At 44.7% G+C, this 288,358-nt stretch overlaps 2 protein-coding genes across 10 annotated transcripts; one reads left to right on the top strand and one right to left on the bottom strand.

Moving 5' to 3' along the window:
- Positions 1-95,866: 95,866 nt before the first annotated feature.
- On the top strand, positions 95,867-182,231 carry RAB3A (RAB3A, member RAS oncogene family). Its single transcript, XM_088450866.1, has 5 exons — positions 95,867-95,947; positions 125,275-125,502; positions 173,724-173,842; positions 179,362-179,486; positions 180,448-182,231. The coding sequence occupies exons 2-5, from the start codon at positions 125,275-125,277 to the stop codon at positions 180,636-180,638; spliced, it is 663 nt and encodes a 220-aa protein (XP_088306992.1). The 5' UTR covers positions 95,867-95,947; the 3' UTR covers positions 180,639-182,231.
- Positions 175,960-239,077, bottom strand: LOC148501156 (mpv17-like protein 2). 9 transcript variants are annotated; one of them, XM_088450868.1, is made up of 9 exons: positions 238,812-239,073; positions 232,191-232,224; positions 227,164-227,319; positions 223,767-224,020; positions 217,519-217,680; positions 195,902-195,978; positions 195,692-195,820; positions 184,071-184,100; positions 180,448-180,795 (listed from the first exon to the last, which is right to left on the bottom strand). In XM_088450868.1, the coding sequence occupies exons 4-9, from the start codon at positions 223,960-223,962 to the stop codon at positions 180,751-180,753; spliced, it is 639 nt and encodes a 212-aa protein (XP_088306994.1). In that variant the 5' UTR covers positions 223,963-224,020; positions 227,164-227,319; positions 232,191-232,224; positions 238,812-239,073; the 3' UTR covers positions 180,448-180,750. The 9 variants fall into 9 exon arrangements, with proteins under 9 accessions (XP_088306999.1, XP_088306994.1, XP_088306996.1 ...); XM_088450870.1 differs by lacking the exon at positions 238,812-239,073 and adding an exon at positions 237,656-238,104; XM_088450867.1 differs by lacking the exon at positions 227,164-227,319 and having other exon boundaries at positions 238,812-239,074.
- Between the last annotated feature and the right edge of the window lie 49,281 nt (positions 239,078-288,358).

Below are 288,358 nucleotides of genomic sequence, written 5' to 3'. Positions count from 1 at the left end.
CTATTCATAGGACCCTTTTGATAGATGACATAGAGGTAACTTTGGCCCTCATTCAGAGCCGTACGCTCTGAGCAGAGTGCACGCTCTGAATGAGGGCCGTCCTCCATAACTATGGAGCGTCCCCCTGGACGCTCGTATAGCTGTGGGTCACCACCCACAGCCTATACGAGCGTGCAGTTTGATGGCCGCGATGGTCTTGACCATCGCGACCATCAAAACTGCGAGCCGGAGCCTGCGGTTGAGGTTTTCAACCGCAAGGCCCGGAGTGATTTTGGCTCTATCAGAGCCAAAATCACTCCCACTGACATCACTAGTGATGTCAGTGGGCTGGCTTCTGACGGTAGGCGTTCCCTTGGGAACTCCCCCGTCAGGGAGGCACGCCCACCAAAGGGGCCTGCTGTCAATCAACATCGACAGCATGCCCCCTTTGATCAGACACAACGAGCGAAGGACTTTCCTTAGCTCGTCACGTCTGGCGCATGCGCACGACGGAGCTCCCGCCGTCGTGCGCATGCACAGTGCACAACATCGACCCACTTGCGAGCGGACAGCCAAAATCACTCCCACTGACATCACTAGTGATGTCAGTGGGCTGGCTTCTGACGGTAGGCGTTCCCTTGGGAACGCCCCCATCAGGGAGGCACGCCCCTGGCACGCCCACCAAAGGGGCCTGCTGTCAATCAACATCGACAGCATGCCCCCTTTGATCAGACACAACGAGCGAAGGACTTTCCTTAGCTCGTCACGTCTGGCGCATGCGCACGACGGAGCTCCCGCCGTCGTGCGCATGCACAGTGCACAACATCGACCCACTTGCGAGCGGACAGCCACTTGCGAGTGGGTCTGAATCAGGGCCTTTGTCTCTTAAGTTTGGTCTGTAATTAAGTGATCTAAATGATTTTGTGGCCCGTTTGTTTTACCATGTATTACAGGTATGATTATGACATCACTTCTGGTAAGGAAGTATAAATAGAAGCATCAGCCCACTCTTCCATTACACCATGATAAAGATAAAGATCCAAGGAGGATCGTAACGGCATTGGTAGAGAGAATTGTGGGCAATTTATGAAGTATCAGAGAGACCTGGATATGTATTTTTGAGGTACACAGTAGATCCAATACGGGTTTTAGTCCAGACCTTTTACCAGTAAGAGGAGACACTGTGATATTACTCCTAATTTCCATCAATAATTTGTCCATGGATTCTTATGTCAATATTTTTTAATTTTGTTATTACTTGTTTTTATTTATATTATCCCCATTTGTTAATAAACCATTTTTTGAAGTCCTACCTCATCCATTGTGTGATAGCTCACCAAAAGTTTTTTCTACATATGGATTTTTCATCCATTCAATTCCCTATTGGATTTGACATTTTCCTGAGAAATAATCACTAAAAAGTGGAAAAGATACCTTTATATGTTGATCCCAACCTTTTATTATGTGAGTTGGGGTACACCCATTTATTAGCCCTTCGTGTGATACACAGTGAAGTATACTGAAAAATACCTTTATATGTATTTCCCATGCACGTACTAAGTGAGTTTATGGTACGCCCATCTTTATGACTTATGGTGGTGAGGATCTATCCCAACTTGATTGATTGATATCTATTTTGGATTAAAAATGGCACAACCTTCTTCTCCAGAACACAAAGGAAGAAATCTGTTACTGTATTTTGATGTGTATTTATTTTGACATTACTTCACATATGTTCTTTTATGTTTTTGTTTAAATGTCATATCCCATTCCACGGAGTGGAACATTTTTAGAAAAGGAGAAATCTCAATTTTGACGACTGCTTTGGTTTAAGTATATATTTTATTTATCTATATCTGTATCGCCTTAGATCTTTTTCCCATCTTTTTTCAATTAAACAATTTTCTACTTGTCTGCGCAGGTATAGGGATTGAGATTGGGCTGACACAGTACAGTGCGCCAGAGTTCCACCTATTTTCCATTTTGAGAATAAAAAATTGCATTATTTGCAGATGATTTGATTCTATTTATAAGTAACCAAAAGAAAACTATTCAAGTAATATTACAAGAAATTGTTAAATTTGGATGTTTTGCAGGATTTAAAATTAACACAACTAAATCTGAGCTGTTACCGTTGAATCAGATCCCACTGGGTGTAGAGACTGTTGAAGCAATAGCACTGTTCCAAACTATTTCACATAAAATAAAATATTTAGGAATATACATTACATATACATTAAAATATATATATAAACTTATATACATATACTGTATGTATGTATATATATATATTAGGGGTGAGCGGGTTCGGATTTCTGAAATCCGAACCCCCCCGAGCCCCCCCGATCCGAGTCAGATCCGAGTCAGGCTCGACTTTTCCCGCCTGACTCGGATCTGAAATCGAGGCAAAACGTCATCATCCCGCCTTCCGGGTCTCGCGGGTTTTGGATCCTATATAAGGTACCCGCGTCGGCGCCATTTTCTCACTCGGCTGTGGACAGTGAAGAGGGAGGGTGGGAGTTAGGGCTGGCTGGGCTGTGTAGTGTAGTGTAGTGTAGTGCAGAGTAGTGTTGGGCTGTGCTGTGCTGCGCTGTGCTGCTGTTGTCCACTACTTCAAAGTCCATAGGGGCTGGCTGTGTTGTGCTGTGCTGCTGTTGTTAATAGGGGCTGTGTCCACTACGTCAAAGTCCATAGGGGCTGGCTGGACTGTGTTGTGCAGTCAGTTCTCCATAGGGGCTGTGTCCACTCCAAAGTCCTGTGCAGTGTCCCAGTCCTAAAGGGGTGCTGTAGTGTTGTCCAGGGGGTGCTCTGTCCATCAGGGGTGCTCCCCCCAAGAGCTAAAAAAATAATATTTTTTCTGTGTTTGTGGATTGTGTGCGCAGTAGCCGCACGTGCATCAACAAAGTAGTGCCAAGCGTGCGCCTGTGTCATAAGTAAAGGGCCGGCTGGCTTGACCGTTAAAGGGTGCTGTAACCCCCAAAGTACACTCCAAACCAAAAAAATATATATTTTCTGTGTTTGTGAATTGTGTGCGCAGTAGCCGCACGTGCATCAACAAATTAGTGCCAAGCGTGCACCTGTGTCATAAGTAAAGGGCCAGCTGGCTTGACCGTTAAAGGGTGCTGTAACCCCCAAAGTACACTCCAAACCAAAAAAATATATATTTTCTGTGTTTGTGAATTGTGTACGCAGTAGCCGCACGTGCATCAACAAAGTAGTGCCAAGCGTGCGCCTGTGTCATAAGTAAAGGGCTGTTAAAGGGTGCTGTAACCCCCAAAGTACACTCCAGTCCAAACCAAAAAAAAAAATATTTTCTGTGTTTGTGAATTGTGTGTGCAGTAGCCGCACGTGCATCAATAAAGTAGTGCCAAGCGTGCGCCTGTGTCATAAGTAAAGGGCCGGCTGGCTTGACCGTTAAAGGGTGCTGTAACCCCCAAAGTACACTCCAAACCAAATAACAAAATATTTTTTCTGTGTTTGTGAATTGTGTGCGCAGTAGCCGCACGTGTATCAACAAAGTAGTGCCAAGCGTGCGCCTGTGTCATAAGTAAAGGGCCGGCTGGCTTGACCGTTAAAGGGTGCTGTAACCCCCAAAGTACACTCCAGTCCAAACCAAAAAATTTTTTTTCTGTGTTTGTGAATTGTGTGCGCAGTAGCCGCAAGTGCATCAACAAAGTAGTGCCAAGCGTGCGCCTGTGTCATAAGTAAAGGACCAGCTGGCTTGACCGTTAAAGGGTGCTGTAACCCCCAAAGAACACTCCAAACCAAATAACAAAATATTTTTTCTGTGTTTGTGAATTGTGTGCGCAGTAGCCGCAAGTGCATCAACAAAGTAGTGCCAAGCGTGCGCCTGTGTCATAAGTAAAGGGCCGGCTGGCTTGACCGTTAAAGGGTGCTGTAACCCCCAAAGTACACTCCAGTCCAAGTTTGTGACTTGTGTGCACTGTGGCTGCACGTGCATCAACAAAGGAGCAGCGCCAAGCGTGCGCCTGTGTCCCATAAGTAAAGAGCCGGCTGGCTCATTTCTTAAAGGGTGGTGTAACCCACAAAGTGCACTACTCTCCAGCAAAAATAAAAAAATATTTGTGTTTGTGTGCGCTTTAGCCGCACGTATATATCAATATAACATAAATGGAGGACCAAACTTTCTCCGATAAAAATAAAATAGGGAAAGATCAAGAACCACTTCCTCCTAGTGCTGTTGCTGCTGCTGGGAGTTGTTCATCATCCCAGAGAGGAAGTAGGAACATCACTACTTTTACTAAACAATTGACCCTCCAACAGTCCCTAGCGATGAGGATGAAGTACGACAGCAGTCATCCTGAAGCAAAACGTATAACTGAGGCCTTGACTGCTATGTTGGTGTTAGATGTGCGTCCGGTATCCGCCATTAGTGCAGTGGGATTTAGACAATTGATGGAGGTAGTGTGTCCCCGGTTCCAAATCCCGTCTAGATTCCACCTGCATCCTCAAAGCAGCAGCGACAAGCGTGCGTCTGTCTGTTAAAGGGTGGTGACACCCTCAAAGTGTGCTACACAAACAATAAAATATTCTTCTTCTTTTTTCTGTCTTTGTGAATTGTGTGGGCTGTAGCCGCACTTGCATCCTCAAAGCAGCAGCGACAAGCATGCGTCTGTCTGTTAAAGGGTGGTGTAACCCTCAAAGTGCGCTCCACAAACAATAAAAATATTCTTCTTTTTTTTTCTGTCTTTGTGAAATGTGTGGGCTATAGCCGCACTTGCATCCTCAAAGCAGCAGCGACAAGCGTGCGTCTGTCTGTTAAAGGATTACATCGGTGACAGCATCCAAGTAGGCATGTCAGACAATCCGTACCTGTACTGGCAGGAAAAAGAAGCAATTTGGAGGTCCCTGTACAAACTGGCTCTATTTTACCTGAGTTGCCCCCCCTCCAGTGTGTACTCCGAAAGAGTGTCTAGTGCAGCCGGGAACCTTGTCAGCGAAAGGCGTAGGAGGTTGCTTCCACAAAATGTGGAGAAGATGATGTTCATAAAATGAATTATCAACTCTTCCAGGGAGACCAGCCTCCAGAACGTACAGAGGGACCTGTGGTTGTGGATTCCAGCGGGGACGAATTAATACTCTGTGAGGATGAGGATGTACACAACACTGAAGAGGGTGAGGAATCGGTGGATGAGGAGGATGAGGACGACATCTTGCCTCCGTAGAGCCAGTTTGTGCAGGGACAGATTAATTGCCAGCTTGTTTTGTGGGGGCCTAAACGAACCAATCATTTCAGCCACAGTCGTGTGGCAGACCCTGGCGCTGAAATGTTTGGTTTGTTAAAGTGTGCATGTCCTGTTTATACAACATAAGGGTGGGTGGGCCCAAGGACAATTCCATCTTGCACCTCTTTTTTTTCTTTGCATTATGTATAGTTTGAGGCCTAGTTTTTCAAACTGCCATCCTGTCTGCCACTGCGGTGCCACTCCTAGATGGACCACGTGTTTGTGCCGCCCACTCGTATCTCTTAGCATAGTCATCCAGCTACCTCGGTGCAACCTTTTGGACATAAAAACACTATTGTGAGGTGTGAGGTGTTCAGAATAGACTGGAAATGAGTGGAAATTAAGGTTATTGAGGTTAATAATAGCATAGGAGCAGAAAAACCCACAAATTCTGTGATTTTAGCTGTTTTTATGCTTTTTTTCAAAAAAATACAGATCCAAAACACAAAACCCAGAACCCAAAACACGGAAGGGTGGTTTTGGCAAAACCAATCCAGATCCAAAACACGAAGAAAGATCCAGATCCAAAACCATAACACAAAACACGAAAGTGGCCGGTGCACACCCCTAATATATATATATATATATATATATATATATATAGCTATCTATGCGGACCGGCACTCACCAGAAACAGTCAATGGCTCCGGTGCCCTCCGGATATAAATGATGTAGATAACCGTTGAGAAGAAGCGGCAGCACTCAGAGACTTGTGAAGTAAATAATACGCTTATATAAACTTCTTACATGACACCACACCAACGTTTCGGGACACACCCGTCCCTTTGTCAAGGTATAATGCTGCTAACGGGTGTGTCCCGAAACGTTGGTGTGGTGTCATGTAAGAAGTTTACATAAACATATTATTTACTTTATAAGTCTCTGAGTGCTGCCGCTTCTTCTCAATGGTTATCTACATCATTTGTATCCGGAGGGCGCCGGTGCCATTGACTGTTTGTGGTGAGTGTTCTCAACGGTTATATATATATATATATATATATATATATATGGTATATTTTTGCACAGCACTTTTTTGCACATATAATCCTAATTTATCATAATTCTACAGCACGGTACGTATACCGTATATATATATATATATATATATATAATATACATATAATGTGTCTGTACTGCCCGATCTCTGTGGCAAGCAGTGATAGGGCACAAGGGAGGCAGAAGAGGCGGAGCTACTGGCCAGACGGAATGAGAAGGAGGTGGGGTTGCCCCCAGCCAGGAGGAGTCGGAGATAGCTACCTGCGAGACAGCAGCTGAACAGGGGATGTGGGGGTGCTGGCAGCTGGACACTGCAGCAGCCACAGCCGGCTTCCAAGAGCTGTGGCTGCTGCTTTACATGGAGTTAACGGCCACCCTGTAGCCGCGCTGGGCAGGAGGATGCCCAATCATTGCTGGCCACAGTGATCGAATTGCTGCTTCTATGGAGATCACGGCTGCCATTGCAGCCATGTTGCGAGAGGGGTGCTGCTGGGTCCCGATCACTGTGGCCAGCAGTGATTGGGACACAAAGGTGGGGGAGTCGCAGGTGCAGAGGTCCCGGGAGGTCCCTCTGATATAGGCGGCTGTGGGAAGATTAGCTTCCCACAGCCGCCTAGTGGGCGTTACTGACTGGTCGCATCAGATGTGTCCATGTCAGGGAAAGCCCAGCCTGGTTTGGTCGCATCTGATGTGACCGTGCAGCTGTGAGCCGACAGCAGAGACAGCCTGCTTCTATGCTCCCTATATATGCTCCCTATAACCACAAATAATTACAGCAAGGGACGTGGTGTTCTTCTAATTATATGTATATTTTCGCATTTAATAACTAATGTATGTCTCCATTTAATTTCACATGCCCGAAGGGTCATCTTATGGTTCACAATTTGGGTTAAAAACCCCATTGCTATTCACACCACTGGTATATATTCATACCGAGGTGTTTTTTGTTTTATTTAGGGTTGCCGTGACCAGTCACATGTTACATTGAATCACAAAAATATATATGTTTTTGATCATTATCTCTATCTGCCTGACTGGATAAAAATTGTATATGATATACATAAGTGGATTGTATTAAGCTTGCTGTTTCTTATACCACTGATTTTTTTTTTTATGTTTATTTGGGGAATATATACCCAGATTAGTTTTTGGTCAGCCTTGATCAGCCATATGATGTATTGAACGTTTTAATTTCTGATTAAATATATTTATTCCCCCTGCCAAGCATTTACATACCAGCTCATTTTTATGTATAAATACTAAAATTTATTTTTAATCAATTATTGAGGAAGGGTGTGCCCCAATAAAGGAGTCTTTCTGTCTTACTTATGTGTTGAGACTCGCTAGGACAGCTATTCCCCATGACCTGCCGAAGGTTAGTGTAGTGTGGACTGCAGTGAAGGCCTGATTCAAACACAGCGCTCACAAGCGGGTCGATGGTCCTCGACTGCGCATGCGCCGCCTCCGTCGTGCGCATGCGCGAGACCCGTACTGCGACGGCAGCTCCATTGCAATGGGTCTCGCTACAAGACGGGGCGACTGTCGATGTTGATTGACAGCTCACCCCATTTTGTAGGCGGGGAGGGGCGGTGGCTTCACAACGCATTCGTTCCCTTAGGAATGCCTGGCGTTTGTGGGCGGTTCTACTGACATCACTCGTGATGTCAGTAGTGGACTTCCTGCTCTATTAAAGAAGGAAATCCACTCGGGCTTGCCAGAGCTGAGACCCTACCACAGGGTCTCCTCGCAAGCCCGATGGTCGCGATAATCTCGACCATCGCCAGGCTGCTCGCAAAAGCTGTGGGTGGTCACCCACAGCTTAGCGAGCGGCCTGGAGGCCGAAAAAAAATAAAAATCCCCGCTCTGATTCAGAGCGAGCGATCGCAAACAGCGAGCAACTCTGAATCAGGCCCTGAGTGCGGTCCGCACTACACAGAAACAAACAACGCTGCTGACGCCGGGTAGTACACTCGTAGGGCACTGCATAGGGGGGACTAATACTGGGGGCATTATATAAGAGGCACTACTTGGGGCACTGCATAGGGGGGACTACTATTGGGGGCACTATATAAGGGGCACTGCATAGGGTGGACTACTACTGGGGGCACTGCATAATGGGGACCACTATTGGGGTCACTGCATAGGGGGGACCACTACTGGGGGCACTGTATAGGGGGCACTACTGGGGGCATTGCAGAGGGGGGCAGTTATGGGACATAATTGTTAGAGGTTGGGGGCAACTATCTAACATAAATAATGGAGGAGAAGGGACAGTTATGGGGTATAATTATAGTTGTGGGAGGAGGGGGCCGTTCTGGGACCTAATTAAAATTGTAGGAGGGGTTAGAGGTTGGGGGCAACTATCTAACATAAATAATGGAGGAGAAGGGACAGTTATGGGGTATAATTATAGTTGTGGGAGGAGGGGGCCGTTCTGGGACCTAATTAAAATTGTAGGAGGGGGCAGTTATGGGACATAATTGTGTGAGGAGGGGGCAGAGTCTAAATACCACAGTATAGCTTAGTGGCCTTAGGGCTTCGTTTAATTTTTTTATGTGGTCTACACTGTCTTAAAGGTTGAAGACCTCTGCCCTAGGACATTGGGAGCTCCGGTCCGACACACATTATCAATCTGGCAATCGTCACCCCCCCATGGGGTAGAGACGGTTGTCTCACCTAGGTGAGTGAGCGGGGACGCTGGTAACACCCACGGACATTGGGGACAGCCGCAATAAAGAACGGACGGTTCAGAGATTCCGTCACACATGCTGCATGGGTAAGCAGCTTTGAACTACTCAGCTAGAAGTATCACTTATAATTACAGTGGTGCAAGTGTGTTCTCTTTGTTACAATATATTAGAGACAATATTACCATCTGACCGGGAGATTATTCAGTCCCTTCTCTACGAAGTGGATTTTCACTAATACCTACTAATACAATACCCTCAATATTGTGACACTATTAATACCTTTATAGAGGACTATTACTTTTTAATCCAACATTTGCAGGACACTGGGACTTTTTTTTCCATATTGGATACAAGAGTGAGTTGTTCCTATCATTTAATATTGTATTATGATCAGTATAGCGCAGTTCACATGAGAGTTACATATTGTTTGTGGGCAGCCACTCCACTTTTCTCATCTTCTTTCTACTTTCTACATGTTTATGCTTGTCTTTTCTGTATTTCTATACTCTTTTTTCCAGCATGATGTAAAATTTGGATGAATCTTCCTTAATGGCATAATAGCGCCGTTGAATCAGTATTTAGTTGTTCTAATGTTATGGTTCATACACACGGTCAGATCTGTCAGATGAACGATTGAACGATTTGAACAACTGAGTGATTTCAGACAGCATTAAAATGAATGGAATCATCCAAATCTGACTGCAAACACATCAGATGACAGATATCGTTATGTGACAAGCGGGAACGCGCAACGTTCATCGTTGTAGGGACACATGTCAGATTTTCTTTCAGATATGAACGATTGAACGATTTTTTAAATCGTTATCGTTCAGATCTGACACAAAATCTAACCGTGTGTATGCACCATTAGTCTACATGTCGACTGTTTATTTTTGTTATATTATCTCTTAGGTCTATTGTCTCTCATCCAACCAATATAATTTTATTTTAAATAAAAAAAGAAATTATAATTACCAGGTCTAAAACCACATATCAGGTTTAACACTGTATACTGTGTAGGTTCCCCAGTGAAGATGGTTCCCATTTTAATTATCCCTAAATATACTGTATGTATAACCTGGACTAGGCAAACACAACACATACGTCACAGGCACGTCACCTGGGTACTTGCCGCACTGAGCAGTCACTACACTACACTCAGGCTGACAGTGCTGTTGGGAACACCCCCCTCCTGGTCATGCAACCTGGCACAGCCAATCACATCACACTACTCAATGCCACTGTACAATGCTGGCAATAGCACAGCCCTGAGTCTTCTACTGACTGTGATTGTCATGTTCTAACACTGTGGTAGAACATGCTGGGCAGCACCTCCTAGCACCTCCTACTCCCTAACCCCTGATCGTGGCCTATTAAGCCCCTTCCCTCACAGTGGGGACATGCCTGCTGGGGACACATCTCTGATCGTGGCTAGGATGGAGCATCAGGTTCTGGTGCCACGGCAGATGCAGTAGAAGTTTAAACTTGCCACCGGCCATGAGCCAATCCTCGCTCATGGACCAGTGCCCGATTGAAAAGTAGTGTCGGTCTTCTAAATTTGGGTCGGGCACAAGCCAGTTGAGGCTCGTGGACCAGCAGATAAGCAGAAGCAGCAGTGGCATTTGATTCAAATTTCCATACCCCTACTTCTAAATTCCCATTTCGAGTACTGCATATATAGCATAACAAACCACCATCTGTGCAACAGCTGAAATTATAGGGATACTAGTATACATGGCAAAACGGAGCATGTTTCTGTTCTGTAGGTTTTTTTACACTTAAGTCCAGTGAACTGTTGGAACTTATTGTGAGAGATTTCACTGAGTTATTTGTCACAATAACTGTAGGATCTGTGCGCAACAGAACATTCAGCCTTTATTGGCTTGGCTGGAATACAGACATTCTAAAGAAATGTGGTGATTACTGATAGCAGGTAGGCTCCACGGTCACACAGCTTCAGACCACAAAGGATATAATTTGTAGAATTTCTACCAAAAACATTTAATTATGGAACATAATAGCAAATTGGTGCCTTCAAGAATAACATTGATGTTACTGATATTTGTATGTAATGTTTGATACAGGCTGAGTGCACTAACTATTGCAGCCCGAGAAGTAACACCATTGTGTCAGTCAGCTCTCATCTGCAAAAATCTGCCCTTGGTGCAACTATCACCCTGTCCCACAGTCCCACCTACTGCTTGTCTGCCCTCTCCTGTGTGTGAAGCCGTCTCTGTTGATTACAAAAAAAAAATCTTCCTTTTTAGCCTGTAATATTGAATTCATTTATGTCAGAGATAAACAACAGATGTGCTATAAGAAGTATGTTGCACTGTGAAATAAAGCAGATGGCAATTCTGATTCAAAACAGCAATCATCATATATGTTGTAAATTAATCTAATCTAGATCCTGTTTTATTGCCCTTTTTCGGCAGAACCTTTACACATCTAGTGCTCAGTCATACCCTGTGCACATATTTATGTGGATGACAGCAGGGTACATACATTTGTTTATGTGCTCTGGATGCACAAAATCTAATTGTAAACCCCTATGCCAGCTCTGACAGTGTGATGTGAGTTGTGAGGCCTAAATTGTATCCATTAATCCTTTGACCTTCAATGTGTTATCATATAAGATAAAAAGTGTTAGAGTGTAGTGGTTTTTGTTTCAGGAATGTTATAATATTGTTTCAATTGAAACTTTATCTTATTAAATTGTTATACACTTTTACTCATATGTGCACACAAGACTTCCCATTGAAAATACATTTTAGGGATAGGGGTAAAAATTGTAAACTCATTATGCTATCAATATTATTGCAAATAAGTGGCACACCATAAAATCTCTCTATTTTATTCACATATTGTTTACTTAAATGTGAAATACCTAGCAGTTTAGATTTTGGTTGTGCCGATTGAGGAGTGCAGGACAATTGTGCTTGACCATTGTGTTCAGCCCCTAACTAAGCTGCTGTAAAAACAGAATACTCTGTACAGCTCATATAGAAGCCGTAGGCATCTACCATTATCGTGTGATGGTAAGGTTATTTCCTATTTTAGCATAAATGAGAAATGATATGTGGAGTGGCCTTCTATCCATGTAAATTAATTGTATTAATAACTGTACTGTAACACATTTTACTCCTACATGCACCTAACCACTGTGCCATGCAACATTTTAGGGTGTTTTAAATGTAAATATAGACTTCTTAATAAAGATTGCATTGTGTTCTGTGATGAGCAGGCTTCACATGGAAAAAAAACTCTGAACAATTATCAAATAATATCAAATCTATTTTTTTTTCTAAATAGCACTAATTCACGGCGCTCACCATTCCTAGATTTGGGGTGCTACATTGTTCAGATATAAATCACAGGGGCTCTGCACTCACCATAATAACTAACAATAATAATAATAAACATAATAAACAGTGGGGTTTTGGTTCATGAATTGATCAATGCATTTAAGCTTGCAGCCCCTGTCAAGGGACCCCACTTTACTGCAAGTCCCTACTTTATTGCTCAGAATTATAACCTGGAAATAGCTATCACATTAGTGTTAAACTCAAGATATGCTATCTGGTTTATAGCTCACAGCAACTTTGCTTTTAAAGGTGAGACAGTAACCTAGCACACCTATTGCAAAGCCCCTAGGAAAACAGCTGAAACAAACTAGATTAAACAGGTTAAAAGGGGCGCATGAGAAAATGTGACAACACACATGGCACATGGTGAGTGCCATGGATTAGTGCAATTTGTTTATTTGTAGAGATGTGCCCTGACTCCTGTTTTGGTTTTGGATCTGTATCTCCTTCGAGGTTTTGGATTTGGGTTTGGTTTTGCAAAACCGCCCTTTCGTGTTTTGGTTTTGGATCTGTATTTTCATTAAAAAAATTATAAAAATAGCTAAAATCACATAATTTGGGCCTGTTTTTGTTCCTACAGTATTATTAACCTTAATAATCATTTTCAGGCATTTCCAGTCATTAATAACCACCTCACAGCTCACAATATTGTTTTCACTACTGACTGGCTAAAGTAAGCGACAGAGCAGCAGCACAAACACACAGCAGTTTAAAAAAATATAGGTCATCTATGAAACATTACCACACAGCAGGTGCATATACAGTAGGATGGGAGTTTAATAAACTATAAAAATGTCAGTCGGCAATGCCTATATTGTGCAAAATGTAAAGAAAAGAGTTGCAAGATGGAATTGTCCTTGGGCCCTCCAACACACTCTTATGTGGGATATTAAAAAGGACATGCACAGTTTAACAAACCAAGCACTTCAGCAACAAGGACTGACACTTTTGTGGCTGGAGTCCTTGGTTTGTTTGGGCCCCCACAAAACAATTTTTGGAAGGACTACCTCCAATCAGAGCCGTAACTATACTTTTTGGTGCCCTGTGCCAGAAAGAGCATTGGCGCCCCCTCATTTTTCAAAGGGACATAATGCACCCAAAAAAGGGCCATGGCTTCATGGGGAAGGGCCAGGAAAGAGACAGGAAAGGCCAGGAGATGCTGGGGATGAAATAAAAGGAAGCTACAAGCAAGAATGATAATAAACAGAAATTTGACAGACCCAGACAGCGCACCCTGACCTGTGATGCCCTGTCCGATGGCACCGGCCACACTACCCTAGCTATGGCCCTGCCTCCAATCATTATAGAGGAAGTTGATGATGAGGGTATTGGTGGTGGAGATTGCATGTGCTGGACCAAACTGTTGGTAGCTGATACTGGACTGCTTGATATTCATTTAAAAATTATTATAATTTTGTTAAATAAATTGCATGAACTCGCTGCAAATGACGTAACAGGGAAGAGGTGCCTAGATGGTTAACGTCCCTGCATCTACTAACTTTGGCTTCACAAATGGTACAGATGCTTTTACAACTGTTGTCAGGATTTGGGTTAAAATAATTCCACACCCAAGGCGTTACTTTTCTGGTCTTATGCCCAGGCATGACAATATCTTTCTTTTTATCATGAGCAAGAACTGCTGCCACTGGTGGCTGATTTACATAAACAACATCCTCATAATCAACATCCTCATTAGCATCAGATATGACACAAATATCCCCCTCACCCTCCTTTTGCACTTTATCCACACTATCATCCTCAATTTATATTATTTAACCATGTAATACTATCACAGCCGCCATGGCATCAGTGATCCGCTGTGCAACTGGGTGACAGCTGTTATACTTGCTTCCTCTATCAAAGGATTGTTTAACAGTCAATTGTTTTTTTAAACAACTACTACTAGTAGTCTTCTTGGTCCATTTCTGGGATCAAGATCCACACCAGCAGCAGCAGCAGGCCTAGTGCTCAAGGATTCTTCTGAGGAATGCTAGTTAAGGGAGGAGTCACCTAGCCTTATCCTGGATGCAGAACTACCTCCAATCATTAGTGAGAAAATTGATGACAAAGGTGTTGGTGGGGGAGACTGCAGGTGCTGGGATCTAGCTAAGGGAAGGGAGCTAACTGATGCTGGACTGTCTGTTGTTATTTTGTTAGCACCAGTTTCTGATTTTCCCAAAAATGTTTCATTAACCCGCAGCAAATGACTTAAAAGGGAGGAGGTTCCCAGATGGTTAAGGTCCCTACCTCTACTTATTCTGGTTTTACAATGGGTACAGATGGCTTGACAATTGTCCGGATTTGGGTAGAATTAATTCCACACCTAAGAAGTGGACTTTTTTGTCTTATGCCCATGATAATGGGCTTTTTTTATCAAGGGCAACAACTGTTTCCACTGATGCCTGACTGACACAAACAACATTCTCATCAACAACATCCACATCATCAATATCCTCATCATCAATATCCTTATTAGCATCAGCTACAAAAATATCCTCCTCATCCCGCTGCACTTCCACAGCAGCATCCTCAATTTATATGTCAGAATGTTGACTTGTGCTGCTCATTCCCAAATTTGAAGAGGGCGCACAAATGGTGGAAGGAGCCTCCTCTTCGAGTTCAGTATTGGAAAGGTCAGGTTCACACATACACCCACTGACAGACTTAAACCCTCCTCTATCTGTCAGCAATGCAGCCATAATTGCATGCGCAAAAGCGGAAGCTGCAAAAGTGCGGGCCACCTTTGCTGAACAAGAGATGCAATTGAAAATAGAAAAATCACGTTTAGAAGCTGAGAAAGGAATAGAGAGATCACGTCTGGAATAAGAGAGATCACGTCTGGATGCAGAAAGGGATATTGAGAAAAACCACCTAGAAGCAATTAGTGAGAAGCTCACTGGAGAGAAGGAAGCAGCAGCTGCCACAGCTGAAGCAGAGTTCTTAGAGTCTGTAGAACTCCCTGATATAAGGAGGATCAATGTGCTTGATGCAGAGCTTGGATCACAGAATTCATTGCAACGCCCATCAGAATATGTCAATCAAGCATCCAAAATGGGTAGCAAACCTCAATCAGTACAAAGCATACATTCGGATTCGTCAGTGAAACAAGCCAAACACACTATGCAGCGCACCCACTAGTCAACAGTGAACTGCAAACTTGCAAACAAGAGAATTCTAGACACAGGGAACCCATGAGGGACAACTCTCCCCCACACCAGGTGTCTGAATCTGCAAACTACAACAAAGGCACAACTACCTGTACACAAAAGTGGTATGATACAAGCCAACAGGAACTATACAATTCTAACAGGTATGACCACGCACCATTTACCCACCATGTTAATGCACAAACAGCATCTCCTAGAGCCAATCAATACACATTAGACTTTGCCAAGTTTCTTTCTCGCCGTGAGCTGGTCACAAAAGGACTCTCAAAGTTCAGTGATCGCCCTGAGAGCTTCAGAGCCTGGCAATCCTCTTTCCAAAATGTAATCAGAGGGTTAGGCCTTTCACATAGCGAAGAGATAGACCTTTTAATTAAATGGCTAGGGCATGTATCTGCTGAACATGCTAGAAGAATAAGAGTAATCAATATTAACCACCCTGAGAATTGCCTTAAAATGATCTGGGATAGATTAAATGAATGCTATGGCTCACCAGAGATAATAGAAAGTGCACTATTCAAAATAATTGATGATTTCTCTAGGTTACCTAACAAAAGCTATCAGAGACTGAGAGAATTAAGTGACCTATAACGATACTGAAATTAACCTCTATATACCCCTGCCTGTACCTTCTAAAATCCTACCTATAAACCTCTAAGGATGACGCCAATTTGCGTACGCAGTCATACAGTAATTAAAAGACTCCAGACTTGGAACGTGTGGTTCCGAAGCACAAAGTATTATTCAAGTAAAAGTACAGTCAGTTACATGCTATTGATCCATACACAATTAGACGCAAAGGAATTATACAGACCCCAAGTACAGTATACATACGCAGCGCATTCTGGTCCAGATGTTAGGTATCAGCAAGAAACCCCTCATCCCTCAGCGTTCAGCAAGAAGACTAAGATCCAGTGTTTGAGCACACATATTTATACCCCCCAGAATAGACAGGACAATAGAGAAGTTTGTTGCTGATATCATTGGTTCCCAGGGGAGAAGCATCTGTTACAGAGCATTTAACAGGCTGGTTCAAATAGACTCACCCAGACTCTAACAGCTGGGGGTCTTTACCCACCCGCCCCCATGCTGCATCCTAACAGTTGTTCATAAAATATACATTTTGTAGCTTGTAGTCTCTGCGGTCCATAAGTTGAGAATGCATGATGCGATCTCCACACGGATAGTATCGGAATTCTGTTGAAAGAGTACGCATCAGTACGAAACCAAACACGAAATTCCTAGCATATATAAAACCTTAGTAATCAAATTTCTTTATTTCACAGCATTTATACTGACTGAACCAACTTAAATCTTATACTTTAAAGCTTATTAAATCTTAAGTGTGAATATGTAATGTGTGAGTATGCGGGGTTTGATATAAGGACGCTAGTTAACTTGGGGCAGATGCGTGCGCATAAAGCTAATAAAACAGCGGTTTCATACAAAGTCCTATGCATTCGCTAATATGCGACTAGTTAACAGCGCAATTGTGCATATTACTGTGTGTATGAGAAATGGTGACAGATGCAATCGCATGTTGCTAATGGTAATATCACCGCATGTACTAAGGTGTAAGTTTATCTAAAATGGCGCTTAGGCGCCCATTCGCAAAATGGCGTCTTGCGATCTCATTTCCAAAATGGCGTCTTGCGGCCAGTCGCAAGATGGCGTCGCTGCAATTTAATTTTAAACTGATCTTGTCTCAGCCAATTATCCAGCTTCGACACCTACTAATGGAGCTTCAAGTAGCCAAGTGTGAGGGAGACTTACCAGGGCTTGCCTTCCTCGACACAGCCAGAGGCATTAACCCTATAGTGCAAAAGCTACCTTACAATCTGCAGGTGCAATGGGTCATCCATGGTTCCAAATATAAACAGCAGCACAACGTGCCATTTCCACCATTCTCTGTTTTTGTGGACTTCGTGCACCAACAAGCTAAGACCAGGAATGATCCTGTTTTTGCCTTACCCTGACGAACTCAACCCCTATTCTACCTAACCCTCGCAAAATGTCAGTCGTAGTTCACAAGACTACTGTGCAGTATACAGACTCTTCCCACAGGTCTACACATTCTACTCACCAAGAGAACAGAGATAAAGATCCTGCCAAGCAATGTCCTATGCATAACAAACCGCATCCTCTCCTGAAATGCAGAGCCTTCAGAGAAAGGTCCCTGGAGAACTGCAAAGCATTCCTAAGAGAAAATGGCATCTGCTACAAGTGCTGCTCTTCTACAACCCACCTTGCCAAGGACTATTAGGTTAGTGCTAACTGCATAGAATGTCACAGCACAGAACACAAGACAGCTCTACAACCTGGACCTTCCCCATTGACTTTACAACACAATTAAGGTGACACAGAGCATGGTGGGGAGCTCAGTGTGGAGCAAAGAGACACTACTGCAGTCATACCAGAGATAACTTCACAATGTACTGAAATCTGAAAAAACACTATTAGTGGCAGATCTTGCTACAAAATCTGTTTAGTCAGAGTCTACCCCAATGACCAACCAGAGAAAGCTGTCAAACTTTATGCAATCCTAGATAACCAAAGTAACAAGTCTCTAGCCAGATCAACCTTCTTTGAGACCTTTAATATCAAAGCACTCCATACTCCTTAAGGACTTGTGCAGGGAGTTTTGAGACAATGGGGAGGAGAGCAATCGGCTATCAAGTCGAGTCCATAGACGGAAAGACATGCCTTCCCTTACCCACTATCACTGAATGCAATGAGATCCCTGATAATAGGTCTGAAATCCCTACACCAGACGCAGCTATCCATCATGCACATTTGAAACGTATAGCACATCTGATACCAGAACTGGACCCACTAGCCCAGATAATTCTACTCATTTGGAGTGATATTTTATGAGTCCACAAAGCCAGAAGTCAGATTAACGGTCCACACAATGCTCCTTATGCTCAAAGATTCGACCTAGGATGGGTCATAATAGGAGAAGTATGTCTTGGAAATGTTCATAAACCAGCTACTGTCAACAGCATGCTTACCTGTACTTTAGAAAATGAGCGCCCTTCTCTATTTCAACCATGTCACAATCATATCCTCATAAAAGAACTACCACACTGCACTCTCATAGACTCTCCTAGTGACAACCACATCTGTGACAGCTACCAAGAACATTTGGAGTGCACAGTCTTCCAAAGAACAAAAAGGGATGACCAAGTGGCAATGTCCATAGAGGATAATCTATTCCTGGAAATAATGAAAAAGGGACTAGTTAAAGATGATGCCAACAGCTGAGTTGCACCTCTACCCTTTAAAACACACAGACGGCACCTACCTAAGAACAGAGAACAAGTACTTAAATGCTTCTATTCACGCAACTTCCACAGGAAACCAGAAATGAAAGATCACTTTCATGGACAAAATATTTGAGAATGGTCATGCTGAGATAGCTCCCATTCTTAAAGACACAGATGAATGCTGGTACTTACCAATGTTTGGAGTATACCACCCAAAGAAACCAGGTCAGATCAGAGTAATGTTTGATTCCAGTGCCAAGTTTGAAGGCATCTCCTTAAATGATGTTCTCCTGACAGGACCAGACCTTAACAATAAACTCCTTGGAGTACTCATATGTTTCCGCAAGGACTCTATTGCCTGCACAGCTCACATTCAACAAATATTTAATTGTTTCCTCGTGAGGGAAAGTGACAGGAATTTCCTAAGATTCCTTTGGTTCAGAGACAATGACCCCTCTAAAGATATTGCAGAGTACCGCATGAGGGTACACATCTTTGGTAACAGCCCTTCCCCTGCAGTTGCCATCTACAGACTCAGACGTTCAGCTCAAGAGGGTGAGCTAGAGTATGGTTCTGATGTTAGACAACTTTTGGAAAAAGATTTCTATATAGATGACTGTTTAAAATCTATGCCAACAGATGAGACAGCAATCAGCCTCCTCAAGAGAGCTCAGGAAATGCCCGCCTGCTCTAATCTCAGGCTTCATAAAATAGCTTCCGACAGCAAAATAGTGATGGAAGCCTTCCCTTCTCAAGATCATACCAGTAACTTGAGGGATTTAGATTTATGAACCGATTCTCCACCAGCTCAACATAGTCTCAGACTCTTATGGGACTTAAAATCTGACTCCTTTACCTTCCAAGTGAACAGTGAGGAAAGACCCTACACCCACAGAGGTGTCTTGTCTGTTATAAACAGCTTGTATGACTCCTTAGGATTTGCTGCTCCTGTCACTATCCAAGGTAAAGCCTTGCTCAGAGACCTAACCTGCGAGTCATCCGACTGGGACATGCCACTGTCTCCTCAGAAAAGGGATTTGTGGGAGGAGTAGAAAGTTCTCTGTCCACCTTACCCAACCTTTATATTACACGTTCATATGCTCCTGTGCCTTCTACAGAAGTACAAAACCAGAGACTGTGTGTATTTTCTGATGCTTCAATCAAAACAATTGCTGCTATTGCATATCTTAAAACTGTGGATATTAGAGGTCAGTGTCACATTTTGTTTGTCATGGGCAAAGCGAAGTTAACACCACTTCCAGAGTGTACCATACCCAGGCTTGAACTTTTTGCTGCAGTGCTAGCTATAGAATTAGCTGAGCTCATTTCATCTGAGTTGCCAATTGAACTCTCAGGAGCAGAATTCTACACAGACAGTAAAGTAGTTTTAGGATACATCTGCAATGAGACCAGACGATTCCATGCTTACGTTAGAAACTGTGTGCTATGGATCAGGAGATCCACCAATCCAAAACAGTGGTTCACAATCCTGCAGATCATGCTACAAGAGCCATCTCAGCCAGTCTCCTTAAAGACACTTCATGGCTCAGAGGACCAGAGTTCTTGTACGAAAGATGGGAACAATCCTGTAGGTGACACATTTGAGCTAGTAGATGCAGATACAGATGTGGAAATCCACCCACAAGTGACTACAATCCATTCCAAGATCCCACATTGTCAACTTGAGCCACACAGATTCCAAAGATTCTCTACTTGGAAATCACTTCTTAGAGCAATTACCTGCCTAACTCACATAGCCCGTTCATTTAAATGTGCCACATTTCTAAGGGTGAATGAATGTAAAGGTTGGCATCACTGTCAAAATATTTACACAACCAAAGAGCTACAAATTTGCTCAAACATCGACACTAAAGGTGTGGAGAGATACCTCAGTGAGCAAAGTTGTACATGGACTTTCAACCCGCCTCATTCTTCTCATATGGGAGGTACATGGGAAAGGATGATTGGCATAATATACAGAATCCTTGATTCCATATTCCTACAAGTAGGTACTGCAAGACTTACTCACGAGAGTTTAACAACTTTCATGGCTGAAGTCTCAGCTATAGTTAATGCCAGACCTCTGACTTCAGTTTCTAATGACCCAGAAGATCCACTTCTGCTTACTCGTGCTACTCTTCTTACTTAGAAGACCAGGACTATCTATGCTCCTTCCTGGAGAGTTCACCAACAAAGACTTGGAGTGATTTTGGCTCTATCAGAGCCAAAATCACTCCCACTGACATCACTAGTGATGTCAGTGGGGCCGGCTTCAGACAGTAGGCATTCCCATGGGAACGCCTCCCTGTGGCAGCCTCGCCCCCGGCATGCCCACCAAAGGGGCCCCCTTTGGTGTGAGACCCGGAGCGACGGAGAGCCCGTCGCTATCCGGGTCTCGCGCATGCGCACGACGGAGCTTCCTCTGTCATGCACATGCGCAGTGGGGCAACATCGACCCACTTGCAAGCATCCTGCACTCGCGAGCGGGTCTGAATGACCCCCTGATTCCGCAGTTCTCGCGGAATCAGTGTGTTCTCGCGTGGAAGTCCTGTTTTTTGGACGCGGGGAAAAAGCTATTTTATTGAATAGCTAATCCCTGCGTCTCTGGACTTTAGCCCCAAAATTAGCCGCGGGTGAAACCACGCGGCTATTTGGATATGCCCCTTAGAGTTTGAAATTGTGGTATCAATTATATCAGATGGGGAGTGTCATGCCTTCAGCATACGGTTTGTTAATCCATCTCATTTCTGTTACACTAATTCATATTAGCAGCCCCACCCAGTGGTCAGGACAGTAGCAGCTTAAATTGGATCTATTTTGTCCTTCCTAAGATGCCTTAGCAGTCTAGCAATGCATTATGGGCTAAAGGAGCTGTAAGCAGCCATTTCCTATTCTCAAATGGTCCCAGGCAGACATCACCTCATGTGCTCAACCTGGTATAGCATCCAATGGTGAGTTTCTAAGCTTTAACTGTGCCATCATAGATCTGCTTAGCCAGTTAAATATATGTTAGCTGTATTATGTCACACTGCAGCCTATACTTTGCATACTGTATAACTTCATGCTGTTTGCATATTCCATGTTATGTATATGTTTGCATACTGTAATTTCCTTTTATTGTTTACATTTACAGTTTTACCACACTCGCTCATAAGCACGTATCTGTGTACATTCATACAAGTTCCTCTATTGAATAATAAACTCCGTTCTTCATATCACATCTGACTGGATTATTGGAAGATAGAGTATTGGTTATGCTGTCTGCTCCAAATTAGTCAGACACTTAGTGAGGGGCAGAACAGTTGTCGTCATCGTCATCCTCATCAGTGTGTGCATCCTCCTCTTCTTCACACAATATTAATTCGTCCCGCTGGAATCCACCATTACAGAAGCTTCTGTATTTTTTGAACGTAAGTGCTGGTAAAGGTCTTCCTCGTGGAATTTGTAATTCTTTTTGAGGAACATCATCTTTTCCACATTTTGGGGAAGTAACCTCCTACGACGATCACTGACAAGGTTCCCGGCTGCGCTGAAAACTCTTTCAGAGTACACACTGGAGGGTAGGCAACGTAAGTAAAGCAAAGCCAGTTTCTGTAAGGGACTCCAAATTGCCTTTTTTTCCTGCCAGTAGTGAAACAGACTGTCTACCATGCCTATTTGGATGCTATCCCTAAAATAGTCATCCACCAATCTCTGAATGGTGACCGTATCAGACAAAGTTACGGTAGACATGTCACTCATTGTAGCCAGTTCTTTCAGACCCAACCAGATATCATGAGGTTTTGCTTACTGATCTGCATCACCACCAGCAGTGGGTCTCTTAGGAAAATGTAGTTTTTTACTGGCAGCTGTAGAAAATGAAGGAGGAGTTGCTGCCGTGTCACGTTCCGCATGAGCTGACAATTTTTCCACCACCAGCTCTTTGCATCTTTTCAGATTTATGTCCATCGGAAAGAAAGACACAAGGTATGACTTAAACCTAGGATCAAGTATGGTCGCCAAATATAGTGATCTGATTTCAAGAGATTGACGACTCTTGAATCCTGTCAAATCGAATGAAGGGCTTGATCTATAAGTCCAACATACTTAGGGGAATCACTCTGTTTCAGCTCCTCCTTCACTTTCTCCAGCTGTTTTTGCAAAAGTCTGATTAGGGGAATGACCTGACTGAAGCTGGCAGTGTCTGAACTAACTTCACATGTGGCAAGTTCAAAGGGTTTGAGAACCTTGCACAACATGGAAATTATTCTCCACTGCACTTGACTAAGGTGCATTCCTGCTCCTCTCCCTATGTCATAGGCCGCAGTGTAGCCTTGGATGGCCTTTTTCTGCTTGTCCATCCGCTGAAGCATATATAGGGTAGAATTCTACCTAGTTACTACCTCTTGCTTCAGCTGATGGTAGGGCAAATTCAGCAGTTCTTGCTGGTGCTGCAATCTTCTACACGTAGTTGCTGAATGTCGAAAATGTCCAGAAATCTTTCAGGCCACCGAGAGCATCTCCTGCACACTCCTGTCATTTTTTTCAAAATGTTGTACTGCCAAATTAATTGTGTGAGCAAAACATGGGATGTGTTCAAATTCGCCCACATGTAATGCTCGCACAATATTACTGGCATTCTCAGAAATCACAAATCCCAAGCAGAGTCCAAGTGGGATAAGCCATTTTGCAATGATTTCCCTGAGTTTTTCTAAGAGGTTCTCAGCAGTATGACTCTTAGTGAAATCGGTGATACACAGAGTAGCCTGTCTCTGAATGAGCTGGCATTTGTTAGATGCTGCTGCTGCTGTTTGCACTGTTGGAGACAATACACCTACCCAGTGGGCTGTCACAGTCATGTAATCTTTAGTTTGCCCTGTCCCACTTGTCCACATATCTTGGTTAAGTGGACAGTGGGCACAACGGCATTTCGGAGGACATTAATAAGGTTTTTTTAATGTCCTTGTACAGATTGAGAATTGCTATTCTAGAGAAGTGGAATCTAGAAGGGACATGGTAGCAGGGACACAGGACCTCCATTAACTGTCTAAACGCCACTGCATTAATGGTGGATACTGGACGCACATCTAACACCAGCCTAGCTGTTATGGCGTCAGTAATCCGCTGTGCAACTGGGTGTTTGCTGTCAAACTTGTTCGCCATGGCAAAGGATTGTGTGACAGTCAATTGTTTGGTTGAACTTGAACTTCTAAATGTAGTCTTATTCCTGGTCCCCTTCTGAGATGAAGATCCACTCATAGCAACAGCAGCAGGCGTAATACTCAAGGATCCTTCTGAGGAACAACGGATAAGAGAGGAGTCAGTCCTTATGATATTGGATGTGTGATTACTTCCGATCACAAGTGAGGATGTTGATGATGATGCAGGTGTTGGTGGTGTAGATTGCAGGCGCTTGGATCCAGGTAGAAGGGAGCAGCTGGACTGATTGTTGTTCGGTTTTTTGTCCACAAAGTTTTCATCCCTTTCCAATTTGATGAATGCGCTGTAAGTAACAGGGAGGAGGTTCCAAGATGGTTAAGGTCCTTACTTCTACTCACTGTTACATTGCAATGGTTACAAATGGCTTGGCAAAGGTTGTCCGGATTTGGGTGGAAATGATTCCACACATGAGATGTTGATTTTTTGGTCCTTTGCCCAGGCATTCCAATGGGATTTTTCCCACCATGGGCAACAACTGTTGCCTGATTTACAGTTTTTACACAAACATCCTCACCATTAACATCTTCATCATCATCAACATCCTCATTATCCTTTTTGCTATTGCCAACTACATAAATATCCTCCTCATTCTCCTCGTGCAATTCCACAGAAGCATCCTCGATTTCTACGTCACCATGTTGACTTGAAATGCTCATCCCCACATTTGCAGAGGGCACGCAAATAGTGGAAGGAGGATCCTCTTCAAGTACAGTATTAGAAAGGTCAGGCTCACACATTGCAACCACGGACACACTTGGACTTACCTCGAGGATTTGTGATTTTACTGAGCACACAGTTGGTTCCGGTGTCTTACTCGTCTTAACAATATACATTTTTTTTGTATCTCTCCTACAAGCAGAGGGTCTTAAATTATCACTAAAACCACCAGTCATAAATAATAAAGGCCAAGGCCTTATCTTTTCCTTGCCACTTCATGTAGTGAAAGGCATATTGCCAATTTTTTGTTTCTCTAAAGCTGACTTAGCTTTAGATTTTTTTTTCTTTAACAGGGTAAAAGTTGATATTTTTCAGCCTGACTTTTTGGCATGACTTAAACCCTGGTACATCGGCCTTCATAGATGACATTGACGGCCTTGCATCATCATCATGACTGCTGCCGGCAGCTACAAGACTGGTACTGTATGTGGATCCTGCTCTCCTGTCATGTGACTGTCCTCCATACTCACTGCGGTCTTACGGCAGTGTCACCAAGCAATTATAGCATGGCTAACACACACAACCAACCACACACACAAAAAATAGTTTTTATTTTTTTACTGGTGGTGTGGCCAACACGCACACACAAAAAACTGTTTTTATTTTCACACTGGTGGTGTGGCTAATACGCAATTATGCACACACAAAAAATTGATTTTATTTTCTCACTGGTGGTGTGGCTAATGTACACACAAAAAATTGTTTTTATTTTTTCACTGGTGGTGTGGCTAACACGCACACACAAAAAATTGTTTTTATTTTCTCACTCGTGGTGTGGCTAATATGCACACACAAAAAATTTTTTTTATTTTTTCACTGGTGATGTGGCTAACACGAACAGACAAAAAATAGTTTTTATTTTCTCATTGGTGGTGTGGCTAACTTGCACACACAAAAATTGTTTTTATTTCCTCACTGTTGGTATGGCTAACATGCACACACAAAATTTTTTTTTATTTTCTCACTGGTGGTGTGGCTAACACGAACACAGAAAAAATTGTTTTTATTTTCTCACTGGTGGTGTGGATAACACGCACACACAAAAAATTGTTTTCATTTTCACACTGGTGGTGTGGCTAAGATGCAATGATGCACACACAAAAAAATTGTTTTTATTTTCTCACTGGTGGTGTGGCTAACACACACACACAAAAATTATTTTTATTTTTTCACTGGTGGTGTGGCTAACATGCACACACAAAAAATAGTTTTTATTTTCACACAGGTGGTGTGGCTAATACGCAATTATGCACACACAAAAAATTGTTTTTATTTTCTCACTGGTGGTGTGGCTAACATGCACAGACAAAAAACTGTTTTTATTTTCTCACTGGTGGTGTGGCTAACATGCACACACAAAAAATTGTTTTTATTTTCTCACTGGTTGTGTGGCTAACACGAACACAGAAAAAATTGTTTTTATTTTCTCACTGGTGGTGTGGATAACACGCACACACAAAAAAATTGTTTTTATATTCTCACTGGTGGTGGGGCTAACACGCACACACAATTTTTTTTCACTGGTGGTGTGGCTAACATGCAGACACAAAAAATTGTTTTTATTTTTTCACTGGTGCTGTGGCTAACATGCACACACAAAAAATTGCTTTTATTTTCACACTGGTGGAGTGGCTAATATGCAATTACGCACACACAATTTTTTTTTTATTTTCTCACTGGTAGTGTGGCTAACACGCATACACAAAAAATTATTTTAATTTTTTCACTGGTGCTGTGGCTAACATGCACACACAAAAAATTGTTTTTATTTTCACACTGGTGGAGTGGCTAATATGCAATTATGCAGACACAAAAAATAGTTTTCATTTTCTCACTGGTGGTGTGGCTAACACAAACACACAAAAAATTGTTTTATTTTCACACTGATGGTGTGGCAGGCTAACATGCACACGCCAAAAAAAAAATAATAATTTTCACACTGGTGGTGTACACCCAAAAAATTGTTTTTAATTTCACACTGGTGGTGCGGCTAATACACAATTACGCACACACAAAAAATTGTTTTTATTTTTTCACTGGTGGTGTGGCAAAAACGCACACACAAAAATTTTTTTTCTTTTTTTTTACACTGGGGGTGAAGAAGAGCACCCCAGATGGACAGATCACGTCCTGGATAACACAGCAGAACAGCCAGCCAGCCCCTATGGACAGGACAACAGCCAGCCAGCCAAACCCTATGGAAAACAGCCAGCCAGCCCATATGGACTACAGCCAGCCAGCCCCTATGGACTGGACAACATCCAGCAACTGTCAGCCCCTATGGATTACAGCCAGCCAGCCCCTATGGACAGGACAACCTCAAAACAGTCAGCCCCTATGGACAACAGCCAGCCAGCCCCTATGGACTACAGCCAGCCAGCCAGGCCCTATGGACAAGACAGCAGCCAGCAATAGCCAGCCAGCCCCTATGGATAAGAGCCAGCCAGACCCTATGGACAGGACAACCTCAATTATGCAGCACAGCTCCCAACACAATCTAGTAGTAGTCACAAGTCACAATGCACAACAGCAGCCAAACAGCAGAGCAGCAATGCTCCCAGATCCCTCCTTCTTCACTCTCCACAGCCGAAAGGAAAAATGGCAGCGATCGCGGGACCTTCATGGAGTCCAAAACCTGTGGGAAATCGATAGCGGGATAATGACGTTTTGCCTCATTTTCAGATCCGAGTCAGGCGGGAAAACCCGAGCCGACACGGATCTGACTCGGATCCCCTAAGTTCGGGTGGGTTCGGATCTCTGAGATCCGAACACGCTCATCTCTAATTACAATGCGGTATTACTGACCGACAGCATCACAATACTTTTATGAATATTACACTGCGGTATTACTGACCAACATCGCCACAATACTTTAATGAATATTACACAGCGGTATTACTGACCAACAGTGTCACAATACTTGTATGAAAATTACAATGTGGTATTACTGGCCGACAGCGTCACATTACTTTTATAATATTACACTGCAGTATTACTGACCGACTTCGCCACAATACTTTTATGAATATTACAATGCGGTATTACTGACCGACAGCATCACAATACTTTTATGAATATTAAACTGCGGTATTACTGACCAACAACGCCACAATACTTATATGAAAATTACAATGTGGTATTACTGGCCGACAGCGTCACATTACTTTTATAATATTACAATTAGGGGTGTGCAGCGGCCACTTTTTGTGTTTTGGTTTTGGATCTGGATCTTTCTTCGTGTTTTGGATTTGGATTGGTTTTGCCAAAACCACCCTTCCGTGTTTTGGGTTCTGGGTTTTGTGTTTTGGATCTGTATTTTTTTTAAAAAAACCATAAAACCAGCTAAAATCACAGAATTTGTGGGTTTTTCTGCTCCTATGCTATTATTAACCTCAATAACCTTAATTTCCACTCATTTACAGTCTATTCTGAACACCTCACACCTCACAATAGTGTTTTTATATCCAAAAAGTTGCACCGAGGTAGCTGGATGACTATGCTAAGAGATACGAGTGGGCGGCACAAACACGTGGTCCATCTAGGAGTGACACCGCAGTGGCAGACAGGATGGCAGTTTGAAAAACTAGGCCCCAAACAGTACATAATTCAAAGAAAAAAAAGAGGTGCAAGATGGAATTGTCCTTGGGCCCTCCCACCCACCCTTATGTTGTATAAACAGGACATGCACACTTTAACAAACCAAACATTTCAGCGCCAGGGTCTGCCACACGACTGTGGCTGAAATGATTGGTTCGTTTGGGCCCCCACAAAACAAGCTGACAATTAATCTGTCCCTGCACAAACTGGCTCTACGGAGGCAAGATGTCGTCCTCATCCTCCTCATCCACCGATTCCTCACCCTCTTCAGTGTTGTGTACATCCTCATCCTCACAGAGTATTAATTCGTCCCCGCTGGAATCCACAACCACAGGTCCCTCTGTACGTTCTGGAGGCTGGTCTCCCTGGAAGAGTTGTTAATTCATTTTATGAACATCATCTTCTCCACATTTTGTGGAAGCAACCTCCTACGCCTTTCGCTGACAAGGTTCCCGGCTGCACTAAACACTCTTTCGGAGTACACACTGGAGGGGAGGCAACTCAGGTAAAATAGAGCCAGTTTGTACAGGGACCTCCAAATTGCTTCTTTTTCCTGCCAGTACAGGTATGGACTGTCTGACATGCCTACTTGGATGCTGTCACCGATGTAATCCTTTAACAGACAGACAAACGCTTGTCGCTGCTGCTTTAAGGATGCAGGTGTGGCTACAGCCCACACATTTCACAAAGACAGAAAAAAAAGAAGAATATTTTTATTGTTTGTGGAGCACACTTTGAGGGTGTCACCACCCTTTAACAGACAGACGCACGCTTGTCGCTGCTGCTTTAAGGATGCAGGTGCGGCTACAGCCCACACATTTCACAAAGACAGAAAAAAATAATATTTTTATTGTTTGTGGAGCACACTTTGAGGGTGTCACCACCCTTTAACAGACAGATGCACGCTTGTCGCTGCTGCTTTAAGGATGCAGGTGCAGCTACATCCCACACATTTCACAAAGACAGAAAAAAAAGAAGAATATTTTTATTGTTTGTGGGGCGCACTTTGAGGGTTACACCACCCTTTAACAGACAGACGCACGCTTGTGGCTGCTGCTTTGAGGACAGTATCATATGCAGTGACAGTAGACTTGTCAGAAATTGTTGGCACGTCCTTCAGTCCGGACCAGATGTCCAAACTGGCCCTTGACTTATGACACAGGCGCACGCTTGGCGCTGCTACTGTGTTGATGCAAGTGCGGCTACATCGCACACAAGTCACAAACACATAAAAAAAATAGTTTTTTATTTTTTGGAGCACTTTGAGGGTTACACCACCCTTTAACAGACAGACGCACGCTTGTCGCTGCTGCTTTGAGGATGCAAGTGCGGCTACAGCCCACACAATTCACAAAGACAGAAAAAAATAGAAGAATATTTTTATTGTTTGTGGAGCAAACTTTGAGGGTGTCACTACCCTTTAACAGACAGATGCACGCTTGTCGCTGCTGCTTTAAGTATGCAGGTGCGGCTACAGCCCACACATTTCACAAAGACAGAAAAAAAAGAAGAATATTTTTATTGTTTGTGGAGCGCACTTTGAGGGTTACACCACCCTTTAACAGACAGACGCATGCTTGTTGCTACTGCTTTGAGGATGCAAGTGCGGCTACAGCCCACACAATTCACAAAGACAGAAAAAAAAAGAAGAATATTTTTATTGTTTGTGGAGTACACTTTGAGGGTGTCACTACCCTTTAACAGACAGATGCACGCTTGTCGCTGCTGCTTTAAGGATGCAGGTGTGGCTACAGCCCACACAATTCACAAAGACAGGAAAAAATAGAAGAATATTTTTATTGTTTGTGGAGCACACTTTGAGGGTGTCACCACCCTTTAACAGACAGACGCACGCTTGTCGCTGCTGCTTTAAGGATGCAGGTGCGGCTACAGCCCACACATTTCACAAAGACAGAAAAAAATAATATTTTTATTGTTTGTGGAGCACACTTTGAGGGTGTCACCACCCTTTAACAGACAGATGCACGCTTGTCGCTGCTGCTTTAAGGATGCAGGTGCAGCTACATCCCACACATTTCACAAAGACAGAAAAAAAAGAAGAATATTTTTATTGTTTGTGGGGCGCACTTTGAGGGTTACACCACCCTTTAACAGACAGACGCACGCTTGTGGCTGCTGCTTTGAGGACAGTATCATATGCAGTGACAGTAGACTTGTCAGAAATTGTTGGCACGTCCTTCAGTCCGGACCAGATGTCCAAACTGGCCCTTGACTTATGACACAGGCGCACGCTTGGCGCTGCTACTGTGTTGATGCAAGTGCGGCTACATCGCACACAAGTCACAAACACATAAAAAAAATAGTTTTTTATTTTTTGGAGCACTTTGAGGGTTACACCACCCTTTAACAGACAGACGCACGCTTGTCGCTGCTGCTTTGAGGATGCAAGTGCGGCTACAGCCCACACAATTCACAAAGACAGAAAAAAATAGAAGAATATTTTTATTGTTTGTGGAGCAAACTTTGAGGGTGTCACCACCCTTTAACAGACAGATGCACGCTTGTCGCTGCTGCTTTAAGTATGCAGGTGCGGCTACAGCCCACACATTTCACAAAGACAGAAAAAAAAGAAGAATATTTTTATTGTTTGTGGAGCGCACTTTGAGGGTTACACCACCCTTTAACAGACAGACGCATGCTTGTTGCTACTGCTTTGAGGATGCAAGTGCGGCTACAGCCCACACAATTCACAAAGACAGAAAAAAAAAGAAGAATATTTTTATTGTTTGTGGAGTACACTTTGAGGGTGTCACTACCCTTTAACAGACAGACGCACGCTTGTCGCTGCTGCTTTAAGGATGCAGGTGTGGCTACAGCCCACACAATTCACAAAGACAGGAAAAAATAGAAGAATATTTTTATTGTTTGTGGAGCGCACTTTGAGGGTTACACCACCCTTTAACAGACAGACGCACGCTTGTCGCTGCTGCTTTGAGGATGCAAGTGCGGCTACAGCCCACACAATTCACAAAGACAGAAAATAAAGAAGAATTTTTTCATTGTTTGTGGAGCGCACTTTGAGGGTTACATCACCCTTTAACAGACAGATGCACGCTTGTCGCTGCTGTTTTGAGGATGCAGGTGGAATCTAGACGGGATTTGGAACCGGGGATACACTACCTCCATCAATTGTCTAAATCCCACTGCACTAAGGCCTCAGTTATACGTTTTGCTTCAGGATGTCTGCTGTCGTACTTCATCCTCATCGCTAGGGACTGTTGGAGGGTCAATTTTTTAGTAAAAGTAGTGGTGTTCCTACTACCTCTCTGGGATGATGAACAACTCCCAGCAGCAGCAACAGCACTAGGAGGAAGTGGTTCTTGATCTTTCCCTATTTTATTTTTATCGGAGAAAGTTTGGTCCTCCATTTATGTTATATTGATATATACGTGCGGCTAAGGCGCACACAAACACAGAAAATATTTTTTTATTTTTGCTGGAGAGTAGTGCACTTTGTGGGTTACACAACCCTTTAAGAAATGAGCCAGTCGGCTCTTTACTTATGGGACACAGGCGCACGCTTGGCGCTGCTCCTTTGTTGATTCACGTGCAGCCACAGTGCACACAATTCACAAACACAGAAAATATTTTTTTATTTGGTTTGGACTGTACTTTGGGGGTTACAGCACCCTTTAATGGTCAAGCCAGCCGGCCCTTTACTTATGACACAGGCGCACGCTTGGCACTACTTTCTTGATGCACGTGCGGCTACTGCGCACACAATTCACAAACACAGAAAATATTTTTTTATTTGGTTTGGAGTGTACTTTGGGGGTTACAGCACCCTTTAACGGTCAAGCCAGCCGGCCCTTTACTTATGACACAGGCGCACGCTTGGCACTACTTTGTTGATGTACGTGCAGCTACTGCGCACACAATTCACAAAAACAGAAAATATTTTTTTATTTGGTTTGGAGTGTACTTTGGGGGTTACAGCACCCTTTAACGGTCAAGCCAGCCGGCCCTTTATTTATGACACAGGCGCACGCTTGGCACTACTTTGTTGATGCACGTGCGGCTACTGCGCACACAATTCACAAACACAGAAAATATTTTTTTATTTGGTTTGGAGTGTACTTTGGGGGTTACAGCACCCTTTAACGTTCAAGCCAGCCGGCCCTTTACTTATGACACAGGCGCACGCTTGACACTACTTTGTTGATGCACGTGCGGCTACTGCGCACACAATTCACAAACACAAAAAATATTTTTTTATTTGGTTTGGAGTGTACTTTGGGGGTTACAGCACCCTTTAATGGTCAAGCCAGCCGGCCCTTTATTTATGACACAGGCGCACGCTTCGCACTACTTTGTTGATGCACGTGCGGCTACTGCGCACACAATTCACAAACACAGAAAAAATATTTTTTTTTTTAGCACTTGGGGGGAGCACCCCTGATGGACAGAGCACCCCCTGGACAACACTACAGCACCCCTTTAGGACTGGGACACTGCACAGGACTTTGGAGTGGACACAGCCCCTATGGACAACTGACTGCACAACACAGTCCAGCCAGCCCCTATGGACTTTGAAGTAGTGGACACAGCCCCTATTAACAACAGCAGCACAGCACAACACAGCCAGCCCCTATGGACTTTGAAGTAGTGGACAACAGCAGCACTACACTACACTACACTACACAGCCCTAAATCCCACCCTCCCTCTTCACTGTCCACAGCCGAGTGAGAAAATGGCGCCGACGCGGGTACCTTACATAGGATCCAAAACCCGCAAGACCCGGAAGGCGGGATGATGACGTTTTGCCTCGATTTCAGATCCGAGTCAGGCGGGAAAAGTCGAGCCTGACTCGGATTGGACTCGGATCGGGGGGGCTCGGGGGGGTTCGGATTTCAGAAATCCGAACCCGCTCACCCCTAATATTCATACAAGTATTCTGATGCTGTCCGTCAGTAATACCGCATTGTAATATTCATACAAGTATTGTTATACTGTCGGTCAGTAATACCACATTGTAATATTCATACAAGTGTTGTTACGCTGTTGGTCAGTAATACCACATTGTAATATTCATACAAGTATTGTGACGCTGTCGGTCAGTAATACCGCATTGTAATATACATAAAGTATTATGATGCTGTCGGTCAGTAATACCGCATTGTAATATTCATACAAGTATTGTGACCTTGAAAAAGACATTTAAATCAGCTGAAGAGAAACGTAAACTTGCCAATATGCCATTTACGACACGGAGTGGCAAGGAACGGCTAAGGTCGATCCCTAGTATGTTCATGACTAGTGGTTCAGCTTCACATGATGATGGAAGCCCTCCTCCCACTAAAAAAATCAAAAGAGTTAAGCTGGCAAAAGCACAGTGAAGAACTGTGCATTCTAAGAAGATATCACAAATCCCCAAGGAGAGTCCAAGAGTGGTGGTGGCTCTTTCCACCATTTGCACGCCCCCTGCAAGTGCTGAAAGGAGCACCCACAGTCCACTTGCTGATATGCAAATTGAAGATGTCACTGTTGAAGTACAACAGGATGAGGATACTGGTGTAGCTGGCGCTGAGGAGGAAGTTGGCGAGGAGGATTCTGATGGTGATGTGGTTTGTTTAAATCAGGCTCCGGGGGAGACAGTTGTTGTCCGTGGGATGAAAAAGCCCATCACGGTCATGCCTGGGCAGAAGACCAAACATTCCACCTCTTTGGTCTGGCAATATTTCTATCCAAATCCGGACAACAACTGTCTTGCCATATGTACCATATGTAAAGGTGAAATAAGTAGGGGTAGGGACGTCAACCACCTAGGAACATCCTCCCTTATACGACACCTGCAGCGCGTTCATAAAAAGTTACTGTCAAGTTCAGAAACTTTGGCTAAGACCGTAAGCAGTCCAGGGACACCTAAATCCCGTTGTCATGTTGTATCCAAGCGCCTGCAAACCACACCGTCAACTCCCTCCTCGTCAATTTCCTCCTTAGTCAGGATCGGAAGTAGTCCTGCAGGCCATGTCACTGGCATGACTGACTCTCTTATCCGGGATTCCTCCGGAGGATCTTGCATTGCTACGCCTACTGCTGCCGCTGCTGCTGTTGCTGCTGCTGGGAGTCGTTAATCATCCCAGAGAGGAAGTAGGAACACCACTACTTTTACTGAACAATTGACCCTCCAACAGTCCTTAGCGAGGAGGTTGAAGTACGACAGCAGTCATCCTGATGCAAAACGTATAACTGAGGCCTTGACTGCTATGTTGGTGTTAGACGTGCGTCCGGTATCCGCCATTAGTGCAGTGGGATTTAGACAATTGATGGAGGTAGTGTGTCCCCGGTTCCAAATCCCGTCTAGATTCCACTTCACTAGGCAGGCGATACGGAGACTGTACTGAAACGTCAGAAAAAGTGTCCTCAGTGTCCTGAAAAATGCGGTTGTACACAATGTCCACTTAACCACGGACATGTGGACAAGTGGAACAGGGCAGACTAAGGACTATATGACTGTGACAGCCCACTGGGTAGATATATCACCTTACGCAGCAACAGCAGCAGCGTCACCAGTAGCAGCATCTCAGAAACGCCAGCTCGTTACAAGGCAGGCTATGCTGTGTATCACCGGTTTCAGTAAGAGGCACACCGCCGACAACCTCTTAGAGAAACTGAGGGAAATCATCGCCCAGTGGCTTACCCCACTTAGACTCTCCTGGGGATTTGTGATATCTGACAACGCCACCAATATTGTGCGGGCATTACATCTGGGCAAATTCCAGCACGTCCCATGTTTTGCTCACACAATAAACTTGGTGGTGCAGAATTTTCTGAAAAGCGACAGGGGCGTGCAGGAGACGCTTTGGGTGGCCCGAAAAATTTCTGGCCACTTTTGCCATTCAGCGACTGCGTGCCGAAGACTGGAGCGCCAGCAAACACTCTTGAACCTGCCCCGCCATCACCTGAAGCAAGAGGTTGTGACGCGGTGGAACTCAACCCTCTATATGCTTCAGAGGATGGAGGAGCAGCAAAAGGCCATACAAGCCAATACATCCACCTATGACATAGGCAAAGGAGGGGGTATGCACCTGACTCAAGCGCAGTGGAGAATGATTTCCGTGTTGTGCAAGGTTCTCCAGCCCTTCGAACTTGCCACACGTGAAGTCAGTTCAGACACTGCCAGCTTGAGTCAGGTCATTCCCCTCATCAGGCTTTTGCAGAAGCAGCTGGAGAAAGTGAAGGAGGAGCTAAGACGGAGCGATTCCGCTCGGCATGTGGGACTTGTGGATGAAGCCCTTCATTCGCTTTGCCAGGATTCCAGGGTGGTCAATCTGTTGAAATCAGACCACTACATTTTGGCCACCATGCTCGATCCTAGGTTTAAAGCCTATGTGGTGTCTCTCTTTCCGGCCGACACAAGCCTGCAGAGGTGCAAAGACCTGCTGGTGAACACACTGTCAGCTGAAGCGGAACGTGACACGTCAACGGCTCCTTCTTCATTTTCTCCAGCAACTGGGGCTGCCAGGAAAAAACTTAGGTATCCTAAGCAACCCGCTGGCGGTGATGCAGGGCAGGCAGGACCAAGTTTGGACATCTGGTCCGGACTGAAGGACCTGGCAACAATTTCTGACATGTCTACTGTCACTGCATATGATACTGTCACCATTGACAGAATGGTGGAGGATTACATCGGTGACAGCATCCAAGTAGGCATGTCAGACAGTCCATACCTGTACTGGCAGGAAAAAGAGGCAATTTGGAGGCCCCTGTACAAACTGGCTCTATTTTACCTGAGTTGCCCCCCCTCCAGTGTGTACTCCGAAAGAGTGTTTAGTGCAGCCGGGAACCTTGTCAGCGAAAGGCGTAGGAGGTTGCTTCCACAGAATGTGGAGAAGATGATGTTCATCAAAATGAATTATCAGCTCTTCCAGGGAGACCAGCCTCCAGAAGGTACAGAGGGACCTGTGGTGGTGGATTCAAGTGGGGACGAGTTAATACTTTGTGAGGATGAGGATGTACACACTGAAGAGGGTGAGGAATCGGTGGATGAGGAGGATGAGGATGACATCTTGCCTCTGTAGAGCCAGTTTGTGCAGGGACACATTAATTGCCAGCTTGTTTTGTGGGGGCCCAAACGAACCAATCATTTCAGCCACAGTTGTGTGGCAGACCCTGGCGCTGAAATGATTGATTTGTTAAAGTGTGCATGTCCTGTTTATACAACATAAGGGTGGGTGGGAGGGCCCAAGGACAATTCCATCTTGCACCTCTTTTTTTTCTTTGCATTATGTACAGTTTGGGGCCTAGTTTTTCAAACTGCCATCCTGTCTGCCACTGCAGTGTCACTCCAAGATGGGTCACGTGTTTGTGCCGCCCACTCGTGTCGCTTAGCATAGTCATCCAGCTACCTCGGTGCAACCTTTTGGACATAAAAACACTATTGTGAGGTGTGAGGTGTTCAGAATAGACTGGAAATGAGTGGAAATTAAGGTTATTGAGGTTAATAATAGCATAGGAGCAGAAAAACCTACAAATTCTGTGATTTTAGCTGTTTTTATGCTTTTATTTAAAAAAATACAGATCCAAAACACAAAACCCAGAACCCAAAACACGGAAGGGTGGTTTTGGCAAAACCAATCCAGATCCAAAACACGAAGAAAGATCCAGATCCAAAACCAAAACACAAAACACGAAAAGTGGCCGGTGCACACCCCTAATGAATATTACAATGCGGTATTACTGACCGACAGCGTCACAATACTTGTATGAATATTACAATGCGGTATTACTGACCGACAGCATCACAATACTTGTATGAAAATTACAATGTAGTATTACTGACCAACAGCGTCACAATACTTGTATGAATATTACAATGCGATATTACTGACCGACAGCATCACAATACTTTTATGAATATTACACTGCGGTATCACTGACCGACAGCATCACAATACTTTTATGAATATTACACTGCAGTTTTACTGACCGACAGCATCACAATACGTGTATGAATATTACACTGCGGTATTACTGACAGCATTATAATACTTTATGTATATTACAATGCTGTATTACTGACTGACAGTGTCACAATACTTGTATGAATATTACAATGCGGTATTACTGACCGACAGCATCACAATACTTTTATGAATATTACACTGCGGTATCACTGACCGACAGCATCACAATACTTTTATGAATATTACACTGCAGTTTTACTGACCGACAGCATCACAATACGTGTATGAATATTACACTGCGGTATTACTGACAGCGTCATAATACTTCTATGTATATTACACTGCGGTATTACTGACCGACAGCATCACAATACTAGTATGAATATTACAATGCGGTATTACTGACTGACAGTGTCACAATACTTGTATGAAAACTACACCGCAGTATTACTAACCGACAGCGTCACAATACTTGTATGAATATTGCAATGCGGTATTACTGACCGACAGTGTCACAATACTTGTATGAATACTACACTGCGGTATCACTGACCGACAGCATCACAATACTTTTATGAATATAACACTGCGGTATCACTGACCACCAGCATCACAATACTTGTATGAATATTACACTGCGGTATTACTGACCGACAGCACCATAATACTTTATGTATATTACACTGCAGTTTTACTGACCGACAGCATCACAATACGTGTATGAATATTACACTGCGGTATTACTGACAGCATTATAATACTTTATGTATATTACAATGCTGTATTACTGACTGACAGTGTCACAATACTTGTATGAAAAGTACACCGCAGTATTACTAACCGACAGCGTCACAATACTCGTATGAATATTGCAATGCGGTATTACTGACCGACAGTGTCACAATACTTGTATGAATACTACACTGCGGTATCACTGACCGACAGCATCACAATACTTTTATGAATATAACACTGCGGTATCACTGACCACCAGCATCACAATACTTGTATGAATATTACACTGCGGTATTACTGACCGACAGCACCATAATACTTTATGTATATTACACTGTGGTATTACTGACCGACAGCATCACAATACTTGCATGAATATTACATTGCGGTATTACTGACAGCATCATAATACTTTATGTATATTACAATGCTGTATTACTACACTGCAGTATTACTAACCGACAGCGTCACAATACTTTTATCAATATTACAATGCGGTATCACTGACTGACAGCAACGCAATACTTGTATGTATATTACACTGCAGTATTACTAACCGACAGCGTCACAATACTTGTAAGAATATTACAATGCGGTATTACTGACCGACAGCATCACAATACTTTTCTGAATATTACAATGCGGTATTACTGACCGACAGTGTCACAATACTTGAATGAATACTACACTGCAGTATTACTAATCGAGAGCATCACAATACTTTTATCAATATTACAATGCGGTATCACTGACTGACAGCAACGCAATACTTGTATGAATATAACACTGCAGTATTACTGACCAACAGCGTCACAATACTTTTATGAATATTACACTGCGGTATTACTGACCAACAGCGTCACAATAATTGTATGAATACTACACTGCAGTATTACTAATCGACAGCATCACAATACTTTTATCAATATTACAATGCGGTATCACTGACTGACAGCAACGCAATACTTGTATGAATATAACACTGCAGTATTACTGACCAACAGCGTCACAATACTTGTAAGAATATTACAATGCGGTATTACTGACCGACAGCATCACAATACTTTTCAGAATATTACAATGCGGTATTACTGACAGACAGTGTCACAATACTTGTATGAATACTACACCGCAGTATTACTAACCGACAGCGTCACAATACTTTTATGAATATTACAATGCGGTATTACTGACCGACAGTGTCACAATACTTGTATGAATACTACACTGCAGTATCACTGACCAACATTATCACAATACTTTTATGAATATAACACTGCGGTATCACTGACCACCAGCATCACAATACTTACATGAATATTAGACTGCGGTATAACTGACCAACAGCATCATAATACTTTATGTATATTACACTGCAGTATTACTGACCGAAAGCATCACAATACTTGTATGAATTAGGGGTGAGCGGGTTCAGATTTCTGAAATCCGAACCCCCCCGAGCCCCCCTGATCCGAGGCTGATCCGAGTCGGGCTCGACTTTTCCCGCCCGACTCAGATCTGAAATCGAGGCAAAACGTCATCATCCCGCCTTCCGGGTCTCGTGGGTTTTGGATCCTATATAAGGTACCCGCGTCGGTGCCATTTTCTCACTCGGCTGTGGACAGTGAAGAGGGAGGGTGGGAGTTAGGGCTGGCTGGGCTGTGTAGTGTAGTGTAGTGCAGTGTAGTGTTGTGGTGTGCTGTGCTGCTGTTGTCCATAGGGGATGTGTCCACTCATTCAAAGTCCATAGGGGCTGGCGGGACTGTGTTGTGCAGTCAGTTGTCCATAGGGGCTGTGTCCACTCCAAAGTCCTGTGCAGTATCCCAGTCCTATAGGGGTGCTGTAGTGTTGTCCAGGGGGTGCTCTGTCCATCAGGGGTGCTCCCCCCAAGTGCAAAAAAAATTAATATTTTTTCTGTGTTTGTGAATTGTGTGCGCACTGTGGCTGCACGTGCATCAACAAAGGAGCAGCGCCAAGCGTGCACCTGTGTCCCATAAGGAAAGGGCCGGCTGGCTTGTCCGTTAAAGGGTGCTGTAACCCCCAAAGTACACTCCAAACAAAATAAAAAAATATTTTCTGTGTTTGTGAATTGTGTGCACTCTGGCTGCACGTGCATCAACAAAGGAGCAGTGCCAAGCATGCACCTGTGTCTCATAAGTAAAGGGCCGGCTGGTTTGTCCGTTAAAGGGTGCTGAAACCCCCAAAGTACACTCCAAACAAAATAAAAAAATATTTTCTGTGTTTGTGAATTGTGTGCACTGTGGCTGCACGTGCATCAACAAAGGAGCAGCGCCAAGCGTGCGCCTGTGTCCCATAAGTAAAGGGCCGGCTGGCTTGTCCGTTAAAGGGTGCTGTAACCCCTAAAGTACACTCCAAACAAAATAAAACATTTTTTCTGTGTTTGTGAATTGTGTGCGCAGTAGCCGCACGTGCACCAACAAAGTAGTGCCAAGCGTGCGCCTGTGTCATAAGTAAAGGGCCAGCTGGCTTGACCGTTAAAGGGTGCTGTAACCCCCAAAGTACACTCCAAACAAAATAAAAAAATATTTTCTGTGTTTGTGAATTGTGTGCGCAGTAGCCGCACATGCATCAACAAAGTAGTGCCAAGTGTGCGCCTGTGTCCCATAAGTAAAGGGCCGGCTGGCTTGACCGTTAAAGGGTGCTGTAGCCCCCAAAGTACACTCCAAACAAAATAAAAAAAATATTTTCTGTGTTTGTGAATTGTGTGCACTGTGGCTGCACGTGCATCAACAAAGGAGCAGCGCCAAGCGTGAGGCTGTGTCCCATAAGTAAAGGGCCGGCTGGCTTGTCCGTTATAGGGTGCTGTAACCCCCAAAGTACACTCCAAACAAAATAAAAAAATATTTTCTGTGTTTGTGAATTGTGTGCGCATTAGACGCACGTGCATCAACAAAGTAGTGGCAAGCGTGCGCCTGTGTCATAAGTAAAGGGCCGGCTGGCTTGACCGTTAAAGGGTGCTGTAACCCCCAAAGTACACTCCAAACAAAATAAAAAAATATTTTCAGTGTTTGTGAATTGTGTGCACTGTGGCTGCACGTGCATCAACAAAGGAGCAGCGCCAAGCATGCGCCTGTGTCCCATAAGTAAAGAGCCAGCTGGCTTGACCGTTAAAGGGTGCTGTAACCCCCAAAGGGCACTCCAAACAAAATAAAAAAATATTTTCTGTGTTTGTGAATTGTGTGCACTGTGGCTGCACGTGCATCAACAAAGGAGCAGCGCCAAGCGTGCGCCTGTGTCCCATAAGTAAAGGGCCAGCTGGCTCATTTCCTAAAGCGTGGTGTAACCCACAAAGTGCACTAGTCTCCAACAAAAATAAAAATAAAAATTCTGTGTTTGTGTGCGCCTTAGCCGCACGTATATCTCAAATCAATATAACATAAATGGAGGACCAAACTTTCTCCGATAAGAATAAAATAGGGAAAGATCAAGAACCACTTCCTCCTAGTGCTGAAGCTGCTGCCACTAGTCATGACATAGACGATAACATGCCATCAACGTCGTCTGCCAAGGCCGATGCCCAATGTCATAGTAGAGGGCACATACAATCCCAAATGACAAAGTTCAGGAAAATTACCTTAAAAAAACATTTAAATCATCTGAAGAGAAACGTAAACTTGCCAATATGCCATTTGTGACACGGAGTGGCAAGGAACGGCTAAGGTCTTTCCCTATGTTCATGACTAGTGGTTCAGCTTCACATGACTATGGAAGCCCTCCTCCCGCTAAAAAAATCAAACAAATTAAGCTGGCAAAAGCACAGCGAAGAACTGTGCTTTCTAAGAAGATATCACAAATCCCCAAGGAGAGTCCAAGTGTGGTGGCCGTTGCGATGCCTGACCTTCCCAGCACTGGACGGGAAGAGGTGGCTCTTTCCACCATTTGCACGCCCCCTGCAAGTGCTGAAAGGAGCACCCACAGTCCACTTGTTGATATGCAAATTGAAGTTGTCACTGTTGAAGTACAACAGGATGAGAATACTGGTGTAGCTGGCGTTGAGGAGGAAGTTGGCGAGGAGGATTCTTATGGTGATGTGGTTTGTTTAAATCAGGCTCCGGGGGAGACAGTTGTTGTCCGTGGGATGAAAAAGCCCATCACGGTCATGCCTGGGCAGAAGACCAAACATTCCACCTCTTTGGTCTGGCAATATTTCTATCCAAATCCGGACAACAACTGTCTTGCCATATGTACCATATGTAAAGGTGAAATAAGTAGGGGTAGGGACGTTAACCACCTAGGAACATCCTCCCTTATACGGCACCTGCAGCGCGTTCATAAAAAGTTACTGTCAAGTTCAGAAACTTTGGCTAAGACCGTAAGCAGTCCAGGGACACCTAAATCCCGTTGTCCTGTTGTATCCAAGCGCCTGCAAACCACACCGTCAACTCCCTCCTCGTCAATTTCCTCCTTAGTCAGGATCGGAAGTAGTCCTGCAGGCCATGTCTCTGGCATGACTGACTCTCCTATCCGGGATTCCTCCGGAGGATCCTGCATTGCTACGCCTACTGTTGCCGCTGCTGCTGTTGCTGCTGCTGGGAGTCGTTCATCATCCCAGAGAGGAAGTAGGAACACCACTACTTTTACTAAACAATTGACCCTCCAACAGTCCTTAGCGAGGAGGATGAAGTACGACAGCTGTCATCCTGACGCAAAACGTATAACTGAGGCCTTGACTGCTATGTTGGTGTTAGATGTGCTTCCGGTATCCGCCATTAGTGCAGTGGGATTTAGACAATTGATGGAGGTAGTGTGTCCCCGGTTCCAAATCCCATCTAGATTCCACTTCACTAGGCAGGCGATACCGAGACTGTACAAAAACGTCAGAAAAAGTGTCCTCAGTGTCCTGAAAAATGCGGTTGTACCCAATGTCCACTTAACCACGGACATGTGGACAAGTGGAACAGGGCAGACTAAGGACTATATGACTGTGACAGGCCACTGGGTAGATGTGTCACCTTACGCAGCAACAACAGCAGCGTCACCAGTAGCAGCATCTCAGAAACGCCAGCTCGTTCCAAGGCAGGCTACGCTGTGTATCACCGGTTTCAGTAAGAGGCACACCGCAAACAACCTCTTAGAGAAACTGAGGGAAATCATCGCCCAGTGGCTTACCCCACTTAGACTCTCCTGGGGATTTGTGATATCTGACAATGCCACCAATATTGTGCGGGCATTACATCTGGGCAAATTCCAGCACGTCCCATGTTTTGCTCACACAATAAACTTGGTGGTGCAGAATTTTCTGAAAAGTGACAGGGGCGTGCAGGAGATGCTTTGGGTGGCCCGAAAAATTTCTGGCCACTTTTGCCATTCAGCAACTGCGTGCCGAAGACTGGAGCACCAGCAAACACTCTTGAACCTGCCCCACCATCACCTGAAGCAAGAGGTTGTGACGCGGTGGAACTCAACCCTCTATATGCTTCAGAGGATGGAGGAGCAGCAAAAGGCCATTCAAGCCTATACATCCACCTATGACTTAGGCAAACGAGGGGGTATGCACCTGACTCAAGCACACTGGAGAATGATTTCCGTGTTGTGCAAGGTTCTCCAACCCTTCGAACTTGCCACACGTGAAGTCAGTTCAGACACTGCCAGCTTGAGTCAGGTCATTCCCCTCATCAGGCTTTTGCAGAAGCAGCTGGAGAAAGTGAAGGAGGAGCTAAGACGGAGCGATTCCGCTCGGCATGTGGGATTTGTGGATGAAGCCCTTCATTTGCTTTGCCAGGATTCCAGGGTGGTCAATCTGTTGAAATCAGACCACTACATTTTGGCCACCATGCTCGATCCTAGGTTTAAAGCCTATGTGGTGTCTCTCTTTCCGGCTGACACAAGTCTGCAGAGGTGCAAAGACCTGCTGGTGAAAACACTGTCAGCTGAAGCGGAATGTGACACGTCAACAGCTCCTTCTTCATTTTCTCCCGCAACTGGGGCTGCCAGGAAAAAACTTAGGTATCCTAAGCAACCCGCTGGCGGTGATGCAGGGCAGGCAGGACCATGTTTGGACATCTGGTCCGGACTGAAGGACCTGGCAACAATTTCTGACATGTCTATTGTCACTGCATATGATACTGTCACCATTGACAGAATGGTGGAGGATTACATCGGTGACAGCATCCAAGTAGGCATGTCAGACAGTCCGTACCTGTACTGGCAGGAAAAAGAGGCAATTTGGAGGCCCCTGTACAAACTGGCTCTATTTTACCTGAGTTGCCTCCCCTCCAGTGTGTACTCCGAAAGAGTGTTTAGTGCAGCCGGGAACCTTGTCAGCGAAAGGCGTAGGAGGCTGCTTCCACAAAATGTGGAGAAGATGATGTTCATAAAAATGAATTACCAACTCTTTCAGGGAGACCAGCCTCCAGAATGTACAGAGGGACCTGTGGTGGTGGAATCCAGCGGGGACGAGTTAATAGTCTGTGAGGATGAGGATGTACACAACACTGAAGAGGGTGAGGAATCGGTGGATGAGGAGGATGAGGACGACATCTTGCCTCCGTAGAGCCAGTTTGTGCAGGGACAGATTAATTGCCAGCTTGTTTTGTGGGGGCCCAAACGAACCAATCATTTCAGCCACAGTCGTGTGGCAGACCCTGGCGCTGAAATGATTGGTTTGTTAAAGTGTGCATGTCCTGTTTATACAACATAAGGGTGGGTGGGAGGGCCCAAGGACAATTCCATCTTGCACCTCTTTTTTTTCTTTGCATTATGTACTGTTTGGGGTCTAGTTTTTCAAACTGCCATCCTGCAGTGCCACTCCTAGATCGGCCACGTGTTTGTGCCGCCCACCCGTGTCGCTTAGCATAGCGTTTTGGACATAAAAATACTATTGTGAGATGTGAGGTGTTCAGAATAGACTGGAAATGAGTGGACATTAAGGTTATTGAGGTTAATAATACCATAGGAGCAGAAAAACCAATACATTCTGTGATTTTAGCTGTTTTTATTCTTTTTTTAAAAAAAATACAGATCCAAAACACAAAACCCAGAACCCAAAACACGGAAGAGTGGTTTTGGCAAAACCAATCCAGATCCAAAACACGAAGAAAGACCCAGATCCAAAACCAAAACACCAAACACGAAAAGTGGCCGGTGCACACCCCTAGTATGTATATTACACTGTGGTATTACTGACAGCATCATAATACTTTATGTATATTATAATGCTGTATTACTGACCGACAATGTCACAATACTTGTATGAATACTACACTGCAGTATTACTAACCGACAGCGTCACAATACTTTTATGAATATTACACTGCGGTATCACTGACCGACAGCATCACAATACTTGTATGAATACTACACTGCAGTATTACTAACCGACAGCGTCACAATACTTTTATGAAAATAATACACTTCGGTATCACTGACCAACAGCATCACAATACTTGTATGGATATTACACTGCGGTATTACTGACCAACAGCGTCACAATACTTGCATGTATACTACACTTCAGTATTACTAACCGACAGCGTCACAATACTTGTAAGAATATTACAATGCGGTATTACTGACAGACAGCATCACAATACTTTTATGAATATTACAATGCAATATTACTGACTGACAGCATCACAATACTTGTATGAATACAACACTGCAGTGTTACTGACCAACAGCGTCACAATACTTGTATGAATATTACAATGCGGTATTACTAACCGTCAGCATCACAATACTTGTATGAATACTACACTCCAGTATTACTGACCAACAGCGTCACAATACTTGTATGAATACTACACTGCGGTATTACTGCCCAACAGCGTCACAATACTTGTAAGAATATTACAATGCGGTATTACTGACCGACAGCGTCACAATACTTGTATGAATACTACACTGCAGTATTACTGACCGACAGTGTCACAATACTTGTCTGAATACTACACTGCAGTATTACTAACCGTCAGCATCACAATACTTGTATGAATACAACACTGCAGTATTACTGACCAACAGCGTCACAACACTTGTATGAATACTACACTGCGGTATTACTGCCCAACAGCGTCACAATACTTGTATGAATATTACAATGCGGTATTACTGATAGACAGCATCACAATACTTTTATGAATATTACAATGCGGTATTACTGACTGACAGCATCACAATACTTGTATGAATATTACAATGCAGTATTACTGACCGACAGCGTCACAATACTTGTATGAATACTACACTGCAGTATTATTAACCGTCAGCATCACAATACTTTTAGAATATTACACTGCGGTATTACTGACCAATAGCAACACAATACTTGTAAGAATATTACAATGCAGTATTACTGACCGACAGCATCACAATATCTGTATGAATATTACACTTCAGTATTACCGACCAACAGCGTCACAATACTTGTATGAATACTACACTGCGGTATTACTGACCGACAGCGTCACAATACTTGTATGAATACTACACTGCAGTATTACTAACCGTCAGCATCACAATACTTGTATGAATATAACACTGCAGTATTACTGACCAACAGCGTCACAATACTTGTATGAATATTACAATGCGGTATTACTGACCGACAGCGTCACAATACTTGTATGAATACTACACTGCAGTATTACTGACCAACAGCGTCACAATACTTGTATGAATATTACAATGCGGTATTACTAACCGTCAGCATCACAATACTTGTATGAATACTACACTGCAGTATTACTGCCCAACAGCGTCACAATACTTGTAAGAATATTACAATGCGGTATTACTGACTGACAGCATCACAATACTTGTATGAATATAACACTGCAGTATTACTGACCAACAGCGTCACAATACTTGTATGAATATTACAATGCGGTATTACTGACCGACAGCGTCACAATACTTGTATGAATACTACACTGCAGTATTACTGACCAACAGCGTCACAATACTTGTATGAATATTACAATGCGGTATTACTAACCATCAGCATCACAATACTTGTATGAATATAACACTGCAGTATTACTGACCAACAGCGTCACAATACTTGTATGAATACTACACTGCAGTATTACTGACCAACAGCGTCACAATACTTGTATGAATATTAGACTGCGGCATTACTGCCCAACAGCGTCACAATACTTGTAAGAATATTACAATGAGGTATTACTGACTGACAGCATCACAATACTTGTATGAATATTACAATGCAGTATTACTGACCGACAGCGTCACAATACTTGTATGAATATTAGACTGCGGTATTACTGCCCAACAGCGTCACAATACTTGTATGAATATTACAATGCGGTATTACTGACTGACAGCATCATAATACTTGTATGAATATTACAATGCGGTATTACTGACCGACAGCGTCACAATACTTGTATGAATACTACACTGCAGTATTACTGACCGACAGCGTCACAATACTTGTATGAATACTACACTGCAGTATTACTAACCGTCAGCATCACAATACTTGTATGAATATTACACTGCAGTATTACTAACCGTCAGCATCACAATACTTGTATGAATATTACAATGCGGTATTACTGACCGACAGCGTCACAATACTTGTATGAATACTACACTGCGGTATTACTGACCAACAGCGTCACAATACTTTATTGAATATTACAATGCGGTATTACTGACTGACAGCATCACAATACTTGTATGAATATTACAATGCAGTATTACTGACCGACAGCTTCACAATACTTGTATGAATACTACACTGCAGTATTACTAACCGTCAGCATCACAATACTTTTAGAATATTACACTGCGGTATTAGTGACCAATAGCATCACAATACTTGTAAGAATATTACAATGCGGTATTACTGACCGACAGCATCATAATACTTGTATGTATACTACACTGCAGTATTACTGACCGACAGCATCACAATACCTGTATGAATATTACACTGCAGTATTACTGACCGAAAGCATCTCAATTCTTGTATGAATATTACAATGCGGTATCACTGACCGACAGCATCACAATACTTTTATGAATATTTATTTTATTTATTTATTAACAGTTTCTTATATAGCGCATCATGTTCCGTTGCGCTTTACAATTGTTAGCATTGATAGAACAAAACTGGGTAATAACAGACAGATACAGTCAGGTGCATAAATATTGGGACATTGTCAGAATTTTCATATTTTGGCCTCTATTCACCACCACAATGGCTTTGAAATGAAACAAACAAGATGTGCTTTAACTGCAGACTTTCAGATTTAATTTGCGGGTAATTACATCCAAATCAGGTGAACGGTGTAGAAATTACAACGGTTTCTATATGTGCCTCCCACTTTTTAAGGGGCCAAAAGTAATGGGACAAACTAAACAATCCTAAATCTAACTTTCACTTTTTAATACTTTGTTGCAAATCCTTTGCAGGCAATTACAGCCTGAAGTCTGGAATGCTCACCAGACGCTGGGTTTCATCCCTGGTGATGCTCTGCCAGGCCTCTACTGCAAATGTCTTCAGTTCCTGCTTGTTCTTGGGGCATTTTCCCTTCAGTTTTGTCTTCATCAAGTGAAATGCATGCTCAATCAGATTCAGGTCAGGGGATTGACTTGGCCTTTGCATGACATTCCAGTTTTTAGCCTTAAAAAACTCTTTGGTTGCTTTTGCAGTATGCTTCGGGTCATTGTCCATCTGCATTGTGAAGCGCCGTCCATTAAGTTCTGAAGCATTTGACTGAATATAAGCATATAATATTGCCCGAAACACTTCAGAATTCATTCTCCTGCTTTTGTCAGCAGTCACATCATCAATAAATACAAGGGAACCAGTTCCATTGACAGCCATACATGCCCACGCCATGACACTGTCACCACCATGCTTCACTGATGAGGTGGTATGTGTTGGATCATGAGCAGTTCCTTTCCTTCTCCATACTCTTCTCTTCCCATCCCTCTGGTACAAGTTGATCTTTGTCTCATCTGTCCATAGAATGTTGTTCCAGAATTGTAATGGCTTTTTTAGATGTTGTTTGGCAAACTCTAATCTGGTTTTCCTGTTTTTGAGGCTCACCAATGGTTTACATCTTGTGGTGAATCCTCTATGAAGTATACTCTTGTGAAGTCTTCTCTTGATTGTTGACTTTGACACATATACACCTACCTCCTGGAGAGTGTTCTTGATTTGGCCAACTGTTGTGAAGGGGTTTTTCTTCACCAGGGAAATAATTCTTCTGTCATCCACCACAGTTGTTTTCCGTGGTCTTCCGGGTCTTTTGGTGTTGCTGAGCTCTCCGGTGCATTCTTTCTTTTTAAGAATGTTCCAAACAGTTGATTTGGTCACACCTAATGTTTTTGATATCTCTCTGATGGGTTTGTTTTGATTTCTCAGCCTAATGATGGCTTGCTTCACTGATAGTGACAGCTCTTTGGATCTCATATTGAGAGTTGACAGCAACTGATTCCAAATGCAAATGTCACACCTAGAATCAACTACAGACCTTTTACCTGCTTAATTGATAATGAAATAACGAGGGAACAGCCCACACCTGTCCATGAAATAGTTTTTTGAGTTGATAGTCCCATTACTTTTGGCCCCTTAAAAAGTGGGAGGCACATATAGAAACCGTTGTAATTCCTACACCGTTCACCTGATTTGGATGTAATTACCCTCAAATTAAATGTGAAAGTCTGCAGTTAAAGCACATCTTGTTTGTTTCATTTAAAAGCCATTGTGGTGGTGAATAGAGGCCAAAATATGAAAATTCTGACAATGGGCCTGATTCAGAGCCGCTCGCTATTTGTGGTCGTTCGTTCCAAAACAAGGGGTGGCTATTCAAATGAACCGTTCGCTCATTGCGGTCTGTTCACGCCTCTAAGTCTGAACGAGCGAGCAAAACTTGCAGTTGTAATTTTGAAAAATACGCCCCCTGGCCGCTCGCACCATACGTCATGTCCGCTATTTATTAGATTAATCGAGTACATCGACCAGCGTATGAACTGCTCGCTATTCTTGTGGTTGGTTTTTCCTACCACTATATTGTGAGCAGTTCTGACTATAAAACAAACAGGTGACGTTGTCAATGACGCTGCTGTTTTAATTATGCACACCCTTAAAACGCCCGTTTTGACCTTTAAGCACGCCTGCGTTCTGATCTCCACTCCCCGTTTTCAAGCCCCTTCTCCTGTTACCACCCATATACGCCTCATCCTGTCACTCAAAGTAGCAGGCATTCGCTATATAGCGAACAAACGATATTCGGCCGCACTGACTGGTTTGCGCATGCGTATTACAATCCGTACGCATGCGCAGATGAGCGAACAACGGTCAGAACGAACGAGCGGCCGCTTACGAGCGGCTCTGAATCAGTCCCCATGTCCCAATATTTATGCACCTGGCTGTATATAGGTAGGAAGGCCCTGCTCGCAAGCTTACAATCTATAGAATATAACACTGAGGTACTACTGACCAACAGCACCATAATACTTTATGTATATTACACTGCGGTATTACTAACTGACAACGTCACAATACTTTTATGTAAATTACACTGCGGTATTACTGACCGACAGCGTCACAATACCTGTATGATTATTACAATGCGGTATTACTGACCGACAGCGTCACAGTACTTGTATTTTACACTGCAGTATTACTTACCGACAGCGTCACAATACTTGTATGAATATTATACTGCCGTATTACTGATCGAAAGCGTCACAATACTTTTATGAATTTTACTATTTGCAATGAGGTACAGATGGCACCGTCACAGTGCTTTTATGGATACACTGGGGTATAGCACCAAAAAAATCTTTTTAACTTTTTTTAACTTATTATATTTTTTTAACTTACTTTTTTTTTTTCTTAGCCGTGGACAGACAGCCAGTGGCGTAACTAGGGTCTGCGGAGCCCAGGGCAAGTTTCAGATTGGCGCCCCCCCACACACATGGCAGAAATATATCTTGCGCGCCAAAGGCGCGTGCCAACAATATGGCTGTGGTCACCTACCAGAAGGGGCATGGCTACTGAATATGGGGTGTGCCAACATGACACGACACCCATATTTTGGCATATTCCTTTACATTCCATATGCACTTTACCTCTGCGGTGGTTTCTCACATCGTGGAACCTCTGAAGAAATGTATCCTCCCTGGGATGATGGCGTCTTCAGTCGGTATTCACTATTCATGTAGGACACATCGTCCGGAAGATGCCTGTTCGTGTGGGAATAATAACAGTGTCATCATCATACAACAGCGGTTCAACCAGCCTCATGCCTACTGTGTAACTTCCTTTCCCCTGCGTCTCTCAGCCACACCATCATCCCACTGCATCATCCGTCAGCCACACCATAGCCTCCCCCCTGTGTCGTCTCACAGCACACCATCACCGCCACCCTGTGTCAACTCTCAGCACACTATCATCTCCCCCCTGCCTCATCTCTCAACATACCGTCACCTCCCCCTCCTGCATCATCTCTCAGTCAGGCGATCAGCTCCCCCCTGCGTCGTCTCTCAGTCAGGCGATCAGCTCCCTCCCTGCGTCATCTCTCAGTCAGGCGATCAGCTCCCTCCCTGCGTCATCTCTCAGTCAGGTGATCAGCTCCCTCCCTGCGTCGTCTCTCAGTCAGGCGATCATCTTCCCCCACGTTGTCTCTCAGCACAGACACACTGACACAGATACACACACACTGACACATATATATATATATACACACACACACACTAACACATGTATACACACACTTATATATATATATATATACACACACACACACTGACATATACACACTGACACATATACACATACACACACACACTGACATACACACACTGACATACACACTGACATATACACATACAGTACATACTACATACTGACACATAAACACACACTCAGGGCCGTAGGGAGGGTGGTGCGGCCGGTGCCTCCGCACAGGTCGGAATCCTCTAGAGGCACCGGCCACGAACTGCCCGACTCCGGAGAGGTCTGCAGAAAGTGACCTGCAGTGCTGCGCTGCGCACACCAGCGATGCCAGCGAAGATCCCTGCCCTCCACCCACCTCCGAGAGGAAAAGGTAAGCGCTCAGGGGGAGGAGGGGGGCGGGGGTGAGCGAGAGGGGCAGAAGTGCAGCACAGGGCGCACTGCCGTCCTGCTACGGCGCTGCACACACTGACATATACACATACACACACTGACATATATTCACACTGACACATATACACACACACTGATATATACACACTGACATATACACATACAGTACATACTGACACATATACACACACACTGACATATACACAAACATACACACTGACATATACACATACAGTACACACTGACACATACAGTACATACTGACACATATACATACACTGACATATACACATACACACACTGACACAGACACACACAGACACAGACACACACAGACACACACAGACACACACTAACACAGATACGCACACACACACGCTGACACAGACGCATACAGACACACACAGACACATACACAGATACACACTAACACAGATACACACACCCTGACACAGATACACACACACTGACACAGATACACACACACGGTGACACAATTACACCCACGCTGACACAGATACATACATGCTGACACAGATACACACATACATGCTGACACATATACATGCATACATGCTGACACATATACACACATATACATGCTGACACAGATACACACACACGGTGACACAATTACACCCACGCTGACACAGATACATACATGCTGACACAGATACACACATACATGCGGACACATATACATGCATGCATGCTGACACATATACATACTAGGGGTGAGCGGGTTCGGATTTCTGAAATCCGAACCCCCCCGAGCCCCCCCGATCCGAGTCCGATCCGAGTCAGGCTCGACTTTTCCCGCCTGACTCGGATCTGAAATCGAGGCAAAACGTCATCATCCCGCCTTCCGAGTCTCGCGGGTTTTGGATCCTATATAAGGTACCCGCGTCGGCGCCATTTTCTCACTCGGCTGTGGACAGTGAAGAGGGAGGGTGGGAGTTAGGGCTGTGTAGTGTAGTGTAGTGTAGTGCTGCTGTTGTCCACTACTTCAAAGTCCATAGGGGCTGGCTGTGTTGTGCTGTGCTGCTGTTGTTAATAGGGGCTGTGTCCACTACTTCAAAGTCCATAGGGGCTGGCTGGACTGTGTTGTGCAGTCAGTTCTCCATAGGGGCTGTGTCCACTCCAAAGTCCTGTGCAGTGTCCCAGTCCTAAAGGAGTGCTGTAGTGTTGTCCAGGGGGTGCTCTGTCCATCAGGGGTGCTCCCCCCAAGTGCTAAAAAAATAATATATTTTCTGTGTTTGTGTGCGCAGTAGCCGCACGTGCATCAACAAAGTAGTGCCAAGCGTGCGCCTGTGTCATAAGTAAAGGGCCGGCTGGCTTGACCGTTAAAGGGTGCTGTAACCCCCGAAAGTACACTCCAGTCCAAACCAAAAAAAAATTATTTTCTGTGTTTGTGAATTGTGTGCGCAGTAGCCGCACGTGCATCAACAAAGTAGTGCCAAGCGTGCGCCTGTGTCATAAGTAAAGGGCCGGCTGGCTTGACCGTTAAGGGTGCTGTAACCCCCGAAAGTACACTCCAGTCCAAACCAAAAAAAAAATAATTTTCTTTGTTTGTGAATTGTGTGCGCAGTAGCCGCACGTGCATCAACAAAGTAGTGCCAAGCGTGCACCTGTGTCATAAGTAAAGGGCCGGCTGGCTTGACCGTTAAGGGTGCTGTAACCCCCGAAAGTACACTCCAGTCCAAACCAAAAAAAAAATTATTTTCTGTGTTTGTGAATTGTGTGCGCAGTAGCCGCACGTGCATCAACAAAGTAGTGCCAAGCGTGCGCCTGTGTCATAAGTAAAGGGCCGGCTGGCTTGACCGTTAAGGGTGCTGTAACCCCCGAAAGTACACTCCAGTCCAAACCAAAAAAAAAATTATTTTCTGTGTTTGTGAATTGTGTGCGCAGTAGCCGCACGTGCATCAACAAAGTAGTGCCAAGCGTGCGCCTGTGTCATAAGTAAAGGGCCGAATGGCTTGACCGTTAAAGGGTGCTGTAACCCCCAAAGTACACTCCAGTCCAAACCAAAAAAAAAATTATTTTCTGTGTTTGTGAATTGTGTGCGCAGTAGCCGCACGTGCATCAACAAAGTAGTGCCAAGCGTGCGCCTGTGTCATAAGTAAAGGGCCGGCTGGCTTGACCGTTAAAGGGTGCTGTAACCCCCGAAAGTACACTCCAGTCCAAACCAAAAAAAAATTATTTTCTGTGTTTGTGAATTGTGTGCGCAGTAGCCGCACGTGCATCAACAAAGTAGTGCCAAGCGTGCGCCTGTGTCATAAGTAAAGGGCCGGCTGGCTTGACCGTTAAGGGTGCTGTAACCCCCGAAAGTACACTCCAGTCCAAACCTAAAAAAAAATTATTTTCTGTGTTTGTGAATTGTGTGCGCAGTAGCCGCACGTGCATCAACAAAGTAGTGCCAAGCGTGCGCCTGTGTCATAAGTAAAGGGCCGGCTGGCTTGACCGTTAATGGTGCTGTAACCCCCGAAAGTACACTCCAGTCCAAACCAAAAAAAAAATTATTTTCTGTGTTTGTGAATTGTGTGCACTGTGGCTGCACGTGCATCAACAAAGGAGCAGCGCCAAGCGTGAGCCTGTGTCCCATAAGTAAAGAGCCGGCTGGCTCATTTCTTAAAGGGTGGTGTAACCCACAAAGTGCACTACTCTCCAGCAAAAATAAAATAATATTTTCTGTGTTTGTGTGCGCTTTAGCCGCACGTATATATATCAATATAACATAAATGGAGGACCAAACTTTCTCCGATAAAAATAAAATAGGGAAAGATCAAGAACCTCTTCCTCCTAGTGCTGTTGCTGCTGCTGGGAGTTGTTCATCATCCCAGAGAGGAAGTAGGAACATCACTACTTTTACTAAACAATTGACCCTCCAACAGTCCCTAGCGATGAGGATGAAGTACGACAGCAGTCATCCTGAAGCAAAACGTATAACTGAGGCCTTGACTGCTATGTTGGTGTTAGACGTGCGTCCGGTATCCGACATTAGTGCAGTGGGATTTAGACAATTGATGGAGGTAGTGTGTCCTCGGTTCCAAATCCCGTCTAGATTCCACCTGCATCCTCAAAGCAGCAGCGACAAGCGTGCGTCTGTCTGTTAAAGGGTGGTGACACCCTCAAAGTGTGCTACACAAACAATTAAAATATTGTTCTTTTTTTTTCTGTCTTTGTGAATTGTGTGGGCTGTAGCCGCACCTGCATCCTTAAAGCAGCAGCGACAAGCGTGCGTCTGTCTGTTAAAGGGTGGTGACACCCTCAAAGTGTGCTACACAAACAATTAAAATATTGTTCTTTTTTCTGTCTTTGTGAATTGTGTGGGCTGTAGCCGCACCTGCATCCTTAAAGCAGCAGCGACAAGCGTGCGTCTGTCTGTTAAAGGGTGGTGACACCCTCAAAGTGTTCTACACAAACAATTAAAATATTGTTCTTTTTTTTTCGGTCTTTGTGAAATGTGTGGGCTGTAGCCGCACCTGCATCCTTAAAGCAGCAGCGACAAGCGTGCGTCTGTCTGTTAAAGGGTGGTGTAACTCTCAAAGTGTTCCAAAAAATAAAAAACTATTTTTTTAATGTGTTTGTGACTTGTGTGCGATGTAGCCACACTTGCATCCTCAAAGCAGCAGCGACAAGCGTGCGTCTGTCTGTTAAAGGGTGGTGACACCCTCAAAGTGTGCTACAGAAACAATTAAAATATTGTTCTTTTTTTTTCTGTCTATGTGAATTGTGTGGGCTGTAGCCGCACCTGCATCCTTAAAGCAGCAGCGACAAGCGTGCGTCTGTCTGTTAAAGGGTGGTGACACCTCAAAGTTTCTACACAAACAATTAAAATATTGTTCTTTTTTTTTCGGTCTTTGTGAAATGTGTGGGCTGTAGCCGCACCTGCATCCTTAAAGCAGCAGCGACAAGCGTGCGTCTGTCTGTTAAAGGGTGGTGACACCTCAAAGTGTTCTACACAAACAATTAAAATATTCTTCTTCTTTTTTCTGTCTTTGTGAATTGTGTGGGCTGTAGCCGCACTTGCATCCTCAAAGCAGCAGCGACAAGCGTGCGTCTGTCTGTTAAAGGGTGGTGTAACCCTCAAAGTGTGCTCCACAAACAATAAAAATATTCTTTTTTTTTTTCTGTCTTTGTGAATTGTGTGGGCTGTAGCCGCACATGAATCCTCAAAGCAGCAGCGACAAGCGTGCGTCTGTCTGTTAAAGGATTACATCGGTGACAGCATCCAAGTAGGCATGTCAGACAGTCTGTACCTGTACTGGCAGGAAAAAGAAGCAATTTGGAGGTCCCTGTACAAACTGGCTCTATTTTACCTGAGTTGCCCCCCCTCCAGTGTGTACTCCGAAAGAGTGTTTAGTGCAGCCGGGAACCTTGTCAGCGAAAGGTGTAGGAGGTTGCTTCCACAAAATGTGGAGAAGATGATGTTCATAAAATGAATTATCAACTCTTCCAGGGAGACCTGCCTCCAGAACGTACAGAGGGACCTGTGGTTCCAGCAGGGACGAATTAATACTCTGTGAGGATGAGGATGTACACACTGAAGAGGGTGAGGAATCGGTGGATGAGGAGGATGAGGATGACATCTTGCCTCCGTAGAGCCAGTTTGTGCAGGGACACATTAATTGCCAGCTTGTTTGTGGGGGCCCTAACGAACCAATCATTTCAGCCACAGTTGTGTGGCAGACCCTGGCGCTGAAATGATTGATTTGTTAAAGTGTGCATGTCCTGTTTATACAACATAAGGGTGGGTGGGAGGGCCCAAGGACAATTCCATCTTGCACTTCTTTTTTTTCTTTGCATTATGTACAGTTTGGGGCCTAGTTTTTCTAACTGCCATCCTGTCTGCCACTGCAGTGTCACTCCTAGATGGGTCACGTGTTTGTGCCGCCCACTCGTGTCGCTTAGCATAGTCATCCAGCTACCTCGGTGCAACCTTTTGGACATGAAAACACTATTGTGAGGTGTGAGGTGTTCAGAATAGACTGGAAATGAGTGGAAATTAAGGTTATTGAGGTTAATAATAGCATAGGAGCAGAGAAACCAACAAATTCTGTGATTTTAGCTGTTTTTATGCTTTTTTAAAAAAAAATACAGATCCAAAACACAAAACCCAGAACCCAAAACACGGAAGGGTGGTTTTGGCAAAACCAATCCAGATCCAAAACACGAAGAAAGATCCAGATCCAAAACCAAAACACAAAACACGAAAAGTGGCCGGTGCACACCCCTAATACATACATATACATGCTGACACAGACACACACATGCTGCTCCCTCCCCCCCAATACTTACCAGTGGTGAAGCTGCAGAGCGCTGGGGAAGGAGAACTTTCACTATCCGTGTCACCCAGCGCCGGCAGCAGCTCTCAGCCTCTCAGGGTCAGCATGCTGCAGAATACCAGGAGGACTGCCTTGGAGGGGCTGCGTGTCTCTTCTGCAGCTCCCCCTACAGTCAGCACCAGCAGCTTGCTGCTGCTAGTCACTCACTACACTGTACTGTGTACAGTAGTAGATTTCGTCAGGGGAAGCGCGGGGGGGGAGCGGAGAGCGGGCGGTGCGGGTAACAATGCCCTGGCTGGCGCCCCCTCTGCTGGGCCTGCCACGTCGCCCAGGGCTCAAGCCCTGCACGACCCCCCCTAGTTACGCCACTGCAGACAGCACACCCCTGGATTGAACACACAGCCCCTGATTGGATAACTTCCCCTGGGCAGAGCACAGTACACCCCTGTTTACGCGTAGGGGGTGTGACTGCACAAACGCAGGCGTTCCCTTAGGAACACCTGGCGTTTGTTGGGCGGTCCAACTGACATCACTATTGATGTCAGTAGTGGACTTCCTGCTCTATTAGAGCAGGAAGTCCACTCGGCCTTGCGGCAGCTAGACCCTACCCCAGGGTCTCGTCACAAGGCCGATGGTCGCGATTATCGTGATGGTCTCCAGCACGCTCGCAGAAGCTCTGGGTGGTCACTCACAGCTTTGCGAGTGGCCGGAGACCCCCGCAAAAAAATACGCCCACAAGCCCTGCGAGCGGCCGCCAGCAGCGGGTGGCTCTGAATCAGGGCCTAGGTGTGCTAGGTGACTGTCTCACCTTTAAAAGCAAAGTTGCTGTGAGCTTCAAACCAGATAGCATAACTTGAGTTTAACACTAATGTGATAGCTATTTCCAGGTTATAATTCTGAGCAATAGAGTAGGGACTTGCAGTAAAGGGTGGTCCTGTGACGTGGGCTGCAAGCTTAAATGCATTTATCAATTCATGAACCAAAACCCCACTGTTTATTATTATTGTTAGTTATTATAGTGAGTGCAGAGCCCCTGCGATTTCTATTTTTTTTCTACACATACACACTGCTACCGTACTAACACTCTAACATTTGAAGCCAGTGCTGCATTCACCATGGTATGCATGGTTTAGATTATCAGGGTGCTCAAGATCTGAACCATTTTTTTTGTTCATCTTCACCTGTTACATAGTTGTCAACATTTATAAAAGTTTCTGCAGTCAGTCCAGTGCCTAAGGGGCAAATTTATCACAAGTGTCAGAATACCATTAGCTGCTAGAGCATATTGATGCTTATTCCAGCCAGGGCTTGTTGGTACTGTAGTTCCATTTAGTCATGTCGTGAGTAAATAAACACACACAGGGGCTGATTCTGAGTCAGACGCAAAAGCAGAAGCAGTGGTGTCTATTGGCTGCTGCCAGTTTGTGTGTTTATGCAAATGCCGCTAGATTGCAATAACATTGTTCCAGAAGGGTTTAATGAGAGGACAGGACCACCAGATATGTAATAAAGATCCTACTGATTCAAGGCATCTCCAACATTTAGCTGAGATCGAGGGATACATCGTGTGAAGTAGAGAAGGATGTCTAGACCAATGCATTAAAATTTTATATTGGGTCTCTCTAGTTTGAATACAGACTGAGCTACTATGGGCTTTAAGGAATATATTTTCCCATTCCTTTTCTGTGAGAGATAAGTTTAGGTCTCTTTCCCAGTCTGAGGTGAAATGAAGAGAAGTCTGGAAGCCCTGATGCTATAATAATTTGTATATGGTGGAAATCATATGTGTAGGATTTAAGGGGGCTGTACAGATCCTCTCAAATTGTGTCAACTCCCGAGATGCCTGTGGGAGTCTGGAGCCAGAGTGAAGAAAATGTCTGACCTGCAGAAATTTCCAGAAGTCTCTTTGTGGGATATCCCATTTAGTCTTAATATCAGAGAACTGCTTTACCCCCCTAGAGGTCACCAGCTGACCGACCCTAAAGAGCCAAGTGGGCATGAGGAAGCTTCGGCAGGGTAGAAAGCCAGGGTAAAATCTCAGGATATTGATGGACACAGATACCCTCCAATTCCACCCTTTGCTTAACCTCTTGACTCCTGGTCCAATCCAGCACCCTGTTTAGATGGGTCGCATAATAGTAATTTTTAATATATCAGGAAGTTGGAATCCACCTCTGCGAGTGGAGCACGTCAAAGTAGAGCGTTTAAGCCTGGGTCTCTTACGGGACCAAATAAATTGTTGAATCAAGAGCTGTATGGAGCTGAACCAGGAGTCATGGGTGTGGATCGGCAATGTTTGGAGGACATAAAGTAATTTGGGGAGAGTGTTCATCTTGACAACATTAATCCTACCTAACCACGAGAGCTGTTAAGTGCCATCTGCTATAGTCTGCTCGTAATACCTTAACCACTTGCCTGGCATGGACGTAATTTTCTGTCCACACCAGGCAGTTCTTTATCTGTACTGGATGTAAAATTTCGTCCAGACAGATAAACATGAGGGTGGCTGCAGGAAGAGAATCTTCCCACAGCTGCTGCTCTCAGAGGGACATTCCGGTCCCTCTGCTTGCCAGCACCCTCTCCCCCTCTATCTGCTGTGCTGCCGATCACTGCTGATCGGTCAGCAAAGCAGGACCCCCTACCCAGCGCCTACAGAACTGAGCAGCCGCTGGGGAAAGGCAAGTTTAACCTCCCCCTAACACCCCTGACATACCTGGTTCCTGTATCCGGTCTATAATTGAATGTCGCAAAGTTTCCGATGTTCAGTTATTTTAAAAAACGATTATTTTTACAAAAAAACTTTTTTTTTTATGAAGTCATTTTAGATAAGTTTAAATGGATGTTCCTCACCTAATTCACTCATAAAAAAAACAACAATTTTGGAGCGGTTTTTGGAAAAAAAATCATCAGTTAAGTGGTTAAGGAGGTAGTTTAAAGAAACTAATAGGGACAGGTCATGAGGCAATTAGACCTCTAAATATGTAATGAATTCTGCCACTGAAAGGGGAAAGATTGTTTCAACCCAGCCATGTGCAAAGATATTAAAGCGCATGATTTGGACATATTAATTTTAAAATTGAAAAGTTTGCTATATGAGTCTCAGTTCATGCATCAAATGAGGGAGGGAAGCATCAGAATATGAGATCAATGCCAAAATATCATCAGCAAACATGGCTAGTTTGTATTCCACATCCCTTAACCAGAGGCCGGATATATGTTTATTAGCCCTAATTGATCTAGCGAGTGCTTCTATTACAGGACAAAAATCAATGGGGATAGAGGACATCCCTGTCTCATCCCATTGCCTATCGAAAAGGGATCAGAAAGAGATCCATTAATCCGCACCCTGGCAGTGGGCATACTGTAAAGGGCTAAAATCTTATGCAATGCCTGGGGACCCAACCCGATGTGCTCCAACACTAACCTCATGAAATGCCAATTAACCCTATCAAATGCCTTCTCGGCATCGGTGGAAAGCACAATAGTGGGAACCTGACCTCTAGAGACTAAGTGGAACAGGTTCAAGACTTTAGTCTTGTTATCCTTCGCCTCTCGGCCAAGGACAAACCCCACGTGGTCACTGTGTATTAGAGAAGGGAGTAGACCATTCATCCTATTTGCCATTCATTTTGCAAACAATTTTAGATCCACGTTTAAGAGGGAAATAGGTCTGTAATTAGAGCACATCGAGAGGTCTTTACCCGATTTAGGGATTACTGTTATGTGAGCTTCTAAAGATTGAGGGGAGAAATGGGTATCTGCCGATATACAATTAAGGCCTGCAGAAGTCTGGGGGCCAGGATGTCCTTAAACGTTTTATAATAAACTATGGTGTAACCATCTGGACCTGGGCTCTTGCCCGATGGCATAGTTGAGATGGCTCTAGTGCTTTGCGATCAGAGAGTGGAAGCATGGAGTAAGTTACAGCCATCAAATATCCTTTAGCTTGTAATAAACAAGATACAGGGTTAGCTGCTTTAGGGGCTTTATTCAAATGATATAAAGTTGTATAATAATTTTTAAAACAGGAGACAATTTCCGGGGCTTTTGAAAAGGAGAGAGACAATTTCATCTTTAATAGAGCTAACAAATGAATTCGCCCTCTGAGACCTGAGTGCCTGTGCAAGCAAACGTCCCGGCTTGTTTCCCCATTGGTAATATTTGCTAATATAGCTATGAAGAGAAAGCTGGACATTGTCAGAAAGCAGTTTTTTCAACTGCGCTTTGGCTTCCGTCAGCTCCGCATACTCCGACCCAGACAGTGTGGTTTTATGCGAGGACTCCAAGGAATGAAATAACTGCAACAAAATCATTATGTGCTGCATTCTTTGTTTTTTCATATGGGAGCCTAATTGGATAATCTTGCCTCGCAAGACGAACTTGTGTGCTTCCCAAATAGTAATTTTAGAGACCTCATCGGTATCATTTATGGAGAACCAGTCAATCAGGGTTTTGTTAATGTTATCTCTATAAGTGGTGTCCTGCAGTAAAGATTCATTCAGGCACCATCTCCACTGACTAGGAGACTGATGCAGAACGACATTGAGTTATTGATACAGGGGCATGATCTGACCAAGTGATTGAGCCAATCGAGGCGTCTAGAAGAAGTTGGGGGTGTCTATGACTTAAAAACAAATAATCCAGTCATGTATATATTTGATGAGGGTGAGAATAGAATGAATAATCACGACCTATTGGGTGAGAGACCCTCCAGGAGTTGGCCAGCTGGAGCTCATGGAACATCTTCCTGACCCTACAATATTTCTATTTAGAATATCTGGGGGAATTAGTCGAGATATCAAGGGCTGGACCAAGTGTCCAAATAAGGTCTCCCCTCAGCACTATAATCCCAGAACAAAGAGATTCTGGCCCTCATTCAGAGGCAGTCGGAGGATGCAAGCGGTCGCTCAGAAACTGGGCTGCCGCTTGCATCCTGACCGGCCGCCTCTGTTTCGGTCGTTAGGCTGTGGGTTAACACCCACAGCTCTAACGACCACTAGGGTGATGGTCGCGATGGTCATTGACCATCGCAACCATCGGGACTTATGACGAGACCCTAGGGTAGGGTCTCACTTGTCGTAAGCCCTGGAGAGCTTCTGGCTCTGTCAGAGCCGGAAGCTCTCCACTGACATCACAAGTGATGTCAGTGGGACCTCCCCCAAATGGCAGGCGTTCCCATGGAAACGCCTCCGTTTGGGCTGCCACCCCCCCTGGCCCGCCTTCCAAATGGGGCAAGCTGTCAATCAACATCGACAGCTCGCCCCCTTTGGAAAGAGACCCGCTACGACCGGAGCTGTTGGTCGTAGCGGGTCTCGCGCATGCGCACGAAGGAGCCGGCTCCCTCGTGCGCATGCGCACTAGACAAACATCGAGGCGGCCGTGTGGTCGTAGACTGCGTGGCTGCCCAGATGGGGCATTCCCATGGGAACGCCTACCGTCTGGAGCCGGCCCCACTGACATCACTAGTGATGTCAGTGGGAGTGCTTTTGGCTCTGATAGAGCCAAAAGCACTCCTGGGCTTGCGGCAGCGAGACCCTACCGCAGGGTCTCATCGCAAGCCTGATGGTCGCGATGGTTTTGACCATCGCGACCATCTTTTTGGCCGCTCGCATAAGCTGCGGGTGGTCACCCACAGCTATGCGAGCGGCCAAGAGGCCGCTCCAATATTAGGTAGGACGGCCCTGATTCAGAGCGAGCGCTCTTGTCAGAGCGTCCGGCTCTGAATCAGGCCCATAGACTCTGATAAAGGTATAAGATTGGTTATGTATCTTACAATTTAATGAGAATATCCTGCCTGGGACAGGTTTGTGAACAGAAATTACAGAGATTTTGTGGTGTGTTGGTGAAACCGGACGCTCCTGTTGAGGGTAAGCGGGCCGTGAATGGTAATGGGTTTTCCCTAGTGAAAACCAAAGTCTGAATTGTGTGTCTAAAGGTAGGTATTACCATGTGCTTAGGCGCTCCTCAACATAAATGCTGTGACGGAGTCGACCGTATAGATGACATAGGTCAGTGTAGACACAAAATTAAATGTAATTATGAATATAGGGTGATGCATGAAATATAAATGCATACAGTAAAAACGTGCTGTAGATTAAAAAAGGATGAGAATTCACAGGATCGGTTGTCAAATACTGGATGATGCAGAAAAACTGTATCTGCCGTGGAGATTAGACATATGCAATAGGTGAATGATATATATTTATGTAAGTATACTCAATAAAAAAAAAGTTGTCGATGAATAAAGATATTAAACATAAATCAAGTCAGGTCTGGTGGGTTCTGATTACAGCAGGAAATGTGACTCCTGTGGTTAAAATAAGCACTATCGTGCAATGTACAAATAAATAATTATAATTGTACACTTGGTAAGCAAAAAAGTACAGGATATCATACCCGGTGGGTGATGAGGAGCCAGCGGGTGTTGAATTGCAGGGTACCCGGGTTGTCGTTTACCCAAATGGAAGTGAGCTCCTGTACAAAAAGTCCAGAGTCCTTGGAAGTGATTACAGGTATAGCTACCAATGATTTTCGAGACACTGGGTCTCTTCTTCAAGGCTGTAGCTTACCTGTATTGCTGGGGGTCTTTTATAGCAGTCTCTGGCTATGAGGTGCACTTGTTAAAGCTTCCTCCTTGACCCACTTTTAGTTTTGGGTGGAAGTGATGTCATCAGTACTTTGGATCTTCTTTTTAAGGGATCATGGCATCTTTCTGTGTAGCCCAGGATAGCGATGTGTTGATTCCCAGTGTAGGTATCTTCATTGAAGGCTGTGGATGGTGGTTACCATATCAATGTGAGGTTATGTTCACTGTACCGAAAGTGCTCCAGCGGCCATCTTGGTAGGGGGAAAAAAAAAATTTTTTTCTTCAGTTGTTGATGGCAGGAAGTGCTCAAGTCGCAATTTTGGGAGAGATTTTTTTGTTGTTTAAAACTTTTAGTGGATTCTCCAAATGGTTTTGAGGCAGCCATATTGTTGTGGTATAATGTCTCATTTTTGAAAACTGCCATTTTGTATGAATAGAAGAATGTATCCATATACATTGTTGTTAGCTTGATTGGTGTTCTGTTTTCCACTTGTAGATGACTTTTCTTGGTATGTGATGCCTCGTGAAAGGAAGAAAGATGTGTTTTAGGTGACATGAAATGGGGATGGGATATAGGGGTATACAGGATGCTCATAGAAACCATTTAATTTCGAAATCTGCATTTAAGCCTTTTGGTACAAGGGTTTGTATATTGAATATACTTTTCATCTCTGTACGTGCCAGGTTTCTCTCAACATTTCTATATCACCAAGTGGGTTTTATCTGTTTGAGACCTGTGAAATATCTTATGTGATTGGCTGAACATTGATGGTGTGTACAAAGTGATCACACAGATTATGAATCATTTTTGCTTTTATTGAATGTCAATATTATATTCTTGCTATTGTTGTTAATCTGTTTGCAGAAATAATTAAGAGTTTCTTCCGTTCCTCTCCAAATGAAGAGGATATTGACTATATAACGATTCCAAGTTATCACATTGTTGCTAAAACATTCTTTTGTGTAGATCTCATTCCGCTCCCAGCATGCAATGAACAAATTTGCGTAACTGGGAGCAAAATGGGTTCCCATGGCTGTACCCCGTTTCTGTAGATAATATTCACCATCAAAGAAGAAGTTGCTTTCTAAAATGAATTGGATTGACTCTTTTATGAAAGATTTCTTGTTTGTGTTATATTCTGTTTCGTTTAGAAACTCAGAGATGGCTTCTTCTCCTTGGGCATGTTCACTGATGGTGTACAGAGATGTTACATCTGCAGTGACCAGGATAATTTCTTCTTCCCAGGATACCCCTTGTAGTTTCCTAATTGTGTCTGAGGTGTGTTTGAGGTAAGATGGATTCCTGATGACGAGAGGTTATAGCAGAGAGTCTATGAAGGCAGAGAGGTTAAAGGTTAGGCTCCCAGTCCCTGCGATGATAGGCCTTCCAGGTGGTGACATAATGCTGTTGTGAATTTAGGGCAGTACGTAGATGGTTGGAGTGACTGGTTATACAATGTTGATGAAACCATATTCTTCTATGGTTATTGCACTTTTGTCCAAATGTCTTGTGATGAGTTTTTGGAAGTTGTTCTTAATACGCAGTGAAGGATCAGTTTTTAGTTTTTGATAGGTAGTGTTGTGCGATAGTTGTCTCAGGACTTCTTTTTATAGTCCTCTTTATTGAGGAAAGCGATTCCTCCTCCTTTGTCGCATGGTTTAATGACTATATTTGTGTCTTCTTGTAGGGATTTCATCGCTTCTCTTTCTTTTCTTTTCTATTCAGGTTCTGGTTGTGTTGTTTATGCTTTTTAATTGTTTTGAGGTCTTCAATAATCAATTTTTGGAAGGTTTCTATAAAGTTTCCTTTGATGTGAGCTGGATAAAAAGTCGATGTTTTTCTAAATGTAATGGGTCTTTCTTTTACTCCATCAATATTCGATGGGTTTTCATTTGGAGTGTTTAATTTTTTTAGTTCGAAGAATTTTCTCAAAGAAATTTTCCTGATGTACTTTTGTACATCAATGAATTTATCGAATTCGTCGTGTGATGTAGTAGGTGCAAATGTAAGTCCCTTTTTTAGCATCTTCTCTTCGGTTGTTGTGAGAACTCTAGAGCTTAGATTGTAGATGATTTTTTCTTCTGTTTTCTTCTCCTTTTTCTTTTTATTTCTTTTTGGTTTCCCAGCTCTTGTGCCTCTTGTTTTTTTACTTTTCCTGATCCTGTGAATTTTCATCCTTTTTTAATCTACAGCACATTTTTACTGTATGCATTTATATTTCATGCATTACCCTTTATTCATGATTAAATTTCATTTTATGTCTACACTGACCTATGTCATCTATACGGTCAACTCCGTCACAGCATTTATGTTGAGGAGCGCCTAGCGCCTAAGCACATGGTAATACCTACCTTTAGATATACAATTCAGAAATTACAGAGATTTGTACATTTTTTGTGTATAGAATCACCACCCCCTTAGATTTACTGTCCGGGGTGTTGCAGTAGTAGGCAAGTGGGAAATGATGGTTGGAAAGGGATGGGCTGCGGGCAGATATTTTAATGTGTGTCTCCTGTATTAGTGCAACATCTACTCTTTCAGCCCATAGGGATCTTAATAAGGTGGATCTTTTCTTAGGTACATTGAGGCCATGAGCACTAATCGAAGATATTTTAATTTTACATGGAGAAGTCATGGAGGTCGTAATGAGACAAAATATACATTAGTCCAAAAGCAGACAAGTCCATTCATGTGGCATCTCCAGTCAAAGAAGGTGGTGAAGTGTGAAGTCTTCTTTTGGAGCTACGAACTTCTTGCCAGGGAGGGTTATTCTCGGGTCTTTGAGGCACTTGCAATTCGGGTAGATCAAATTCCCAATTAGGGACATCAAGCCTTGGAAGACCAAGTCCAGAGCAAAATGAAGGCAGATCAAAAAATGAAGTTAGGGAGTGTATTTTCCAAGCCAAAGACACCTGGAGGTTGAAGGGGAAGCCTCATCTATATTTCAGTTGGCCCTTGCATAGCTCATCTGTAACATGTTTAAGGGATTTATGCTGTTGAAGGGTGTGCCAGGACAAATCTTGGAATATTTGGATCATTGCATCATTGAAATCAACTCCGTCCAACTGTCTCGCCTGGTGTGCTCGATTGAAGGTGATAAGCTCATTTGGATTGTTTCCCAGGATCTTGTTAAATATCTTTGTAAGTGCATCTATCAAGCCGGTTTGGGGGACATCGTTACTCCCCCGTCCCCTGTTATCGAGATCTGTCATCCTCTGGTTTATAGAGTAAATTTCTTTGTTTGGGCTGAGATTATGTCTTTCAAGGTTGCCATGTAAGCATCTGTTGAGTCTTGATGGTCTTCTAGAGAAGTAAAGCGATCTTAAATCTGCGATATATCTCGCCGGACTACAGCGAGTTCCTGTTGGATGGTGTCTTGTAGATCCTGTTTTGTGGGTAAAGTCTTCATGAAAGACAGAATGTCCTGGAGATCCCTATCATTCTCAGAGGACAAGTGAGGTTGGTCTTCTTGGGGTAGGGACATCGTTGGGATTGGTGAGGAGGAAAGGGGGCTGGAAGTTGTAGGATCTGCCATGATTTTGGCTGGCGTGGTATGTAGAAAAGGTCTTAAATCTGCCTAAGAGTAAGGCCCCTTCAGTAGAGGTGTGTTACCTTTTTGAGGTGGTCTTTTATTTTTGACCATAATGTAGCATAAGAAAAAAATTCAACAGATAGTGGCATAGGTCTCAGTTAGCGACATCAGGTTGTAGACATGTTACAGAAGTAAGGACCCCGTAGATGGTGACTCCCTGTGGCCTGGCTTCATACAGACATTAAGACACATCGAGTAGCAAATCAGAGAACAGCCATGTAGTCTCCCATTTAACCTACATATGAGTTGGATTAACGTAAGAATTTATATAGGTGAATATTTCCTCCTTGACAGAGTTATGATGTGAGAGATTAAATGCATTCAGTAGAAAGGAGTTTAGTTTTGTTGTTGAAACAGAGGGTGCAGGGTTGACAGATGATTTGCAGACTGCTATACAGCACAGAGAAGGGTTGACAGGGTGTCAGACAGACTGTGTCTGTCGTGCATGGGTGGAGAGAAGAGTAATCAGGGCAATCAGTGTGGGACTCACCAAGGCAGAGCACCTAAGTAGGGATCCAGATAGCTATCCACCAGGAGCTGGTAATAATCAGGGGGCTTCAGGAGATCAGTAAGCCCACTTGCTGCTGGAGAGTGTGCTGAGGAAACTGGCCACCTGTGGAGTCTCTAGGGTCAGGCCATCTGCAGTCCACAGCAGTGTCCGCTGCAAGGTGAGGGGAATCTACCTCAGCACGTCCTGATGGTGGAAGGCTCCGGACCCCTGAGGAAAGCTGCAGTGTCGCACGCGGCGTATCACGTGGGTCTAGTGGTGCCGCCGGGCCAAGTACAAATCGAAGCCTAAGATGCAGGGGGAGATTAGGCTGCAACCCGTGGGAGTGATTAAAATCACTCCCTGGCTCTGCTGCTTGAATCTCCCAGTGCCCGATGAAGTGAACAAGATAAGGGCCGGAGCTGGAGGCAAGTAGCGCTCGAGAAGGTGCCTGGTGAGAGCACTAAACGGCGCTGGGTCAGGAGCTCCAATATGGTGCGTCTTGTCATCTCTGTTGCCAGGCCAGGCCACGCCACGAATGTTTATATACCTATTGGTGCGTCCTTATATGCCACCATCGGTCGTACCATCAAAAATTTTTACCAGGTCTATGGCAGGTGCAGTTTCAATATCTGACCACAGTCTTCTATGCTTGTGGCTAAGTGTCTGTGTACGCAGCCACTTCCATTGACACATCTGTGACACTCCCTACTGCTTTAGCAGCCACGAGCAGTCTCCCAGTGCAGCCCAGCACACAGCAGCGTGTGATAGGCTGCTGTGACTTAAGAGGGAGGGGGAGCGGTGCCGAACCCAGGCCCCCACCGGGACCCTGCAGCAAGCCCAGGCCTGGGTAATTTGTACCCGCTCCCCCCCTCTCGGCGCCCATGATAATGCATGCATTATATGGATTATTAGCAGGGGCGTATTTATAATGGGTGCAGGATGTGCAGTGCACACGGGCCCCTGGGCCAAGGTGGGCCCACACAGCACACCCTGCACCCATAAAAATTACCTCTCCGGAGTCCCAGGTCGGCTCCTGTGTCTGCGCCTGTAAAAATGGCTGGAAAATGGCTGCCACGGCCATTTTCTCATTGTTTGCGCAAGCGCAGTACAGGGAAGATGGCCGCTGTGGCCATTTTCCAGCTGACCTGTGCATGCGCTATAGACTCTGGGCACACTCTAGGGGCCAGAGTATAAGTGCAGTGCTGGCCGCGCACCGCTCAGTGCGCTGCCGGTCACCAGATGGAGAGGAGGGGGCCCGTGTCGGAGACTGCATATGGGTCCCCTCCCAGGGCCGCAACTAGGGGGGGGGCTGGAGGTGCACGTGCACCGGGTGAGCCGCTGTACCTGGTGCCAATGACCTCCAGCCCGGCGCTGCAGAGAGGCTCCAAGCCGGACGTCCGCTGGTAATATTTATTACCAGCGGGCGCCCGGCTCCTTCTCTGCAGCGACGCGGTGTAGCCGGAGCTGGAGGCTGGAGTTCTCTCCCGAACTCCAGCTTCCGGCTCTCCCCACGGGCACTATGGGGGAGACGTCATGACATCTCCCCCATAGTTCCAAGGACCAGCCGGCGGACCGGACGCGACGCTGGATGCAGGAGCGGGGTTCAAGGTAAGTATATTTTTTTTTAATAAGCTGCACTACAGGGGCATTATTATGGGGGCAGGGGCATTACCACAGGGGCATTACTATGGGGGCATAGGCAATAAGGGGCATTACTAATGGGGCATGAGCACTACAGGGGCATTACTATTGGGGCATGGGCACTACAGGGGCATTACCACAGGGGCATTACTGTGGGGGCATGAGCACTACAGGGGCATTACTGTAAGGGCACTACAGGGATATTACTATGGGGGCATGGGCAATACAGGGGCATTACTATGAGAGCATGGGCACTACAGGGGCATTACTATGAAAGCATGGGCACTACAGGGGCATTAATATGGGAGCATGGGCACTACAGGGGCATTACTGTATAGTGGGCACTTAAGGGGCATTACTATGGGGGTATTAACATATGGGCATTACTATGGGGGCATTACAATATGGGCACTACTGCAGGGGGAATTACATGGGGGGCGCCAAATTACTGTCTTGCCCCTGGTGACAAAAATCCTAGTTTCGGCCCTGCCCCTCCTCTCTAGAAATGCCCATGGTTATTAGAACTCTTTTTGCGCATGCGCAGTTGCAAATCATCATTCAACTACGTGAACAAGGGCATTGTGTGTGGATTGCGTGCGACTCAGAATCAGGCCTATGTTGTGGTCAACCACAGCTTTCTCAGTGGTGTGCATAAGATACAGCTCTGAGGAAATTGTGAATGCTCACAATATGCATCAATATGTTTTAATTAACCCAGCTATATTGCAAAATTTAATAACCTTTAATAAAATCCAATAATAAGGACTGGACCATTGTGATCTTATTTTGTGAACAAACCATATTGAGAACTATTCCTAAACCAATACCAAGATGACCTGATCTGCTGCAAAGATCTTTGCTACTTGATTCAAGTCTTTCAATCAGGACTAGTAATACATTTATGGCGAGATGTATTAGCATTGGCGTAACTATAGAGGGTGCAGGGGTGCGCTTGCTATGGGGCCTGGTGGCTTAGGGGGCCGCCAGCCCAGCAAGTGTCCCCCTGCATCCTCTGCTTCAACACCGGTGAAGTTGCTGGTGCAACTGGGAAGGCTGGTGTCTGAAGTGATCAGAGACTAAAGACACCTCTGATCGCTTCAGAGGCCAGCGTTCCCAGTGATGCAGTGCGCGGGTGTGCGGGTGGCGCCTTGACGTCACCCTCGTCACCCACAATGAGAGGAACCTGCGCCTGCAGCTGGATCTAATCAGATCCAGTCAGCAGCAGCGTCTAACCTCCCCCCCAAGTGCCTAAAGGTGCCCATACATCTGCGATGGATTGCCGCGATGCAGGGCTGCGATCGAAACTTTCCAATCGCCATCGGAAATTTTTCATCGCCCACCATCGATGTTCTGTCATCTGTCGCCAGATCACAGACATTTAACCTGTTGAATGTCCGCGATTTGACAATTGCGATCATTATTTGATTGTGATCGTCAAATCGCCGAAATCCGACATGTTGGATTTCTGCGATCCTGCGATGACAGGTTGCAGCATTGCAGGATTGCGGCAATCCATCTCTGATGTATGGGGCCCATAACCCTAACTCCCCCCTGTAAGTGCCTAAACCTAACCCTACGCCCCCCCTTGGGAGCCCTAACCTAACCCTCCACCCCTGCAGCTGTCCGCGCCCGGTGCCCAGCTTACCTTCGATCGGTATGCCGAGCATTGGGTTCCCGGCGTAGGTAAAATGACAAGCGTCAGGATTTCGATGCCTATAATTAGACCCCTGCCGGGATTAGACAGTCGGGAAGCCGACGGTCGGCATATTGACCGTCGGCTTCCTGACTGCATCCCCTGCATAATGGGCACAACTAAAGGGGGTATTTTATAATGGGCACTGCATAAGGGGTACAACTACAGGGGATATTGCATAATGAGCACAACTACAGGGGCACTGTATAGGTAGTAGGGATGAGCGGGTTCGGATTTCTGAAATCCGACCCCCCCCGATCCAAGCCGGGAACCAAGTCCAGCTCGGGGTTTCCCACCTGGCTCGGATCTGAAATCGAGGCAAAACGTCATCATCCCGCTGTCGGATTTGCGCGGGTTTTGGATCACATAAAAGGTCCACACGTCTGCACCATATTTCACTTCGGCTGTGGACAGAGAAGAGGGTGGGTGGGGTTTGCTGTGCTGGTGCTGATGTTATCCATAAGGGCTGTGGGCCTGATTCAGAGCTATAGAGAGCAGCCATGATGATGGTCGCGATGGTCAAGACCATCGCGACCATCGGGCTTGCGATGAGACCCTTGTGGTAGGGTTTCGTTGCCACAAGCCCCCGAGAGATTTCGGCTCTAACACTTGTGATGTCAGTGGGGCCGGTCCCAAATGGTAGGTGTTCTCATGGGAACGCCTCTGTCTGGGCAGCCACCCCCCCCCCGGCCTGCCCTCACTCAACATCGACAGCACGCCCCCTTTGGTGCGAGACCTGAAGCGACGGATTGCCCGTCGCTATCCGGGTCTCGCGCATGCGCATGACGGAGCCGGCTCCGTCGTGCTCATAAGCTCTGGGCCAGCATCTCACCGGTTGCGAGTGCTCAGCGCTTGCGACCGGGTCTGAATCAGGCCCAGTGTCCAAAGTCCATAGGGGCTGTCTGGGCTGTCTTTTGCAGTGCTGTTGTCCCATAAAGGCTGTGTTGTCCATAAAGGGAGAGTGGGGGTTGCTATGCTGGTGCTGCTGTTGTCCATAGGGGCTCTGTCCATAGTCCATAGGGGCTGGCTGGGCTGTGTTGTGCAGTGCTGTTGTCCCATAAAGGCTGTAATCCTAAAGGCGTGCTGTAGTGTTGTTCAGGGGTTGCTCTGTCCATCAGGGGTGCTCCCCCCAAGTGCAAAACAAAAATTCTTTTTTTTTCTGTTTGTGTGCGCATTAGCTGCACGTGCATCAACAAAGTAGCAGCGCCAAGCATGCGTCTGTGTCATAAGTCAAGGGCCGGCTGGCTCATCTGTTGAAGGGTTGTGTAACCCCCAAAGTGCTGGAAAAAAATTTAAATAAATATTTTTTCTGTGTTTGTGACTTGTGTGCACCTTAGCCGCACGTGCATCAACAAAGTAGCAGCACCAAGCTTGCGCCTGTGTCATAAGTCAAGGGCCGGCTGGCTCGTTTGTGAAAGTTGGTGTAAACCCCAAAGTGGCGGAAAAAATAAAAAAATATATATATTTTTCTGTGTTTGTGACTTGTGTGCGCCTTAGCCGCACATGCACCAACAAAGTAGCAGCGCCAAGCGTACACCTGTATCATAAGTCAAGGGCTGGCTGGCTCGTCTGTTGAAGGGTGGTGTGATCCCCAAAGTGCTGGAAAAAATAATCTTTTTGAGTGTTTGTGTGCGCCTCAGCCGCAAGTATGAATATCACATAAATGTAGGACAAAAATTTGTCCGATAAAAATAAAATAGGGAAAGATCAAGAACCACTTCCTTCAAGTGCTGAAGCTACTGCCAGTAGTCATGACATAGACGATGAAATGCCATCAACGTTGTCTGCCAAGGCTAATGCCCAGTGTCATAGTAGAGGGCATATAAAATCCCATATGCCAAAGTTCAGGAAAATGACCTGAAAAAATAAATTTTAATTGTCTGAGGAGAAACGTAAACTTGCCAATATGCCATTTACGACACAGAGTGGCAAGGAACGGCTAAGGTCTTTCCCTATGTTCATGACTAGTGGTTCAGCTTCACATGACGATGGAAGCCCTCCTCCCACTAGAGAAATTAAACAAGTTAAGCTGGCAAAAGCACAGCAAAGAACTGTGCGTTCTAAGAAGATATCACAAATCCCCAAGGAGAGTCCAAGTGTGGCGGCGGTTGTGATGCCTGACCTTCCCAACACTGGATGGGAAGAGGTGGCTCCTTCCACCATTTGCACGCCCTCTGCAAGTGCTGGAAGGAGCACCCACAGTCCAGCCTGGAAGGGTGGTTTTGGAAAAACCAATCCAGATCCAAAACACGACGAAAGATCCAGATCCAAAACCAAAACACAAACCATGAAAAGTGGCCGATGCACACCCCTAATAGGTAGACCTATGGGGGCCCTGAGGAAATTTTGCTATGGGGCCTCCATACCTCTGGTTAAGCCCGTTTAATAGGTTCTGAATTTTCAAAATGTGCGAGTATAGTGCTATGCTTGCACATTTATAGATCTCACCCTAAGTAATAGGGTTTGAGAACATGCAAACTTGCATGTTTCTTACACCCTCTGCAACTCAAAATGGCAAAACACGCATCCAGATGTTTTGCCATTGTGAGGATACAACTCTGGCAATGTAATAGAGTACGGGTGTTTAACTCGCACACTATTAATGACTGAAAACTCGAGATAAAACAGACCTGCTTCAGGCTAGTGAGTCTAGCCTGAGCAGGTCAGGGTTACACAGAACATGCACAGATCCGTGAGATCCGTGCATGCTTCCATTTGAAAAAATAGTCAAAACTAAAAGTAAAAAAAGACGGCCCCCGGGCTCTGTTGAGCCTTTCTTGGTTCTTAAAATACAATGGAAAAAAATTAGTAGGGTTGTCCTTTATTTTAAGAACCAGCACCAGGCTCAGTGAGCCGGTCCTGGTTGTGGAAATATGGGGGACAAAATGAGCAAGAGTACCCCGTATTCTCAGCAACTAGCACAGGACTCTTTCTAGTGGGGGTGTAATGCCATAGCCGGGCAACCCTTTCACTGGGTCCCCCGGCTAAAGCATTCACACCTGACCACTAGTCAGCCCAGGCCGGGGATACCTGGGGAGGTGGGAACCCCCTAACAATAAAGGAGTTCCCCCGCTACAGGGCAACCCAGGCCTGGGCTGATAGGCAGGGGCTATCCCTGGCACCCCTGGGCAGTGGGTGCCGGGTTGTTTGTGAAAAATAAAAATAGAATGATTAATATTGTCTTTTACTGAAAAACTAGGGGTCCCAGCAAACCTCCCCCAGATGCTACTACTTAGAGATCCACAAGTACCAGCATGCGGAGCATTAAGGGCCTCTAGTTCATCTGCAAAACAAATATTAAAATAACCACAAGACACATACACAGTAAAAGTATCATTTTATTAAAAACAGGCATGCACATTCACACTCAGGCATACTCACCTATAATCCCTGTAGCCATTCACGTCCACTTGCCCTGTAGCATCCACGACACCTGTAAAAAAATATATATATACTCACTTACCCATTTGTTCCAATCCTCTTCTGTCTCTGTAGGAATCCACGTCTTCATGTAAAGAATGACATAAGTCCACAGACAGGTACTTCCTCTAAGGACGGTACTTCCTGAATGACGGCTCAGCCATTGCATTTCCCATATAAATGCTTTGGTTGAGCATTCATTGGCTGAGAGATGGAGCCTCCACCTCTCTCAGCCAATGAATGGTTCCCACCATTGACTTTAATAATGGAAACAGCTAGGTAACCTTTAGTAATCTAACGGTTCCCACCACCTCTCAGCTAAGGTGGCTCACCTCTCTCAGCTAACGAACACTCAGCCAAAGCATTTATATGGGAAATGCAAAGGCTGAGCCGTCATTTGTGAGGTGCCATCCTTAGAGACGTGGATGCCCACAGGGACAGAAGAGGACTGCTACCAGGGGGTAGGTATTTTTTTTTTTTTTTTCAGGTGTCATGGATGCTACTGGACAAGTGTACATAAATGGCTAAAGGGATTATAGGTCAGTATGCGTGAGTGTGAATGTGATTATGCATGTATGTTTTAATAAAATTATACTTTCACGATGTGTATGTCTTGTGGTTGTTTAAATATTTATTTTGCAGGTGAACTAGAGGTACCAGTGGGCCCTTAATGGTGCTCCAAGTACCAGCATGCGGGGGAGGCTTGCTAGGACCTTTAGTTCTCCAGGAAAAGACAATATTAATCAGGGGTGCCGGGGATAGCCCTGGGCTATCAGCCCAGGCCTGGGGTGCCATGGAGAGGGGGAACCCCTTTATTGTGGGAATCCCAACCTCACCAGGCCTGGGTTGACTAGCGGTCAGGTGTTAATGCTTTGGCCGGGGGACCCGGTGGAGGGTTCCCCAGCTGAGGCATACACTCCTACTAGAAAGAGTCTGGTGCTGGTTATTCAAAATACAGGGGGACCCTACACATTTTTCCCCCTGTATATTAAGAACCAGGACTGGCTCACCAGAGCTTAGGGTTGGTTATGCTTGTGGGAGGGACCGCACATAATTTTTTTTAATAACAGTTTACTGTTTTTTTAAACACAGAAGCCTTCACGGATCTCACTGATCTGTGAAGGCTTCTGTATAACTTGGACCTTGCAATACAAGTCGCATTACAAGGTTAGAGTTTTTATAGGAGAAAACTCACACAGGCTCGCATAATGTAATAGCCGAGTTGTGGAACAAACTCTGACCTTTAAATGTGCGAGCAGGTGCGAGTTCGCCTCACACAGAAAACTCTGGCCCTATTGCATCTCGCCTTTATTCTCTGTCTGGAATAAATTATGAATTGATGCGCTAACATGGCTATAAGACCTCTCTTTACCACCAATCACAGTAATATAGCTTCTAGGTTTCCCTATTTATTTATTTATTACCAGTTATATATATATATAGCCCACACATATTCTGCAGCACTTTATAGAGAATATTTGGCCATTCACACCAGTCCCTGCCCTAGTGTAGCTTACAGTCAATATTTCCTACCACATGCTCACAAACTAGGATTATTTTTTGTGGGTAGCCAATTAACCTACCAGTATATTTTTGGAGAGCGGGATGAAACCACAGTGGAAACCCACGCAAGCACAGTGAGAATAAACAAACCACACAGTTAGGGCTGTAGTGGGACTGAAACCCATGACCTCAATGCTATGAGGCAGTAATGCTAACAATTACACTGTGCTGCTCATTGGGGTCAGGACTGCTAACCTAGTCCCAAGTATGTAGGTCAAGGACACAGCTAGGCGGAGGAGTGGGTAGGCAGTGGGGGGGACACATGGTGGAGAGGAGGCACCAGTGGAGGCACCAGTGGAGGTGGTGTGATCAGCCAGCACTGAAGGGATCAAATGGAGGGTGATGATCAACTTGAGGAAATAAGTATAGAACCACTGGTATAGGAGGTTTTGTGTTCAAATCCCTTGCTTGGAGAGTTGTTAAGTAGCTAGTTTACTACAAACAAGTAGAAACATTGGTTAATTTTGAAAACTAGAGGTGTTTCCTAACCAATGTTTAGGACTAAACAATGCTTTTTGAAAAATGTTAAAAATATTGGTACTACTGATATTTTCATTAGATGTTCCATCTTCATTTGCTAACATTCATTGCAATATCTTTTTGTGGCTTGCTCATAGACTCTGACTCTAAGGGCCATATTCATATTCAATTTGGCTACGAAAAGTCGGAATCGGGGATAAATTATGGCTGATGACGTCATTTTTCGCATGTTTCAATTATCCCCATATTCAATTGCAAAGACTTTTTGCCCGGGGATAACTTTTCACCATGTTTTACAAGGCAAAAAAAAGTGCAGAATTGGGGTTTAGGGGTGCAGGCTTAAAAAAAATAGCCTGCGTCCCTGGGAATGACCAATAAAAAAAAGATCTGTGTAAAAAAAACAAAAAAAACAGGACACCCCTAAAAATAATGTTTAATTTTGGGGTGTAAAAAAAAAATTGGGAACACAGTTCAAAAATAGCAAAATTGATTCCAGAGGGTCCCTTAAATGCGGTAGGTGTTTTCTTCATTGCAGGCGTAGCGGCAGGTGCATTTCTTCCGAATTTTTAAATATCATTTTGGGGACTTAAAAATATGCTTACACCCATTTTCATGTACCCCAAATTTGACAGGAATAGTTTAAAAAAAAACAAAAAAACTAAGTGCTATTCTTCACCACTTCTTCATAGCCGCAAATATGTACCTGCTGCGGCTATTAGAAACCCCGACTTCCTTCAGCAGGTAAAAATGGGGGTACCCATAGTGATCCCCCAGGTCTAGACCACGTTAGGGCAGTCCCTGGAATATTTCCTGAAAATTCCAGTTTTTTGGCGATACTTACCTTTCTTCCGGCTCCCGTTTTAGTTGAATTCTAATTGAATACGGGGATAAAGCGGGCACTCGCCCGATACCAGAGCCGTAACTAGCATTGGCGCCTCCCTCATTTTTCAAAGGGACATAATTCATCCAAAAAAGGGCCATGGCTTCATGGGGAAGGGCCAGGGAAGAGATAGGAGAGGCCAGGAGATGCTGGGGATGAAATAAGAGGAAGATACAAGCAAGAATGATAATAAACAGAAATTTGACAGGCCCAAACAGCGCCCCCTGCCCTGTGGTGCCCTGTGTGATGGCACTGGCTGCACTACCCTAGCTACGGCCCAGCCCGATACGTTATCCCCGGAAAATCTCCGATGTGGAGCGAAAAGTCCAGCACAGACTTTTTGCTCCAAATTGAATACCCCCCTAAAATGGAAGAAGGCCATAGTAGTGTTGAATAATATGGGATCTACAGGCTACACAGGGGTGTATCTATAATGGGTGCAGGGTGTGCGGGGCACACGGGCCCCTGGGTCCAGGGAGGCTCCGCTCCGCACACCGTGCACCCATAGTATTACTTACCTCTCCGGAGTCCCACATCAGCGTGGCCATTTTTTCCCGTCATTTGTGCATGTTCAGTATAGGGAAAATGGCCGTTGCTGCCATTTTCCCGGTGACCTGTGCATACTCTATAGATTCTGGGCGCACTCTAGTGCCCAGAGTCTATAACTCCGGCGCTGGCCGCACACAGCTCAGTGCACTGCCGGCCGCCGAACAGAAAGGAGGGGGCCAGTGTCAGAGACTGCACATGGGCCCCCTCCTCTATAGAAACGCCCCTGAGGCTACAACATATGTTATGTTATTATAACAAAATTTAGTAGCTTTGTTTCCCCTGCACATACGCCATTGTTTGAGCAGCACTGAATTCAGGCATAGACTGTGTATTATGGCAGTCACTGATGCTCTCTGTATTGCAGTGGTTCTCAAACTCGGTCCCCAGGACCGACACAGTTCACGTCTTGCAGGTCACCTAACTACTGCACAGGTGTATTAATTACTCACTGACACATTGTAAAAGATCCACAGGTGGGGCTAATTATTTCACTCGCGATTCTGTGAGGAAACATAGAAAACATGCACTGTTTGGGGTCCTGAGGACCGAGTTTGAGAACCTGTGCTGTATTGCATTGCAGTCATTGATGCTCTCTGTATTATATGGTTATATGGCAATCACTGCACCGTTTTCTGTGTTGGATAATTCTGGAATTGAAGCATGCCTGCAATAATTCACTAGAAAATAAAAAACAATATGAATTGAAGGGAGCAAATATAATCACAAATACATAAACCAGGGGTTCTCAACTCCAATCCTTAAGTACCATGTCTTGTGGATTTCTTTAATCATACACTGGTGAGTTAAGGCCCCCATACATCAGAGATTGATTGCAGCAATTGTGCAATTTGCAATCAATTGTGTATAAAAATCTTTCCCTTTTTCAATCAATTGTGGCAATTCTGCAATCGATTGAAAAAGGGAAAGATTTTTATACACAATCGATTGCTGCAATCAATCTCTGATGTATGGGGCCCTTTACTCTATTTTGCTGGGTCATAAATTATTATTGCACCTGCTTCCACAGACTGAAATCTTCAAAACATGACCTGTTGGGAAATCTTGAGGGTTGAGGTTGAAAACCACTGGCATAAGCCAAAAGGACCAAATAATTGTGTTATTCATATATATTCAATGTTTAATAAATTGTCAACACCTCTGGAATTAAATAATTAACAGTGGTCTTCAGAAACAAGTAATCAAGTGTTGTTTCACAGTCAACTCATATCATTAGGCTAGTAAAGCAGTCCAGAAATAAGTGATAGTAAAGTACAAAATGCTAAAAGCCTTTCAGGAATATTAATTTTACACTTTACTATCGCTTACTTCTGGACTGCTTTACTAGCCTAATGAATTAAATGTGAATTAACACTTGGTTCTGCACGCCACTGATAATCATTTCCCAGTTTATTGAAAATTGAATTTATGAAACAAACACTATTATTGGACTTTTTGGTTTATGTATTTGTAGTTTACATATCTGTGATCATATTTCCACAAGTCAATTTATATTAGTTTTTATTTTATTTTTTTCTGTTGTTGGTGCATTGTTTAAAGAGACTGGGCCTCTTTTTCGTATTTGCCGCCCAGACAAAAAAGTTGCCAGCCCTTCCCTTGACTGGCACCTTAAGTTAATGGCACTAAATATGGGTTTGTAGTGCTATCACCCTACAACAGAGGTTCCCAAACACAGGGCCTGATTCAGACGCGCTCGCAAGCGGGTCGATGGTGCCCTGGTGCGCATGCGCACGACGGAGGGAGCTCCGTTGTGCGCATGCGCGAGACCCAAATAACGACGGGGTAGCCGTCGTTATGGGTCTCGCACCAAAGGGGGCGTGCTGTCGATGGTGATTGACAGCATGCCCCCTTTGGTGGGCGTGCCGGGGGGGCGTGGCTGCCAGATGGAGGGAACGCCTACCGTCTGGGCCCTGCCCCACTGACATCACTAGTGATGTCAGTGGGAGTGATTTTGGCTCTGATAGAGCCAAAATCACTCCAGGGCTTGCGGTCACCGAGACCCTACCGCAGGGTCTCGTCGCAAGCCCGATGGTCGCGATGGTCATGGACGCTCGCATAAGCTGTGGGCGGTAACCCACAGCTATGCTAGTGTCCAAAAGGCTGGAATGAAAAAAAAAAAACACGCCCTGATTCAGAGCGGGCGCTCGTTCAGAGCGCCCGGCTCTGAATCAGGCCCACAGTCCTCAAGGCTCCCCAACAATGCAGGTTTTAAAGATATTCATGGCTGAGCACAGGTGACTTAAGGTACCCATACATCAGCGACGGATTGCCGCGATGCTGCAACCCGGCATCGCAGGATCTCAGAAATCCAACATGTTGGATTTTAACGATATGACAATCACGATAAAAAAATTATCGTGATCGTCTAATCGGGGACATTTAATATATGTAAAAATTCAGCGATCCTGCGAAGGATCGCTGAAAATCGATGGCCGCCGGCATTTCCACATCCATCGCAATGATCCGTCGCAGATGTATGGCTACCTTTAATTAGTACCTCAGCCAATTTGATTTAACCACCTGTGCTTAATCATGGATATCTCTAAAATCTGAACTGTTGTGGAGCCTTGGGGACCGCATTTGAGGACCTCTGACCTACAAACATTTCAGTGTTTACAATATTGATATTTGTATTAAAGCAAATCATGGGTGACTGCTATCTACTGGAAGGGGCATGGGCCAAGCTCAAATTTTTTTGCCCCAGATGACAGAAAGTCTGGAGTTATGCTGGGTACACACTAGCCGATCAACTGATCAGCCAATATATCTGCTGCCCGTCAGCCAGTGTGTACAGGCGATATGTCTGTGAACCGCGTCGCTCACAGACATATCGCATTGACTGTTCTGCACAGCCGATAGACAGATATGTCTGCAGCCCGCCTGTACACACAAAGCGACAGCTGCGGGGACAGGGGCAGCCCCGACCAGCCTCCCTGCCAGCGGGACCCACAGCTGCCGGATAGATGATCGCCGTTCAGTGTGTATGAACGACAACTCGATCTGTAGATATATCTTTCAGGTGTGTACTCACCTTAATTCAATTTAGTTCATTTAATTGTTTTGTTTGGATTTTAGTGGCTATTTTACTTTGTCAATTTGAGGATTTTTTTCTATAAATATATATGTAATTACAATATACAGTATGGTCCACATATGATTTTATAAGAGGTCATTGTTAGCTAAGAAATTACATGGTGTGATTTCAGAAATACAGTACAGGGGCGTATTTCCCTATTGGCCAAGATGGCACTCGCCAGGGGCGCCAGCCGGTTGGGGGGCGCTAGCAGTGGTGGACCCCCCCGACGGAACAAATTGTTTTCTTAGAGACTGTCTCCGTCTCTCCTCCGGCCACAAGCCACCCACCATAATTAAAGCTGCCCAGCCAATGCCTGTTTAGCTGTCAGCGCTTCTGCGTCATACCACCTGATGCTGAAGCACTGACAGCTGAACCGGCAGGGTCCGAGCAGCATGCTTGTGCTGCAGTAACAGAGGGAGCATGTCCTCGTGGGAGAAGGCGGATTGCGGCCACCCAGCAGCCCGGCACCTAGGAGGAAGTACAAGCAGCAGAGCCCACACACGTGTGTGTAAGTATGCTCTGTGTGTGTGTGTTTGTTTGTAAGTATGCTTTGTGAATGTTATGTGTTTTTTTACTGAATGTTGTGTGTGTATTTATTTATTTATTTATTTATTACCAGTTATTTATATAGCGCACACATATTCCGCAGCGCTTTACAGAGAAGATTTGGCCATTCACATCAGTCCCTGCCCCAGTGGAGCTTACAATCTATATTCCCTATCACATGCGCACACATATACACACTAGGGTTAATTTGTGTTGGGAGCCAATTAACCTACCAGTATATTTTTGGAGTGTAGGAGGAAACCGGAGTACCCGGAGGAAACCCACGCAAGCACAGGGAGAATATACAAACTCCACACAGGTAGGGCCGTGGTGGGAATCGAACCCATGACCTCAGTACTGTGAGGCAGTAATGCTAATCATTACACCGTCTGTGCAGCCCCACACCGTCTGTGTATGATCAGTGTTTGTATATAGATATATACACTAGGGGTGTGCACCGGCCACTTTTCGTGTTTTGTGTTTTGGTTTTGGATCTGGATCTTTCTTCGTGTTTTGGATCTGGATTGGTTTTGCCAAAACCACCCTTCTGTGTTTTGAGTTCTGGGTTTTGTTTTGGATCTGTATTTTTTTTTAAAAAAGCATAAAAACAGCTAAAATCACAGAATGTGTTGGTTTTTCTGCTCCTATTCAATTATTAACCTCAATAACCTTAATTTCTACTAATTTCCAGTCTATTCTGAACACCTCACACCTCACAATATTGTTTTTATGTCCAAAAGGTTGCATCGAGGTAGCTGCATGACTATGCTAAGCGACACGAGTGGGCGGCACAAACACGTGACCCATCTAGGAGTGATACTGCAGTGGCAGACAGGATGGCAGTTTGAAAAACTAGGCCCCAAACTGTACATACTGCAAAGAAAAAAAAGTGGTGCAAGATGGAATTGTCCTTGGGCACTCCCACCCACCCTTATGTTGTATAAACAGGACATGCACACTTAACAAAGCAATCATTTCAGCGCCAGGGTCTGCCACACAACTGTGGCTGAAATGATTGGTTCGTTTGGGCCCCCACAAACAAGCTGGCAATTAATCTGTCCCTGCACAAACTGGCTCTACGGAGGCAAGATGTCGTCCTCATCCTCCTCATCCACCGATTCCTCACCCTCTTCAGTGTTGTGTACATCCTCATCCTCACAGAGTATTAACTCGTCCCCACTGGAATCCACCACCACAGGTCCCTCTGTACGTTCTGGAGGCTGGTCTCCCTGGAAGAGCTGATAATTCATTTTTATGAACATCAACTTCTCCACATTTTGTGGAAGCAACCTCCTACGCCTTTCGCTGACAAGGTTCCCAGCTGTACTAAACACTCTTTCGGAGTACACACTGGAGGGGGGGCAACTCAGGTAAAATAGAGCCAGTTTGTACAGGGGCCTCCAAATTGCCTCTTTTTCCTGCCAGTACAGGTATGGACTGTCTGACATGCCTACTTGGATGCGGTCACCGATGTAATCCTCCACCATTCTGTCAATGGTGACAGTATCATATGTAGTGACAGTAGACATGTCAGAAATTGTTACCAGGTCCTTCAGTCCGGACCAGATGTCCAAACTTGGTCCTGCCTGCCCTGCATCACCGCCAGCGGGTTGCTTAGGATACCTAAGTTTTTTCCTGGCAGCCCCAGTTGCCGGAGAAAATGAAGGAGGAGCTGTTGACGTGTCACGTTCCGCTTCAGCTGACAGTGTGTTCACCGGCAGGTCTTTGCACCTCTGCAGGCTTGTGTCGGCCGGAAAGAGAGTCACCACATAGGCTTTAAACCTAGGATTGAGCACGGTGGCCAAAATGTAGTGGTCTGATTTCAACAGATTGACCACCCTCGAATCCTGGCAAAGCGAATGAAGGGCTTCATCCACAAGTCCCACATGCCGAGCGGAATCGCTCCGTCTTAGCTCCTCCTTCACTTTCTCCAGCTGCTTCTGCAAAAGCCTGATGAGGGGAATTACCTGACTCAAGCTGGCAGTGTCTGAACTGACTTCACGTGTGGCAAGTTTGAAGGGCTGGAGAACCTTGCACAACACGGAAATCATTCTCCACTGCACTTGAGTCAGGTGCATACCCCTCCTTTGCCTATGTCATAGGTGGATGTATAGGCTTGTATGGCCTTTTGCTGCTCCTCCATCCTCTGAAGCATATAGAGGGTTGAGTTCCACCGCGTCACAACCTCTTGCTTCAGGTGATGGCAGGGCAGGTTCAAGAGTGTTTGCTGGTGCTCCAGTCTTCGGCACGCAGTCGCTGAATGGCGAAAGTGGCCTGAAATTTTTCGGGCCACCCAAAGCGTCTCCTGCACGCCCCTGGCGCTTTTCAGAAAATTCTGCACCACCAAGTGTATTGTGTGAGCAAAACATGGGACGTGCTGGAATTTGCCCAGATGTAATGCCCACACAATATTGGTGGCGTTGTCAGATATCACAAATCCCCAGGAGAGTCTAAGTGGGGTAAGCCACTGGGCGATGATTTCCCTCAGTTTCTCTAAGAGGTTGTCAGTGGTGTGCCTCTTACTGAAACCAGTGATACACAGCGTAGCCTGCCTTGGAACGAGCTGGCGTTTCTGAGATGCTGCTACTGGTGACGCTGCTGTTGATGCTGCGTAAGGTGATACATCTATCCAGTGGGCTGTCACAGTCATATAGTCCTTAGTCTGCCCTGTTCCACTTGTCCACATGTCCGTGGTTAAGTGGACATTGGGTACAACGGCATTTTTCAGGACACTGAGGACACTTTTTCTGACGTTTCTGTACAGTCTCGGTATCGCCTGCCTAGTGAAGTGGAATCTAGACGGGATTTGGAACCGGGGACACACTACCTCCATCAATTGTCTAAATCCCACTGCACTAATGGCGGATACCGGAAGCACATCTAACACCAACATAGCAGTCAAGGCCTCAGTTATACGTTTTGCTTCAGGATGACTGCTGTCATACTTCATCCTCCTCGCTAAGGACTGTTGGAGGGTCAATTGTTTAGTAAAAGTAGTGGTGTTCCTACTTCCTCTCTGGGATGATGAACGACTCCCAGCAGCAGCAACAGCAGCAGCGGCAGCAGGAGACGTAGCAATGCAGGATCCTCTGGAGGAATCCCGGATAGGAGAGCCAGTCATGCCAGTGACATGGCCTGCAGGACTACTTCCGATCCTGACTAAGGAGGAAATTCACGAGGAGGGAGTTGATGGTGTGGTTTGCAGGTGCTTGGATACAACAGGACAACGGGATTTAGGTGTCCCTGGACTGCTTACGGTCTTAGCCAAAGTTTCTGAACTTGACAGTAACTTTTTATGAACGCGCTGCAGGTGTCATATAAGGGAGGATGTTCCTAGGTGGTTAACGTCTCTACCCCTACTTATTTCACCTTTACATATGGTACATATGGCAAGACAGTTGTTGTCCGGATTTGGATAGAAATATTGCCAGACCAAAGAGGTGGAATGTTTGGTCTTCTGCCCAGGCATGACCGTGATGGGCTTTTTCATCCCATGGACATCAACTGTCTCCCCCAGAGCCTGATTTAAACAAACCACTGTGATGTTCTGGGTTGTTTGTGGACCCAGGGTGGTAGCAGGAGCGATCACAGAAGCAGATTTGAAAATAAAACTAGAATTTTTAATAGGTGCTTGAGTAGACATATAATGGCAGTAAATAAAAGTCCAGGAATATATAAATGTGCACAAGAGTTCTGTGGTGGGAGTAAAAGGGTTAATGTCCAAGTAGAAACAATTAGAGCTGTCCAGGTGTGCAGGTAGTGAAACTGAAAATAATCAAACCAGGTATGCAGGTAGTGAACTGAAAATAAACAAGCCAGGTATACAGGTAGTGAACTGAAGCGCATGATGTCAGCAGGCTCAGGCACTCAGGTATGGGCAAGGGTGATGGAGAAAGCGGGGTAGTCCAGTGGGAGCTAGGAGCTGACAGGCAGACTGGCAGACAGCGAATTCACAGGAACAGGAAAGCACAGAGAACTCCCTCTCAGCTAGGCTGAGATACACGTTGCACTGGCAAAGAAGGAAGGCACTGACCCTTCCTAAATACCCCATGCCATGCTGTTACTGGCCGGAGGGAACATGTGACTCACCAGGATTGGCCAGCCGCATCACATGGCCAGAAGGCAAGATGGCGGTGCCCATGCCAAACGGAACGGAGACGCCGCCAGGCCTCACCAGCGCAGAGTGACAACAGGGCTGCACAACAACGCGTGTAGCCAAAGCCCCCCGCCAGACACCAGCTCCGCCACCAGACAGCCCGCGCCACAAAAACCTCACAGGTAACAGCCGCCTAGCGCCATGCAGAAATACCCTGGCCGTGACAGTACCCCCCCCCTTTTGGGGTGGCCTCAGGACACTCACCAGGCTTCTCCGGATGGGCAGAATGGAATCTCCTGATGAGCGTGGGAGCGTGGACATCACAAGCGTCAGTCCAGCAACGTTCCTCTGGACCGTAACCTTTCCAGTCCAACAAATACTGAAGATGACCGCTGCGCAGATGAGAGTCCAAGATCTGGGCGACTTCAAACTCAACTCCTCTCTCCGTCTGGACTCAAGGAGAAGCAGGTAGAGCATTATGGAACTTACTCAGGACTAGGGGCTTTAATAAGGAAACATGGAAGGGATTGGGAATTTTTAGGTATGGGGGTAACTGTAAACGGTAGGCCACTGGATTAATGGTTTCTGTTATGGTGAAGGAACCGATGAAGCGGGGTGCGAATTTCATAGAAGGAACCCTCAGACGAAGATTCCGGGTGGATAACCAGACCTGGCTTCCAACTTGCATACGTGGAACTATTCTATGTTTCTTATCGGCCTGGGTCTTATAGCGAGAGGATGCCTTCAACAAATCAGACGTACTTGAGTCCAGATGGCAGCAAAATTCTGCACCGTGTCCTCCACGGCCGGAACATCGAAACAGGCAGGCTTCGGAATTCGGGAACATGAGGATGAAGGCCAAATACAACCTGAAATGGCGTTTGGTTAGTTGACGAGTGGTAGGAAGCAATATGTGCAAACTCAGCCCACGGCAGCAAGGCAGCCCAATTGTCCTGGGAAGATGACATAAAAATTCTTAAGAAAGTCTCTAGATCTTGATTAACTCTCTCGGTGGAGCCGTTGCTTTGCGGATGGTAGGCCGTGGAAAAGTTTAACTTCACTTGAAGAAAAGAACACAAAGCCCTCCAGAATTTTGCAGTAAACTGCACACCACGGTCAGAGACAATTTCAGCAGGAAGGCCATGTAGATGTAATATGTGTTGGACAAACAACTGTGCCAGGTCAGGGGCAGAAGGTAACTTCTTCAACAGTATATAGTGGACCATCGTAGAAAATTGGTCTATTACAACCCAGATGGTGTTGAAACATTGAGAGACTGGCAGGTCTGTGACGAAATCCATGGAGAGATGTGTCCATGGACGTGATGGAGTAGGTAAAGGAAGCGATTCCCCAGCTGGAGCTTGTCGTGATGATTTATGCTGGGCACAGGAGGAGCAGGAAGAGATAAACTCCATTATATCTGCCTACATAGAAGGCCACCAATAGTGTCTTTTCAGGAACTCCAAGGTCTTCCGAGTGCCTGAGTGCCCTGCGAAGTGAGAGGAATGTGCCCAAGTGAGAAGCTGCTTCCTTAATCCCGGGGCCACAAATGATTTTCCCGTAGGAGGCTGAAGTTGTAATGCGGCAAAAACTCTTGATTCCAAGACAGGGGTATTGCTTTGATTTTCAGATTGATCATCACAGAGGAGAGATCTCGATAGGGCATCAGCCTTCTGATTAAGTGCTCCAGACCGGAAGGTCAGGGTGAACTGAAACCTGGCAAAGAATATTGCCCAGCGGGCCACACGAGGACTCACACATTGGAGGTTTTTCAGAAATAGGAGATTTCTATGGTCCGTAAATACAGTAAATGGAAACTTGGCGCCTTCTAGCAAATATCTCCATTCCTTCAACGCCAACTTTACAGCTAGTAGTTCTTGCTCACCTATGGCGTAGTTCCTTTCGGCAGGTGAGAATTTTTTAGAAAAGAACCCATATGGATGGACTCGGTTGTCCTCATAACGTTGAGACAAGACTGCTCCCACAGCTTCAGATGATGTGTCTACTTCCAACAAAAAAGCCCAGATCTGGTTGTCGAAGAACTGGTGCTGAGATAAAGGCCTGTTTTAGAAGATGAAAGGCAGACTCTGCCTCAGGTGACCATTGGGCAGGATTAGCACCTTTGTGGGTCAAGGCTGTAATGGGAGTCAGCAGTGTAGAAAATCCCTTAATGAAGCGTCTATAATAATTGCCGAAGCCCAACAATCTCTGGATGGCCTTCAGTGTCTGAGGTCGGGTCCAATCCAGAATTGCTTGTACCTTCTTGGGGTCCATTTCTAAACTGGAGCCAGATATTACATAGCCGAGAAAAGGTACACTGGGCACTCCAAAGACGCACTTCTCCAGTTTGCAGTAAAGGTGGTTTTCTCTCAAACGGGTCAAAACTTCTTTAACATGTTCTTGATGTTTAGCCACAGAGGGTGAAAAAATCAGTATGTCATCCAGATAGACAACAACCGAAACATATAACAGATCCCGGAAAATCTCATTAACGAAACTTTGAAAGACAGCAGGGGCGTTACACAATCCAAAAGGCATTACTAAATACTCGAAATGTCCATCTCTGGTATTAAAAGCGGTCTTCCATTCATCGCCAGCTCGGATACGAATGAGGTTGTAAGCCCCTCTTAGATCTAATTTAGAAAAAATGACAGAGCCCTTGACCCTATCAAACAACTCAGTAATCAGGGGAAGAGGGTATCGATTCTTTACAGTAACGTCATTAAGGCCTCGATAATCGATACATGGTCTTAGACCACCGTCCTTCTTGCCAACGAAGAAAAACCCAGCTCCGGCAGGTGAAGTAGAGGGGCTAATGAACCCCTTTGCCAGGTTGTCCCGGATGTACTCGGTCATGGCTTGAGTCTCAGGCAAGGACAGCGGATAGGTACGACCACGAGGTGGTATCTTATCAGGTATCAATTCAATTGGACAGTCCCATTCCCTATGAGGGGGTAAGATATTTGCTTGTTGTTCAGAGAAAACGTTGGCGAACATCTGATATTCCTTGGGAATGGCAGAAGAAACTAATGGAACTGTCTTTCTCACAGGTCGAATTTTTGGAAGACAGGATTTCTGACAGTCCATCCCCCATGACAGAATCTGCATAGAACTCCAATCAATCCTGGGATTATGTTGACGTAACCAGAGTAGACCAAGAACAATTTCTTGAGAGGCCTCTGATATCACCAGGAATTTTAAGGACTCAGAATGAAGTGCCCCAATTCGGACCAATACTGGTTGAGTCTCTTTGGTGACTATCCCGTTAGTTAGAGGGCGTCCATCTATAGAGGTCAGAGAGATGGCATGGTTGAGAGACAAACAAGGAATCTGAAATTTATCTATGAAACTAGACGTTATGAAATTTCCGGCTGCTCCCGAGTCGAGTAGAGCAGTAGCAAAGACAGGTTTGGGTTTAAGATACAAGGCTATGATAATCGTGAAATCTTTAATTTTTGGAGACGGGTTCATAACTCCTAACTTGATGTCTCCAGAGTCAGTTAGGATTTGGCATTTCCCGGTTTACGGGGGCAGGAGATCAGCAGGTGACTGGACTCTCTGCAGTACAGACAGAGGTTCTTTTGCATTCTTCTCTGACGTTCTTCTTTAGAGAGGTGTGTATGATTCACCTGCATAGGCTCCTCTTCAATAGGGGAAGGAATGGGACGGGTAGAAATGGAGGGGGTAAATGACCTTTGCCGGTCAGTTCTGTTTTTTTCAGCCTGACGTTCCCTGAAGCGTAGGTCAACTTTGATACACAACGAAATCATGTCGTTCAGATTAGTAGGAAGCTCTCGAGTGACTAGATCATCCTTTAGTCGGTCTGACAACCCATGCCAGAAGGTCGAGGTGAGGGCTTCCTCATTCCATTTGAGCTCTGATGCTAAAATTTGAAATTGCACGGCATATTGACTGACAGGACGGACCCCTTGTCTCAGTGTCATGATGTTTGATGATGCTGATACAGTACGCCCAGGTTCATCGAAAATCCTCCTGAAGGATGACACAAAGCCTGCATAATTATCCAGCAGCGGATCTGAGCGCTCCCAGAGTGGGGAAGCCCATTCCAAGGCCTGGCCGGATAACAGAGACTATATAAGCCACTTTAGTTCTTGCAGTTAGAAAGTTGTCAGGCTGCAGGGTAAAATGTATGTCACACTGATTTAGGAATCCTCGGCAGAGTTTAGGATTGCCGTCAAATTTATTTGGTAAAGGAAGATGTAAGCGGGGAGATGATCTGCCTCCTGTATTCCCAGACGCTGATGCGGATGTAGATGCTGGTACTTCAGGGGTAGAAAAGGAAGTTTGCAAACTATCCTGTCGCTTGGACATCTCTTGCAGAGATTGAGCCATCTGATGCTGCATGTTTTCCAGATTTTCTAAACGACCAGAAATGCACCGGAACAAATCCACTCCTGACTCCTGATCCATGGCCGGCTCTTCTGGGTTGTTTGTGGACCCAGGGTGGTAGCAGGAGCGATCACAGAAACAGATTTGAAAATAAAACTAGAATTTTTAATAGGTGCTTGAGTAGACATATAATGGCAGTAAATAAAAGTCCAGGAATATATAAATGTGCACAAGAGTTCTGTGGTGGGAATAAAAGGGTTAATGTCCAAGTAGAAACAATTAGAGGTGTCCAGGTGTGCAGGTAGTGAACTGAAAATAAACAAGCCAGGTATACAGGTAGTGAACTGAAGCGCAGGATGTCAGCAACCTCAGGCACTCAGGTATGGGCAAGTGTGATGGAGGAAGCGGGGTAGTCCAGTGGGAGCTAGGAGCTGACAGGCAGACTGGCAGACAGCGAATTCACAGGAACAGGAAAGCACAGAGAACTCCCTCTCAGCTAGGCTGAGATACACGTTGCACTGGCAAAGAAGGAAGGCACTGACCCTTCCAAAATACCCCATGCCGTGCTGTTACTGGCCGGAGGGAACATGTGACTCACCAGGATTGGCCAGCCGCATCACATGGCCAGAAGGCAAGATGGCGGTGCCCATGCCAAACGGAACGGAGACGCCGCCAGGCCTCACCAGTGCAGAGTGACAACAGGGCCGCACAGCAACGCGCGTAGCCAAAGCCCCCCAGCCAAACACCAGCTCCGCCACCAGACAGCCCGCGCCACAACGACCTCACAGGTAACACCCGCCTAGCGCCATGCTGAAATACCCTGGCCGTGACAACCACATCACCATCAGAATCCTCCTCGCCAACTTCCTCCTCAGCGCCAGCTACACCAGTATCCTCATCCTGTTGTACTTCAACAGTGACATCTTCAATTTGCATATCAGCAAGTGGACTGTGGGTGCTCCTTTCAGCACTTGCAGGGGGCGTGCAAATCGTGGAAAGAGCCACCTCTTCCCGTCCAGTGCTGGGAAGGTCACGCATCGCAACCACCACCACACTTGGACTCTCCTTGAGGATTTGTGATATCTTCTTAAAATGCACAGTTCTTCGCTGTGCTTTTGCCAGCTTAACTCTTTTGATTTTTTTAGTGGGAGGAGGGCTTCCATCGTCGTGTGAAGCTGAACCACTAGTCATGAACATAGGGAAAGACCTTAGCCATTCCTTGCCACTCCATGTCGTAAATGGCATATTCGCAAGTTTACGTTTCTCTTCAGATGATTTAAATGTTTTTTTCAAGGTCATTTTCCTGAACTTTGCCATTTGGGATTGTATGTGCCCTCTACTATGACATTGGGCATCGGCCTTGGCAGACGACGTTGATGGCATGTTATCGTCTATGTCATGACTAGTGCAGCAGCTTCAGCACTAGGAGGAAGTGGTTCTTGATCTTTCCCTATTTTATTTTTATCGGAGAAAGTTTGGTCCTCCATTTATGTTATATTGATATATACGTGCGGCTAAGGCGCACACAAACACAGAAAATATTTTTTTCTTTTTGTTGGAGACTAGTGCACTTTGTGGGTTACACCACCCTTTAAGAAATGAGCCAGCCGGCCCTTTACTTATGGGACACAGGCGCACGCTTGGCGCTGCTCCTTTGTTGATGCACGTGCAGCCACAGTGCACACAATTCACAAACAGAATTTTTTTTTTAATTTTGTTTGGAGTGCCCTTTGGGGGTTACAGCACCCTTTAGCGGTCAATCCAGCCGGCCCTTTATTTATGGGACACAGGCGCACACTTGGCACTACTTTGTTGATGCACGTGCGGCTACTGCACACACAATTCACAAATACAAAAAAATATATTTTTTTATTTTGTTTGGAGTGCCCTTTGGGGGTTACAGCACCCTTTAATGGTCAAGCCAGCCGGCCCTTTACTTATGACACAGGCGCACGCTTGGCACTACTTTGTTGATGCACGTGCAGCTACAGCGCACACAATTCACAAACACAGAAAATATTTTTTTATTTTGTTTGGAGTGTTCTTTGGGGGTTACAGCACCCTTTAATGGTCAAGCCAGCTGGCCCTTTACTTATGACACAGGCGCACGCTTGGTACTACTTTGTTGATGCACGTGCGGCTACAGCGCACACAATTCACAAACACAGAAAATATTTTTTTATTTTGTTTGGAGTGTACTTTGGGGGTTACAGCACCCTTTAACGGTCAAGCCAGCCGGCCCTTTACTTATGACACAGGCGCACGCTTGGCACTACTTTGTTGATGCACGTGCGGCTACTGCGCACACAATTCACAAACACAGAAAATATTTTTTTATTTTGTTTGGAGTGTACTTTGGGGGTTACAGCACCCTTTAACGGTCAAGCCAGTCGGCCCTTTACTTATGACACAGGCGCACGCTTGGCACTACTTTGTTGATGCACGTGCGGCTACTGCGCACACAATTCACAAACACAGACAATATTTTTTTATTTGGTTTGGAGTGTACTTTGGGGGTTACAGCACCCTTTAACGTTCAAGCCAGCCGGCCCTTTACTTATGACACAGGCGCACGCTTGACACTACTTTGTTGATGCACGTGCGGCTACTGCGCACACAATTCACAAACACAGAAAATATTTTTTTATTTTGTTTGGAGTGTTCTTTGGGGGTTACAGCACCCTTTAATGGTCAAGCCAGCAGGCCCTTTACTTATGACACAGGCGCACGCTTGGCACTACTTTGTTGATGCACGTGCGGCTACTGCGCACACAATTCACAAACAGAAAATATTTTTTTATTTTGTTTGGAGTGTTCTTTGGGGGTTACAGCACCCTTTAACGGTCAAGCCAGCCGGCCCTTTACTTATGACACTACTTTGTTGATGTACGTGCGGCTACTGCGCACACAATTCACAAACACAGAAAATATTTTTTTATTTTGTTTGGAGTGTACTTTGGGGGTTACAGCACCCTTTAACGGTCAAGCCAGCCGGCCCTTTACTTATGACACAGGCACACGCTTGGCACTACTTTGTTGATGTACTTGCGGCTACTGCGCACACAATTCACAAACACAGAAAATATGTTTTATTTTTTTTTGCACTTGGGGGGAGCACCCCTGATGGACAGAGCACCCCCTGGACAACACTACAGCACCCCTTTAGGACTGGGACTGCACAGGACTTTGGAGTGGACACAGCCCCTATGGACAACTGACTGCACAACACAGTCCAGCTAGCCCCTATGGACTTTGGAGGAGTGGACACAGCCCCTATGGACAACAGCAGCACAGCACAACACAACCAGCCCCTATGGACTTTGGAGGAGTGGACAGCTCCTATGGACAACAGCAGCACAGCACAACACAACACAGCCAGCCCCTATGGACTTTGGAGGAGTGGACACAGCCCTCATGGACAACAGCAGCACAGCACAGCACAACACAACACTGCACTACACTACACTACGCTACACAGCCCAGCCAGCCCTAACTCCCACCCTCCCTCTTCACTGTCCACAGCCGAATGAGAAAATGGCACCGAAGCGGGTACCTTATATAGGATCCAAAACCCGCGAGACCTGGAAGGCGGGATGATGACGTTTTGCCTCGATTTCAGATCCGAGTCAGGCGGGAAAAGTCGAGCCTGACTCGGATCTGCCTCGGATCGGGGGGGGGCTCGGGGGGGTTCGGATTTCAGAAATCCGAACCCGCTCACCCCTAATATATATATATATATATATATATATGTATATCCCACTAAAAATCCTGCGTTGCTAACTGCCAATGGGGTGAGGGGCGCCAGGCCCTTACTTTGCCAGGGGCGCTCAGATTTCTAGATACACCCCTGATACAGTAATTCCTGGTAAAGTGCTGTTTAAAGCTGGGTACACACCAAACGATGTGTGTACCCAGCGATATTGTCAGCGGCGGGACCTGGCGGGGGTGGCGGCATCGGAAAGTGCATACACACTTGCTGATGCCGGCAATGACGAACTACGGCAGGCGGACCGGGCTATGCTGCATTCTGCAGCATGGTATCGCTAATGATATCCCCAGATTGTACTGCAAGTACAGACGACTGGGGATATCATTAACGACCCGCGGGAGCGCACATCGTTAACAATCTAAGTTGTACACACTGGACGATTAAACGAAATTGTCGTAACGATGTGTTGTTATCTGCAATATCCTTTAAAAAATCATCTAGTGTATATGCACCTTTAAGGTGCCCATCCACTAGACGATTAAGTTGAGCGATTGAACGATAACAATCGTTCAATCATTTGCAAAAATGTCTAAAACAACCAGCGATGTGAGTGCCCGCTGGTCGTTTAGACATCTATCATCGTGCAAACATGCTGGTCAACCTGACGATAACGTCAGGTTGAGCATGTTTGCAGATGATTGATGAGCCTGCACTGAACGACTGCTCTTTCAGTGCAGGCTCATCACAGACTGACAAATGACTGCACGATTACAATGTCGTAAATGTGCAGTCGTTTTCACGTCTGCTAGTGGATGGGCACCTTTAGGCTTTTATGATTTTTATTTATTTATTTTATTGTGCATGTCAGATAGTTGTTTACTGAACGTAAATGTTTTCTGCTGTTGGATGCAACATAGCTATACATAACTGATAATAATATTGTTTCATAACTGAAAAACAAAACTTAAAATGTTTCAGTTATGGTTCAGCAGGAGAGAGTATGGCAGTATAGATAAGGCAGTAAAAAGTTCGACAATGTCTAGATAGACACCAGATGTTAGACAGTCAATAGGTCGACAGGGACAATATGTCGACATACTAAAGGTCGACATGTCAGAAGGTCGGCAGGTACAAATGGTCGACATGGTCAAAAGGTCAACAGAGAAATGGTTGACAAGTTATTATTTTTTAGAGTTAGGCATTTACCCCGATGCTGAGGCACTTACCCTGACAGATAGGGTTATGCACCAGGAGGGAGGGTTAGGCACTTACTAACAGTTAGGTTAGAGTTGGGTTAGGCACCAAGGGGAGGGTTAGGGTGAAGATTAGGGCTGGCAAAAAAAATCATGTATCGACAATATTTTTGATATTATGACTATTTCTACCTGTCGACCTTCTTACATGTTGACCTTTAGTGTGTCGACCTATTGACTAACATCTGGTGTCCATCTAGACACTGTCGACGTTTTTACTGTCTTATCTGTTAATCCACACCCGTTATATAGTCTTCGATTGTATAATAACATCTCATCCCATCTACTGCAAACCCTGTAAGCCTGACATGTCCTCTACTTTCTGACTGCAGCTAAAGAAGCTGATAATGATGAATGGCCATGGCTGCGCTGTGCCTTATGACTGAGTAGTGCCATGTCCGCCTGCTGCTGCTATGTCACACGCAGCTCCTGTCAGGCATCAGCCGCTAGTAGCCTCCTTCCTTCATCTATAATTTACTCTCTCTCTCCCAGGTTGGAGGCAAAAGGGGCGAAACTATAATCCCCATTCACCAAGGCAACCAGGACCTGCCCTTCTCCATCCATCAACATAGGCGGCGCTGTTTCATTGGCTGTTTTCCAGTGCCAATCAAATCATTTCTTTTCCAGCCGGGCGGGCTGGGATGCCGAAGTGAAGCCACGCCTACCACCACTTTGCCGCTGTCAATCAGCTGACGTCAGCGAGTGCTCTGCAGGTGCAGGGAGAAGGCTGCTGCATTGGTGCAATAGAAGCCGAGCAGAACACAGTGAGGTGAGAGCAATGCTGAGGAGCCTTCTTTATTATTGGGGGATTTGTAGAAAACTGTGGGAAATACGACGTAGAATGATAAAAGTCTGTGCGGCACATTGCAGTGTCCCCATGTACAGGGCTATGGCTGCACAGCTGTGGAGTTGCTAACCTTCATTTGTCATAGGAAGATGCTGCCTTCCTCTCATCCCGAGCAATCTCATTTCTACATTCTGTCTTTTTATTTGGGACCAGGCAGCTTTCTGAGCTAATTATAGGAGCTGCCATAACCCCCTTCTTCCCGTTTCTTGTACGTTTTGCTTGCTCTGATGGAGAGTGGTGGGGGAGGGAGGAAATTATCAGCATCCATATAATATAACCAGTGGGTCTGTCAGTACAACGCTAGATCCCATTGTATTATTCACATTATAAACTATTATACTGTAATCTGTATTAAATAGAATACGTCTATGTGCTGAAATGCACACTTTATAGTGCCATCGCGTCTCTATTTGGTATTTAACTATATTTAGAGAATTGCAGTAATTAGCTCAAGGCTGATCCCTATTTTAGTGGTTTAAAAACCTTCTGCATATTTCATGGCATATAAAGATGGGGCTGCTGGGTGCTCAGGAAACAAATTGACTTATGCCATTTAAAAAGTCTTTTTGTCTATTGCGATTTTCTTTCTAATGAAAGGGTGTATGATATGTGATATTCTGAGCTATTTTTAAACATAGGTGTTAAAATAAATACACTGAATAATTTATGAACTTCATTGAATAGACTATGCATTTTTCTTGATTATGTTACATTGTTTTTTTGGGGGGAGGGTAAATAAGTGTTAGAATAATTAACTTGATTGCTGATTTGCTGACTATGGGCAGGTTTAATAAATGACATCTGATCTATAAACGTCAACTCCCCATATGAGCGATGTCATAAGGTCATTCTAATTTCACGCCTTTCCACATTTCCATTTTAGATTTCCAATGATAAAATCTACAGCCCTATATTCATTCTAGTAACACTAGCTCTTATGTAAAATATATATATATGAGAGAAGGATGCTTGAGGGCTGCAGATCAAACCTTTTACTACCTATTGGGTGTGTTGCAAATGTGTAGAAGCTATAGAATAAAAATAATTAACTGCCTCCCTCAATCACCCCTCCTGTTCTATATACATTTCAGGTTCATAAGCATTTATTGTTAATCACTGGAAATTCAAACTGCTAAGTATATGGTTTCATTTTGTGTTTTATTTGTATAAAACAAAATTATGGACCAATTTACCCTAAAAATATATATGCCTTTTTGGGAATGGCTGGAATGTAGCTCATCCTCTATATTTGGATTCCATTTTCAGTCATGAAACCTGAAGATTGCAAGGCAGACAACTCTGTTATGTGATGTGTGATAAATATATTGATTGTTTCTATATTTAAATTTATATTAAACAGAATATTTATAATTCCTGTCCATTTGGAGATGGTTCATATTATTAAAAAAATAGTACAGTATATATTGGAGTGTATGCACCCTTTTGTAATATTATTTTGTATCTAGCCATGCTGTGATCCATACAGTGCCCCTTCTCCTGTACCATTTACCCAAAACATTTGGGATTAAAACCTGTTCTTGTCTTTGAATGTAGGCCATGTTTTATCCATGCACTTCTATTCCTCTAGCACTGCAGCTACATAATGTGCACATTTCTCACCAGGAAAGCATGCAGAATTCTAATCTGCTATTGCCTGTTGTCCCTCCCCCTCTGCAGTAATGTCTGTGGAGAGAACCTGGATGTGCTTTTTTGGGGGGCATACCAGCAGATTTTCATCAATGTACCATGCTCGCCTTGCAGCTTGTTAGAGGCTGTTGCTTATAGTCTGCATTGTAGTATTTGAAAACAAGTGAAACCTGATGCATTAAGCATATTCTTGCATGTAGCCTAATCATAGTGACCCATTGGAAATGAATAGTTTTTTTCAGCTCCATTCCTCTGTTGTGAAAGTAGATGTAGTCTGTCCTTTGAAAGTTTACTTTCAATTGTGATTAATGAATCTTTTCCTCACCTAATAGCAGGGCCGTAACTAGGGCGGTGTGACATGTGCCACCGCACAGGGCAACGCAGGGCCGATGGTGCTGCTCGGGCCTGTCAATTTCCTATTTATAATCACTCTCACTTGTATCTTCCTTTTTCTTTTATCCCCAGCATCTCCTGGCCTCCCCTATCTCCTCCCTCGTCAACTCCCCCTCCATCTTGCCACCTTCCCCAGCACCTTCAGTCACCTCCTCCTTTTTTTTTTTATTTATACACTTCTAAATACTGTCATACCCAGGACTCAAGCCATCACCTCTCACGTGGCAGTCAGACACCGTACACATGGAGCTATCTGTTCTGATGGCAGCCCTGAACACAGCCACCGATTGTGTTACCAGCACACCATGAGTACCTTTGCCAGTGAGTTCAGCTGCTGGTGCAGGGTATATATAGGGACCTCCTCGCCGCTGATATTTGCTGCATATACACTAAAAATAGCGCTCTTTCTACACCTTCAGTCAGTAATCTATGCTGCCGCCTCCAGGCTTGTGCAGCTTCACCAGTGCTCTCCTACATCTAGAGCTGGTGGATTATACTGCATAATTGTCTCATCACTGCAACCATTGGGTTCACACTTTATTTAGCAGTGACACCTGGATAACAGTGGTAGAACGGGATCGGTACCCCTTCATCATTGTATGGGACAAATCAGATTTGTTATGCCCCTTCCCCATGAGGCCACACCCCTTTTTTGGGCACGCATCTTATATCTCTCTTTGAAAAATGCGGGGGCGCCAATGCTCTTTCTGGTCCAGAGCTCCAAGAAGTCTAGTTACGGCTCTGCCGAATAGGGTTCCAGTCCTTTGCCTTTTGCTGCAGGTCATTCTGGTTGCAGGACTTTTTTTGTTTCTGCCTTTGGTCTATTTGGGGATGATTCAATTTATTGGGCACCTTATCTAATGGGCACCCAACGGCGCAATTCAATTGTTGCTTCGTTATCTAATGGGCGCCCAACGAGGGATTGTTCCATCCTTCATTACATGGTTCTGATGTGTAGCGCGGATACGATATATCGGCCTGTCTTCCGCCATACTGTCCTGGTACACATCGCTCTAGTGTGTATCCCGCTTTAAAGAGCTTACCGTAAATGCAGAATAGTGTTTATCCAGATGTCCATCTTAATATTTAACATTTGTTTAAACGTATAACAAAAATATACACTACTATTTATCAAAGCTTGGAGAGATAAAATTGTGAGCGATAAACTACTAACCAATCCGCTTCTAACTAAAGATGGGTACACATTAGACAATACTTTGAACCATTTTGCCGATTTCGAAAAAATTGGAACGACAAATCATTGAAATGCGTACGCATTATGGGCGCTCAAGCGACGGCGTCAGTCACATCTTCAGGTCAGCTCTTACATGCTGCTCAATCTGAAGATGTGACTGACAATGCCATGCATGTGGATGCTGTGGGGGAACCACATATCGTGTGGTCTTTAACCAAATTGTGTGGTGTGTGTACAGACTGCACAATATGTCGTCCGTCACATCTGCCAACGGCTAGGTACACAGGTCGTCTACTGTGTAGCCAGCTTTACATTTTACAGGCTGTGTTTGAAAAATTAGTTAAGAGCTGATTGGTTGGAACTTTGTGGTCTATGTACTAAGCCTTGGAGAGAGAGATAAAGTACCAACCAATGAGCTCCTGTTATTTTTCAAACCTAGCCTGTAAAGTGACAGGAGCTGATTGGTTGTTTACGTTCTCTCTTCAAGGCTTAGTACATAGTTTGATAAATACCCCAGTAAAGTAATTTCAACGCGATGTTGAATAACCACGGGAGGGAGCTCCCGGAGCTATTCAATTCACCGCGCTTTGTGGTCGGAGAATGCCGGTTATCGCGCCTTAACAAGGGTATTAAAGCGCGTTAACCGACATTCTCTGACCAAAGTGCCGGGCGCACAGCTGTTAGCGCTGCGATAAGCAAAAAAACAGCTGCGCGCCCGGCACTTTGGTTGGATTTCTCCTCGCATCCCCAGGGGGTGCGAGAAGAAATCCTTAGCGCCCCCAAACAGCGCGGTGAATTGAATAGCTGCGGGAGCTCCCTCCCGCGGCTGTTCAACATCGCGTTGAATTGAATTCCCCCCCATATGAGCTCAACTCTTTGAGAAATAAACGCTTTTATAATAAAAAACAATATTGAGAAACACATTTGCAGGGTTTCCGTAATTTGAACTGTCATGCACAATCATTGTCATATCTCATCCTTTTTAGCTCTTTTCTTCTTTCTTCATCTTCATAAAATGTTTAGTTTTTCTTCAATGTGGAGCATAGGTAGAGATAGCCAGCAGATGCCAGTTCTGGTTGTTGTACCTCCTGTGTTTTTCAGACAACCCCTAAAGTGACCTACAGCCATGAAAATCATTATTTTTAGTACTACAGATCAATTTTACCCTCACAGCAGGTGTATATTGCCATTAATAAATTGTTTTATAATAATACAATTAAAAAGTGAATAAACTTTTTCTATTTTTCTTAATAAAATTAATATCAAAAATACTTTTTCATTATTTGATAGCACTTTCTTCTTTTGTGGTTTGTGAATGATCTTTCCATCTGCATGGGAAAAAATATGATGCCGTCTATTTTTTTTATTTTTATTTTACAGGGCACTTATTGTAAAACAAAGCAAAAATAAGATGAAAAAAAGTATTCGGTTTCCCTTTGGACAATGATATTTTGCCATTTAATGTTACAGAATAATGTTTCCACGCTACCAACTAGAATAGTAGGAAGAACCATTGTTCAATAAATCCTTCTCTTTAGTCAAACTGAGACCACATCAAAGATCATGTTACTTGTTTACAGCGACCATAGTCTGATACACGTCATAGAATCTTCTTAAAGGACAACTCTGTGTGACAGGTTGGTGGCTTTCCATTCCTAAAGAAAAACTCAGTTATACCAAACATAAGTTTAATACTAAAATGTTTTAATTGTCAAAACTACTACTTACGTGTTATAATGAATAACACATACCGTAGCAGGGCATTACTTATGTGCCCCAAGCCATCACTCCACCCCTGTCACCAGCACATTTGATCTCACTGAGGAGGGGACCGTGTGCCGGTCTCCATTCCAGGCAGTAGGGTGTCCTTCCAGATAACCCAAAAGCTAGAGACCAGTGCCTTTGGGGAGACAACTATGTTGCCCTCTCCAACATGCACCCTGTGCGGCATTTCTGGTTGTACACAGGACATATATATTATTTATATTAAAATTTATTGTCTGGCATAAAGGTAGAAGAGATGAACAAAGTTTCACTCTTATGAAGTGTCGCAAAGGTATTAGGACCCAGCAATAAATCCCATTGCAGCTGTGACTCAGTATGCAGCGGTTATGCTAAAATATGCAAATTTCGCTGCTGCTCAGATGCTTTCTAGTGCTGTTTGAAATCTGCTACTTGCATACAAAGACACACCATTGGTCGCACAGAATGTCTAATGCAAGTAAGCCACTGGAGCCTTTACAACTGTGTATGAATTTGCATGCTCCCAAATGGTCTCTACATGCCTACATTTGCCTCCCCACCCTCCGAAACCCCCCCTATAAATGCGTCTACATCCTCACCAAGACCCCTGTCAGTATTCTAACTTGCTGCACGTGCAGTATTAAATTGCTCAGATCTGCAAACACTGACTTTGTGTGCACCTCTGAATCAGGCCCACCGACTTCATTTACTGAGCCACTCCATGTGTACAGTACTGCATGTGTTATAATCCGTGGGCACTTTAATCAGCTAATCATGTGGCGCAACATGCTTAGCATGCAGCCATGTTCAAATGGTTCAACTCGTGTTCAGAATGGGGAAGAAATGTGATCTAAATGACTCTTACTCCCGAATGATTGTTGGTGTCAGATGGGTACTCTCCTGCGATTGTCATCCATACAGTTAAACTGGCCACACATTAGACCAACTTACATCCAACCATCCAACTAGTTGATTGGTTGGAATGAAAATCTGGTAAGGAGTGAAAGCAAATGACAATCAGCAATTTGCTCCCAAACACCGGAAAACGGACAAAAACTGTTGTTTGAACAAATTGTAGATCAAACATAACAAACTTTTCTGAACGACCATTTTCATCTGTTTTCTGGCATTTAGGAGCAAATTTCTGATCATCATTTAATCCCATACGTTACCAGATTTTCATTCCAACCAATCAACAAGTTGGATGTAAGTTGGTCTAATGTGTGGCCAGCTTTAGTCTGTAGAGTTTACAGAGAATGGTGTGTAAAAGAAAAACCTTAAATACATGGCAGATCTTTGGGGAAAAATGCCTTGTTAGTGAAAGAAGCCGGAGGAGTATAGCCAGACAAATTCAAGATGACCAGATTCACCAGTAACTAAAAAAACATGCATTACCACAGTGGTATGCAGAAAGCATCACTGAACATGCAGCATGTCAGACTTTGAAGTGGATGAGCTACAGCAACAGAAGACCACACTGGGTTCTGTCAGCCAAGAACAGAAACTGAGGCTACAGTGGGCACAGGCTCACCAAAACTGGACAGATGGAGATTGGAAAAAAAAAGGTTGCCTTCTTTGATGATGATTTGCTTTCTTTATTTGTACTGTGACATGCAGATGGTAGGGTCAGGTTTGTATTTAACAGCATGGATCCATCCTGCCTTCTGACAACTATTTAAGGTGATGATGGTTTAATGATGTGGGAAATGTTTTATTCTGGCCTCAGTCTACCCATCTTCTAATGTCTTCTCCCAGCAGGCTAACACACCATACATTTTGCAGCTCTACCACTTTTCTGTGTACCCCAATAATACATTAACCATCAATTAAATCTTTAGCACATGGTCACAAGGCTGCTTCCACAAAAATATCAATGAGTTCAGTGCACTCCAATGAGCTCATAAGTCACCAGATCTCAATGCAATTTCAACATGAATGTGCAACCAACAAAGCTGCAGCAACTGCATGATACTAGCATGTAAATGTGGGCCACAATCTCCAAGTAATGTTTCCAGAACCTTGTTTAACTCATGCCACAAAGATTTTTGTCTATTCTGGGGGCAAAGGGGCAGGGCTGGCTTAACAGCAGTGTAGGCCCTGGGCAAAGCAATGCACTGGGGCCCCTACCCACCAATTGTGCCCACAGTAGTAAGCCCCCTTACATAGTAGTAGTCCACCCAATGCAGTTTCCCCAGTAGAGGTACCCCCTATGCAATGCCCCTTATATAGTGCCCCATGCAGTGTCCCCAATAGTGGTGCCCCGTATGCAGTGCCCTTTAAATAGTGGCCCTAGTAGTAGTCCGTCCCCCCCTTATAGTTCCCCTAGTGGTAGCCTCTCCTTGTAGTGCCCCCAATAGTAGTCCCCCCCCTTGTATTGCCCCCAGCAGTAGTCCTCTCCCTTGTAGTGTCCCCCAATAGTAGTCCCCCCCCCCTGTATTGCCCCCAATAGTAGTTGCCCCCAGTAGTTGTCCACCCCCCCCCCTTAGTAGACACAGACAGACACACACACGTAATACAAATAAAAAATAAACACTTACCTGAATCGCCGCCGCCATCCGCTCCTCCATCCATCCTCCCGGGCCGGGCCACTCTGCATTATGGGAGAGACGTCATGTGTGATAAGTGAGTGATAAACTTGAAAGAGCGTGTCAGTGTTTGGTACAAGCACCGCACCGCATGGTATAATAACAGTGTGGTATAAACTCAATGTATGAGACATTTATTTCTCACAATCACTTAACAAGTTCCCACTGGTCGTATAACGATTGGTCTGTAAGATTTTGTCTATACAATTCTGACTGTGTAACAGTGGGAAATACAACAGGAGAGATAGCTTATAAGCTTTATATTATGTACAAACTAACATATGGTTAACACAATTGTAGCACTAAATAACAATGAATTAATAGTATCACTGTCCAGATTAACAAAAGCTGATTATAATAGCAACACTGAAGAGGCAGTATAGCATGTATACTGACTAAATAAAAGCCATATCCTTCAGTTTAATATGGTTGAATAATATGGACTCTATATAAAATTGCTGCATCTGCCACTATTAGTAGTCTTTTCACGTCAGAATAATATAACCGATAAGCCCAATACATAGAGAACAACAAAACCATTAATTTAAATTTAAATATATTTAATATACCTGAGATATTGATTTTATACAACCAATATATGGATTCTGTGCACTTATAAATGGAACATATGAGTGGATGTGATTGAATAACCAATGTAGTACACATAGTGATGGAAAAGAGGAGAGTTGTCTGACTCCTTGGAGTATAGTCATATTTGTAACATAGTTTGTGTTCAATCTGCCTCTTTATGTCAAAAAGCACAAGAATTACAAATGTATCCAGTATAACTAGAAATCCAAGGTTTACCAACTGTCTATGTAATTTTGATTACACACTGATACAATCTGACTGTGGAATAAATAACAACTCTGATAGGAAGAAATAAGTGGATTTAATTAATAATTGACATATACATATATAAACCACTATTATATATAATTTTTCATGGAAAATAGATATACAGACTTGTATTAGCCATAATAATTATTTTAATGCACTATTTCTAATTCTTTGATCACATTCTTTTTTCTTTTAATATTTCACACTGTAAAAATATGTATATTTTAATATTAAAATGTAACTTTTTTTAGTATTTTAACTGTGCATCTAAAAAGACAACCCTTTCTTTATCTGTTTGGTTTTTAGAAGTGGAAATGTTGCCCATAGAAACCAATCAGATTCTAGCTAGATGGTGCTAGATATGTTAATCTGATTGGTTGCTGCGGACAAAAAAAACTTGCACTTTTAGTAAATATACCCCTAAGTGTGTACATGTCGATGTGAATTACTAATAATATTCTCTGTATGGTGCTTTGTAGCATGTGTGCGCTATGTAAATAGCTGTAAATAAATATTTCCATTATAAAAATTTGGTTGATTCTAATTTTAACAATTTAAATGCTTCTTCCCGTTAAAAGCGCTAATTCATTTAATTTAATCACATTGCTTGCCTTTTACGTCTAGAAATTGTGGTCTCCATACGTAATTTCAAAAACATTTGTTTAAACATTTTTATAATTTCCAATTTTGTCTCAGTGCATTTTTCTACTTCAGGGTCCATAGGGTATCCACAGGATACCTTGGGGTATAGGTGTGACGTCAGTCATCGGGCACCATAGAGTTAAGCTTTCAGCCTCCCAGGATGCACTAGGGTCCCCCTCCTATACCCCGCCCCCGAGCCAAGGCACCTCAGTTTAGTTTGGTGCCCGGCCGGAGTCGGGTGCACCTGTTGGAGTGGGGGCTAGAAGAGCCCCTGAAGCTTTTTCTTCATGCAGCTGTGGCTGCACATCTGGATGAACAGCATGGACAGTCAGTCCTGACATCCATGCTGTCTTCCCTACACCCCTGCCGGTACCAGAACGCCGGTACCGATCCGGGGATGCTGGTGAGCATCTGGGGTCACAGCTAGCGGTGACCCCAGATGTTCCGGACCATGGCCGGATTCAAGGGGGACAGCAGGTAAGCAGCGGGGTTCCGCGGTGGGTCCCCGCTGTCACATGGTCCAGAGTCCCCAGGCAGGGGGCTCCCTGGGGACTGGCTGCAGCGTGGAGCCAGGTATTGAACCTGCGCTTCCACTACCCCCTGGGACAGCGGACCGCAGCAGAGCGGTAGCGCTGCGGCGTCCTGTGGGTTAAATGCATGCCAGGGGAGCGTGCCTTCCCTGTCTCACAGCCGGCGCCTCCCCCGCTTCGCACAGCCCTCTCTGCACACTTGCCGACTTGTCCTGTAGCAGCGCTCCTCCCCCAGGCCAGCCTCCTCTCTGCTCCTCGGTGGCCATCTTTCCAACGCATGGTGAACGCTGCTGGAAGCGCTGGACGGAAGCATCGTGGTCTGGGTCCCCCCGCATACCTCCGATTTGGGTCAGGTCTTTGTATGCTGCACTGTGTCCTACCAGGCCCTGTGTCTGCGTAGTTGAGTGATCAGCGCTGTTAGTGCAGGAATTGATTTTTCTTTGCATTGTATGTGACTGTGCTAGCGCTGCTGCCTGTAACTTTTCTTCTAACTGTCAGCTTTATTACTGTCCCTGTCCTTTCTGCTAAGCCCTTGCGGTGCGGTGCTGCAGGGTGGTCTCTCGCCTATTTAATATATAATTGGTGAGAGGGGTCACATACTTCGTGCCATCATGTCTGAAAGTGATTTTCCTCTCCGACTACAGTGTGCTACGTGTAAAGTACCGTTAGCGGAGGGGGAGGGTAGCGCGGAGGGCCTCTGCCGGCAGTGTTTGTCTATGGCGCGGCCTATTACGGTTACAGCATCGGTACAGGAGCCGCCCTGGGCTTGTTTCGCTCAGGCGCTTACAACCTTAGTGGGCCAGTTAGCTCCGCAGCCCGCGTTTCCGCCGATGGGTTTGTCCAAGTGGTCAGTGGTGTCGTCACCCATGCAGGGTTTCCCACGACAATTGGTGGTACCCCACAGTCTCCCTATTTCCCCGCTCCCGGTTTCTCAGGAGCCGGCGTGGGTTAACTCCCTGACGAGTTCTGTACAGCACTTGTCAGATGTGTTGCAAGGGGAGTCTGTGATGCGGCCACATAAACGGCCGGTGGCGTCTCTGTCGGCTCCTTATGAGGATGACGAGGGGACGTCTGATGATGGGGAGATTCTGGATCCTTACGATCAGGAACCTCTCCATACTAAGGATGCTGCCGCTAAGTCCAAGGTATATATTCCTGGACTTATTCGGGCAGTCCGCACAGCCTTGGTGATTGAGGACGAAGTTCCCCCAGCGGCTAAATCCGAGTATGCCTTTTTTAAAGATGTGAAGAGCGATGCCACAGTCTTTCCTCTTTCGGGTCAGTTAGTGGACCATTTAGAGGAGGTGTGGAAACAGCCTGGCAAAAGATACCAGCCGCAGAGGCGCCTGGCAGTGGCTTATCCGTTCGCGGATAATTATTTTGCAAAGTGGGAATCCCCTCCACAGGTGGATTCTCACGTGACCCGTCTTGTCCGTAGTGCCACATTGCCGATGCCATCCATGTCCTCCCTTAAGGATGCTACGGACCGCAAGGTGGAGATCTGCCTGAAGTCCGCTTATTCCCTTGCGGGGGGGGGCAGCACGGCCGGCTATGGCCATTTGCTGGGTTGCCAGAGCGATGGAGCACTGGGCGGATTCATTAGAGGCGTCTTTTGATTCCGACTGTCCGGCCGAACAGGCGGAGTTGATTGGTAATCTCCGTGATTCGGCCACTTATATCAACGAGGCGGCCTTAGACATTAGTACTCTGGTGTCTAGAATTTCTTCAGCAACGGTGGCTGCTCGTCGCACCTTGTGGCTGCAATCCTGGAAGGCGGACGCAGATTCCAAAAAGGGTTTGGAGGCGTTGCCATTTACCGGAGAAGTTCTCTTCAGTCCGGATCTGGACAAGATTGTGGCCACGCTCGCGGCAGCCAAATCGGCTTGTCTCCCGTCGGCCGCTGCTCCTTCTGGTTCTGGACCATCGTCCTTTCGGTCTTATAGGGCCCAGGGCAGGCCCAAACCACAGTCTTTTCCTCGACAGGCTGGCCCTAAGAAATCGGCCAAGCCCCGGAAGCAGGCATGGAGTACCAGACGTCCGGCCCCTAAGCCAGATGACAAGCCTGCGGCCTGACGGTCCGGGCCTCCCTTTGGGGGATCCCAAAGTGGGAGGCCGCCTGCTGCAGTTCGCCCAGTGTTGGTCGGTCACTACGACAGACACTTGGGTTCTCGAGGTGGTCTCCCACGGGTACGCCCTCTCTTTCCGGCACAGACCCCCAGCTCGATTCTTCACCACGGGTCTACCATCAGACCGGAACAAGGCTACGGAGCTGCGGAAGGTATTGCACACTATGCTCCAGGCTGGAGTTATAGTACCTGTTCCATTCTCCCAGAGGGGCCAGGGTTTCTATTCAAATCTTTTTTTTGGTACAGAAACCCAATGGGTCGTATCGTCCAATTCTCAACCTCAAGGCTCTCAACAAGTCTTTGCGGGTACCGAAGTTTTGGATGGAGACCCTACGGTCCATCATTCTGGCGCTGGAACCTGGGGACTACGTGGTGTCATTGGACATACAGGACGCTTACCTGCATGTCCCTATTCTTTTGCGCCATCAACAGTTCCTCAGGTTTGCAATCCACAGCGACCACTTCCAGTTTCGGGCGTTACCTTTTGGCCTGGCGACAGCACCACGTGTGTTCACCAAGGTGATGGCGGTCATGGCGGCTTCTCTGCGGCTGCAGGGAGTCCGCATGTTGCCGTACTTGGACGACCTTTTATTGGTGGCAGGATCTCCAGAGCTCCTTCTACGCCACTTGGACCTGACCATTGCGCTACTGCAACGGCACGGCTGGCTAATCAACTGGCAGAAGTCCACTCTAATCCCGTCTCGGTGGATTCTGCACCTCGGAGCCTTATTGGACTCGGAACAGCAAAGGATCTTCGTGACGGGGGAAAAGATCTCTGCTTTACAGTCGAGGGTGCGCAGTTGCCTGCACAGCCGCCGGGTGTCTCTACACTCGGCGATGAGGTTACTGGGCTCCATGGTGTCGGTGTTCGACATGGTGGAATATGCCCAGTTTCACTCCAGACCTCTGCAGCACCTGATCCTGTCCAAGTGGAACGGGCTGCCTCAGTCTCTGAAGTCCCAGACGATTGTGCTCACCCCGGAGATTCGCCTGTCCCTTGCCTGGTGGTTACAGACGACCCATCTCAGCATGGGACGTCCGTTCTGGGTTCCAAATTGGGTCCTGTTGACAGCGGACGCCAGTCTTCGGGGCTGGGGAGCAGTTTCAGGTCCACACTTGTTCCAGGGCAGGTGGAAGCCGACAGAAGTGGAGCTTCCAATCAATATCTTTGAACTCCGTGCGGTCTTCAATGCTCTCCAGCAGGCACATCGGGTTCTCCAGGGTCGTCCGGTACAGGTCCAGTCGGACAACGCTACCACCGTGGCCTACATAAACAGGCAAGGAGGAACCCGAAGTCGGGCGGCTCTCGTGGAGGTTTCTCGGATCCTGGTATGGGCGGAGCGCAATCTTCCGGCCATATCAGCGGTCTTCATCCCGGGAGTGCTAAATTGGGAGGCGGACTTTCTAAGTCGCCAGGACGTTCATCCGGGGGAATGGTCCCTGCACCCGGACATTTTTCAACTGCTGGTGGACAGATGGGGTCTTCCAGGGATCGACCTCATGGCGTCCCGGCACAACAACAAGTTGCCGGTGTACGGGTCTCGCACAAGAGACGAAGGGGCGTCTCTGGTGGATGCTCTGTCCGTCCGGTGGACATTCCGGTTCGCATACCTGTTCCCTCCGGTCTCCCTTCTTCCACGGGTAATCCGGAAATTCAAACAGGAAGGAGGGACGCTCCTGTTGATAGCTCCCATGTGGCCCAGACGGCACTGGTTCTCAGACCTTCAGGGTCTGTCCGTGGACAGTCCTCTGCGGTTGCCACTACGACCGGACCTTCTGTCACAGGGTCCTTGTCTTCACCCGGACCTGACTCGGCTGTCTTTGATGGCGTGGCTGTTGAGACAGCCATGCTGAGGTCCAGGGGGTTTTCCAGCTCTGTGGTGCGTACCATGTTACGAGCTTGGAAGCCGTCTTCCGCGTGGATATACCATCGCGTGTGGCATACGTTCTTCCAGTGGTGTCGACCGAGACGTTATGCACCGCGGGAATTTCGTCTGTCTCGGATACTCACCTTCCTACAAGCGGGACTAGATCATGGGCTTCGCCTTGCTTCTTTGAAGGTACAGGTTACGGTCCTGTCTGTCTGGTTTCACCGTAGGATTGCTACAATCCCGGATGTGCGCACCTTTATGCAAGGTGTTCTCCGCATTCAGCCGCCCTTTGTTCCACCTGTGGCGCCTTGGGATTTGGCTGTGGTCCTGAGGGCTCTCCAGGGACCGCCGTTTGAACCACTGGGCTCAGTGGATCTTAAATGGCTAACAGCTAAGACTGTTTTCCTTCTGGCTATTGCTTCGGCCATACGTGTTTCTGATTTAGGGGCTCTTTCTTGTAAACCCCCTTTCTTGGTTTTTCATGGGAACAGGGCAGTGCTCCGCACTCGGCCCGAGTTTCTTCCCAAAGTTGTTTCCCAGTTTCATGTTAACGAGGAAATCTTTGTTCCGGCCTTTAACTCACCTGGTCTTTCAGTGGGTGAGGCCTCTTTGGATGTCGTGCGGGCCTTAAGGACTTATGTTGACCGCACTTCTTCGTTTAGGAAGTCGGACGCCTTGTTTGTCCTCTATGGCTTCCGTAAAAAGGGTTGGCCTGCTTCAAAGCAAACTTTGGCGGCCTGGATCCGTATGGCTATTTCTGAAGCTTATCTTCATGAAGGCCTGCCGGTTCCTCCTTCTGTGAAGGCTCATTCCACTAGGTCTGTGGGTCCTTCGTTGGCAGCTCGACGTGGTGCCTCTGCAGTCCAGATCTGCAAGGCTGCTACGTGGTCCTCTGTCCATACCTTCGTGAGGTATTATAGGTTTGACACCTTCGCCTCTCAGGATGCTTCCTTCGGGCGGCGGATTCTCCTTTCTGCACAGGAGCTCCCCACCCTAAAGGACTGCTTTGGGACATCCCCAAGGTATCCTGTGGAACCCTATGGACTTCGTAGAAATAGAGATAACAAGGGTAAGTTCTTACCATATCTCATATTATTTAAATGTATGCTTTCCCAGTCTACAAGTGTCAGTGCTTTTTTGAGCTGATCAAACTTTCTTCCCAGCAGAACACAATAAAGTTTAGAGAAAACAATCATTTGACATATACTATACCATCCATGAATGAATAAGAGAAGACGTGATTTGTGAGGGACAGTGCTCTGTGGACCACTCATATTTTTTTTTTTATCTGTTGTATTTGAAGGAGTGGTGCTTCTGAGTGTGGACTGAGCTGCAGTCCTTGGGCGCAGGTTGTTTTAGTTTTTCCTATCTGAACAAATAAACTATTTCTCGAAAAGCTGTCATCGCAAAAATGACATCTTTTCGAAATAGTTATGGGGAGGAGGAATGATGAATCCCTCCGGTAATTAGGTAGAACTCCATGTGAGTTTTAAACCTAATTGCCTCCAGAGAAAGTTTAGGTATGCTGAATAGGCCCCATAGTCTTTTACACTAGATAAACAAGCACTTACTTTACCAGAGACAATAGTTTTATTGTTTACTTTTATATCTGGACAGTTACTTTCACCCATTAGGATAGTGGTGGCCAAACTGCTGTCCACGGACCAAACGCAGCCCGTCACCTGCTGAAATCTGGCCCCCATTCCTCCATCCGGTGTTGTTATGTTTGGCGCGGCCTGACAACATCACTAACGGGTAGGCTCTCTCTGCTGCTCTGACTCTAGTTTGCCCTAATCCACAGACAGGACTGGAGCCAGTTAGGTGGGGCAGACAGACTCATAGAACCATGCAGAGACTGATTATAGACAGGAGTAGGTTCAAACATTGCTGGTTAGGTAAGTTTAAACATGGTCATGATGGCTAGTATACTCTTTTATAAGGGCATATGAAAAAATGTAGTGAAGTAAATTGTGCTTACCTGTCATCCTTAGGCTCAGTTATGTGGTGGTGGACAGGTTTGTGCTTCTGTTTGTCCACATATTTATATTACATTGACCATAAATAATTTGATTTGGTGCTGGACCATCAACCTGAGGCACCCCTGCAAGTGTTGTACCCCAGGGTGCCGCGGCGCACAGATTGGGAACCACTGAATTGAGGTATAATGGTGTGGCGCATTCGATTGGGGTCACTGCTGTGGCATATTATGAACTAGGGACATTGCTATGTTACAATGTGCTCATCACAGTGAGCACAATTTAAATGTATCAAAATACGTTTATTTCAAGATCTTTTTTTATTAGTTTTAGTATTTCTTAGAATATGATTTACTGAGCAAAGAACCCTTAGCAAATCTCTGGTAGGCTAACTGTGAGAAATTATGTGACCCTTCGTCAAAAATAATTTTTGTTTAATATGGCACTCAAAGAAAAAAATTTGGGTGCCCCTGCATTAGGATGACCAATGTTGCTTTCAATTTGTAGTGATAATAATTTAATTTCAGTACAATATAACAAACCCCCAATCACTACTTTTACTGGTGTATTTATCTCTGTATGTTTAGCCATACATTTATCATAATGCTCCAGGGAAAGATTCAGTTCTATGAGTCTCCACTGCCATTTACCGTGGGATGTAGTTGGCATCCCTACAGTCAGGATGCTGGCGTTCAGGATCCCAATCCTGGAATCTCAACAGCAGTCTAAATCCTGACCCTTGACATTTCGAGTTATGGTTAGGTTTATTGTTAGGGGTTATGGTTATGCACTAGGGGGATGGTTCGGGTTGGGCTGTGGGAAAGGTGGGTTAGAGGCAGGGTGGGTAAGGGTTATGGTTATTTGCCAAATTCTGTTGGGATTCTGACTGTTGGGATGCCGCTGTCTGTATTCTGACTGTGCATGCTGACTGCTCTGATCCCGTACCCAACCCATTACCGTTAGTGGTTACACTGTACTGTGCACTGCTGAAGTGTTTTATGCTTGTTGCCTAAGAAGTAGGCTATGTGGAACATGGTTACTATGCCCATCATCGTTAAGTTGTTTGAAGCCCACATCATTGAATGGTGAGTTGTACAATATCTAGACAAGAGAGTTTTCCTATTCCACTTTTTTCTTTTTTTTTAACAATCACGCTAGCTACATCCTCCTCTGTTACAGAAGTCATGAAAGAAAAGCGCATGGCAAGTGTCGGACTGGAGTCCTCTGGCCCCAGCACAATTTTACTTCTGGACCCAGTTCTGTGTTAAAAATACATACTGCTTTGTGCATGGTGAATGTTTTTTATACTCTCCCTAATCATCGTCTTTTTTTTAATATAATTTTGTGTGTACACTGTGCCCAGAAGTGACTCTGCACTCACATATTTACTATTCTCAGCAGTGCTCACACATATTATCATAGTTTATTTGTGACACCACAAAAGCATCTGCAATTAACACAAAATACAATTACATGTACAGTATAAGGTGAACTACAGTAGTACATAAGAGGCCGACGGAATACAAACGAATTACCGCCGGACACAAATCCGGCGGTTCAAATCCCGACAGCGGCAGGCCGACACATCGTCCGCAGGTAAGTATGAACTAACCTAACCCTCCTTAAGGGTGCCTAACCCTAACCTTCCCCACAGTGCCTAAACCTAACCCCCCCCCCCCTTCCCCGCCGCCTAAACCTAAGTCCCCCCTGGGGGTGCTTAACCCTAACGTTCCCTCCCCCTGGGGGGATGCCTAACCCCAAGTTTCCCTGGGAGCCCTAAACCAAACCCTCTCCCCCTCCCACGGCTGCCTGCTGCGGCGCCCAGCATCACTTCGATCGGGATGCCTGGCGCCGGTCTCCCGGCGTCTGCAAAATGACAGGCGTCTAGAATTAGACGCCTGTCTTTTAACCCTCGCTGTGATAAAGCAGACGGGAAGCCGGCTGTCGGACTTACGTCAGCTGGCTTCCCGATTGCATACCAAGCCAACAAAGGATGTGCAAATGTGAGATGGTAGAGTGGGCCTGGCTCACGAGCAGTCTAGTGGGAGAACGAAAGAGTGAGACGATAGCAATTAGTGGGCATGGACTGGAACAGATACTACATGCAGAGGGAGTAGTGCTGTACATTGCCAGAGAGATATCAACAGGGCTGTACATTACCACCATCAGTTGTCACCAGTACTCAAACAATCTGTGCCCACATAATCATTGTGCTCAGTATGGCTCACACAATGTGCCCAAGATGAGGTCAAAAACATGTGAAGATGGTTTTACAATGAACTGTATGAAAATTTATCATTTTAAAAGTTATATTCAAATGCAATGCAGCCCCATCTGGCCAGTATTTTTTATTCACTATTTTAGTGACCTCTAGAAAATAATGTCTAGTGACTGAAATACATTCTACTGACTGATAAATGATAGAGAGTTTTGTAATGATGTTTAATACAGAGAGCATTTTGGTTACCACTTTACAATAATTGTCTGGTGACAATGCAATGCAGACCCCCTCTGTTTAGTGAATATGCAGCAATCCAAATCCCTGGTGGTTATGCTATGACACCCCACTCCTCTCAAATCACAAACCCCAAATAGCTGTTATGTGTTAAAACTGTTACAGAGGCTTTGTGTGAACATATGTATAATAAAAAAGTACTTATATCATCAAAGCACAAAAGTTTGTGTTGCCAGCTGTAATGTGTGGTTCTACTCAGCTACCAGAGATATTGGTATCCCAGAGGTAATTAGAGGTGATAAGGTAACATAGAGTACGCCTTCCTAACAAATATTATTTACATTTTAAGCGGAGGTAAGCTTCAAATTGGATCTTGGAATTGATGTGATATATTTTATGACTGGTAAACAAGATTAATGTTTCTACTTCAGGGTCCAAAGGGGGTCCACAGGGTTGACCTTGGGGTATAGCTGGATCTGGATCCACGGGCACCACGCAGTTAAAGCTTTTGCTGCTCCCAGGATGCACTGGGTCCATCCTCCTCTATACCCCGCCCCCGAGCGACAGGCACCTCAGTTTTAGTTGGTGGCCGGCCGGAGTCAGGTCACCCTTAGCAGCTCGTAAGCTTATTTTTATAGTTTTTTTTTTTTTTTAACTGACTTTTCTAAGCGGCAGCATCGGACTGCTGCCATTGGACGTCCAAGCTGCCGCTCCTACACCTTGCTGGCGCCGCAATGCCAGTACAGATTTGGGGATCGCTCCTGGACCCCAGAGTCTGTACTTGCCAGACTCTGAGGACTCACACGACCGCTGCCTGAGCGCCGGGGATCAGGTAAGACGCTTACGATGACCCGTGTGTATATGCAGACGCATGCCTCCGGTCTCTGGGGACAGACCGGAGGCGCTAGCAGTGGTGGCGGGCTCCCCCTCTACGGAAGAATACCCCGCGGGACCACTAGACCACCAGGGAATAATACCGGCAGCGGGAGCAAGCGTCCCTGGGGTTAGTTGCTAGCCGGGGGAGGCAGCCTTCCCTGTCTAGCGGCTCCTCAGCTCAGCGCGCCTTTCAGCTCGGGTCTGGCAATACTGAGCTGCTTCCTCGTGCGGCCACTCCTCCTCTGAGGTCTCCGGCGGCCGTCTTCTCTGCGCGTGCAGTCGGACCCCCTGTATATCTCTCCCCTGCTAAAGGACAGCGTACACAGCACTATGGCCCTCCCAGACACTGAATCTGGGCAGGTTGATTGTAGTGACAAGGTGCAGTGAGTAATAACTTTCTGCATTGTATGTGACTTTTGCTAGTGCTGTCTGTGCTTATTTCTACTTACTGTCAGTCTATATCTATCCCTTTCTGTCTCCTACGGCCCTGCAGGTGTGTGTGGGAAGGGCTTTTCTCGGACCTCACTGTAAATTCATGTATTTGTGAAGTCGGTCACATAAAGTTGTTTGCTACGCGGTGCCATATCTGTGGGCTTGTGTGCTGCATGCTTGTGGGTGCGCAGGAGTCAAACACTGAACTTCCCTATTGTGTTAATATATATTTATAATATATATTTTGTCATGTCTGATGAGGAAGATGAGCGCTCCACGGCTCCTACATTGTTCTCCTGCAGACGCTGCATCGCAGGAGTAGATAAGGAGGATTTATCACAGGATGAGCTGTGTGTGCGGTGCCAGCAGTTACCTGGTCCCTCTAACTCCCCAATTTCGCAGGACTCTTCTTGGGCGGTGTTTTCACAGGTGCTGACTTCCATCGCGGACCTTCTGGCGGTCCTGACTGCTCTCCTCCATAGGGGGTTGCCCCAACCAGCCATCCCCCGTTCCCCGGGTATACCGCATTTATTGCAGTCTCCCCCTGGGTCTCAGACTGTTAGTCCATATATGGGGTTACCTATGTATGTATCCAGTCTCCAGTGACACAGCAGTCTGTTATTCCCTTTCAGGGTCTCCCTCAGGCGTCTGAACCATCATGGGTGGATGTGTTCTCCAGTTCAGTCCAGAGTTTGGCGGCCTCATCTTCAGCCTTTCAAACTGTTAATTAGTGACTAGCCTCAGAAGGCATCTAAATGCCTTGTTATGTCATCCCAGTCTGCACAAATATCAGACTCTGCGGCGTCCTCGGATGATGGAGAATTGCTTGAGGACTCTGACTCGGATTCCCCTCTACGGGAGGTGGAAGCTAAGTCTTCCGTTAATGTGCCGGCATTGGTAAGGGTGGTGTGGTCCATTCTTGATATAGAGGATGACGCACCGGCCCCTAAATCCAAGTATCCAAATTTCAAACAGGCAAAAGTGACTTTGGCTGTTTTTCCTCTATCTGACCAGCTGACTGATCATATGGCGGAGGCCTGGCAGTCACCTAGTAAGAGGTTTCAGCCGGAGAACTATTAGCGTCTAGTTATCCATTTCCTGCAGGTCATTGCAAAAAGTGGGAAACCCCACCTGCGGTGGATTCTCATGTTATTCGCTTAATCAAGAGTGCTACCTTGCCTATGCCTTCCATTTCATCCCTATAGGACCCCACTGACAGGAAGGTGGAGACTTGTTAAAAGTCAATCTATTCTCTCTCAGGGGCTGTGGCCCGTCCGTCCATGGCCATCTCTTGGATACTTTTGGGAAGAAGCTCTGGAAACGCAGAGAGCTTTAGTGGGACATATGAGGGATGCCGCTTCCTATATTGGAGAAGCGTCTTGGATATCAGTCTTCTGACTTCCAGAGTATCAGTGGCAGCGGTGTCTGCTCGCTGGTCTTCGTGGCTACATTCTTGGAGAGCTGATGCGGATTCCAAGAAAGGCCTGGAGGCCTTACCCTTTAATTGGGAGATATTGTTTGACCCAAACCCAGACAAAATTGTGGATACCCTGGCTAAGTCTAAGTCAGCTTTTCTACCATCGGCAGCTGCACCTTCTAAGGCTAGGACCTCTGCTTTTCGGTACTTTCGTTCTCAGGGAAAGTCCAAGGGACAGTCCTTCCCGAGGCCAAGGTCGCCCCTAAACCTAAGAAACAAGCGTGGAGAGCTAGATGCCCTTCTTCCAAGCTGGAGGATAAACCGTCTGCCTGATGGGACGGGCCTCCCTCTGGGGGTGGGAGGCCGACTTCTTCAATTCGCCCAGTGTTGGTACAACACCACCATGGATGCTTGGGTTCCAGAAGTGGTCTCTCAGGGGTACGCCCTTTCCTTTTGACACAGGCCTCCCCAACAGTTCTTCTGCATGAGTTCTTCTCATGACAAGACCAAGGCCTTGCAGATTCAGGAAGCAATAGAGTCCTTGCTAAAAGCAGGGGTCATTGTTCCCGTTCCGCCTTCTCAAGGCAGGACGGTTACTATTCTACTCTTTCTGGTGCAGAAACCCAATGGGTCTCATTGGCCTATCCTCAATTTAAAGTTGCTGAACAAGTTCCTCAGAGTTCCCAGATTCAGGATGGAAACTTTGTGTTCCATCATTCTGGCCATGGAACCTGGTGATTACATGGTCTCCCTGGACATCCACGCCTACCTTCATGTTCCTATAGCGCATTCACACCAACGGTATCTGAGGTTTGCTATAAGACAATACCACTACCAGTTTCAGGCTCTGCCCTTTGGCCTCTCCACGGCTCCAAGGTTATTCACCAAAATTATGGCGGTCATGGCCGCCCATCCTCGGAGCCAGGGTATATGGCTTCTGCCGTATCTGGACGACCTCCTGTTGCTGGCAAGTTCTCCGGAGGTTCTTCTACAATATCTACACCTGATGATCACTTGTCTGCAAGCGCACAAGTGGCTGATAAATTGGAAAAAGTCCTCCCTGATTCCATCACAACGGATGGGTCATTTGGGAGCCCTGCTGGATTCTCATCAGCAAAAGATCTTCCTGACTCCGGAAAAGATTTCCTCCTTACAACTGCGGGTGCGCAATTGAAGAGTTGCCGAGTGTCTGTTCACTCGGCAATGAGGGTTCTGGGGTCCATGGTGTCGGCATTCGACATGGTGGAGTATGTCCAGTTCCATTCCAGGCCTCTGCAGGGGCTGATTCTATCAAATGGAACGGTTACCACACCAGATCACGACTCAGATGCTGGTGTTGTCTCCGGAGGTGGCTTCAGACATCTCATCACTCCAAGGGTTGCCCCTTTTGGTTCCCGAACTGGGTTCTGCTCACAACAGATGCCAGTCTGGGGGGCAGTGACTGGTCCACTCTCACTTCAGGGCGATGGACTGCGGAAGAAGCTGTTCTCCCCATCAACAGTCTGGAACTTCGGGCCGTGTACAGGGCCTTCCAGTTGTCTGTTCATGCTCTTCGAGGAAGGGCCGTGCAAGTTCAATCCGACAACGCCACCACGGTGGCGTACATCAACCATCAAGGTGGGACTCGCAGTTGAGCAGCGATGTCAGAGGTGTCACGCATCCTGTCTTGAGCGGAGTGCCACTTTCCGGCCATCTCAGCAGTCTTCATTCCAGGAGTCCTCAATTGAGAGGCAGAATTCCTCAGCCGTCACGATGTGCATCCCGGGGAATGGTCACTTCACCCAGAGGTATTTCAACTACTCGTGGACAGGTGGGGACTGCCGGAGGTGGACCTCATGGCCTCCCATCACAATCACAAGTTACCTGTGTTCGGGTCCAGGACAAGAGACGCCGCAGCAAACCTGGTGGACGCGCTGTCAGTGAAATGGACATTTCAGCTTTCGTATCTATTCCCTCTGATATCCCTGCTGCCTGAGGTCCTTCGGAAATTCAAACAGGATGGCGGCACGCTTCTGCTGGTGGCTCGGGTTTGGCCCAGACGTCCTTGGTACTGCGATCTTCGGAGCCTCTCCATCGACGTACTGTTCCTTCTGCCTTAACTTCGGGACCTGTTGTCTCAGGGTCCCTGCCTTTACCCGGATCTGGGTCGTCTGTCTTTTGACGGCGTGGCTCTTGAGACTTCCGTCTTAAGGTCCCAGGGTTTTTCTAGCTCAGTCATCAGCACGATGCTACAGGCGCGCAAGCCTGCTTCAGCCAGGATTTACCACAGTGTGTGGCATACTTATTTTCAGTGGTGTGAGTCCAGAAACTACGATCCTCAGGCGTTTCATGTTTCTAGGGTTTTGGCGTTCCTTCAGTCTGGTTTGGATCTAGGCTTACGCCTAGCTTCTTTGAAGGTTCATGTGTCTGCACTGTCTGTGTGGTTCCTGCGCAGGATAGCTACTCTGCCTGATATCCGCACCTTTTTCCAGGGTGTTCTCAGGATTCAGCCTCCCTTTGTTCCCCCAGTGGCTCCTCGGGATTTTGTGGTAGTTCTTCGGGCCCTACAGGGTCCTCCATTTTAGCCTCTTGAGTCGGTGGAACTCAGTTGATTGATGGTTAAAACGGCTTTTCTCCTGGTGATTGCTTCGGCCAGGAGGGTGTCAGAATTGGGGGCGCTTTCCTGTCCTCCTCCTTTTCTGATTTTTCAACAGGACAGAGCGGTGCTTCGCACTCGTCCGGGTTTTCTACCTATAGTGGTTTCTAAATTCCACATTAATCAGGAAATTGTTGTACCAGCTTTTCAGTCACCTGTCCTCTCGGCTGGTGAGGCTTCTTTGGATGTCATCTGTGCTCTCAAAGTTTGTGGATCGGACTAGTTCCATTCGGAAATCGGATTACTTGTTCGTCCTCTTTGGTTTTCACAAGAGGGGTTGGCCTGCCGGCAAACAAACTTTGGCCCGTTGGCTTCGTTTGGTTATTTGTGAGGCTTATGCACAGGAGGGTTTGCCTGTTTTGGCCTTTGTTAAAGCTCATTCTACTCTGTTTGTGTGTCCTTCGTGGGCTGCTAGCCATGGTGCCTTGTCTGCTCAGTTGTGTAAGGCGGCCACATGATCTTCCATCCAGACTTTTCTGAGGTTCTATGCGTTTGACACCTTCGCCTCTCAGGATGCATCCTTTGGGCGCCGCATTCTCCTTTCAGCACAGGAGTGTCCCCGCCATTAGTTGAACTGCTTTGGGACATCCCCAAGGTCAACCCTGTGGACCCCCTATGGACCCTGAAGTAGAAAACAAGAGATATGGTAAGAACTTACCTTTGTTATCTCTGTTTCTACAAAGTCCATAGGGTCCTAGTGTTCACTCTAGCTCCGGCGGCAGGCAGGGTGCCGGAGCTAGAGAGGGCAACCTTATGCACGTGCCGAAGGCACGCGAGCCCCCGAAAAGGGGGCGTAGTCATGAAAAGGGGGCATGTCTATAAGACGCGTCCCCTTTTCGTCATACTTGGGGGCGTGCCCTGCGCTTACGGACATGCCGGGCAGCCCCCAAGCGCTGCAGAAAGGGAGAATACATGCCGGGCGCATGTGCCCGGCGTCTATTCTCCGGCGGTGACCGGGACACCGCCGGCACCTGCAGGCTGTGAGGGCAGGGCGCTTTTTGCCCTCCTCCCGGAGAGCAGGGTGCTTTTTGCCCTCCAGAAGGAGGGCAGGGCGCCGCGCCCCGCTAAAACAGCCTAGCGGGAACGCTAGGGTCCACAGGATGCCCGCCCTGACGCACATCTGGCTTCATATGTGCTATGTGGCTGGTCACCGGTTTTCCGTCTCCCTTTCTGTGAGTATGGTTCTTGTGTGTTCCTGTCTTATATCTCTCTGTTTTTCTCCTCCGGCCTTGGCTACTTACCAACTGAGGTGCCTGTGGCTTGGGGCGGGGTACAGAGGAGGATGGACCCAGTGCATCCTGGGAGCAGCAAAAGCTTTAACTGCGTGGTGCCGTTGGTCCAGATCCAGCTATACCCCAAGGTCAACCCTGTGGACCCTATGGATTTTGTAGAAAAAAGATAACAAAGGTAAGTTCTTACCATATCTCTTGTGTTTGGGGTTAAGAAGTAGTATATGGTTAAGCTGGGTACACCAGTGTTCATTCTAGCCCCCTGTACATGTCACAACCCGTGCAGTTCCTCTATCCTGCCTGGGGTGTTGCTCTCTGCTCTGGTGCTTCTAGCACACTCAGCTGGTGCAACAAACTACTGAGATGGACCAGAGTGTGCTAGAAGCACCAGAGCAGAGAGCGACACCCCAGACAGGAGAGAGGTTGTGACAGGTGCAGGGTGCTAGAATGAACACTAGTACACACTAGACGACCCTGCAACCTTGTCGATGGTCGGGCGATTTACATCGGACCATGCAAGATTGCCGGTACACACAAGAAGATTTAATGAACTACGGAACAATGTGGTGTTCCATCCTTCATTAATATGCACGTGCTTCAGTTCTGCCTGCAAAGTAGTGTGTACCCAGCTTTAGAGAACTGGCTGAAGGATAAAGGATCAATGGTAGTTTTAAACTAGATCAGAATGGGCTACAGTTATGAGAGATCTTCTACGGGGATGTATCAGTATAGGGCCCTGTGTTTTTTACTCTTTATTAATAATAATCTTGCAGATGCCTTCATCAACAAATATTGGACAAATAATTCTATGTAGAGTCATTACCACACAGAACAAGATAGCAACTACAGAAAGATTTACACAAAATGGTACACTGTGCCATGAAATGGCAGATTAAATTGAATGTAGATAAATGTAGTGTTCTACACCTATGATTTGGTAATATCTATGCTCTTTACAAATAAAATGGAAATTGGGGAAATCTGTGGTTAAAAAAATGGTCTTTGAAATAGTAGATGATAGGAAATGGAGTATTAGCACCCAGGGTTAACCTGGCCATACACCTTAAGGTTATCCGTCCAACCATCAAATTATGGCCTAATCGACTATTTGCTCCCAAATACCAGAAAACGGGAAAAAAAAAAAACGTTTGTTAAATCAAACGGATTGAACCCCTAACGAACGTTTTCTAGTGTTTGGAAGCAAATTTTGGATTGTAATTTGCCAGATTTTGTTCCAACATTACCAGATATTTGTTCCAACCAACTTGGACAGATAATCTAAGGTGTATGGCCAGCTTTAGGCAGTAGCTGCAAAAGGAAATCGAGTCCAAGGATGCTTAAAAAGGAAATAATTGCATGTGATGTAAACCTTTTATTATAGCAGTATAAATCATCAGTTAGAACTCCTCTTACAGAAGGGGTACCGTTTTGAGCACCATACTGTAACAATGAGAATTGTACAAAGTTATAAACGGGGTTTGGCAGACTAGTATTGTTTACTTGATCGGTCAGGGGGTGCATTAGTGGCATTCTAATATGTTTAAATATATTGAAGATCGATCCAAAGATTAGTTTAATCAACTTTTCTTCCAAGGCCCATGCAGAGGGCACTGATTGATCCAGGGAATTCATCACTTTTTGGTGTCCGGAATAATATTTATATTTTTCCCCTCTATGAGGCTATATCCGTAACGGTCAGTCTAAGGGCTTTTTATTTTTACTTCCTTTGTGACTACAGCCATGGCCAAAAGTTTTGAGAAAGACACAAGTATTGATTTTCACAAAGTTTGCTACTTCAGCGTTTTTAGACTTTTTTTGTCAGATGTTGCTATGGTATACTGAAGTAAAATTACAAGCATTTCAAGTGTCAAAGGCTTTTATTGACAATTACATTAAGTTTATGCAAAGACTCAATATTTGCAGTGTTGACCTTTCTTTTTCAAGACCTCTGCAATTCACCCTGGCATGCTGTCAATCAACTTCTGGGCCACATACTGACCGATGGCTGCCCATTCTTGCCTAATCAATGCTTGGAGTTTGTCCGAATTTGTGGGTTTTTGTTTGTCCATCCGCCTCTTGAGGATTGACCAGAATTCTGAATGGGATTAAGGTCTGGGGAGTTTCCTGGCCATGGACCCAAAATTTTGATGATTTGTTCCCCGAGCCACTTAGTTATCACTTTTGCCTTAAGGCAAGGTGCCCCATCATGCTGGAAAAGTCATTGTTCATCACCAAACTGTTCTTGGATGGTTGGGAGAAGTTGCTCTTGGAGGATGTTTTGGTACCGTTCTTTATTCATGGCTGTGATCTTAGGCAAAATTGTGAGTGATGCCACTCCCTTGGCTGAAAAGCAACCCCACACATGAATGGTTTCAGGATGCTTTACTGTTGCCGACAGCCCGGCAAGGGTGAAAATCCCGATCATTAAGTAAGGTATCGCCAACCTTTCTCTCAAACCCCCCCCCCCCTCCAACCCTAACTCTCCCTTAGGGTTGCCTAACCCTAACCTCAACCCCTTCCCCACAGCCTAACCCTAAGTCTCCCGGTGGGGAGGGGGTGCCTAACCCTAACCTTCCCCCGGGGGTGCCTAACCTTAACACCCCCTTCCCCTAGCCTAACCCTAAGTCCCCCCCCCCCGGGAGCCCCTAACCCTACCCACCCGCGGCTGTCCGCGCCCGACTTACCTTCGATCGGGATGTCGGGCTTCTGGCGTAGGTAAAATGACATGCGTCGGGATTTCGACTCCTGTCATTAGACCCTTGCTGGGATTAGACAGTCGGGATGCCGACTGTCGGCATCCCGATTGCATACCCTTCAGGGACAATAATCATTTACATTATATCAACAGTGCCCTGTTTTTAGCTGAACCTGCCATGCCATGCACATACTGATTATCATAGTAGTTCTCATGTGATTACATGGCTGTCATCCAGGTGCCATATTATTAAAATAGTATACCAACCTAACAGTCCCACTATATTACAGACCGATCACTGGTGTGTAAAGGATTAATCATCAGCTAAAAATGCCCACACAGTTCAATAGTATGCCAGCCAGAGATACCGGCATGGTTTTGAATAATAGTATCTTTTTCCCAGAACATAGCCCCTACCCCATTGGCTCTGAGCATGTAAAGTGACTTATTGGTGTTGTGTGGGCCCAGTGGCTGATGTTCTGCAAGAGTGATTGGGACTGCCAGGACAGCCACAGTAGGTCTGACCGCTTACACCAGGTGTGCAGAAAAGAGGAGGGCTGGCATTACAAACCAATGCAAGATCACTTGAAAAGCATCTGGCTTTATTGTCTGCTATTTTACTGCCCACTGAAGTGGTGGTGGGGATGCAGGGTTGTTTGTGCGTGCGTGCGTGCGATGGGGTTGAAAACTTAAAAAAAACATAAACTTTTGCTTATCCCGTCTGTGCATCAGTCTGAGAACTACTGAAACGAGACCCTGATTTGAAACGTTTGCCAGTGGACAGGTGGCTTCCTTATATCAGGCTTAACACTTCATGGTTCACTTCTGAAAATGTCCTTATTGGGGATTAGTGATCTATTAAATGTAATACAAAATATATTATGTATACTGTCTTATACCTAGAGAAATAAATTACAATGTTTAAACTAAACATTGTGTTATTTGCTCCAAATAATAACTAATGATATTCAGCTTTTACTTGTTTCCAAAGGCAAACTATGGTCAGTAAAATTAGAATAGAAATGGGCATAAAAGCTGCATAGACACATGATAAATGAGATCACCCAGGCAGTTATTTTCATAAGGGCATATGTTTTTCTGCACTAGTTATCTTACATTTGCTTTGTTTTACAGGAGTATAGCTGCCTAACTGCTTTCTTTTATAATGCATGAGCTATAGGACCTCATTCAGAGTCGGTTGTTGCGGCCGCACGGTCGTACGCCACCATGCGTAAAGTTCGCAATGCGCGTGCACAAACTAGCCGCTACAATCAGAAATTTCTCTCTCCTTGAACACAGCCAGGTCGGTAGTTTGAGTGACAGATGGAGGCGTTTGTGGGTGGTAACAGGGGAAGGTGCTTGAAAACGGGGGAGTGGAGATCCGAACGCAGGCGTACCTCATTATGCGAACGGCATTTTATGGGAGTGCATACGGATTATGGGAATGCATAATTAACAAAGTAGCGTCATGGCACATGTGACCTGGGAGGTTTTTACACTGACATGATCGTAGAGCTTAAGAGAGGGTATGGTCAACCTTAAGCTCTACGACCAGTTCCGATGGTTCCCGATGGTCTCGATTAATCCTTATATGCCCGGAGATGACGTGCAATGCGTACGAGAAGGGGGCGTATTTTTTTGTCTTCCGACCGCTTCCTCCCCTTGGTCGGCCATCTACCGATCCGAACTTAGGGACGCAACTTGCGAGGGAATCATTTGCATATCCGGACCCTTTTTCCGTACGACCGTGCTGCCGCTTCGACCGACTCTGAATGAGGTCCATAGAGTCTGATGCAAATGTGGCTCTAATGGCCATATTGTCAAAAACCACAAATTCTCTGTTTAAACTAAGTATTAGTCAGTATAATGTTCCTGTTCTCAGATAGGATGACTGGTTACCATGGCATTGAGCCTGCACATCTTCTGCCCTCCCACTCATATACGGTATGTGTGTCTCTACAGATGGCATCAGCTACAGACTCTCGTTATGGGCAGAAAGAGTCCTCCGACCAGAACTTCGATTACATGTTCAAGATCTTAATTATTGGGAACAGCAGCGTGGGCAAAACCTCCTTCCTCTTCCGATATGCGGACGACTCATTCACCCCAGCATTTGTCAGCACAGTGGGAATAGACTTCAAAGTAAAAACTATTTACAGGAATGACAAAAGAATCAAGCTGCAGATCTGGGTAAGGTTGTAATTAGCCAAGTAACATCTGTATCTGTTGTACCTGCTCATTATTATAAAATGCATCACTGCTGGGTCTCTCTGTACTACTGTCAATGTTGCAGTGTTAGGACTTTGTATATGTTCTCACCAGGTGTGTTGAAGCAAAGACTGTGTGTATTTTTTATGAAGCATCAGTCATTTGGGTATGTTCATAAATAATTGGAGCAAGAGCCGCTCAATTTTGTTCCTCATAAATACCTCACAAATAATCTGATGTTACGTAAACAGATGAGATGACAGTTTATCTTGTTCTCTGGTGCTGATATCTTTTTTTTATTCTTTTCGTTGGGGGGTATGGGGGTGGAGAAACCAGCCTAACGGTGTGTCACTAGAAAAAAACCTTTTTCCGGCTCTTCCAGAACCTCATTTACCTCACCAAAAGGGCACCTCGGTACTTTGCGGCTCACCCACCCAGTATCCATGGGTGCAAAAACTCACATTCAAGATGTAATAAGATTTTTCTACATCAGGGTCCATAGGGATCCACAGGATACCTTGGGGTATAGGTGATGCTGAGGTCACCCGGGTGCCTTTTACGCAGTAAACTTTGACCTCCCAGGAAGCACCAGGCCTCCCTCTATACCCCGCCCCAGGCCAAGGCACCCCCATTTCTTAGGTCCCGGCCGGAGTCGAGTCACTGCTTACGCGAGGGGGGCTGTTTCATCTCCTGAAGATTTTTTTTGACGATTACTGCAGAGTGGACAGCGCGGGCTGGCCAGCAGGACTCCCGCACTGTCGCTCCACCACCCCGCCAGCACCGAGCCGCCGGTAAAGATCTGGGGATCTCGGCGGGAATTCTGTGGTCTTGGCTAGCAGGGACCCTGGAGGATCCCTGCACTGTGGCCGGGCGCGACGGGGAGCAGGTAAGCGGCGGATCACCGCTCCACTGCGGTCTGGCAGCTCTCCTTCTCCGGCTACACCCACTCAGTGTTCTCCGACGGACATTTTCTTCTGGCTGGGAGTTGCAGTTCACAGACAGGCGGTGCGGAGCCTGGGTCCCCCTACATACCTCTCCTCCTGGTGGTCGTGGTCAGTGTATGTAGCACTAAGTCCTACCAGGCGCTAAGTCTGTATAGTTGATTGGTAGTGTCATTAGTGCAGGTGGATTCATTCTGCATGGTATGTGACTTATGCTAGCGCTGCTTGCCTGTTTTTCCTTTTCTGTCTGTCAACCATTTTAAGCTTTCCCTGTACTTATTCTTTTTAATAGCCCTTGCAGTGCCAGTGCTGTCAGGGTGGGAATTTACCTCACAGTTGCTCCGTTTCTGTGTGGTGGGTCACATACAGTGTGCACACTATCCTGTACCATATCTGGGGAGTCTGTTCTAAATAGTGCTGCTGTCCTGCTTTCATGCTCTAAATGTAAGGCAGGGATAGAGGAAGGGGACGTGCTTCATGAGGGCTTATGTGCATCATGTTATGCCCTCCCTGGTCCTTCTACTGAGTCTAATGTGGCTCGGGAACCCCCTTGGGCTTGTTTTGCTCAGGCATTAACAGCCATTGCGGGATGTTTGGCGGCTTCCCCTGTGTATCCACAGTTAGGGTTCACACAGCAAATGGTGGCCCCATCTCCCATACAGGGGTTCCCCAGGCAGATGGTGGTGGCACAGTGCCCTCCCCAGCAGGGTGTGCCTCCTCAGATTTCCCCAGAGCCTGTTTGGGTAAACTCACTCTCTCTACGTCGGTACAGCACCTGACGGAGATTTTTCAAAATGAATCTCCGCTAAGGCCGGCTAAGAGACCTTTGCTGTCGTCCGAGTCTATTATGATGATGATGACCTGACATCTGATGACGGAGAGCTTCCTGACATATCTAGCCCTGAGCCTTCTCCTGGTATGTATACCAGGCCTGATACGTGCGGTCCGTGAGACCATGGTTATAGAGGACGAGGACCTCCCAGCAACTAAGGGCCTGATTCAGAGCCGGACGCAATTAGCGCTCGCTCGTCCAGAAAATAGGGGTGGCTATTCAAATGAACCGTTCGCTCTTTGCGGTCTGTTCACGCCTCTAGGTCTGAACGAGCGAACAAAACATGCGAACGTAATTTTGAAAAAAACGCCCCCTGGCCGCCCGCATCCTACGTCATGTCCGCTATTTATTAGATTAATCAAGTACATCGACCAGCGTATGAACTGCTCGCTATTCTTGTGGTTGGTTTTTGCTACCACAATTTTGCGAGCAGTTCTGGCTATAAAATATCCCAGTGACGTGGTCAATGACGCTGCTGTATTAATTATGTACACCCATAAAACGCCCGTTTTGACCTTTTAAGCACGCCTGTGTTTGGATCTCCACTGCCCGTTTTCAAGCACCTTCCCCTGTTACCACCCACATACGCCTCCTCCTGTCACTCAAAATAGCAGGCATTCGCTATTTAGCCAACAAACGATTTTCGGCAGCACTGACTGGTTCGCGCATGCGTATTACGATCCGTACGCATGCGCAGTTGGGCAAACATCGCTCCAAACATGCCTACTTCAAGGATGTGACGGGTACCGCTGCCATCTTTCCTTTGTGTGATCAGCTGGTGGATCACTTGGAGGAGGCCTGGAAATTTCCTGGTAAGCTTTTTCAACCTCAAAGACGTCTGACTTATAGCTACCCCTTTGCGGAAGACTATTAAGTGGGAAACCCCTCCTCAAGTGGATTCCCATGTGACGCACTTGGTAAAGAGTGTGACTCTACCTATGCCGTCCATGTCCTCATTGAAATGTTACAGACCGCAAAGTGGAAATTTGCTTAAAGTCAATGTATTCCCTTTCAGGAGCAGCCTCCATACCGGCCATGGCTATCTGCTGGGTGGCCAGGGCAATGGAACGCTGGGCAGACTCCCTGGAGGAGTCGTTGTATCAGATGCTACCAGACAGCAAGTGACTCTAGTGGGTGACCTCCGGGACTCCGCTACGTACATTAATGAGGCCACTTTGGCTGCTGTTGCAATTTCATCTTGTCGCTCCTTGTGGTTACGCTCTTGGAGAGCTGATGCAGACTGTAAAAAGGGTTTGGAGTCTTTACCTTACAATGGCCAGGTCTTGTTTGGTCCTGACTTGGATAAAAGTGTGGATACGTTGGCAGCAGCTAAATCTGCGTATTTCTTTCTGCTACTGCTCCCTTGGGGTCTCGGCCCTCGTCCTTTCGGCCCTATCGACCCCAAGGTAAACCTAAGGCTCAGTCCTCTCCTAGACCATCAGGCGCCAAAAAGGCCACCAAGCCCAAGAAGCAGGCTTGGAGTACAAGACGTCCGGCTGCCAAGACTGACGATAAGTCCTCAGCCTGATGGGACGGGCCTCCCCTTGGGGGATTCCAGGGTGGTAGGCCGACTTCTTCAGTTCACCCAGTGCTGGTGTCCAACTACCACAGACACCTGGGTGAGAGAAATGGTCTCTCGGGGATATGCCCTCTCCTTCAGTAGGAGGCCTCCCCATCAGTTCTTCAGCACGGGACTCTAGTCACACCAGGACAAGGCCTTACAAATCGATGAAGTAGTGCACTCTATACTCCAAAAGGGGTCATAGTGCCTATCCCGTCTCCCCAGAGGGGAAGTGGTTATTATTCCAACCTTTTTTTTTTTGTTCAGAAGCCGAACTGTTCTTTTCGGCCTATTCTCAACCTCAAGTCCCTGAACAAATTCCTCAAGGTGCCTCTGTTCCGGATGGAACCCTACGATCAATTATACTGGCTATGGAACCTGGGAATTTTATGGTGTCTCTGGATATTCAGGATGTATACCTGCATATTCCGATTGCTTTAGCTCACCAACATTTTCTCCGGTTTGCTGTACTACAACAACATTTCCAGTTTCGGGCCCTGCCGTTTGGCCCTTCTACTGCACCTCGGGTGTTTACCAAAATGATGGCGGTAATTGCAGTCCATCTGCGGCTGCAGGGGGTCCGCCTGTTACCCTTCCTGGACGACCTTCTGCTGCTGGCCGGGTCTCCAGATGTACAGTACTTCACCAACATCTACAGCTTACAATTTCTGTGCTGTAGAGTCGCGGCTGGCTGGTCAACTGGAAGAAGTCCTCCCTAACTCCTTCACACAGGATGCTCCATCTTGGGGCACTGTTGTCAACAGCAGAGGATCTTTCTAACTAAATGCCTCTACAGTCGCCGAGTGTCCATTCACTCAGCAATGCAGTTACTGGGCTCCATGTTATCAACATTCAACATGGTGGAGTATGCCCAGTTTTATTCCAGGCCTCTACAGAGATTAATCCTCTCCAGGTGGAATGGTTTGCAACATTGGATAAAGACACAGTCGATGGTGCACTCTCTGGAGGTGCGTCTGTACCTGGCCTGGTGGCTGCAGACAACTCATCTCAACAAAGGGAGACCCTTTTCGATTCCGGATTGGGTCCTACTGACGACTGGCACCAGTCTCTGGGGTTGGGGCGCTGTGACAGGTCCACACTCTTTTCAGGGTCGGTGGAGGAGTCTGTTCTTCCAATCAACATATTGGAACTTCGGGCAGTCTTCCAGGCCCTACAACAAGCCGGACTCGTACTTCACGGCAGACCCGTGCAAGTCCAGTCAGACAACGCCTCAACCGTGGCTTACATAAACCATCAAGGAGGAATTCTAAGTCAGTCGGCAATGACAGAGTTGTTATGCATTTTGACATGGGTGGAAAGGCATCTCCCAGTCATATCGGAAGTGTTCATTCCAGGAGTTCTCATTTGGGAAGTGGACTTCCTCAGCCGTCACGACGTGCATGCCGAGGAATGGTCTCTTCACCAAGAAGTGTTTCAGCTCCTAGTAAACAAGTGGGGCCTTCCGGACGTGGACCTCATGACCTACCAACGCAATCGCAAACTGCCAGTGTACGGGTCCAGAACAAGAGACACCAAAGATCTCCTGGTAGACGTTCTGTCAGTCTAGTGGACCTTCCGGTTTGTGTACCCGTTTCCTCCAATCTCCCTCCTTCCTCGAGTAATTCGGAAGTTGAAGAGGTGGCTCCAGCATGGCCCAGACGTCACTAGTACTCGGCTCTTCAGTGTTTTTCCATCGACACTCCGTTGCTATTGCCTCAACGTCCGTACCTGTTGTCTCAAGGTCCTTGCCTTTACCCGGACCTGGGGCATCTGTCTTTGATGGCGTGGCTCTTGAAACATCCCTCCTAAGGTCCAGTGGTTTGCCGGCTCTGTGGTTAACACCATGCTTAGAGCACGGAAGCCAGTCTCTGCCCGGATTTACCACAGAGTATGGCATACTTATTTTGACTTATCTAGAGTGTTGGCTTTCTTGCAGGCGGGTTTAGATCTTGGTCTCTGCCTTGCCTAACTGAAGTTGCGTGTTTCTGCTCTGTCAGTTTGGTTCCAGAGAAGGATTGTTCCTCTCCCTGATGTCTGCACTTTCCTGCAAAGGGTCCTTCGCATTCAGCCTCCCTTTGTCCCTGCAGTGGCTCCTTTTTTGATTTGGCTGTGGTCTTGAGGGCTCTCCAGGGTCCTCGAATTCTAACCCTTGGGCTCAGTGGATCTCAAATGGCTTACAGCCAAGGCTGTTTTTTTCTTCTGGCTATTGCTTCTGCCAGAAGGGTATCAGACTTGGGGGCTCTCTAGTCTCCCTCCATTCCTGAATTTTCCCCAAGACCTTAGGGTTCCTCCCTAAGGTGGTGTCAAGTTTCCACATTAATGAGGAAATTGTTGTACCGGTCTTTAACTCTCCTGACCTCTCGTCAGGTGAGGCCTCCTTGGATGTGGTTCGTGCCCTCACGGTTTATGTGGACCGTGCCAGCTCCCTTTGGAAATCTGATTCCTTATTTATGCTCTATGGACAACAAAAGAGAGGATGGCCAGCCAATAAACAAACTTTGGCTAGGTGGAGTCTTAGTCTTGAGGGCCTGCCCTCTGTTACAAACAACAAACGCAAGTTTTTACCATATCTCCTTTTTTTTTTTTACCTTCACACTAATATAAACAAATAGTAAGGACATATACATATAAGTGCTGTCTCAATCAATTCATTTTTTCGTTAGTTTGCTAATCAAACATTATCTTTATAAAATATGTAAAACAAGTGAAGCCTATCCGAGGACCGCTCAATAAGTTACTGAATGATATACAGTACAATGATTCCTTGGTCATCATAGATCTTTTTTCCATAAAGATTAAATACTTTCTTTACTATTAATGGCATTTCAGTTGGTGGTATTCTATATAGCAAATGACTCCAATAAATCCTCCTGGATCACTGATCTGCAATGGGGAAATTAAATGGAATAATTACCACACTTAACTGTCGACGATTGCACTAGTCTTGTGGTTGACAGACAAGTCTGTTGGAGAAAGTACCAGTTGTCCCTTTGTGGATATACTTGTCCCATTGTGATGGTAAGAGCACTTATCCATTCGGGGATCCTTTGATTAGCAGGAAGAGCTGCACTGATGGGAGTAACTGGAATAGCTGGTGGACTGCAGTCATCTGCGAGTTCCATGCAAGACTGCCCGATGTTTTAAAGTAGCAGTCATTTAAAAGGTAAAATCAACCTGAATTTGTCTTTTAAATGACTGCTACTTTAAAACATTGGTCTGTCACACTCCGAACTCGCTGATGTCTGCAGTTCGCAGGCTATTGCAGTTACTCCATAGAATCTGTCCTCCAGTCAATTCTAAGCATGCCACAATGAAAGACGGCAGCGCTGGTGTTAGTTGGGGGATGCAGTTAGGAAGCCGAAGGTTGAAATGCCGTCCGCCGGCTTCCCGACTGACAAATCCCGGCAGGGAGACTTGGGTTTGGGCTGCGGGGACAGGGGGTTAGGTTTAGGCACTTAGGGGGAGGTTAGGGTTAGGCACTAGGGGGGGGAGGTTAGGGTTAGGCACCCCTGAAGGAGAGTTAGGGGAGGGGAGTAGGGTTAGTAAATACTTTCCTTTTTAGCTGTCGGGATATTCACTGCTGCCGGTCCGGCGGTATTTCATACTGGTCTCGTTAGTTGGTATAAGTGACCATGCAATCTCCAATCAATGTGAGCAGAACCTCTGACGTCAGTTATCGTTAGTTGGCGTGTTTCCTCATCCACCACAACTTTGGTTTGGAGAATAGAGCGTGTTCAGTGTGCATTACATTTTGTTATGCTTGACATAATTACTTTTTAAATGACCTAGAATAGAAGGGTTCTCTGCTTTGCCAGAGGATGCATAGATTTTCTTCCCATCATGTTACAAAGGGAGTCCCAATGTTCCCCCCCCCCACTTTCTTCATTTAAGAAATAATATTGTGCCACATAATCCAGCCAATATTTTAGGAAAAATAGAACACTTCACATTTTTGAAGGTTAAGGGCTCTATTTATTAACATTATTTTTACTAAAATAAAGTGAAAAAGGGTGTTTTCACACCCTTTTCACATTATTTTAGTATCACCTACAGTTACTAAAGGGCAATTGGAGTAGAATTCGTAAAATTCTACTCCAACCCCTAAGTATCACTTATTTTTAGTAAGCAGATCGCATTTCCCATAATTGTAATAGGAAATGTGATCTGACCAAAGTTACTAAAAATAAAATGTGAAAAAATACCGGGGAAAGCCCTGTGATAATAACTCCACCGGACTCCTGCTCCACTCTGACTGGGAGAAAAGAGCCCGGAGCCGGCCCCAGTGATTAGCTGTGTGTTCTAAACAGACCACATGCTGATACACTGTAAAAAAAAAAAAACTTACTTGACTCCAGGGACCGGAGTTCGGGGCTCCGGTGATGTCCTCTCTCCGGTCAGCTGGTCTCCCATGCTGCACTGCAGCCCGGTCGTCACCTGACAGGGTCCCACTGCAGTATGGAATGTCAGCTGACCGGCGGACATCACCGGAGCCTGGATCATGCAGGTAAGTGTAATTAAGGGAGAGGGGGTGTCGCGGGGGTCCGCGATCGCGGAGGGCGGGGCTTGGCAATGGGGGCGGGCTTAGCGCCTGGGGGGGGTAGCGGTGGCCAGTCGGCACATGCGCGGGGCACTTGTCACGGTATTTTTTTGCGAAAATACCGTGACTAGTGTGTGGAGGGGTTTCGCAGGTACAGAGCTTTCTCACAAGCTCTGTCCCTGCAAGGGATTTGCAGTAAATCCCTGTGATATTGCCTGAATTCGCAATGCGAATTCACTCAGTAATATCACACTACAATCTGCATTACCAATGTGGATTGTAGTAAATAGAACCCTATGCCTGAAGTGGAAGTAGCTTGAACTTTGATGTGACATTTTTACTATTTGCACCATGCATATTTTAAGGTGTATCCACAAACCCGGAGAGCTGGCCACAGACTTTTTTTTTTTTCCACTTTCAAGATCTTGATGTGAGCCTGCACTTTTTTGCAGCTTGTGACTGACTCTGAGTCTAGTTTATTCCATAACATAAAAAAATGGCTATACAAATTACTTCTCTAAACTAACCGTGGTACCTCCATAGTTATGGGGTCACCCCTACTGTTAGGGTTTGTTTGGTAACCGGCCCATGTAGCACCAGCAGTTTTTTTTTTTTTTCTCTTTTAATTTAAGTAATACATTTTACCCAGCTTGTCTCTCTGATCTATTCGAACTTGGTCCTTCATAACAATGGGATATTACAAGAGTGGTGTCACAGAACAGGATCAGAGGCTCCAGACAAGCCTGTTTCCCCCAGACACAATGACCAGCCCTTTAATAGAGCTGCACCCAGTTCAGGGCTTAATTATGGTTTTTGTGCTTGGGTTTTTGAAAGATACAATGTATATGTTGTACTATTATTTGCTACAATGTCTTGGTACTGTAGATACAATGTTGCATGTTCTCAAGTAATGCTGACTGGCCTTTTTAGATAAGAATAAGTAAGGACATGTTTTCATTTAGGTGGGAAGAATGTGGTACCCCCATAGTTATGGGGTCATCCCAACTGTTAGGGTTTGTCTGGTAACAGGCCACTATAGCGCCAGCATTTTTTTCTTTTTTTTTATAACACATTTCACCCAGCTTGTCTCATTGATCCATTACACTAGCCCATACAGAAATCAGTCCTGCGACTCTGGCCAGCCGTGGCTTTGAGCCTTAGCATAATAAAACTTCTTAGGGGGCGCTTCAATTGTTTTATGGGCAGTGATAATGAATGGGTGCCCGACAGAGCAATTTAATTTAATCCAAAAGCACAGTTTAAACCCGTCTAAAGTAATGGTTAGGGCACATTTCTGCTTGCCAACTCAGGAGGCTGCAAGCAGAAATGTCAGTGCCCGCGGCACTTGCATCCGATCGGAGCAACAATAGAATTGCTCTGTCGGGCGCACATTACTGAGCGGCGCTCAAAAAACAATTGTATCTCCTGTTTAGGGAGATTGAATCCTGTTTAGGGAGACTGTTAACAGAAAGTATTCCTTTTATATATTTATTAAACCGAACTGAATAGTTTATTTTAGTATATAGTATGTTTGAGCTAATAAAAAAAAAATTGTGTGGTGCTTGTCACCTGGTAAGATCCTATTGGTTTAAAAGGATTGATAACCTGGGTGGAGCCATTAGTTTATAAAACTGTGTTAGCAATTAGTCCTGCCTCTTTGCTTGTTCACTCCCTCTGTCCTTCTTCCTTTTTTGTCAGCTCATCTAGTGTTCACGCCAAGGCTGGAGAGGGACAGGGCGCCTGGTGTGAAAAACGGGCACAATTGCCTTTGGTACTTGAGCGCCCCTAAAAAACAGGCGTGTCCTCAAGATGTGCCCCCTTTTCATCACTGTAGGGGGCATGCCCATCACTCACGGAGATGCAGGGCAGTACCAAAGCTCTCCCTGCAGAGTGAAAAGATGCCGTGCTCATGAGCGCGGTATATATTCACCCGATAGTGACTGTTAACATTTCCCACATGTGGCACACCTGGCAGGCTGTTACAGCAGGGAGCCACCATAAGGGCGGGAGCATTTTAAAAGTTTTCAAATTTGGTAGGACACGTCGTCCTGCTGAAACAGCCTAGCGGGTACACTACTCATTTTGGGTGGGAAAGAAATCCCGTCAAGTTGCCTCTTGGTGCATTGCTGAGGTTTGTTCCCCTTCAGTACACTGGGTATACTGATATTACTCTACTGGAGTCAGAAACACTACCCTGTCGGGCAGGCCTTGGACGTGTATTGTTATGCGAGTCTGATACCTACCGTCTGCTGATGTTGATAGGAAGGGATGTAGTTATGAGACCGGCGGCCGCGATGCTAAATCACAACAGGGAAGCCCGACAAGGTACTTAAGATATGCATCAAAATACTGATGCCCATCTTAATTCCCAACGGCGGAATCCAGAAGGATGCCAGCCTGAACGAGGTAAATACGGGGCGCCCTTAGCGTAAATCCGGGGCACCCTTAGCTGTTACCGCGGGGGGGGGGGGGTTTAGGTAGCATAGCGGGGTTAGGTTTTGGAGGGGGGAGGTTAGGGTTAGGCACCACTGGGGAGGGCTAGATTTAGGCACAAAGGGGGGAGACTTAGGCCCTGATTCAGAGCCGGACGCTCTGACCAGAGCGCTCGCTCTGAATCAGGGCCCCCCTCCATTAAAATGGAGCGTCCTCCCGGATGCTCGTATAGCTGTGGGTGACCACCCACAGCATATACGAGCATCCAAAAAGATGGTCGCGATGGTCTTGACCATCGGACTTGCGACGGAAACCCTGCGGTAGGGTTTCCCAGCCACAAGTCCTGGAGTGATTTTGGCTCTATCAGAGCCAAAATCACTCCCACTGACATCACTAGTGATGTCAGTGGGGCCGGCTTCAGACGGTAGGCGTTCCCATGGGAACGCCTCCGTCTGGCAGGCACGCCCCCGGCACGCCCACCAAAGGGGGCGTGCTGTCACTCACCATCGACAGCACGCCCCCTTTGGTGCCAGACCCGGAGCGACAGCTTGGCTGTCGCAGTCCGGGTCTCGCGCATGCGCACGATGGAGCTCCCTCCGTCGTGCGCATGCGCAGTGGGGAACATCGACCCACTTGCGAGCGAACTGCCGCTTGCGAGTGGGTCTGAATGACCCCCTTAGTGCCTAAACCTATCTGAGAGGGAGAAGGGGGAGGGTAAGATGTCAGTATTGTGACAGGAGGCATCCCGACAGCCAGCATTACATGCCGATTCGATAGGACAATAGGCCCTTGCAATTAAATTTTTTTAAATACCACTTGGGCTTTAATTACAAAGCACCACTTTTTGGTTTCTTCACAGCGTGCTTTACATTGAATGCTTTAAATTCTCATCTCCAACCATAAATATAGCTTTTTGTCTTGTGTATTTATTCCTTGTAATTAAGATTGGTTTAGTTCTGTGTACCTGCATTTGGGTAATTATCTGACATCTGCTACTAAGGAGTTTAATGTGTGAGCATATGTTTACATCGGTTAATGTGTTTACTCTATGTTCTCTGCAAGTAAGCTCAGCATACATCTGCATATTCTACTATTCCTTAATATTTTGATTAGTGAAATGTTGCTATTCCTTAAGTACACAGGAGTAACTTTTTTAAAACATTTCATAAAAATACCCAAATACACTATTATTGCTTGCCAATACTGGACTGCCATAATAGTCTTCATTCTAGCACCCTGCACCTGTCACAACTCGTGCACTTCCTCTATCCTGCTTCAGGTGTTGCACTCTGCTCTGGTGCTTCTAGCACACTCAGCTGATGCAACAAACTGCTGCTATACAGATCAATGTGTGCTAGAAGCACCAGAGCAGAGCGACACCGCCAGGCAGGAAAGAGGAACTGCACAGGTTCTAGAATGAAGACTACCATAATATTTCTACAGGTGGTACTTATTATTTCTGAGGATAACTTGAAAACGGGCACTGTTAAGATGGGTACATACTATACAATTATTGGGCCGATTTGCCAATAATCGGGTGATCGGCCTGATTGATATGACTATTGTGTAGGCATGAGCTGTTTGTCGTTCCACTGATAAAACAATAAAAAAAACGTCCACAAGCGTATTCCTTCGATTGGCAAATAGATAAATAGAATAAGACAAGTGAGCACAAGCAGCCCACGTTGACCATAGGTGTATGGGACACCTCACACTCAAAGTAAAATACAGTATTCACAGTATTGCATCACACATGCATGTAAGCGCTTAAATAGGAATTATATATACGTTCCTAGTCAGATAACAAATCCTTAAATTCAATGTTCCAATTAGAAAGGTCCTTCCATGGATGTAAACAGCTTGTATCCTGAAATTGCACAATGGTGTAATACTGATAATGTAACAATTCGAGGTTAATGTGATCTGTGAAGACTCCTAACAAGAGATGTTGTATACACAATCAGGTAGGCAGTAACACATAAAGGGAAGGGCCTTGCCCATTTAGGGAACAGACTTTCAAAAGATACGAATAAGTATCAAAATGGGTCTGTGAGGAGAGGAACTGGCCCTACCTTGGTTGCAGTGTGCTGAATTTTGGGAATGTCTGGTTTCCCACATTACAATTGCCTTTTATGTCTTCTGTTTGAAGACCACTAGATCTGCTTTATCCTTTTTAACCTTTGCTCATTATTTTGTGTTTATAATAATTATATACTACAGTTTCTTCTTCAGGGTCCATAACGGTCCACAGGATCTACCTTGGGGTATGTAGTGGAAACGATCCATTGCACCAAACAGCTTCCAGCTTTGAAGCTCCCAGCATGCATCGGTCTTCCTCCCTATATACCCCGCCCTCAGCCACAGGCGTTCAGTTTTTTGGTTTGATGCGCGGCAAGAAGCACCTGTTATACAGCAGGACTGCCTAGGCAGTCCCTGGCTTTTTTATTTTATGATTTACTTTAGTTTTTGAACTACTGAGGTAGCAGTACCAGGCGCCGTTAATGACGCAGGTACTGCGACTCCTACTACCGGCGCCGAAACACCAATACCGCTATATGCCCTGGGGTTTTCGGTGGGCCTCAGCGTGGCTTAGCTAGTGCCGGTGCTGAGGTCCAGACTGCAGTCAGGCACGGAGATGACAGGTAAGTGCATGGCTGTCCTGGCATCTGGTGTAGGAGACTCATTGGATTCAGCTGCGGGTGAAGGCCTTGTGTGACCTGTCCTAAGGTGGCCGGGTCCTTATCTGTCGCCGGGGATGGGTAGCAGGCGCACTAGTAAGCATCTGCTACTATGAGGCCAGCGTACCCGTGCCATCAGATTTGCAGCTTAGGGGAGATGAGGCGCTCCCCCAACCCAGACGCAACTTCTGGTATGGATTTCAGCCTCTGGTTTGCTATATTTGACCACCTCGTGATGAGACACTCGCAGTTTGTGTGTGTACTGCTGTAGCTGTTGGTCTCAGAGGTTGATGTGTCTCCCTGTATACCTCTCCTTTGGGTCAGGTATATAGCACTCTATATCCTACCATTAAACCTGCGGGGCTGGCTAGTTGATTCAGAGTACCATTTGCAATTGTGCGTATTTATGCATTGTATGTGACCTTAATGCTAGCTGCTGTATTTGCACTGCCTTTTTGTTTCCAAACTGTCAGTTATATCTGTCACTGTGTTTCTCCGTATCCCTCTGAAAGGTGTGTGGGGGTTTCAGTGATAAGGGGCAACATTGCATTTATACTGTACACCTTATACCATTTATACATTTTGTCATGTCTAAAGGTGTAGGCAGGGGCGTAGGGGAGGGTGGTTCCAGAGGAGCGCATGCTCCAGGCGCTGAAATTGTCAGAAGGCGCTGCGTCTGCTAGCTGAACATTGACTATTGCAGCCTGGGCCGGTTCTACATATACGCTGGTTACGCAGCTGAGTAGGGCGCCCCGTAAAGGAGGGTGCCCTCACCCGGCCGTGGCCAGCAACATTGAAGGCAGATGACAGTGACTGCACCGCGCTACTCAGTTATTGGGTGCGGGCTACGGGCGCAGTAGATTTGGCTTGTATTGCTGGGCAGCAAAACTGTCATGATGTCACGTCGCACATGCAGTGCGCAATTAACAAGGCTGGGGCTGGCTGATGGCTGGACCCCTTACCTGTGGTGGCCGGCGGGTGTTGCAGAGGACTGCCCTGGGGCCGGACTGGAGGACTCTGAGATCTGCTAGCTGCGGCATGCTCCGATTAAAAAAAAAATCAAGTAAGTGCTGACTCCTTAGATAGTCTGTACTCTGAAAATAAAAATGCATGCGTGGGGTCCTGGGTCCTGTTTATGGGAGACTGCAGTGCATCTGCTTGGGGAGGTGCTGGCAGCTATCGCCAGGCACCCTCCTAGCTCCTTAACAAAAAAAAAAAAAGGCACACAAGGTCCACTGCCTGTTCTTATGAATTAGCCAGCCATTTGTTTTAGCCAGGTTAGCTTGCTTTGTTAGTTTTTGGTGGTGAGAGTATTATTGCCTATAATATATTCTCACCACCAAAAAATAAACAAGCTAACCTGGCTAAAGCAAAAGACTGGCTAATTCCTAAGAACAGACAGTGGACTCTGCCCACTTTTTTTTTGGCTTAAGTCAAGTGAGCTGTTCATTTCATCCTGCAAATTTGATAGAAATATTATACCCATTATAAATTATTAAGTCACAGGCAGTTGTCTCTTTACCCCTGTAGCTTCTCTTACAGACTTCAATTACCTACAGTAAGAGTTTATCTGAGAGATGCTGCCCCTATGTTGTTGGCCCCTTTTGGCTACCTTCTTCCCTCCTAGGACACTGGGCATGCTTCCAGCGTGATATAAATGGAGTGTGACTCATGGGGACGGCTTTCCCCACGAGACCACGTCCCCTTAATTATTTGAAGTGCACACCGAGTACTACAGGGGTCGACGAAATATAAATTGTGCTCGGGCCGGCCCTACCGGCAGCTGAGCTGACTACCCTGTCTAATACAGTGCTTTACAGCTGCGCTGTGTCACTCGGTTGTACAATGGGCCCAGGGAGCGCTGGGCGCTTTTAGGGTGAAAGGCTCAGGTGTGCCCCGGTCGTGACCTTTCTAGACGCGGGGTAGTGACATCATAGGTCACGCCCGCTAGCCAGCGCAACCAGCCTTCCTACACGTGGCAAACCAGGCTCCTGCCCGCACACTGAAAAGAGCAACCATGGCCTGAGAGACAGGACAGGGACAGCAGCTACCGACAGGTGGGCAGCAGTGTGTATTTATTTCTGTGGGGGCCAGCCAATGTAATTTTTTTTTTTTTTCTGCGGGCCAATGTATGTGTGTTTTATTTTCTGTGGGGGCCAATGGATGTGTGTTTTATTTTCTGTGGGGGCCAATGGATGTGTGTGTTTTGTTTTCTGTGGGGGCCAATGGATGTGTGTGTTTTGTTTTCTGTGGGGGCCAATGGATGTGTGTGTTTTGTTTTCTGTGGGGGCCAATGGATGTGTGTGTTTTGTTTTCTGTGGGGGCCAATGGATGTGTGTGTTTTGTTTTCTGTGGGGGCCAATGGATGTGTGTGTTTTGTTTTCTGTGGGGGCCAATGGATGTGTGTGTGTGTGTTTTTTCTTTCTGTGGTGGCCTATGGATGTGTGTGTGTGTGTGTTTTTTCTTTCTCTGGTGGCCAGTGTATGTGTGTGTGGTTTTTTTTTTCTCTGGGAGCCAATATGTATGTATTTTCACAGGTCACGCAGTTGCACCGCCCTATAGTGAGCCTTGGCAACTTTAGACGTTCCCCATTGCAGAGAAAGCACTGCAATGTTTATTTTTACATCCCTTTAATTTAAGCTCATATGCTGGACACACCTCCTCCCTGGAACACCTGGGAGGGCGCCATATCATGCACGTGCTCCGGGCGCCTTGGCAACACGCTACGCCTCTGGGTGTAGGTGAGAAGGATGATATGCCAGTACTAAGATCATGTGTGTCTTGTTTGGCAGGCCTGTCTGAGCAAAATGTTAACCTGGATGGATTTTGTAGCCACTGTTGTAAACGGCTACCTGTTCAGTCCAGTACATCTAGGGCTCCAGGCAGCGCTAGAGCCACCCGGATGGTATCAAGTTTTGTCGCACTTAGTGGACAAAATCGCAGAAGCGCTGGCTGCGGTTTTTCCTCATTCTATGGGGTATTCATAGCAGTTGCATTCTTCTATATGTATATGCCCCCCATGAATTCCTGTTGGGTTAATTCTACTGCTCACTCTAGTCAGAGTATGCTGCCGTCTTTAGCCCCTCAGCAGCCAGAAAGACAAGTGGTGGCAAAGCAGGGGCATTAGAGAGGTCCCTATCAGTTACCCCATGATAACCCGGATTCCTCTTCAGACTCTGATACCCAGAGTTCTGGGTCTTACTCAGTAGAAGACCATCAGTCTCTTGTGGATGTCCCCTCTCTGGTGAGAGCAGTTAGATCTGTCCTCCGTATAGATGCAGAGGAGGCCCCGCTGACAGACAAAGGTGGTCTTTAGACGTCAAAAGGTGGCTAAGGACTATTTTCCTTAGTTTGAACAACTGACGAATCTTATGTCTGAGGCATGGAGTACTCCTGGGAAGCATTTCCATGCTACAAGGAATATAACCTCTCGATGCTCATTTGCACTTGGTGAGTGTAACAAAAGGGAAGTTCCCCCAAAGATAGACGCTCATGTCACAAGGTTGATTACGAGTGCTACATTACCCAATCCTGCAGCATCCTCTTTAAAAAAGGGTACAGATAAAAAAAAACTTGACAATCATTTGAAATCAATGTTTTAATTATCTGGAGCTATTACCAGACCAGCTATGGCTGTAGCCTGGGTAGCGAAAGCTATGGAATAATAGACGACATCTCTGGAAGGTACTATTCCTGATGCTACCAGAGAACAGCAGTCTTTTCTCTATCAAATGCGAGAAGCAGCTGTATATATGGGGGAAGCTGTCATTGACGCAGGTATTTTGGCTTTTCTCGGTTCTCGGCAACTTCGGTTGCAGTTTGAAGATCCCTTTGGCTAAAACCTGGAAGACGGATGCAGGGTCCAAGAAGGCTCATGAATCTTTGTCTTTTGCGGGGAAGGTACTATTTGGACTAGAGCTGAATGACATAATGACTTCTCTGGCAACATTGAAGTCTGCTGAATTGCCATCTATGACTACCCTTAGATTTAGGCAGTCGACAGCTCTGTCCTTTCACCCACAGAGTAGGGCAAAAGGTCAGTCTTCCTCTAGACAGTCATGCCTGCAGGACACGTCAGCCCAAGAAATCTTGGTCAAACAAACGTCCTGCCTCCAAGCCAGATAGTAAGTCTGTCTGATGATGCGGGCCTCCCCCTGGGGGTCTTGGGGTTGTAGGGCGAGTTTTACAGTTCTCCCAGGCTTGGTATCGGACAACTACGGATGCCTGGGTTTGAGAGCTGGGGTCTCAAGGTTATGTCATCGTCTTCCTGAGGCATCCCCCTCGGAGGTTTGTGGATACATATCTTCTTTCAGACCCGGTCAGGGCTTCCGACTACCAGGAGTCTGTTGGAGCCCTCCTGAAGTCAGGAGTCATAGTCCTTGTTCCTGTGATGCAACAGGGAATGGGTTATTATTCAAATTTATTTTTGATTCAAAAACCAAATAGGTCGCATCGCTCTATCCTGAATCTGAAGTCTCTCAACAGATTCATCCATGTGCCAAAATTCTGTATGGAAAACCTATGGTCAATTATGCTGGCGATGGAGCCTGGGGATTTCATGGTCTCCCTGGACATACAGGATGCATATTTGCATGTTGCGGTTACACGATCCCACCAAGGATTTCTGAGATTGGCGGTAGATCGGCAACATTACCAATGTCAGGCTCTACCCTTCGGTCTGGCCACAGCCCCTCGGGTAATTACCAAGATAATGGCAGTCATGACAGCTCATCTCAGATGACAAGGAGTCAGAATACTGCCATATTTGTATGACCTGATATTAGTACAATCTCAGATGTTACAATGTCATCTCCAGATGACCATTGTCTGCCTACAAGAGCACGGCTGGATAGCAAATTGGAAAAAGTCCTCTTTCTCCAACTCAGCAGATGGTGCACTTGGGGGCGCTGCTGGATTCTCTGGGACAGAGGATTCTTCTTCCATAAGACAAGATTGTGGCACTACAGTCTTGTGTGCACAGTCTTCTCTGCAAGCAGAGAGTGTCGGTACACTTGGAAATGCAGGTGCTGGGCTCCATGGTATCCACATTCGACATGGTGGCTTATGCCCAGTTCCACTCCAGGTCCCTGCAGAATTGGATTCTGGCTCATTGGGATGGTCCGTATCATCAGATAAAGTCTCAGATGATCCGCACTTTGCCAGAGGTTCGGCTCTCCCTTGCTTGGTGGTTGCAGACAGCTCATTTAAACAGGGGTCGTCCATTATGGGTCCCGGATTGGGTACTACTCAATACAGATGCAAACATGCAAGGAAGGGAAGCAGTGACAGGCCCATCACACCTTTTCGGGAAGATGGACGGTTCAGGAAAGTCTCCTACCTATAAATATCTTGGAGCTTCGTGCAGTGCACAGGGCGCTCATACTGGCGCAGGACCTCCTACGGGGCAGGGCCAGTCCGAAAACGCGACAGCAGTGACCTACATCAACTATCGGGGAGGCACACAAAGTCTTGCAGCCATGAAGGAAATGGCGGAAATTCTGCTGTTGGCAGAATGCCATCTTCCAGTAATTTCGGCAATATTCATTCCAGGTGTTCTCAACTGGGAAGCAGACTTCCTAAGTCACCAGGAAATACACACCGGAGAATGGGCTCTTCATCCGAATGTCTTTCAACTCCTGGTCGTCAAGTGGGGAGTACCAGGTGTAGACCTCATGGCCTCACGTCACAATCGCAAAGTCCCCAGGTATGCCATCTCAGCCGCCTTTGTGGACACTCTGGCGGTGAGGTGTGATTTCAAGTTAGCATACCTGTTTCCTCCAATCTCCTTCCTTCCAAAGGTAGTCAGAAAGTTCAAGTAGGAAGGCGGCAGGATAATACGAATATCCCCTGCCTGGCCCAGGAGGCATTGGTTCTCCGACCTGACATGTCTATCCATAGACAGTCCACTTCCACTGCCTCTACTGCCGGATCTGCTAGTGTAGGGTCCCTGCCTATATCGGGATTTACCTCGGCTGGCTTTGATGGCATGGCTGTTTGAGTCTGCTGTCCTCAAGGCCAAGGGTTTTTCGGCCTCTGTGATTCAGACGATGCTGAGGGCAAGGAAGTCTTCTTCCGCCCGCATCTATCACAGAATTTGGCATGAATTTTTTTCTTTGGTGTTCTCACAGACTATATGACCCTAAGATATTCAAGGTCGCAAGAATACTTTCTTTTCTTCAGCCAGGATTAGACTTAGGTCTTCGCCTGGCTACCTTGAGAGTTCTGGTTTCTGCATTGTCGGTTTTGTTCCAATACAGAATTGCCCCTCTGCTGGATGTTAGAACATTCCTGTTAGGAGTTCTCCGGCTTCAACCTCCATTTGTCCCTCCGGCGGCATTGTGGGATTTGACTTTGGTTCTCCAGGCATTGCAGATGGCTCCCTTTGAACCTTTGGATACGGTGGATGTAAGATGGTTGACAGCGAAGACACTTTTCCTCCCTATCGCCACGGCTCGTAGAGTTTGACTTGGCAGCTCTGTTATGTCGCTCTCCATATTTGATTTTTCATCAAGATGGAGCTGTCCTCCGTACTAAGGCGGGTTAACTTCCTAAGGTGGTTTCCCGTTTCCATATAAATGAGGAGATTGTAGTTATGGCCTTTCAGTCTTCAGACCTGTCTACAGGTGAAACTTTCCTGGATGTGGTTCGAGCCCTTCGTATTTACGTGTATCGTACCAGCTCCATCAGGAAATGGGATTCGCTCTTTGTGTTATATGGGTTTCACAAACGAGGCTGGCCAGCAAACAAGCAGACTTTAGCTCGCTGGCATGCATACGACTATTTCTCAGGTCTATACACAGGCTGGTCTCACTGTCCCAAACAAGGTGACAGCACATTCTACTCTGTCTGTTGGACCATCGTGGGAGGTTAGACATGGCGCCTCGACTGAGCAGCTGTGCAAGGCAGCCAATTGGTCTTCCGTCAATACTTTTGTCAAATTCTATGCATTTGATACTTTTGCCTCCCAGGATGCTTCCTTTGGGCAGCGGATTCTCTTCTCTGCGCAGGAGCGTCCCCACCCTTAAGGGAATTGCTTTAGGAAGTCCCCAAGGTAGATCCTGTGGACCCTATGGACTCTGAAGAAAATTAGAGTTATGGTAAACATACCTCAGTTAAATTTTTCTTCAAGGTCCACATGGCATCTTCCCTGATGCACCTGGCCTCAGTTGGGATCTGTTTTGCTTTTTTCGTATCCCTGATGCCCTCTTCGTATGTTTTGTTTCTTGTGTGCGATGTACTTCCTTCTCCACTTTCCTTCTCTTGCCGTCAGGCTTGTTTACAAACTGAATGCCTTTGGCTGAGTCCGGGGTATATAGGGAGGAGGACCGGTGCATGCTGGGAGCTTCAAAACTGGAAGCTGTTTGGTGCAATGGATCTTTTCCACTACATACCCCAAGGTAGATCCTGTGGACCCTATGGACCTCGAAAAAAGAGTTAACTGAGGTATGTTATACTATAACTCTGATTTTAACACTATGGAAAGATTTTTTTTTTCTCGTTTGCATGTGGATTTGAGGGAACCCCAGGACCTATAACAGAGGGTGGAGCTGTGTGGTGGAAAGTCTGTTGCCTTGATAATCTGCCCATATTTCCCAAGTTTTCCCATGACTGTTATCCTCCTTGTGGGCATAACTATGCAAAATCAGTGTGGTGTGGCCTAAAATCGGTAACTTCTAATAAAAAATCACGTAATGTGTAGCACAGATATACCAAAAAAATCACCCGGTTTGTCTGCCCGATCAAAAATTATTACAGTGTGTGCCTAGCTTTAGGGTTCAGTGGGGATGAGTTTGAAAAACACTGGAGCAAAGTTTTAATAGCATGCTCTACAGTACTTTTGTGGAAAAGCAAAACTTCATGGAAATCGGGGTTTTATATTCTTATCAGGTGTCCGTCAGATGCGCGAGCATGATATGATTTGCTGACATAAGCAGAAAATACTAATACAGCTATGCTGGATATTACTGCAGAGTAATTGCTTGTATTTAACGGTCTTCTTTACTAAACGTGTATGGTCGCCAGCATATACAGGATTATAAAATCTTTTGAATAAATGGAATGACAGTCTTAATTACAGGTATCAAACAGTTCTGATATAGACTATAGAACAGCAGCTGTTTCTGTACTCTGGTTACCCCTCTCGATTTCTCCATGGAGAATATACTAATTAGTGAAGATCTGAATAAGAAGACATGTGACCCTATCTCTAATAACCCTTTCAAACTAAAAATTAAATTACTGGGTAATTCACTTTTACCCAGTAATTTGCTAAACAACCCGGGATTTTTGACTGTGTGAAAGGGTCATCCCGGGACCTCTTACTGTTAGCAGGGTCCCCAGAGATTCTTCACCACCACCACCTGCAGCTAACGATATTTGTGCTCCAGGTACACGGGTGGTTGGTCAATTGGAAGAGGTCCTCACTGATTCCGTCTCAAAGGATGCTCCATCAGGGAGCTCTATTGGATTCACAACAGTAAAGGATTTTTCTGACAGCAGAAAAGATCTCCCCTTTGCAGACGCGGGTACGCAAATGCCTTCACAGTCGCCGAGTTTCAGTCCACTCAGCTATCCAGTTACTGGGATCTATGATGTCGGTGTTCGACATGGTGGAGTATGCCCAGTTTCATTACCGGCCTCTGCAGAAATCGATCCTCTCCAAGTGGGACGGATTTCCCCATCATATACGGACTCAAATGATGGTGCTCTCTCCGGAGGTGCGCCTGTCTCTAACCTGGTGGCTACAGACGATCCACCTCACCAGGGGGCGTCCCTTTTGGACATTGGAATGGATACTTCTGACGACGGATGCCAGTCTTCGGGGTTGGGACGCAGTGACAGGTCCACACTCCTTTCAGGGAAGGTGGACCGCAGAGGAATCTGCGCTAACAATCAATATATTGGAACTGCGGGCAGTTTTCAGGGCCTTGCAGCAAGCCAGGCTGCTGCTTCACGGCAGACCCGTGCAGGTGCAGTCAGACAATGCCACGACGGTGGCTTACATAAACAGTCAAGGGGGAAATCGAAGTCAGGCGGCTATGACAGAGGTGTCATGCATCTTGACATGGGCGGAAGGCCATCTACCAGCCATATCGGCGGTGTTCATTCCGGGAGTGCTAAATTGGGAAGCGGACTTCCTCAGCCGTCACGACGTGCATCCCGGGGAATGGTCTCTTCACCAAGAAGCAATTCAGCTCCTAATGGACAAGTGGGGCCTTCCAAACATGGACCTCATGGCCTCTCAACCAAATCACAAACTGCCACTGTACAGGTCCCAGACAAGGGACGCCAAGGCTTTCCTGGTGGACGCTCTGTCAGTCAACTGGTCCTTTCGGTTTGTGTACCTGTTTCCCCTGTTATCACTTCTTCCGCGCATTCTTCAAAAGGTCAAACAAGAGGGAGGCATGGTTCTGCTGGTGGCTCCAGCATGGCCCCAGTGCCCCTGGTACTCAGATCTTCAGAATCTCTCCATCGACACTCCGTTGCTGGTGCCTCAACATCCGGACCTGTTTTCTCAAGGTCCTTGATTCCACCCGGATCTGGGTCATCTGTCTTTGACGGCTTGGCTCTTGAGACATCCCTCCTAAGGTCCAAGGGGTTTCCAGCTCTGTGGTTAATACCATGCTCAGAGCAAGAAAACCTGCCTCTGCCAGGATTTACCACAGGGTGTGGCATACCTACTTTGAATGGTGTCATCCTAGAATTTATGACCCCCAGGTGTTTAGGATAGCCAGAGTGTTGGCTTTCCTGCAAGCGGGTTTGGGCCTTGGTCTCCACCTTGGTACACTGAAGGTCCATATTTCAGCCCTTTCAGTGTGGTTCCAGCAAAGGATTGCTCCTCTTCCTGACATCCGCAGTTTTTTTCAGGGGGTCCTTCGTATCCAGCCTCCCTTTGTCTCTCCTGTAGCGCCTTGGGATTTGGTTGTTGTCCTTAAGGCTCTCCAGAGTCCTCCATTTGAACCACTGGGCTCAGTGGATCCCAAATGGCTTACTGCCAAGACTGTTTTTTTTTCTTCTGGCCATTGCTTCCGTCAGGAGAGTTTACGATTTAGGGGCTCTCTTGTCTTTCCCCATTTCTAGTTTTTCACAGGGACAGGGCAGTGCTTCGAACTCGCCCTGGTTTCCTTCCTAAAGTGGTCTCTAGTTTCCACATTACTGAAGAAATTATTGTGCCAGCCTTTAATTTCCCAGACCTCTTGGCAGGGGAGGCCTCATTGGATATGGTACGTGCCCTCAGGATTTATGTGGATCGTACCAGTTCTCTCCTGAAATTGGACTCCTTGTTTGTTCATTATGGTTTCCACAAGAGAGGATGGCCAGCCAATAAACAAACTTTGGCTAAATGGCTTCGAATGACTATCTCTGAGGCTTACATTCATGAAGGCCTACCAGTCCACCCTCTGTTACTGCTCATTCTACTCGGTCTGTGGGCACCTTGTGGGCAGCTCTTCGTGGTCCCTCAGCTGTACAGCTTTGTAAGGCGGCCACGTGGTCTTCTATTCAGACCTTTTTGAGTTATTACTCATTTGATACCTTTGCCACTCAGGATGCTTTCTTTGGGCGGCGTATTCTCCTTTCTGCACAGAAGCGTCCCTGCCCCTGAGGCTACTGCTTTAGGAATCCCCAAGGTCACCCTGTGGACCTTCTATGGATCCTGAAGTAGAATAGTAGAGATATGGTAAGAACTTACCCTTATTTCTCTTTCTACGAGGTCCACAGGGCACCTGCCCTGACACACCTGTGCTTCAGTTGGGCTTCGCTCTGGTCACCGGTTTTCCATCTCCTTCTGTGTGAGAATGTGATTCTAGTGTGTTAGACTTTCTTCTCTTTCTTTTATTCTCCCGTTGCATCCTGGGAGAAGAATTTTGTGCGTAAGGTGTCGGATGACTCTGCATCACCTATACCCCCAAGGTCACCCTGTGGACCCTATGGACCTCGTAGAAAAAGAGATAACAAGGGTAAGTTCTTACCATATCTCTACTTTTTGGATGAGGACCTCTTTCATGCTGCCTCTTTTTACTATTGTTGTTTAACAAGGAGCAACCTATGCTGCAATTAGTTACAGCACTAAGGTTGAATTTTTCTTCATAGTAATTTGTCATTGGATTAGAGCAGGGATGGGGAACCTCCTGCCCGGGGGCCGTATAAGGCCCTCGGAATCATTTGGTCTGGCCCTCTGAGCTTTTTTCTGCTAGACTCATCTGGCTAGCAGGGTGCCTAGAATGGCAAACTGTAGCCAGAATCTATGCAGCAGTGCCACCTGGAGCATCCTTAGGATGCTTCAGACAGTCACACCGCTGCCCTTACAGCTCCCCGGAGTATCCTGAGGATGGACTGAGCATTACTGTAATCACCGGTGATTGTGGCCCCGCCCAACGGGTGATGTCACACGGAGGGGACGTGGCCTGTACCAGGCCCGCGAATAATGTTCTATATATCAAAATGGTCCTCAGCAGAAAAAGGTTCCCCACCCCTGGATTAGAGGGACCATTGTAATTAATGACAGAGTAGATTTTTCATTCTATTTAGTTAATTAGCTTTAGACCTCGTGCCTGAGAATGTCATCAGTTCCCAAACATTGTAATTTATATTATTCTAGCTTAAACCATGTGTTGCATAGGTATGGTGTAAATTGTCAAGTTTGGTATTTAACATTGCTACGTTTGTGGTGGGCACTCTTTGAGACCTGTATAGGAAATTGTACACTGAAGTGCCAAAAGTCATGGGATGACAGTATGCAAAGGTAATGGTAGGTGGCGTCACCATACTGTGACATCTTGGAAATGTCCAGAACTGCATCACTTGTAAGGACAAATATACAACCTGGCACCTAATCTAGCTCACAATACAATTTCCTTTATCCAATTACTGCTGCAGCTTCCTGTTAGAGGGAATTGCTACCCTCTTGGTTGCAAAAATAAAAAAAAGAATTTTGACAGGGAGCGTTGCTAATTGGACAAATTGATCACACCAGAACCCTACTATGAGCCCGAAACAACTGGAACCATAACTCCACTTGTTGCCAGTTCTCCAGGGTCCAATTAGCGACGTCACAAGCCGAGGTGAGGCTCATAGTGTTAACAGGGGCACTCTGGTTTGTATTCTGCTCCCATATCCCATGGAAGCTAAAGAACACTGAACTGACCTGCTGGATATGTGTCTGGTACCTCCTGCATTGAATGTGGATGTGATTTGAGCCAGTGTTGCTTGTCTGTTACCACAGACAATCCTGGCCAGATGCAGCTGGTCACAATCATTAAGCACCCATGGTCGGCCACTGCGTTCTCCATGGAGGATGGTGATGCAATTCAGGATGCCTAGCCATGAGCAGCCTAGCCAGTATTCATGAGATGTCCGATTACAACTGATGCAGATATAGAAACAGAATTTTGACAGGGAGCGCAAATTGAACAAATTGATCACACAATTGTAAACAATTCTAATACATTTTATTAGTATGTATATAGGAAGATGCACAAATCTGACTAGATTGTCCCTTTTTATAATTCAGATAAGCCAATTGACTGTATTTAGATATAATCCTAAACAATTATCATTTCTTATAACCAAACAACAATCTTATCGCTTCCAGATGTTTATAAAACGCTCCACACTACTTTAGTATATATTTGTTAATGTAAGTATCTACACATAAAACTAGTTAGTAAATGAGCCCTTTATCACCAAAACAAGGGATAAATGTCACTGTGTATGATGGTGCTCCAGCCAATCAGCTCCCATCTGTCAACTGTTAGAAAAATGACAGTTGGGAGCTGATTGGCTGGAGCACCATTTATCATACACAGTGAAATGTATCCCTTGTTTTGGTGCTAAAGCTAGTTAGTAAATGGGGGCCAAAGGTTTATTATTGTTATACCTATTTCCTTACTCAAATGGTACAACACAGTAAAATTTCCATCAGCTTCATGGATGAAACTACACATAATAGCGACATGAGGTAAATACAAGATGGACTCTGATTGAATCATTCCAACAGCACTAATACAATTGCGAATTGTGTATATAAGCAAATAGAATAGCACAAATCTAAAACTCAACATAAAACATAAACGGGACATACTAAGAGGGCTGTGGGTAGACATGGGACCTTTGGTGAAGAGTTTACTTTTAGAGGTAAAGGAAGTTGAGGGAGTGAATGTACTTGGGGGAATAGGTAAGGTAGGCAAGCATGATGAAGTGGGTTTGGAGGGAGCATCTATATTGTGGGGTGGTGGGAGAGTCTGGGTAGTGTGGGGTAATGAGTTCCATAGGTCGGAAGCAGTGCAGGAGAAGTCTTTGGGTTAGATGTGTGGGGGGAGCTATAATTAAACGTTAGACTCCTTTGTCAAGCTGGGGTGTAACTTGTCAGAGATGGATGGAGGGTCAGCGTTGGTAGGATAAGCATATTGAACTCCTGGATGAAATAGTGAGCCAGTGAAAGGTTTTACAGAAAGATGCCGCATATGTGGAACGACAGGAGAGGATGATTAGTCTAGCTGCAGGATTCAGGGCAGAATGAAAGGTGGGTGTGAAGTAGGGGTGTGCACCGGCCACTTTTCGTGTTTTGTGTTTTGGTTTTGGATCTGGATCTTTCTTCGTGTTTTGGATCTGGATTGGTTTTGCCAAAACCACCCTTCCGTGTTTTGGGTTCTGGGTTTTGTGTTTTGGATCTGTATTTGAAACTGCAGTGGCAGACAGGATGGCAGTTTGAAAAACTAGGCCCCAAACTGTACATAATGCAAAGAAAAAAAAGAGGTGCAAGATGGAATTGTCCTTGGGCCCTCCCACCCACCCTTATGTTGTATAAACAGGACATGCACACTTTAACAAACCAATCATTTCAGCGCCAGGGTCTGCCACACAACTGTGGCTGAAATGATTGGTTCGTTTGGGCCCCCACAAAACAAGCTGGCAATTAATGTGTCCCTGCACAAACTGGCTCTATGGAGGCAAGATGTCATCCTCATCCTCCTCATCCACCGATTCCTCACCCTCTTCAGTGTGTACATCCTCATCCTCACAAAGTATTAACTCGTCCCTGCTTGAATCCACCACCACAGGTCCCTCTGTACCTTCTGGAGGCTGGTCTCCCTGGAAGAGCTGATAATTCATTTTGATGAACATCATCTTCTCCACATTCTGTGGAAGCAACCTCCTACGCCTTTCGCTGACAAGGTTCCCGGCTGCACTAAACACTCTTTCGGAGTACACACTGGAGGGGGGGCAACTCAGGTAAAATAGAGCCAGTTTGTACAGGGGCCTCCAAATTGCCTCTTTTTCCTGCCAGTACAGGTATGGACTGTCTGCCATGCCTACTTGGATGCTGTCACCGATGTAATCCTCCACCATTCTGTCAATGGTGACAGTATCATATGCAGTGACAGTAGACATGTCAGAAATTGTTGCCAGGTCCTTCAGTCCGGACCAGATGTCCAAACTTGGTCCTGCCTGCCCTGCATCACCGCCAGCGGGTTGCTTAGGATACCTAAGTTTTTTCCTGGCAGCCCCAGTTGCAGGAGAAAATGAAGAAGGAGCCGTTGACGTGTCACGTTCCGCTTCAGCTGACAGTGTGTTCACCAGCAGGTCTTTGCACCTCTGCAGGCTTGTGTCGGCCGGAAAGAGAGACACCACATAGGCTTTAAACCTAGGATCGAGCACGGTGGCCAAAACGTAGTGGTCTGATTTCAACAGATTGACCACCCTGGAATCCTGGCAAAGCGAATGAAGGGCTTCATCCACAAGTCCCACATGCCGAGCGGAATCGCTCCGTCTTAGCTCCTCCTTCACTTTCTCCAGCTGCTTCTGCAAAAGCCTGATGAGGGGAATGACCTGACTCAAGCTGGCAGTGTCTGAACTGACTTCACGTGTGGCAAGTTCGAAGGGCTGGAGAACCTTGCACAACACGGAAATCATTCTCCATTGCGCTTGAGTCAGGTGCATACCCCCTCCTTTGCCTATGTCATAGGTGGATGTATAGGCTTGTATGGCCTTTTGCTGCTCCTCCATCCTCTGAAGCATATAGAGGGTTGAGTTCCACCGCGTCACAACCTCTTGCTTCAGGTGATGGCGGGGCAGGTTCAAGAGTGTTTGCTGGCGCTCCAGTCTTCGGCACGCAGTCGCTGAATGGCGAAAGTGGCCAGAAATTTTTCGGGCCACCCAAAGCGTCTCCTGCACGCCCCTGTCGCTTTTCAGAAAATTCTGCACCACCAAGTTTATTGTGTGAGCAAAACATGGGACGTGCTGGAATTTGCCCAGATGTAATGCCCGCACAATATTGGTGGCGTTGTCAGATATCACAAATCCCCAGGAGAGTCTAAGTGGGGTAAGCCACTGGGCGATGATTTCCCTCAGTTTCTCTAAGAGGTTGTCGGCGGTGTGCCTCTTACTGAAACCGGTGATACACAGCGTAGCCTGCCTTGTAACGAGCTGGCATTTCTGAGATGCTGCTACTGGTGACGTTGCTGCGTAAGGTGATACATCTACCCAGTGGGCTGTCACAGTCATATAGTCCTTAGTCTGCCCTGTTCCACATGTCCGTGGTTAAGTGGACATTGTGTACAACGGCATTTTTCAGGACACTGAGGACACTTTTTCTGACGTTTCTGTACAGTCTCGGTATCGCCTGCCTAGTGAAGTGGAATCTAGACGGGATTTGGAACCGGGGACACACTACCTCCATCAATTGTCTAAATCCCACTGCACTAATGGCGGATACCGGACGCACGTCTAACACCAACATAGCAGTCAAGGCCTCAGTTATACGATTTGCTTCAGGATGACTGCTGTCGTACTTCATCCTCCTCGCTAAGGACTGTTGGAGGGTCAATTGTTTAGTAAAAGTAGTGGTGTTCCTACTTCCTCTCTGGGATGATGAACGACTCCCAGCAACAGCAGCAGCGGCAGCAGTAGGCGTAGCAATGCAGGATCCTCCAGAGGAATCCCGGATAGGAGAGTCAGTCATGCCAGTGACATGGCCTGCAGGACTACTTCCGATCCTGACTAAGGAGGAAATTGACGAGGAGGGAGTTGACGGTGTGGTTTGCAGGCGCTTGGATACAACAGGACAACGGGATTTAGGTGTCCCTGGACTGCTTACGGTCTTAGCCAAAGTTTCTGAACTTGACAGTAACTTTTTATGAACGCGCTGCAGGTGCCGTATAAGGGAGGATGTTCCTAGGTGGTTGACGTCCCTACCCCTACTTATTTCACCTTTACATATGGTACATATGGCAAGACAGTTGTTGTCCGGATTTGGATAGAAATATTGCCAGACCAAAGAGGTGGAATGTTTGGTCTTCTGCCCAGGCATGACCGTGATGGGCTTTTTCATCCCACGGACAACAACTGTCTCCCCCGGAGCCTGATTTAAACAAACCACATCACCATCAGAATCCTCCTCGCCAACTTCCTCAGCGCCAGCTACACCAGTATCCTCATCCTGTTGTACTTCAACAGTGACATCTTCAATTTGCATATCAGCAAGTGGACTGTGGGTGCTCCTTTCAGCACTTGCAGGGGGCGTGCAAATGGTGGAAAGAGCCACCTCTTCCCGTCCAGTGCTGGGAAGGTCAGGCATCGCAACCACCACCACACTTGGACTCTCCTTGGGGATTTGTGATATCTTCTTAGAAAGCACAGTTCTTCGCTGTGCTTTTGCCAGCTTAACTCTTTTGATTTTTTTAGTGGGAGGAGGGCTTCCATCGTCATGTGAAGCTGAACCACTAGTCATGAACATACTAGGGATCGACCTTAGCCGTTCCTTGCCACTCCGTGTCGTAAATGGCATATTGGCAAGTTTACGTTTCTCTTCAGCTGATTTAAATGTCTTTTTCAAGGTCATTTTCCTGAACTTTGCCATTTGGGATTGTATGTGCCCTCTACTATGACATTGGGCATCGGCCTTGGCAGACGACGTTGATGGCATGTTATCGTCTATGTCATGACTAGTGGCAGCAGCTTCAGCACTAGGAGGAAGTGGTTCTTGATCTTTCTCTATTTTATTTTTATCGGAGAAAGTTTGGTCCTCCATTTATGTTATATCGATTTGATATATACGTGCGGCTAAACACAGAAAATAATTTTTTTTTTGGTTTGGACTGGAGTGTACTTTGGGGGTTACAGCACCCTTTAACGGTCAAGCCAGCCGGCCCTTTACTTATGACACAGGTGCACGCTTGGCACTACTTTGTTGATGCACGTGCGGCTACTGCGCACACAATTCACAAACACAGAAAATAATTTTTTTTTTGGTTTGGACTGGAGTGTACTTTCGGGGGTTACAGCACCCTTAACGGTCAAGCCAGCCGGCCCTTTACTTATGACACAGGCGCACGCTTGGCACTACTTTGTTGATGCACGTGCGGCTACTGCGCACACAATTCACAAACACAGAAAATAATTTTTTTTTTGGTTTGGACTGGAGTGTACTTTCGGGGGTTACAGCACCCTTAACGGTCAAGCCAGCCGGCCCTTTACTTATGACACAGGCGCACGCTTGGCACTACTTTGTTGATGCACGTGCGGCTACTGCGCACACAATTCACAAACACAGAAAATAATTTTTTGGGGGGTTTGGACTGGAGTGTACTTTCGGGGGTTACAGCACCCTTTAACGGTCAAGCCAGCCGGCCCTTTACTTATGACACAGGCGCACGCTTGGCACTACTTTGTTGATGCACGTGCGGCTACTGCGCACACAATTCACAAACACAGAAAATATATTATTTTTTTAGCACTTGGGGGGAGCACCCCTGATGGACAGAGCACCCCCTGGACAACACTACAGCACTCCTTTAGGACTGGGACACTGCACAGGACTTTGGAGTGGACACAGCCCCTATGGAGAACTGACTGCACAACACAGTCCAGCCAGCCCCTATGGACTTTGAAGTAGTGGACACAGCCCCTATTAACAACAGCAGCACAGCACAACACAGCCAGCCCCTATGGACTTTGAAGTAGTGGACAACAGCAGCACTACACTACACTACACTACACAGCCCTAACTCCCACCCTCCCTCTTCACTGTCCACAGCCGAGTGAGAAAATGGCGCCGACGCGGGTACCTTATATAGGATCCAAAACCCGCGAGACTCAGAAGGCGGGATGATGACGTTTTGCCTCGATTTCAGATCCGAGTCAGGCGGGAAAAGTCGAGCCTGATTCGGATCGGACTCGGATCGGGGGGGCTCGGATTTCAGAAATCCGAACCCGCTCACCCCTAGTGTGAAGGGAGGCTAATATGGAGGAGGATACAATAGAGAATGTGGGAAATAATGAGCAGGTTTTTAGTTACTTTCTGAGTGGAAGGCACGTATTTTCTTAGTGTTGTGGAGTACGAGGTGGGAGGACTATAAGAAAGGCTATATGTGTGGGTAACATACCACAAAGACAGCAGAGATGGGCATTGCTGCTCAGTGCTAAGGAGGTGTGTGCATATGGTTTGGGGGCGAGAAACCAAAGAAGAGCAAGCACGGTATATATACCGATTTAAGATGAGGCATGCATCCTCTCCATGGCAGGTGAACCTACCAATGACCAGTCTACTAAGCCAATGCACCAAAGAAGGATACCATTTGCTTGGTGCAATGAAAAATTATATATTTATTTAGTATGTCATGGATAATATGGAACACTGTACAGTTAGAATTGAAATAAGGTCCAAAATGTAAACTTTTAATTTTGGGTGGAATTAGATAATAGAACTAAAATAAGAAAAATGTACTGAACTCCTCGATTCTCTGCAATAGTTGAGCAAGTATTTCACATTCCTACTAGAGATGTCAAGTCAACGGTTATGTGAGCTTCACATTTTGAAGTAAAGTACAGTTTTGCATTTTGGTTATCCTGTGTAATTCCGCCTCAGAACTAGGGCTAGATTAACAGTGAGGCAGATGAAACTACAGCCCCATGCCTCCACATAAAAATAGACCTATCATCCTCATGACAGTATGATAATGACCAGCTGTCTAGCTAGCCACACAGTTGGTCATAAATCATAAGTATTAAAATTGTATTTGTTTTCTGTACAAAATCGTGCACTTTTTCTACTTTTAAATATTTAGGTAGATATTGGGGCTGATTAGTGTATTGGGTACATGACCACATGGCACTGGGCACACCCACACAGCGCCGGTCACACCTCCGATTCTCACACTAGGACCTTGATCATTTTCAGCCCCAGGTTCATGTGGCCCTTAATCCGGCCCTGCTCAAAGCAAGTTGTTGTGAGTTATTCTTTAATGAACCATACAGTTCATAGCATGGTACCCAGTAAACAAAATTAGAAAACACAGCTTTCTCAGAATGGCCATCAAGATAAATGCTGTGTATACAATTGCAGTGCCTTCCATATACAGATCATTGATCATGATGATAGATCCATGCCCATTACATACGGCTCCATATAGCCATGTCTAACCCTATACAGTAGTAGTAGTATATTCTCCAGTCAACCTGTAAAATGCACAGCAATATGATCCGATACCAGTGACGTGCGGTGAGGTCAATGGCTGGGGAGGCATTGGCTAGTAGCCCCCCTCCACCCTCAGATCACACTGCCTCCACTCAGCCCCCCTCCACAGATCACACAGCACCCCCTGTCCCAGATCACACTGCCTCCACACAGCACCCCTCCCTCCCTCCCTCAGATCACACTGCCTCCACACAGCACCCCTCCCTCCCTCCCTCCCTCAGATCACACTGCCTCCACACAGCACCCCTCCCTCCCTCCCTCCCTCAGATCACACTGCCTCCACACAGCACCCCTCCCTCCCTCAGATCACACTGCCTCCACACAGCACCCCTCCCTCCCTCCCTCCCTCAGATCACATTGGCTCCACACAGCACCCCTCCCTCAGATCACTCTGCCTCCACACAGCACCCCTCCCTCCCTTCCGTCCCTCCCTCAGATCACACTGCCTCCACACAGCACCCCTCCCTCCCTCAGATCACACTGCCTCCACACAGCACCCCTCCCTCCCTCAGATCACACTGCCTCCACACAGCACCCCTCCCTCAGATCACACTGCCTCCACACAGCACCCCTCCCTCCCTCAGATCACACTGCCTCCACACAGCACCCCTCCCTCAGATCACACTGCCTCCACACAGCACCCCTCCCTCCCTCAAATTTTGCAATATTTCACTATAAACTGTTAAGAATAATACAAAGAAGATATTTATAAGTTAGAAATATCTTGTTTGTATTATTCTAAAAAAAAATTATAGTCAAAACTCTGGAGTATGACAGGTGAGGCTCTGCATCCCCTAATACTCTATTAAGTAACATTCTCAATAAGATGTACTATTCCCAATAATACATATGCAAAACTAGCAATATATAACGTAATGTGATCTGTGAGACTGCTCCTTGCAGTTATTTGGATCACTCGGAGAACAATGTTTCCACATCTTTCATCCAGGTAAAATCCTGCAGGTGTCTCTCTCCTTTCACTTCTGTGAGATGTATGTTACAGTATAACCATTGAATGTTCCTAAATGTCATCCCACTGCTCCCTAATATCTTCTACAGTTTAGAGATAAACCGAAGGAAGTTACGTAGGGAAGAGAAAAGGAAAGAATTGTTGTCCTCTAACTCAGTTACTACTGTTGGATAACTTTCCCCAAAATAGGTATTGTAGGTTTTGTACAGTACTTGATTAAGCCTGGACAGTGCTATGCTCCATCTGGAAGATGCTGCACATCCTTTAGTAAAAGCTTGTCCTCTTAAAACTTAATTAAGAAGCAGCATATTGTTTGTGGGAGGTTCAGAGGCTTAATTGGCAGATCTAGTTAGTGCACAGAAAACATGAACTTGGAAGAACATGTATAGAAAGCAGGATACCAGCTGCAGTACTCCCTAGCAACATGTAGTAGGAAAGGACATTTCTGCATAAAAAGACTGTAGATGTTTAAAAAATTACTTATTTAAATGAATGTATTTTTAAATGAATAATTGTGGCAATGTGTAATATCTATCTATATTTTGTTCAACACAAGCATACTGATTACTTAGTAATTGTATTACAGATTTGACATAAATTCAAATTGCACATTATATTTGTACTTCACTTTGTAAAAGTGAACTCATATATTTTTTTTTTAACTAAACAGTTATGGGAACTTTAGTTTGCATCTGCATTATCTTCTCTTACCTTATATCCCCATCACCAGCGTCTGCAGCAGCGTCCCCAGTTTAGGGGTGTGCCTGTTCGTTCTGGCTAATCTTTTGAACCACTGGACAGATTTTGATTGTGTTTTCACTATTGTGAAACCTATACAAAATTGGTCTAAGAAGGTTTAGGTGTATGAACCATTCATTTTTTTCAAAGGGGGAGCTGGGCAGTTGTGATTTTAGTGAAGCAAAGTCGCTGTATAGGAGCTGGCTGGGGTGCTGAAACAGCAAAACACAGTGAGAGCTAATGAAGATAGCAATGTGCTCTGGGCCTGATTCAGAGCCGGACGCTCTGACTAGAGCGCTCGCTCTGAATCAGTGCCCTCCTACCTAAAAATGGAGTGGCCTCCTAGCCGCTCGCATAGCTGTGGGTGACCACCCACAGCATATGCGAGCGGCCAAAAAGATGGTCGTGATGGTCAAGACCATCGCGACCGTCGGGCTTGCGACGAGACCCTGCGGTAGGGTCTTGGTGACCGCAAGGCCTGGAGTGATTTTGGCTCTATCAGAGCCAAAATCACTCCCACTGACATCACTAGTTATGTCAGTGGGTCCGGACCCAGACGGTAGGCGCTCCCATGGGAACGCCTCCGTCTGGCAGCCACGCCCCTGGCACGCCCACCAAAGGGGGCGTGCTGTCAGTCACCAGCGACAGCACGCCCCCTTTGGGGCGAGACCCGGAGCGACAGCTTGGCTGTCGCTGTCCGGGTCTCGCGCATGCGCATGACTGAGCTCCCTCCGTCGTGCGCATGCGCATTGGGGCAACATCGACCCGCTTGCAAGCGTCCTGCGCTCGCGAGCGGGTCTGAATGACCCCCTCTGTTGCGCAGCAGCAGCCTAGAAAGGAGATGAAGTCGGGGACTGAGTAGGGTCACGTCTGAGGCAGACAGAGTGAGAGACTGCCTCCAACGAACCCATGAAGATGCCCAGATGCAGACACAGTAGCCAGGGAAGGCATAGCTATCAGGAATTAAAAAAAAAAAAAAAAAAACACCATCAAATGATTTCCATTTGATGGTGGCAAATGGTTGCACCACCATCAAATGGTAAAAACACTACCATCTGAACAAAAACATTGATGGTTAGTAACCATCGGATTCCGATGTCCATTCCTACGCTGAATCTGCAGACTGACTCCGGTCACCACTCCTCCACCATGAAGTTCTCCCTCTCCAGCGTGTTGTTCCCACTCAGGAGGCACCTCACTTGGAAGTCAGTGCTGTTCTCTGACAGGGACACCACGGTGAGAAAGCTCAACAGGAAGCCCAGGAAATACAGGATACATTGTGTGAAGAAGACATTGCTCATCATCATGTTTGGCAGCTGGGTAGAGGTGCGCATGGAGGCTGCGGAAATATGCCCAGGTGCCCCAGCGACATGCTGCTGATAATTCTTTACAGTAGCTGCAATACAAATCTCTCATCCATGATCCTCCTGCCCTTCCCAGCACATCCCAGAGGCCGGGCCCCAGCCAGCTGCAGGACAGCAGCAGTGGGGGTTATGGTGACTCTGGAGAAGTGCAAGGGGCAGGAGTGAGAAGCAGGGGCCTGTGGTGACATGGTGTAGGTTGTTATGAGATGCAGGGGGCTTTGTCGAGATGAAATTACTCCCATGCGAAGCCGGGGTGGGGGTTTGCCAGTTAGAAATATAAACTTGTTGGTATCAAAATATAATTATTATTTTTTTTTTAAACATCTGTTTATTTTGGATTTTCAAAAATCAAGTTGCAGAAAAAATAGAAAATGTTACAGGCAGATATCAATAACAGTAAATCACAATGTGCAATAGTTATATAAAGGTAACATGAAAAAAGCAAACTGGTGTGTAGGTTCAGCCACTACACATACATTAGGGAAATAGAAATATAGTCCCAGTTCGAATAACAATTGTGTAACACTACAAAAATAGCCCATGAACAATATTATAATATCCAAAGAAAAGTAAAACAATACATATGGATATCTTGATCAAAACACAAAGATAACAGCAAAAAATACAAATATTAGAAGAAAGGAGGGGAGGTAGAGAAAGAAAGAAAGGCAGCGTTGCAGTAGAATCACTGAAGAGAGAATATGTGGTCAATATCAGGGTAATGTACAGAGCATGTCCCCTGAGCATACATACTATATATAGGAACATCCAGGTTTACAGTTGATCAAAAGGAAATACAATACATAAGAATTTCCGTATCAAGATAACTGTCTTAGTAAATACCATGAGGTAGTCTCAAACACCTTCAAAATCTGAGCTTGTGTAGGGGAGTCGAGTGATTCAATATATGCGCCCCATTTTTTATAAAAGGATGTAACCCCTGCTTCCAGTGCAGGGAAAACTGCTGGTCTATCATAATACAGGGTCTGGAGCATAATAGCCTTAACCGTTCCCAAAAAGGGAGGGGAAGGGGAGAAGCACATAAAATGACTTTTTTAGCTGACAGTCAATAATCGGACTATACGAGATTTATGAGGGCTCAAATCCCAGTTTGTAAAATTAGCACATAATAAGGACAGTGGATCAGTATAAAGTTTTAGGTGAAAAACAGAGTTAATAAAGATCATTACCTTACCCCAGGACTATGCGATCTTAGGGCATGTCCAGAAATTATGAAAAAAAGTAGCATTCGGGCGCCTACATTTTAAGCAATCACCTGTCTCCCCTTGCACCATAAAGCTCCTGCGAGATATATGCTCTATTAATAGTTTTGATGTGAATTTAAGAGTAGCATCATAAGTATGCAACAAGCAGTCCATGGAAGTGACAGTAGTCAGGTCTCTGCTCCATGATAAAAATGTATGTTTCCATACCTTATCATGCGAACTCCCCACCAGATCTGTGGTAAGATACTTAGGGGTCTATTTAATAAGCAGTGTTAGGAGACAGAGTGAAAAGTGATAAGGTGCCAGCCAATCAGCTCCCAACTTTAATTTTTCAAACGCAGCCTGTGAGATGACAGGAGCTGATTGGCTGGCACCTTATAACTTTTCACTCTGTCTCTTAACACTGCTTAGTAAATAGACCCTCTAGTCTTATAGGGGTGTAGCACGAGAAAGGATAGGAGACTGTGCAGAGGATTAGGTGAATTGGAGGAATGAACCGGGAATTTAAAAGAACGAGCATGATGAGTGGCTTGAAGGTAAATATAGAATTGTCTATGTGGAATATGGGCATCAGTTTGGAGGGTAGAGAAAGGGAGAATAACTCCACCTGGGTCGAAAATGTCCTTAATTAAGGCAATACCCCTTCTGTTTCCACTGGCAAAAGCCAGAGTTATCTAGTCCTGGTGGGAACATAGGATTACCAGTAAAAGGGATATACTTTGAGGTGGTATAGGGTCTAGATAGTTTAGTGCAAATAGTTCTCCAGGCCAAATAGGTATCATGAAATAAGACATTATGAAATATGTGTTGCATACACCTAGAAAATCTATCCCAACTCAAAGCAGCAGCTGAGTAAGGTGAAAACATAGCTACTTCAGTAGGCGCATGGGTATGTTTCCCTGTTCAACAACCAATCACCAATATACCTAAAATGCACCACCCTAGTAAATGAGAATATCGGGGAGCCCCAGCCCTCCATGAGACCTAGGAAGTAGTAACTTGTTCATCGTCAACCGGGGCCTGCCATCTCTCCACAGAAATTTGGTAAAGAGCTTGGTGCAGGTTTTTATGTCTGCTAGTGTGATGCTAATCTGGAGCATTTGTATGGAGTAAGATAATTTGGGACACGCTACACTTTTAAGCAACGCGATTCTACCAAGTAGGGACAGGGGAAGCATCTTCCAGGCATCCAGCAATTTAGTCAGTTGGACAATAATAGGAGTATAATTAAGACGATATAGGGAGGAGGTAACCACAGCAATATTAATACCCAAGTATATGAAATGGGAGGCTGTAACACGAAAATGTTAATAGGCATGATCCCTCAAATCCGCTGCTGTGATATTTGCAAGAGGCATCAATTCTGATTTGTGTAAATTGATTTTATACCCTGCATATGATCCAAACTGGGCTAACAGAGAAATAATACTTGGTATAGATGAAGCAATTAGTGACAATTTAAGCTCGGCCGAATCAATACCTGTAAAGCTATTTCTCCCCTAAGAAAAGATTTGGCGGTTTGCCAGTATAAAGCCGGGTTATCTATACGATCGGCATTATTCGTTGCATATTCACACCAATTTGCTTCCAGCATATTAACTGAGTTGGCTACTTAAGACAGAAATCTCCAAGGCTTATAGGGTCACGTATCCACCAGCGTGAACCAAACCCGTGCATGATCGGATAATCCGATAGGCTCTATACCTGTGTTATCCACTCTGGAAAGCAAAGAGTCTGAAAATATGTTTTTCTCTTTCATCCACTAGGGGACACTGGAGGTGCTTACGCTGGGGTATAGAGGCGTGGATAACTGGAGCCGGCACTTTAAATAATTCAGAAGTGTGAAGCCCTTCCCCCTCTATGCCCCATCAGCCCTCAGTTTAGAAAATGTGCCTCTAGGAGCTGGTCACATTATGCTGTGCTCCAGCAAATACATAAATTTTTTATTTCTTTTTTTTATTTAAAAGCATCTTTTACACTCCTATAGGTGGCGAAGGGTACCTATATCTAAAAGGTGGGGTCCGGGTACCTGGCGCCCTGGTGTTTTAGCAAACACCAGGAAGGAGTGCGCAGGGCTCATTCTAAAAGAGCTCCTGACACACAGTGAGTAACAAGCTGCGCATCCCCCGGCTCCTGCTCACGTGGCTCCCGTCCTGCTGTGTCAGGGAAGCTGTGTGTACTCAGTACACGCAGCTCCCTGCTTCTCCCCTCTCCCCGCTGACCAGTGCTAGCACATGCTGCGCTGTGCTGTTTATCATAGCGCTGTTGAAACAGCGCTACACCCGGCTTCCTGCTTCTCCCCTCTCCCTGCTGATACACGCGGAGAGGGGAGGTAATGGCCAAATAGCTGCCATAATCGGAGCCCTTGGGGCATGTGGAAGGGGGCGGAGCCTAATCAGAGCGGGCTCTATTCCCTCTCTCTCTCCACTATACGCGGCAAGCAGCTGTAGATAACAGCGTGGCTGCCGTTTTTTAACTGTTAAATGCCTGCATCTCTCCCTTACACAGGAAGAGTGCTGCAGACATACAGAAGGCTGGATTCTCTGGCTCCCCATTCCAGATAAGCACAGAAGGCTCTGGTACAGAGGCTGTGCATAATACACTTGGGGTGCAGGGAATCCGATCTGTGGGAAGGGAGTGGGGTGTGCTCCTCGTCTGTGTCCTAAGCCAGCCTTCTGTTTTTCATTACTTCTGTTTTGTACTCTGTCCCTCTGTGTGTGGTGACTGTTTGTATCCATGTCAAACAGAACAAAGGCGTCTCAAAAGGGTGTTTCTGTTTAAGGTGTAACATGCTGGGTCCACGTTATGTGATGCTTGTATAGCAATTGATCCACCTATGGCTCATACTGCCTCACCTGCACCTACATGGGCCTCTGACATGGTAGGGGTAATGACGGATTTAACATCAGAGTTAGCTGAGGCACGTAAGTCTCAGCCTCCCTGGGTTGCTGGGCGAACCAAGGCCCTGATTCAGAGCCGGACGCTCTGACCAGAGCGCTCGCTCTGAAACAGGGCCCACCTCAATAATTATGGAGCATCCTCCTGGATGCTCGTATAGCTGTGGGTCACCACCCACAGCCTATACGAGCGTGCAGGTTGATGGTCGCGATGGTCTTGACCATCGCGACCATCGCCACTGCAAGCCGAAGCCTGTGGTTGAGTTTCTCAACCACAAGGCCCGGAGTGATTTTGGCTCTATCAGAGCCAAAATCACTCCCACTAACATCACTAGTGATGTCAGTGGGGCCGGCTTCTGACGGTAGGCGTTCCCTTGGGAACGCCCCCGTCTGGGAGGCACGCCCACCAAAGGGGGCGTGCTGTCAATCAACATCGACAGCACGCCCACTTTGATCAGACACAACGAGCGAAGGAAAGTCCTTCGCTCGTCGCGTCTCGCGCATGATGGAGCTCCCTCCGTCGTGCGCATGCGCAGTGCACACCATCGACCCACTTGTGAGCGGACAGCTGCTCGCGAGTGGGTCTGAATCAGGCCCCAAGTCTCTTGACACCCTGGTACAGGTAGTGGATACAGCTGTGTCCGCACCCTTCACTTCCTGGCAAGGACCGACTCAAAAGCGTCCTTTATCGACTGTTCTCCAGTTAGAAGAGTCTGATGAGGAATTCCTCACTACTCAGGAGAGTGAATTGGAGGAAGCGTTACAGGATGAGACCCCTCTAGAGCTGGAGTCCATCTCTCCAGGGGTAGAATCTCTAATTATTTAATGAACGGTTTTTCTGTTCTCACTACATCTTCAACAACAGCTCTCACTTGCTCTCACTTGCCTGGAAACGACCGGATAAACGGTTCCAAATTCCGCGCTGGTTTCCGTCTAGCTACCCTTTTCCATCATCCATGATGGAGAAGTGGGAAATGCCTCCTCCAGTAGATGCGTCCGTCTCCCGTCTCTCTAAGAAGACAGCACGCCCAGTACCGGGAGCTACAGTACTAAAAGATCCTTCGGACCATAAATTGGAGACAACGCTAAGATCTATTTATACTGCAGCGGGTGCTCAACTTAGGCCCACTCTTGTTTCGGCGTGGGTTAATAAGGCAGTGGTTGGCTAGGCTGACCAGTTGATTACAGGTTTGGACTCTGGTATTTCCAGAGCACAGTTATGCCTACTAGCAGAACACATCCGTGTGTCTGCAGTTTACCTGGAGAAGCGTCAAAAGATATCAGTCAAATTAGTGCTTGCATATCTGCTTCTGCTATTTCGGGCCGCAGAGGCCTCTGGTTGCGCGCCTGGCATGCGGACGCTGAATCCAAGCGTGTGGTGGAGGGTTTACCAGTCAATGGAGACATGCTGTTTGGCCCGGAATTAGACTAATGGGTATCCCAGGCCACGGGGGGGTAAAGCTTCCTTCCTCCCGTCAACTGCAGCGGCTCCCAGAAGATCTTACTCTGGAGGTAGAGCCAGAGGTGCTCCCTCCCAAGCAAGAGGCGGCAGAGGTAGAGGTCGCCCACACACGGTTGCACGTAGACAGGAGCCTAAACCAGCTGAGAAACAGGTGGCATGACGGTCTTCCGGCCCACCTGGGACCTCCTACAGTGGGAGCCCGCCTGCACGGATTTCAACAAGTTGGAAACCAGACCTCTCCAGAACCGTGGATCCGCAAACTAATCTCCCTGGGGTACCGAATAGACTTCGAGGTCCCCCCTCCACCTCGGTTCTTCACTACAAGTCTGCCAATACCTACAGACAAGGCCAGGGTTCTACAGGAGGCTATCCAGTCTCTAGTAGTATAATCTGTGATAGTTCTGGTTCCAGAACATCAAACTGGTTTGAGTAAAACCCCATACCTAGTTGGAGTTCCCAAACTGGATGGATCGGTCAGGCCCATCTTGAACCTCAAGTCATTGAACCTGTATCTCAGGATGTATCTGTTCAAAATGGAGTCTCTGCAGTCTGTTATTGCGAGCTTGGAACCAGGAGAGTTCCTATTATCCCTGAATATCAAGGATGCCTATCTCCATGTTCCCATCTGGGAACCACACCAAGCCTTTCTGCGTTTCGCCATATTGAAAGATTATTATCAGTTTCTGGTGTTGCCGTTTGGGTTTTCCTCGGATCCCCGCATCTTCACCAAAACTCATGTCAGCCATGATTGCTCTCCTTCGGTCATCGGGAGTGAACATAATTCCTTATTTGGACGACCTGTTACTCAAAACGCAATCGGTATCTCTTCTAACAAGTCATGCCTTCTTGACATCTCAGACTCTAATACAACACGGTTGGATAATCAACTTCAAGAAAGCAGATCTCAATCCATCCCAGAAGCTGCTCTTTCTGGGCATGATCTTAGATATGGCATCACAGAGGATCTTTCTTCCAATAGACAAAGCTCAAGATATCCGGTTGTTAGTTCAGCTGGTCCTTGGACCAAGGAAGGTGTCCCTACTTCTTTGTCTGCGTCTCCTGGGGAAGATGGTAGCTGCCTTCAAGGCACTACAGTTCGGCCGGTTCCATTCCAGGGTTTTTTCAGCTGGACCTACTAACACAGGGTCTCATCTGCTTCTACATCGACAGATCCGTCTGAGCCCAGCTACCAGAGTGGCCTTTCTCTGGTGGACACAATCCAACAATCTTTTAGCGGGCCAGAGATTCGGAGTGTGGGACTGGATCATCGTAACAACAGATTCCAGCCTTCAAGGATGGGGAGCATTAGTCCTTGATTATCACTTTCAGGGTTTATGGTCCCCTCTAGAACAATAATGGCCCATAAATGTGTTGGAACTCAGAGCGATTTACAATACTCTGATAGAAGCAACAGAGTTTCTGAGGACTCAACCGGTAAGAGTGCAGTCCGACAACGCGACGGCTGTCGCATACAGCAATCGCCAAGGAGGAACTCTAAGTCGCATGGCCATGCGAGAAGTATCTCAGATCCTCCAGTGGGCCGAGAGCCAGTCAGTAATCCTGTCGGTGGTATTCATCCCGGGTGTGGACAACTGAAAACAGATTACCTAAACTGCCAGGATCCATCCTGGGGAATGGAAGCTTCATCCAGATGTGTTCAGCGCGCTAATACGTCGATGGGGATGTCCTCAGGTGGACCTCATGGCGTCACGATTGCATCGTCAGCCCCCGGTATACGTGTCAAGAGACGCTCTGACAGTTCCGTGGATCTACGACTTCGTTTACCTCTTTCCTCCGATTCCACCTGTTTCTCGACTGCTAAAATCCTATTGTCAGACGATCTGTGGCCCCTCCCTCTGCGCCCGGATCTGCTACTGTAGGGTCCTTTCATACACCCCTACTTAGCGCAGCTCCGTTTAACGGGGTGGCTCTTGAAACCGATATACTAAGACGCCGAGGAATCCCAGACTCTGTTATTCCCACCATGCTGCGCGCCAGGAAGCCAGTTTCGGCTGCGCATTATCATCGCATCTGGCGTTCTTGTATCTCATGGTGTTCCAGTCTGGATCTTCCCTCTAGGACTTTTCGGTTGTCCCGGTTTCTGTATTTTCTTCAGGCGGGTCTGGATTCTGGCCTTCGTCTTGGAACTTTGAAGGTGCAGGTTTCTGCCCTTTCCATTTTCTTTCAACGGAAATTGGCCCTCATTCCTGAGGTGCAGACGTTTCTTCAGGGGGTCTTGCTTGGGCAGCCTCCTTTTGTACATCCGATAGCTCCCTTCGACTTGAACTTAGTGCTTCTGTTTTGTCAGGCGTCCTTGATTGAACCCTTGGAAGAGATTGATATTAAGTACTTGTCTTGGAAGACTGTCCTCCTTCTGGCTCTAGCATCGGCTTGTAGATTTTCAGAATTGAGTGCTCTGTCCTATAGGCCACCTTACCTGGTGTTTCATGCTGATAGGGCGGAACTCCGCACGGGAGCCGCCTTCCTTCCCAAGTTAGTGTCGGCTTTTCATATTAATCAGCCTATGGTGGTAACTTATTTGGTGGAGGACTCTGGTGGTTCTTCTACCTTGGATGTGGTTAGAGCTCTCCGCATCTATGTTGACAGGACTGCTTCCCCTCCGTAAGTCTGAGTCACTTTTTGTCCTCTATGATGCGGTTCGGAGGGGTTGGCCAGCGTCTAAGCAGACTTTGGCACGTTGGACCCGGCTGACTATTTATCAGGCTTATGTTTAGGCCGACCGTCGGCCTCCTTCGTCCATTCGGTTCATTCCACATGTTCTGTGGGGGCGTCATGGACGGCCGGTAGTGGAGCCTCCACGTCACAATTGTGCCGTGCGGCCACTTGGTCTTCGGTTCACACGTTTGTAAGGTTTTACAAATTTGATATGTTTGCTGCTTCAGCATCCAGTTTTGGCCGCTTTGTTCTGCAGGTGCCGCAGAGCGCTCCCGCCCGTGGGGAAAACTTTCGGACGTCCCCAGCGTAAGCACCTCCAGTGTCCCCTAGTGGATGAAAGAGAAAATGGGATTTTGGTACTTACCGGTAAATCCTTTTCTCTGATTCCACAGGGGACACTGGACGCCCACCTCAGCGCTCTCTGCCTGCCTGTTCGGTTTGTTCAGTATGTTGTTTGTTTTGATTGTGTGTTCTCTCCCTTTTACTCAGCTTGTTCTCCATCTCCTCTCATCTTCATTTTCTAAACTGAGGGCTGATGGGGCATAGAGGGGGAGGAGATTCATACTTCTGAATTATTTAAAGTGCCGGCTCCAGTTATCCACGCCTCTATACCCCAGCGTAAGCACCTCCAGTGTCCCCTGTGGAATCAGAGAAAAGGATTTACCAATAAGTACCAAAATCCCATTTTTTTTATTATTAATTATCAGTTATTTATATAGCGCACACACATTCTGCAGCGCTTTACAGAAAATAGTTGACCATTCACATCAGTCCCTGCCCCAGTGGAGCTTACAATCTATATTCCCTATCACATGACCACACACTAGAGTTAATTTTTTGTTGGGAGCCAATCAACCTACCAGTATATTTTTGGAGAGTGGGAGGAAACCGGAATACCCGGAGGAAACCCACGCAAGCACAGGGAGAATATACAAACTCCGCACAGTTAAGGCCGTAGTGCGAATTGAACCCACGACCTCAGTGCTGTGAGGCAGTAATGCTAACCATTACAGCGTCTGTGCTGCCCACAGTGTGGCGTGGGCAGCGGACAAACAAGTGAATTCTCTATCGGTAGGGTGGAGTACTCGCCACACGTCTATCAGGTGTAATTCCGATGCCAGGGAAGGGAGGCCTAGGGACTGGGCAGCATGGTGTCTGGAAGGAGGCTGCCGTCTATCCATGTAAAAGTCTCCACTAAAAATAAGTGAGGAGTCCATATAAGGGCATAATTTACCCAATAGTACCTGAAAAAAACGTCTTGCGTACTGATAGGGAGTGTAAAAATTACATATTGCAAACCTCTCACCTGCTATACTAACATCAGTGATTGTATATCTCCCCGATGGGTGTGAGTAGGAGAAGTGAATTTGTGGGCCAATTGTTTCCTAATCAGGGTAACCACACCATGTTTCTTAGTTATAAGAGGCCGAGGCTAATACAGAAAATCCCATAGTGTTAAGTTTTAAAATTTCAGGAGGCAGTAAATGAGTTTCTTGTAACATAACCATTTCAATCAGAAATTTACGAATATATGCCATGAGACGTTTACGTTTTATGGGGGAGTTAATACCCCCCACATTCCAGGAACAAAATTTGAGATTAGTCCTCTTGCAATCTTAAGCAGAGAAATAGACCAGGGACAATGCAAATAATACATGAAAATATGTACCCAAGGTTCATACAGCCACAGGTTATGAAACATGACATATTGCTGATAAGATAACCTTTTGGAAATAGTAAAGGCTCTAGAGACTCTGCGACACTGCTTAGATGGGAAAAAGGAGTACAAAGTAATAATGAAAGAGAAAATAATATACATGGAGAAAAAATAAATAAATAAAACAAATCAGGGCAAGGAACACGAGTCCTTGCAAGCCATCAGGCCGGAAATCAGGACTTCCCGGTGTAAATAGGGAATATATCAGTAAACACTAATAGGAGAGCAGTGGATAAGGCTCCAGGAAGCTGCTGCTAAATCTGAGCAGTCCACCCATATGCATAAACATAGACCAGCCATCAACATAAACAATGTGGGTGGAACAATGTGCAAACATATCGTCAGGACAGTTGCCACCGCCAATAATATAACAAATTATAAGGCATAAATAATTAAAGTAATTGAAACAATTACATTAAAAAAACCAGCAAAAAATAATCACATACATAGATCAAGAAATCGGGAACAACCTATTGTATATAGAGGTCTAAACCTCCGCGATAATAGGCAATATAAAAAGGGAGAGGATAATGACACTTATAGAACCTATACGTCAGCCCTGAGAGTCCAAAATAGAATTTTAATGGCACAAAATAAAATTAGATCGGCTGGCCCCTGGGAATAATATCCCTTGAGGTCTATTAGTAATGAAGCGTGCTCACAGGCTTTGACATTGTGCTATGTTTCTCAGCTGTTCCTGTAGTAACCCCATGGTGGCTTACTCATTCAGGTCTCTGACAACGATTATATTGTGTAATGAGAATGCTAATGAAACATGACTTTTATTCAACCACAACTCTCTGTAAAATATGACCACAATAGACCATATACAATACAAGGTATTCTCTGGCGCTGACTTTGTTTATAAAGGTAACTTTGTGTAAACACCTTAAATGTGGATGAACAGGAGCTCTATTTATTAAACAAAAAATATATCCATCTTTCTAGGAAAATCCATAGTTTTGTGTTCTCTTTATCTAGTTACTTGAAAAGTTCAGACTCCTGTGTCAACTAGCCAATTGGAGTGTTGGGGGTGAGCAGATACACCAGGGAGGCTGCTGATTGCTGTGCCCACTCCTCTGATCCCCCACCTGTGATGTCACAGTTCCCGCAGACTCCCAGTAATATGAAGAAGCACTTAAAGGCACAGTTAGGGGCTGAAGGTGGCCATACATCATAGACCGGATTTTGCGATCCGGCGATACAATGGGAAGTGTCGGCGTTTCCGGGTGGAAACGCCGACCTCCCACCATTGATGTTCTGCGATCTGTTGCCGGATCGCAGACATTTTCCATTATTTTTTTTAACGCGATCATCAAATCGGGAAAATCCAACATGTTGGATTTCTGCGATGCCGGGTTGCCGCATCGCGGGATCGCGGCAATCCATCGCTGATGGATGGACCCCATTAGAGACAAAAAGAAAGAGATGAAATGTCCTAAGTGTTAAGGTGCATACACACACAACGATTTTTTGTACGATTATCGTTAAATATCGTTTAACGATAATCGTTTGAAAAAAATCGTTCACTTTCTGAGTCAACCTATGAACGATTTTCGTTCATGTGCGTTCACGTTTGTAGTTCAGTCAGACTTGTCAACTCAACGATTTTCAGTAAGGGAATATGCAAAAATCGTTTGTAGTTCTAAAAAATCGTTCATTACATTTAAATGAACATAGTAAATGAACAACTTTAGTAAATGATTTTAGTTCATTTTTTCAAAGGAGAAAATCGTTTACTAAAATCGTTCATTAACTAAATCGTTGTGTGTGTATGCAGCTTTAGTTGGAGGAGGGGATGCATTGTGTGGTTATTTGCTGCATACGATGCATCTTAAACTATAGCAAATGGTTTAAGATATATCTAATCGTATGTTCGTTTGTACAATCATTCCTGTTCTTTACACAAATCGTACAGAATGTCAATGGAAGAATTTTCAAGGGAAATCATTTGCAAGATTGGATCGCACCGTGTATGGGGGGCCTTAACATATTTGAAAAGATTCACAGTTGGAGCTAATTATTTTACTGAGAGACCTAGAAAACATGCACTATTAGCTCTTGAGGACCAGGGTTGGCTACCCCTGTTCTATACCATGATGAAGGTTTATTTTTCTCCATTATTCTGTATATGAAACAGAAACAACCAGAGCATTTTGAGCTTTTGGTGGAATCTACCCACTATTATTATTGCTTATATAGCACCTATCTCTTTCCACAGAGCTGTATAGAATATGTAATTTTGGTCACAACAGTCACTGCCTGTGACTCTTGCAAACTCCACACAGATACTGTATAGCCCATTACCCCAGCAATGTGAGGCAGCAATGCTAACCACTATGTCATTGCACTGGATAATCTACAGGTAGAGTTTCTGCAGCTTGTATAATGGAGCGTAGTAAATCAGCAGTAGAAGCTGTTGTGACATTTTCTATTAGAGATCAATTATTGTGCGTTAGTCACTATATAACAGCAGACAGAGTGGGAATTCTGTTTTATTACAATGGAAGAGACAGAATATCTTAGGATATAGTAATTCTTTCATTATCAACAGAGTGAAGTGTGATAAACCTTAAATGAAGTGTAGCCTAATATCTCATTAAAGTGTGTTTTTCCTTAATGTGCTATCCTGATCCAGCTATATTACCGGCCATATATTTGTACTGAATGCTCACACACATCCCTTTTATCCTGCAGGACACTGCAGGGCAGGAAAGGTACAGGACCATCACCACAGCATACTATCGGGGGGCTATGGGCTTTATCCTGATGTACGACATCACCAATGAAGAGTCATTCAATGCTGTACAGGACTGGTGAGTGCTTAAATATAATTAAAACATTTTCTACATTTAAAATAATTGTTGGTTTATTTCAGTGAAAATGTATAGTGTGTGTGCTGCTGGCATTGAAGTTTGGATGTATCCTAAATTCAATTATTGTGCATTTTTTTTTAAAGAATTCAACAGTTAAATAGAGCAATTTAAGTAAATTTGGCTGATGAGCTACCAGTTCAGCCTCTCAGTTCAGCCTGAAACTGCATCTCCTGGGAAAATAGCCACCACTACCGTGACACACAAGCTGGCACCAGACTGGCAATTCTGGGAACTGTTAATGCTGGGTGTGTTTTCTTTACAGCTGGTGCTATGTTTAAAAATAATGGCCAGCAATATAATGATTACATAATCATGTCTGGCATTTTCAACATATTCTATACATCACTCCAATTGTCCAAGCAGAGATTTCAGCCACCAAACGTCCAGCATATAAACAATGTCCAGTGATCGAACTCAACAACAGAAAGTACTACATGGGTAACAATAGTAATATGACTGCTTCTTTTGTGAGCTCTAAGTGGCTTCTAGAACTCTCTGAAGGCAATGCAGGCATAGTGTGAGTATTATTCTATAAGGAAGATATTAGGCAGTTATATGGGTAACATTTATGAAAACAAAGACAAAATCCATCAGGATTAACCTATTTTGATATGGCCTAGCTATTTTGTTAAAGGCTACAAAACAAATCCCCACCATAGTGTACTTTTATACATATTGATTGGGAACCTCTGCCCTAGAGAGAACCTAAACAAGGTCCTCAAGGCTCCTCAACAGTTCAGGTTTTAGAGATATCCAGGGTTGAGCACAGATGTTTAAATTAATTTGACTGAGGCACTAATTAAATCACCTGTGCTCAACCATGGATATCTCCAAAACCTGAACTGTTGGGGAGCCGTGAGGAGCGCGTTTGGGAACCTCTGCTCTAGGGCATCTTTTTCAAATGTAATGAAGTCCAATTTGTATGATCTTTCTTTGTGATGTAAGCCCTCCATTTACTTGGTTAATGAGTGTCTACTTTTCTGCTTTGTCTGTATTGCCATCGAATACCCAAAACTGCAATCAGAAGCTGCGTCTATTGTTTGCGTCTCTTGATTGGTAATCTATTTTACACCTGCATGGCAGGGCTCCTGCTAGGGGAATTGCCAAGTTAGTAAACAGTGTATAATCAATGGTTGTGCCTCTTTTAAATGTAAATAGCATGGGCTTAATACAGGTAACATGGGAATAGAATAGCGTTAGCGGTGAAGATTTCTATATATCAAATAGCTTTTACGCACCACTGAAATATAGTAAAAATATATATGAGCAGACACAGAGCTCTTCTTTTATAGGAAATAATCCACTTTTATCCCTGCAATAAATCGAAATGGGTACTTGCACAACTTCACTAATGATGATGAGGGAAAGCTGCACTGAAACACTCCAGCAGTACAAGAATTAATATGGCCAAGGAGTATCTTCTGCTCATATGCAGTCCGTTTCTCCTCCTCATCAAAGCAATATAGTACAGTAACAATTGGCATCATCATGACCAAATTGGATTTAAAAACCATTTACAGTTTCCCTAATGTCCCAGCTGGTTATGTAGGCACAGGCATGGTTTCTCATTGGGACAATTTCCCCCAGTATCCTTCACAATATGATTGTAAAGCAACACCATCTCCTGCTTTGTGTATGCCTTATTCTTTTGCAAGAACACCAAAACATCCTGCGTTTTGTACACAGAAAAGACTTCATAGATCATAGATAGCGATACTTCATAGATCAGAAATATCAGTATCTTTTTTTTTTTTTTTTTGTAATTTCCTTTATTTTTATCTGAGGTGCACTCCCTCACCAATGCAAATAATTTTATATAGAAATACATGCATATAATTTCCATTTTTGTTGGGCGAGAAGGGGGTAACGGTGATCCAGCCACAGCAGGCAACTGCCTAAATACTATAGTTTCAGCAGATCGCTGAGAAGACAGCCACTTTCTTTATAATTAATGTAAAATATCCAAGCCCAACTGCCTTAAGCTGGCCACACACTAGACCAACTTATATCCAACCAGCCAAATTGTTGATTGGTTGGAATGAAAATCTGGTAACATATCGGAGTAAATGATGATCAGCAATTTGCTCCTAAATTCCAGAAAACAGATGAAAATGGTCGTTCAGACAAGTTTTTCAAATGTTTGATCTAAACAATTTGCTCCCAAATGCCGGAAAATGGACAAAAACTGTTGTTTGAACAAATTGCTGATTGTCATTTGCTGTCATATCTTACCAGATTTTCATTCTAACCAATCAACTAGTTGGCAGGTTGGACAGATAATCTGTAGATGTGTGGCCAGCTTTAGACAGATGAAGGGGTAGCCTGGATTGCTTAAGGCAGAGGTTCCCAAATGCAATCCTCAAGGCTCCCCAACGGTTTAGCTTTTAGATGTATCCATGATTAAGCACAGGTGGTTAAATCAAATTGACTGATTGCTGGTACTAATAAAGTCACTTAATTCGTACCAGTAATCAGTCAAAACTGTTGGGAGCCTTGAGGACTGTGTTTGGGAACCTCTGGTTTAAGGGGTCTGATATACCTATCCACATACCTGTATGTAGAAGCTATATTAAGAGAGAACAATTTAACTATGAAACCTCTATACACTACACTTGTGGTATATGTGCATGCACTTGAAATGGCTCCTATAAGGGCTAAATGAGCCGCTATACACACAATCCTATTCAATCCTGCTGCGTTCTTGTAACCAATATTGTAATTCATCTGGCACCTGTGCTGTAGTTGAGCCCAGAATTTTTTGAGTCTGCAACCATTAATGAGGTGACTCATCACCTATACACTAAAGGCCCCCATACATCAGCGACGGATTGCCGTGATGTTGCGATCCTGCAACCGGCATTGCAGGATCTCTGAAATCCAACATGTTGGATTTCAGAGATATGCCGATCAAGATCAAAAAATAATCATGATTGGCAGATCAGTGAATTTTAATATGTAGAATTTCACCGATCCTGTGATGGATCGTGGAACATCGATGGTTGGCGTTTCCGACCTGATCGCAGAATCCCCATTCAGATGTATGGGGGCCTTAACCCAGGAGTGTGAGCGATGCCAGGTGGTAACAGCGATTACTCTTCTCCAACTGTTGATACCAGGTTGGTGTGTACAGTTGCCATGCTGCTGCAGTTGTCATTGACTGCTAGTTGCTAAGAAAAGAAAAAAAAATAGAAATTAAACTCAATACCGATTGCTGTTTTGTTTTTATGTATTAATTGTTTCTGCCATTTTTGTTAAATCCTGTCTGCTTGAAATGTTTTGGAGTGTGATATGCCATCTTTGATAAATATGTCTAGGTAGTCTAATCCATTGATTTCAGGTTGAAAGAATTAGTATTTATGCATACAAGTAACTTGAAAAACTTGTAAGTGGCTTAATTTAAGTTGTCTTTGAAAAGATTGCATACTGTATGGTCAGACTTCACAGAAGGAGTGTTGGGAATAGATCAGGGGTTCTCAAACTCGGTCCTCAGGACCCCGCACAGTTCACTTTTTCCAGGTCACCCAGCAGGTGCACAGGTGTATTCATTACTCACTGACATGTTTTAAAAGATCAGCAGGTGTGGCAGATTCACTAGTAATTATGTTAGGAGACCTGCAAAACATGCACTGTTTGGGGTCCTGAGGACTGAGTTTGAGAACCTGTGGAATAGATTATTATCCTTTTTTTTTTTTTTTTTTTTTATGTAGCATTTTACAATTTGCAATTTCTGACCATATGGTAACTTCAATCATAATCCTTGGCAAACAAATTCATTCAGAAACTACTTTTTATCCCCTCCAGAGGACACCTCTTGCTCTGTAGAGATGTGCAAAGCATACCATGAATATGTAGTAACTGTCTTCAGTGATAGAAGTGTACCGGCTAGCCAGTAATCAGATGCTAATAAATATATAGCAGTTATATACAGTGCTTGAAAGAACGTAGAAACAAAACAAAACAAAAAAATATAATAAATTATAAATAATTTTAGATCGTAATAAAAAAACTACATAGGTATATATACAGGTTGAGTCTCTAGTTTGGATATTGGAATATTCCGTATTTTGGAATAGTTGCATACCATTATGAAATATCTTGGGAATGGGAACCAAATATAAACACAGAATGCATTTGTTTTATATACACCTTATACACACAGCTTGCAGGTAATTTTATACAATGTTTAATCATTTTGTGGCTCTAACAAAGTTTGTGTACATACATGAAATTCATTTGTTATACACACAGCCCGAAGGTAATTTTATACAATATGTTTAATAGTTTTGTGCCTTAAGCAAATTTGTGTACATTGAACCATAAGAAAGCAAAGGTTTCACTTCCGGCCCCTCTGCAAGCTTGATTATCCCCACAGTGTCTGCCGATCACTGCTTATCGCAGTGATTCGGCATCCCAGCAACACCCCCCTCCCGGCGGCTGCTCCTCTCTGGCAGTCAGCGCGCCGTCACCTTCAGAGTGCAGCAGCCGATGGAGAAATGTGGCCATCCAGTGCCCGCCCTCCCTCTGATTACCCCGCGGCTGTATGAGTGAAGCTGCCTCTGCTGTGTCCCGAACACTGGCCAGCAGTGATTGGGAAGCCAGCTTCACTCCCTCCCGGTGCAGGTTCAATGGAAGCAGTAGCCTCGGCTCCTAGCAGTCGCCGCAGCTGCTGCTTTATGTCCTGCCGGCAGCACTTCCATGCCTGCGCTGCTGCTGCGCTGCTTCCTGCCCCTGGGACCTCCCTCCGTCCTTTGGGCCGGCATCTCTACTGCTGCTGTGTCTGCACAAGAAGCAGACAGCAGCTCCGCCTCTCCCTCAGTGTTCCCGATCACTGTGTTTCTACCAAATATAAAGTGTGAGTGTGAGATATAGATATATAGATATATATATCTATATCTCAATAGATATCGCAGAACATTTGATTAGGAATGGCAACCGACCATCAATGGTTTGCAAACCATCGATGGTCTGACTGAAAACAAGTGGTTTGCCATTGCTGGTGGCCATCAATTTTGAACCATCGATGGCAATAAACAATCGATGTTTATGAAACATCGCCAGTTGTGGTCTACACCGATTTCGACCAATCGCTAAACAATTGATGGTTTCTAACGATGGTTGAGCCATCGATAGTACAGCTGTCAATGGCCATCACTACAGTATAACATAAAAATTGCTATTTGTATGGTATACTGGGTTTAAAAAAAAATATATTTTTTTGCAAATAAAATAGTGATGGATAAGTTTAAAATTTATGTTCTTGACCGAATTCAAACATAAAAGAAACCGACAATTTTGGAGTGGTTTTTGGAAAAAGAATTCGTCAGTTAAGTGGTTAAAGAACCAAAGAAAAGCCCTATAGTTATACAGTATTGATTATTTATTTCTGCTCATTGTTTTGCTTCTATGCACAATCAGCTATTTACTAAATGAATAACTCTTTCTCATTGCAATTAACTTAGGTCGACTCAGATCAAAACCTACTCTTGGGACAATGCTCAGGTTTTACTGGTCGGTAACAAATGCGACATGGAAGATGAGCGAGTAGTGTCATCAGAGCGAGGAAGACAGCTGGCAGAGCACTTAGGTAAGATGAATTGTAAAACTGCACCTCAGTGGAGTCATATACTAATTAAAAGATTTCTTAATAAATATCATTGTATAATTTATGGGTCTTATTGTTGCATATGGGGCAGGCGTTACCGTTGGGCAAACCTATGCAATTGTCTAGGGTGCCAATGGTTACAGATCCCAAAAACACTGAGTTACACTGCATGGGATGACATTATGTATTTAATGCACCAGTATTGTCCACACATGCAGTGCCATCCAATGAATAAATGACGGAGAAGCGATTAGCAGCTTCTTGCTGGTTACTCTCTTCCATGTCTGCGTTACACTGGGACTGTGGTACTTGGCTATGATCTAACAGCCAAGCTCCACTCTTCCAGTCCCAGGATGAAAGGATGCTGCTCCCATTTGCCACCTTCTATGGCACAGGTTCTCAAACTCGGTCCTCGGGACCCTAAACAGTGCATGTTTTCCAGGTCTCTCACAGAATCACAAGTGAGATATTCGTTTCACCTGTGGATCTTTTAAAATGTGTCAGTGAGTAATGAGTACAGCTGTGCACCTGCTGGGTGACCTGCAAAACGTGACCTGTGTGGGGTTTGAGAACCTCTGTTCTATGGTAAGCAGAGTGGGTAAGAGGCTCAATGCGAGCGAGAGGAGTGCCCTGGTTGAATGGTTATTTTGCCACACATTAGTTTTCCAATTCCTGGAAGCTTTTGTCTTCTAACAGAAAAGTGCTAGCAACTGGTGTGCTAACTAGCAACTTACGTAGACCGAACCTATAAATTTGAATATACCAAACAAAATAATTGCAGTTTAGGTCCCATTCCATTAAAACAACTATTCTGTCCAACTATGTCACCAGTTGTAAGTAAGTCTAATATTTTAGGGCTAACTTTACACAGTGCTACGTGGTTACTGTGCAGCGGGAGAGGGACAGTTGGGTAGTTTTCTAACTCTTTATCACTATCCTGCAGGTTTTGAATTCTTTGAAGCCAGCGCCAAAGACAACATTAATGTGAAGCAGACATTTGAACGTTTGGTGGACATAATCTGTGAAAAGATGTCAGAGAGTTTGGACACGGCTGATCCAGCTGTCACTGGCGTCAAACAAGGACCCCAGCTCACTGACCAGCAGACTCCACCACACCAGGACTGTGCCTGCTAAAGAACATGCCTCCTCTTGTACACGTACACACACACAACACAGCATTCCGCACCCCTGTCCCTTATGCCTGTATAGTGGTGACCTCACCCTCACTTACCTTTACACCTGCATATCATTCCAAGATGACTTTGTCTGTTACAACCTTTTTAGTTAGGATCTATGTAGCAAAGAGAGCGTTTAAATTGTGTGGTTGAATAAAAAATAGTTTAAAAATATAATTATATATAAATAAATATATATATATATATATATAAATATCTATGGAGAGAGAGAAAATTTAACAATGTTGAGTGGGTAAAGCAAGCAGAGAAATGATTGAAGAATTACAATATTAGTACAGTAGTTTTCCAAATCAAGCATATACAGATACACTGGAGATCCTAAAGAAGAGCATTCACTGCACAAATCAGGAGAGGGAGAAAACAAACCGGCACTTACTCTGTACTAACATTTTATTTTTTTTTCATCCATTTCTAAGGCAAAACCCATCAGAGACCTTAAAAATATGTTCGCATGAAACATGAATGTTCTATCAGTTCACCCAGAATTGCTTTTGTGTGTGTGTGTGTATATATACAAACACTTCCATATCGTAAGTCGTTCACCACTCCCTTTTTATGTTAAGAATATTTATATCTATATATATAATTTATTTATTATACTTTTTGTTTTCCTGTGTCTGAATCTGCAATATGTATGTGAGAATTTATCTTCCTATTTTAAAGGAGTGTCCTGTTCTAGGTTCCCGCCACAAGGGGGCAGCTGCTTATAGAGGAGTAATGTGGCCAGTAATAGTCCTTTAATGTCCTGATTTTAGGCAGTGAAAAATATCCTTTAAATGTTCTAGTTCTATTTAATTTTTCAGCCTCCTAGAGTATATAATCACATAAATATATAGCAAATTGTATGGTAAATATTATAGGCTTTTTAAATCTGCATTTGAGTGCTGTGAATTTCCTCTGCAATTTTGTTGATGTAGTTAAATAGAATAAGTGAAAAGAGGATCATTTTGTTTTAATAATTGTATTTCTAAGAAGAGCCAGCTCTTATAAAACCTCTATAAAGGTGCAACACCTCCATTTTTCTGTTGTAAAATAGTTTCTTCGTACACAGCATCCAGTGGAATGAGAGATCGCATCTGGGTATTTTAAAGTATATAACTGCCAGGATCACTGCAGACATGTGAAATGAACTTGTCAGACTGGCTGGTAATAAGAGCAGTGTATGCCAAAATGTACTTTTGCTTCTTTTTAAATATATTTTACTTTCTCTAGAGCTAAGACTGTGTTTCATGACACACATCCATTTTTCTTTCTTTCTTTCCTTCTCAAGCTCATTGTATTGTTATTAAGGGTCTTAAATGATGGAAAGTAAGGCTTGGGGGATGAGCTAAGTATGACTAATTTGTTGGCAGTACTCTTTCAGCACTCTAATGGGGTAATCTGGAGCTTGACGCATAGCAGATACAACAAAAAAGATGTGTGAGGGATTGGCTGGGATGAAACAAGCATTGTTGGTTGCACCTTTAACAGAAGTGGTTTACTTGATTTTTCCAAGTTAAGAATAAAAGTCTTCAGTCTGCTGTAAATCTCATTATTTGTTCACTAACTGGAGTGGTATTATTTTTTTATTCATTTATACAACAGCAAACTTTTTAAAATAAGTTGCTCTGTATTTGGCCACAAATTGAACATTTATGTCATGGGTAACTAAGCGCTTGTAATGAATCACTGAGAAGACAGGAATAACTGCATATAGAATTACTGCTACACACACAGGCTGTAGAATAAACACCGCAAAATATAATAGTGTCAGTTACGGATATCCATGCTTGAACACAGGTGACTTAATTAGTCCATTTCATTTAATCATCTGGACTAAAGGCCCCCATACATCAGCAATCTGAAAACCACAATTGAACAATTTGAAGATTTATTGCCCGATCTTAGGATTTCCCAATCGTGCAATCTGCGCCCATACACTACAGATCTTTTTCAGTGATTTGCAGATCGATTGCAGCAAACACAGATCTGGCAATCTTGAAAGGCCCATCATTTTGCTAGAAACGGTCTGCAAATCTGCTGATCATGTCCATACACTAGCAATCTACAGCCCCAATTGATCTGTGAAATCCAACATGTTGGACAATCTGATTAAACAATTTCAATCACTTTTTGGTTGCAACCTGCGATCTGTGAAGCCCATACATTGCAGATTTTTATACACAATCGATTGCAAATTGCACGATTGCTGCAATCCATCTCTGATGTATAAAGGCCCCCATACATCAGAGATTGATTGCAGCAATCGTGCAATTTGCAATCGATTGAAAAAGGAAAAGATTTTTATATACAATCGATTGCAGATTGCAGAATTGCCACAATCGATTGAAAAAAGGGAAAGATTTTTATATGCAATCGATTGAAAAAGAGAGAGATTTTTATACACAATCGATTGCAAATTGCACGATTGCTGCAATCAATCTCTGATGTATGGGGGCCTTAAGGGCCTTAAACATGGATATCCTTAAATCCTGAACTGTAATGGTGGAGTTTGGGAGCCCCTGCACTAAGTTATGGCAGGATATATATGAATCGGTCTGAAGACAATTAGGGTATAGCAAGATATGCATAATCAGTCTTTGAACAGAAGACCAAAAAACAGGAAGAGATGGACACTTACAGAGAATAAGGGGCTGAGGCTGACCTGTCTGCACCCAGCTAAATGACTGGGAGATGTGTGTATGGGAAAAATTATAGGTCACATTTTTATTTAGAGCATTAAAATAATTGGATTGCAAGGAATGAAGCAGTGGGCAAAGGCTACACTAAACTCTGAAATCATTGCTGAATATTGGGGTAGGCTTTACCTACCTAGGGAACCAGCCCATAGGCATCCATGCCTGGCACACAGCCTGTAAGGCCCAACTGTCCAAAGCTGGATCCTAACGTGTGTTCATTTGCTGTGGGTGATTCTGCAAACCCTGCTAGCGCCGCCCCTAGAAACTATGTCTTGTGCACCCTTTCCCTCTGCCACACAATGTTCTCAAGCCCCACCGTACTCATGCCAGATTCCCTTCAACACCTCTTGTAATGCATTCATTGAACTGATCATTATTTATGCCTGAAGAGCACTCTTATCGCATGTCTGAAGACCCTTGCAGAATGTCTAGCCCACTGCCTACTTAACTATACTCTTTTTGTCTAGCCCCTGATGACTGGTTAGCAGGGGAGCTTTAGGTGAGAAAGGAAGGACGGGCATACCTGCCAATCCTTCTTTCTTCAAGCTGTGGGCCGCCTGGTGCCCCTCCCCTTCACCTGCTACACTCCCATTTTACAACTCCTTCGCTCTTAGGCACATGCAGATAAACTCTGAACTTGAATAATGCTATAAGCCAAAACAGGAAGTAAAAACACTGCGTTGCAGGGTTACCTGATGGTAATAGCTAAGGAGCAGGATAATCTGAAAAAGAAACACTGTTACAGAACAGAAGACAGATTTATAGAATCTCTAAAAAACAGGACAAAATATCAGGATAGTTCGGACATGTCAGATCATAGTGCCTGAAAAACAATGACCAAAAAGTACATACTGAGGGGAGGGTAAATATAAAGTCTGCAGCAGGTGATCAAAGCAGGGAAGGAGATTAACTCCTCCAGGTAAGGGACAATTGACCAAAGATCACAAGCGGCACCTCTGGTAATGCAGAGCTAAATTCACAGCATAGAATCCTAAAACCAGATGTCTAGTGTGCCCAACCTAGTCAGCGAAGGTGGCCCTCTCTAACCATATCCCTTGTCGGCCCTGCATATAGGGCTGACTGAGAATGACGCGTGGGAGCGCGCATCGTCGGAGACTTACAGGGGTATTCAATATGGGTGCGATAACATCGTTTTTGCGTTAATATCGGAGGTATGACGTCATTATCGCAGGTTTTACTTTTACACCGTATTCAATTTCAAAGTTGAATTTCAATTTTAAATTTCGCAGTTTTGAAAAGTCTTTGATAAAAAACGGGGATAACTTTTCACCATTGAATAGGTGTCGAAAAAAAGTGCAGAATTGGGGTTTAGGGGTGCAGGCTTAAAAAAAATAGCCTGCACCCCTGGGAATGACATTTAAAAAAGAACTGTGTCAAAAAGTTTAAAAAAAAGAATGGGAAAAAATTGTTTAACAATAGGGAAATAGGTTCAGGGCTATTCTGCAAGTATGCGGCAGATGTTTTCTAGAATAGAATTATAGCGGCAGGTGCACAAATGCAGAATTTTTAAAAACGTACTTTAGGGACATAAAAATATGCTAGTACCCATTTTCATGTACCCCAAATTTGATGGGACCACTTAAAAAAAACGAAAAAAATAACCTAAGTGCTCTTCTGCATTACTTATTCAATGTTGGGAAAAAAACACCTGCTGCGGCTATTTAAATCCCCAACTTTCAATTAAAGGCTAAAACGGGGGTACCCATAGTGTTCCCCCATGTTTTTACAACTTTAGGGGGGTCTTACAATTATTTTAAGAAAAAATTCGTAACTTTACGCAAATCCAACTTCGGAGTTTCCCGTTTTCGTTAATTTTATATTGAATACGGGGATAAACGGGAGTGCGCACCATACTTTAACACAGAAAAAAACTCTGATATGAAACGTTAACTTCGACAGTGAAGTTAACGTTTCATATTGAATACCCCTCATAGTGGGTACACATACTAGACAATGTGTCCGACATGTCACTCCAATCCACCGGATCTGATGACGTATCGTCTAGTCTGTACCCAGCATAACAATTTAGCTTTGATTTGATAAACTATGCACTACTGTTTCCAATGCCCCAGGTTTCACAAATATTGATCATTAAGCATCATAACCTGACATGAGGTTACTAAACATTACTATATTTAACAGAACACATCAACAAATGTGAACATATTTATTGCTCTTTTATTTTTTGCTTGCTTTGTGTGTTGGATGCCCTGTCCTCAGAAAACTACTTGATAAAAAAGCATTAGGAAACTGGATATTTAGCAGTAATAAAGGGTTACACCTTACTAGAGACATTAAAGATTTGTTTATTATGTACACCCAAACCCAGTACGGCTGCTTCCATGCAGAGTACATTTCACATCATTTATGTGAGTCACTTAAATAGACTAGCACTATATAGTAGACTGGCTGGCTGTATTAGGGATGGGAATCAAATGATGTTTAATCAGAACCATTGATGGTTTAGTTCTGCTGGCCACCCCTGCAATGGTGAGGATTCAGTGTTTTCTCACCACCGCAAGTTTTATTTTTTTTCAATGTTCTACCGTTGTATTTGGGGGGGTAGGGACAGGTTTGTTCCAACAGCTGAGACCTATGTATGTACAAGGTATGTGCACCTTCAGTGAAATCCCCCAGTTTAAAACAGACAATTTTCAGTGTGTCATACACAGGTCTCAAATGCCCAAACTCATGAACTGCTCTCAGGGCCTGATCCAGAGATGGACACACGGCCAATGTTTGAGCGATTATCGGTGGTTTGCGCATACATCAAGTTTCATTACTGATATTGCTCGCAGTGAGGATTTGTTCACATTGATTGACGGGCAAAGGCTATTTGAGAGCGGCAACAGGGAGGTGGCGACTCAAACGCAGGTGTGTTGTGACCGTTCTTGTGGCATGTCTGGGCCTGCAATCCTTTACGTAGTCAAAGTGGCTTCACAGGGTTACTCAGAAGGCCGATTTATCGACTGATCTGCGTCTATGTACACAGACACTTCGATTTGCAGAGCCACCGGTCGGTTTATCATTACATATCCTTTGTGTTGCGACATTTGCATATTTTCTCACAGCTACTGCATAAAATGTTTCAGCTGTAGCTGCATTAGTGTACATATCGAAGTCAGGCCCTCTCACTATTCACACATGGAGCTATTTGCTCCTGCATAGGAAGCCTTGTAATTCTAAGAAAATGAAGCTGGTTGTATTTGTTTTTAAAGTAAACAATTGCAGCTAAGCAGATCTATGTAGTGTGTGGCTGCTACATAGATCTCTGTGTGGATAGGTGTAATGGGGAGTTTTAACACAGGCCCAGTAATGTAAAGGCGTTTTCATGTAGTTGCAAGTAAAGGCAGACCAGGAAACGTGAGTGTTTACATCTGAGAAAGATGCATTATTTCTGGGTGGGCAGGGCCCGGTGGATGATGAAAAGCCATCAGCACTTTGTGATTGGTAGTGTGTGAATGCTCCACTAACCCTGACTGCTGATTTATTCTTTGGTCTGGCATATATTGTGTTTTAGACGCGTTTTATAGATTTTTTTTTTTTGTCCGTACACAAAGTAGAAGTTATTCCTGCTGTATTACAGGGGTTATTAAATCCAATTGATTGTAATGGTTGTGTCTGTACATAGAATTTATTTTGGAGAAATGGACTGTGTATGAACTATGGAGACAATTTTTTTTTTCAGAATTCTTGTTGGTCTGTCTGTTTGTAGTTTTTGTGCGATACCGTAACAGAGTTCATTTGGATTGCCTTGTCAATATATTGTATAGCATGGATGGGGAACCTTTTTTTTCTGCGGAGGGCCATTTTGATATATATAACATTTGCGGGCCTGGTGCAGGCAACGCCCCTCTGTGTGAGGTCACACGGGGACGGGGCCACAATTGCAGATGATTACAGCAATGTCCGTAGCATCCTGAGGATGCTCCGGGGAGCTGTAAGGGCAGCGGTGTGACCGTCTGAAGCGTCCTAAGGATGCTCCAGGCGACAGTGCTGCATAGATTCTGGCCGCAGGGTGCCATTATATGCACCCTGCTATCCAGATGAGGCTAGCAGAAAAAAAGCTCAGAGGGCCAGACCAAATGATTCCGGGGGCCTTATACGGCCTGAGGTTCCCCATCCCTGTTGTATAGCATAAGCTGGCCATACACCTGCACGATTTCGGGCCGATTGCCTGATTTTTCTATAGAGTCATAAGATGGATCTTGTGACAATTGTGTATTATTTTAGTAAGATGAGACCCGATGCGCGCTCCTGCAGCTCCTATAATCGGATCTTATGATCAGATGTGCAGCACATCTTGTCCATCGTATCGTGTGCAGTTTATTTTGTTCATGCGATCCATAGTGTGGTAATTCAAGTCATTTCAATGACTGTTTCCCTTAAGAGCCTGTGAGACACAGGATCGATCTTACGACAGATCGTGTGCTAAGTAAAACAACAAACATGCTCCCGGGACTGCCAGGGAGCTCCGGGGAATTGTATGATAAATCTGATCTTATGCTGGTCGTGTAGGTGTATGGCCAGCATAAGTCACCTAGAAAGAAACTGAGGTAGGTATTATCTCAATGTGACATCAAGGAGAGGAGCAATGAAGGAAAAACCAGAGGCTTGACATTTAGCGCATGCAGTGTGCAGGCCCCTTAAACCAAAAATTACTTTTAGGGACTGTGTATGAACTATGGAGATAATGGGTTTTTTTTTTTTTTTTTTAAATCGGCATTTGCACAGGCTCCTCAAGTCCAAAATAACTATATACACACAAGATGTACATATATTGCACACCCCGAACGTAAACCGTTCAGACTTACGACCAGCACTCTGACCAGCTGGAACCCATAGTACAATGACAAATGTTATTCTGAAGATTATTTTTTTTTTTAGAACTTTAATTGTACTGTACAGTATGTAAGAGTCATGCAAAGTAAAACAGTTACAGTATCAAGTTTGAGTTTCCTTTAGACCTTTTCTTATTCAGAATACATAAAAATTATTACCACCTGGTTCCTTGTTTAGTGACCAATTAATTTAACGACCTAGAGCTGTATTCAATTTGAGCGGATCTGCGATACTTTTCTGCCTTCCAGACACTTCGCCTACATCGCGTCTTTTATAGGTGGAAAAGTATCGCAGACGTGCCCGCTTTTCACGTACTTCCATATTGAATACGGGGTAAACAGGACCTGGTGAAACTTGAACAGGCGGAAAGTACTGTCAGATTTGAGGACATCAGCCTGACACCCCCCAAAAGATGCTCTGACATGGGGGTTAGCTATGGTACCCCCCGATTTGGCTTGCTGAAGATATTTGGTGTTTTTAAATGGGCTCTATAGCTGTTAAATAGCGTTTTTCTATACGTGATGCAGAATAGTATTTATGAGGATTTTTTCCAGAAAATAAGTTATTCCAGCAAATTTGGGGTACTTGAAAATGGGGGCCAGCATATTTAAAAGTTGCTAAAGTTAAGTTGAAAAAAATTGTGAAAAATCCACCTGCCGCAAGCACCTGAAATAAAACAAACACCCCACGAGTCAAGTTTGCTAGTTTTTAACTTTGTCCCCCGACATTTTTTTTATCACCCCAAATTCAAAGTCAGTTTTTGGGGTGTTAAGTCTTTTTGAATCTTCTTTTGACACAGCAAACCAACGTTGCACCTCAAAACCGAAATTCTGCAATTTTTTCCGCCTCCCATTCATAGGCGAAACTTTTCTGCCTATTACATTGAAAGACTTTCCACCTAGATGCAAAGTCAATGCAAATTGAATACGTTGTAAAAGCAAAACAGGGCGAAAATTATGTCATCGGCGAAAAGTTTCCGCCAAAAACACGTGAAAACAGCTTTTCACCTCAAATTGAATACGGGCCTTAGTCGTAGGAATGGAACTCTGTCGTTAAGTGAGGAATGTCTGTACATGTATATCTCAAGATCTATTTTGCAGGAAAATCCAACGATAAAGCACTAATCGGGCAGCTTATCTTGCCTCATGAAGTTGCAGTATACATGTCAATCCAGTAGATGGCACACCAAGACAAATACATAGTCGCTGCTCATGTTACTTGCAACCTTTCAGTGTTACTGTAGGTTAAGTAGCAGTAGATTTGGGATCTAGAAGATAGTGCTGCAGGACTTCCAGTGCACAGCATTGCACTAAAAATTGGTGTTCCGATCATGCTTCATCGGAATTTGACTCCACCCAAGTTATGCAATGGAACCCGACTTAAAGTAACTGCACTACAGGGGAACCTAATTGAGGCACAGATTCTAAGGTGATCTGGCGCAGGTGAGACTGTGTTTATACCTTTTATACTCCTTATCTCCAACAATTTCCCATTTCAATTCAAGCGGCTGCAGTTTCTTGTAAGTGTCCACTTCGCTATGACTATCAACAAGTCACACGGTCAAATGCTCAGGGCTGCAGGCGTAGATCAGTTGCTTAGCCCATGGGCAGCTTTACGTGGCTTGCTCATGAGTTAGTAGCATTTTGTGATCAATGTCTACAATATAACAAAACACAGGTGTGGGAGCGCTAACAATATATCATAGAATGAATCTAATGGAATGTTGTAAATAGATAAATACACATTTAATAATACAAATTCACAAATATGAATCAGAAAGAATTCTGTACATGAATAACGGATAAAAATAAAAAATAAATGCGCATGTTGTCCTAATGGAAAAAGAATATCATAACAGATAAAAAGACAAATAATTTCTTCTGAAGAAACTTATTCATGTACAGAATTCTTTCTGATTCATATTTGTGAATTTGTATTATTAAATGTGTATTTATCTATTTACAACATTCCATTAGATTCATTCTATGATATATTGTTAGCGCTCCCACACCTGTGTTTTGTTTTTTTCTTCAATTAGTTACAAGAGGGATTTACCTATCCCTTAAGTGGTGAGCTGCAATTATATCTGCAGTTCTCAGTTTTTCTTTTCTGGAGCGCCCATTTTTTTGTGTGTCTGTCTACAATATAAATCACAATATTATAGATGCCACTATTGTCTTTGTGAATTTAGTTCCGTGAGCACTAAGTCATCCACGTGAGTGAAGCTGCTACTTCAAGGTCGATTTAGTATAGGTAAGGCCATCTATCCTTAATGGAATATTTACAGAGGTGAGAGAGTCTTTCTCCTATCTCGGCCAAGGCAACATGATTAAATGGATTTATTTTTGTTGTTTAATATATCCATTACAATCACATCCCATTCTTTTAACTAGAGCAGATGGTATATCAGATCAATCCTCTCTTGCACAAAGTTATTTGGAAAGGTGGTAGATGGTGCATTGCTCTGCAAAAATTACCTCAGCCTAAATCTAACGGAGGCATAAATGTGGTTGCGTATAACCACACAGCATTATTGCGACATCTATGCGACTGGCTGCACACTGAAACAACATACCCAAATATATTTGTAGAGCAGGGCTTTCTGGGAGACCCTGCTCTAGTCTGTTTCCTCCACCAACATGACCAGGAGATATAAGTATAGAATATTTATTAATTTTCCCTTGCTCATTCACACTGTAAATCTCATTATCTGTCCTGTAGGGGATGCTGCAGAGAGGGTTCTTAAAATGTAGTATAGGTTGATGTGTTTTGAAACAGCGGTTATCGACGCACAATGGTCCCAAATGAAAGAGAAGTAGAAAATAACAGTTTTCAAGCATGGGTATCAGGGCAGCAAGTCACTCTCATAATTTGATTATTAGTTCCCACACAGTAGAGGCTACAAGAATGTCATAATCGCTGTCTTCAGTAATCTGACAGCTGTGCCTGAGGTACAAACAAGTGGGATGTGGCACTTTTCAACAAGAGATAAAGAAGCAAACCCTTAAAAGTTCCTGACACCATTGCTAGCCATCTCCCTTATCTTTTGTCATTGCCGATTGGGTCATGCTAGCCTCAGATTGTTATGGCTGGACTTTGATGGAAATCTTCTCCACCATCCAAATGTAAATCCCCAATTAGTCACTCTTGTCTCTACTTTAAGTTCAGGTGGGAGAAGCAAAGATGATTTTAGATTTTCGGTGTGGATGTGTACACTCAGAACGCAGACATTTGCAATGTTTCATACACTGGAGTTCCACAGTCGATATATCGTAATTAATGGAGTTGAGCCATCGCTATCTTTTAAAGGCTTGCATGGAAAAAGTGTAAAAAAAATAAAATAAATAGCACTGGGAGCTTCCTTCTGATAATGACAATAATGGTGCATACACATGGTCAGATTTTTCCTTCAGATCTGAACGATAACGATTTAAAAATCGTTCAGTCGTTCATATCTGAAAGAAAATCTGACATATCTGACATACCCGAACGATGGACGATGAACGATGCGCGTTCCTGTTTGTCATATAACGATATCTGACATCTGATGTGTTTGCAGTCAGACTTGGACGATTCCATTCATTTTAATGCTGTCAAAAATTGTTCAAAACTTTGGTCAAATCGTTCATCTGACAAATCTGACAGTGTGTATGTTCCATAACTATTGTAAAGCACTGAATTGATTAAATAGTCATTGATACACTAAAATTATTTATTAAAACATAATTTGCAATTGAAATAAACAGAAAACCTACTCATAAAAAAAACTAAATCGCAACCACTAAAAGTCTCTAGATACTCCCAATTTAGATAGATCACAATCACTGAATCTTGCCACCACTGGATTCAATTATTACAAATTGCTAAGCAGTGGGTGAAAAGCAATATATGTTCTAAAAAGAAGTATGTCTACTGGTGTTATAAGATACAAATTTTGAATATATCCGTATCTCAACGGTTTTCCTTTGAGAGGGTTTATACAACTAATGCTGCCCATCCACTAGATGAGCTGAAAACGACTGCACAATTAAGACATTGTAATCGTGCAGTCAGTTGTCAGTCTGTTATGAGCCTGCACTGAATGAGCAGTCGTTCAGTGCAGGCTCATCAATCATCTGCAAACATGCTGAACCTGACATTGTCATCAGGTTGTTTGCCCAATGATAGATGTCCAATACGACCAGCGGGAGCGCGCATCACTGGTTGTATTAGACATTAAACTGCACCATTTGCGGGCAATTTCCAAACGATTGATCGATCACGACGGTCATTATCGCTCAATCGCCTAGTGGATGGGCAGTATAAGACATTCACTGTTTTTCCAACTTATTTTACATGGACATAGAGAACAAATAGGTACAAATCAATAAATATAACACCACAGTTTGTAGAACATGCCTGATTATTTAGTAATCGGGTCTTGGTGAAAATTCTAAACAAGGGAAGCACATTGTGTAATGTACAAAATCATTGTTTATCTGTATTGTGCCAACCATTTACTACTTCCCATATGCTGATGTGCCCCCTCACACCCTTTTTTGACATTTTTAAACTTTTCCCTGAGTGAAGCTGCCAACTTTGATTGGGTATAACACTCTACGGTTACCTATTAATAACATGTAATAGACCACACATCTATTTCAATGGCTAAATTTGCCAAAATATTTGACTTAAAAGAACATGATCATTTGTTTTAAAGTGTTGGTAGTAACAGTGTGAATGGAACACAAAGGGCTAAATTCAGAGATACACACAGTTAGCCGATGTTGGAAGTACTGTGCATGTCTCCAAGTTGCACTGCACACGCATCTATGCTGGTTACCGGCAAAAGACGCAGCCACGTTTGTGTAAGTAACAGAAAAGGCAAATGTTTCTGGAACAAATGACTGATATCAACTAAAGAGAAGTTCTACTACTGAATACAATAATGTTCTTAATTCTTTAATAACATCATGTCATAACTTCCTCCATTTTGATTGGCAGACCACTAGGGACCAAACATGTTGAATTTTCCAAGTAACAAAAGCGGGTGTTATTGGGTAGGACTAGACAAATGCCACAGATCGGCCTGACGAGATCATGTGACTGTCACCCTTTTAATTACTTTCACTGGCTCCTAATTTGGAGCCTATCCATTTCTGCACAGTGATGCCCAGTAAAGACTGGGGATCTTAGAGACTGCAGTGGTCTGTTGAGGAGGAAATGTGATGTAAAAATATTACGGTCTTTTGTAATCCATTAAACAAGTGGCAGACACCAAATTTGTTACATTTTGATATCCCTACTCTACTGCCATGAAAATATATACAGTAACTTCCTGCCATATTGTTCATGGATTAGCTAGGGCACTGCAGGTCTGTTTGTGATATAAGGAAGTTGGTTTTCTGTACAGTTGCATAGTGTATACAGTAGCTACAGCCAGTGCCAGATTAAGGTCCACATGGGCCTGGAGCTGAAATTGAGAAAAGGCCTATTGTGTGCCACCACGGGGGTTTGACCAGCATAGTGGGTGTGTAGCTAGTAATGTGGGCAGGGATGCCAAGAGCCGCCACAGGCCTGGCTACTGATTAGGGTGTGGCCTGATCGCCAAAGCTGTGGCCACGCCTCTGTAGCCATGGGGGGGGGCACTGTGAGCCCCTCAGCCAGGCACAAGTCCAGGGTGGGTGGGGCGATCAGTGTTATCACTCCCCCCCCATGAAGAGAGGAGACTACTGCTGCTCAGCGGCAACAGTCTCCCTGCTCCCACTACCGGGCTGCTGGCAGATAAGAGGGGTGGGGGGGCGGCATCTGACCTGGGCGCCTCCAGCAAGCCCAGGAAAATAGTACTTATCCAGCATGCCACAATCAAACAGCCCTATCTCTTCAGTGTGGGGGTAGTGAAAGCCTGGACTCGCACCCCATTGGCTACCACTGCAAGGGAGACGGGAATTGGAAGAGGATGACCAGCCGCTGGGAACAAGTAAGTATGGGTGCTGGAGGGAGGGAGGGTGGCTGGCAAGGAGTTAGGAGGAGAGAAGCAGGACTGAGCAAATGGTGAGGGGGTGGGACGGAGCAACTAAGGGGGGATGTCAGGATGAAGCAATGGGGGGTCAGAACAGCAGAGAGGGGATGGGGCCGGCCAGAGTGGAGGGCAGTACATAGAATTAGGTGTCCCAGCATATGTATATGTGTGTGTGTGTGTGTGTGTATATATATATATATATCAAAATATACATACACACACATTTATCACAATATATAAAAACTCACAGGGAGTAGCAGTGCACTCACGAGGAGCAGAGCACTGAGACTCAAGCTACAGACACCTTTTCAGGCTCAGCAGCAGCAGCCCATCCCCGATCAGCAGCCAGTCCCCGATCAGCAGCAGCAGCCCATCCCCGATCAGCAGCCAGTCCCCGATCAGCAGCCAGTCCCCGATCAGCAGCAGCAGCCCGTCCCCGATCAGCAGCCAGTCCCCGATCAGCAGCAGCCAGTTCCCGTTTAGCAGCAGCAGCCTGTCACCATCACCTGACTGCCTTCACGGAGCTGACTGAACTTAGTGTTGCTCAGCTGCTGTCGGCCGTGATCGTGCAGAGGCGCTTGTCACATGGCGCGGAGGGGAAGAGGAGCCGAGAAACTGTGTGCGCGCAGTGCAGGGAGATCTTATGAAGCCTACCGCTGCACCACTGTTATTATGCCCAGCGCCGGTATTTGATCCGCCGGTGGGGCGTGCAGGCAGGGAGTTCAGAGGGCGGTATTGAGCGGCTGTGGGCAGCCGTGCTGTAATAACAAAATATTTTTCTATTGTCTCCAACAGCCCATCCTGTGGGCCTATTCCAATAAAGGGCCTGGAGCTGCAGCTCCATCCGCCCCATTGGTAATCCGGCCCTGGCTACAGCAAGACCAGTCAATTTAAAAGTGAGGCACAAGAGTATATCTTTGTCCTTTTATGAGATCCCATCAAAGAACACCAATTATACAATATTTCCGGCATACACCATAATTGGTATTGTGGGAGAATCAAAAATTAATAGTTACAAATGATTACAATGCATAACTGCATAAAAATTATATTTAAAAACTTTCAAAGCCCAAATAGTGTTTCAACCAGAGGCAGTATTGGATGTAAAAATTAGACCAGTACAGGAAACTTAAAAATGCTGCAAGATATATTAAATCTGTCATCCAAACAAACTGACATGATTAATGCTAGTGCAATAAAAACAAGATAATGTTCCACAAAATGTGTTATCGCCTTAACGCTTGAGAAGAATCTTCAAATTCCATAATGTCTTTGTCAGTCCTTGATAAATTCCTCAATTAATTGGCTTCAGCTGTACTTACTTGTTCACCATTTGCCTAAATTCACAATAAAAAATAGGGTAAAATTCTAATTCCAAAATTATTACATGTATAATTATGTGGGAGTTTACAGCAATTCAGTCTCATATAGAGACCAAACATATCTTACCCTATGTTTGAGGTAGGAGAGGTAGACATCCCAGCCCAGTGTTAGGATATTAACATACAGAATCCTATACTTGGTAGGTAAGAAGTAGAAGTTAATTAACTGAGCTGGTGGCCACACACACCATTCTACCTGAAAAGAACACAATTATTAACATGACAGTCAGTAGCTGATGGAGATCTCCAATACAGCAACATGCAGTTCCTTACTCACCTTATACATCTCCCAGAATTTCCCTTGAAAATCTTGCCAGGAACACCTCAGTGTTTGTCCTTCCATCAAGCCAACACCTATTATTAGAAGTGCACGATTATTCTCTGTAAATCCCTTCTTCCATCAGAAAAGTCTCAAATTTAAGAAAACCAATCACCATGTTATATATTGGCGTTTTATGTACACACTTTGCAGAATGCCTTGCGGACTATGCATATAGTAAATAAATAAAAAATATTGTGGCTAAGTATTTATTCACTACTAGTAGCTGTGGGTCGCTGAGTGACCTCAGTAAAGAACAGTGCAATATACAAGTTTACAGGTGCACTCCTTATGCTGGCCATACACTATACAATTATCGGGGCGATCCTGCTGATATCCGCGGATCGCCCCGATAATTGTAGTGTGTGTAGGGGCGACCAAGATCAAAATATCGATCGGTCTGACATGCCAAATCGACCAGCATGTCGGACTGATGCGATATTTGCAAGTTTGTAGTCGGCCGCATCGGGCAGTGTATGCGGTCACTGCCCGAGCGACCAACTTTTCCCCCAGTTCTCTGCATGTGCATGCACTCACCTTTCTATCCCCAGCGACTGCAGAGCTATGCGCTGAGCCGACGAACTTCCGGGTAGCCGCTGTTCACTTCCGGCGTCATAGATTAGTTGAAGTCTAGGCAGTCCCGTGAGCCAATCAGCGGTCGCGCTGACTGTAGAGCGCCTGCTGATTGGCTCCGGCTACTGACAGTTCCCACTTGGTGTGACTCAGCCCACGTGGGAACTGTCAGTTGCCGGAGCAAATCAGCGGGCGCTCTACAGTGAGCCCTGCCGCTGATTGGCTCACTGGACTGCAGTGCCCCGTGAAGAGCCGAGAGCTGCCATTCGGGAGCTATGTGTATGTGTGACAACGGTGATTGGGTCTCCGGGCTGTGGCATTACACCCCGGTCGGTTGGGTCTGGTCTTAAATATAGGGGGTACCCCACGTCTTTTTTGCCCCCTATATTTAAAACCAGCACTAGTCCCTGCAGCCTGGTGTTGGTTTCTAAAATACGGTGGAACCCTACACATTTTGTTCACCGTATTTTTAGAAACCACCACTGGCTGGCAAGCCTGGGGCTGGTTTGCCTTTTGGGGGGGGACCTTATGTCATTTTTTTTGTAAATTTTTGCTACTTTTTTTTACAGGTTCAACAACGGGAATTTTCAGGAAATATTCTAGGGACCCCCCTAAAGATGTGTAGACATGGGGGATCACTGTGGGTCCCCCATTTATAACTACTGAATGAAGTGGTGGTTTATAATTGCCGCGGCAAGTGCATAAATGTGACTTTGAAGAAAGTGATGCAGAAGAGCATTTAGAATTTTTGGGGGGCGAAAATAACTATGCCCAGCAAATTCGGGGTACTTGAAAATGGGGGTCAGCATATTTTATAGTTGCTAAAGTGCAAATTCTTTTGTCCCTCCCCTGTGAGGGAACAAAAATTTGACATAGCCTGGCAGATTTTTGCTTGAAAAAATCTGTTGGTTGTGTTAAAATATCTGTCAGTGTATGGGCAAGATATCTGTTGCTTTTAAATTGGTCTGTCGGTCAGACAGATATTTTTATCTGACAGTGTATGGCCAGCATTAGCTATTACATTTAGCACGCCATGGCACTATGCAATACATACTGTATGCCAAATGTAAGTGCAGAACCAGATTACAGCGTCTCTATAAATAACTTCTGAATTGATGATATTCTAAAGCCAATCTGACACGGTAGAGTTGAAAACTGAATCACTATACTACATCCACTGGAACAGATCACCACTCCAATTGGCATATCATTCATAAAATGGCATAACATTCATTTGAAAATTGATCCATTTATTCTAACGTAAAAATAGATTTTTTAATTTTATTATTTATGAATCCTTCATTAACAAGTAAATCGACATGGACAACTGACTCATATTTACCAATACAATTATATTTTTCTAACAAACTTGTATAACAAAATTTTCACCAATATTTATACAACAATCCTGCCATTCGTTTTGTCATTAAGATGGTCACCTTTAATTAAAGACTTTTCTTTTGAAAGTGTTGTTCTTGCGGTTACATCCCTTTTTTTATTCTCTGTGAATCTAATGATTATTACAATTCCGAAGGAACCATCTCCGGCAATGGCCGTCGCTCATGTATGGTCTGTAGAGCCCGGCACAGGAGTGAAGAGATAGTGTTTTCACTCCAAGCACCTCACAGGGACGGCCTACGGGGACTCTTTGATACATGCCGGTGCTAAGTTTGCATGGGCTCTAGTAACGGGCCCAGATGGCATGGCAAATACGATTGTTAATAAATGGGCCCCTAAATGTTCATCTAAATCTTAAGATGGGTACACACTATCACACTATACCAGTGACGGTGTGAGGCGATGTAACGATACAATGCGTGCGGTGTACACACTTCACAATCTGGTATACGACTGCGTGATGTGTCGCTACATGCATGTCACGGCATATAGCGACACAGGTCGTTCATTGCATCGTCCCATCTGCTGTGTAGACCAGAAAATGGGACGATGTGGTGAACGACGGATTGGGAATAACACACTATACGATATATTGTTCTGATCTGTGTCTGTACACTATATTGTATAGTGTGTACCCAGCTTTAGACTGTAAGCTTGTTTGGGCAGGGTCATATTTACCATCTGTTTCATGTCATATTGTATGTTACATGTTTGTATCACAATGTACAGCACTGAGTACTCTGTTGGTGATTTATAAATAAAAGATACACCAGTGACATGAATGTATGTGGTGAGAAGTGCTGTCACTGCTTACAGTACCTTGCAAAAGTATTCACCCCTTTGGCTTTTCACCTTTTTTGTTACATTACAACCTGTAATTTATTTTTAATTTTAATCTGAATTTTATGTGATGGATCTGCAGAAAATAGTCTAATTTGGTGAAGTGAAATGAGAAAAATATATATAAAAAAGAATCTTTATAAATAAAATTCTGAAAATTGGCATGTGCGTATGTAATCACCCCCTTTGCTATGAAGCCCCTCAAAAGTTCTGGTGCAACCAGTTACCTTCAGAAGTCACATAATTAGTGAAATGAAGTCCACCTGTGTGAAATCTAAGGGGGGAAATTCAATTGTTTTATCAGTGTTTTTACCCATGATAAACATGTATAGGTGTGATAAAATGTAGTCACTATTCAATTGAAAATTTTTTGGTCGTGATAATTGTGATTTATCACGCCTAAATTTCAGCCTCTCTGTAACATGCCAAGGGCTATTCAATTGTTGGAAATTAGGCGTGATAAAAATATTGGTCGACCTATTTTCACTTTATCACCTGTCAGTTCTCACCACCCCTAAGGGGTGTGAGTTTTTAATAAAAAGTATTTTAAATATTTGAATTTTGTTAATTAATTAGCTGGTATGTTATTTTGAAGGGTTAATAGAAATTATTTAATCAAATATTTCAATAAAATGACTTTTTTGTAGGGACAAAGTACAGGGAAACAATGTGTCGGGAGTAGGAAGGTGATCAGAATGTAGCCGATGGGTTGGGTATGAAATTCCGGCTGTCGGGATGCCGCTGGTCAGAATACCGACAGCAGCATCCATGCACCCATAAGGAATCAAGGTAAGTCTAACCCCTAGCCTAACCCTAACCTCCCCATAACACCCCGATACCTTCAGGATGCCGGCGGTCGAGATCCCGACCTGTGCCCCTAGTAGTGGTCCCCCCATATACAGTACCCCTTATGCAGTGCCCTCTTATACAGTTCCTCTAGTAGTGCTCATTATGCAATGCCCCTCATGCAATGCAACCTTATATAGTTCCCCCAGTAGTGCCTCCTTATACAGTGCCCCCAGTAGTGGTCCCACCTATGCCCCATATAGAGTGCCCCCTTTAGAGATCCTCTGTATGCAGTGCCCCTTATAGAGTGCCCCCAGTAGTGGCTCTTATAGAGTGCCCCCAGTAGTCTTCCCCCTATGCAGTGCCTCTTATACATTTCACCAGGTAGTGGTCCCCCCTATGCAGTGCCCCAGCATTGTTCCCATGATTTCTCAGAGCTCCTGTAGCATAAGCAGTGAATTGATGACACTCACTTTAGCAGGCGACTGGCGGGGCAGCTAAAGTCTTCCCCTCACACGGGCAGCACTGGCATGCGGCAGCGCTAGAAAATATACGTGCAGAGACGAGTGCACAGCAGCAGTCCCCGGTATCTATGTGGATCGCTATCCAATGCTATAGATCTATGGTCTGGGGTGAGGGTACTTGCAACACATCTCTGTCACGGGCGGGCGGTGGATTAGCCAGCGATGATGACCAGGGCTGCCATTAGAAATTGTGGGGCCAGGAACTGACAAAATAGGCAGGGCCCCTGGGCCCTCCACCCTCCATCCCCTGCTACCGCTAAGTTTCATGAGTCATAATTTACCTTATCGCCTTGAAGAATGAGCCTTCCTTCTGCCTTCTCCTCCAGGTCTGTCTGGCGCTGCTCCTCACACGCTGCAGCTCCTCTGACCTCTTCCTTCCAGCGGCATGTCATGAAGTCATGCGCACCGACTCCAAAGGAAAAGAAATAAATTGTATTGGGTGGGCGGGGGGGGGGGGGGTGGTGGTTTTGAATGGAGGGGGCGGTCTCTATCTATCTACATATACATATTGTATATATGCACACACACACACACACACACATATATATAATATATACAGTGTATAGCAAACGTGTGTGTGTATATATATATATATATATATATACACACACACACACACATACAGTTTATAGCAAACATGTATATATTATATACAGCACATACTTACACACTAACACATGCATACATATACACTTTTACACACATACACTTATATATACACACTAACATACATAGCCGGGGCCGGAAACACCAGTATCGCTATATGCCCTGAGGTTCTCGGCGGGCCTCAGCGTGGCTTAGCGAGCGCCTTTGCTGAGGTCCGGACTGCAGTTCTGTCACGGAGATGACAGGTAAATGCACGGCAGTCCTAGCATCCGGTGTAGGAGACGCATCGGGTGAAGGCCTCGTGTGACGTGTCCTCACTAAAGCGGCCGGGTCCATATCGTCTGTCGCCGCGGATGGGTAGTAGAAGCACTAGAGTGCACTAGTTAGCGTCTAGTACTATGAGGCCAGCGTACCCGTGCCATCAAAATTGCAGCTTAGGGGAGATAAGGCCCTCCCCCGGCCGCTCCTCCCCCACCCAGACGCAACTTCTGGTACGGATTTCAGCGTCTGGTTTGCTATATTTGACCACCTCGTGGTGAGACGCTTGCAGATCGCGTTTGTGTGTGTACTTCTGTAGCTGTTGTTCTGTCTCCCTGTATATCTCTACCTTGGGCCTGGTATATAGCACTCTATATCCTACCATTACCCCTCCGGGGCTGGCTAGTTGATTCAGAGTACCATTTGCTATAGCAATTGTGCGTATTAAAGCATTGTATGTGTAGTGTTCACTCTAGCATCGGCGGCAGGCAGGGCGCCGGAGCTAGAGAGGGCACTTTCGCACGCACCCGAAAAGGGGCGTGGCCATTGAAAAGGGCATGTCTGTAAGACGCGTCAACTTTTCGTCACTCTTGGGAGCGTGCCCGGCACTTACAGACACGCCGGGCAGCCCCCAAGCGCTGCTGACGGGTAGAATAGATGCATGCGCCCAGTGTCTATTCATAGGCGGTGACCGGGTTACAGTACATTTCCCCAACCGCGGGACACTGCGACCCACGGGTGAAGACGACACCTGCAAGCTGTGTTAGCGGTGCACTGCGCAGTGATGGCAAGGCGCTTTTTGCCCTCCAGAAGGAGGGCAGGGCGCAGCACCTCGTTAAAACAGCCTAGCAGGAAAACTAGTATGTGACTTTAATGCTAGCTGCTGTATTGTACGCCTGTTTTGTTTCAAACTGTCAGTTATACCTATCACTGTGTTTCTCCTCATCCCTCTGAAAGGTGTGGGGGGTTTCAGTGATAAGTGGTAACATTGCATTTATGCTATACACCTTATACCATTTATACGTTTGTCATGTCTAAAGGTGTAGGTGAGAAGGATGATATGCCAGCAGATCATGTGTGTCTTGCTTGGCAGGCCTGTCTGAGCAAAATGTTAACCTGGATGGATTGTGTAGCCACTGTTGTGAACAGCTACCTGTTCAGTCCAGTACATCTAGAGCTCCAGAGCTAGAACCACCTGGGTGGCATCAGGTTTTGTCGCATTTAGTGGACAAAGTTGCAGAAGTGCCGGCTCCGGCATTTCCCTATGCTATGGGGTATTCAAAGCAGTGGCATCCTTCTATGTATATGCCCCTCTTGAATCCCTGTTGGGTTGATTCTACTTCTCACTCTAGTCAGAGTATGCCGCCATCTATAGCTCCTCAGCAGCCAGACAGGTGGTGGCAAAGCAGGGGCATAAGAGAGGTTTCTATCAGTTGCCTCTTGATGACCTGGACTTCTATTCAGATTCTGACTCTCAGAGTTCTGGGTCTTAATCAGTGGAAGAAGACCATCTGGTGAGAGTGGTTAGATCTGTCCTTAGTATAGAGGAAGAGGCGGTACCACCGACAACCAAGGTAGTCTTTAGGCATCAGAAGGTGGCTAAGGACTCATTTTCCTCAGTCTGATCAGCTGACGAATCTTATGTCTGAGGCATGGAGTACTCCTGGGAAGCATTTCCATGCTACAAGGAATACAACCTCTCAATACCCATTTGCACTTGGTGTGTGTAACAAAAGGGAAGTTCCCACAACGATAGACGCTCATATCACAAGGCTGATTAGGAGCGCTACATTACCCATTCCTGCAGCATCCTCTTTAAAAGGGAATCGGTATGAAATACCGCCAGCCGCATGGCCAGTGGTTCGATTCCTGGCAGGGGCAGCCTGACACTGGAACAGATCCCGGCAGCGGCAAGCCGACAGCGCTGGACATCCCGATCGTCCCTAGGTAAGTATTAACTAACCTAACCTACCCCCCTAACCCTAACCTCCCCCCCAAGTGCCTAACCCTAATCCGCCCCTCTAAGTGCCTAACCCTAAACCCCCCCCTTCCCCGCTGCCTAAACCTCGGTCCTTTCACCCACGGCGTAGGGTGAAGGGTCAGTCCTCCTCTAGACAGAGTCAGGCCCGCAGGACACATCAGCCCAAAAAATCTTGGTCAAGCAAACGTCTTGCCTCCCAGCCAGATAGTAAGTCTACTGTCTGATGGGGCGGGCCTCCTCCCCTTGGGGGTCTCAGGGTTGGAGGCAGACTCTTACAGTTCTCCCACGCCTGGTAACAGGCAACTACAGATGCATGGGTCCGAGAGCTGATTTCTCAGGGTTATGCCATCACGTTCCTGAGTCATCCAACTCAGAGGTTTCTGGACACAAACCTTCCTTTAGACTCGGTCAGGACTTCGGCCTACCGGGAGTCTATTAGGGCCTTCCTGAAGTCAGGAGTCATAGTCCCCATCCCTGTGACGCAACAGTGAAAGGGTTATTATTCAAATTTATTTTTGATTCAAAAAACCAAATGGATCACATCGCCCTATCCTGAATCTGAAGTCTCTCAACAGGTTCATCCATGTGTCAAAATTCTGTATGGAAACCCTACGGTCAATTATGCTGGCGATAGAAATGCAAAAAGGTAAGAGTCCGCACGAGTTTAACCAATAAATCGTTAATTAGAAATAATTATACATAAGATATACCAACATAGGGGTCTATTAAAGTGATGAATTTCATTAAATTACGCTGGGTTGGTGGTGCGCCCACGATATTTGTGTAAAACACATGAATAAATATAATTTTGCAAAGGCACAAAAAAAGAAAGAAAAAAGACAAATATGCCTTACATGGGGCACTCTTGCAAGATATATAAACAGTCAGAAAGATGCTAAATGAAATAATTAAAACTTAACATTTAATTTTATCCTTAAAATGAATTCTCTATTGATAAAAAAAGTATATTAATGAATGAATCAATCAGGTTAATACTTCTCATAAATAGATGACAATATACCACCTTGTTGATAGGGAAATATGCAATGTGAAAAATTAATTAACACATCCTCTTCCAAAATCACAAGGTGTAAGATGAAAAACGGTTTACTGTACTATAGGTCCTAAATATTACTGAGTGTACAAATAAATAATCAAAAGGACAAGTATAGTAAACAGAGCAATTGAAAACGCAAATTTTCTATTTGAGAATACACATGTAAATTGCATGTGCGAAAATGGCGAAAATATACATGTAATGAACTTCAATCTCAGAGCCCTTGGTAAAAATTATAATGGGCTAGCACACCAAAGAAAAAATGGATATGGTGCCAATATTTATATAGTCAAGGCACCAGTACATATAGTACAACATATAGTTTGCAGCATATGGTAGATATATCCTATAAATAAGGCATCTATAACATTTAAATAGTCTTGATGTCTGTTGATGAATTGACATGAACAAAATATATAAATAAAGCAATATATCAATGACAAAATCAATATAAATTAAACCCAAACAATAGGTAATTCAAATAGCAGATTAGTGTCCACATTTGGGGGAATAATGGACAATGAGATATGCTCAGCGTTAATGTCTGTCACCTGACTAAAAGTGGAAATAAACCACTGTTGAAGGAAGTAAGGCCTGCGGAAGAACAACGTGGGATCACTTCTACTGTCCCCTATCTGAATCAAAAGGGGGATGAGAGAGTGACAGCCACGTGGATCCCAGGTGAAACAACAGACAGCGCTTCTGCTGTCTGGGATAGGGCTGCGTCTCTCCCCTGATACCAAAGGGCATTGCAGGGGGAGTCAGCAGCTGAAAACCCAGATGAGAGAGCACTAGAGAGAGATAGGAAAGTACCTGAGTAGTGAATCAATAGCTGCAAAGCGGTGTGCTGAGACGTTCCTGTTGCTGTGAGCGTGTGGACGCGCGTTTCGCCGGAGCTTGGTCACCTGATCGTCAGGAATTTCCTCTGACATACTGGTAAATAAAGGACTGAAGTCCAATCAAGCGGCTGTGTCTAGGAGTGACAGAGACATTGCCCTATCCACAAGCACATGGGATTCTGACAAATCACAGACAGACACTACCATCCAAGGGAGTGACTAATGAGATTAATTAGCATATGTAAACAAAGTAGAGAAACATCGTGGTTACTGCATAAAGTGATGATTATAATGAGACCATATGAGCAGATATTAGATTAAGAATATTAGAACAACACCAGTCTCTTAAGAGATGTATAAAAGTATATAATAGAGATAAATATAAAACATAAAAGTATACATCTATAGATAAAGATAAAGATGCAGAAAAATGAATTAAAATAATGTATAACGATCATATATACTGGTGATAGGCATCATAATATTGATGCCATTGAGAAAATATTATATTGTGAGGTATTGTGAGAATAAATCCAATATAAAGTACATAAACAATAATAAGGCAGTGGGAATATACACAGAAGAAGACAAGTGTACAAAAAACTAGATAAGAGTATGTGTAGAAAAGTGAAGAAAAAAGAAAAATGTATGTGTACGGGAGTGTGAAGGATGTGTTAGATGGTATGTGAATATACATATCAAAAGAAGATTGATTAGCCAATGTGAAAAGATAAATTAAGTGTAAAGGACCATGAACAAAAAAGTGAAATGTGGATGAATAAAGGAAGTGAAGTGATAGTAAAGGGAATGTGGTAATGAGGTCCTGGTTACAATAAGTGACTTAGAAATGTGAAAAAATATATGGAAAGTGAACGTCAGGGATAATGATGATATGAAAAATAAGAATATAATGATGAGAAGGAAAAAATAATGATATAAAATGAGGAAAACCTCTAAGTGATAGTACATTACAGAGTAAATAATGCAAAAAACAGTATTTGGTATCAGGGGAGAGACGCAGCCCTATCCCAGACAGCAGAAGCGCTGTCTGTTGTTTCACCTGGGATCCACGTGGCTGTCACTCTCTCATCCCCCTTTTGATTCAGATAGGGGACAGTAGAAGTGATCCCACGTTGTTCTTCCACGGGTCTTACTTCCTTCAACAGTGGTTTATTTCCACTTTTAGTCAGGTGACAGACATTAACGCTGAGCATATCTCATTGTCCATTATTCCACCAAATGTGGACACTAATCTGCTATTTGAATTACCTATTGTTTGGGTTTAATTTATATTGATTTTGTCATTGATATATTGCTTTATTTATATATTTTGTTCATGTCAATTCATCAACAGACATCAAGACTATTTAAATGTTATAGATGCCTTATTTATAGAATATATCTACTATATGCTGCAAACTATATGTTGTACTATATGTACTGGTGCCTTGACTATATAAATATTGGCACCATATCCATTTTTTCTTTGGTGTGCTAGCCCATTATAATTTTTACCAAGGGCTCTGAGATTGAAGTTCATTACATGTATATTTTCGCCATTTTCGCACATGCAATTTACATGTGTATTCTCAAATAGAAAATTTGCGTTTTCAATTGCTCTGTTTACTATACTTGTCCTTTTGATTATTTATTTGTACACTCAGTAATATTTAGGACCTATAGTACAGTAAACCGTTTTTCATCTTACACCTTGTGATTTTGGAAGAGGATGGGTTAATTAATTTTTCACCATTGCATATTTCCCTATCAACAAGGTGGTATATTGTCATCTATTTATGAGAAGTATTAACCTGATTGATTCATTCATTAATATACTTTTTTTTATCAATAGAGAATTCATTTTAAGGATAAAATTAAATGTTAAGTTTTAATTATTTCATTTAGCATCTTTCTGACTGTTTATATATCTTGCAAGAGTGCCCCATGTAAGGCATATTTGTCTTTTTTCTTTCTTTTTTTGTGTCTTTGCAAAATTATATTTATTCATGTGTTTTACACAAATATCGTGGGCGCACCACCAACCCAGCGTCATTTAATGAAATTCATCACTTTAATAGACCCCTATGTTGGTATATCTTATGTATAATTATTTCTAATTAACGATTTATTGGTTAAACTTGTGCGGACTCTTACCTTTTTGCATTTGAGATTTTTTTCTGAGTTTCCCTCAGTTCTTGAGCCCTGCACAGTGTCTATTCATTTAGATATTTACTGTTTATTCTTCTTTTCCTTACATTTTTCTCTATTTTTCACTGTAATAACTCTGACTTACTATTACTTATTAAGACAGATACGTATCTCTTTCTATCATAATTCATATGATAAAACTCCTAAAATCTGGTACTCATAATGACAAGTTTCAACCTCAAAACTGAATTAAACAATAGACGTCGTTTGGAAGATTTTGAGGGTATTTTTTCTACGGAGACTAATGTTTTGGATTCAGTTTCTGGTTGGGAAGATGAGCTTTTAATACTTAAACGGACTCTACAGAAACAAACCCGTATCAATTGGGATGTCATCAGCTTAGAGAATTATGTGAAACATAAAATTACCCCTAGAGGATTACGTCCCAAACTATTCCCCACTTCTGAATTATGCACTGAAAATCTACGTAAAGATTGGGAGAACGATCTACTCAAATGCTCCCAAGAGCTGATTGGGATATTAATCAAGCACGATCACTTAGTGCTAGACGAATGTTCCAGAGAGGTTGAAAAATTAGGCCAAAATTTAGAACAGTGGGAACAAAATCCGGCATTCCAAAATTCCTTCAATAAAATTAAAAAAGATTTAGAAGAATATGATAAAACAATAATTGACCGCAAACGTAACAAATTCAACAGAGACAAACACGACTTCACAACCGGTAACATTTTTCACTGGAATAGAACCCAAAGGAGGAGGAACGTTGGCCCTTTGGATCATACACCTTCCTCATCAGAGACGGACATATCTGACACAGATGACTTTGGTGATCTTAATGCCCATTCCACCAATCAATCAACCCTGAGAGGTGATCATTCAACACATTTTCCAATTTTTTTAGAAGAAACCAGGGGTACCCGTGGACGCCCCGTCTATCCAAAACGAGGCGGGGGGGCAAGAAAAAAAGAAAGATGGGAAATTCAATCTCCCAGCCGATATTCGACAAGGACCCACAAGAAATAGTATGCTCTATGTCATCTCTCAAAATTATTAATTTATCCAAACACATTCTCAGTGAGGCACAGAATCAGGTTCTGAGTAGAGGTCTCTCCTTTTCCCCAACCCATTATTTTAATAGATTTAAATGGGAAACGAACCTAAAACTCTTTGGAAGGAAACTTCTATTAACCAAATTTCATAATTCCAAACAACTCAGATCTGAAGAGATGACCGTGAGCACCAATATGGATGAGATTACCCAGCTAGAGCAAGAAGCTCTTGCAGCTTTGATGGAATTAGATCAAGAAACTGAGCCAAGTAGTCCACAACCCCTCTCTTCAAGACCTATATGTAAAAAGCGTTCCACCTTCTTTCCTCCAGAGACACTTTGTCCTGAAGTTGGCGTCTTTCTGAAATTGGTCTCCCAAGAATTTGATCATATTTATAGGCAACAAAGGAAACGTAAACCCTATGAGAACCTCACATTCTCACATAGACAAGCTTTGGAACATATCAAGAAATGGGATGATGTAGTGATCAAACCATCCGACAAAGGCGGCAATATTGTGATATGGCCACTGGACCAATATCTGAATGAGGCTAATAGACAACTACATGACGTCTCCTGTTACCAAACAACCTTATTTGATCCTACGGATAACTTCAAAACACGTTATCTTAGGATCATAGACAGGGCCTTCTATAATGGTACCATTACCAAGATTGAGTATGATTACCTATGGGTATCATACCCGAGAACTCCCACGTTCTACCTGTTACCCAAAGTCCACAAAAACCTGGTGGACCCACCAGGTAGGCCAATTGTATCAGGTAAGGGGGGTCTTTTGGAAAAGGCTAGCTGTTTTCTTGATGTTCACCTGCGACAACATGTCCTCAGTCTTCCTTCATATACTAAGGATACAACAGATGTCTTGAGAAAAATACACGACATCTCCCTTGCCACTGATTACCTTCTTGTCAGCTTGGACGTGGAATCTCTCTACACCTCTATCATTCACGATTTAGGTATCCAAGCCGTTAGATATTTTCTTAGTATGGAGGGTCTGGGAGATTTCCAGAATTTTCTTTTGGAACTCCTTGATTTTGTTCTTCATTATAATTACTTTATCTTCAATAATAGATTTTACATACAGACAAGAGGAACAGCAATGGGTGCAGCCTGTGCACCCACATATGCCAATTTGTTTTTGGGGTGGTGGGAGAGAGAACACGTTTTTTCAGGATCACAACGAGCACCATACCCTACATATCATCAGTTGGATGCGATACATAGATGATATTTTAATCATCTGGGATGGCTCACTAAGCGAATTGGACAAATTTGTTGACTCTCTTAATGATAATAACTTGAATTTGAGATTTACTTGTAACAGCAGCAACACCAGTATTGCATTTCTTGACCTTAGGATTTTCAAGGGTATTAATGGAGAGATCTGCTCGGAGATCCATAGAAAAGAAACTTCTACTAACAGTCTGCTGCATAACAGTAGCTCCCACTTTCCCCCTACCATCAACAACATTCCGAAAGGTGAGTTCCTTAGATTGAGACGCAATTGCTCAGAAGATATATTATTCAAGACTCAGAGTAAAGAACTAACATCCAGACTACGTGATAGAGGATATAGCAAAAGATTAATCAAAAAAGCCTATAATGAAGTTTTGACAACTCAAAGAGAGACTTTGATATTCAGTAAAAAACCATTAAAATCGAATTCTAATAAGATCAGATTCATTGGGGACTTTTGTAACAGTTGGAGAGAACCCAGAGATGCATTACAAAAACACTGGCACATCTTATTATCAGATCAGGATTTAGCAGCCAGCTTGGAAGATAAGGTCAATATGAGTTGGCGGAGGGCACCCAATCTCAAAGACCGCCTCGTAAGAAGCCATCTTACATGCCATCCTACTAGACAACCTACAATTGTAGGTAGCCACCCCTGTGGTATGTTTAAAGCATGCTCCCACATAACCAACATAGAGATTGTCTCAGACAAATTTGGGCAAGAAACTAGGATTAAGGAATTTTTCAACTGTAGAACTATCAATGTTATATATTGCATTTTGTGCCCGTGCGAGAAGAAATATGTGGGTATGACCTCTAGGATGATCAAGATTAGGATTCTTGAGCATATAGGTAATATACGCAATGCAGGAACTGATATTACCAAGATGAAACAACTTACCAGTGTGGCTAGGCATTTTCATACCAAACATTCTGGGCGCATACAAGACCTAAACTTCTTTTGTTTGGAGAGGATCAAATTAGGCCATAAGAGGGGGTGATATCAACAGGACCCTACAAATGAAGCAGAGTGAATGGATCTTTCGATTAGGGACTCTGATGCCTGATTGCCTAAACGAAAACATAAATTATGGGGTGTTCCTTACTGAATAACTTTCTTTTATTCTTCCTACAGTACTCCCGTTCATTCTCACATATATATCTCTTTCTTTTTTTTCTCATTTTCTTCTATATATTCTTCTGCTTCAATGATCATAATTTATCTATGACCGGATTTTCAACACCTCCAGTCTCCAATACTGTTTTTTGCATTATTTACTCTGTAATGTACTATCACTTAGAGGTTTTCCTCATTTTATATCATTATTTTTTCCTTCTCATCATTATATTCTTATTTTTCATATCATCATTATCCCTGACGTTCACTTTCCATATATTTTTTCACATTTCTAAGTCACTTATTGTAACCAGGACCTCATTACCACATTCCCTTTACCATCACTTCACTTCCTTTATTCATCCACATTTCACTTTTTTGTTCATGGTCCTTTACACTTAATTTATCTTTTCACATTGGCTAATCAATCTTCTTTTGATATGTATATTCACATACCATCTAACACATCCTTCACACTCCCGTACACATACATTTTTCTTTTTTCTTCACTTTTCTACACATACTCTTATCTAGTTTTTTGTACACTAGTCTTCTTCTGTGTATATTCCCACTGCCTTATTATTGTTTATGTACTTTATATGTGATTTATTCTCACAATACCTCACAATATAATATTTTCTCAATGGCATCAATATTATGATGCCTATCACCAGTATATATGATCGTTATACATTATTTTAATTCATTTTTCTGCATCTTTATCTATAGATGTATACTTTTATGTTTTATATTGATCTCTATTATATACTTTTATACATCTCTTAAGAGACTGGTGTTGTTCTAATATTCTTAATCTAATATCTGCTCATATGGTCTCATTATAATCATCACTTTATGCAGTAACCACGATGTTTCTCTACTTCGTTTACATATGCTAATTAATCTCATTAGTCACTCCCTTGGATGGTAGTGTCTGTCTGTGATTTGTCAGAATCCCATGTGCTTGTGCATAGGGCGATGTCTCTGTCACTCCTAGACACAGCCGCTTGATTGGACTTCAGTCCTTTATTTACCAGTATGTCAGAGGAAATTCCTGACGATCAGGTGACCAAGCTCCGGCGAAACGCGCGTCCACACGCTCACAGCAACAGGAACGTCTCAGCACACCGCTTTGCAGCTATTGATTCACTACTCAGGTACTTTCCTATCTCTCTCTAGTGCTCTCTCATCTGGGTTTTCAGCTGCTGACTCCCCCTGCAATGCCCTTTGGTATCAGGGGAGAGACGCAGCCCTATCCCAGACAGCAGAAGCGCTGTCTGTTGTTTCACCTGGGATCCACGTGGCTGTCACTCTCTCATCCCCCTTTTGATTCAGATAGGGGACAGTAGAAGTGATCCCACGTTGTTCTTCCCCAGGCCTTACTTCCTTCAACAGTGGTTTATTTCCACTTTTAGTCAGGTGACAGACATTAACGCTGAGCATATCTCATTGTCCATTATTCCACCAAATGTGGACACTAATCTGCTATTTGAATTACCTATTGTTTGGGTTTAATTTATATTGATTTTGTCATTGATATATTGCTTTATTTATATATTTTGTTCATGTCAATTCATCAACAGACATCAAGACTATTTAAATGTTATAGATGCCTTATTTATAGGATATATCTACTATATGCTGCAAACTATATGTTGTACTATATGTACTTGACTATATAAATATTGGCACCATATCCATTTTTTCTTTGGTGTGCTAGCCCATTATAATTTTTACCAAGGGCTCTGAGATTGAAGTTCATTACATGTATATTTTCGCCATTTTCGCACATGCAATTTACATGTGTATTCTCAAATAGAAAATTTGCGTTTTCAATTGCTCTGTTTACTATATTTGTCCTTTTGATTATTTATTTGTACACTCAGTAATATTTAGGACCTATAGTACAGTAAACCGTTTTTCATCTTACACCTTGTGATTTTGGAAGAGGATGTGTTAATTAATTTTTCACATTGCATATTTCCCTATCAACAAGGTGGTATATTGTCATCTATTTATGAGAAGTATTAACCTGATTGATTCATTCATTAATATACTTTTTTTATCAATAGAGAATTCATTTTAAGGATAAAATTAAATGTTAAGTTTTAATTATTTCATTTAGCATCTTTCTGACTGTTTATATATCTTGCAAGAGTGCCCCATGTAAGGCATATTTGTCTTTTTTCTTTCTTTTTTTGTGTCTTTGCAAAATTATATTTATTAATGCTGGCAATGGAGCCTGGGGATTTCATGGTCTCCCTGGACATACAGGATGCATATTTGCATGTGCCGATTGCACGATCCCACCAAAGATTTTTGAGATTGGCGGTAGATCAACAACATTACCAATTTCAGGCTCTACCCTTCGGGCTGGCCTCAGCTCTTCGGATATTTACCAGGATAATGGCAGTCATGACGGCTCTTCTCAGGCGACAAGGAGTCAGGATACTGCCATATTTGGATGACCTCCTGATATTAGCACAATCTCAGGAGATGTTACAATGTCATCTCCAGAAGACCATTGTATGCCTACAAGAGCACGGCTGGATAATAAATTGGAAAAATTCCTCTCTTTCTCCAACCCAGCAGGTGGTGCACTTGGGGGCGCTGCTGGACTCTCTGGGACAGAGAATTCTCCTACCAGAAAACAAGATTGTGGCACTACAGGCTTGTGTGCACAGACTTCTCTGCAAGCAAAGAGTGTCAGTACACTTGGCGATGCAGGTACTGGGCTCCATGGTATTGACATTCGATATGGTGGCTTATGCACAGTTCCACTCCAGGTCCCTGCAGAATTGGATTCTGGCTCATTGGGATGGTCAGTATCATCGGATTAAGTCTCAGATGATCCGCATCTCGCCAGAGGTTCGGCTCTCCCTCGCATGGTGGTTGGAGATGACTCATTTAAACAAGGGTCGTGCGTTATGGGTCCCAGATTGGGTACTCCTCACTACAGATACAAGTATGCGAGGATGGGGAGCAGTAACAGGCCATGACGCCTTTCAGGGAAGGTGGACGGTTCAGGAAGGTCTCCTACCAATAAATATGTTGAAGCTTCGTGCAGTGCACTAAGCGCTCATACTGGCGCAGGAACGTCCAGATTCAGTCCGACAACGTGACGGCAGTGGCCTACCTCAACCATCAGAGATGCACACGATGTCTGGCAGCCATGAAGGAAGTGGCGGAAATTCTGCTGTGGCCAGAATGCCATCTTCCAGAAATCTCTGCAATATTCATCCCAGGTGTTATCAACTGGGAAGCAGACTTCCTAAGTCGCCAGGATATACATGCCGGAGAAAGTGTACTTCATCCGGATGTCTTTCAACTTCGGGTGGACAAGCAGGGAGTACTGGATGTAGACCTCATGGTATCACGTCACAATCACAAAGTCCCCAGGTATGGGTCTAGAATAAGGGACCCCTCAGCCGCCTTCTTGAATGCTCTGGTGGTGAGATGGGACTTCAGGTTGGCATACCTGTTTCCTCCAATCTCCCTCCTCCCAAGGGTCATCAGAAAGTTCAAGCAGGAAGGTGGCAGGATAATACTAATAGCCTCTGCCTGGCCCAGGAGGCATTGGTTCTCAGACCTGACTTATCTATCCATAGACAGTCCGCTTCCACTGCCTCTACGGCCGCATCTGCTGGAGCAGGGTCCCTGCCTATATCAGGATTTACCTCAATTTTCTTTGACAGCATGGCTGTTGAGTCTACCATCCTCAAGGCCAAAGGTTTTTCGGCCTCAGTGATTCAGACGATGCTGAGGGCAAGGAAGCCTGCTTCCGCCCGCATCTATCAGAATTTGGCATTTATGTTTTCTTTGGTGTGCTCACAGAAAATATGACCCTAAGAATACTTGCTTTTCTTCAGGGAGGATTAGACTTAGGTGTTCGCCTGGCTACCTTGAGAGTTCAGATTTCTGCTTTATCAGTTTTGTTCCAATACAGAATTGCCCCTCTGCTGGATGTTAGAACATTCTTGCAGGGGGTTCTCCGGCTACAACCTCCATTTGTCCCTCCAGTGGCTCCATGGGATTTGACTTTGGTTCTCAGGGCGTTGCAGACGGCTCCCTTTGAACCTCTGGATATGGTGGACTTTAAATGGTTGACAGCGAAGGTATTTGTTCTCTTTGCTATCGCCTCGGCTCGTAGAGTTTCTGACTTGGCAGCCCTGTCATGTCGCTCTCCATAATTGATTTTCCATCAAAATAGAGCTGTCCTCCGTACTAAGGTGGGTTACCTACCAAAGGTGGTTTCCCGTTTCCATATGAATGAGGAGATTGTAGTTCCGGCCTTTCAGTCTTCAGACCTATCTATAGGTGAAGCTTCCTTGGATGTGGTTTGAGCCCTTCGTATTTACGTGGATCGTACCAGTTCCATCATGAAATCAGATTCGCTCTTTGGGTCTCATTCAGACCCGTTCGCAAGCGCTTGAGCGCTTGCAAGCAGGTCGATGTTGGGCTCTGCACACGCGCAGCGGCCGCACTGCGCGTGCGCAAGCCCCGGAGCGAGAGAGAAATCTCTCGCTCCGAGACTCACTACAAAAGGGGCGACTGTCGATGGTGATCGACAGCTCGCACCATTTTGTAGGCAGGGCTGGGGGGTGGCTACACAAACTGAGGCGTTCCCGACGGAACGTCTGCCGTTTGGGGGCTGCCCCACTGACATCACTCGTGATGTCAGTGGTGAGCTTCCGGCTCTAATAGAGCCGAAAGCTCACTGGGGCTTGCGGCAGACGAGACCCTACCACAAGGGTTTCGTCGCAAGCCCCTCGCGACCATCAACTTGGCCGCTCGCTAAAGCTGTGGGTGGTCACCCACAGCCTAGCGAGTGGCCAGGAGGCCGGCTCAGAAAATAGATGCAGCCGCCCTCATTCAGAGCGAGCGCTCGCATTTTGCGAGCGCCTCTGAATGAGGTCCTTTGTGTTATATGGGTTTCACAAACGAGGCTGGCCAGCAAACAAGCAGACTTTTGCTCGCTGGCTGTGTACGACAAGTTCCCCAAACAAGATGACAGCACATTCTACTCGGTCTGTGGGACTATCGTGGGTGGTTAGACATGGTGTCTTGGCTGAACAGCATTGCAAGGCAGCCACTTGGTCTTCCGTCAATACTTTTATCAAATTCTATGCATTTGATACTTTGCCTCCCAGGATGCTGCCTTTGGGCGGCGGATTCTCCTCCCTGCGCAGGAGCGTCCCCACCCTTAAGGGAACTGCTTTAGGACGTCCCCAAGGTAGATTCTATGGACCCTATGGAAGAAGAAAATCAGAGTTATGGTATAACATACCTTAGATAACTCCTTTTCTTCAAGGTCCATAGGGTCCACAGAGCACCCTCCCTGACGCACCTGGCCTCAGTTGGGATCTGTTCTTTTGGGGGAGGGGGGGTTTCGTATCACTGATTCCCTCTTCGTATGTTGAGTGTTTCTGGTGTGCGATGTACTTCCTTCTCTACTTTCCATCTCTTGCTGTTAGGCTTGTTTACAAACTGAATGGCTGGGGGCAGGGTATATAGGGAGGAGGACCGATGCATGCTGGGAGCTACAAAGCTAGAGCTTTTTAGTGCAATGGATCATTTACACTATATACCCCAAGGTAGATTCTGTAGACCCTATGGACCTCGAAGCAAAGGTGTTATCTAAGGTATGTTATAACATAACTCTGATTTTCTTCTTAACTATATGCATTTGGGTTGAGTACACCCTGAATCTTTCTAGGTACATTACATCTAGAGAAAACCTGCATTAAATAATACATCCTTTGCCAAATAATACACTTTACAGTAAGATCATAAACTTTGCCACAAGTATCAGTAGATACTCGTATTTATCATTGTTACTAGAGGTGCTATTTATTCTGGATATTATTGTGAGACATGGACAGGACTCTATAGCAGTGTGTACTCTCATATTCTCACTTGGATAGTGTTGCTTCACAACACGCAAGTTAAAATATCTGTTAAAGACATTCTAACGTTATACTTAATACAGGGAAAAACTGTTTTACTACACTTAAGCTGCCCATACGCATCTTTCACCAGTTTGTCCAACAAAGTGGGAGGACCCAGTCACCTGAAGCTCAAATCAAGTAAATATTTCAGTTGTGTCCAGTGAATGTGTCAGGCTGATGACTCCACACTTTGGCAGATCAAGGTCATTCACATACTGGATCTTTCACCTGTACCAAACATTGATTTATGCTCATCAAAAGCTGATTGGGATTGAAAGTTGTTTGGGGTCAACACACTTATCAATTTCATACCAATTTGCTTTAAAAGAAATAAACTGGCTTTGTAATATTCTGCTAATTTGGGCAGCATTTAGGTTTGGTGCCTGCTCTATCATTTTTACACCTCATCGGTGTCATACTTTACTTACAAAGATATGCGAGATTCATTCAGTATCCCGACACAGGGGATGCCGGTGCTTACAATACTGGCGCTGGAATGCCGACACCAGCATCCCGAAGGGAAGTAGCGGGGTTGGGCTGAGGGTTATGGGTTAGGCACTAGGAGGGGAGGGGGAGGTTAGGTTTAGGCACAATGGGGAGTGGGGGGGTTAGGATTCCTACCGACAGATGTCTGTATCCTAACCCTTTCGGGATGCCGGCCTCGTGATTTTGACCGCCGGCATCCCGTACTCATCCCAGATGTGCACATTACCCCTTCTGGCTAATAAAACCACAAACTATTGTATTTTGTGGAGATTACCATGCATAAAAAGATTAACAAGAGGTATTTGGAAGGTGATAAAGGAGATTATGGGACAGAGACAGTGACAATGGAACTTTAGTGAATGGTAAACTCTGGGAACATGCGTATTAACAGTTTTCTAAAAGCTGCATAAAGTCAACAAGATCACTTTACGAATTGCAGAATATGCAGATCCACAGCACATTTCACATAAATGAATCTCTTAATAATTACATTGGAGAAATGAAAGGAGAAAATAAAATAAATTGAGCCTTGAGTTTGAGGATGCATCTCTCAGCACATACTACATGAGCAGACACAGTGAAGTAAGAAAAAAAATATGTAACACTCACCATTGAGAAACAAAAGTTGAAGTCTTCAATCAGTTTTACAGTTTTTTTTTAGACATTAGGAAAAGTTATGCATGCTTACCCATGAAAAACAATGTTCCCAGAACTGGTGATGCCAGGATTTGTTCCAGTACAACTTTCTTCACTACCAATTGTACAGTCGCACCAGGTAATAATCGGTCTAACCAAATATACCAGTAATGGTCCAGTGGGGCTAAGCAGCTACCAATGACAAACATACTGCCTGGGTATTAATACAAATAAATGTGTTAGACTATTAGATTTTAAGATATTTATTTTTGATATGCATTGTAATAAAAATGAAAATAATTTGTCTGGAGCTTAGAGAGGCGCCCCACTTTGATAGAAAGCTAAAAATCGTTTCCTATAAAGCTATTGTCAAGCGCTTAGCAGCACAGGGGAATTAAAAGTCTAATATCATAAGTAAATGTTATGCGAGATACTACTGGGAAAACTGAATACACTTTTGTAGGTAACTGAAACTGCTTCGGTCATTTGACAGGCTGTGTTTGAAAAATGGCAGTTAGGAGCTGATTGATAGGTACTTTATCTCTCTCCAAGGTTTGATATATCTCCTCCTTAAGGTAGTTTACAAACTGCAGAATATGCAGATGCTCAGCACATTTCACATATGTGTCTACTTGTTAGAGGATACATATATACTCGTAGATAGATGTTCTCCTGTGGACCCCATGGACCACGAAGACAAAGAGTTAACGAAGGTATGTTATACCGTAACTCTTATTTTCTTCTTCGGGGTCCATGGGGTCCACACCGATACGTTGGGGATATCCAAAAGCAATAATCTCTAAGGGCGGGGACGCTCCTGTATCTCGGAAGAGAGGAGAATCATACGCCCGAAGGAGGCATCCTGAGAGGCAAAGGTGTAAAATGCGTAGAACTTGACAAAAGTATGGACGCAAGACCATGTGGCTGCCCTGCACAATTGTTCAGCAGAGGCGCCCCGGCGGGCCGCCCATGAAGGTCCCACTGACCGTGTAGAATGCGCCGTTACTGAGTCCGGCACCACCAGACTAGCCTGTGTGTATGCCTGAGAAATTGCCATCCGAATCCATCTGGCCAGGGTCTGCTTATTGGCTGGCCAGCCCCGCTAATGACAGCCATACAGTACAAAAAGGGAATCAGACTTCCTCATGCTGTTAGTGCGATCCACACAAATTCGTAGCGCACGGACAACATCTAAGGAAGCCTCACCTCCCGAAAGGCTTGTATTCTGAAAGGCTGGAACCACAATTTCTTCATTCATATGGAACTTTTGGAAGGTATCCCGCCCTAGTACGAAGTACCGCTCTATCCCGATGAAAAATTAAAAAGGGGGAGCGGAAAGAAAGCGCTGCTAGATCAGAGACTCTGCTTGCAGATGAAATGGCCAGAAGAAACACGGTCTTCGCTGTCAACCATTTGCGGTCCACCGATTTCAGGGGCTCAAACGGTGGAGCCTGTAAAGCCCTGAGAACTAGAGACAAATCCCACGGGGCCACCGGGGGAACAAAGGGAGGCTGAACCCTTAGCACTCCCTGAAAAAATGTTCTCACATCTGGCATCAGCGCGACTTTCCGCTGAAACCAAACCGAGAAAGCACAAACCTGCACCCTCAAGGTGGCTAGGTGGAGCCCCTTCTCCAAACCAGTTTGAAGAAAGGCAAGCACTCTAGAGACCCTAAAAATCTCCGGGTCATATTTCATCAGTTCACACAACTGAAAAAACGATGCCAAATTCTATAGTAAATCCTGGCCGAGGCTGGTTTACGTGCCTTCAGCATTGTCTGTATCACAGACTCAGAATATCCCTTCTTCCTCAAGACGGAGGCCTCAAGAGCCATGCCGTCAAAGATATATGAGTCAGATCCGGGTACAGACAGGGACCCTGTATTAACAGATCTCGTCTTAACGGAAGAAGCCACGGAGTGTCCACGGCGAGACACTGTAGATCGATGAACCAATGGCATCTCGGCCACGCTGGATGCCATACTGCCTTCTGCCTTCTGGATGCCATACTGCCTTCTTGCTTGATCTTCCTGATGACTCAGATAAGACGCTGCTTCCTTAACAAAGGAAATAATCTCCAGCTGTTCCTTGGATGCATCTGGTAGAGATTCTGCCAATGTCTTCATCCATTCTTCAATGGCCTTGGAAACCCAAGCTGTAGCCATAGCTGGATGAGTGGCCGCTCCTGAGAGTGAGAAGAATGTCTTGAGACAACCTTCAAGCCTTCTATTTATTTAAGTGAGGATGCAGATGGTATAGGTAGCGTGGCACTTTTTACCAGTTGTGCCACATGCGCATAAACAGATGGCGGAATTTCCCATTTTGCACATTCTTCTGACAGAAATGGGTATAAGGCCGCCACCCTTTTTGAGGGATGGAATTTTCTACCTGGACAACCCCATGCTTCCCCCATAAGCTCCGTCAGGTGCTCTGACTTGGGGAACTCGGCTTTGACCACCTTCTGGCGTTTAAACACCGGCGCCTTTCTATGCGGAGGCTCCCCTTCATCTATATACAGCACCGATTTGACTGCCCTAATCAAAAAGGGAACGTCAGCTACTGAAAAATTATCGTCATCTTCTTCGGAGATAGACTCCTGAGAAGAATAATGTACGTCCTCCTCTTCTGAGGACTTACTGGAGTACTCACCCCTCTCTGTGGCTCAACCTGTGTGAGAAGCCAAACGCAGCCTGGTCTTTGGCTGCATCGGTCTGGCGGCCTGCAGCGGTTGCTGAAAAGCTGCTGAGGATGACGCCATGCCTCGACCAGCTCTATGTCCATCCATGATAGGAACATAGAGGGCATAACCATAGGGGGTTGCATCTGCTAAGGGTATCCCCATACTGGGGGTGCTGGGGCAGCCAAACGTTCCGCCACTTGTGCCATAATCTGTGAAAAAAGAAGCCCAAGGGGGTTCTGATCCAGAGGCTGGTAAGCTTGATTGATGTGGTGACTGTCTAAAGCAGTTACCACACAATCCATTTTGTATAAAATCCTGTGGGGATAATCCTGCTTTGCAGGCCAAACAGGATACCAGCACAGGGGCTTCTGCCACCTGTCTTTCAGACTCCTTAGACATAATCTTATGCCAAGTTTCTGAGAACACATGTGATTTCGGTTTCACCCCAACTCCCACACACCTGCAGCAGAGGGACAATGGGAGAACACACAGCAGTGATAGGATACAAACTGACAGTTATTCAGGCATAAAAGGTAGTACCATACACACAAAATTACTTGTAATGCATAAAACACCCCTATGAGCATATGCAATTTTTAAGCTCTTGTCACTACGAACAGCCCTAGTAGGCTAGAGAGCACTGTAAAAACCTGTCACCGTAGGAGAGGGAGACTGATCCAGCCTCCTGAGTGTGCAGCGACTGAGAGCAACTGAAGTGTTCTGAGGCTGACTCATATGGGGAAGCTGGGAGAAGCAATCCAGACGCTGTGAACATCAAGCTGGGCCAGCGTGTGAATTGGAGGAGGGGCCGCCGGGGAAAGCAGACCTCCCCTGCCTGGACCCGACCGGCAAACTGACATGGTCGCAGCCAACTGACCCCCAGCTGTCAGGAATCATCATATCCTGGTGCTCTAGTGCGGTAGACAGTTTACCTGACTCCTCACTGCAGCGCGGGGCCACGTGGTCCAGGCGTCAGCGGCCACCGATCCCACCTTACCTGCATCCCCTGTCCCGGTTGCAGTCCAGGTCCCTGTGCCCCTACCGAAATCACTGGTTCGACATCAGTGTTGCGGCGCCGGAGGGGGTAGATGGAGCGGGCGACCGGCGCGTCTCCCATCAGACACTTAGCTGCTTCCTTCAGTCAGCACGTGCCGCCCGCCCAGGTGGAGAGTTAGACTCTCTTTTTTTTTTATTTTTTTACTCGTCTGCGGGACTGCTCCAGCAGTCCCACTGTCTATGTGGTGTACTACACCAAACAGGAAGAACTGGTTATCTATGGCCAGGGGCGGGGTATATAAGTGGAGGACCCGATGCATCCTAGGAGCAGAGAGCTCGTTTAACTGTTTGGTGACTGGATTATATACCCAAACGTATCGGCTGTGGACCCCGATGAAGAAAAGACATATAATAAAAGTCAATGATTAGTTAATATAGTACCCTCCGATGAGAGTGAGTCCATATATTATACCTGAGGTTTGATGAAAAATATATATAAAAAAATCTTGAACAATAAACTTTTCCTCAGCAAATATTCCTGTAGTGTGCAGATGGAAGATGCAGGACATCAGTATTGCCCCATTGACACTGCGTGTTTGTCAGGATTTCCAGACATCCGGTAATATTTAAACACACAGTCCTGCTTTCTAACTGATGCCATATGTATTTATGTTTTTTACAAATTTTTATATATATCTTAAATAAGATATATACTGATACTTTGGTATTTAATCTCTTCAGTGAGTACTATATTAACTAATCATGGACTTTTATTATATGTCTTTTTTTCTTATGTGCATTTTGTTGTAATAAATGATATTCAGTTTTCTAAGATACTATATGCGCTCTCTTTGAATGGTTTATGTGTCATTCTATTTGGGAAAATATAATGATCTTCTCATCAGAGGATAACTTTCAGTTACCGCTAATGAAATTATCACACCAAGTTTATCCTCTTCTTAACTTTGTCAAAAATCACCATCAAGCTCCACCTTATAATATCTGTCACAGTAATCTTTTAAACTATTCAATTAACAGCCACGCTAGTCACAGCCAATCAGCGTCTGCTTACTCTAGAGTGGCCTCTGATTGGCTGGCGGCCCGGCAAGTGATGAAATCCACAAGGTCTCAGTCATTTGCCCTGGAAGAGATGTACGTGGAAACACATACATCTCGTCATTGTCCGTGGTCTGGGTAACTTGTTTTATTTTTTTTTTGTATGGCCAGGACTCCGCTGGAGAAGAATACCGACCTTTGCATGGAGGAAGGTGAGTATTTAAATTTTTTTTTTTTAGAAATAACCATGGATTTCTACTGGAGAAGGGGACCGATCACTGGGGATAAGGTAAGTATGTATGTGTGTGTGTGTGTGTGTGTGTGTGTGCGTTTAGTGTGCAATAAAATTATACCATCTACGGTGTGTGTGCACCCTTTCTTCATATATTATTACACATAAGCAGCCTGCACGTATCTCACCGATACGTGCAGGCTGCTTGTTCAGGAGTGTTAGGCTAGGGTAACACGGGGAGGAAACATGGGTAGGAACGGTCACATACACCATCGGAAAACACAATTATGTCAAACATGGGAGCTTAGTAAATTTCCGAATTTCTTTAACAAAAAAAACAACCATGTATGATCGTTCCTACCCGTGTTTAATTCTCGGACAAACACGGGTCAGACATGATTCTTAGTAAATTTACCCCTTATTGGACAATCCCCCTAATGATTTCAGCATTTCAATTTTTCCTAAAATTCTGATAATTGGAGCCTCGTTTAAGTCTTTCCAAAGCCACCAATCGTTGGCAGCTTTGATCAGTAGTCTTAAAACGACAATAGGAATAAATCAGGTTTGTTTGTCCATTGGTCAAAGACACCTATATACAGTGGCTTTGGTAAACTTTCCCTTAGTAAATCTACTGTAAATCATATCCTGAAAATAAGACAGTATGGACAGAGGATATATAAACACAATTGTACTCTGAAGGTACAAAAGGTGCTCCACTGATGGTGTATAATGGCACCTATGTAAAAATAGGAAAGAGACTGCAGCCATAGGCTACCTGGGTAATCTGCATCCTCCACCTCTTGAAACCCATTTAAATAGCTTATCCAGCAACACAAAACGTTACATTTGTGTGCCAGTCTCATATAATCCCTTAAAGTATAAGATGCAAACTGATGTTCCGGATACTTTCTGTGCACTTCTACAACCTTCGACTCATGGAGGAAGTGTGTTGTCAGTGAACAATGAAGAAAAAAACAAAAAACTGCACAAGCAGGACTGAGAAGACTCCAAGGGGGTATATTTACTAAAGTGAGAGTTCTTAGAAGTGGAGATGTTGCCCCTAGCAACCAATCAGATTCTATTATCTTCTAGAAGGTGCTAGTTAAATGTAAAGTAGAATCTGATTGGTTGCTATGGGCAACATCTCCACTTCTAAAACTCTCACTTCAGTAAATGTATCCAAAACCGTCTCTTCCACACTCTTCTCGCTCATGCTAAGAAGGTCTTATTTTACAAAGGGCGAGTGTTGGAGTGGGAGGAGCAAGGACAGTATACAGTTATCCCTGAAAACAATAACTTAATGAACCGTTTCATACCAAGAACTTAAAAACATTTACCTGTCCGCATCCAGTCTCTTTTTCTATCTGGATCTTTCCTGATCTCTCGTGTCTGTTGAATACTGTCTCCAATACTCAGAAGTATCCCAGAACTCACTGTGTTAGTTATTAGCAAGTTCTGGCCTTTGAACATCTTCTGCCAACAACCCGCAAAACGAATCAATATACTACTACCCGGGAGAGTCATTGTTTTCATGTGGCTGCAAGCAATGGGGGCAGTCAGGTATTGAGCAGAAAGCAGTATCGTTATACACCTGGAGGGAAAAATAAAAACACTTTATTCTCGATTAGAAAATCCTTGGAAAGGGCAGATACAGAAAGGTATTCATTCATTGTTACTAGATATCCATAGTGCAGATATATACAGCTTCATCACCATGGCAGGAGACATCAAATAAACCAGTTACATTATTTCCACCCTTCTACAAGACTAATGAGAGTGTCAATATATTGGTACTTATGGAGGAATGTAATAGGCTAATAGCCACAGATTTTTAAAAACTGGCGTGTTTGTAATAGATTGAGAATGGGCTCAAAGTCGCCTGAAACCTGCCACAAACATAACATGCCTGGCTGCAAGATACATTATTGTAATTTTGAAAATCAAGTGATCATTGAGTCTCGTACTCCCTATGCATCCCCTATTTTGGTGGCAAGGAAGAAAAGTTAAGAAGTAGGGATGTGTGTAGACACATGTCCGTCGGTTGGAATCCCGACACCGGCATCCCGGGAACAGTGGAAATCCCGATCGTCCTCAGGTAAGTATTAGCTAATCTAATTCTACCCCCTAACCCTCCCTTAGGGGTGCCTGACCCTAACCTCCCCCCTCTAAGTGTCTAAACCTAACTCCCCCTTCCCCGCTGCCTAAACCTAAGACCTCCACGGGGGTGCCTAACCCTAATCCTAACCTCCCCCCGGGGGTGCCTAAACCTAACCCCCCCCTTCCCGTAGCCTAAACCTAACCTGCCGGGGGGGTGCCTAACCCTAAGTCACCCCCGGGAACCATAAACCTAACCGTCCCCCGCGCAGCTATATCCGCGCTCGGTGTCCCTTCGATCGGGGTGCTGGGCATCGGGCTCCCAGCGTATGTCTAATGACAGGCATCAGCATATCGACACCTGTCTATGGACCCTTGCTGGGATATGACGGTCGGGAAGCTGGCTGTCGTGATTAGGTCCGCCGGCTTCCCGACTGCATACAGTGTAGACTATAGGACTCTCAACCACCGCACTATACCTGACCAGTACACCGTACCTCGAATAGATGAGGCATTAGATTGTCTTTAGGGAAGTAACTGGTTTTAGATTTAAGAAGCGGGTTGTACCAGATACCTATGAGTCCAAATGACAGGGAAAAGACAACTTTTATATGTCCACTGGGGTTCTTTGAATTTTTGATATGCCGCAGGGAATTAAGGGAGCCCCAGCTACATTTCAAAGGACAATGATCAAAATTGTTGGAGATATGATTTATAGGGAAGTTATAGTCTACCTTGATGACATCATCGTATTTGGCAGTACCCTGGAAGAACATAACACCAGGTTACTCAAAGTTCTAGATCGGCTGGTAGAAGGAGGACTAAAACTGTCTGTGGATAAATGTCATCTGTGTCAATCCTCAATAAAGTACTTAGGACATATAGTTAGTCGAAATGGGATAGCTACTGACCCATCCAAAGTTGAGGCAGTGAATAATTGGCCTTGTTCTACAAAACTAAAGGAACGATCATTTTTGGGTTTTTGCGGATATTATTGCAGATTTGTGCCACAGTATTCAACTATTGCAAAACCCTTAACTGATTTAACAAAAGGTTATCCTCCTGTAAAAAATACTAAGCTGAGAGAGTCGAGAAAATAAAAGATTAACCCTGAATTATATCACCGGCCTAATGAACCCTTTGGAGATCGGTGGACATTGGAATGTGAAGAGGCTTTCCTGAAACTAAAAAACTGTCTCACTCATGCACCTGTATTAGCATATGCTGACCCAAATTTACTGTATACCCTTCATACTGATGCCTCTCAAGGGTGGATAGGTGGGGTATTATATCAGAGGCAGCAAGAAGAATTGAGGCATATTTCATTTGTGAGCCGGGGACTTTCAAAAAGTGAAAAAAGATATCCCACCTATACACTAGAATTTCTGGCTTTAAAGTGGTGTATAATTGAAAAGTTCCACGACTATCTATATGGAGTGTTTTTCGAAGTACATACCAATAATAACCCATTAAGATATATCCAAACTACTGCTCGACTGGATGCAACTGGACATAGGTGGTTATCAGCATTGGCCTTATACAATTTCAAACTAAAATATTGGCCCAGTATAAACAATATAGATGCCGACTCGCTATCTAGAATTCCTAATCAGACAATGAGTGCAATTGAGGAGGAGTGGGCGGAGGTTCCTGTCGGAGATATAAAGGGGATGTGCCGGATAATGAAAGTGGAGAATGGAGGGCAAGAACTAATAAGCATTCTAGGTGCAACTTAAGGAGCTATACCACTTTTTTATTGCTGGCTTAGCTTGGTAGAATTGTAAGGAACCCATAGAATGAAGCATCAGCAATTAATTGAAAAACAACAACAAGACCCAAGCATTAGATGTGTCATAGCACAGATGACTCAGAATACTCACCTTCCACTTCCTCAGATGTGGACACAGGAGCTACAATTTCTACTGCGGCAATGGAAAGATTTAGTCTTTAAGAATGGGTTGTTATGCAGAAATGCTAGAACCACAGGGGGAAGAACACAGCATCAGATAGTATTGCCAAAGACACTACGCCCAGTTACACGATAATCATGGACACTTAGGATTTGAAAAAACCTTAGGATTAATCCCTGATAGATATTACTGGCCTGGGCTGAGGAATGAGATCAAAGAATATTGTAGGATCTGTGGAAATTGGGTTGTGCCTAAGACCTTGTTGACCCGAACAGCTCGTTTAGTCACTATTCAAAGTAATGGACCAATGGATCTTGTGTGCATTGACTACCTGACTTTAGAAGTAAAAAATAAATGTAATGTATTAATTATCAACAACCACTTAACCAGATATGCACAAATCCAAATCAAAAAGCTTCTACTGTAGCAAAAACCCTCTGGGATAAGTTCTTTATACACTAAGGGCTACCTAACAGATTGCATTCTGATCAGGGCAGGGACTTTCAGAGTAGTCTGATAAAAGAGCTATGTTATATCTGTGGCATCTCCAAATCTAGGACTACTCCGTATCACCCTCAGGGTGACCCTCAACCGGAGAGATTTAACCGCACTTTGTTAAACATATTAGGGACTCTCAATCCCTTAGACAAGTAAATGGAAGCAGTTTATAGGTGGACTGGTACATGCTTATAACAGCACTAAAAATGAAGCTACTGGAATGTCACCTTACTTTTTGATGTTCGGGAGAGAGGCCAAATTACCAATAGATGTCTGTATGGAAATCTCTCCGAGAGGAAGGACCTCTACTTCCCACACTCAATATGTCAGCGAGTTAAGGGAGGAATTGAAGAAAGCCTATAACCTTGCTAGTGAGACTGCCAGAAAGCTTGGAGAGAAAAATAAAACATATTATGACAGGAAGGTCAGAGATCAGGAATTAGTTCCAGGAGATAGAGTACTCATTAGAGGATTACCAAAGAAATTCAAAATAGCAAATCAGAGAGAAAATCTATATGTGATAATAGAGAAATTCTCAGGTTTACCAGTTTACCGACTAAAGCCTGAAGACGGATCTGATGTCATTCTTACCTACCATAGCCAGCACATACTCCCTATAGGGCGAGATGTACGTATGGATGAATTCGTTAAGTAGGACAAACCCTTCAGTAATAATTTTCCAAATAAAATGAAGGGATCAGTTGTAGAAAAAATTACTAATACGTCACTGGAGGAGGATAGTGATGGAAATGAAGAGGATAGGGAGGGACCTGGTAATTATTACAAAGACAGTGTGGGTGAGAGCCCATTCCTTCATGAACTGGAGGTATCTCGAATAGATTACATTAGTTGTCCTGTTCACATGGATGAAGGGTGAGTTACTCCTACAATACTTCTGATAGAAATGATGAGGAGGGTTTGGAGGAGAGTGGCTCTTATAGTGACAGGGAAGGAATTTTAAAAAGGCCTAAGAGTTGAGGCCTCCACTTATCTTTACCTATGATCAATTGGGGAATCCAAAGAACACCCCTAGAGTGATGACCGGGAAGTGATAAAGTAGGCAGCATTGTATATATTAGTACACATATACATTAGAGTGCTGATCTATGTGACATTAGATCACCAGGAAGAGAGTGTAGCCAAAATAATTTATGGCTAGGTCATTGCTCAATTAATTAAAATACACCTTCATTCTTTAATAAATAACTCCTGAAGTGTACAAATCTGAAGCATTATAACGGGAGTATGTACATGATATACTGAGGTATTATTTGATGTGAAGGGAAAGATTAGCCGGGTATATAGGGGATAATAGGTATAGGGTTAATGAGAAAGTATGTAATGTATGTATTATACTGTAAACCTTGTAAACATATGGGTCTAGGGTTAGAGCCAGTAGCAGCGGCACAAGCGGGGCTCGTGTTGTGGGTGGGAAGCATTAGGGTCGCACAGCGGTAGTTAGGATTATATAAGGGGCTGAGTAGCATTGAAGAGCAGGCTGCTGTTCCCCCTCGAGCGCTCAGGTCAGAGTCTCTCCGGCGATGTTTGGCCACTAGCGCAATCAATGGCAGCAACTGGGAGCCTTCGGCACTGAAGCCAGGGAGGGCTTACCTTTGGCCGGGTGAAGTACCACAGGACCCGCTGAGCTCCGACGGGTTGCAGACCTCTTGATGGCGGAAGCACGTCAGTGGAGTGGGAGGTGGCCATTCTGGAAGAGCCGGATCGTGGTCTTTGTCTCGCTGCCCTATCGGACGGGGGAAGAGGCAGAGTTTGGCCTGACAGGCAGCTACAGAGGTGGGGGGCGTGGACTTCATTCGGTACCCCTGTGCAGTGGCTAAGCTGGTTAGCAGAGTTCAGTTACAGGCAACTATAGCTCCAGCCCACCCTTATTGAACTGCAGAGATACAGTGCAGGACGGTGTGAATGAGTAGTTACAGTAAAGTACACTGCCCTGCAAGAAGCACTAATTTAACAGCAGTATATAGAAAAGAGGGCCATGACAGCACACCCTGAAAATATATATAATGGGAGGTGCTACCTGTGGAGACTACTGTCATCCACCACAGTTGTTTTCCGTGGTCTTCCGGGTCTTTTGGTGTTGCTGAGCTCTCTGGTGCGTTCTTTCTTTTTAAGAATGTTGCAAACATTTGATTTGGCCACACCTAATGTTTTTGCTATCTCTCTGATGGGTTTGTTTTGATTTTTCAGCCTAATGATGGCTTGCTTCACTGATAGTGACAGCTCTTTGGATCTCATATTGAGAGTCGACAGCAACTGATTCCAAATGCAAATGTCACACCTAGAATCAACGCCAGACCTTTTACCTGCTTAATTGATATTGAAATGACGAGGGAATAGCCCACACCTGTCCATGAAATAGCTTTTGAGTTGATAGTCCCATCACTTTTGGCCCCTTAAAAAGTGAGAGGCACATATAGAAACCGTTGTAATTCCTACATCGTTCACCTGATTTGGATGTAATTATCCTCAAATTAAATGTGAAAGTCTGCAGTTAAAGCACATCTTGTTTGTTTCATTTCAAAGCCATTGTGGTGGTGACTAGAGGCCAAAATATGAAAATTCTGTCAATGTCCCAATATTTATGCACCTAACTGTATATAATACATAATGCAATAAAAGTTTGCAATAGACAGAGGTTTTAGCATAATCATGGCCATGGTTATGGGCCTACCCACCACGCCCAGGTAACCTCTGAAGGTAGGTCCCTAACATACTGGGGTTGAAATCCAGAGCGCAGGACACCCCCAAACAGGCCCAGCTGAGCCACTCCTGGGAATCACTCCAATGGCCATGATTATGCTAAAACCTCTATCTATTGCAAAATTTTATTGCATTATGTATTATATATAATTAGTAATGTTGGAGTTGTGCACTTGTAGTTGTTCTTCTTGAATTTAACAGCAGTACTCTACCAAATATTCTATACTCAGAAGTAACATTATCTAGTATAGGAGCTGACACCCATACTGAGAACACTGTTTCAGCTCACAATATATGAAAGGATAAAGGTGCATACACAAGGAACGATCTGTACCTCCAACGACTTGAAAGATATCTTTCAAAAGATTTCTTTCAAAGATATCTTTCATAGATATCGTTCAAAGATCGTTCAAAGATCTTTCAAAGATCTTTCAAAGATTTCTTTCAGTGAGTCATCCTGCCACATCTCTGAACAGGCAAAGTTGACGATATCGTCCAGATTGGCCTGCATGTACAGACGATCATAGATATCGTTATCGTTCATGCGGGAACGTGCATCGTTGGTCGTTCACTGCATAAAAAAATATATTGTTCAATGATATCGTTATCATTCATATCGTAACGATATATCGGTCCGTGTGTATGCACCTTAAGACTGATGTAGTCTTTGTATGGGAACATAGGCTAATAGCTAATCTTTACAGTAAGCATCAAGTAGGATTCGGGTGAGGAAAGAAAGCTTGAGGAAGTATCACACCTGGAATACTACAAGCTCTCAGTGAGTCATTAATGTCCTCTCTATGGAATGTAGCTAAAACTGTGTAAAAGAAGAAAGGATACACATAGGGCCTGATTCAGAGCCACTCGTAAGCGGCAGCTCGTTCGCTCCGAGCGATATTTGCCCAACTGCACATGCGTACGGATCGTTATACGCATGCGCGAACCAGTCAGTGCGGCCGAAATTCATGTGCTCGCAAAATAAATGCCTGCTAATTTGAGTGACAGGAGGAGGCGTATGTGGGTGGTAACAGGGGAAGGTGCTTGAAAACGGGGAGTGGAGATCCGATCGCAGGCGTGCTTAAAGGTAAAAACGGGCGTTTTATGAGTGTGCATAATTAAAACAGCAGCGTCATTGACCACGTCACTGGGTTATTTTTTAGCCAGAACTGCTCGCAAAATTGTGGTAGCAAAAACCAACAAGAATAGCGAGCAGCTCATACCCTGTTCGATGTACTCGATTAATCAAATAAATAGCGGACATGACGTAGGATGCGAGCGGCCAGGGGGCGTAGTTTCCCAAAAAACGACCGCAAGTTTTGTTCGCTCGTTCAGACCTAGAGGCGTGAACAGACCGCAAACAGCGAACGGTTCATTTGAATAGTCACCCCTATTTTCGGGACGAGCGAGCGCAAATAGCGACCGTCTCTGAATCAGGCCCATAGTAACAGTAATTGAGCCCATTACTGCCTTGGATAGCATAGACTAGAGATATTGGATTTTGGATCCAACTTATCAAAATAAGGGAAGGCAGCATTCATTAGCTGTATAAAAATAGCACTGGCTTTTCTTCTTAAGACTCATATGTAATTATTATAACATTTGTCAGTGTATACAGTATGTAAATAAATTACAGCAGTATTACTAAGGAAGACTGTGTTGAACGTTAATGAGATTGGAACTTCCTTTTGCTCTGCTAAGTGATACTAAGATTTACAGTATGCTCAGGTGTTCTGGACATTTTAAGGACCCTTATCTGTAACATTAATAGACTTTATATGCAGAGGAGACTAAAGTACTGAGCAAACTTATAGGCGTTAATGTACTAAGGGCCTGATTCAGACCCACTCGCGAGCGGCTGTCCGCTCGCAAGTGGGTCGATGTTATGGACTGAGCATGCGCACGACGGAGGGAGCTCCGTCGTGCGCATGCGTCAGACGCAACGAGCGAAGGAAAGTCCTTCGCTCGTTGTGTCCGATCAAAGGGGGCGTGCTGTCAATGTTGATTGACAGCACACCCCCTTTGGTGGGCGTGCCGGGGGCGTGCCTCCCTGACGGGGGCGTTCCCACGGGAACGCCTCCCGTCAGAAGCCGGCCCACTGACATCACTAGTGATGTCAGTGGGAGTGATTTTGGCTCTGATAGAGCCAAAATCACTCCGGAGCTTGCGGAAAACCTCAACCGCAGGCTCCGGCTCGCAAATTTGATGGTCGCGATGGTCTCGACCATCGCGACCATCACAATGCACGCTCGTATAGCCTGTGGGTGGTGACCCACAGCTATACGAGCATCCAGGAGGACGCTCCATGAAAATGGAGCCTGGCCCTCATTCAGAGCGTGCGCTCTGCTCAGAGCGTACGGCTCTGAATGAGGGCCTAAATTTGTAACTGTTACACTAACTTTTAATAAGTATTCCATTTGCATATGAAAGTAACATTCTGTTATACGTATATTGAACTTTTTTCCAATATGATTTCATCTGAATTTATGATACATATGAATACAAATTGTTAACCTACTATAAGTGGTGTGTAGTACTTACCTTTAGGAATTGGAAGAGCATCATCGTTGGAAGCCTGTGGAGAATAGTAACAGGTGGTTGGTTTGTGTTCAATGTATATTTATGAGAATGAACATTACAAATCTATATAAGTAACATACATTAGTCACAGCAGCCTAGCTAACAACTGATAATAGTAGTTCATTTGGGTGTCCTAAGCTAGCTCATATTATTAAAGCTTAGATGGGGGCACACAATAACCGTGAATTGAGTAATTAGCAACCAGACTAGTGGGGTTACAAAGATACATTTTTTTGTAATGTTAAAGACACAGAAAAAGTTGGCAAACAAGAGAAGCTTGTGACTGGCAAATGCGGCTATCTTGTCTTGCACTGTTTTTAATAATAATTTAAAAAAAGAATGATCCCCCCATATTTAAAACTTGCAGTAGTGCTGCAACCAAGGCTGATAGTGGAGACTTTGTGGGGGGGCAAAAAGCTTGGGATCCACCAAATTTTCCACCACCTACACTAGGCGTTACCAGCCTCGTGGCACCACGATGGTCACACCTCTATCGTGTCCAACCAGCCCTAGGCTGGTCATGGCAAGACTGAACTGCTTAGGGCAGGGGTTCCCAACCACGGTCCTCAAGGCACACTAACAGTGCAGGTTTTAAGTCTAGCCGTACTTGAGCACAAGTGACTTAATTAGTACCTCAGTTATTTTGATTCAAGCATCTGTGCTCAATCATGGATAACACTAAAACCTGGACTGTTACTGTGCCTTGAGGACCGAGGTTGGGAAACACTGGCTTAGTGGGAACACAAAAAAAATGCAGCACCAAACCTAGGAAAAACCAGCCTATGCTGATAGTACTAGGGCTCTTCACATACCCGGATATCGGTGGGAGGAGAGCAATACCATTCAAATATAGAATATTATGATCATTTACTAGTGCTCTACAGATCCAATCAAGTCCTGTAATGTCCCATTTTAATGGCTGCCAGGGCATGTTGGCATTTGGAGAACCACAAGTGCCAGTATGCCCTGGTATTCAGGGCATGCTGGAACACTAAGTGCACTTGTAAAAAAAAAAAAAACAACAACATTAAAGACTAGGTACACACACCAAATGCAAAAAATATTGTATGGATCTAAAACTCCCATACACAATCCTATTTTACCCTTTTATTATTTGCATAAATTCACTCAGATTGTCCTCTTTGATTCATGTAGCATCCTTGTTATGGAGGCTTTTTTTTTTTTTTAAACCAACAACTACAACAACACAGGATTTCTCTCTAAGGCGCTGCACTGCAAATGACAAACCGAGGGGACAATTCAATTGAACGCAATGTGAATAGCGCCAGGAATTAGTTCCCAGAGCTACAAAATTGTTTCCCCTGCACCTGACACTTAGTCGGGAGATGCAATATAGCGCGCCTTTCACCGGGTGTTAAGAAATTTTCTGACTTTTTCTAACTTACGTGCTGCCCGCGATGTTGTTAGCACCACGCTAAACTGAAAAACAGCATCGCGGACAGCAGTTTAGTCGGATTTCTGCTTGCACCCTCAGCACAGTGAATTGATTAGCGCCGGGAACTAATTCGCGCTGAACTGAGAACAGCCATTCTAAATGGCTCTTACTAATTCATGCAAGTGACGAAATAGAGGAATACACAGGCGCTGGACTGAACTGCTTTACTAAGCAGCTGCTTAAAAAAGGGGGTTTGTCAAGCCCAGTACCAAAAATTTACATAAAAAAGCAGCGCTAGATGATCGACCCATACAATGTTGGTGAAAATAAACAAGATTTATTACAATATTATAAAATATCTAAATGAATCATAAACATAAATATGACAATAAAAAAATAACAAAATAAACAAGTTAAATCATGTAAAACATATAGCCTCTCTTGCTTTAAGTATATAGAGCCTGTCCCTATAAGTTTTTCCCGATTTAAATAGATGTAAGTCACACTCTCAGTCTTTTTAGGTGCAACGTATAAGTCCAACGTATATTTACCAATTTTGGTCACCAGGTAGAGGGATTTTCCTATTAACATACAGTCCTGTATGTGGCACTCGGAGCCCTCAAATATCCTTGGTGTTCATTAAATCCAGTCCCCTGTAATAACGTGTAGAGTCCAACTCCTATCACCAGGTAGAGGGATATTCCTAATAGCATACAGTCCTGTATGTGGCACTCAGAATCCTCAGATGTCCATGGTGTTTGACAGAGTCCATGCGCTTGGTATAGACTGACCAAAGGTAAATCCGCTGATGTCAGGAAACTGGTTCAGGCTCAATAAATTTTCGTTCAAAGACCTCTAGGATGGAGGCTACCACCTAACACGTTTTGCTGTGTGAGAGGTACAGCTTTTTCAAAGGTGAAATAATGGTATCTAGGAGGGTCTTCTTATACCCCTCTAATTAGCTACTCCTTTTTCACATGATTATAATTAGTCAACAATTCAATACAGAAATTCAAATAAACATACATGATAATATGAGGAGGCAGGTTACTTTCCATGGTGTATCTAATATATATATACAATCTTATATTTTAATCATTTCTTTAGTTAGTAGAATTATCCTTACCTTTAATTTCTACGGAGCTCACTCCGGTCATGTGACATAAGATATCACCTTTGACCGGAGTGAGGTCCGTCTGAGGATTTGTGTCATTCCGTAGTCATGGGGATTCTTTCCTCTCACTACCTCATTGGGCAGGGAAGAGCCCCATGACATATATCACATGACTGGTGATATTTCTCATCGGCGTCTACGTAAACAAAAACTGCCGATTCTCCGGTCATGTGATGTTAAACGCATAATTAGCTGCGTAAGCACTGGTCGGGGCATCTAGAATTATGGGTAATGTAGTTCCAGCCTTAGATTCCAATTATCCGATCACGTGACTTTAATCACGTGACCGCAAAAGCCGGTCGGAATAATGGAATTATGGATATTATAGTCTCAATATGATTATATGGCTATATGATCTATAGATATAAGTGGAGTTTAATGTAACAAGATGGAACTATCAATATTTTTCAAGTGAAGAATCTCCCATATCAGTTACCTAGTTAAGATTTATGCTGGTATTATTAGTATATACATATTTCCTTTAATAAAGATTTGTCGAAAAACGATATAGACTACAATATCCATAATTAAATTATTCCAACCGGCTTTTGCGGTCACGTGATTAAAGTCACGTGATCGGATAATTGGAATCTAAGGCTAGAACTACATTACCCATAATTCTAGATGCCCCGACCAGTGCTTACGCAGCTAATTATGCGTTTAACATCACATGACCGGAGAATCGGCAGTTTTTGTTTACGTAGACGCCGATGAGAAATATCACCAGTCTTGTGATATAAGTCATGGGGCTCTTCCCTGCCCAATGAGGTAGTGAGAGGAAAGGATCCCCATGACCACGGAATGACACAAATCCTAAGACGGACCTCACTCCGGTCAAAGGTGATATCTTATGTCACATGACCGGAGTGAGCTAAATAGAAATTAAAGGTAAGGATAATTCTACTGACTAAAGAAATGATTAAAATATAAGATCGTATATATATTAGATACACCATGGAAAGTAACCTGCCTCCTCATATTATCATGTATGTTTATTTGAATTTCTGTATTGAATTGTTGACTAATTATAATCATGTGAAAAAGGAGTAGCTAATTAGAGGGGTATAAGAAGACCCTCCTAGATACCATTATTTCACCTTTGAAAAAGCTGTACCTCTCACACAGCGAAACGCGTTAGGTGGTAGCCTCCATCCTAGAGGTCTTTGAACGAAAATTTATTGAGCCTGAACCAGTTTCCTGACATCAGCGGATTTACCTTTGGTCAGTCTATACCAAGCGCATGGACTCTGTCAAACACCATGGACATCTGAGGATTCCGAGTGCCACATACAGGACTGTATGCTATTAGGAATATCCCTCTACCTGGTGATAGGAGTTGGACTCTACACGTTATTACAGGGGACTGGATTTAATGAACACCAAGGATATTTGAGGGCTCCGAGTGCCACATACAGGACTGTATGTTAATAGGAAAATCGCTCTACCTGGTGACCAAAATTGGTAAATATACGTTGCACTTATAAGTTGCACCTAAAAAGACTGAGAGTGTGACTTACATCTATTTAAATCGGGAAACACTTATAGGGACAGGCTCTATATACCTAAAGCAAGAGAGGCTATATGTTTTACATGATTTAACTTGTTTATTTTGTTATTTTTTTATTGTCATATTTATGCTTATGATTCATTTAGATATTTTATAATATTGTAATAAATCTTGTTTATTTTCACCAACATTGTATGGGTCGTTCATCTACCGCTGCTTTTTTATGTTAATTCATGCAAGTGGAGTACAGATGGCTAATGACCATTGATAGTTAGCAATCATCGATGGTTAACTGACGATGGTTGATGGTTTTGCCATAGATGGTAGTGAGCCTAATTGTTCTCCACCACCGATGAACAAATGGGAGTCGATGATTATTTTTATTTCTTGACAGGACAGAGCTTAGCCTCCTGTTTTGATTGACCAGTGGTGCCCTCAGCAGCTGTGGCCATCGGTTGTTCACCATACATTTTTTTTGTGTGCCATTGATGGTAATCACTGATGGACCCATTGATGGTAACCATCGATAGACCCACCCCCACCGATGGCCATCCCTATAATGGAGCCATCCCTAATAATCAAAATGCTGTTCTCACACGAACATTGTGTATGAAAGCAGAGGACTGGGTATACATAATATTTGACAGAAAACTGCAATAATTTAAAGTACGAAAATGTAAATATTAATTGACTCAGCAGCGATCCCAAATGCAACTATGTACGCAGATCGAGCGATTGTCAGCCATTGCGCATGTGCATAAGCTGCACTGGCGTGCGCTGCGATGACACTGCAATTACGCACGCACAGAGGATTCCATCGCAGAGTGACTGATAGGCTGTAAGCATTTTGGGGTGGTGATGGGGCAGTGGTCGGAAAAATGCAGGCATTGCTAATGCAGCCATACATTCAGCTGCTCTCAATAGAGGTTGCGGGAATATGCAAATGCAAGGCTCAGTCTTCCTTTTGTGCTCCACAATGTGATGAAGTGTATGAGCAGTGAGATGCCCACTTTCAGGCTTCAGGGTCTGTGCATTTAAGATAAAGATTATAAACATGCCAACATTGACGCAACATCGATTGCACCATCAACATTTGCGGCAGCCTAGGGTCTACTCTAGTTACTCTCGTCTAATCCAACTAAACATGGCCTAAACATGGCCTCTGAAGCATTATATTTGCAAGACATCTGTCACACTCTCATAACATGCCCATAACATAACATGCTATCACTTTAGGTCATCCTCCCAGTCTCCAGCCTGAAACAGCATAGGACACTTGGGGTTTGTACATGTGCTGTAAGGGTTAACTGAACTTTGTGTGCATGCACAGTAGCAAAACATCGCTTAACTGCTTAAATATCGGCACTGCGTCCATCTCTGAATCAGGTCCTCAGTTCCAGCGTGAAATATAGCCATTTTACTTTTCCTGCAGGTAGACTGTGAGGTCTGCATTTCTTTGTATTTTACGATTAGTTTAATTCAATGGCCAGGATGCATGACGCATTGCACTCGCGATGTGATGCATTCCGCCAGTCATTGCATGCATGCCGGCGTTGGTAACGCCTGTATGCATGAAGATCCCCGCAAAGGACCGCTCTGTCGGTAAGAGCGCCCCTTTGAGATGGAGGGACTTCCGGGTCTATGACCCAGAAGCCCCTACGGCACGTGCTGCGTGGGTTGCTGGGAGGGATCCGATTGGATCCCTCTATTAGCACTCTGCGGAAAGAAGCCCCTAGGCTTCTATGGGAAAAGCACAGGAAGATGGCGTTACACACCGCAACTAAGTCCCGGAGTGCATATGTGCTTAGTGCATATGGGAAATGTGGTCATACCTGCATTTGCGGGGTTTGACCGCATTTCTGCCCTTCCTGCATTCTCCCAATGTCAACACATTTTAAATCATATATCCACCCAAACACGTTAATTATAAATCTCTCCCCACCAACCACCAGATACACAAAAAAAAATAATTCTAAGATGAAAGAGCAAAACCCTGAAGACAAAGTCCCCTATTACGCCTCAGCTCTACACACACAGCAATATCATCTATATCTTGTTACATTTCCTGTCTGTGAAATATAGTATCAAAATCAATAGATTTCGTAATCTCCCCAGGCCCTAAATAGCAACATTTACTGAGCTCGGAGTAATAAGAGCCTGAGGTCACTGTGTAATAACGTATCATGAGGTCGCCATTGAAAGTACGAATGTATAAAGCTGACGGCAGCTCATTCTCATGCATCACTACTAGCTAGGCGCAATCTAATGCTGGCTGTGTATTACTACGCCCCGCACTACACACACTGTACAGGTGCCTCACTGTAAGGGCACCAGCAAAATAACACATCACACAGGAGGAGATACACATGGCGGCAGCGACCCCGCAGCACCGCACACACACACTGGCCTCCTTATGTCAGGCGACACAGATCATAACCCGTATAGGGAGCAGCAGATCACGTGGCCACCTCCCTCCGCTATAGGAACAAGAGCTCTGGTACCCACCACTAGCGCCTCTCAGGAAGTGACGGGGAGAAAACTCTATGAAATTGTAGTCGACCATTTTCAATTCGGTCACATGCCCACAGCCCAGACACCACTGCGGCGGCTGCAGTATACTCTGTGCTCTGCCGCTGCCTGTTCTCTTCCCCCGGCACACAGTCAGCGTACTGTGATCTGTGTCTACAGCGATTCACGGGCGATGTTACTGCCGTTAGGTGGCGCTGGTGCGCTTTGACACAGTCCTTCAAGTGACCTCCCTAGGAAAGCAACTAAGCAGCGGCGGCCGCAGTAATGATTAGCCCTGTTGTCTCTGCTGCAACAGTGCCTACTGCAAGTCAGACGCCTGACTGGGTGCAGCTGCATGTCAGCTTCTTTACTGTTGAGCGCAGAGCCGGCCCTAGGCAATTTGGTGCCCTAGGCTATATTTTCACTGGTGCCCCCTAACATAATCCCACCACCAATCTTAAACCAGGTACACACTAGAAGATGTCTAGTGCGCCCCTTGGGCTGGCTACTACAGGGATGATGCATGCTATGATGCAGTTATGATGAGTACATTGGGGGAGATGTATGAAGCCCAGAAACGGTATCAGCGCACGTTATGTGCGCTGATACCGCTTCTCCCCGAAGTATGATCAGGGGTCTGGGCGGTGAATGACAGGGGCACTATGTGCCCCTGTCATTATGGGCGCTGCTATCTACAAGATAGCGCCGATAGCCTGGGCTATGTATGAATGGTCAGATCGTCTGACCATTCGACCGGCTGTAGCTGTCGTTATCGACAGCTACAGCCTGGCGCTAGCCTATACCCACAGCAGGGACAGCGCTGTCCCTGCTGCGGCGGCTGCCGGCTGCACGCGGGGATCTCGCGATACTTGCGAGATCCCGCGCATGCTCAGTGGAGCTGGCCAGGACAGAGACACAGCGCATCAGCACTAGGCTGATGCACTGCTGTCTCTAACGGGTAGCGCCGGAGGGGGGAGTTAACGCTCCCCCTCACCGGCTGATGAGATGTTTATACATCTCATCGGTAGTGCTTCCTGCTTCGCCTCGGTAAAGAAGTGAAGCAGGAAGCGTTATAGCGGCACGTTAAGTGCCGCTATAATACATCTACCCCATTATCTTCATTTGTCTGAAGTTTTGCTCTAACTGATGTGATATTGAACACCTATCTTGTCCTGCGGACATGCACTTTATATGATTATGCATACTATGGATATTCTTTGGATAAAAATATTTTTTCTAGTTTGACTAATCTGGATGTGCTGGCTCTTTTTTGTATATATATATATATCATGTAGAGGGGCACTCAATATTCCAATATAGTAATGCCGGGGTGCCTTCCTTAAAATGGTATAGAAATGCGATGTCTGTTAAAAAACAGCAACAGGCGGCAAACTTTACACCCTGATGACAAGACCGCACAGGTCTTGAAACGTTGGCGAATAAAGTCACCTTTCTTTATTTACAAAGTCCGTGGAGTGCCGCCTGTTGCTGTTTTTTAACAGACATTGCATTTCTATATATATATATATATATATATATATCAGTGGCAAACGCAGGATTTCTAGAGGGGGGTTTTCAAATGCCTGATTTTAGAGTGAGTGTGGCCAGTCCATGAAGAGGGTAGAATTAGCACTTAACCAGCTTTAATATGTGTCATACAAAGTGTATTGTGTGTCATAATTCCAGCATACACAGGACCAGTGATCACAGTATGCCATTAGATGCGTCAGTAGGTCCATCCTTTCTGAGCAGAATGTTTTTTTTCAGATGTTGGCATCATTCCAGGGCATTGGAGCAGTCCGAGAGCCTGGGGGAGAACCTAGGACTGCCCTGGACAAATATGTACATATTGGGCTCTATAGCAGCATATCCCTAACAGTGAATGTTTTCCAGATATCCTATTTGGTGCACAGGTTATTTATTACTGGCTTATACATGTTAGAAGATCCACAGGTGGTGCTAATTATTTCATTTGTGATACTGAAAAGAACATGCAGCTCTAGTAAAATTCTATTATATTACTATTTCTATTGTGGTCATGGTGTGGGCTGGGGAGGGGGGTTTCCTGGCAGACGGAACCCCCCCTGCGTTTGCCTATGTATATACATACATATGTATACACATGCCCAAGTCCCTCTCAGAGTCAGCTGGAGCACAGACCAACACCCCTCTCTGACCCCAGTCAGTGCCCGCAACATTGCCTCCTTCCAGCCAGTGTCAAATACAGTACCTGCGAATATGAGTAGGGACACTTCTTTATTTCTTTCTGATGCAGCTAAAGCTCCTACTGAAGAAGCCGATGGCTGAGCGCTAGGCGGCAGGGCAGCAGCGCAGCTAATATGAAGGCGGGCAGAGCCGTGAGTTCACTTATGGCTCTGCTCCGCAAAGTCCCATGGGAGGAGTGGCCACGGCTGGGCATACACAGTATGCCCTCCAGCGGCCATCTTGTCTCTCCTCCTGTAGCGTAGTCAGAATGAGCTTCTGTGCAGAAGCTCATTCTGACCAGACACACAGTCACATTCACTTGACCGTCTGAGCACTGCGCTGCCCGATCGGAGCTGAGCTCCGATAGCGGTGGGGGAGGGCATCGGCAGAGCCCTGGAATGCCCCCACGTCATTCCAGTCACCCTAGGCATTTGCTTATAATGCCTATGCCTAGGGCCGGCTCTGGTTGAGAGGTTTCAATAGTTTAATTGAAATGACATTTTAGTTAGCGTCATGGAAATGGTGGGATCACTCCTATTAGTTGCGAGTTATGTCCTGCAAATAAGGGCGGATTCGCACTGCAAATAACATTTTCAATCCAATTCCAAACTCATATTGATTATTCAGAAGAAATGCACATTTGTTTTTGTGCACCCCGTCCCAGATTAGGTGAGCTCGTAGGTAAATTCTGACAGCTGCAGCTATCGATTTCGACAGCTGATGCTGTTGTTCCCCTAACACCATAGCAGGGACAGTACTGTCCCTGATTGCGGCGGCTGCACGTGAGATCACGCAATGCTTGTGAGATCTCGCGCATGCCCACTGGAGCCAGTCTGGGGTAAGACACAGCGCTATTTAATGATGTGCGGTGGGCTCTGGCGTTTTCACCGGTACTGCTTCCTGCTTCGCCTCGGTCAATACATAGACCCCATAGTATCAAGCAGTGAAAATCATGGAGAAGTTGCCCATAGCAACCAATTAGCTTTAAAGTAGTATTTATCAAGTACAGTCTATAAAAGAATAGGTAGGAACTGATTGATGAGCAACTTCTCCACGCTTTTCACTGCTTGATACATAGACCTCATAGACCCTATAATTTGGCCAATAAAGAGATGTCTGTTTTCAGGTGAATTTCTCTAAAAATCTCAATAATTGGTTATATGATGTGGGGCAGGTATGTGGAGGTATTGAATTGATGGGAGAGGGGTTTTTGAACTTTCATATGAGAGCAAAAGTGTTTATACTAACTTTTTACAAACTTTAAAAACACTGAAAAACTACTATAAAGACATTTTTCTGTACCCCAAAATGCTGGAAAGTCTTTAATTTGCTGAAAAACTCTTGCTATTTTTTTTAACCAGTAAAAAAAAAGTGCACAAATAAGCTATTTGACACCTTATAAGAACCTCAAGTACTTTCTGTATGGCCACTAACAACCAGGGCCGGATTGGCCATCTGGCACTTCTGGCATTTTCATGAACGCATGCGCACACAGGGTGGACTGCCAGGGCTGATGTGCAGCCGAAGTCTGTCCCTTCTAACAGCCATCTATGTGGTCCTGCTATCTCAGTTGCCTCTTATTTGGGGTCCAAGGTGGTTTCCCCACTTTTTCATGCACTTCTCCCAGGTCACATATTGTATAAAATTTGCACACCCTCGCCGTGAGTCCTGTGAATTGTTTATTCTAATTGGATCTCGCATGTCTTGTGTGTGCCCATTTGTGCGATGTATGTGACTTTTAGCAGTGGCAAACGCAGAATTTTGAAGGGGGGGTTTCCAAAGTCTTGGTTACCGAAAAAACATCTAGCCACAAATAAATATATATATGCTCCCAGTAGTGCCCTTTATACAGTGTCCCCAGTAGTGGTCCCCCTATGCAGTGCCCCTTATACAGTTCCCCCAGTAGTGGCTCTTATAAGGTGCCCCCTTTAGTGTCCCATATACAGTGCCCACAGTGGTGGTCCCTTATACAGTGCCCTCAGTATTGACCCTTATACAGTGCCCCAGTAGTGGTCTCCCTATGCAGTGCTTCAATAGTGCCCCTAATACAGTGCCCCCAGGGTGGTCCCCCTATGCAGTGCCCCAGTAGTAGTCCCTAATACTGACACTTTTATAATAAATTGCTCTACAGTGTATTGCTGCTATACTTCTATCTGAATCTTCTGCCATGCTTTTCTTGTCCCACCCCCCCACCCCCGCCCCTTAGCCCACACACACACACTGACACAGACAGATACCTACACACTGACACACTCATACACATAAACACAGACACACACCGCAGCGCTTACCTTAAAACACGAATGCAGCCAAATAAATACAGCAGTCTGGCATCATCCCCGCCCGCCCGCTCCATTCCCTCCCCACGCACCTCCAGCTACAGTGTGCAGCTCCTGGACTCGACTGCGCTGGAATACAGTGTCACCTGGCGGCAGGCGTGCTCATCCTCTCACATGCCGGTCACAACAGTGCAGCTCCGGGACTCGACACAGTGGAATACACTGTCACCCCGCCACAGCCTCTAGCATGCTTATTGTCACGACGCAGCCTATCTGAACTGACTGGGAGGGGCTCTCGCGCTGAGCTTCCCCTACAGCCAGCCCAGGCAGTACAACAAGGACTCTTGAAAAAAAATAAAAAGTTAAATTGTTCAGCTGCTCGGGCCAGCGTTGAATGGAGCGACGGGCAGGGGGGGTTTCTAGGTACTCGGAAACCCCCCCTCCGTGCACGTGTGACTTTTAGGGCCTAATTCTGAGTCGGATGCAGCAGCGTCTGTGTGCATTTTTTGCCGCAGTCGCATATGCAACTATATGCTAATGAATTTACAATGCCCTTTCCGTGCTATGCATGTGCAGAACTGAGAGATCTACTTTCAGCATCCTTAGACGCGCAAATAGGGTGATTGGCCAGTAAATGAACAGTTAAGGGAATTCTCATATTTAAGGGATGGTGAATGTAGAAGATGCAACATAAAAACTATTTTGAGACATGTGCCATCATTATTACTGTGTATACTCTTAAAATACGTTTGGTTTAAAGATTGAAGGAATAGTTAGAATTTTACAACCAAAAAACATGAGATATGTAGAAATTACTAGTGCATGAACACATAATGCTAGCAAATGAACAGACGTCCAATAAATGAATAATATGACTTATGCCGGGTACACACTAGATCAGTGGTTCTTAAACTATGGGGGTCATTTAGACCCGCTCGTGAGCGGCAGTACGCTCGCAAGCTGGTCGATGTTCCCCACTGTGCATGCGCACGATGGAGGGAGCTCCGTCGTGCGCATGCGCAAGACCCGGGGAGCGACAGGCTTTCCATCGCTCCGGGTCTCGCACCAAAGGGGGCGTGCTGTCGATGTTGATTGATGTTTTCATGGAGGAGGGCCCTGATTCAGAGTGAGCGCTCTGGTCAGAGCGTTCAGCTCTGAATCAGGCCCTATGTCCTCAGGACCCCACACAGGTCACGTTTTCCAGGTCACCTAGCAGGTGCACAGGTGTATACATTACTCACTGACACATTTTAAAAGATTCACAGTTGGCGCTAATTATTTCACTTGTGATTCTGAGAGGAGACCTGGAAAACATGCACTGTTTGGGGTCCCGAGGACTGAATTTGAGAACCCATAGCAACGATTGGTTGCTATGGGCAACATCTCCATGTCTAAAAACTCTCACTTTAGTAAATATACCTCTTATTAGTTTCTACATTCCCTGACATGTTTATTCTGATTATATCATGCTTTTTTTTGCTTTTTGAATGCTTCTAAATATATGTTATGAAGCCCATAGAACAAGAATGGATGGGAAGAATGCATGCAACATGCAGGCAAAAAAGGAATTAAATTGTACAGCTCACAATTTGAAACAGGGGCTTTCCAAGGACAAGAAAAAACTAATCCTCGGTGCAATATCTCTTGATCACAGTCACCCTTTATAGAGATATCCACAGATTAACCAATTATGTGTTATATACAATTAAATCAAGGCCTTCTTAATAAACATACATTCAAATATTGTGCAATTTATAACTGCAGAAATAAAGCAGCAGGATATGTAAAAGTTTACAGTTATGTGGGGGTTGGTACAGGCACTGTTGTTGATACGCTTTATAATTCTGCGTACTAGTAAAATAAACCGGAAATAATACGTCTGCAATGATGGTTATTTCTAGAGATGATTACATTTAATACCAAACCGGTGGTGCTCCCCTAGAGTCAGTAAATATGAAGAAAAAAGAAGACTCTTTTTTGGGGGGCACTCGTATTTGTTTAATACTTAACTTTTATTGGATCTATTCCTGATCAGACACACTTACTAGACAAACATCCTGGTATTCCAGTGGTAATTAACCATTGATACCAGAAACATCAAATGTGAAAAATAATATTAAATCATGGATTTATAATCCGGTGAACCAAATACTCAACAATATTATAGGTCCAAGTGATAAATTTAACAATATTCAAGATCTTTCCCTGATATGCTTGTTTATGTGTTAAAGAAACTAATTAGTTTCTTATACCAGGAGAGTACATATCTAACGCTGGGCTTACAAGGCCAGATAAAATGTCTGTCAGACCGACAGACATTTTATCTGGCCGGCTGCCAGCCACAGATGTCCGCGGCATACACTGTGAGATTTCTCTCACAGTGTATTCGGCAGACATCCGCGCTCTGCCCCCGAGGGAGGAGACATTTCCCTTTTCCTTCCGTAGAAGGAACACAGGAAATGTCTGTCTGTCGGCTGCGGCTGGGCATACACTGCCCGATACGGCCGACAGTTTACCGGGAAATATCACATCGGACGGGCATGCTGGACAATCCGGCATGCTCGACCGAGCAATATTTAACCCTCGGTCGCCCCCCCACACGCTACAATTATCGGGGCGATCCGCCGATATCAGGCGGATCGCCCCGATAATTGTAGCGTGTATGGCCAGCTTAATAGTAAACCTGTTTAATCGTAATTCCTATGTCCGAAAATTATGATTCTCTAACATATATAGCCTTGTCTCACCACAAAAGTATTTCTTATTGCGGTGACCACATTTCTGTACATATAACAGTACAGTTGAACGGCAGCAATGTCATATTAGAAAACGACAGAATTATTCAGTTATAATCACATTGTTGGAAAATAACAATTGCACGGCAGTTATGTAAGATATCTAGAGAAGATTCTACTTATATAAAAAGTGGCAGTTGCACATCGGCAATATTAATAAGCAAAATGATAATTATAACTGTAAACAGGTTATTAATAGACACTCATGACGTTATTCCTCTATAAGAAAGAATTATGGTTTCTCACTTAGTGCCATCTAGAGACCAGCAGGATCATGACTGTCTCTATACTATCGGACTAAGATTCCTCTACCACATATATTTATAGGTGATCATGTGCATAGGAGTGTGTGCATCTTAGTATACCATGTAGATGTGGTGGTGTGAATTTGTATCCGCACGCATACACATGTGATACATGTTCACACATACTTGTGCACTTATCTCACATTTGTGTGAGCCGAAAACACATGACATGTGGATAGATGTTGATAACATAGACCTGATCTGAAGCACGGTGCAGGATTTCCTACTAAACAGAGCTCTGTTTATTTATTTTTAAAAATTGGCAACACAGGTCTTGTGCTTAATATGGATACAATTCCATCTTAAATGTGGTAATAGAAATATGTCTGGTGTGGAGCAATCTAGGGAGCTCCAACGTATGCCTACTGGAGGCAGTTACGTCTCTCCATGTAATATGATTGGGGAGATCGAGTGTCTCCCTATCACATGGATAATGACGGAACTCAGCCCCGCATACATATGACAGACTCTGGAGAACACCATGTGTAGGGGGAGACTTGTGTGGTCACATGGGTCACTGAGATCCCTCCCCCTAACATGATCCTTGGATGAACGGACAGCCTAAAGATGACAGGACTTAGCCCTGCCCACATATGACAGACTCTGGGGATTACCCACAGCTGGGAATGACACATAGGGTCACATGACTCACGGAGACCCCTCCTCTCTATTACGATCATTGGAAGGATGGATTGCCTGTCAAAAGTTTTGGGACTCAGACTTCCATATATAGGGCCTGATTCAGACCCGCTCGCAAGCGGGTCGATGGTGGGCCATTGCGCACATGCGGCGTGTGCGCGAACCCCGGAGTCAGTGACAACTTCACTCGCTCCGGGGCTCGCTACAAGACGGCTCGCCCAGTTTTGTAGGCGGGTAGGGGGGGTGTCTGGACAAATGGAGGCGTTCCAGAAGGAAACCTCTATTAGAGCAGGAAGTCCACTGGTGTTTGTGAGACCTGAGACCCTACCACAAGACCCTACTTCACCCACAGCTTAGCGAGCGGTCTGGAGTCCGGGTTTTAAAAAAAAACACCCTGATTCAGAACGTGCGCTTGCAAAATAGCGCCTCTGAATCAAGGCCATAATTAGAAGCATGGACAGGGATACACACAGACCTCAGATAAAGCCTGCTGGGTGAAATGCGCGTCGGTCATGTAAGGACACTTCGGAGTGTGCACACCGGGTCCCCACTTGTCAGCAGCAACTCTCCCTTACTGTTGGTATCTTTATAAAGGGAGCAATGTATTGAAACTCTGTCTCTGTCTTATTTCAGTACAAGTCCACTCGGATAGTGAGAATCATTCCCCCATATCTGACAGTGAGTCTTGTATAACTTTGCCTCTTAGTAGGGCGTCTGGCAGTGACTGCTGGGTATTCACTGCATTATTTGCACATACCCATGCAGCACTGCTGGACTTGAATAGAACGGAGGCTATCTATTTCCATCTTTACTCTTTTACTTCGAGGTTAAAGATTAAAAAATTTATTAATCATATAGATCTAATGCATATTTTTGATACCAACTGGCCACATACTGGTGATAATGATTTAAGGGAGGATATGGAAATTGCTGCAGATAATGAATATATAAATGATTATATGGACTGCCTATATATAGGTAACAATTGTTGAAAGTCATTGGTCAAGATATTTTCACCCCAAATGAAAATTATTGAACGAATTTTGCATTCTCTATGTTTAAATGGTGATACCAAAAACTCACAATTTGATTGATCTGTTGGAGAAATTCACACAGTGCATATTTCATTAGGATCTTATGTTATCCTTTTTTCCTATCTTTACTATCTGTAATCTCATCAGTTCCATCTCTGGGAGCTGACAGTAGATGCAGGAAAATTTTAATGAACGCATGTATTGAAGTGGGTGCCTCCCATTAACCATCTCTGCTGACATGCAAATGGTTAAAAGCAGATCACTACTTCAGCTAAATACAGGCGCTTTTCATATACTGTTCCTATAACCAAGAAAAGTATCTATACGCCTATGTTATTTTTACTCTTAAGTGAGAAACCATAATTCTTACTTATAGAGAAATAACGTCATGAGTGTCCTTTTTACAGTTATAATTTTGCTTATTAATATTGCCGATGTGCAACTGCCATTTTTTATATAAGTAGAATCTTCTCTAGATATCTTACATAACTGCCGTGCAATTGTTATTTTCCAAAAATGTGATTATAACTGAATAATTCTGTCGTTTTCTAATATGACATTGCCGCCATGCAAATATATTGTTATCAGGGGCGGATTGGGGATTTAAAGTGGCCCTGGAAAATAGTGTGCAAGAGGCCCTATGTGCGGCGCGCGCCCGGAAAAGTGGGTGTGACCTTGTGACAGAGGGTGTGGACTAATGTGATAAGCCACTTTCCCCATTTTCGTCATGCTGGGGGCATGCCCACTGCTCCAGTAGCTGATAGCCATGACCACAGTCCCTCTCTCTAGTGAATAAACACAGCAAACATGTGAATGAGTATTTTCTTACCTATATGATTTCTCTGCAACAAGGGAACCTCTGAAGCGTCTTGAGTCGGTATTTACTATTCATGCAGGAGTGCACATGGTCTGGAAGCCGCCTGTTTGTGTTGTAAGAAAGCCAATGTCATTATCATGCAACATAGGTTCAACCAGATAGTAACAGAATTTTGGGGGCAGGACAAATGTCACTAGGATAGAGGTGACAGGGACAGGAAAGAGGTGAAAGGGCCAGGACAGAGGTTACAGGCACAGGATAATGGGGATAGGACAACAGTGACAAGGCCATGACAGAAGTGACAGGGACAGTGCCAGGATAGGGACATGACCAGGACAGAGGGGCTAGGGTAGGGAAAGGAAAGGAAAGAGGAGACACAGATGACAGGGCCAAGACAGAACAGAGGGGACAGGAGAGAGGGGTGACAGGGCCGAGATAGAGGTGACAGGGCAAGCAAAGATGGGATAGGAGTGATAGGGCCAAGACAGAATAGAGGGGACAGCAGAGATGGGTGACAAAGACCGTGCAGAGGTGTCAGGACCAGGACAGGAGTTACAGGGCAGGACAGAGGTTACAGGACATAGGGCAGGGTAGGACAGTGACAGCACCAGGACAGAGGGGACAAAACCGGGACAGAGGAGACAGGGACAGGACAGTGCCAGGACAGGAGTTACAGGGCAGGACAGAGGTTACAGGACATAGGGCAGGGTAGGACAGTGACAGCACCAGGACAGAGGGGACAAAACTGGGACAGAGGAGACAGGGACAGGACAGTGCCAGGACAGGAGTTACAGGGCAGGACAGAGGTTACAGGACATAGGGCAGGGTAGGACAGTGACAGCACCAGGACAGAGGGGACAAAACCGGGACAGAGGAGACAGGGACAGGACAGTGCCAGGACAGGAGTTACAGGGCAGGACAGAGGTTACAGGACATAGGGCAGGGTAGGACAGTGACAGCACCAGGACAGAGGGGACAAAACCAGGACAGAGGAGACAGGAACAGGACAGTGCCAGGACAGAACTACTCCCTTCTTGTGCTCACTTGGCATCCCCTCCCTCGGTACACTTGGCACTACCCTCTCCTCTCTTACTGGGCCTACTTAACAACACCACCCCATTTCCTGGACACACTTAGCACCCCTCCCCCTTTTACTAGGCAAACTTAGTGCCCCCATTCTCCACTTCTACTGGGTGCACTGTACAGCCACCAGGTGCTGGCAGCGTTTCTTCTGGGGTCCTGCTGCCTGGCTGCCACCCACCTGCCACGCTAATGATGATTGAAAAACAGTGCAGGCCAATCAATTTTATTTTAGAGAAAGATCATAATTCATTAAGATTGACAAAAGTGCACTGGTAAAAGAGATTATACAGGAAAGAGAAGTGAAACAATGGCACCTCTACTGAATGCTGTTTAGCATTATTTTTACTACTGTACTACAGTACTAATAAAAAACACAGGGAAATTGCTACAGTATTAACATTCAAAAGGTATGCAAAAGAGTCAATATGGAACTAAAGTATATGGGAGAGCTTCTATGGGAGTATATGGAAACACCTCTATGGGAGTATATGGGAGAGCCTGCTACGCATGGACGCCCTAGGGGTAACTCTTCACTCACCAGCGGTACTCTGACAGCCAAGTCCCACTGATGCCTGGGCCCCTGGCTCGGCCCAGTGCCTAATGTCAAGGCTCAAAGCCCGTTCCATTGCTTTCAGCAGTACTCAGTTGGAGCGCAGCATTGCAGCAGGAAGGACAATAGAGGAGAGGCGGAACAGCAAGGGGTGAGACTGAACAGCCGCTCTTCTCTGCTGCAGGCTGCCGCTGTCATACAGTGTGACAGGCGGCAGGCGGCAGCAGCAACAACTGACTCAGCAGCAACTGCAAAGAGAGCGCTTCTCCAGCCTGGCATCTCCCTACAGTGCAGGATATGCTGACTGAGTTTTGTCGGCCCTTGCTGGCTGTTTAGCCTGTGAAAAACTTACCCCACCTGACCCCGCCGTCCACCGCGGACCAGCGTCTGCGCACTGTTCCCCCAAGGTTACGTGCTGACGTGCGGCATCTGACATAGCTCCCTTTTGCAAAGCCACTTCATGCGATAGAAGTGGGCTGCAGGGAGCTGGCAGCTGGGCCGCCTGTCTTGCTGGAATGAAAAAAGACAACCGGGTGACGCGATTCAGGGGGCGGGGCCACAGTTGACAAGCAGCCCCAAGGACCAATCGGCCCACTGGGATTTTCTCCGCTGAAGGTAATAGCCAATCCGCCCCTGATTGTTATATGTACAGAAATGTGGTTACCGCAATAAGAAATACTTTTGTGGTGAGACAAGGCTATATATGTTAGAGAATCGTAATTTTGGGACATTGGAATTACGATTAAACAGGTTTACTATTAGATATATACTCTCCTGGTATAAGAAACTAATTAGTTTCTTTAACACATAAACAAGCATATCAGGGAAAGATCTTGAATATTGTTAAATTTATCACTTAGACCTATAATATTGTTGAGTATTTGGTTCACCGGATATGTAAAAGTCTCAGAGTTCAAATATGATTTAATATATCCAATTAGCCGTGATAACCCGTTTTTTTTCCGAAAAGTTTTCACCAGTGAACACTTTCTCCAAATATGTTTATCGGGCTATCCTATTAGCTACGGTTTTCGCATATGCGAAAAAAAAATGTATAGGAATTATCGCAAATGTATTTTCACCACCTCTGAGCAGGTGATAAATTGTTCAAAACTCCTATTCTTGGCTAAAAATGTCAGGACTTAATGACTAATTAGGCAAAATCATTTTTAAATTAGCTTAATTTGGCCAATAATGTCATTTTTGAGGTGAAGAATTAAAAATTGCTCGAAAATGGGTTTAAAGTAGTGGGGCATGTATATGGGTGGCTGTATGGATGGGACATGTGTTCTAAACATTGCAGGTGCAAGTGACAGGTGTATTTTTAACATTTTTAAAAATGCCCTTTTATGACACAAACATATACTTACCCCCATTTTAATGTACCCCTAATTTAATTACAGCATTTATTTTGGCTAAAAAATATTGTTTTCTGTCATTTTTTCACTGTTAGAAAAAAAACGCACATAATAGCCATTTGATACAATTTAATAACCCTAAACCCTTGGATTTTGGCCACTAACACACTTCTGTATCATCACCCTACCTTAGTTTACCTTTTTGTGGGGTACAGGCGGATTTCCTAATTTTCACCTGTAATTATCGGCCGTCATCCATGCAAGAATTATCGTGCAAATTGTGTTTCTCCGATTTTGCAATAGGATAGCCTGAAAAATGGGAGTACGCATAGATGCGATAAGTGGCAAATTCGGGCCATAGGTGCGAAAAGTTTTCTCCAGAGAAAACTTATTGTTATTAGGGCTAATTGGATAACCCCTATAGGTTTAAATTATTATAAACAATTACCAATAGGCATGCAATACACAGTGTTATAAACTTAATTAATTAGAAACAACTCTGCCCTGGGTTTAAACAATATTGCACCATAAATAGAATCAGATAATAAAGGATTTTCATAGATTTGAAACAAGCTCTATAATGCAGTCAGTATTGCACTTTGAATGATTATTGTAGCAGTCCAGGATAATTCTAAAGTCTATTAAATTTATGGGACACTTTTTGGGTACTAATACCCCTTTTACACCAGAGCAAAAACGGATCTACCCGGGTCGTAGCTCAGAGTAATAGGGTCCCTAAAAAATAACCCGGGTCAAGTGACCCAGCAATCCAACCCAGGTAGCTACCAGGTTTGGACCCAGGATGGACCCAGGTAATGGTGGTGTAAACGGCGCAACCCGGGTACCGAGGTAGTGCCAAGTGTATCCGACCTGGGTCATGCCTAAAATTAGCTAATTGGTGGTTGTGGAGCAGTCACCTCCCACTTTTTATGACCTCACAGATCGAAGGTGCAGTGTAAATGGGGTCTGACCTGGGTTGGAACCATTTCTAAAAACCCAGGTCGGACCTGGGTTTTTGATGGAAAAGAGGTATAATCTGGAATCCAAATGATTAACAGTCCCTCCAAACATAGCAGTTCCAGTGGCAAAGTCATGTAGATTACGTCTCTGCAGTCTTGCAGGTTATTAGGAACCCATGTTAGGTTCTTGGTCAGGAGAGCAAACACCCCTTTGATGACAATGGGTTGTTAGAATAATCCAGTAACAAATGATCCTTTTAGGAATCCAAACTAATGAGTGCAATTTTCAGTCACTGCTGTATGGGCTGCAGAGAATGTATTCTGTAAATCCTCCAGGATTTATCCTGGACTGCTACAATAACATTGTGAATAGGGATCCCACAAGCTTAAGCTGCCCATACACTAGGCGATGCGGGAGACGACAGCACGATTACGACGCCGTCATCTCCCGCCGTCATCTCCTCCTAAACGTTCAGACGTTCAGTGTATGCAGATCAATCATCCCTGAACACGGCGGTCGTCAGGTTGACCATCATGTTCGGGCGATGATTGATGTTAAAAACAACCAGCGGGCGTGCGCATCGGTGGTCATTTTTAACCTTTTACTGCCTGATTTGCGGGCGATTACCAAGCAATGGAGCGATGACGACCGTCGTTATCGCTCTATCGCTATGTTTAATCGCCTAGTGGATGGGCAGCATTGGCTGTCTGACATACTGTGTATGTAGACATGTTCACATCCTCCTGCAGCTAGAATGGAAGGTTGGCGACTCTCCACGATGAGCCAGACAAGTGTAAAGTTAAACTGAAGTTCCTTTACATATATACACACAAATGATTCACATAGACAGCACTCATGGCTAACCCAGCGGCTCAGTATTTTGCCTTGTGCCCTCCCGGGGGTCCTTTTCTAAATGTATTATATATATATATATATATATATATATACACACACACATATATACTATATATATATATATATATATATATAAAAAGTTATATATATATATACGTCACTTTGAACCAGTTGCTAAAGTCAGCTAGCTTGCAGAATAAGCATACCATATTGCACCTGTTCCAGTGTGACCTCTATTTTGTGCTTTCTCTACTGTACATTACACTTAACCTGGCACCAGGACCTTTTTTTACATTTTATTTCTGAACCTCTGATGGGAGGCTTAGGAGCTACAGTTGCCAGCATGCCTTGCCGAGGTGTCTGCGGACTGGCCACCAATGAGAATAATACTTGTTAAAAGGGAAACAAGAGGCAGGACTGGCATGGGGCAGGGCAAGGGGAGTGAGTATCTCGGAGGAGAGAGAGACAGGAGCTGCTTGGCATAAGTGAGTAGGAAAGAGTGCAGTGAGGGAGAAAAGCTGCTGAGAGTCATATTGCCCCAGAGTGAGGTGGGAGTAAGTGGAGGTGTAATCTTACACGTACACGCTATACAATTATTGGGCCGATTTGCCAGTAATTATATAGTGTGTATGAGTGATCGTTTCAAAATGGTTAGAAAACATCCACAAATGCATTCCTTCGATTATGTGATCAGTCGGTCAAGACCGAAAATCTCAATTTCCTGATATGGAGCAGTGTGTGCATTCTACATAATATGCCCATATTTCCTATGTTTTCCTGTCCCTATGTCATCCTCCTTGTGGACAGACATCAAAAATGCAAAATCAGTGTGGTGTGGTGGAAAATAGGTAGCTTCTAATAAAGAACTGCACAATGTGTAGCACAGGGGCTTTCAATTTGCAGAAAAATTGTCTGGTCCAAATAAATCAGACAGTGTGTACCTGGCTTAAGACTTTAGTTGCTGCCCGGAGACACAGCAGAGTGGAGTCAGAGCTTTTGGTCATTGAGGCGATCATGGAAGAAGTTCAGTGTTCCAGGCAGAGCTTACCTCTGTTACCAGCCATTTGGATGTGAGTGTCAGAAATGGTCAGGAGAAGGTAGTAATTATATAGTGATCACATGGAGATTATCTGCCCTTAGGGTGAAGAGGGGAGAATTAGGCTGGGGCAGCCTGTTACTGCCCCAGCCCCAGGTTACTGCCCCAGGTTATGTGGGTAATACAGGAAAGCTACTAGTCTGAAGAAATGTAGTTCAACAATTTTTAACTTGCAAACGGTCTTCAAAAAACTATATACTTATTACATGTATTTGTTCTATGATTTTGGCCAGTAGTTTGACTGTGGCATCTTAAGCCCCTTTGTACGTGGGCACTAATTTGACAGTTTTGGGCATGGGTGAATTCCCTTTGAAAATTTAAAAAATCATCCACTGCAGCTGTCACATTAATAACTGGGATTGTGGTGGGGGAGGAGTGTTGTCATGCAGGTTTGAATTACTTTCTGCTTACTGTATCATGCCATGTGACTGTGGTAACCATAGTAATCACATCTATAGAGTTACAAATCGTTAACAGGAGTCTTAAGAAATAAAATAAGGTAAAAATGAATTACTTGACTGCTTCTTATAGCTTACTACTTTGATTTATATAAATAGAAAAGCTTCATGTTTTATAGCATTGCTGCTTACATTTCTTTAATCAGGGACAGATTTTAGGTGGAGCGACAGTAGCGACCTCCCTGGGACTCCCACACATTGAGGCAGAGCCGTAACTAGACTTTTTAGTGCCTTGTGCCAGAGAGAGCATTGGCTCTCCCCTCCTTTTTTTAAATAGGGACATAAGATAGTGCTTATAAATTGGGAATGGGGAACTTGGAGAACACCTCTGCACAAGGTTTAATTTGAAAGTGATTATTGGTATAATGGCCCCAACTTATTGATAACTATCAAATGTATAATTATCCCATGGGGGTGCTGCCATAGACAGTAATGAACAATACACAAAAGAAGAAAGAGAAAAAAAGGCACTGCCTCTTTGTTGGCGCACAAAAAGAAAGATAAATTAAAATATAACTTTTATTATAAATATTTAAAATTCACTTTGCCTCACTAGTGAAATATTCCATAGAAAAATAAATCATGAAACAAACATATAAATATATATTTCTCTAATAATTTATTATTAATATTAAACAATCAAATAATTTATGGTATGTTTGTCTCCGTGTCCTTATTCTGTTGTGTATATTAAAACATTCGATATTGTTAATTGAATTATGATAACTTCCTTATTGATAATGCATTCCCAAATGGATTGTTCCTATTGCAAACCTATAACTGTGGATAGATGGTGATGTTATCAAATATCCTCATATATTGATAAAGGTAAGTATATCTCAATCTAATAATGCATTCATGCAACTTATACAACTTGCCAGTCTCATACTACCATCAATTGCTTAAGATTTGTGATCGGGACTGTAAGCTAGTGACTGTTTCCACTGTAATGATCACAGCGCCCTCTGTAGGCCTATAACTGTGGATAGATGGTGATGTTATCAAATATCCTCATATATTGATAAAGGTAAGTATATCTCAATCTAATAATGCATTCATGCAACTTATACAACTTGCCAGGCTCATACTACCATCAATTGCATAAGATTTGTGATCGAGACTGTAAGCTAGTGACTGTTTCCACTGTAATGATCACAGCGCCCTCTGTAGGGCAAAATACATCTTCAATTTTAGAAATATGCCACGTGGATACATCATCCATATCCTATTTCAAAGTGTAGCGCCCCCTGTTAGGCTAAAGTATAATCAATCATATAGTTGCATGGATTGGAAATCATTACCCAGATTTAACGTTACAGTGCCCGCTATAGGGGTATATAATTAAATTGGGAGATCTAATTTAATGAGAATTAACCAATATTATAATTGTTACAAAAATATGGAGTTCACGAGTAACATAATCAAACCTATCTATATGGATGGTGCGTGATGCACTAGACTCTTAACAGATTATCCACGCATATGTCTTATCAATAATTGGTATGTTTCTCGCATTCTGTGCCAAGTGAGTTATATTGAATCACAGTGGATGTTGTAACTCCCCTTATAAGGCTGCACAATTTTTACTCAATCATATGAGCTACCGACATATAAATACTATATCAGGTAAATTAATGTTACACCTTAATTGCTTATATTAGCATTACCATGCACATGTATGGTTTATTCATTACAACGCCCTCTATGGGAGCACAAAAATTGTATTTGAATCAATATAGATGTTATAGCTTCCCCTATAGGGCTGTAAGATCTTTTTCAGTCATATGTAAAATGCAGACAGGTATTATATTAATAATGGGTAGATTTATGTATTACCCATTAATTGCTTATAGTAGCATTACCATACACATATTATTGGATTAAGGGGAGTTATATTACCCCATGCCATTTTCTCCACTCATGTGGATACAATAAATTCTTAACAAATTATCCACGCATGTGTCATATCAATGGGAAATTGGTTGGTATATTCCTCATATTCTGTACTAAATAACTTATATTAAATCAAAGTGGATGTTATAACTCCCACTATAAGACTGCACAGTTGCTTATATTAGCATTACCATGCGCATATATTGTTTATTCATTACAACGCCCTCTATAGGAACACAAAAATTGTATTGGATCAATGTAAATATTCTAGCTCCCCCTGTAGGGCTGTAAGATTTTTTCATATGTAAAATACAGATAGGTATTACTTATATTAGCATTACCAAAAACACAGTACTCAGTTAAGGGGAGTTTTATTACCCCATGCCATTATCTCCACTCATGTGGATTTGCCAATCTCTTATTACATTAGTTTTGGGTGCAAAACAAAGAAAATCTCCTTATTAATCTTTGTCACAACATGGACATAACATGCGGCAACGGCCGCAAACGCCAACGTACGTTTCACTATTGCCTTGATAAAGCTAAGGCGTAGGAGGTTGCTTCCACAAAATGTGGAGAAGGTGATGTTCATCAAAATTAATTATCAACTCTTCCAGGGAGACCAGCCTCCAGAACGTACAGAGGGACCTGTGGTGGTGGATTCCAGCGGGGACGAATTAATACTCTGTGAGGATGAGGATGTACACAACACTGAAGAGGGTGAAGAATCGGTGGATGAGGAGAATGAGGACGACATCTTTCCTCCGTAGAGCCAGTTTGTGCAGGGACAGATTAATTGCCAGCTTGTTTTGTGGGAGCCCAAACGAAAAAATCATTTCAGCCACAGTCGTGTGGCAGACCCTGGCGCTGAAATGATTGGTTTGTTAAAGTGTGCATGTCCTGTTTATACAACATAAGGGTGGGTGGGAGGGCCCAAGGACAATTGCATCTTCCACCTCTTTTTTTTCTTTGCATTATGCACTGTTTGGGGCCTAATTTTTTCAAACTGCCATCCTTTCTGCCACTGCAGTGTCACTCCTAGATGTGCCACGTGTTTGTGCCGCCCACTTGTGTCGCTTAGCATAGTCATCCAGCTACCTTGGTGCAACCTTTTGGCCTAAAAACAATATTGTGAGGTGTGAGGTGTTCAGAATAGTGGAAATTAATGTTATTGAGGTTAATAATAGCATAGGAACAAAAAAACCCACAAATTTTGTGATTTATTTATTTATTTATGCTTTTTTCCAAAAAAATACAGATCCAAAACACAAAACCCAGAACCCAAAACACAGAAGGGTGGTTTTGGCAAAACCAATCCAGATCCAAAACACGAAGAAAGATCCAGATCCAAAACCAAAATACAAAACACCCCTAGTTTTTATGTTCTAATTTTAATTATATTTGCATAGTAAGATGGGCCATGTATTTGTTCCGCCCACTCGTGTCGCTTAGCATAGTCATCCGGCTACCTCGGTGCAACCTTTTGGACTAAAAACAATATTGTGAGGTGTGAGGTGTTCAGAATAGACTGGAAAGGAGTGGAAATTAATGTTATTGAGGTTAATAATAGCATAGGAGCAGAAAAACCAACAAATTCTGTGATTTTAGCTGTTTTTATGCTTTTTAAAAAAAAATACAGATCCAAAACACAAAACCCAGAACCCAAAACACGGAAGGGTCGTTTTGGCCAAACCAATCCAGATCCAAAACACGAAGATCCAGATCCAAAACACGAAAAGTGGCCGGTGCACACCCCTAATATATACACACACACGCATATGGAATAAACCGATGAAGTTCAGTTGGTCAGAAACTTGTAAATATATAGACATTTGCAGTAGAGGCCTGGCAGAGCATCACCAGGGATGAAACCCAGCGTCTGGTGAGGTCTATGCGTTCCAGACTTCAGGCTGTAATTGCCTGCAAAGGATTTGCAACAAAGTATTAAAAAGTGAAAGTTAGATTTAGGATTGTTTAGTTTGTCCCATTACTTTTGGCCCCTTAAAAAGTGGGAGGCACATATTGAAACTGTTGTAATTCCTACACCGTTCACCCGATTTGGATGTAATTACCCTCAAATTAAATCTGAAAGTCTGCAGTTAAAGCACATCTTGTTTGTTTCATTTCAAAACCATTGTGGTGATGAATAGAGGCCAAAATCTGAAAATTCTGTCAATGTCCCAATATTTATGGACCTGACTGTATATGCACACACATTTATATGACATTTGACATTTTAGTCTCTCTATTGATCTGTTTATGGTTAGTCAGCAACACGACTGATATTTGTTTAAAGTGTTGTTGACCCATGCTTTGATGGGGATGTAGTCTGCATCCCGGCAGTCAGAATACGGACTGCTCCAGAATCCCAACTATTGGCAACTATTTCCACAAACACCTCCTGGTGGAAATTCCCCTGGATGCATACTGTGGCCACTTAAGAAGTCTGCCTCCCAGTTGTCCACCCCTGGAATGTAAATTGCCGAAATAGCTGGAAGCCAGTTTTCTGCCCAATGAAGGATGTGAGAAACCTCCTTCACTGCTTGTGCCACCCTGCTTGTTTATATAAGCAACTGCCGTGGCATTGTCTGATTGGATTCACACTGGTAGGCTCCTTATGATGGCATTGAGTTTAAACCAATGCATATCGAATTGCCCTTAATTCCAGTATATTGATGGAAAGAGAGGTTTCTTGGACAGACCAAAGACCCTGTAGGTGCCTGTCTAGAACCACCGTCCCCCAGCCTGTTAGGCTGGCATCTGTGGTGACAATGGTCCAATTTACACTGACATTTGGCAACCCCTGTTCAGATTTGCATCCTGTAACCACAAGTGAAGTGACTGCCGGGTCTGCAGAGATAATCTGAACATCTGCCTGTTTAATCGAGGGTCTGGCTTCGCCTATCAATGAAGTAATTGCATAATCACTATTGCAATCGCAGTTGCGATCCGTAATGAATCAGGTCCAGAGTCATAATCTACAATACATGGGATTGAAAGCTATTATCTGCTGATACAAATGAACGAGAATGTACCCTAGGAAAATTATACCTCTTACTGTAAAACAATATATAATATCTAAAACATAGTATATTTACTAAAGAGAATGTAATAAAATTCTGAAAACAAAATAACATACAGATGTGTCCACATACATCTATCCTCTGTGTGCTACAAGTCGCGCCACACCTAACGCTGGAACTCCATGTGACTTGGTAGCGCCGCACATTTTTTACCTTCAAATGCATCTTATTCACACAGCGATGCAAGCAGCTTCTGCTGATTAAGATGATATGCAGAATGCCTATGTCTGCGTCTGCGGGTGTATCTGCATGTGAAACACCTTACAGTGTTATAGCAGCTGACACTGTAACGTAGCATTTCGCATGCAGGTACACCCAGACTCGCTGTGTAAATAAGATGCACTTGAAGGGAAAAAGTCGCACAAAAGATGCTCGGAGCTACTGAGTCACGCCACGGCATGGTGCAACTAGAAGGGCTGTTTAACGCGCAAGGAGGCTAGATGTAAGAGGACCCATCTATGTAGGAGCACAGAAAGGGAGGAGGTAAGGAATAGGGAATGTCTGAGGAGGGATGGGAGGGGAGAATTTGGAGGTAGGTGGGAGGAGAAATAGTAGCATGATCATCTCAAAGAGACTGGAACTTTAGATCCTGTATTAGTCTCTAATTAGGAGGAGGTGGAACAGGGGTTGTGATTGAACCCACATGGTTAGTGTACATGACAAATTCTTTAAATGCCAACCATGGAAGCCAAGTGGCGGAATAGTCGGAAGGTTTGCCTCTCACAAAGGAGATGAGGTCTTCCATGTCCATGTAAAAATCAATCTTCTTGGGGGCATGGCCGGACTACAGAGCTGGATGGATGTGCACTGGGAGAGCTCCAGCTACACAGCCTTTTAAATAACCCCTTTTACCACATGAGAGGGCCTCTGATAACTCTCAACCTACAGGTTGCTGCTCACTGCACCCCACAGACCCATTTGCGGAGCCTTTGGAGACCTGTTTGCGGCCCCCGGAGCTCTGAGGCCTAACTCGCGCCAGAAGCCGTGGCCTCGGTTTACAGGCGCCACACGCTATAACCAGCGCAGCATCACGGAGCCCTGGGGTAGGCCTTCCTGCTAGCTCCACAACTCCCACTAGCCCCTCGACCCCCAAGGGGGGACCCTCTGCTACTCACCGCTCTCAGCCGGGGATCAGTGGTGCTTGCCGGTGTGAGCGCTGCTGCGGCGCTGGTCCTCTCTCTCTACTGACTCACTCACCACCTGGTGCTGTGGCTCCTGTACCAAGTGGCGCCCCTTAAGGAAAAAAAAAAAGAAAACGCAGATAACTCCTGCTGTTGTAGGGAGCTGGGACTCTCATCCCTGCATCCTAGCTGACTCATCCAGTTGGCTAGAGCATCTGATGGAAAACTAAAGGACTCTTCCTATACTATATCCTCATACCAGAGGTCCCAACCTCAGCCTCCTTTACTGGGACAGTCAGATATATCTTTCACACATCAGTTCTTTAATCTAATATATCCTGTTATATTTCTAAAGAAAGTAGAACTTCCCATAGGTGGTGATCTCTATGGTTCCCCTGCTCTCTACTAAGATGCTGATCTATACTTAGTCTGATACTCAGGAGGAGAACCTTTGCCTAATGAGATAATTTGATCACCACCAGTGTCTCTTTCCTCCAACCTCTTTATTTTTCTACGTTTTACTATTTTGTCCTGAGAAATCCACTAAGTCTCAAAGACATAAAAAATCAGCGACGGGAGAGTCGGCTGACTTCTTTAGACCCAAGGACTAAACCAGAACAAACTCTACACCTGCTCCTTCCCCACCATCTACGGAGGTGACCTTGGACCTCACGAAAAGATCCCCTGTGATTTCTCTCTCCTCTGACATCACTAAAATGATTCAGACTACGATTCAAACTGAGCTTCGCTCTCTGATTTCCTCCCTCAAAACAGAGTTTGACTCCCTTGGTACGAGAACAGATACCCTCGAGCGTAAAGTGGATGAGATTGGCCAGTATCAAGCCAAGAACTCACCGATATGCGCTCAGAGATTGATCTTCTCAAGGAGCAGATGGAAGATGCTGAGAATAGATCCAGACGGAACAACATTCGCTTTAGAAATATTCCTGAATCTATTGACACAGAAGCCCTGTCTGAATACCTAGCGGCTCTATTTCGCCAGTGCCTGCCAGATGCTTCTACAGAGTCCTTGCAACTTGACAGAGGCCCTGATTCAGAGCCGGACGCTCTGACAGAGCGCTCGCTTTGAATCAGAGCTTCTTTTTTTTTTTTATATGGAGCTGCCTCCTGGCCGCTTGCATTGCTGTGGGTTGCCACCCACAGCTAATGCGAGCGGCCAGGATGATGGTCGCGATGGTCAAGACCATCACGACCATTGGGCTTGCGACGAGACCCTTGTGGTAGGGTCTCGTGGCCGCAAGCCCCAGAGAGCTTTCGGCTCAAACAGAGCCGAAAGCTCTCCCACTGACATCACTTGGGATGTCAGTGGGGCCGCCCCCAGACGGTAGGCATTCTCCTGGGAATGCCTTCATCTGGGCAGCCACCCCCCCGGCCCGACCACCAAAGGGGGCGTGCTGTCACTCAAAATCTACAGCACGCCCCCTTTGGTGCGAGACCCGAAGCGACGGATTGCCCGTCGCTATCCGGGTCTCACGCATGCGCACAACGGAGCCGGCTCCGTCGTGCGCATGCGATCTGGGCCACCATCGACCCGGCTGCGAGTGCTCAGCGCTTGCGACCGGGTCTGAATCAGGCCCAGAGCTCACAGAGCGCTTTGTGCCAAGCCATCGTCTGATCAACCCCCCCGTGATGTTTTGGTCCGATTTTATTATTATAAAACCAAAGAAAAGTTCCTTTCTTCATTCGTTTTTCCCCTACTGTTTCATTCCGAGGTCATAATCTCCTAGTTTATCAGGACCTGGCTCCTTCGACTCTGAGGAAACGCAGAGATCTCATAAATGTTATGAAAGCTCTTCGCAATCACAAAATTAAATATAGATGGGGATTTCCATTCCATCTCAACATGTCTCATGAGGGTCGCTCTTACCCCAGACCCCAAAAGATGGCTTTGCTCTGCTTCCTAAACTGGGTATTGCCCTCTCTCCACCCGCGCAGCCGACTGATGAGTCCCCTCTACGGTATGCTCAGACTCCGGAATGGTCTACCACCTGAAACTGGCATTTCTTGTAGACTCCAAGTGTTATTCTTCCTATATTATTGTTATTACTGATCCTATTTTATTCTATCATTGTCTTATTCTGTTTTATTTTACCAATGTCTATCTACTTTTTACACTGCGTAATTGTTCTTAAAGTTGTCGGATTTGTCTCTGGGGTTTACGGGCGGTGGGTCCTTGTCACATTCCTTAGGTACGATCCTCTGGTGTCTAGGCTCATGATGGGTCCGCCCTCGCTCTCTCCAAGAGCCAATTCATTTTTCTTATATGATTAGGATATATTTGTGGTAGTCAAATCGCTATTATCTATTTATTTAAATATCCTCTTTTACAAATGCATTGTCACCTAGTACATGTTTTTCTTCCTCATTGTCTATTTCTTACTTGTTTTTGTTTTTTCTCCGCTGTTCCTCCTTTTCATTTTCTTTTCGCACTGGTATGAATGGTCGCAATGGAGCCTTTTCCTTTTACGACTTCTAATATATTTGTTTATATTGGTTCTCCTCGACTTCTTTCTTTCTCTCTCTTCGAATTACTCTTTTCTCTCCATATTTCTATATAATATTGAAATATTGTACCGTTATGTTTTGTTTGCATTGTTCTATGTCTGTCCATGTTCTCTGGGCTACCCCCCCCCCCCCCGAGCCCCAAGTGCACAGGATGTGCTGTTTCTATAGTGCACCTTCTGCAGCCTGTAGATCAGACGCAGTTCCTTCTCTACCCTCTGTTACTAACATCCTCCCCTCTGTCCTTTTCACTCTGCTGTTTCACCCCAGTTGGCTATTGGTGTCTCCCAAGTTTGCTATCATATGTTATGAGCTTCATCTGTTATTATCCCGATGTCCCTGAAACTAATTTCCCTTAATGTAAATGGCCTAAATTCTCCCCATAAGCGCACTATGGCCCTTCAGTATCTGAAGCGTCGACGCATTCATATAGCACTGTTACAGGTGACTAATTTTTTGAAAATCCATCCACAGTTAACAAATAAAACTTTTCTGCACGCCTATTATGCGTCTACTGACCATAAATCCAAAGGGGTTGCCATCCTCATTTATCAGTCCTCCCCGTTCATTGTTGAAACTTCGCACATAGACCCCCAGGGTCGTTATCTCTTCCTTGTTGGTTCTATTGGTAGCGTCCCAGTGACTATTGCAAATATTTATGCTCCCAATGCCTCCCAGGGTGCCTTTCTCTCCATGGTCTTCTCTAAGCTGTTTAAAATTGCGAGAGGCAGAGTAATAATTGGTGGAGATTTTAACGCGATCCTCTCCTCTCATATGGATCGAACAGGTCCCTCTGGCTCCTCTTCTACTCAACTTAGGGAATCCAATAAATTAACCTCACTCCTTAAATTGTACAACCTGTATGACTCTTGGAGGATCCTGCGTCAGCTCACGAATTTTCGCATTACTCCCACTCGCATAAGGTTTTCTCTCGAATAGATCTGGTTGATCATACCACAACTCCCATTCTACATAGCTCGGAGATCTCCTCGGTCTCCTGGTCTGATCATTCGGCGGTGTTGCTGGATCTAGAGTTCCCTTCCATTGCCCCCATAGGTTTGTGGAGATTGGACGACTTACTACTCCTACGCTCAGATGTTCGTACCCAAATTCTTCAGGCAATCACTGATTTTAATCAACATAATGACCCTAACCATACTTCACATGCGATTAATTGGGAAGCACTAAAAGCTGCGCTTCAGGGCCATTTCCTTCAAATCTCTTCCACCCATAGAAAAGTGGAAAGGAAGGAAATCTATAACTTAGAGGCTAAAATGTCGGTCTTGACCGAGAAGTGCCAGAGGTTTCCTAAAGATACATTTTTTTGCCAACTTTGTTCTAGTAGAGCCCAACTGAACCAACTTCTTTCATCAAAGGCGTCCCGTACTCTCAAATGGCTACAAATGAGATTCTATGAATGTGGAGATAAGGCGGATAGAATCTTAGCTCGTAAGCTCAAAACTAAGTGCACCAAAAATAGGATCCTAAAAATACTAGACCCTGCAGGTTGCCCTCAATATGATCCCAAATCCATTGCTAATATTTTTAGGGATTTTTACTCTTCGCTTTATTCTCTTCAAAATCGAGATCTCTCCCCCTCTTCTCTTTCTGCAGCCACTAGTACATATCTAACTTCTTGTAGATTGCCTCGTTTATCCTCGTCACAGTTATATGCCCTCAATGAAGACTTCACATATGATGAACTGGAACTTGTAGTGAAGTCCATGAAGTCCTCGTCTGCCCTTGGTCCAGAAGGGTTTACTGCGGCTTTATACAAGAGATTTCTTCCCTCCCTTTCCCCTCTGTTAAACCTGTATAACTCTATTCTGTCAGGTCGGAAGTTTGATGAGGCCACCACCAGGGCTGATATAGTGGTTATTCATAAGGAAGGTAGAGACCCCGACTCATGAGCTAGCTACATATCAATATTCCTTCTGAATGTTGCTCTGAAAATTTTCACTAAGCTCCTGGCTTCTCGTCTCGCTCGTGTTATTCCCTCCCTGGTCCACCGTGATCAAGTGGGATTTATTCCCGGCCGACAGGCCTTTGATAATACCCGGAAGGTCATCGACCTCATTAATTTTGCTAACACAAAGTCGGTTTCTGCCCTGGTGGTGGCCTTGGATGCTGAGAAGGCCTTTGGTAGGGTTGATTGGACCTTCTTGAGATCCACTCTTCATGCATTTGGTTTCAAAGGGAACTTTATAAATGGTGTTGTCTCTCTATATTTTAATCCATCTGCTTTGGTCCTGGCCAACGGTTTTGCTTCTTCGCCTTTCAGTATTTTAAATGGCACCCGTCAGGGTTGTCCTCTTTAGCTACTCCTCTTTGCTTTGATCATGGAGCCCCTAGCAGCAAGAATTCGCAACAATCCTGCAATCGCGGGCATTACAGTGGATCAGTCTAACCAAATTTTAAAATAAATCAGGATAAAACGGAAGTCTTACCTATACTCTTGAACCCCACGACTCTCGTTTGCGTAGCTCCTATTCCTTTTGATGGTGCTCCCGATCTATAAAATATTTCAGTGTCCACCTCATCAACACTTATGATAAGTTATTTGCTGCCAACTTTCCTACTCTCTTAGATAGGATCCACCGAGATCTGAACACTTGGGGAGCTCATTTTATTTCTTGGATTGGACAAGTAAATGCCATCAAAATGAATGTGCTTTCGAGATTTCTGTACCTGTTTCAGATGCTCCCAGTCCCCTCAATTTTTCTAGCTACTTTGCAGCGAATGGTCTCCAGGTTTGTCTGGTCGGACCGTAAACCTAGAGTTTTCGTAGACATGGGCTCCTTGGTTAGCCTATCAGGAGACGCATCATTAGCCTAGGATTGCCTCTTGGAGGTGACTCCAGATGAAAACTCCTCCCTTCCTGCCCCTTACCCCCCTTATTGTTCCTCACTAACACTTCCTCGCTCCCCCTCCTCTTTGTTTCCCTTTGTATTTCTTTCCTTCTCTTCTTACCTGATAGTGATATTTCTAATCACATATAAAATAAAAAAATAAAAAATAGCTTCGGAACACATAAAGACATTAGTTCAAATAAGAAGATAGGGATGGGCAGTCCCACCAAATATGAAGGAGACACTCAGGGGAAGCCTTACATTGCCAGCATTCCATTGAGACTCCTGTATACATTTTGTTTAGAAGAACAGGATGTCTATACCAGCGGGAAATTACTTTGTAGAGAGTCTCGAAAGTAGCAGTGCATAACGAACTAGCATGAGTATTTTGGAAACTATTTTTCCAGTCAGAATCATGGACCCTACCTTGAAGTTCTTTTTCCCACACTATTGTAAATATAGGGGAAAAATTAAAAGATTTTCAATAATTAGAGTATATAGTGTGGAGATGGAAGGGGCCTGGGGTGAGGTACATAAGGATTCAAAAAGGGTGAGATCCCTAGAGAGGTCATCAAGTTTGAAAGAGGTAGCATGTTGGACTTGGAGGCATTTCCAGACTCAGACTGGGGCAAGTTCCAGGATGATTGTATCTCTGTGAATGAGCGAACCTCAGATAGACCAATCAACTGATCTAAAATTTTGGCAGCAGCCCACTGTTTAAAGGGGGCCTCATGGAGCCCTGGGGTGAATGCAGTATTACATAAAAAGGATGTGAGGGGGAAATGAGGGAAGAAATGTGAAAAAGCTATTTCAATCTCTTCCAACAACGAATGGTAGGGGTGACAGTTGGGTGATCTATCCTAGGAAGATCAGGGAGCCAAGGAGCTATTTCTATCGCGCATGAAAAGCAGTTTTCTTCTATCACAATCCACTGCTTGGAGTCTTTCACCCAGGTCCATTGTAGGATTCGATTTAGCAATATTGCATAGTAGCTAGTTATGTGAAGGAGTTGCATACCACCATTATGTTTGCAGAAGAATATGTTTAAAGCGGGGTGGTGAATGACCCCAAATAAAGTGATGAATGAGGCGTTGAACCACCTAAAACCATGCAGGGGGGATATGGATTGGAAGGGTTTCAATTAGATACAGCATTTTGGGTAGAGAGTTCATTTTGACCACATTAATTCTGCCAATCCAGAATAAGCGTTTGGATTGGCACTTACTATAGTCTAAACTCTAAAGTTATGTTCTGTAGAAGGGTAAAATTTGCTGAGAATAATTGAGACAAATCTCTAGTCAATTGCACTCCCAAATATTAAAGTTGGGTAGGGTGCCAGGAAATGTAAAAAACAGTATTTTGGTACTTACCGTTAAATCTCTTTCTCCGATTCCACAGGGGACACTGGAGTCTCAGTACAGTGGGGTATAGATGTGGGATAACCGGGAGCTGGCACTTTAATACATTTGAATAGTAGCTAGCTCCTCCCCCTCTATACCCCCCTACAGGTCAGTCTAAATAAACTGTGCTTGAGGAGAGCTGGAAATAGAATAACAGAGGAGAAGAGAACTAGAACATACCTAAACAACAAGCAAATATGCAAACAAATCAAGCAGACCTTGAAGAAAAAAAACTGACTGTCCATACCTGGCAGAACAATAACAAATGCAGGTGGAACAGCGCCGGGTGGGCGTCCAGTGTCCCGTGTGGAATCAGAGAAAGGGATTTAATGGTAAGTACCAAAATCCTGTTTTCTCCTTCATCCACTAGGGGACACTGGAGTCTCAGTACAGTGGGGATGTCCCAGAGCTCACATCTCAGACTGGAGAGCGCTGAGAACCCTGCAAAACAGCACGGCCATACTGTGAAGCAGAAGCCGCAAATGTGTGAAAACGGTAAAACTTTGTAAAAGTATGCCGGCCCGACCAAGTGGCCGCTCAACAAAGCTGGATCAGGGAAACCCGCAGGCAGCCGCCCACGAAGGACCCACCGAGCGCGTAGAATGCACTGTGATTGAAGTAGGTGGTTGCTTTGATGCAGCCAGATAGGCTTGTCTGATTGTCAGACGTATCCATCTAGAAATAGTAGCCTTAGAAGCCGGTCAGCCTGGCTGTGCATTATATCATATCGAACAAACAGTGTATCCGACTTCTGGAGGGATGCTGTCCTATCAACATAAATCCGAAGAGCCCGGGCAACATCTAGGGATCTGGAAGCCAAAGAATCCTCTTTAAACACCGGAACTACTATCGGTTGGTTTATGTGAAACGCCGACACTACCTTAGGCAAAAAGGATAACTGCGTACGTAGCTCAGCCCTATCCTCATGAAAAATGAGGTAAGGCGGATGACAAGAAAGTGCCCCTAGCTCACACACATGCCTAGTGTATCATGGAAAGAACCACTTTCCATGATAAAAATTTTAATTCCACTGTTTGTAATAGGGAAGATTGGAGAAAAGAAAGGACCAAATCCCATGGGACCATAGGAGGTACAAACGGAGGTTGTAATCTGACAACCCCTTGTAGAAAAGTCTGGACATCCGGTAATAATGCTAGTCGCTTTTGAAAGAAAATCCACAAAGCCGATATTTGAACTTTTAAAGATCCCAGACGAAGACTTGCTGCTAAACCAGCCTGTAGAAAAAGAAGCAGCCTGGCTAAATTGAATTCTGACGGTGGCGCATCCTTGCGTTCACGCCAAGCGACATATGCCTTCCATATGCGATGATAGTGCTTAGATGTAACTTCCATTCTAGCCCTTAACATCTTTCTTAAGAGAACCCTTTCACCAGCCACGCCGTCAAACGAAGACGCTTTAAGTCCTGATAAATAAACGGACCCTGTTGCAGTAGATCTTAATGCAGAGGAAGAGGCCACGGGTCATCTATCAGTAGAAGACGTAGGTTGGAATACCACACCCCTCTGGGCCAGTCTGGAGCCACCAACAGAACCTTTACCCCTTCTCATTTGATTCTTTGCAGCAGACGAGGAAGGAGTGGGAGTGGCGGAAACAGGTAGACAAACTGAAACCGCCAAGGAGCTGTTAGAGCATCCTCCACCACTGCCTGTGGATCCCTTGTCCTGGAGCTGTAACATGGCAGTTGATGGTTCAGTCTTGATGCCATAAGATCTACCTGAGGGAGACCCCAACGCTGAATAAGTTGGAAGACCTGCGGATTGAGCATCCACTCTCCCAGATGAATGTCCTGTTGACTGAGGCAATCGGCCTCCCATTTTCTACCCCTGGTATGAAAATTGCTTTTGTTGATGTACGCCACAGCCGTAGCATTGTCGTATTGCACTCTGATGGCCTGGCCCTTCAAGAAGAGGATGTGCCACCTGAAGAGCATAGAACACGGCCCTTAGCTCCAGAATGTTTATGGGCAGTACTGCCTCCAGCCGAGTCCAGCGGCCCTGAAATGTCTTCCCTGAGTCACTGCCCCCCATCCTCTCAGACTTGCGTCTGTGGTGAGGAGAATCAAGTCCCACAATGCAAACCTCTTGCCTGCCAATAGGTGAGAGGAATTCAGCCACCAAAGGAGAGATGTCCGATTCCTGGGTGACAGTTGAACTCGCTGGTGAAGGAAGAGGTGGGACCCTGACCACTGAGACAGAAGGTCCAGTTGGAATGGATGGGCATGGAACCTACCGTATTGGATGGCCTCAAAAGACGCAACCATCTTTTCCAGAAGGCGAATACGCAGGTGCACTGACACCCTGCGATGACGCAGTGTCAATCGCACCATGTGTTGGATGGAGGTGACTTTTTCCTGCGGAAGAAATGCCTTCTGCTCCATTGTGTCCAAAATCATCCCTATGAAAGGAAGACGCTGTGTAGGCTGCAGATGAGATTTTTGATAATTCAGGATCCATCCGTGTTGCAACAGCAGACTCTGTGTTACCCGGATGTCCTGCAGTAATTGAGAGACTGACTGAACCTTGAGGAGTAGGTCATCCAAGTAAGGGACGATAGTAACCCTTGTATCCGAAGAAGGGCCATCATTACTGCCATGACCTTCGTGAACACTCTTGGTGCTAATGAAAGACCGAAATGTAAGGCCTGGAATTGAAAATGAGAGGCCCGCACTACGAACTGAAGGAATGCCTGATGAGGGAATTTGGAGATAAGCATCCTTTATGTCTAAGGATATGAGAAACTCACCCCTCTCTAGCCCTGCAAAGACGGATTGCAGGGACTCCATCTTGAACTTGAAAGTCCTCAAATAAGGATTGAGATGTTTCAAGTTCAGAATGGGTCTCACCGGGCTGTCTGGCTTGGGAACCACAGGAATAAAAACCTTGACCCTGCTGGTGGATAGGGACATGCACTATTACTAGAGAAGACAGTAGCTTTTGTATTGCCTCCTGTATAACAACCCGTTTGTCCGCAGATGCCGGCAAACCGGTTGTGAAATAACGTGGAGGTTGGATCTGAAAATCCAGCTTCAACCCCTGAATAATGATGTTCCGGACCCACGCATCCTGGCAAGACTTAGTCCAAACTTCCTTGAAGTAGCAAAGGCGAGCTCCCACCCTGGGTTCCCCCAGGAGAGAAGGGAGCACGTAATGCTAGAGGCTTAACTGAAGCCTTACCCTGCTGGGAGGAGGATGCAATGGCTCTAGCCCTGCCTCTGGGACCACGAGAGATAGAGGGAACGCCTCTGCCATGGCCCCTGAATCTCCCTGGAAAACGAAAGGACCGAAAGGACAGTCCGGCAAAGGGCTTCCTGGGGGGAGGAGCAGCAGATGGGAGATAAGTGGACTTACCACCTGTGGCTTAAGATATCCACTTATCCAGTTCCGTTCCAAACAGAGCTTCTCCTGTGAATGGAAGCGCTTCCACGGCTCTCTTGGATTCCGCATCTGCCTGCCATTGTCGCAGCCACAGGGCTCTGCGGGCTGAGACAGCCAAGGTCGAGGATCTAGAGGAAAAACTACAAATATCCTTAGAAGCCTCTCCAAGAAAAGCAGCAGACTCTGCAATCTGTTCCTCTAGAGGAACCAGATCCTCCGCCGGAGCCCCAGTCTTAAGGCCCTCAGCGAGCTGCGTAGCCCATGCTTCCACCGCCTTGTTAACCCAACAGCTGACTAATGCAGGTCGAAGAGACACCCCTGCTACAGTGTACATTGACTTCAAGGTACTTTCTAATTTCCTGTCAGAAGACTCCTTTAAAGACACTGCACCTGGAACAGAGAGCACTGTCTTTTTAGACAGACGTGACACTGAAGGGTCCACTGACAGAGGTGTTTCGCATAAATACCTGATTTCTGCAGGAAAAGGATAGTATGATAAAAGCTTCCTTGAAATCTGAAAACTTTTAACAGGGTGTTTCCACGCTGAGGTAAGGATCTCGTCCAATTCCTCAGACACTGGAAAGGAGGCTGCCAGTCTTTGCTTTTTATTAAAGATAGACGGCCTAACCTCTACAGGATCCCTGTCCTCAACATGTATCACCTGGTGTATCGCTGCAATCAGCGCCTCTACTCCCTGATATACAGGCTCCACCTCCTCTGGCACCTGTTCCTCTATAGGGTCCTGTACCTCCCCTTCCTCCGTATCAGGCATGACGTCCTCTTCCGGATCATTCCACATAAGAGGATTCGGTATAAGTCTCCTGATAGGAACACTAGAGGATGATGCCACGGGAGGAACCTGGGCTGACATAACCCTTCTGAGCCCTTCTACAGAACTGGCTAAAGACCGTGCCCAGTCTGGCTCAGAGAAGGCAGACCTCTGAGATCTTTCAGCCTCTCTTCCAGCTCTGCAAACATTTGAGACATGACTGATGTAATTTGATCAGTCAATGAATTTTGTAGGGATGCTGCAATCTGTGTTTTTGAAACACACTTCTCACACAACAGGGAATTGGATGATAGTCCCTGTGTAAACTTCTCTGCACAATTCTTACAGGAGAAAGTTTTTTGTGCAGCCTTAGACCCCTTAGATGACATTCTACCACTTCACTGTACACAGCACACAGAAAAAAGTGATACAGACAACACACACACACACACACACACACACACACACACACACACACACACACACACACACACACACACACACACACACAGACTGTTTGAAGCAGAGATAGGGGCATAGAGGGAGATTATGCTATCAACCCCACCCAACCAGCTCTGCTTCAGAGACCAGTACTATTAACACAATATAATGCTGTAATCACTGTGCAGGCACAATCTGGGCAGACAGATCTTATTCTCTGCATGTGTCAGCAACCTGTGTTTGTAAAATGGCCACCAGACTCCTTCTGGAAGTGCTGGGGCTGCTGGAAGGCAGAAGCTGAACTGTGTGTTAGGCTCCGCCCCCTCCATTCTTGCTGCTTAGTGTTTTTAATGGCCACCTGTCATTTCCTCCTGGTCACCCTGCTAATCAGAGTGCCAGGAGTCACTAACCTTCTGCTGCCAAATGCTGCCGGCGGCGGCCTTGCTAATGGGGGAGTTCGACGAACGCCGCATGCAGCGCATCTGGCTACCCCCCAGAGACAGTGGTCTCTGTAGCTGAAGACCCCAGTGTGCGCTGCAAGCAGTAGCGATGAGCTCTCTCAGCAGTTCCAACAAAGCAGACAGACAGGGGCAGTGAGCTGCCTGTCTGATCCTCATGCTGATCGAGGATCCATTGATTTTTAGCAGAGAGCTCTTGTATGTGACCAGCTCCCTTGGCACAAAATTTAGACTGTCCTGTAGGGGGGTATAGAGGGGGAGGAGCTAGCTACTATTCAAATGTATTAAAGTGCCAGCTCCCGGTTATCCCACATCTATACCCCACTGTACTGAGACTCCAGTGTCCCCTAGTGGATGAAAGAGAAATGAGAGATATGGTAAGAACTTACCTTTGTTATCTCTCTTTCTACGAAGTCCATAAGGTCCATTGGGTGACCTTGGGGGTATAGGTTAACGATACTGCCTTTGAACCTCTATACACTCCTGCCTATACCTTCTGATATCCTGCTTATAAACCTCTAAGGATGACGCTATTTTGCGTACGCAGTTATATCAATCAATCAATCGTCAATCAGCACTCAGCACGAAGACTACTAACCCAGGGTTAGAGCACACATATTTATACCCCCCAGAAATAAACAACACAATAGAGAAGTTTGTTTCTAATACCATTGGTCCTAAAGGAGAGGGCATATGTTACAAGGCATCTAACAGGTTGGTTCAAATAGACACAGTCCAGCCTCTAACAACTGGTGGTCTCTGGTTTCCCGCCTCATGCAAATCCTAACAGTTGGTCATATAATGTACATTTTGTTGCTTGAAGTCTCTGCGGCCATAAGTTGAGAATGCCTGTTACGATCTCTACAGCGATGTTACCGGAATACTGTTGAGAGAGTATGCATCAGTACAATACCAAACATGGCTTACTTATCACGTATAAAACCTTAGTTACAAAATAATCTTTATTTCATAGCAATTATAGTAAATGTGCATACTTGAATCTTAGACCTTAAAGCTTATGGAACCTTGTATGTGAATATGTACTGTGTGAGTATGTGGGGTTTGAAGTAAAAACGCTAGTTAACTTGGGGCAGATGCGTGTGCATGAAGCTAATATTCAGCGTTTTCATACAGGATCTTATGCATTCGCTAATATGCGACTAGTTAACAGCGCAGTTGTGCGTATTAATGTGTGTATGAGAAATGGTGTAAGATGCAATCGCATGATGCTAATAGTAATATCGCCACATGTACTAAAGTGTGAGTTTATCTAAAATGGCACTTGGGCAGCTATTCGCAAAATGGCGTCTTGCGATCTCATTTCCAAGATGGCGTCTTGCGGCCAGTCGCAAGATGGCGTCGCTGCGATCCAATTTTAAACTGATCTCGTCTCAGCCAATAATCCAGCTTCGACAGTCCACCCTTTGATAGCGAACAACATGCTATCACAATCTGATTTTAAAATATAATTTAGGCTTACATTTATATACTATTTAGTGTTATTATGGGATGGCACAAGGTGGTTCTTAATCCATCAATAATGTGTCTCTGAGTGGGGACATAAAACTACTATTATACGCACACCACGGATCTTGGAAGATCATGTGAAAGGTGTGGGGATACACCAGTCCTATAAAGGCAGTCTTGAAGGGGAAATTTGAGACTTTACATTATCTGAGGTGTTTTAAAATAACATTTCAATAATACATTCTATGCATGTCTAAATATAATACATTAAATGATGGTATTTCCTAGTTCAGGGTTCTAATGCAGTTCTGTATTTACCTCAGTATTCTTACTGACCACCATGATAATTTTGTTCTTTTGTTTTACTCTATTTTTACATTTTCCACACTTCAACACAATAGGAACACACCGGACACATATGCCAATTATTATGATGACAATCAGTATAAGGATTAAGAATTTGCCTATGCTTGTGATCACTTTCTGGACCCATTCCCCTAGACCTGAGAACCATTTCACTGGGTTCAGCCATGAAACCCATCCTTCTATCTTCTCCCCTACTTCAGCCACTGAAGCATTATGGTTCTTACGAAATTCCCATTTTAGCTGCAGAATTTCATCCATCTTTCGGTCTATCACCTCCTTGGGGTCGCTGGTATCATTGGTGACATAGGTGCAACATTTTACTCCAAATTGGGTGGCCAACATTACGCAATACCCTCCAGTAACAGCAGTTAAATAATTTAACACTAGCCTATGTTGCACCAGTTCTTTCTTGTATGCTTGCAATTCTCTCCCTGTATACCTGAATGTGTCATCGTACATCTCAATGATATTACCTAATAATTTAGCAAGTTCCTGAATATATCTAAAATTTTATGTACCCCGAGCGATCCTGGTGGGATCCAATGCGACTAAAACTTGAAAGCCAGTTGTCTCACTAATTAACTGAGTGGCTTTATACACGTCACCAGGTATCATATTTCGTTTGCCTCTGTGTTCATATTGTATGTGAAGATATGGTGATGGTGTGTTTTTATGTATACCAAGCATTTCAACATGTGTGAGGGTCATAACTTCTGGGACTACTCTTCCCAGGTAACACAAACCTTCGGAACTCGGGGAGAGCCACTTATACGCTTTTCTTCCACATATAAAAATATACATTATCAGGGAGAACATAAGGAATGGTATGCATCATTATCATTAAGCACATTTCCCTTGCAAACAATCCTATTTCTGGGTCTTCCATCTGGTACTTGCAAGTCTCTGGCTGTATTATTTTAGCACAATAACCATCTGGCACCTTACCAATAATTTCTTTGGTGGAACTCAGTGCATACCCGCACCTAAAATGTCTCCCACTAGATTTAATTGAGTGTAACAGATCATGGTTTAAGGACTCATTATCAGCTCTTTGTGAGAAGGTCATCGTCTGATTATTCCCTGTCACTTCCCAACTCCCGGGTTTATTGGGGTTGTTTATGTTTAAACACAAAAGTGATCTATCTACTTGGAATTGATAGAGTTTGAAATGAGGTGGTTTGGATGAGAGGAATTTTCCATCCAATGTTTTCCCTTTTAGTAATTCTAAAATATCCGTGATTTTCAGCGGAAATGGCACCAACCCTACATTATGCTGTCCCTGTGGCACATGTGAACACACCCAGCAATCAGTTTGATTTAACACTTTGCCTACCATGCTATGATAATCCTCTAAAGGATACACACCCCAGTACGGGTTATATTTAGGCTGGCACCATTGGATACAGTTCTCATCAACTAGGGACCCACAAAGCTCACAAATACAGGAATCTTCAGATGATAAACCTCCACACCGTCCCCGAGTATCCGGGATAACAGCTCTCTTAACAATAACAGTACTAAGATTGGTCAGACACTCCCCTGATTGGCATTGCACTCCTTCTGACTCCACTCCATCAGCACTGCCATCAACTCCCCTCTCCACAATCGGTCCCCCATCACAGAAACTGGACATTCCCTAACCAACCAGGATGGTGAACATGAAAATGAACACAGCAGGCCCGTCCATTGCCACAACAAGACCTGCAGATTTCTCTTAGTTCAGGTATCTCACTACGACCTTTTCAATCCTCCCAGAACAAGCTCACGAGCGACAGGTCCATGCTATCAGCCTTGTCTCCGACTTGTTTCTCCACCGGTTGATTGACCTTTTTGCAGTGAGTGGAATCGACCCAGGTATCTCTCTCAGCCACCTTCAAAGATGTAGTACTTGTCAGCAGCACCAGGTACGGACCTTCCCACCGATCAGTCAAACAACCTGAACGCAAGAAATTTCTGATCATAACATATTCTCCTGGTTCAACATCATGACAGTTAGTTTCAGGCATATCATTGGACAACAATTTCAGTTTCTGCTGCTGTTGCTTTAACTGCTTACTCATTGATATAAGATACTTTAGTTACCTCGTCTTCCTGTGGACTTACAATCAAATGAGGTTGTCTACCGAACAGTATTTCAAATGGGGACAGATTTAGAGGGGGTCTAGGAGTGGTCCTTATGCTATGTAGGACCAAAGGTAACGGTTCTGACCATCCTAGTCCAGTCTCTGCCATGATTTTACTTAACTTATTTTTAATAGTCCCGTTCATCCTCTCTACCTTGGCACTGGCTTGCGGTCGGTAGGGGGTGTGAAGTCGGCTATTAATACCCATCAGTTTACACATATTTTGAAAAACATCACCTGTGAAATGAATACCCCTGTCACTCTCAATGATTTTAGGGATACTGTACCTACATACAAATTCCTGAACTATTTTCTTGGCAGTAAACGCAGCAGTATTAGTGGCTGCTGGGTAGGCCTCAACCCAATTAGAAAATACATCAGTGCACACTAATACATACTTAAGATTCCTGCAGGGTGGTAATTGGATGAAATCAATTTGTATCACCTGGAAAGGTCCATCAGTCGGTGGAATGTGGGACGGTTCGGTAGGGATCGCTTTCCCTATGTTCTTCCTCAAGCAGGTCAGACAGGACATTGCTATCTTTTCTGCTTGTGAAGAAAAACCAGGTGCACACTAGTATGCTCTCACCAATTTTCACATAGCTTGCTTTCCCAGATGAGTCAGACCGTGTGGAGGACTCTTGCCCACATCCCTTGGACTTCCATATGGACTTTTCCTGAATTGAACACAAATTTTGCATCTCAATTAATTTCAGCATATCAATTGTTTGGAAAGACATAATTTTTTCAGTTGGAGAAAACATTTTTAACCCTGCTGCCCATTTTGCAGCTTTATCGGCTCTGTTGCCCAGTGACACCGGATCATTCTCACATGTATGGGCTTTACACTTGATTACTGCCACCGCTTTGGGCAGATGGATTGCTTCTAAAAGATGTTTTATGTGTCGGGAATGTGCAACTGGTGTGCCTGCTGCTGTCATAAAATTTATCAGACGCCATAGAGCCCCGAAATTGTGCACCACCCCAAACGCGTACCTTGAGTCAGTGTAAATGTTAGCAGATTTGCCCCCTGCCAGTTCACACGCTCTAGTTAGTGCTACTAACTCTGCCACCTGGGCTGAGTGAGGAGGACCAAGAGATTTAGCTTCTATGATGTCTGTGTCATTTACAACAGCATAAACTGTACATAATTCACCTGTGTCTGTTTGTCTATGACAACTCCCGTCCGTGTAAAATGTCACATCCACATTATCTAAAGGTGTGTCGTGTATGTCAGGTCTAGCAGTAAAGGTCTGATTCAGATATTCCATACAATCGTGTGTATCATTATGTCCGCTGAACTCACCCCCCGCTAGCAACTCGTCTCCTTCCACCCTTTGTACATCATGTTGTACATATGGTAAATACGTTGCTGGGTTCAGCGTGCTGCAATGTTTAACAGTGATGTTTGCAGGTGCGATTAGCACTAGTTCCCATTTGGTAAACCTAGCTGAAAGAGACGTGTCTGGTTTGAGCAGAATTCAGCAGAGCAGATACAGCGTGGGGAGTGTATACAATCATATCATGATCCAATACTACGTCCTCACTTTTACTCACCAATAGAGCGGTAGCTGCTACACTTCTCAAACAGGTTGGGAGTGATCTCGCCACAGTGTCCAATTGGGCACTGTAGTATGCTACGGGCCTACTGGCATCACCATGTTTTTGTGTAAGGACACCTGCAGCACAACCATCGGCTTCCGTACAATACAAATCAAAAGGTTTTTCATAATCAGGTATTCCCAATGCAGGTGCTTTTGTCAGACTATCTTTAAGATTAAGGAAAGCCTGCTCTGATTCCTTTGTGTGTATGACACGATCGGGCTTTGAGGAAGAGATTAAGTCCTGTAAAGGCAAGGCCAAAATAGAAAAACCTGGGATCCACATTCTACAGTATCCACACATTCCCAAGAAGGTACAAATTTGCTGTTGAGTCTGTGGCAGTGTCATGTTCTGTATGGCCTGGATTCTATCATTTGTGAGATGTCTTAACCCCTGGGTTAGGCAGTGTCCCAAATATTTTACTCTAGATTGGCACGGCTGTAGTTTGTCCTTACCCACCTTGTGTCCTGTATGCGAGAGATGAAGCAACAAAAGTTTAGTATCATTCAAACATGACGTAAATGAATCAGAACACAGCAATAAATCGTCCACATATTGAATTAGAACAGATCCATTGGCAGGTTGAAAAGATTGTAAACAGTCGTGCAATGCGTGGGAAAAGATACTGGGGCTGTCTATGAAACCTTGGGGCAACCGTGTCCATGTATATTGTACATCTCTGTATGTAAATGCGAATAGATACTGACAGTCAGGGTGGAGAGGCACAGAGAAGAAAGCAGAACAGAGGTCAATGACAGTGAAATGGGTTGCATTTGGTGGGATCTGCATCAGGATGACAGCTGGATTTGGCACTACGGAGAATTGGCTTTCTACAACCTTATTAACACCTCTAAGGTCCTGTACTAGCCTATAACCCCTCTCACCACTCTTTTTCACCGGGAAGATGGGACTGTTGGCTACACTAGCTGTATGGACTAAAATTCCCTGTTGCAATAATCGCTCAATTATTGGAAAAACCCCTAATTCTACCTCCTGTTTTAGTGGGTACTGGGGAATTTTTGGAGTTTGCCTACCTCTTTTTAAATGTACCATTACGGGGCTTACGTTTGCCATTAATCCAGTGTCCTGTCCATCCTTAGTCCAAAGGGAATCTGGAATTTGGGACATTTGATCTACCTGGGATGGATTTTCATTTAAACTGGTAGAGTGATACATTATCCTTTGGGAAGTGTCCAACATATCCCACACGTCGTGCGCAACTCTCTCAGGGATATCTAAAAATACACCATCAGGGGTGCAATATATAACACATCCCATCTTACATAACAAGTCTCTGCCCAGCAGGTTAGTAGGAGCCGCAGCAGCCAAAAGAAAAGAATGCCTGGTATGCAACGGCCCAATAGTAACCTCTGTGGACTTTGTTAAAGGATAATGTTCCACTTTACCTGTTACACCCATTGTTGGTACTATCTCGTTGGTCACCTGTAAATTAACGGGAGATTTTATCACTGACCTGGTCACCCCTGTGTCTACAAGAAAAGGATATTCAGTACCAGCTACATCAACCATCATGACCGGTTCTTCCCTAGTACTTCCCGTTAACCTGACTATCTGTAAACTACAGGTATGACCCCTAACGTTGGCTACCATTCTCCAATAAAGCATTAATGGCCACAACTGGAGCTGGTGCCTGCTGGATATTTGCTGTTCTCTGTGCATATCCCTTATCCAGGTACTCTCAGGTTTGGGGGTCCTATCCTTTTTACTCTGCAGTTTTTAATTAAATGTCCTGGCTGGTTACAATTAAAACATATTTGTGGATCGGATGAAGACACGGGTTGTTGTGAGGTTTGAGCAGGGGGAAAAGGTGGTGGATATGGGTAGGGATATGGAGGATAAGGGTATTGTGGGGGATATGAAGTTTGTGAGTAGTGTGGGACCTGTGGTTGTGTAGGGTTAGTAGAATAGAGCTGTGTTTGCTGTTGTGTGGGATTAGTGAGGGCATATAACTGTTCAGGTGTAGTTGTGTGTAGATGCAAGTGTGTCTGTTGGCTGTGATGTTACCGTCATTCCTTCCAGAGCTTGAATACTGACAGCCATTAGTTTTTTTTCGCTCTGGGTCTCTCTCTTCTTTGAGATGTTCTTATCATGTTCTATGGCAGATTCGCGAGTACGCAGATGTGGAGGCATCTGCGTACTCGCGTCTGCAAAGTGGAGATCTTTTCCGCAGTCAGAAAAAACCTCTGCTGTTGTGAATCCAACAGAGCTCCCAAATGGAGCATCCTTTGAGAAGGGATCAGGGAGGACTTCTTCCAATTGATCAACCATCCGTGCATCTGTAACACAGATATTGTCAGCTGTAGGTGATGTTGAAGCACCTCTAGAGACCCTGCAAACAGTAAGAGGTCATCCAGGTATGGTAACAGGCGGACCCCCTGCAGCCGCAGATGGGCTGCCATTACCGCCATAATTTTGGTAAACACCCGAGGTGCAGTAGAGCCTGAAACTGGAAATGTTGTTGCATTACAGCAAACGAGAAAATGCTGGTGAGTCAAAGCAATTGGAGCATGCAGGTATGCATCCTGAATATCCAGTGACACCATAAAATCTCCAGGTTCCATAGCCAGTATAACTGAAGCAAGGATTGTACGGCCTTCTAGATTTGTAAAGCCTTGTCCTTGTTTGACAGAAGGCATGTGCAGAAAAACTGATGGGGAGGTTCTTCGGAAGGAGAGGGTGTATCCTTGAGAGACCACTTCTATTACCCAGGTGTATGTGGTAATCTGACCCAGTCTGAGCCAGAGGAAGCAGAGGCAGAAGGCAGACAAGTCGACTTAGCCGCTGCCAATGTATCCACAATTTTATCCAAATCTAGGCTAAACAAAACTTTACCGTTATAAGATCACACTCTAAGCCCTTCTTGTGCCCTCCAAGCCCTTCTTGTGCCCTCCAAGAGTGTAGCCACAGAGAGCGTCGAGATGCAATTGCCGCAGTGGAAATCCTAGCATTCAATAGGCTGATATCCAAGACAGCCTCGCTAATATAGGTAACTGAATCTCAGAGGTTGCCCACTAGATTCAACTGGTCTCTGGTAGCATCCGAGGCCAATGACCCTTCAAGGGTGTTTGTCAAACATTCCATAGCTCTAGCTACCCAGCAGATAGCCATGGCCAGTCTGCACGCAGCACCAGAAAGGGAGTAAATGGATTTCAGGCAAACCTCAATCTTCCTATCCGTAGTATCCTTTAAGGACAACATGGAAGGCATAGGTAGGGTCGCGCTTTTAACCAAGAGCGTCACATGGAATCTACCGCTGGTGAAGTTTCCCATTTTGTAAAATAGTCCTCAGCAAAAGGATAAGCATAAGCCAGGCATCTTTGCAGCTGGTAACGCTTTCCAGGTGATTTCCAGGCCACCGCCAGGTGGTCTACCAGCTGATCAGATATAGGAAATATGGCAGCTGTCACCTTTATGTCCTTGAAATAGGCATGTTTGGACCTAGGCACTGGAGGTTCGTTCTCCTCTATGACCAAGCCTGAACAGACAGCTTGTATCAGAACTGGAATATAAATCTTAGACTTAAGGGTAAATTTACTAAAGTGAGAGTTTTTAGAAGTGAGTTTTAAAAGTGATGTTGCCCATAGCAACCAATCAGATTCTACTTAACATTTAACTAGCACCTTCTAGAAGATAATAGCTAGAATCTGATTGGTTGCTATGGGCAACATCACTTCTAAAAACTATCACTTTAGTAAATTTACCCTTAGGCTCTACCTCTCATGCAGAGGACTCAGAGTCAGAGTCATCCGGGAGCACCCCATCATCAGATGACATGTCATCCTCATCATATTGCGTAGACTGAGAAGACGGCAAAATTCTTTTAGCCGGTCTAATCTGGGGTGCATCACCCTGCCACACATCCGGAATATTTTGCAACGTAGTAGAAAGCTTATTAACCCAGGAATGATTAGATACAACCTGCATGGGTGCAGCCGGATGAAACAGGCTCTAAGAGGGCTTAACCTGCTCCTGTGGGAACCCCAACGGGGAAAACACAGGAGGGGCTGCTAAGCGTCTCTCAATGGCAGTTAATGCTTGTGCAAAGCACGCCCAAGGGGGCTCCTGCACGGTGGCTGAGACAGTAGAAGAACCTGGAGGGGCATAGCACTTCAGACATAACCCCTCCAGTACCATGTCTCCCACACCTAACACTGCTGCACTTTTTTTGCATAACAGGACAGGAGCCAAAGTGGGCATATCCTCACTCCCAGACATGATTTAAAGGATATTAAGTACCCTATATGTGACCCACCACACAGCACAAATAAACTGTGAGGTGAAATCTGCACCCTGACAACACTTGTAAGGGCTCAGTGAGAAAAAAAAGCACAGGGAAAGTAAAATGGCTGACAAAGTGAAAAGAGAAACTCAGACAGACAGCGCTAGCATAATGTCACATACAATGCAGAGATAAATACACCTGCACAAATGGCACTACTATTCAAATACAGACTCAGTGTCTGGTAGACTATAGTGCTACATACACTGACCACGTTGGAGGAGACCAGGCTCCGCACTGCCATTGAGATCTGCGACTCAGCCAGGAGAAAATGGCTGCCAGAGACCTCGGATGTGGCGGATCCGGAGGAGGAGCTGCCCCAGCACAGCCAGACCGCAGTGGAAAGGCGTGCTGTGCAGGGGGAGGAGCCGACTGTTAGCAGGGAAGGCTGCCTCCCCTGGCCAGCGTTTAACCCCCGTGATGCTCACACCTTAATATCCAGCGCATGTCCCTGGTGGTCCAGTGGTAGCACAGGACTCAGTGCCTGGCTCCACCGCCATCATCCCCAGGGAGTCCCCAGCCCTGGAAGTAAAAGACTGCGATTCAACGGGACACAGCTTACGCAGTGACTACCCAAGACCCCTGAAGCCCACTGAGATCCCCGGATCAGTACTGGCGTCTCGGCACCGGCGGGTTGAGGAGCAGCAACGCAGATGTCCCTTCTTGAAGAAATCTTCTTTTAAAATAAAAAAAAATCTTCAGGGGCTGTTACACAGCCCCCCACGTGTTAGTGACCCAACTCCGGCCAGACACCCAACAAAACTGAGGTGCCTCTGGCCCGGGGCAGGGTATGGAGGGAGACCCAAGTGCATCCTGGGAGAGAAATTTACTGCGTAAGGTGCCTGGATGACTCAGCATCACCTATACCCCAAGGCCACCCTGTAGAACCTGAAGTAGAAAGGTCTGTTTCAGACCAACTACGGAAGGAGGAGCAGTCAGGTTCTTTGCAACGGATTTGGAAACATTTTAAAGTTCGAAAGGGTGCTAAACTTCTGGAAATCCGATACTAGTTTGGGAAATGACACAACTGGGCTTGTGACCAGGGCCAACAAATCATCCGCAAATAGAGCAAGTTTAATTTCCTAGCTACCTATGCGGATACCAGAAATATTCGTATTGACAGGAGAGGAGAAAGTGGGCAACCTTGTCTCGTGCTATTTGTTATATTGAATGCTTTAGAAAGAGAGCAGTTTACCCTAATTCTAGCAGAGGGAGCATCATATAAAGAAAGTATTCTATGGAGGCATGTTGACCCCAACCCCAGATGTCTCAGAAGGTCCATCATACAGTCCCAGTTAACCCTGTTGAAAGCCTTCTCTGTGTCAGTAGACAAAAAAATTTAATGTGAGAGAAGCAAAATTAATCAAGTTGATAACTTTTGTGGTGTTGTCCCTGGCCTCACAGCCAAGGACAAAGCCAACTTGGTCTCCATGGATCAGGTTTGGTAAAAGGAATTTCAAACTGTTGGCTAGAAGTTTGGGAGAGAGTTTCAGGTCAACATTTAAGAGTTAGGGCAGTATTCAATTAGCTGCGACAAGTCCGAATCGGCGGAAAAGTATCGCGGGTGACGTCATTTCGCCAAGTGAAAACTTATCCCCGTATTCAATTCCAAAGACTTTTTTCGCGTACGCGGAAAGCGAATGCATTGGAATAAGCAAAAAATATTAGGGGGCGGGAAAAAGTGCAGAATTGCAGTTTTGGGGTGCACACTTCTGGAAACCCCCAAGCACCCTTGATACAGTCCCCCAAAGGTAAACTGTGTAAAAAAAAAAAAAAACCCCCCCAAAAAAGTACTTTCGTTTTGGGGGCAAGAAAAACCACAGTTGGGGGACTAAGTTAAAAAAAAGCAAAATAGACTCCAGGGGGTTCCCCAAGTATGCTTCAGGTGTTTTTTATTTGATTGCAGGTGATTGCGGCAGGTGGATTTTTTACGTTTAATTAAACTTCACTTTATCAACTTAAAAATATGCTAGCATCCATTTTCATATACCCCAATTTTGCTGGGACTAGTTATGTTAAAAAAAATAAAATAAATAATGCTAAATGCTGTTCTTCACCACTTATGCAAAGACGCTAAATAGCAGCTATTGACATCTTTTAAGTACCCCAAATACCTTCAGCAGGGCTATTCGGGGGGATAGTGTTCCCCCATGTCAGTGCATCTTTTGTGGGGTGTCAGTCTGATTTCCCCAAATCTGACAGCACTTTTCACCTGTTTGAGTTTCGCCGGGTCCCGTTTTCACGTTCTTTGTAACTGAATAGGGCGGAAAAGCGGCCACATGCACAGAAAGCGTTTGCCAAAAACACGCGATGTAGGCAGAAAGTCCGGCAGGTAAAAAGTCTGGGACTTTTTGCCTGCAATTGAATACGGGCCAAAGATTCGCCTCCTATAACTCGGACATAGGGTGGGGTCCTTACCCTCCTAGGGAATGACAGAGATGTGCACTTCCAAAGATTGTTTAGAGAAACGTCTCTCATCTGAAATAGAGTTAAAGGTACGAGTTAGGAGGGAGGCCAGTTTGTTTTTAAACGCTTTGTAGTATGCTATGGAAAATCCATCAGGGCCCGGACTATTGCCTGCAGGACATGACAAAATCACTTGGTCTACTCCTCTAAAAGAAAGGGCTGATCTAAAGTGTCCACATCCTCCAGAGATAATGTTGGAAAGCTAATGGACTGAAGGTAACATGAAATCGCTTCCCTGTGTGTGGGAACATTTTCTCCATCCCTTAAGCCAGACAGGTTATAGAGTTTGGTGGAATAGGCTCCAATTGAGTTTGCAATCTGTTCGTCCTTGATAGCCTGAATAAATGTAACTGCGCGCTGCTCCCGCAATGCTTTTGCTAGCAGCCTACCCGACTTATTCCCCCACTGGTAACGGCTGCAACATTTGCGATATGACAGTTTAATATTATCAACATAAAGTCTGTGAAGAGCAGCCCGAGCTTCCTCAAATTCAGTATAATAGAGGGGAAATAGAGAAGCTTTATGGGAGACTTCTAGCAATAAGGGAGTCTCTTTGTTGGGTTTTTTGTTTTTTTCATGTTGGAACCCAATTGGATACAAGTACAACGAAGTACACACTTATGTGCATTCCAAACCGTACCCTTGGAAGTGTCAGCATGATCATTGCATTCATTATATGAGTCTAAAGATGACTATTTGGGATTTGCAATGGAGCACCTTTTAAGAGAAGATCATTGAAGCACCACGTCCAAGGTTTCAACGATGGTTGTGGGAGGGTGAGTGTAAGAAAAACAGGGGCATGGTCTGATAGTCAATTCTTGAGTAAGTCAGATGGGGGCCAGAGAAGAATGTAAAGTCTAGCTCAGCAAGGTGAGATAAATGCCAGGTATCAACCAACTGATGTAAGGTGCATCTCATTCTACTATACTCCTTGCCAGGTCTGTGGGACATATTGGAAGTATCACTAAGCAGGTCAAGGGGCCAATTTAGATCACCCTCCACCACTGCAATCCCTTTTAGTTGTGTGTCAGCTTTGTCAAGAATAGAGGAGATGAAAGCTGGCTGGCCTGAATTGGGTGTGTAGAGATTGAGATTTAAAAACATTGATTATATAGTTTACACTTAACCAGAATACCCCTTCTAACAGTCTATGTGTGGACACATCTGTGATTGGGAGGTGACGTGCAAATAAGATGGCTACACCTAATCTTTTGCCAGTAAAATTATCAATGAAAAGGCATGGGGGTAATAGTAATTCCTCAGTAGAGGGGCATGGTCTTTTATAAAGTGCATTTCTTGAACTAAAGCTACGTTAACCTTATCAGCACGGAATGACCTAAGCATATTAGATCTTTTATGACCTAAGTATATTAGATCTTTTTTCTGGGATGTTTAACCCCTTAAAATTCGTTGTAACAATTCATCTAGCAGTTTTTCGACTAGACATTTCTGGGAAGGAGACCGCATTACAACAAATCCAAATAAATGAGCCTAAAGCCACTAGACAGCAATAACCTCCAAACAGGAAGGGGGATCGTGGAGGAAAGAGCTAAGAGAGGGAGAAGGAAAGAGGGTCATAGGTGAAAACAATAATAGAATCACAAAAAATAGCAAACAACATATTATACTGAAAAGATAGAAGCAAGTTTAAAAAAAAACCAAAAAAACTGTGAGCTGCATCTGGATGACCAGGAGAGGGTAGCTGGGTATCCGATGCACGGTTCATATTCTGGGGCGGGAACTGCCACTGGTTGTATGCCCAGAGATGTAAAGAAAGAGGGTAAATCCGTTGGTGTGTGGAGTGAAGTGGTCTTGCCATTGTGGGTAACTTGTAAGTTAAATGGAAAGCCCTAACGGTATTTAAGCTTGAGCTTGCGTAGTTCCTCTGTTAGCGGTTTCATAGCTTTCCTTTGTTGAGGGTGTGCCAGGAGAGGGTCAAGTAATAGTTGTACCTTATCGCCGTTAAAGCCAATCTCAAGGCCAAGGATTTCTCCAAAATCTTTGTAAGAACATCTGTGAAGCTGAATTGGGAAAGGCCTTCAGGGAGACCTCGATCTATAATATTTTTGCAACGACTGTGGTTGTCTAAGTCTTCCATGCGATACTTTAGGGAGCAGATCTCAGATTGTTGATGGGTCAGTACGTCTCTAAGTTGAAGGAAAGTATCTGCGGACGCCTCCTTATGGGTCTCTAGACCATCAATACGGTCTGCAAGACCGGTCATATCAGATTGAGTAGAGGCCACCTCCTTACGGAGTCTTGCTAGAAATTTGTTTTCCAGAGTCAAAGTCTTGCTTTGTAGGGAGCGGCTTAATATGGGATAGGATCTCACTAATCTCCTGATAAAGAGAAGGGCTTGTAAGAGGGATATCCTCTGGTGAGAATCTGGGAAAGAGGAATGTACAGGGGAAGCTAGTGATGCAGTTTATCCTCTAGAACAGTGGTTCTCAAACTCGGTCCTCAGGACCCCACACAGTTCACTTTTTGCAGGTCACCCAGCAGGTGCACAGGTGTATTCATTACTCACTGACACATTTTAAAAGATCTACAGGTGCAGATAACTATTTCACTAGTAATTATGTGAGGAGACCTGCAAAACATGCACTGTTTGGGGTCCTGAGGACCGAGTTTGAGAACCTGTGCTCTAGAACCTTGCTCCAGAGATTTCAACCATATCAGACTTGGATCGAGGTTTCTTATCTTTCCCTACGTTGGCATGCGAGTGTGTATCCACAATGCGATCCGTATACGACTCCCGGGTATTGGATTAATAGTGAAAGTGGGTCATCACCAGACACTGTCCCCCTTGAAAAACTAGGCAGCCATTATTAGCACAGTCAAACCATAGCAAGAC

The sequence above is a fragment of the Taudactylus pleione genome, unplaced genomic scaffold (assembly GCF_031769625.1).
Source record: "Taudactylus pleione unplaced genomic scaffold, aTauple2 ptg000532l, whole genome shotgun sequence".
Taxonomy (NCBI): Eukaryota; Metazoa; Chordata; class Amphibia; order Anura; family Myobatrachidae; genus Taudactylus; species Taudactylus pleione.
The sequence above is the reverse complement of the archived record's forward strand: the minus strand, read 5'-3'. Positions and strand labels throughout refer to the sequence as shown.

Coding starts and splice junctions, on each gene's coding strand:
- RAB3A (XM_088450866.1), top strand. CDS start 125,275: ATGGCATCAGCTACAGACTCTCGTTATGGGCAGAAAGAGTCCTCCGAC. Junction 173,843..179,361: donor TTCAATGCTGTACAGGACTG/GTGAGTGCTTAA, acceptor CAATTAACTTAG/GTCGACTCAGATCAAAACCT. Junction 179,487..180,447: donor ACAGCTGGCAGAGCACTTAG/GTAAGATGAATT, acceptor ACTATCCTGCAG/GTTTTGAATTCTTTGAAGCC.
- LOC148501156 (XM_088450867.1), bottom strand. CDS start 223,962: ATGAAAACAATGACTCTCCCGGGTAGTAGTATATTGATTCGTTTTGCG. Junction 195,979..217,518: donor GGGAACATTGTTTTTCATGG/GTAAGCATGCAT, acceptor TTCTAATAATAG/GTGTTGGCTTGATGGAAGGA. Junction 184,101..195,691: donor TCTCCTACCTCAAACATAGG/GTAAGATATGTT, acceptor TTTCTTTTTCAG/ATTATCCTGCTCCTTAGCTA.